The 228,166-nt window shown below is 43.4% G+C and overlaps 9 protein-coding genes, 1 long non-coding RNA gene and 1 other non-coding gene across 39 annotated transcripts in view; 4 read left to right on the plus strand and 7 right to left on the minus strand.

Annotated features, from left to right (window-relative positions):
• The first annotated feature begins 1,037 nt into the window (after window positions 1-1,037).
• On the plus strand, window positions 1,038-33,995 carry PHC3 (polyhomeotic homolog 3). 13 transcript variants are annotated; one of them, XR_014885422.1, is made up of 16 exons: window positions 1,038-1,156; window positions 4,350-4,497; window positions 5,273-5,431; window positions 6,845-6,922; window positions 8,443-8,601; window positions 9,802-9,900; window positions 10,474-10,714; window positions 12,042-12,919; window positions 13,356-13,506; window positions 13,762-14,015; window positions 14,781-14,937; window positions 18,860-18,974; window positions 20,245-20,395; window positions 20,487-20,718; window positions 23,931-25,235; window positions 33,848-33,995. XR_014885422.1 is itself a non-coding variant. In XM_085232651.1 (15 exons), exons 2-15 carry the CDS (start codon window positions 4,372-4,374, stop codon window positions 24,083-24,085), a joined length of 2,955 nt encoding a protein of 984 aa, XP_085088777.1. In that variant the 5' UTR covers window positions 1,038-1,156; window positions 4,350-4,371; the 3' UTR covers window positions 24,086-26,232. The 13 variants fall into 13 exon arrangements, 10 of the variants coding, with proteins under 10 accessions (XP_085088777.1, XP_085088779.1, XP_085088780.1 ...); XR_014885421.1 differs by lacking the exon at window positions 33,848-33,995 and adding an exon at window positions 30,063-31,975; XR_014885423.1 differs by lacking the exon at window positions 33,848-33,995 and adding an exon at window positions 20,879-20,983 and having other exon boundaries at window positions 23,931-24,062.
• GPR160 (G protein-coupled receptor 160) lies at window positions 31,868-35,306 on the minus strand. Its single transcript, XM_085232661.1, has 2 exons — window positions 35,223-35,306; window positions 31,868-34,027 (listed from the first exon to the last, which is right to left on the minus strand). Exon 2 carries the CDS (start codon window positions 33,971-33,973, stop codon window positions 32,954-32,956), a length of 1,020 nt encoding a protein of 339 aa, XP_085088787.1. The 5' UTR covers window positions 33,974-34,027; window positions 35,223-35,306; the 3' UTR covers window positions 31,868-32,953.
• A 5,691-nt stretch (window positions 35,307-40,997) lies between these two features.
• On the minus strand, window positions 40,998-56,673 carry SEC62 (SEC62 preprotein translocation factor). 2 transcript variants are annotated; one of them, XM_085232914.1, is made up of 8 exons: window positions 56,489-56,673; window positions 50,199-50,307; window positions 49,725-49,830; window positions 46,910-47,114; window positions 45,405-45,497; window positions 44,038-44,098; window positions 43,124-43,243; window positions 40,998-42,584 (listed from the first exon to the last, which is right to left on the minus strand). In XM_085232914.1, the coding sequence occupies exons 1-8, from the start codon at window positions 56,522-56,524 to the stop codon at window positions 42,118-42,120; spliced, it is 1,197 nt and encodes a 398-aa protein (XP_085089040.1). In that variant the 5' UTR covers window positions 56,525-56,673; the 3' UTR covers window positions 40,998-42,117. The 2 variants fall into 2 exon arrangements, with proteins under 2 accessions (XP_085089040.1, XP_085089041.1); XM_085232915.1 differs by lacking the exons at window positions 49,725-49,830; window positions 50,199-50,307; window positions 56,489-56,673 and adding an exon at window positions 47,208-47,574.
• Window positions 56,674-56,802: 129 nt separating this feature from the next.
• LRRC31 (leucine rich repeat containing 31) lies at window positions 56,803-94,392 on the plus strand. Of its 4 annotated transcripts, XM_085232901.1 has the most exons (13): window positions 56,803-57,052; window positions 57,589-57,935; window positions 75,843-75,896; window positions 83,042-83,382; window positions 84,422-84,679; window positions 85,882-86,031; window positions 86,396-86,563; window positions 87,963-88,130; window positions 88,810-88,977; window positions 89,736-89,903; window positions 90,926-91,093; window positions 92,311-92,478; window positions 93,545-94,392. In XM_085232901.1, the coding sequence occupies exons 4-13, from the start codon at window positions 83,370-83,372 to the stop codon at window positions 93,862-93,864; spliced, it is 1,749 nt and encodes a 582-aa protein (XP_085089027.1). In that variant the 5' UTR covers window positions 56,803-57,052; window positions 57,589-57,935; window positions 75,843-75,896; window positions 83,042-83,369; the 3' UTR covers window positions 93,865-94,392. The 4 variants fall into 4 exon arrangements, with proteins under 4 accessions (XP_085089027.1, XP_085089026.1, XP_085089029.1 ...); XM_085232900.1 differs by lacking the exon at window positions 83,042-83,382; XM_085232903.1 differs by lacking the exons at window positions 56,803-57,052; window positions 57,589-57,935 and adding an exon at window positions 78,928-79,058 and having other exon boundaries at window positions 75,866-75,896.
• Window positions 62,208-70,587, minus strand: SAMD7 (sterile alpha motif domain containing 7). The gene is made up of 8 exons (XM_085232917.1): window positions 70,421-70,587; window positions 69,643-69,769; window positions 69,365-69,501; window positions 68,869-68,947; window positions 66,485-67,164; window positions 65,485-65,606; window positions 64,966-65,076; window positions 62,208-64,296 (listed from the first exon to the last, which is right to left on the minus strand). Exons 1-8 carry the CDS (start codon window positions 70,521-70,523, stop codon window positions 64,024-64,026), a joined length of 1,632 nt encoding a protein of 543 aa, XP_085089043.1. The 5' UTR covers window positions 70,524-70,587; the 3' UTR covers window positions 62,208-64,023.
• LRRC34 (leucine rich repeat containing 34) lies at window positions 94,377-111,107 on the plus strand. 11 transcript variants are annotated; one of them, XM_085232906.1, is made up of 13 exons: window positions 94,377-94,524; window positions 100,064-100,193; window positions 102,967-103,089; window positions 103,913-104,037; window positions 104,244-104,308; window positions 104,913-104,945; window positions 105,037-105,120; window positions 105,925-106,053; window positions 107,493-107,588; window positions 109,057-109,211; window positions 109,300-109,455; window positions 110,460-110,586; window positions 110,701-111,107. In XM_085232906.1, exons 3-13 carry the CDS (start codon window positions 102,974-102,976, stop codon window positions 110,902-110,904), a joined length of 1,290 nt encoding a protein of 429 aa, XP_085089032.1. In that variant the 5' UTR covers window positions 94,377-94,524; window positions 100,064-100,193; window positions 102,967-102,973; the 3' UTR covers window positions 110,905-111,107. The 11 variants fall into 11 exon arrangements, with proteins under 11 accessions (XP_085089032.1, XP_085089031.1, XP_085089035.1 ...); XM_085232905.1 differs by having other exon boundaries at window positions 100,064-100,162; XM_085232909.1 differs by having other exon boundaries at window positions 100,064-100,162; window positions 103,916-104,037.
• Window positions 97,172-101,556, minus strand: LRRIQ4 (leucine rich repeats and IQ motif containing 4). The gene is made up of 5 exons (XM_085232916.1): window positions 100,382-101,556; window positions 99,319-99,492; window positions 98,854-98,992; window positions 98,050-98,315; window positions 97,172-97,318 (listed from the first exon to the last, which is right to left on the minus strand). Exons 1-5 carry the CDS (start codon window positions 101,486-101,488, stop codon window positions 97,172-97,174), a joined length of 1,833 nt encoding a protein of 610 aa, XP_085089042.1. The 5' UTR covers window positions 101,489-101,556.
• A 1,700-nt stretch (window positions 111,108-112,807) lies between the features above and the next one.
• Window positions 112,808-123,360, minus strand: MYNN (myoneurin). Of its 2 annotated transcripts, XM_085232898.1 has the most exons (8): window positions 123,215-123,359; window positions 122,590-122,883; window positions 120,521-121,323; window positions 118,882-119,041; window positions 117,751-117,929; window positions 117,384-117,467; window positions 116,871-116,957; window positions 112,808-116,694 (listed from the first exon to the last, which is right to left on the minus strand). In XM_085232898.1, the coding sequence occupies exons 2-8, from the start codon at window positions 122,853-122,855 to the stop codon at window positions 116,426-116,428; spliced, it is 1,848 nt and encodes a 615-aa protein (XP_085089024.1). In that variant the 5' UTR covers window positions 122,856-122,883; window positions 123,215-123,359; the 3' UTR covers window positions 112,808-116,425. The 2 variants fall into 2 exon arrangements, with proteins under 2 accessions (XP_085089024.1, XP_085089025.1); XM_085232899.1 differs by lacking the exon at window positions 116,871-116,957 and having other exon boundaries at window positions 123,215-123,360.
• A 269-nt stretch (window positions 123,361-123,629) lies between these two features.
• On the minus strand, window positions 123,630-123,702 carry TRNAV-AAC (transfer RNA valine (anticodon AAC)). Its single transcript has one exon. It is a non-coding gene; the product is annotated as a tRNA-Val (tRNA).
• A 20,912-nt stretch (window positions 123,703-144,614) lies between these two features.
• The window catches only part of MECOM (MDS1 and EVI1 complex locus), a 300,414-nt gene continuing 216,862 nt past the window's right edge, over window positions 144,615-228,166 (plus strand). The window contains exon 1 of the mRNA XM_085232895.1: window positions 144,615-144,837. Coding sequence (XP_085089021.1) covers window positions 144,801-144,837 — 37 coding nt within the window. The 5' untranslated portion in view covers window positions 144,615-144,800. The remainder of the gene's footprint in view (window positions 144,838-228,166) is intronic.
• LOC104912703 (uncharacterized) lies at window positions 209,789-223,581 on the minus strand. Of its 2 annotated transcripts, XR_014885461.1 has the most exons (4): window positions 223,134-223,581; window positions 214,894-214,955; window positions 212,967-213,122; window positions 209,789-212,848 (listed from the first exon to the last, which is right to left on the minus strand). It is a non-coding gene; the product is annotated as an uncharacterized LOC104912703 (long non-coding RNA). The 2 variants fall into 2 exon arrangements; XR_794824.4 differs by lacking the exon at window positions 214,894-214,955 and having other exon boundaries at window positions 223,134-223,570.

The following is a 228,166-nucleotide window of genomic DNA, read 5'->3' on the forward strand; positions in this document are numbered from 1 at the left end:
GGATCAAAGAGAGACCCTGGTTTTGTTTGTGTTCCCATTCACCACTATGGATCTGTTAAATTAAAAGCAGTCTGTCGGACCCTATAGGATGATCCAACAGCAATGCACCAGGTGTTAGAAACTATGATGATGACTCATAACTCCAACAGGGGAGATGTGCAAGACTGTTAAACATATTCTGAGTGTAGAGGAAAGGAGGATGGTCCTGTGGGCAGTGTCACTGCTTCACCAGTTCAAACTTGTCTGTAATTCTTTGGAAAGTATTTGCATTTATAAGATGCTTACTGAGATTCTTTTCTTTGTATAGTACTCATCTATCCCACTCAGCTGCTAGACACCTTTTTTTTTTATTCCCTCACATCCAATTATCCCATCTAAAGGTCTTGCTGAGCTGCTATTTGCTTCTTGTTCCTGCTGTAACCAACGTTTTAACAGTTTGACTTCCACATGCACAGCTATTGTTAGATATTGAGTGTCACAATCCAGCACTCCAGCACAATGCAGCAGATTTCATCCCTGCTCTCACAGCACTGAGCTTTTTTTCTGTACGATTGGAAACATAAGCAACTTTGAAAATACTGGTGTATGCGGAAACTCTGCATTCACGTTGTGAAACTCTAAAATACAGAATGCATTCCTTCATCACAGAAAAACGGTCCTGAATTTGCCAGGATGAGATTTATGTTAGCCTGGTACAGTACAGTGGATGTTTGTCCCCATGGAGGCCGGGCTTTGCTCACCCGTGCTGACAATACAGAGCAGCTGCTACCGCCTACAGATAGGAATTAATGACATAACTATCACTTATGGTCAGTTCAGAGAAAGAAGCTGCTTTCTCGATGGCAGGGAGACACTCAGAGCAGTGAAAAAGCACTGTGAGCAGACACCTTCCTCACCTTGATCACCCACCAGCTCTCTCAAAATAGCTCATCACCTTCAGCTTTCCTACCGCAGCTGAAGCTCGCTCCAGACCGCGCCGCTCAGCTCTCACCACTACGGCAGCTTCCCCGCCTCGGCACGGCGCGCTCTGACTGACGAGGCGACAAGATGGCGGCGGAGGCCATCACGTGCTCCGCGGCACCCAGCGCGCCTGCGCAGCCCCGCCCCCTGAGGGAGGCGAGAAGATGGCGGAAGCGGAGTGAGCGGCTCGTCCGAGGCGAGTGTGCCGGCGGGACGCGCGGAGGAGGGGGAGCGGCAGCGGCAGGCCCGGGCTGGGCTGCGGTGGGGCGGGACGCGTAGGCGGGGACCCGAGCCCTGACGGCTCTCGGCTGCGGGCAGGCCCGGGATGGGGGCCTCCCCCTGCCCCTCTCTCCGCCCGCCGCCGCGGGGCTGAGAGCGGAGCGGCGGGGCCGGGCTGCGGCGCGGCGGGGCGGTTGTGCCGGGTGAGGCCGAGGTGTGCGGGGCACCGTGCCCTCCCCGCGGGGCTGCTCCGGGGCTTCGTCAGTGCTCTGGGGCCGGGCCGGTGCTTCAGAGACACGCTGCCACGGGGAGCGTGGGCTGGGTGCCACGCAGCGAAAAATAAAAATCTGAATTTTCATTCCGTTGAATATAAAACTATCCCCTTGTAACTCCAAGGCTTGGCACTCCGATGTTTGGCCGAGGGTGCTTTGTGGTGTAGCTGGAGTGGGGAACAGAAAAGGTTGTATTCCAGTGTCTCTCAGGTTCAGGTAGAACTGCTCCTAGAGGTTGCGTTTATAGGGAATTGTCACTCTTCTTCTGTGTTCCGTGTGGGTGGGAGTTGTAGGGAGAGGCAATGAATGAAATGAGTAAATAGTTTAAATGTGAAAAAACTTACTGGTTTCCCCATAGTAACTGCAGAACGTCAACAATGTTGGCTTTTACTGTGTCGCTCACAGAAAGCTGAAGTTTCTCAGGTGGGAGCTGTGCCATATGCATGCACTGTGCTGGTGGCTTCACGGTGTGCAACAGCAGATGCTCTCTGACCTTTCTTTGGATATTTGGTCTTTAAGTCTCAGAACAGGGAGAGAACAAAAACTTCCACATATTTCCATTGTGTGTGGTATAACTTGAAGTTACGTGCTCTTTAATATGGTTATTATTTGAATAAATACTTATAAATGCAGTTTTCTGTTGTGCTCTGTATCTTGGACTTGCTTTTATATGCACAGTGATTGTTCAAAGCCAGAGTTGTGCTGAAGCTCAGCCCTCAGCGAGGACCTTTGAGGTACAGCCGCACATTGATAGTGTTATGAACAGTCCTGGCTCGTTTATCAGACTCTGTAAGCTGGGAGTTTTGCTTTTTTGGTGTTTTTGAGGAGTTAATGAACAATTTCAGAAGATTATATTTAATTGTATCTGAGAACTGGCTACGGTTACAAGTACAGCATTGTCTTGATGTACTTTTCAATGCTTGAAAGGTAGTCTGAGAATTTCATAATGGTTTTCATGCTTTCTGTTATAAAAGATCTGTCTGTTAAATTGTTAATGGATGCTGGGTTTTCTTACTTTAAAAAGTGTGTTTTGTCAATTTCCTTAAGCATCCGGCCTTTCACTTGTTGTGGGGAGAAGCTTTGAACGGTGTCAGCATTGAGGCAGCTGGTGTTGTTTCAGCCTACAGAGGGCAGGACGTTCCCATGGCAGGGCTGCCAGCTGCAGCTCGTTGTTTGCCGTGCTGAGGTGGGACCCGAGGGGTGGCAGTTGATGCCTGAGGAGGACTGCAGATGCACCTCGGTGCCAGGCCACACCACTGCATGTTTTAAAATAAGATGCTTTCAGGCAAAAGGTTACCAGCTAGTATGGGGTGAGCTTCTGATTCAGCTACTGCAGAGAGATATGTTGCTCATCTCAATAATAAGTTTTAAATGTGGCTAAGAGGTAAGGAAATTAAACATCCAATGTTGTTAGGCTAGTTTAAGCAGTTGCGTAACTGCTGAAACAAGCTAGACAAGTTATAGGTGTAAATATTTTGATGTGCCTTTAATGCCCTCTGGAGGAGACAGAATTTTTCAAGGCACTTTTCATTAGCATTGTGTGAAATTCATTTGAAGTAGTTTCAGAAGTGATGTTGTTCTTGTTACAATTGAAGCAGTTAATTTGTCTCTGCTAGCTTGTGCTCTCCTGCAGGTGGATAAGTGATATCTGAAATAACACAACAGGTCTGAATATTTTACAACGAAGCCATTCTTTTCTTCACTTCTAGTGGTAGGATCTGTGCTTTGAAAGCAAACTTCATTGCCACAAATCTTCGATGTCAAAAGATGGCAGATATCCATACAGTGATGGGCATGAGGTCTGTTGGGGACCATGCATCTATTGAAGTTTGGACATTTCGTGTAACTGGCAATATGTGCAGTGCAAGTCAGTATGGAGAACTTTTTGGGGAGGAAGATATTGTTTTATATGTTTTCTTAAGTGTCTGTAAGTCATATTTTTGGAGGGGCAACTCTGTGTTCTGCTTTCAGCAGTATGAGGTGGAACTCCCAAGTGTGCTCCTGGTAGATGAAGCACCCAGTGGGCCTTTCAGTAAGCACTTGGCAATGCTGCTTTTTTATTTCCTAGTGCATTGCAACTCTCTAAATGATTATTTATCTGAGCTCTTCTTTGTTGTGAAAAGGAAATATTTCTCCCCACCTGCTTCTTTTTAAGCATCCTTTAAAAAGCAATAAACTCTAAGCTATTTCCTGTTAACCGTAATACTGAAAGTGGAGAAAAAAAAGCTAAGGTAAACAACCCTCATACATTGAGATGTAAGATTCATTTTGGTTCTAATGAGAATATTTTTGGAGAGAGATTGTATTCTGCAACAGAAAGTAGTTGTGTTAGGTTAGGAAAAAGTTGTCAGAGATGCTTTTAGATAATTTTTTCTGTGACTATTGCTGTATTTGGGGAGGCATTGCTGTAGGAAATAAAAGCCTCTTTTCGGTAGTTTCATTCTATTTCCAAATAGAGAACGTCACCAGTGATTTTAGCTAAGGAATTGTCTTGCTAAATGCACACAACGGGCAGCCAGTGGCTTGTGCACTGTGCTCTGGGGAAGAAGGACATGGCAGTACACCTGTGCAGTGTGCTGGAAGTCCTGTGTGTATTCCTGAGTTGGTCTCCTATTGCTCCTTGTGATGCATCTTAGAAGTTCTTCACAGAATCATACAATGGCCTGGGTTGAAAGGGACCACAGTGATCATCTAGTTTCAGCCCCCCTGCTATGTGCAGGGTTGTCAGCCACTAGACCACATCTGTCTATAAATTCCATCAAGTAATAGCTGATGCTCTAAGCTCATCCATTTGCAAATTATCTGTTGTTCTTCCCCAACAAGGCTTAGATTTTTCTCTTTCAAAATCAGTATGTAGTGGCTTCTGTTTGTGAACTGCTTCCATTTCAATTCTGGCAGACTGGACGAACACTGCTCAGCTATGGAGAATGAGCCAAGCACAACATCATGTTCTGCATCCACAACCACCATTACTACCACCTCCACGTCTCGGACACAGCTTCCACAGATATCTGTCTACAGTGGCTCTGACAGGCATGCTGTCCAGGTACTGGGACACCAGATGTTGTTTCCTGTCCTATACAATGCTCTCAAAATTTTGCACAATACTTTACACAAAATCAGTGCACAAAATTAACTTTCCATTCTTAATTGCCATTTTCTTTCTCGGTGTCTGGCTTAATGTTTTCATGCTGTTTCATTACTGTTCACTAAATGACATCAGATCATTTAAGGATAGGACAGGGTACAGGCCTGCCTTCCAAATAATGAGAGAAAAATCTTATGTGAAAGTTTGGTTTTATCAGTATTCCATAAAGGTACCGATTATTAACATAAAATTTTACAAAGTAATTGTACAGTATAAAGGTTTTCACTTGTGTTAACTACAGGGATCCAGAGGTATCCTTGTGTGTGTAACTGCTTCTTGGATCCACCCCCATTTTATTGTTCTTTAATTAAGATCATCAGGAATTTTGTACAGCCTGTTCTGCTGGGTTTGATAATGAATCTCACAAACTATACTCATCTTCCAGAAGATGGAACATTGTGTAGGATGTGATCTGAGAGTGTAAGACATGTACAGTATCATTTGTGACACTACAACGATGGATTGCCCAGGCTTTTTGTAAACCTGGATGTATTTATAGTGACTGTGTTTGGTAACTTTGCTGAGAAAAGTGGTGATGGAGCAAATTCAGTATTGTCTAATTGATGTGGTGAGGCATTATTTGGCTTTATTTCCTCATCTAGGTGAACTTCAGCATCGTGTTAGCACAGTGTGTACTTTATAATTGTAATAATTACCTACTGATTCATCACAGGTTATTCAGCAGGCCTTGCATCGTCCTCCTAGCTCAGCTGCTCAGTACCTCCAGCAGATGTATGCAGCCCAGCAGCAGCATCTAATGCTGCAGACTGCTGCTTTGCAGCAGCAGCACTTAAGCAGTACCCAATTTCAGAGTCTGGCAACTGTACCACAGGTGAGAGTGAAGATTGCTGAAAAATAGTGGTTTACTACTTTCTGGAGTAGGACTGCAATTCTAGAGCATTGTCAAACATAATAACAGGTTAAGTGCCTGAGCTTTTAATGTCTCACAATAATTCAGTGTTATAGTTTAATGATTTTGTTCTTCTGGATTGTATCTTCCTCCAAACTATTTGGAGGATTTAGTCAGCCTTGTAGGTGCTCCAGTAGGCGTCCATTCCATGCTTTACTGCATACATTATAATGCATCATGTAAATCATCAAACAGGAAAAGATATGTATATTAAAAACAGACTGCTTCAGTCTTCATCCCATTATTTTTTTCTGAAAGTTAATGGGGAAAGCAGTGAATAGCCACGTGCTTTAGTAGAGTCAGATTCAAGTAGTGAACATCTGGTGTGTCTTGCCACACATCTGGCTGTGTTGTAAGTAAAGGCAAAATTCAATTTTAACTCCAAGAGTGGAAATATAGGTAGTAAATGACAGTGGTACATTGCATTTCTGAAGCAAAGCTTTTAATAGCCACAGAACATTGGATTAGACCTGTTCTGAAAACTCAAGCAGTGGAAGACTTCCTTTGACCTCAGCTGACCATGGACTGACAATACTGTCTTGCAGAGATAGGTGGCTGGTAATTATTTTGTATGAGGAAGCACTAATGCAGGTAAAAACTTCAGGGATACAGCTGTTCATTGTCAGAAGTAGGATGGACTCTTCTGTGTTCTTGGCTTCTACTTACGTACCTTTTCCAGTAGGTCAAGATAATATATTGATTTATTTTTGGGGGGTAGATTTATGCATATGCTGTTATGGAGATACAATGAAGAGATTTAGATTGGGGAAGGCTAAGAAGTCTATTAAAATATCTGTATCTAAATCATTGCTTCTGTATTCAACTGAAGGTCAGGAATAGTGTACTGCTATAGATACTTGTTGTGTGTCCATTAATTATAATTCTAGAAGATATGAGGATGTTCCTTGCAGCATTTATAAAACTTATTTTAATTTTAGAGGCTTCTAATCATAATAAAAACTACAACATGAGTTTTAATAACAACAGTTTTAATGATGTCGTATTGTAAGTTCTGAACACCGTAGGTGATGAGCTGATCTGTTAGCTCCATTGTTAGCAGTTTGATAAACTTTACCTCTGGTAGTTTTTGTTCAGGTTTTGATCTGTGAGAGTCTGTCTGAAAGCTGGAAGGAGTTCAAGGCATTTGACACCTTGCAGATACAAGCTCACAGTGTGGAGTTCACTTTGAAAATTAGTTCCTCTGAGCAATATTCCTGCTGCTAGCTCAGAGAAAGTTAATGGTAGAGAGGAATTTTTCTGACCGTTTATGCAATATTATGAACATCACTTAAACATTTTTTGATTTCAGTATTGACGCCTATTCTTGCTATCTAGGCAAGCCTGTCAGGTGGGAGGCAATGTACTTCCCCCACTGGGAGTGTCACTCAGCAGTCAAGCATGTCGCAGACCTCGGTACGTAATTGAACAAAGCCCTCCATCCATTCTCAACCCCTGTTGGTTATTCTGTAACTATTTGGCAGCACAGAAAATACTTCAGTATTTAAATTTGTGTGGTTAAACAGTACAACGGGATCACTAAATAGCAGAATGATGACTGCAGAAGATGTTGGCTGCACTTCCAGTGTCTGCCATTAAGCCCGATGTGAGCAGTTGTTGCTGGTTGGTGTTGGAGGCTTCCCTGGTCCCAGCCCACTCTTGGTGCCCCGAGGGGCAGCTGCGCACTCAGCGGGCACAAGTGATTCTTCAGACTGCTGCAGGAATCCCTCCCTGAGCTCTCATTTCTGGCTGGATTTTTTTCACATTAGTTTCTTTGGTCAGGGCACAGCTGTAGGTTGAAATCATAACTGTGTATACCAGTGATTACAGAGCACTGAATCTAACGAATCCAAGTCATTTCTCACTTATTTGTATGACACTGGTTAAAGTGTTTGTAGCTTTCATTCTTTTATTATCATTGTTTATCATGCATCTGTTATGCACTTTAACTTACTTTGTCCATATTCTAATCATGTGCTCAGATTTGTTGTTAGCAGCCCTGTGTTCAGTTCACGCTGCATTTCTTTAAATAACATCTTCAGATGTAATTTGCACAGTCTCCATGTGCAGTTTTACAACTGTCTTGAGTAGGACTTTGTTAGTCCTACAGACATCCTGCTTATTAATCATGCCCTCAAGCTGTTCATGGCTTCAGTGCATAGCTTCAGCGATGTAACTGTACGGCTTTTTTAAGCTCTCATAGCATTGCTTTGGCTTACAATTGTTAGAAGTAAAATTATTCATTCATTAAATTTGAGAGAAAGTTTTAAAAGATGTCTGATGTTAAGCTAACAGAATAATTGGGCTTGGATTTTCAAGGAAATCTTAAAATGATCTAAAAGAGCTGGGCACTTAACTCTGTTAGATGTGTTAGAAAAACAAACAAACCAGCTTTTGCTTGATGCCAAAAAGAAATTTTCAATGAGCTTTTAATATGAGATTATGAAGAGCTGTAGTTTCCAGTCATTTTTAAATGTGCATATGAGAAATCAGTCTGTGTTTGTCAGCACAAGTAGGCATCCTGGTCAAGTTTAATAACAAGCATCTCAGAAGCTGTCAGTCCACTCAGATAACACAAAATATTTAAATAATAAAATTCAAATGTTTTTCTTAAAAAAAAAAAAAAAAATGACAAGCTTATGCTGTGTGTTGTATGAATATGTATTTCTGTGAGGTGTATTTTTTCATTTTGTAACATCACCATTTATATTTATTAATGCTTGTTATCATATACTGCTAAATGTTCCTTTTAGTTTGAGAATGAAAATGTGCAGTCTTGCCAGAAACGTTTTTTTGATGTTTGGCTCAATATGTTCTTGGTATCTTTACAGTTCAGAGCTTTCAACTGACCCTGCTATTTTTGTCAAAGGCTTTCTGGCTTTAAATCCTAGGATGATTGAATTTCCATGACAGAAGCAATATTTTTGTTTCCTTAGATTAACCTCTCCACCTCTCCTACACCTGCACAGATAATAAGCCGTTCACAGACCTCCAACACCACCAGCAGCAGTATTACCCAGCAGACTATGTTGCTAGGGAGTACCTCTCCTACCCTGAGTGCAAGCCAGGCTCAGATGTATCTCCGAGCACAAATGGTAGGTTTTGGTTTCAGTCCTTAGGCTTGATGGATGGCTTGGGTTGTTTTTTCTCCCAAAACGATACTGTTTCTGTTCTTACTTTGTTTCTAGGAATTGCTTTGGTATTTTTCTTTAGTTTCAGGTAGCATTAAGAGTTTAGTTACTAATGTATGAATATCAAACTCTGGAACACTTCTGAAGTCAGAGAAACGAAAGGTTGCTATAACTTAGTTCTCCATTTGAAGTCTGCTCATGTGGCCTGGTCTTACTACGATTGTTAAATGGATCAAGCGTAGGAAAAGTAGCAACAGAACATGCCTCTTTTCTGCCTGTGTAAGAGGGACGTGCTGGAGTCCATCCGTTTTCAGGACAGGGCTTTTTCCAACACGCCGGTAACATCGAGAGTTTGTTTTCTTGCATTTCACTAAGATGCTCTCTAGAATTTGAGTTGAATGCATAGCTTTGATTCTCCTTAGATTCTTATGAAAATCATGAGATTCTTCTCATTTCCTATCAGTGTAGCATTTCTGTTTCTTAAAGGGCAACATCAGAAATCTGTGTAGTGATTCTATTTATTTTTTTATTGAATATTACCTGCAGGTAGTCTTGTACCAACTGATCCCTACCTGCGGTGTGTGAAATTTGATAGGAATTACCAAAGTTCTACACGAGGCCTTCCGAAGTCTTGTCTTTGTTATACTGTGGCTAAAGAAATCAATGACAATTAGTCATATTAATATACTGAAATCAGTAACTTGAGGTTGGTTGATTCTTGCAGTGTAACTTAACTAGCGTAGTTAAAGTTGATAACTCTGTTAAATCACATTTCGAGAGATTGAAAGATATTCAAAGTTTTCTTTTTTTAATATTGTAGGAATTGAGTGACTGTTGACTTTTTTTTTCCTTTTTTCACTCACTTGTAGAATTGGAAGGAAAGTCTTTTTTTAAAATTCTTATGTAAAAGCTGAAAACGTGAATTTATGTGATACTTTTCTGAATCTGTAGAACAAATATTTTACATTATTCATTTTAAGTTATATTTACTTAACATAGTGCAGTAAATAAGGTTCATCTAAAGGAAAAAAAGTAAGTAACTCTTAGAAGCTGTACATCGTGATGTGTAACAGATGTATTTCTCTTCAAAAGTACAGCACTGCTTTTCCTTAAGGTATCTTCGAAGTTTTATTCTGTTACCTGGTATTTTTTCTTGCTTAACAGCTAATTTTTACCCCTGCTACCACTGTGGCTGCTGTTCAGTCTGACATTCCTGTTGTCTCATCATCTTCCTCATCTTCCTGTCAGTCTGCAGCTGCTCAGGTGAGCTTGTGTAAATTTCTTAAGGGTGTGTCCAAACTGAGTGTGCCAAAACTGGGAAGTAAAGAAACTTTATGCTTAAGTTTTACTGAACTACAAAAATTAGTAATTATTCTGTTTCTGTACATTTACATTGTGTTCTCTATACTGTCACCGTGCATTCAGAGGTGTTTGCATTATATGTAAGATTGGGATTCTGGGTGTAAAATTTCAGCTCGAGGTAATAAGGATGAGAGATAATTATGATGAATAACTTCATGCTTTCAGCTAAACTAGTATTGTCATTTCACTACTCAAATTATACATGATCTGGAAAAACATATGGTACAGCACAGCTCCTTACAGAATGTTACTCACTGTCTCCTGCTGTGAAAAGCAAACACTTGTCCAATTTTTGTTTTCATTAAAGATCTTCTCTTCTTTCTTAGTAGTTTCTTTGAAATTTATTAGCAATGGATTTTGTTTAGAATCCTTTTGGAAACCCAAGTAAATTACACCAGTTTGAATGTTCTCTTGTTTGCTATTTAATCACAGATGTTTACCTGTGCTTGTCTCCATGATTTATTAATTTCTCAGGTTCAGAACTTGACGTTGCGCAGTCAGAAGTTGGGTGTATTGTCAAGTTCACAGAACGGTCCACCAAAAAGCAGCAGTCAAACTCAGTCGTTGTCTTTGTGTGCTAACAAACCTGTAACCAGCACCAAGGGCATCCAACCAGAATCCTCAGACAGCAGTAGAAAAGGTGATAGCCCAGCGCCGGAGTGTCGGAGTACACCAGTCACACGGACATCGAGCATACATCAGTTAATAGCACCAGGTAGGATGAGAACGAAGCTGTAGAACTGAAGTAGTTTGTATGTTATAGTTAGGTTGGAGTCTAATGCCTTCTGTATTTTAGTTTTTTGCAAAGAGATTTTAATGTTTAATACTAAATTGGCTTATTTGTGGGTATCTGACGTTTCATGGGACTTTGATATAGAGGAGTTACTGCAGTGTTCTGCAATCACAGTACAAGTGCAACACAGCAATTGCAATATACAGCTGAATCTCAGTACAAACATAGTTCTCGTTACTGGTCTCTGTGTATGCACACTTAAGATGAAGCAGTGAAAGCATATGTGGATTGTTTTCCCCAAAGTGCATTTTGTTGGTCATCTTTTGTGTCATCAGTGTTTTTATTTTGTTGTTGTTTTTAGATTTCAGATAATTTTAAAAATCCATAGGTAATAGTTCCCCAGAAACGTAATTATGCAATAAATTGAGAAAAGCATGCAGTTGGTCAGTTGTGCATTTGCAGTGCAGGCCATATGCTTGCTTTTTAGCATTCTTATTTTGAAAGAATAAGGGTTGCCTAGAGAATTGGTTTTATTTCTGGTGATTTAGCTTGTCGTAGCAGCAGCTTTTAGAGAAATAAGACATGTTCAGTTACTGAGCCCTAATACTTATAGAACTTGTTTCTGGATGGAATGAAATCCATTTGTAGTAGCAGAATAAATAATGAAAGACACAAATTATTTCTCAAATGGAAAAGGGAAAGTAAGAAGAGGCACGTGGAGAAAATGTGTGTGTCTGGATGCACTCAGGCACTTAGGAATTACTAGTGAGTCAGTGGTTCACTTAAATGTGATGTCATATCTCTGGAAGTTGCCCTGGTTTTAGACTTGGTTTCAGTTTGTGATTTCAAGTTCAGGGAAGTATTTTGGTTTTGACTGATGCTGAGCTCTCACCATTTTGTATAGAGTGCCTTAGTATCATTACCTAAAATTTAAGTTGGCAGTTATGAACAAATCCTTTTGATTGTATCTCTTCCATTTCAGTCTCTTCCAAAACAAAGGTTAAATCCATTTAAAATTGCATGAAATTCTTATGTAAAAGACTGGATCAGCAATAATCTTAGAACTAGCGCCAAAAAAGTATAGATACTTTATATGAAAGTATGTTGTATGTATACATATATATGTAAAAAATGTGGCTGTAATTGCTGCCAAATAAGATATCTCTAAACATGGATCCGAAGGTCTGAAAAAGTTGTGCTGGGCATGAAAGTTGAAAGTAAAAGCTTCCTTTCTTTCATTTTTTTAATAATGGTCTCTGCAGCCAAGGATGTGAATGCTAATTGTCACTTTTTTTTTTCCCCCTCACAGCTTCATATTCTCCATTACAACCCCATTCTCTAGTAAAACATCAGCAGATCCCACTTCACTCACCACCTTCCAAAATTTCCCATCATCAGCTGATACTGCAGCAGCAGCAGCAAGTCCAGCCGATCGCACTTCAGGCTCCTTCTGGCCAGGAGCCCCCTCCATCACAGCACTGTCTACCACTCCCAAACCATAGTCTTCCTCCAGCTCCTGTCAGTGTGCAGCCTCACTGCTCACCTATTCACATCCATCCTCCACCTCTAACACTATCTCCCACTCCATCCCAGTCAGCTCAGCAGTCAGTAGTGGTATCTCCTCCACCTTCTCACTCCCCTAGTCAGTCACCCACAATAATTATTCATCCTCAAGCACTTATCCAGTCACAGGCAAACTCCCTTGTGCCAGCAGCTCTTCAGGCAGAGCAGTCTGCCCCTCAGCAAACTACTACCAGTCCAGTGCGACCAGTTGCACAGCCACTTAATCTTCCGTCGCACCTCCCACTTCCACCTTCCCCTGCTGTACACATAGGATCAGTGGATCAGCCCAGCTTGGTTTCCCCAGGCCAGCAGATAGTGTCCTCCACACCGCACCAGCAGTATTCAGCCTTGCAGTCCACACCTATCCCTCTTGCAGCTCCTCCACAGCTGTCAACATCTTCAACCCAGATACAACAACTGCCGTTGCAATCTGTACAGTCTTTACAAGTGCAGCCTGAAATTCTATCTCAGGGCCAAGTTTTGGTTCAAAACACTTTGGTTTCTGAGGAAGAACTTCCTGCTGCAGAAGCTTTGGTCCAGCTGCCATTTCAAACTCTTCCACCACCACAGACTGTTGCAGTAAATCTTCAAGTTCAGCCATCAGTACCAATTGAAACTCCAGTGGTAAGTGCTCAGAAACCATCTTCTGTTTAATTATACTTCTGTGTAAGATGGAGAACAATTTGCAGGCTTACCATTAAATTACAAAGCTTGCATTTTGCAGAAATCTTTAAGTAGCTACAAGGGTGTGTGCAAATTAAAGTACAGGGAACTATAAATTTCTGCTGTTGGAAAAAGTCAAATTCTCTGATCTATTTGATAGGAGAACCTATGCCTCTCTTAAAATTCTGTTCTTTTTAACAAAATAATTTTTCTTTCCATTGTCATCATGATGCCCACAGAGTTTCTTGTCTCATAGGCAATTGAAAACTAGTATTTATTAAATGAGCATATTTTAATACTTCAACTAGTAATTAAAAAACAAAACAACTATTTTTATGACTCTAAGTATTAAGGTAGGCTGGAAATATCTCTAAAGCGATAGTTTGTTTGAATGTAGATTTACCAAGTGGAGAATGTATGTGAAGAAGAGATGCCTGAAGAGTCTGATTGTGTCAATATTGTTAGAACACCTACGCCACCGACCTTGTCTCCTCCAGCAGTAACCTTGGGGAATGGAGATGCACTTAATTCAGAAGAGCCTTTGTCGGGTGAGAACAAACGTAAAACTAAGGCAGCTGTTTTGCTTAGAACTTAAAGTAAAATGATGTGTTGATGAGAACAGTTTGGTTGTGGACTAGTCAATCAAGGAAAATCAGGTTTTGAGGGTAACTCTATAAACCTTAGAGATAAGACTGTGTTACAGGACTCTGGGTACTGGGCTGGGTGTGTTTGTATCTCTTTGTGTAATTCTGAGTGTATGCGTAGACCTAAGTCACAAAAATAGCACATACTTTGTTTTTCAGAGCACGCAGGACTACCTTCAGTGGCATCATCAGTCAGTGCCTCAGTAATTAAATCTCCATCTGATCCTTTGCATGCCTCTATCCCGCCACCACCTCTTCTGCTTCCAGCTGCAACAACGAGGAGTAGCAGCACGTCAATGCCCAATAGCATTCCTAGTCTAGAAAACAAACCTCCACAGGCTATTGTTAAACCACAGATCCTGACTCATGTTATTGAAGGCTTTGTGATTCAGGAGGGGTTGGAACCATTTCCTGTAAGTGTAAAAGTTGTTTTGAATTTTTTACTACTAATTCTTGAAATGAGCTATTTTTAAAGGTGGTTTTCTAGATGCTTAGGTCATTAAACTTTGAATATTTTTTCCAAATGTTGGCATGGACCTTTTTTCTGCTTGGTAGCTTGTTTCTTACAGCACTTCAGTTGACTTGTCTTACATATTTAATGAGAAATTGCGCTACTGTTTGGCTTGCTGGTATCACTGGATGGCAAGGTACTAAGTGAAACAAGCAGGCTATCCAGGGTGATTTTAGTCTAACATTTACAGTAACTTTGTATTATGCTTGTCTGTCTCCTACACACCTCAATTTAAGTGATAAATTAAACTTCTGAGATGATTCCTTGTATAAAGCACCCCTTTACCGAGCAGTAATGTCTGGTCAGAATTAGCGTTGAAAACTTTAAATCCCCTAATGGCCAATTTTAAAGCACTGAGCCTCCACTTTTAAAGGATATTATCTTCTGCCTCGTTAACAAATGTCATCTATCTTTTTTTTTCCTGTTCCTTCTTTTCTCTAGATTTAATATTTCTTCCTTTGTTGAATGTAATTGCAAACTCTGCAGGCGAGTCTTTGTATTTGTTTGAGAAAAGATGTGTAGAACTTTGATGCTTTGTATTGATGACTCGTTGATAAAAGAGTAGAAATGAAAGTGCTGATCTCAATTACAACTGCTAACTCACATATAGTATTTCCAGTTATTCATTCTTCAGTTAACCATTGTTGCTTTGCTTTTATTGCAATAGGTAAGTCGTTCATCTTTGCTGGTAGAACAGCCTGCAGAAAAAAGATTGCTAGTGGAGGGTCAAATCATGAGTGTTATGTGTGTTGAATCAGACTTGCAGAATACAAAACATGCAGACAACTCATCGGACACAGAGATAGAGGATATGATTGCAGAAGGTTTGTAGTTTTTGTTTAATATCCATTTTTTTCCTTAGGTCTGTATCTATTACAGAAACCCATCTTGTCTTTACATCTGGAATCTTCCTCTGATCTTTACACCATCTCTAACACAAACTGTTTAAAAATGTTTATAACTAGCTACACACAGCTAACAGCAGTTGCTGTGGATACACAGGAACATCAGGAAGCTGTGCCCTTGTCCTGCCTAGAATACAGTGGTCTCTAGCACACACAGCTCATGAGCTTGAAACACACAAGTTCCCCATGCAATATCGGAGGTGCTCATCATTGTGGATTTCTTTAGAACTCAGCAATTAAGTATTTTAAGTGTTATATCACTATTAGTGCTCAAGCCCAGGTGTAGGCAGCCTCATAAATGATAGTGAACAGAAATTAAAGCATGCAATGTCCCAGAAAAGCAAAGTTATTTTTTACTTCACTGTTTAAATTCTTCCAAAACTAGGAAGTCCAGAATTTTTCTGCAAGCTCTGTATCGTATCTTCCACATCTTGAGAGTTTGCACAGGGGCTGGTTTTGGTGACCTGCTAAAAATTTGTTGTAATTTATTAATACAGTTCTTAGTTTCATTGTCTTAAAATAGTTATTTTTCTTTTATATCAAAACCATAGTGAGCAGAGTAAGAAGGAACTGATCCTGAGCCTGCTACTCCTGCTGTCATGCGGAAAATGAGGCCACAGGTCTGCGTTGGAGCTGTGGCTGAAAAAGTCAGGGCTGTGTGCTGAGCAGTAGCAGGTGTTCCCATAGCTATGCTTCAGCTGCCACCCACAGCATGCATTATTCATTCTCACCTAATTAAAACAGTTTTTCTTATGGGAGCTTTAACGGTAGGCATACCAATGATGGTTTGTTAGGTACTGTGCTTCTTGCCTTGGTAAACGGTACTGAAGCACAGTGAAGAAATTGATTACATTTTTTTATGTCTCAGCAAACAAATCAGCTCAACACTCAGTCTTTCAGATTATTGGATTCTGGTAAATTATTTTCTAATGATTTATATCTACACTTTTCTGAGCAAGGATTGAAAACGAGTTAAAAACTCTGCTTTACAGTGGATTCTAAATCTGAGAGGAATATTTACTGATAGTGAAGTTAAATAAGCACTGTTGGACTCTTGAGGATGCTTTGTTTCACAGCTCTGGCAATGTGTGTTTCTGCTTGAAATGAAGAGTACTGTTTGGAGCACTGATTTTAATAAGAGCTGGTTTAGCTTGAAAGTTCATCACTGAAAAAAGGATGGGTTGCAGTCTTCCCATGCGTTCATATCTGTGCAAGAAGTAAGAAATAGTGGAGACAATGCCTGAAAAGAAATCATTAATTTCCTAGATTGTGTGATTGCATTTACTAGTGTAGTCTGCAGCCCTCAATATTTTGCAGTAGCAGCCTAATTTAGGTAAAGGATATTTGAAGTACTCTGCTCTGTAACTTTTGATTGTGTTGTAATTAAGATGTCTGCGTAGAAAAGTGAAGAAACAATTAATACAGTCTTCATTTCTTAATATAAAATGCTCAAAATTTGAGGCCCATACCTCATTTTTCATACAGGCATGGCAGGTGAAGTCTCAGAAAGTGAGCATCTGGCATACTAATAGTGCAAGGATGCAGTGTGACTAAATTTTTTCTAAACTTTTGTTTCATTTAATTCAAAATTTGTTATTTTTTCTCTGTACATGAATGGTGGCTTGGTCTCCTAACGGAGGCTTCCATTTAATTAGTTCTTTGGGAATCAAGTCCAGTGGTGTGAAAGGACACAAGAGGTTTGGGAAGGGTGGGGGAAGTCATCAGATAAATTGCATGACCTCATTTGACATTTTTGGTTGTGTTACAGTGCAGTGGATCTGTACTATTCTAAACAAAATGAGACTTGCCAATCTCTTAGCTCACGTAGCTTAGTAAATTCTATGTTGATTACTTGATTACTGTTAATTTTGCTTCATCCTATGTGGAGCAAGGGAAATTTTGGGTGTTCTTCTGTATCTTTTAGAATACTCATAGCTCTGTTGCAGTAGCTGCTGTGCCTTTAGTACAGTAGATATAAATTCAGTTTTGCTTTTAGTAGTTCTGAAGAACCTGTCAGGATTAATGCTGCTTTGTCTGTCAGATGCCAGACAGCTTGTGTGTTGTTTCATGGAATTATTCAAGCATTCATGTTTCTGTTTTCAGTTTTCATTCCTGGTAGTTGATGTTAGGTTTATGTACCCAATTTGCAGTTATTCATTAGATGAGTTAGGAGATACCCAGTATTGGGAGGTACCTACATTTGCAGAAGACAAGCAGAGGAGATTTTCTGATGCTAAACAAAGATTTAGATTGTGTGTACATGGTAGGTACTCCTACTAGAGAAAAGAAAAGGCTTTTAGCATCGGTTATTGCTTTAAACTGCTGTAGCCTTTTTCTTATGTAGTTTGTGGGGTTTTTTTGGAGAGAGCAATTAATTTGAAGGATAAATCTGCTTTTTAGTTAGCTTTGGCTGCAAACTTGGTCAGATTTGACATGTTCCCAATTTTAACTTGGGGCATGAGGTGGAGACTCGCAGTGTGATAACCCTCAGTCTGACACTGCTGGTGGAGTTTTTTTACTTCATTTATGCTTTTGAATCCTGGTACATCAGATATGTTATTCAAAGAATCATTTCAACCTTTTAAACTTCGTTGCATTCTAGTGCTTTTTGGTTTGTCACCCTGTCAGCTCACTAGTTAGCGAGCTACTGTTGCCACAGCAATGCTATAAATTCATAGTTAAAATCTTTTGTTTAAACCTTATGTGCATTTGCATTAGCTGACCCCAGTGCTGATCAATGAGTTTTGAACAAAAGATAGTTTGCATTTTTGCAACTAATTATGTAAAATTAAAAATAAAAATGTAGAAAATGCATAGCAAAAGGCAAACTATGTGAAATTGGTATAGGTAGATGAGAAATGGGGAAGAAATCTGTTTTGCTCACTGAATTTCTAAACAAATGTATTTTGTCCACGATTGCATCCATGTGGCACACCATTCCCTTACGTAGCTAAATGAAAATGTTACATTTTGTGCCAGTTTTGCTCCTAATTATGTATTTCATTGACTTATTGCGTAGGTACAAGTTTGTGGTACTTGATTTTTTTTTTCTCTTGCCAAAAATCAAATCGGTTTGCAGAGATGGTGGCATTCTTCTAAAGCATGTATCAGCTGTGCTCTGTCATTGGAGGAGGGTATAGGCATCCAGCATGTCAGTGCAAGGCAGCAGATGCCTCACTTCAGGGCTTTCCTAGGTCTCCTTTTACTAATGCTTCTCTCAGCAGTTTGAGTGCTTCCCAGAAAGCAGGAGAAGCATTTGCTCATCTCACCTGCATAATAAAAAAATACCCTGTCACAGCAGATCTTAAACTGATGTAGATGCTATAATCCTTTTCTTTCTTGTATGCACATTATCTTTGTAATGGATAAAACTGAATGCATTATTTGCTTTTGTAAGTGCTCCTTTTGGTTGTAGCTGTTGCTTATGCAAACAAAGTATTTACAGGTTTAATGCAGCGCTTCATTACAGGAGAGCTTGAATTTGGAGTGCGTGGTTCTCCTAACAAATGCTTTTAAAACAATTTGTAAGGGCTGTAATGTGTGGATTTTTTTAATTGATGGATGTGTCTGAGGGCATACTTGTTCATGGGTGGTTTGAAATTTAACAAACAGTGCTGACTAACTTCACTGAATAACTTAATCTGTGGTTCAATTTACTTGAGTTCTCTTTTGTGGAGAGTGAAATTCATGATTTTTGTAGTTTGGCATAATTTTCTGTTAATCAGAGTTCTTAATTATTAGATGTATTTTTAGACCTTCTGCATTTCTGCAGAAGAAAAGAAAAATTTGAACTCAATTTTGTCATTAAATCTGATCTCTTTCTGCATCAATCCTTCCTTAGAGGGCCTGGATGAAATTGAAAATGAACTCCTGAAGTGTGAATTTTGTGGAAAAATGGGATATCCTAACAAGTTTCTACGATCAAAACGATTCTGTTCTACATCCTGTGCTAAAAGGTATTCTATCTGTTATTTATTGTTATCTGATTAATGGAGTAGCACTCAAATAGTGTCTTAGGTAGAAAAATTAAGCAGCAGACTATGTGAGATACAAATGACCATGGTAGTGTATTTCAGGAAGATAAACTTACAGGTAAATTGTGAAGCTCTTTCAGAAGATGTAGTGAATGCAGATGGCCTTGTAGGAACGCTGATGGATATTTATGAAGGGTTGGTTAGGTTTGGGAACTTACCAGTGGTTTGTGGGCCACAAGTCACTGTATCTTTGTGATGTATTTTGCTGCTTGGCAATGTCAGAGACAGAACACTAGTTTGTGGGCTTTCTTATGGTTTTATGCAATGTGGGGGGAAAAACACTGAACTTCATGTGATAGAAATACATTTATCAATAATGTTCTTAAATGTTTTTAGTAACGATGTAAAATTCATTCTTTGTGTAAAGAAGAAAAGTAATAGTTATAAATGTAAATAATTCAATGTTTTCTAAAGCTTCTCCTTTCTTGAAAATGATGCTGCTTTCATGTCATTGGCAAAAGCAAATGAATGTTGGTTTCTCTTTCTCGTTGAGTTACTGTACTTTTTTATTGTGTAGATCAAGTGAAAACAAGTTATAATCAGGATCTGAATGTAAATCCTTCCATTGTTGTAGATGGAGAACTGGTATTTAATCCCAGACGTTTTAGAAATGGGGAATAGTTCTCTGAGGAATAGATTTAAGTTGCCTCTTAATTTTGTATTGATGTGCCTGGAAGCCACCTTTCTCTTATGTCAGCTGCTCTTTTCATATCCTCCCTCAGGCATTCCCATTTTAAGCAGTGGAACTGTGTATGTTTTCTTTGGTAGTTGTTGGGACTAGTATTGAAATTCTATTCAGGAGGGAGTGGGGCTTTTTTCCTCTGTCTTCATTTGACTGGCCGTCAGCTAGGTAGAGAAAATGAAAGCAAAAGATGTAATGTGGGGTTAAGCTCTCAGAGGATGTGTTAGAGAAGTAGAATTTGAGTATGTGATAAAATGCAAAACTGTTTTTATCACGGAATTTTTTTAGAACAGGAAGGATGGGTGTCTGCCGGGGGTGATATGGAAGCTATATGATCTTGTTTCAAGACAAGTGGTTAGAGCACATGGCCTTTTCTTACGTTTGTGACACCTGCTGTTGTCTAGAATTAGGCAGCATTTCTGTAGACAACGATGTCATTTTCTTGCTAAGTCGATTGAACTCAGTCCAAAAAACTATTAGTGCATTATTGAATATATCTTACTCCTTTAGGCACAGCCTTAGTTGCACTAAGAAATTTGGGCTGTTTGCATCAGACAAGACCAGTCGTTGGAATCGGAAGTCAGATAGCCAAAGTCTTGGGCGACGCGGGCGTCGACCGAGTGGCCCTGATGGGGCACCACGAGATCATTTTCTTAGACAGGTCTGTGGAATATTTGCTTAAAACTACGGCATTGTTTTGGGAATTGCAAATAAGATATAATAGTGTAGTGTATCTGTACTGTACTTTCCAGCTTCCAATTACCTATCCGTCTGCAGAGGAAGATATGGCTTCTCATGAAGATGCTGTTCCAACTGCGATGACCACCCGGCTGAGAAGACAGAGTGAGAGAGAGAGAGAACGTGAACTAAGGGAGCTAAGAATTAGGAAAATGCCAGACAGCATTAACTTGTTACCAGTGGTGCAGTCAGACCCTTCGGTATGGACTGTTGATGAAGTTTGGGCCTTTATACATTCTTTGCCTGGTATGTAATGTGCAGTTACTTGTTGCAGATTTTTAACAGTAAATCTCCTGGTTTTTAGCATCACTCTGAGGAGGAGGTGGCATGGTAACAGCACGAGTGTACTCGTTAGTTGGTGATAGAGACTGGAATGTGATTTGTTTCCTCTTGCTTGTTCCTTCAGCACAAATCCCGTGTTGATAGAACTAGTCCCACTTCTGCTGTTGCACCCCAGCTGATGGAGACAGACTAGAGGTGTTCTTCCCTTCAGTCTGGTTTCTCTCAAGAGGTCAGTAGAGAGATCAGACATGCTTCTTCCCCTTTATGTTTATTTCTTCACTTCCCTCCTTACTGCTTATTCAGAAGAAGCAAGAAGGAAGACCTGTGAAAAATTTGAAAGGCTTATCGTGATACAAATCACTACAAAGGAATAACCAGGTTTCTTCGATAAAGCTTAATTTTGTTTTGTTTTGCTGAAATGGAGAATCCCTATATAGGTTATATACTCTTATGATAAAAGACAAAAAAAGTAGTATCTGAGTCTCAGAAAAACATCTTGTTTCTCCTTATTTACACACGTCCTTAGCTCAGTATTCATGCTTGTCTTTTTATCATCTTCAGGTTATTTGGCATTTGTTTGTTTATCATTTCCTGATTATCATAAGCTTTGAAGTTTTACACCCCAGCCTTTCCCAGGAATGCCATTCCATCTGATCAGATATTGTAACCCTTCCAGAAGACAAGACAGGTCTCCATAATAACAGTCATCTGAGAATCTTTGTTGTTTACCCATATAACTCGCATGTCTAAACATTGAAACCTAGCTTAGACTTCTTCCTAATTTTCTACTATTTTCTGGAATGTTGAACCATTTTGCTGTGTATCCATTAGGCTAATAACCTGAAAGAAGTGTACCCTTATTTGCTGAAACACATGCATGTGTATGGCCAGCTAATTTTTTTTTAACATAGGTCACACAAAAAATTGAATTAGAGATGTTTTAAATCAACCTTTCTTCTGATGGTTTATAAATTATAGTTAAGGTATGTTATCTGCATCTGGGAACTTTTGTGATGTCTGAGAAACAAGTGAAGTTCCTTAGGTTTAAGGCAATGTATTTCTGTGTTTTACTGGTGTTACTGGAATATGATGACATTGCTGCTGTCTGTATTTTACTGGTTTTATACTATGGAAACTCCAGTTAACTCCAGAACCCCCTGATCCCAGGTTCTACAAAAGAATAAAGGATTGTTTGTGTCTTAAAAATGTAACACGTTATAAACACAATTCATTTGCAAGCATGAAAACAAAAATATTATCCTTAAAATGTGGTTTCTATTTTGAAACAATTACTTATAGAATGTTTTGTCAACTGCTGAATATTTTCTATTTGTTTTGCAAATGAGTTAATCATTGAATTTCAACACTTGATTTTTTTATGTACACAATGAAAAATTATTAGTTACTAATTTCTATCCACATTAAGACCAAGTTCCTCTTTAGAAAAAAAAAATTAAAATATTCACAGCCTGTCAGAATTTTTCTGTTGCATAGCTACATTTGTATTTTGGCACTTTGGAGTTTTATTCTGTCAGCTTCTCTATTTCAGAAATGTTAGGGACATCCATTTTAATTTCCTGCTTGTTTTCAGTCTGTAAGCTGAGTTCGAGCTGTAGCATCAAGTGTCCTCATCAGAATTCTGAATGCCTCTGGAGTCTTGGAAGAATGTAGATAGCAGGGCGGTTCTACTGTTACGTCCTCCCCGTGAAAGGGCCAGCAGCAGTCTAAGCCCCAGCAGAGCAGCTCCTTCCTTCTTTCTGTAGTTGCAAGGTTAATGTTCTCTTCCATGTCTCCCCTTTCTTAAGTAACTGCACAACTAATTGCAAAAACAGCCAGGTCTGATTGGAGGGGATACTGAAGTCCATTCAACTTCCATCTTTTGTTTTTCCAAAGTGACTTTGAGGAAAGGTTGTGGGTTTTTAAAGAAAAGCAAGTGCATAAAGCAAGTCCTGTTTAAAAAGAAAAACAAGGCCTCAAAAACGAATGTTCTGTCTTTTAGGACGATTTTTGTTTCTAAATATAAAAGCTTCTCTTGTAAGTGGTGTGCCCTGACAATCACCGTGCTCTAGTCTCATGTTAGACAAACCACAATACCTATCACAGGAAATACTTGGCCTACACAGGCTTTGTGAATTGTCAGCAAACCTTTATAATGTTTGCTCTTGTCTGGGGTGAAAAAGTTCTTCCAAAAAATGCTGAAGAAAAACCCCAAAAAACAACAAAGAAGAAAACCAAAATGCCTTTGTTGAGAAATAACTGAAAAAAGGAATGGAAAGTGGAGCCTAAACTAAAATCTATGAAAGGCTTGAGACGTGTGGAAGAACCATTGGACTGAGAAACATGAAGGTACTGAAACCAGGAAATGTGTGGCTGTGGCGAGTGAAGCTTCAAATAAAGAATGGATGATGAGTGCTCTTACTGACATTTAGATGTTTGCCTGTTTAACAGAGGTGCAGAAAAGGCAGCTCTTGAGCAACTTTTTGTTTCCATGGTGTTGTTCAATGGAAAGGAGCCTTCAGCTCATTTGAGCAGTCCAGTCCAGCTCCATTTATTGTGTTGTAGGCCTCAGTAGTCTGAGCCCAGGTTATTTTGTGTCCAGAAGGAGTTTACCATTTAAAGAAAAAATCCAACCAACTTAAAAGTTGTGCTTGATGACAAATGAACTATTGATAAATGTGCTAGTGAGATAGTTGTGCTAAAGCCTGCAAATCAAAACTGTTTGTTTATCTTAATGGAGTTAGCATCTTTTGGAAAATGTAGGTAAGTGAATTTTCTCTTTGAGATGTAGCTAACAGTAGAATAAGCACATCTTTTTATTGTTTGAACAAATCCATGTGAATGGTGGCTGTTTTTGTGATATCATCTGTTTCTTCTGATTGCAAGACCATGGGAACTGTTTTTCTTAATGAAATGAGAAAATTGTCTGTGCTAGGACTTGAACTTTCCAGTAAGTAATTCATAAGTAGTTATGGTGTAATTAGATACTGTAGTAAGTATGACTTTCGTATTATCTTAGAAGTTCTCGTTGTTATGGAACTCCTTCATATACTGTGGGTCCCACAAGGTAAAGAGGTAAGCTCTGGGAATTGTGTATCTGTAAAGCTCAAGTATGGACAGTCACCTTTGTCTAGGAATGCACATTTCTAACCCAGCAATTCTTTTTCTGTTCCCTTTAGGTTGTCAAGATATTGCGGATGAATTTAGAGCACAAGAGATTGATGGACAAGCTCTCCTCTTGTTGAAGGAGGATCACCTTATGAGTGCAATGAATATTAAGCTTGGACCTGCGTTAAAAATCTGTGCACGTATCAATTCATTGAAAGAATCGTAGGGGGTGAACGTGGAGGTTTAAGCAACAGTTACTCTGTGATTAAACCAGCAGTAATATGCCAGTGACTTCAGCATGGCATGAGTGTTACTGTGATGTTTTGTTGAACATCTGGGGTTTTCCCCCAACAGACTTGAGAGGGGGGGAAAAAAAAAAAAGAAAATATTCTGCTGATGATATCATGTAGTCCTTTGCAGGTTCCAGCAATTAATAAGTTCATGGTAAAGCCCAAATAATGCATTGAGTTAAATTGGGAGTTCATGGGAAAACATGAAGTGAAATATTCTGTTAATATTCTTTTAAATATTCCCCAGTATGTACTTGTAAGTTTAAGATCAACACCCCAGCACCCTCATAACCTAAACACCATTTACATTTTCTTGCTGTATGTCAATTACGACTTTTCCCACATACAGCAGTTTTTGGACTGAAATAACAGAAGAGTCCACAGACCCTGTGGAAGCACTAATAATGGTAAAATGCTATGCATTTAGTTGTGCTCTCTGAATTTCTTTTAGTCTTGGGCAAATTATTTGTATGGAGTAGGTTGGCAGCCTGTTTTCCTTGTATAGACTTACCTTCATCTCTGCCACTGTAGTATTTTCTTTGTTTGGGAATACTATAAGCCATGTAGGCTCTCATTAAAGTCCTAATTATCAGGCTACTGAAATGCAATGGCATTACACTCTTGCCAGAGCTAACTGAAGCACATATATTATTTTACTTCTTGTAAGCTGCTGTGCACTAAGAGGGCATTAAGATGTTAGGCTTCTAGTTCTGCATGCTGCTAGTTAAACTAGACCAGCAGTTCTCAAATGCAGATCCTGGTGTGAGAACACTCAGGTTCCCAGTGCCTAAGCATGAGTGGTTTAGTTAGTTCTGGCTGCAACTTATGCTGAGAGAAGTCTACCATAAAGACTGGAGGTAGAGAGAAGGGATGGCATAGCTCACAGCCTCTTTTTCCTGTTACCATTTCATCTTCTAACTTGTCTTTCCTTGTAGTGCATTCCCATTGCCTCACTGGAAGCTTCCAAGCACCTCTTTGTCCACTGACTAGTGTGAGCTGGGCTTGCAGTAGCCTGAGGAAGGAACATGATGAGGAACTCTGTGTAGGAGCAGCTGCCATGGCAGTGGAAGAAGCCTAGAGCTGTAGGTGAGCAGGAGGAATGTGCCCCTTCTAGGCAGCGCTGGGAGAAATCTCTAGGGCTCTGTTTGTGCTTCTGGCAGGAGACTTTTGCTTGAATGCTGCAGACCCAGGCAGTGGGATCAGTGTCTTTCTTCACTCTCTTGTGTTTTGTGTGGAACAAATGTTTCCCCACTTACTGACACCCTCAGAGATGGGCTCTGAGGCAGCAGCACCTTCTCAATCTTTGCTTCCCATTACCTGTGTAAAGAAGCTCTTAGAGAAACTTTGCACCTTGTGTTCCTTTCCTCTTGCAGCTCCACTCCCCTTATGTACAGGCCTAGCTCCCTAAGCTCTCCTAGAGGGAAGGAAGGGTGCGTGTGCTGATAGAGTTATTGTGTATATATTGGAATATGTGTATGTGTCTGCAAATTATGTATTTTATATTTTATGCAAATTGATGCATAATACATGAGTGTGTAGGGTCTGCCTAAATATTTCCCTAAATATTCCTGAAAAGAAAAATTGATCTAAAATTTGAGAACTGCTGACCTAGATCAAAAGGGGTGAATGCACTTACACTGGCTGAAAGGAAGGTTTGTGACAGTTAGACTAATATGTGTAGTATGGAACTGATGACCTTAAAGAGTCCATTAGGATTGCAGAAAAAGCTGTGCTTTGTTTTCCTTTAATCAGATATTTTTTCGTTCTTTTAAGAGACCTTCTCCTGTTATGTTTCAGAGATCAATGTTAGAATCGATTCTTTTCATTACAACCCCCTGAGCTTTCTGATAGTGGATGTTATTAATTTTTATCAACCACTGAAACTCCAAGTTAGGACAACCCATTGCTGTTACATGCTAATTTATGGTGAGAGCCGTAATCCAAATGGCACTAAAGGCTTTGGAGAATTAACTGATGTCTGGGTTTGTTTTGGAGGGAAGTTGCTAAGCACTTTCTAATTTGTCTGAGGTTTTTTTTCTGTCTTCAGTTACTGTTGTCAAATAAACTTAATTGTGAAGGTTCAGTGTTTGGCAGTGTTCCTTTGAAAGATTCTCAAATGATGGAGGCAGTAGGTTCTCATTTGTAGCATTTCTGTAAGATACGCCATGTAGCATATTTGTAACATAAGTTTGAAAGAATATGTTCTGTTTTAATGAGCTAATTGAAGACTGAAGATATCTTTAGATATTTATCTTTTGGCTTCTGTCTAAAAGTTTTATTATTTTTATATAAAAATGTCACTGGCTAACTTTTAACCTGTCTTCTGATTGTACTGTTATTTGGCAATGTAAAAAGTAGGTGTACTTGAGTGTGAACTGATAATAGCTAAAGGCATATTTAAAAATGTGGACTTATGTTGTGAGTCTTATTTAAACCTGCAGTTAATCAGTGTTATGTGCATGAGAATTCCACGATTGTTTTAATTTTTGTTTTATGAGGCAGCTTCCAGGAGAACTGCAGCTCGTGTTTGTGCACAACTCTTGCTAATCACTGACAGATGCCAGGAACCCATTGCAGACATGATGAATGCACGTCTGCTCTGGTTCTTCTGGTGCTCTACGTTCTCTGTGGTTTTGGGAGAGCCACAGATAATGAGTTATGCTTTAAGTATTCATGAATGCAGCTAAGGATGTGGGCCTTGTGCATATTGGAAGGTTTTTTGTTCAACTGTTTTCACATTACTTAGGACTTCAAATCAGATACAGCTGTAATAACCTACCCTGATAGAGCAGCACCCATATTAGAGTTTGCCAGTATTGCTGTGCCATTAAAGCCTGTTTTTAAAAAATCATGCCTGTACACAAAAATTTTCAAGTGCAACTAAAGTCTATTTCAGAAACTTTGGAATTTACTCAAAAGAACAATAAAATACTTGGAGTAATATTCCTCCAGAACAACTTTGCATACCAATTGCTTCTGTTTCTGTTCAGGTCAGAGATTTTCCCAGGCTTGTGATACCATTTTGCATAGCTTTCCCCACAAATTAAGTTCACCCCACTTTCAGAAGAGAAAGTCTTGCTGATTGTAACTGATTTAAGGTGCTCCCATCACACGGATGTGTATGCTATAAATCCTTTTCATTTGTTGTATTTCATGGGACTTTGTGTTCTGTGTTCAGATTGCTGCTGTGGGCTGTGTCTCACAGTAATCCCTGCTATATTTCAGTTCCTGTAGAAATGAATGCAGGTTGCTGTAGGATCTTAGCTTGAAATGGAGATGTGTTGGGTGGCTTTTTCCCTTTTTCTCCATCAGCTTCCATCCTACTTTACTTGGTAATTGAAAGTGCAGCAGTAGCTCAGGGCAGCTTTCTCAGAGCACTGAACTGAACCTGACTATCAAGATTTCTTCCAATAGAATTACAACAATTGCTTGTCTCGGATTCAAAATGTATTTTGTGCTTTAAAGAAATGCACCTGGATGGTTGGAATGGGTTTGCAGATTGCCCCGTGTCATCTGGCTCCTATCACTCAGCAGCCCTGCTTTGTCATAGGAACAAAGTGCTCCAGAGAGGAAGCTCAGCCACCTCCAGTGACTGAGTGCCCTGGGAGCTTAAGGCTGCTGCTTGTTCACATTGAGGCTTGCCAATGAACTGCCAATTTCTCCCAGCAAACGTGGCTCGTGCCTCACGTTTGGCATATTTGTAAGATTTTATCACCTTGCTTTTATGGAGAATTAAAAAAATCATCTTGTCAATTTAAACTCGGTTGGATTGGATCACAAGAATGAGAGCTTTTAAATAGTAAATCCATTATATTCATTAATCCTTGTCATTTTTTTTCAGAAAAGGTGGAAGGTAAAACCTTTGTTACATTTCAGTCAGTATGATCACTCAAGCTGATGTCCTGCAAGCATCCATTTCCTCATTTCTTCCCTGCAAATATAATTTTTTTTCTCTAATAACTTCTTGAATAAGCCACAATTCAGAATCCAGCCTTTTGGATAGCACAGGAGACCTTCATAACAGCAGATGTGGGGACGAAAGAAAAGAAATGTGAACAAATAAGTATTTGAGCAGATTTATAATAGCCTTGGATTGCTTCTTTATCTTGATCTTAGCTGTAAAGAAATGTTCAGGTGTTGCTTAACTGTAGTTTGAGCAGAAGTTTGTGTAGTATGGAGACCTTGTAGCATGCTGCTGCATGACATACTGTTCCACTTGCTGCCTGTTACAGATGACTGCTCTCATCACAATCTCAGTGCAGAAACAGCTCGATAACAGCGTAAGAGATTTCTTACACATTAACAACTGTATAGCTGTAGGCCATCAAAGAATGCAGTGACAGCTGAGCTGTGAGTCTGAGTTTTACAAATAAATAAGCATCCACATAATTTATAATACAAGTAGTTGTGCTGATTTGATTGAGGCTATTCATGTTAAAATCATGTATATAAAAGCTTGCAGGCTTATTTTTTCTTACCAGTATGGCAGAGAGAGTTAGCATACATTTAGATATAGAGTCATCTAACCAGATTTCTGGTTCTTGTCAGTTGTTCTAGGATGCAGATAATGACTCTGCAAAAGAATCCTTTTAGAATGCTTTTATTTTTTTCCCAAACTTAGTTTACTAGAGGTGGACAGAAGCAGTCACATTAATGTGTTCTGTTTTAAATACACTGCTTCTGTTAATGCTGGGTGGACCAGGGATGGACAGAGCTAAACATGGAGCTCTTTCATGTGCCATTTCTTCTCCATTCATAGATTTGTGAATGTGCTTCTTGCACTTTTGGGTCTCGGCTGTATTGGCTGGAGGATTTTGCGTCATGCTTGTCTCCTGGGTCTCGTGGTCAGCACTTCTGCATATATTGATGGCCCACCCTAAGCTGCTGTGTAGGTTTGTGTAACCTCTGTTACACCTTATGCACAGATACTTGTCCACTTGGAGGTTATATCTTTTGCTAACTGGTCTCTTACAGCTAAGGACAGAAAAAAAAATAAATTAAAGGTGTGAATATTGTTGTGGTAGGAGATATGTAGTAGGCTTACAGTGTGACTTTTGCAGCCACTGATCTAAGGCAAGGGTCTAGAAGGGTGCTCTCTGAGCTTTTTCCATCTAACTGTAATTTGAGCACAAATGTACATTTGTAGAGTGGTGATCACAAATACTGCTTTGAATGCAATATTTGAGTTGGACGTAATATTTAAGGGGTACTTTAGTTGTGTGTAAAAAGCACTTTTTACATAGGGTTGTTGAGAGGCTTGAAGTTGTTGCTTGTGGATTCTGAAGGAGAGTGTCCTTATGGTAATGGAACTGCACTAGAAGCACAAATACAAGTAATTTATGACACAGCTGTTCTGTGGGTGAGGCCCTGTCCGTGTGTGGGAGCACTTGTGCTCTCCTCCACTACCTGGTCAGTGTTTTAGCAGCTGGAATGTTAACATCCTCTGGTAGTTTGTGTTTTTTGGGTTTTTTTTGCAAAGTGTATGGTTGAAAAAAAAAAAAAACAACAGTGAAACATTCTGCAAAGCCAGCTTCCCTTTCAAGCATTCTCTGTGCTTTGTGGTCTTAGCAAACCAGTGCTGATCAGGAGAGACGTGTAAAGATCGTTTTATTGATAAGTGCCAAATAATTTCATTAAAAGATAGAACAGCTCACTAAAATCAACATTGATTTTTAAGGGGCTCTGGTATGAGGAAAGTACAGAAGTTTCTCACGAAGTGTTAATACTTTACCCACTGTTATCACTAATTTTATATAATCCTGTAAGAATCAAAGGAGAGTAAAATGTTTGTGTGGTATAAAGTCACTAGTTGCTGTCACGACACAGGTAGTAACGTATAGATTTTAGTGGTTGTCTATCATTCATATTATTTCAGGTCTTAGCACCTTCCTAACATAGCTTCTCCTCTTTCAGGCTTGCAGTGAAACTGTAATCCTGTTCTGCAGAGTAATGGTGTTTGGTTATATTGCTTGACTCAAGGTCCAGTGTTCAGACTTCCCAGAAGCACCAGATAAAAGGAAGTGCACCGAGAGTGGAAAAGAGGCTGTTAGGAGGATAATAGGATGAGATCACAACTGGATCAGGTATTTCCCTGCACAAAATGTCAAAGATAAAAATGGGCTTAAAATGAGATGCTATTCATCTGTTTTAAGTCAGTTACTTGTCAGTAGGCTTAGACACCACAGCTGGGCTCTGTGTAGACCCGTAGTGCTGCTGTTACTTATGTGGTAGCTATAAATGACAGCCTGCAGATTGATCCTCTTCGACTTTTTCTCTCAAAGAGTCTGGAAGAGAGTTCTATGGTAACTCATTTATGTAACATCAGTACATCAATAACTGATTTGCCTGCGTGTTGTGGTTTCCCTGTAAAAACACAGTCTTAAAAACTTTAAATGGCTTTAGAGGCAGTGCAGCAACTGAGGGAACTCTGCAGCATCAGAATAGATGAGAATGTGTAAACGTTAATTACAAGTTGAGAATCTGATAAATACGTCTGAACCTTACCCAGCTTCTTGCAATTCCAGTTCTGTCTGCATTAGTGAATCAGAAGGGTGAGACTAACCACACAAAAGGGATCTGAAATGTACGTTATTGAAATAAAACCAGATGAAGGCAAGATTAAGTGAATTTAAAATGAGATATTTTCCTTTGCTGGCTGAGTTGGTACAAATAAGTTACTTCAAGACCTTCTGAAATGCCTGGCGCATTGCTACATTTGGAACTAGGTTTTGTTGGTATTTTGTCAAGTCCCTCTCAGTGGGTGTCAGGTTAATGTAAAACCTGAAAGATCTCTTAAGACATACTTTATCCTAAAGCATGTCAAACTCTAGCTAGAAGTGACTGGGAACTGGGGGCAGGGAATGATTCCGTAAAGCTGTTTTATTTTACATGCTTCCCTACTTCTAAGGTGGAAATAGAATTTCCTCCAGATACATCATCCTGCATAAATGATGAAACACTTCATAATGCCAAACTCCTCAAACTTTGTTTGCTGCAAACATTGCTGCCTCTTATTACACTAGTTTTAAAACTTTAAAGGTTTTTATCCTTTACTGTTGTTTGTTTTTTTTTATGGCCTTTTTAATGGATTTTCCAGAAACCATTTTCTGCTGCTTTAAAAATGCTGTCCTTCTGGATACTGAAACCTCAAAGAAGCTGATCCCTAGTGAATGGTGCAAGAAGCACTGTGTGGGGTAAAGCAGTAAAATGAAAATTGGACTTTGATACATTGCAGAAATATAAGCTTTAATAGATGATATTTGATTGTGAATTCCTATCATGGAGTGATATACTAGAATATTGTTTTATAATAAATTCTAGCACATGTATTGCTGATGTATCACTAAATCCTGCAATTAAATCTTGTCTATAATTAATACGTAATAATGTAATTGGTAGCCCCAAAATTAAATTCTGCAGTTGAAGAGCACAGTGAACTATGTAAAAACAGATGATCTTCACCTTGTGAATCATTTTTTAAAGCACTTTCTTATTACCAATTAGCACGTGAATGAATTTTAGATTCTCCCATTTGTTATCACCAGTAGAAGTGAGATTTCTTTAATCTGTCTGTTAATGTTTAAACTGATTATACAAATGCTGAAACAAAGCACCTTATATTATGCTGCTTAAATTTGCTTGTAATTGCACCTTTGGTTATCTGCAGATTTTTCTTTAGTATTCTTGTGTGATACCATTGTTCCCTGTGAATCTGAGTGAATGATTAACCAACCTACAACATAATTTACTTATATAGTTTCTACTTCAATACAATATTGTACTGTGAGTTCAGTGCTTCAGAAATAAATACTACTTCCATTTGTCTGCTTGGGTTGTGGATCACTTATTTATCTATCCCCTGTAAATTTAAGAGCTTCCTGAAGCTGTATAAGAACTTGAAAACTAATGAAATAGTTTGGAAGTCTGAACAGGCTTTCCCTTACTGCAGTAGGCACACTTTAGCAAATTTAACTACTTTAATGTCAGTGTGATTTTGGCTCCAACGTAGATTCTATTCTAGTCCAACCCATCCTTTACCCTTTGGCATGTACTCACGTCACCTTCTAAGAGTAGATGCATCTGCTTAGCATAGGGGGTCTAGTCCAACTGCTCATATTAAACATGTTTGTATTTGTTTTGCATTAAAGCTCTTATTGCTGTGACTAATTAAATAGTTTTTAATGTGCATTTACATACCTTAGAGGAACAGTAACAAGGAAATAATGAAACACTGCCTTTCTCGTAGTTGTGACAGCATACATCTTGCAGTAGTTTCCATAAACAAAGTTTAAAGCTATACCTCCTACAGAAATAACTAAAACAACGTATTCCTCATTAACCATGCTAAAAAACTTAAACTAACAAAATGTTTAACAAGAAAATACACTTCAAAAAAACGACGACGAAAACCACAGCAGTTTGAACTTGACAGTAGGTCACCTGAATGTAACTGATAATAAAAAGCTTCAGCCTATTAAGGGCTGATGCATTTTATACTGTAAAACCTGAGATCATTCAATTTAAAACAATTGTAAAATTGTAGTAATAAACACCAGCTTTAACCAAGAACCTATTTTATGTAAATAGTGGTCTTCTCTTAAATACTCTGAAATGGAAATAAAGCCCAGTGTAGAAGTGTGCAGTGTCCCGCATTCTGGTGCACTATTCCTTACTGTACTCATGAATGTTGGATTTTCTCCCCGTGGATTGTAGATCTGGAGATGCTTCCTTGTATTATCTGTAAGGACGTGTCACAGAACATCAAAGTACACACAGCCATAGCAGTCCTTTCAGTCAGCATCTCGTTAACAGATTACAATTACTGTGCCTGGCTTTTCAGCTGTCTCTGTGTTTTCATTGTTAAATGGCATAAAGCAGAATTTCCAGCTGACAAATGGATCTGTAGACCACATCTCCTCTGTCAATTCCACATCGTGACATCGACACCAGTATGCTACTGCAATAAGAAAGCTGTTGATGAAGTACAGCCAAGGGACATTCATCTCCATGTAGGCTGGAATCCAAGCACCAAGAAACAAGATGATAAACTGGAGAAGAACAAAAGGTGCCCAAGTACCAAGAAAACAGATGAGGAGTCTGGTCAGAAGCTGCCGCTTGAAACAAGTGCTGTTGTTGTCGGACACATAGGAGAACATCAGGACGGGCTGGCTGGCAAAGGAGGCTACCCTCATGGACAGCAGCATGGTGATCATTTCCTTCCAGCAAACCACGAGGGCCATGCCTATGAGAACCAGCATGGCAACTGAGACCGAGTAGCTCTGCACGCTGATGTAGAGGGGACACTGATAAGGAGAGAAATGGTTCCGAATTTCTAGTTCTTCATAGATGGCAGGAACTTTCAGAATACAAAAAAAAACTGAGATCCATATAAAAACCACAACAAAAATGTAAAATAATCTTTGACCTCTTTGGGGGAACTGAGAGGTTTGGGTTATAGTCATGTAATAATCCAGACCTGCCACGAGATACACCGGGTAATGCAAAGTACCGTAAGTAAGAGAAATGATCTGAGTAAACAGGCAGATGTGGTACTTGGTAAATCTGACACCCCAGAGTGCAAAGTCCTCGAAGTAGAGGATGACAGCAATATTCAGCAACAGTATGAAATCAACAAGTGCCAGAGAGAGACAAAAATATCCCATAAAACTAACTTTCACTTTCTTGTGCTTAACTTGCAGCATGAAGAAATCCAGGCACACTTTTCCAAACATGACCAGAAGCAGCATGCAGCTGATCTCCAGCGGCTGGTTGAGCTGGGGCTGGTGGTACCGGCTAGAGCAATTCTCACAGAGTAGAGCAGCCATCCTCCAACGGTAAGCAGCAGCACAATAAGTATCACGGGGCACGGTGCTTCATATCTGGAAAGAAAAAAATGTTTGTAGACATTCATTTCTGGGGCAGCTCTTCCAGCGTGTTGTTCCGTATCGCAACTACTAAAGCTACACCTGAATTCTCCAGCTTCCTCAAATAAGGGTGAAAGCTTCAAATGATTAAATTGTCAAGAAGTGCCTAATATTCCTCAAATTATATTCTCTTGGGAGTTAAAGGATCAGTGTAAACTTATTTTTCTAGCTACTTTCCTAATGAAAGGTTTTGCAATGAGGTTGATGGTGTTTCTTCCCCATAGGAAGCATGACGGTCTTTCTGGATATTTCACAGCTCCTTCATAACCACACAGGATAGAAATTGTGCAACACGTGGGATGTGTTACATTGTGGTCCCCCGGTTTGTTACGCTCATAGAATCCACATGGAACTGAGACTGTGGGAATATCCCACAAGCAGAAAGGCAGCAAACCAACGCATCCTTATTTTGGTCGTTAAAATCTAACAACTGTGCCGATCCAATGTAAACAAGCTGTGACTTGGTTGGGGCTTTCTGTGCACCCCTGCAGCAGCGTGGTGCTAGAGCACTACACACCTCCCATTGCTGCTTTTCCCCTGCAAGTTGGCAGAAGTTTTCTTGTAACAGCGCTTTCCATTTGTAAATTCTCTATATGAATGCAAGGAGGCAGGGAAGGCAGGACAGTCACAAGCAGGACGGCAGCATATTAGCAAAAACTAGGCGTGCCGCCTTCTGTTTCTTCAGCAAAGAGAGGAGGGCGAGGCTGGTGTTTCTACAGCTCTTACAACCGCAGACGAAAGCAAAGCACTCTTTTCCCTTTTCGCTCTGCTGTTCTGCGGCTTTGCTTGTTTTCTCCTTTACCCCTTATCTGCAATAAGGCGCCCAAAACTTCTGCCTTCTCGCTTGGGTAAAAGTGATGGAAAGTGATGGATGTGCGTCCCCGCACAGCGATCACACGGCGCGGAGCGGCCCGAGAGCCGCCCGCCCTCCCGCATGGCAGACATCGGGCCCGGCGCTCAGCTGCTCGCAGCCGCCGCTCCGGTAACGCTCGTGTCCGTAACGCTCGTGTCCGTAACGCTCGTGTCCGTAACGCTCGTGTCCGTATCGCTCCCACCGGGCTCCCCGCTCCCGGAGCCTCCCGCCGGCGCGCCCCGGGCCAAGGAGGCGGCTGTGAGAGGCCGGCCCGCTCCCCGCCCTCAGAGAACCCACCTGCCGCGGCCGGCCCTCCGCGCTGCCTCTCGGCGGGGACTCCCGGCGCTCTCAGCCGGCGGCCGTGCCCGCCCCTTCGCTGACGCGTGTCGGGGTGCGGCCCCGCCGCCCGGCGGAGGAATCCCTGCCCGACCCCGTCTGCCCGCTGGGGATTCCCTCCCCGTAACCGCGCGGCACGCAGCGCACGGGAAGGGACGTTTCCCTGCAAGCCTTGTCTTAGCGAAAGGATTCTTTGCAAACGGTTCTCTTCGCTCTGCCCTCCCCTGAGGCTCTCAGCACTTAAGAAAAGTTTGGAAGCAGATTAGGAGAGGGTTTATTGTCTTCCTAAAGATAATGATGTACATAATACTGAAGGTAGAGCTTGAACCCTTCTAAATGGGTTGGCTTTTTAGCCTGGACATCCTGTAGCAATCTACTTAATAGAATTAAAAAAAAAAAAAAAAAACAAAAAAAAAAGCAATAACAGCTTTTCTCCTCTTCCAGATCAGCCTACTTTTGGTTTCCTTTAGTTGCTTTAATTCCCAACATCCAGCAGCAAACATAGGAGCAGAGCATGTCCTGCTGTGGCTGCGCTGTTCCCTCAGTTGCCCGATGCTGTGGCTTTCAGCTGTAACTCCGTGCTGCCTCTTCTTTTTTTTTTCTTCTTTTTTCTATGATGTGTATGGTAACTTGGAGACAAATCTGATGAGTGACATGACGTGGGGGCTGCGAGTTCATTGCTGCAGCTCCTGCCCCATGTGCAGGACGGCATCCAGAGCTTCAGCGCCGGGCTGGCTTGGGTCAGCGAGTGGGAGGTGGATAGGTGAGGCCTGAGGTGATCAGTGAGCGGCAGTGCTGCTGCCCAGCCGGCCTCAGTGAGGTGCTGGCAGGAGTCAGTGGCATCTGTTAGATGAGACCTGCAGAAATGTAGGCAGGACATGTGGTTTCTGGGATGTAGTCAGGCTTAGGAGAGCTAAATGTTTGGGAGCATTCTGGATGCGATGCTGTACCCAATTTAACTGACATCTTTTATAGGGTCAGAACATCAGGGTGGCTGTATTCTTAGTGTGTTTGGTGTCCATTGAGAGGGAAGCATTTTTAATTGCCTTTCTTGCAGACTAAATCAGTGCTGAATCTGTCTGAATGTTTGGCCTGTCTGTACAAAAGTACCACGTGGCTGGTGAGACCTGGTGAGACCTGTTCTCAGAGCAGTTTCCTCTCAGGTGCCCTGGAATTTTTTCTGCTGATAAAGATGTTAGCACAGTCCTGTGTGTCAGCTCAGTGCCCTGCAAGCTTTCTGAGCAGGCTCTGTGTGGCCCACAGGCTCACAGAGACCCTTTCGGTGTAGCTCTCTTTTGTTGGAGGGCGGCGTTGGCAGCCGCTTTTGCACGCCCTGTGCTTTGGGATAATCTTACTGCACCCAGCAACCCCAAGTTAATGTTAGAATTTTTCAAGCAGGCTGTAATGCAAGATGGATGCCATCAAGACCAAATGCATTGCTTTTGCATTGGCAGTTCCTGCTCATTTTGCACTCTCTATTGAATTAGGTCAGGTTCCTCTTCAGTGTCTGCTCAGTTTACAACTCTGCAGGAAAACTTGCAGGCACTTGACAAATGCTGTCCTCCTAAATAATGACTTGAGCCCATCCTGCTCGACTAAGACAGCTGCATTCACGTGTGCACAACTACAGAAAGGCTGAGAAATGAATGTGTGTTTGCAGCTGTGTGTGAAAACATTGAAGATCTCTTCTGGGAGGTGGGTGCTTGAAATGATATAGCTGACCTCTTGCAAAAGTTGCTTTGCAAAATCATGTTGGGATTCTGTGTCCCCTGTACTTAAAAGAAATTTTTCATAGATGTTTCTTCAGGTTCTGGTTCCTTCTGCTGTTTGGTTTCTGTTGTTAAACTTAACTGTGAGTGTAGGATTTTAGGAGAATGGGAAAGGAAACAAGGCAGAGCTTTAACTTTAAATCTAACTTGATCCATTTCTGAAAGAAACAGAGAGGAGAGAGACTGGATGCAGCCAGCACCCTTCTCAAGGAACAGTGTTGTGCTCTGCTCTCTACCTCCACCAGTGACAGAGCTCAGCACTTCAGCCCCATGGCTCACAAGTTTCTCCTTGCAGTGGAGTTTCTGCTGCATCTGTTTCATCCTCAGCACTGCCTGACTGAGGGCCAGGAGGTTCCCTTGACACAAAGGCAGCTGCAGATAACAAGCACAACTTCCTAACCCGTGTTCATCCCATCATGGTAATGATTCCTAGGTAGTCAGCCCCAAATCTTTTTCCCCAGTTCTTCCTATCTTGGCTTTGTTGTGCTTCAAAACCTGGTTGCCTTCTTACCCTTTATTCAGAAAGGCAGAGATGTACATCTCATCCTTGTGTATTTCAAGAAGTCATACATAGATATCTGGGATGCCTCAAGCCACGTGGGAACCGGGAGATCAAATGTATATTTATGCACTTTGTTGTCACGTGAGGGCAAAGGTATAGGCTGTGAACTCCTGGAAAAATTATGATGAGAAACTCCGAAGGTTTGGGTTCTGAGTCAATTTGGGGCTGAATGGACATAAGAGCCATGAGCAGAGCTAGCAGGAGACCAGCTGTGGGAGATGTGGAGATGGGTGCCCATCTGATAGAGCCTTTCCTGTATACTTCTCTGTTTCCTGGATTTGCCTTTATCTGGGTGTTACCTAGCAGAACAGGTTTAATGCCTTAATCATCAAATGATTTGTCAGCACAGGATTAGCAATTTGGGTTTTGCAATGACCTGATGAGCATGCAGTTGTGCACTTGCTGTCCCTGAAATATCACCTCTCAGAAGGACAGGAGGGTGTTTATGAAGATTTTAATAAAGGAGTTAACTAAGAAATGTGTGCTAAGGGACATCTTCTTTTTTAATGAAGAAAATACTTGACCAGTGTCTTGACCATTTACAAGATATTTCCGTGTACTCAAGAGCCTTTTAAAAGCACAATGTGGATTCCCTCTTTCTCATCTTAGGTTTTGCATCTCTGAAGAAGTAAGGAGACAGGTAAAGGTAACAAACTGCTTTGTTACTGAAGGTATAGAGATGAGAAGAAATATTCTTGCTTGATTTTTGAAGGCACGGAAGGTTCTTTCTGTTGTTGCTGTTATGTGCATGTTATTCCCATTCAGAAGACACTAGCATGTCAGAATAAGAGGCTCTGGCTGGTTGATGCCAGCCTTGATGTGTTTTTTGGAAGTAGTATTTCGATTTGTGTGATCGCAGCATGTTCTCACTGCAAAAGGCGTGATTTTCCCAGTGCTCATCATGGCACTGCAGTCTTTTCTGTACCTGTCTTTGTCATTAAGAGTATCTTAGAGTACTGGAAGAAAAACAGAAGTATAAGGCTCTGAAAATTACGTTACATGGCAGCAGTACTTCATAAAACCCAGTTCTTGTCTGGTTGGTCACTGGGACAAGCAGCTAAAAAGGGGAACCGAAATGGAGTGCACTTGCACACTTCATGGGGTCCTGGCTCCACAGTACTCCCTAGGGTCATAAGCTCAGGCTTTTCTGTGTTTGGTTCCTGTTTTGAGTGACGAGGATTAATGATGGATACCACCTGTACCGTGTCTTTCAATCTGTATCTGAAGCGTGATCAGTATCAACTGAATACTTTTATCTCGCTCTTCATTTGAATTTACACTGAAACTATTTGCATTGCACTATTGCTAACTCTAACTCATCTCCAAAGTCCTTTATCATAAAGCAGTTATTTTTCTTGCCTGGTCATTATTTTCACGTAAGAAATACGCATGGCAAAATGAATGCCCACTGTGTCAGCCCATGAGTAATGGACTCTTTGTGGACACAATCGGATCAGGAAATGTGCCTTTTGTTTTCCTGCACCTGTTGCTGTACTACAAATAAAATCATCCAATGTTTTATTAAATAAAACGAGAAGCCCTAATGAAATTGTACCAGCCATTACCAGGAAGTCTATTGAAAACATCCAGCAGCTGCTCAGCCTGAGTTTGTTTACACCGATAAGGCTGTTTTGTCCCATTCCTTATGTGTGAAGAAGCTACAGTGCAGTCCTAGCGTGCAGCAGAGCCTTGGATTGTGTCATAGCACTCTCTTCAAGTTCCTTTTAAAGTATTTGATCATAATCTGTGATGTGACGTATTTGTGGATCTATTGTGAAGAATTTAAACTCAAGTACATGAAAGCGAAGCACTACGGGCCTTCCAGAAGTTGAGCCAAAGCTGTGAGCTCCTTCAGCAGGGCTGGCCCAAAAGGCCACGTGCAGAGGTGTATTCCATGAAAGGGAGGATGTTGTGCAAATTAGGGTGGACCCAAAACCTGTATTTAACCCCAACTAACGGTGGTGCATAGCAGCATAGGGGGAATAGATCAGAACAGGGGAAATAAACAGCATACAGCCAGGTCCACCCAGTGATGGAAGAGCAGGTCTGTCCTCATGGTGACAGCTCCATGGAAGAGAGCAGTAGGTACTGATGCTTCTCTTTTCCACCATGGTCGTTTTTCCAGGTGGTACTTTTGTTTTAGTTGGTAAATTGCTTAGGTTGGTGGCTGCTGCACAGATAGTGACGCGGGGAGATCTTTGTCTCTAGGCACAGGTGGGTATCACTGACATGTCACACATCCACCTAACAGGTAGCACGTGGCAATATTACTAAATTAAGTTTTTATTATTTTGCCATTTCAACTTTCTTTTCTCCCCAAGTAAAAACAAGAATATTTTCACTTCTTTTATGAGAGAACAACTAACCACACATCCACTGTGTTAAGTTTCTCCAAGAAGTACCAATCAGCTGCCTGCTGCTAGACGTGCTGCCAGTATCACTGTTCTGCAGCATTCAGTGCATAGCAGTGCTCTCCAAAGCACTAAGTGCAAACACCTTCTGAAAGATACACATGCAGGAGATCAGCCAAACTCATTTCAGCTCCTGCTGGCAACAGCAGGAATCCAACAAAATGAACTGCAGGGATGTCTTCAGTAGAAAACAGACTTTATAATTCTGCTCTTGTATGGTAAAGAGTAAGTTAGCTAGCAGACTGCAGTAAGAGTTGCTCATAAGGTCAGATGTACTGAAAATCAGAGGCAGCCAGCTGAAGATTCTTGCACAGAAAGGGCTGCAGTTCTGTTCTCAGCTCTAGATGTAAGGATGCAAAATGCAAGCACAAAGAAAACTAGCACCTGCATGAGCAAAGCATAAAGAGCATCTTAAAATAGCTGCTGAAATGAGTGAAACGGCTGTTAGCTGAGACCTTTACCATCACACAACGTTAATCTCAGTAAGGTAATGAAGGCGCTGACAGGACTTCGTTAGTTATTTTAATTAGTTCTAACATACAAGTGTCCAGAAGTCAAACTATTTCTATAACGGGCCCTTTAATTTTTATGTTATATTCATTTAAGAAGTGGTCCAATTTATCTTATCTTATAGATCAAGTATCTCGATTTAAGGAACAAGTGACACCGTGTCCATGAGCTATCTATCTACCCGTTAAAATGCATTTGCACAAAAATAGGTATCTTCATTTAAAATGCTAATGCTGGAAGGAAGGGGAAGCAATTTAGGACTGAAAAGAAGTGCTGAGTTAGTAAAACTAAGATAAGGTTACCCTTATCTTCTGTGAGTTAGTTCAGGAAAGGAGGAAATCTACAGCTTCGGCGTAAGTGATCTAGAGGAATGATGCCAAGTTTTAACTTCTTAAATGTTTAGTTAACCAAAACATACAGCATATCCTCCAAATATCCAACAAATAAGGAATGCAGAAGAGAAACTGCACAAACTACTTCAAGATATTTATAAACAAGTTATTTATCGTCACTTCATATTAGCTTTGATTATCTATATTTCTGAACAAGCGAATACTCTCCCGTCTCTTCTGTTTAAAAAGTATTCCAGTTCCAGAAAATAGAAAGTTTTAACATTAAGGCATACATACAGCTATGTTGTTTGCTTTCATTTAATAAGGATCAATTTACTCATACTCAAATACATGGAATGTTGGCACAAAACTAAAGCTCTTGTGGAACAGCTACTGATCATACACAAATATTCTGTGAGGTCCTCTTGACTTGCATTTTCTCTGATAGACACACCACAAAATGGCTTTATTAATACAAACTGAATGCTGGATCAAATCTCTAAATAATAAGTAGCAGATAAAGTAAATGGTTTGCTTTATTTGTAAATTATGTACAGAATACATTTTTTTTAATTATGATGGAGCAGGAGAAAGAAAACAGCCATTACTTCCAAACCGTGCTGCTTCCTTCACCTGCTGGAGATGACATCTTTCTCTGAACCAGATGTACAAAAACAGTTTGGATTTCCTAAGTTGCTGGCACACAGTCTGGAGAAACAGAGAACACTGCAGCCAAATTCAGCACTACCAGCTTTTATATTTTCAGCAAAATACTTCTGCTAAAACTACTTTTCTTTATGGAAGTTTTCACAATCTTTGAAAAGGAAATCAAGAAACATATCAAGAAAGCTGTGGGCTAAGAAGGGCTTTATCTAACTAGCTATCAAATGAGTAGAACTAGGAATAATCTGAGATTTGGTCATTGAACTTTTACCTGTTTTACAAAAGGAAGTTTGAGAAGCAGAACTAATTGACCAGTTATGCAAGTACCAGAAAGCTGTGGTTTTCAGTGTTTGAGGACGATCTGGGCAATCTATTAATCAATAGAAAACTTGTCAGGTTGATAAAACTTCTGTAAATGTATATTAATGATTAACATAGTACCAAGTAATCAAGTTAATGGTTAAAAAATGAAGGAACTAGATATAAAACTGTTTGGTAACATGTATATTTCAGCAAACAAAGATGCTACTGTATGGTCTATGTTTTGGTGATCAGCCAACAAAGAAAATCCAACCATCTGCACATACTTAGTCCCACAGGCACAGCGAGTTATGACTTCTCGTGTGCAGGCCGACTTTCGGTGTCATCTTCCTCTTCCTCTTCACAATCTCCTTCATCTGTTTGCTGTTCAAGTTCCTCTTTTGTGATCATTTCAAAGTCGTTTCCATTTCCACTACTGTGCTGGGACCTGTCATCTTCACGCCTGTCACTGTCTGTGTCTGAATGCCGCTCTCCTCCTGAGCCTTCCGTTCCCGAGTTCCTCGTTGCTTCTGTTTTCCCTTCTTCTTCTTCCTTCTTCTCACTATCTGATTTCTCCTCACTGTCATATTTTTGCTGCTTTTTGGATTCTGATTTTTCCTCTTTCTTTAAGTCTGCTTTTGGTCCTTTGTATTCGTGTGTGTACAGGGGCCTGAAGGAGTCAATGAATCCCACATCTGCTGTAAGGTTTGGCAGGAACCAAAAGTGATGCCTTCCTCCGGTGATGAGCCAGATAATAAGGAAGAGGATGCAGCGAGCTGTATTAAAACAATTCGAAGATTTGTTATTGTAGCATTCAAAACATACAACGATGTCTGTGCAAGTCATGCTAACACCCACACAAAGCCACAGCAGCAACAAGCTTTGGGAAAAGTCTCTCACTTTTGTTACCAAGCCCTTCCCCCTGCCCTCAATAATCATGTATCAGCTATGATTTAGCTCTTAATGCTTTCAAACCCTGGTTATATCATTCCTACTCCAGAATCTGTTTTTATGCTCTGGCTTTGGTTTTGCATGGGCTTCTTGGTTTCTTTTTTTGTTTGGTTTTAAACTGAGGAAGTAAAATCTCTGCTATACAGGAAACACAAATAGGTGACACGAACTGGAGGTTTCTTTCCTTCTGTGGCACAACTCTGACACCCAGTGGCCACCTGGGAAATACAGACACAGAATCAGTCTAGTTGTTGCTATCAACAAATTAATCAGATGTAATGGAGAGATAAGCATGTGTTAATGCATGGTACGTTTCTGCTTCTTCTAGATTCCTACTGAGGAAATGAAGGCTACTGACACTTACCAACAGCAAGAAGGAGAATACTGGCTACAAAACAGCCTGCACCTACGCTGAGGTAATATACACCAACACGCATTTCTGCTGGCCAAAGTGGAAACAGAGTTGCAGCTATAACAGCAATCACTAAATAGAAAGATAAAAAGAAAAGTATGAGAAACATAATTAGTTCTTCCTGACACATATATGAAGGTTCCAGGCTTACCATTTATTCAAGGTACTGGCTTAGCAACATATGAGTTAGATAATACTGTTTTACGCCTTGACTGAAGCCTTTTCTAGTCCCACTGCTGCTTTCATTATGGGTAGGCAGACACCTAGGATAATACCACATGCAGCAAGTTCTTGATCACCAGAGAGAACACTTCTGAAAAGGCAAAGGGCAAAAAGGCGAGCAGGGAGCTGCCCGTAACCTGCCCAGCAGGAAGCAGGCAGTGAGCTGGGTGCAGTCCTCGGGCACCACCAACTGATCAGAGAGCTGAATGCAGCCCCAGGAGGTGACACTTCTGGTCCTCTGCTGTGAAAAGCTAACAGGTACAGGTCAGGGTGCTGGACTAGCAGCACCACCAGCTGTGACCTCACTAATGGCTTTAATAGATTCACATTTGTATATAATCCACAACAGTTGCCTATGGGGCGACTTACAGTTTAAAGTAACTGAAACGAACAGCTTGCAACCTTGTGCAAAATCAGACATTTTCTAATGCAAACTTCAGCTGTGTCATCTTCTGTATTTTTTACTTTATTTGCAACTGTCCTCCCTCCATCCCAAGATCAAATGTGACTGCTGTCAAATCATGCTAAAACAGAACAAAAGAAGTTTTGTCCAGGAAGAAGATAAATTTCTCCAAGGAGAGATGCTCCTGCTTGGTGACATGCCTGCATTTGTGGTGCGCTGGCTAATGTCTGCTCTTACTTACCAAGTACAAGTCCCATGGCAAACGTTTTAAAGTGAACAGGGTCATAGATCCACACATACACCTACAACAGAAATAATGTTTAACACTTGAAAAAAAAGCTCTCTGATACAGGATTTTTTTTTCCCCCCTCACTCAAATTCTTAGTGCCACCCTACTCTGCTTTGCACTGAACCAACTGCTCTTCAGTCAGAACCAAAGGAAGACAAGGGGTACTGTGCCATAAGAAGCTTTGCATTTGAATAGCATTTGAAACAGGTGTGTGTCAATGAGAAAGCTGCCAGAAGAGCCAGCCATGGGGCTGCATGCCTGCATGCCTATACTGATTGCCTCGGTATGTACTGATCACAATCTGAGCCTGAGGGCGGGAGCCAAAGTACTGTGCAGTGCAGTGGCTGGAAGGGAAGGGCTCCTGCTGGGAGGGAATGCATTTCTGGGCTGGTTAAGAAAAACGTGAGAAGTTTCAAAATGCAGCTGTTGAAGAATTACTTCATGAAATAAGTTATTAGCCAGGTTAATTTAAGGTGATGTGAACATTCCTACAGTAAAACTGACGAGGAAATGCAAGATTCAGAGTATTAATGAATCAAGGTGATTTTTCTTGTATTTTTGTTTGTTTTTCCAATTTGCATCAGTATTGCTCAGCATGAAGCACAGAAAGTTTTGTAAAAATAAAAACATTTCTCATCTGCCAAATAAAAAAATTAATTGCTTTGAAGAGCTTCCTTTAAGAGGAAAAAAAATAGAAAACCAACAACAACAAAAACAACCAAACAAGACAATGTATGGAACAAAGCATCAAGCTGAAGTGCTCAATTCAGCTCAAGTCCCATCTGCTGCCCTCAACTACATACATTTGTACCCTCTGCCACAGCATGCTCATCTGAATGTCTACAGCTGCAATACTCAATACCAAATGTTTGCATGAGGATTCTGGCTCCATCTGAACCAGCGTTGTTCAGCCTTAGGAAAGATGCTTCCTGGTAGTGTTTTCAATTAATTTTATTTTTATTCTTCAACTGAACTGTTTTCACAGTTACAATTCAAAGAAGCAGCCAAGAACCAGTAAGCAGGAGCCCTCAGAGGAGTTGATGCAAACTACCAAAGGTCACCTAAGAAAAGGCAGTAAGACTTTCAGAGTGATGTGACTAAAAGTATTTAATATTCTGTGTCACTTCACGGCCAAAAACATAAACCACTGGGAATTATGTTTTCTATTAGACATCTAATCTAAAATTTGATATTGCAAGATCAGCCATCACACTATTATTTCTTCCTTCAACAGGACAAGAGAGAGACTGTGGAATTCCAGTAAATTATCTGACAATAATACACTGACATTAAATTTAGGAAGTACCCATAAATCTTACCTCATTTCCATCCAAGAAAACTTGGTCTTCGTGTGGCTCAAGCTTAAATTTCCTCTTAGTTTCCTTTTTTTTTGGTGTGCCTGGGGTCTCATCCTGAGGACAGACACAAACTATACGTAAAAAGCACACACAGGGTCTTAACTTCTAGTATTTGAATATATTGAATCTGATAACTTTTCACAAATTTAAATACATATAAATATATATCAAATGTGATCTTAACTAAAGATGTTTTATTTCCTCCTGTTCTCCTGGGTAGCCAAAGATAAAGGAATACTGCAAGGACAGAGAAATTTTATTTTACATAGTATCTAAGGACAAGACTATAACCCCAGGATTGCATTGTGTGTTCAAATGCATATCAAAGCTCCACTGACATAAACAGTCTGTGTAGAGACCACCAACTCTCTTGCAATTATTTGGTAGCTTGGTGCCACATTTACCACATGGGCATCTTTCAGAATCAGTTTCTGCCATTTTATTCTCTGCCTTCCTCAGTTCCTTTCATGTCTTGTGCTTCTCTCTTCCCTACCTCCTGTCTCTTTTCTCTTTGCTAGAAATAAACTAATTTTTGCCCTCTAAGTTAGTATCCACTGGCTTACATCAGCTACTAAAATATCAGTTTGATAATTAATGATTAAAAATTAACATTTAATAATGTAATACTTCAGATAGCAGGGAACTGGAGGAGTTCATAACTTCCAGTATCAGCATTTTAAGGTATCTCATATCTTATACTGGCTTCTTTGTTTAGGCTGTCAGCAAGTTTGTTTTGTTTATAATTCCCTTATTGGCCATGTAACTTTCTTCTGAGATCCAGACCTTTGTGTAGGCAGACTACGCCTTTAATTGTGTACCATTACCTCACTTCAGACTGTTGGAGCTGGACTAACTTCTGAGGCTATCCTACCAACTCTTGCTGGATTCAACCACTGAACACATAACAAAACACACCCCTCTTCACCGAGTGTCAACTGTAAAGAAAGTAAAGGAGAGCTCTGTGAAGTCTAAGCACTGTGTAGATTACAAATGGATCTCCCTTACACCAACACGGCCCACTACTACAGAACTATTCACAAGCACCAAGTATCACATCCCAAACTTTCTCACCACCAAACATGGCAAAAATGCTCTTTTGTTTTATGTGTGCAGCTGCACTGCTTTGAGATGTTAGGTCACATACACACATGTCAATCTATGCTGCAGTACTCTTGCACAAAGCATCCGTGCCCACCGAAGCTGAACAGAAACAGTTTTTATTAACTCAGCCCAAGTTACAAGATGATGAGGTACACAGAGACACAAATGAAGTGTCTGCTTTGATCTGAATCAGAACTAGAACTCCAAATTGTAAAAAGATGTATTTTAAAGACTAAGACAAAGAAAAAAAAAAGCATCTCATACTTTGGAACAACCAACTGAATTTTTAAGCCCATGTAATCTTCACATCACTCACTGTATTCTCTGTTGACAGGTTTGTCTCTTTTCTCAAAGATCTCACTTACCTTCTTACACTCTTCTTTTTCACCATCCTTTTTCTTTTCTTTCTCCTTCTTAGTTTTTTCATCTTTGCTGCTTTCCTTCTTGCTTTTCTTCTCTTCTTCTTTCCCACTCTCAGCCTTTCCTTTTTCCTTTTCTTTCTTTGTATCCTTGTCAGGTTTCATTTTCATCACTTTTAACGCTCGATGAAAGAACTGTTTTTTCAGGAGTCTTAAAGTGAAAAAGGTTAAATGACATATTTAAGTGTGGCTGGAATAATCATGCTCACATGCAACCACGTTATTAGATACCAGTCTAGATTACCTATCAAAAATAATCTTGTAAAGCATAACTGAATGACAGCGATCACCATTGTGAACCACCACGTCTCATCTCTTGCTTGGCTCTGTTTTTCACCTGTTCAAAACTTAATAAAACCCATACTCTTCTGTGGCTGCATTTTGAACAGATATAAAAGAATACATGAGATGTAGGGGTGTAGGAAGGAGAAAGCCATCAGGCCAATTTAATTAGCTTTCCCATTAATCCAATGTTTATTTGCAAGTGCAGGTCAGTGTATTTCATTGCAAAAATAAGGAAGTGGACATACAGGTCTTGGTAAGAGATGCAGGTTGAATAAAAGTATCATTGGAACTGTGGCACCTGTGCAAGCATTCCAGTCATGTCAGCTACAGACATACCTTACAGCATGAACATACTCAGCTGGCTGGGCCAAAGGAGGTGGCACTTGGCAGTCTTGAAGTTGTCACCAACAAGAAATGTCCGCAAAAGGACCGTACCCAAATTCCATGCAGGAAGAGCAGAACACTGCTCTTCAGACTGAGGGCAAACAGTGACATACGAAATCCAAGGGCCAATTCACCTCAGAAAGCCTGGCCCTATACATCAGACTCATTTGGTTTGTACTTGGTTTCTTTCATCTCTTCTGCAGATCAAGTCTTTATGCTGGACTGCTTGTTAAATTAGGTAAACTGACTGCCCTGAGCAGTGGCAACTCCCCCAGCTTTATCATTCAGCATGATGCTGTGTGTATAGAACATCCCTTTGGCCAGTTTGGGTCAGCTGTGCTGGCTGTGTCACCTCCCAGCTCCTTGTGCACCCCCAGCTCCTCACTGGTAGGGCAGCATGAGGATCTGACAAGTCCTTGGTTCTGTGCAGCACTGCTCTGCAACAACTAAAACATCAGGGTGTTATCAGCATAATTCTCATCTTAAATCCAAAACACAGCACCATACCAGCTACTACAATCTCTATCCCAGACAAAACCAGGACACAGGTATATTTAAAAAGAAAAAAAAAAATCCAACAACAGAAAAAAGAAACCTTTCTTCAGACAACTGTTCATGTAGTTTCTAGCAGCAGGAAATCACTTTCTTGGGAGCAACTGTTTTCTTCACAGCTGTATGCTTAGGTTGGCTCAGGCACTGTGCAGCCCACAGGTATGGCCTTCAGGGCAGCTCTTTCACAACCTCTTGGCTCTCTTTAGATCTGCTGAATGCAGCATTATTGCTGTAGTTTGCCAATGCCAAATCCCTGCATGGGAAAACTTCCTGAACTAAGATCAATACGTTAAGTGCACTGGGAGACCTTATGCACTAGAGGAGTATAATGAATTCAGACAGTAAAGTGTTTTAAATATGGAACTATTCAGTGCAGTTGACACAGGATGAGGGAGCAGGATCTCATCCTTGTTTTCTGTTGGACAGGACAGGCAAAACAATTGCAATAGCTACACCAAGAGAGTTAAGGTACTTGCTTTTAATATGAATAAGTGCCTAAACAACCTTATCCTGGAGGAACTACAGGGCTAACATTCAAAACCCTGAGAGCAGTTTTGATGGCCAAAGGTGGTCTTATCATTATCAGTGATTTAGGAGTCTGCAAGAGAAAACGAGCTGCAGCCATGGTGCGGTGCCCAGCGGATCATCAGTGCACCAAGTGATCTTTTTGCACTGGTGGCAAAAAGCAGAGAGTCAAATTCATTTTACGCTTTTTCAAATTCATTCATTTGCACACTATGTAGGCATTCATTACACTGCTGGGCCTGAAGGACTTAGCCAACTCTGTCTCACCTGAGGCTTCAGAAATCAAAGAACAAATGTACAGGCACTTACCTCAGTCCAAAGATTCTTGAAAGGAAGACTTATTTTTCTGCTTGCATTAATATAATGTTGTATTTTACTACATTTTCTTGAAAAAGTAGCACAGGGATTAAAGTTCACTGAACCAGCTCTGCCTCAGCCCTAGAATTGAGGGCAGAATCTCACCTTGCTGAATGGCTATGTAAAAGAGGTCCCAAGAACAGTAAGTATTAGCCATAATCTTAATTTCTAAGCGGCTTTTGCAAAGCTCTTCAAGAGTAAGATGCAGCCCCAAAAAAGGGCAGAAGTCAGAATATGCTGCTCATCTAAACAAAGCATACTGAGTACTCTAAGCAATAGACATACCACATGAGAGGCATAACAAGAACCTCAAAGTTCTGCTTTTGCCATCGTGGCAGACAGAGGGAGGAGATGTGAGAATTCTGATCCTACCTACTTAAAATAACTTCACAATTTAGGAACTTGCTGCACCAAACAGCTTAATGAAAGCATGAGAGAGTTCTGGGAACAAAGATAATGAAACTAAGTTGTGTCTATTTCTCATCTTACACCCTCAAACGTAGTAATAAGAATACAATCTTTATTTTTACGTAGTAACACAAACGTCTTACGGTGTGTGAATTCCTTTCATCAAAGCAGCCTAAGCAAAAGTGGTTCTAAGTAACTTAGACATCTTGACAACTATACTCATTATTAAAATTGATGAATTAGGTCATACCTGTTGCAGTAATCAACTACAGACTCTCGAGTTGTAAATAAAGCTTCCTCTCCTTTTTTGGCCTTTGCCCACTTGGAATCCAGGAGGCAATCCACAGCTTTCGAGGCTAGAGGAAAAAGTGGAAAAAAATCCCCAAACATTAAACATCTGTGTTATCATCATCTACATTCCTTGAACCACACCACGCCAGTCAGTCTATCCCAGTGATGTTTGGTACCCTCTCCATTTTTAAGATAAACAAGTGGGTACTGTTCTGAAGTACTTGACAACTACCTGCTTCTAAACCAGGTAGTAAAGTTAATTGCGTTTATTTCAGATCTGATTAATTTTACAGCTATCGAATGTCTAGCTAAGTTTTCCATACTGTAAGACCAAGACTTACGAGATAAAGCACTAATAATGAAAACAAAATCCCTCCTCCCCAGTACAATGTTAGCAGAAGCAGTACCATTCTCTGGTTAAAAGTAACCCTACCAATAAAGTAATCCACTCGGTGGCCCATCATGTTGGTGGATTTTGTCGGGCAGTTGAACCGTAAGTATTTAGCAACAGCCTTCTCCTCTTTGAATGGCTCACCCACCTCCTGCAACAGTAAAGGTGCAAAATTAATACAGGTTTAAACATGCAGAAAACACTCATTTTGGGCTCAAAAATCAGAAATGGCAGCAGCTTCATTATCTTATGGCAATGATCCAGAGGTGATGACTATGAACTCATTTAGCAGCAGGAGAAAGGGCACATTACAGGAGGGACTGAGAGGCACGGACTGGGCACCTGGCAAATGGGAAGCTGCTTTCAAGGCTGGATGAAAACAGCGGTGAAACTGAGAGCAAAGGAAACCAACAGAGAGGAATTAGTATGTATGAAATGACAGCAATGCAGGCATATCGACAGAACACAGAGCAGCTCAATTTTCGTGTGAAGGAGGAGGGGAAACCATGTTGAAAAGAAGTAGAAACATTTCTGCAGAAGTTTTCAGTGCCACTGCATGACTACAGAATGACAAACTTCAGAGCAGCATCGAGGAGACTCTGTGAACCGAGGTGCTAGGAACAGCCCTATCCAGCATGGCTGGAAGCACATGGAACTTCCAAACATGCACTTTAAGAAAAAGAAGCCCTGTGAAATGGAAATGCAAAGTCAAGCAGATGCTACTACACCAAAATAAAAACTTCAGACAGTGAGAGCTGTTAATTTTCAACAGTTTGCACAGCTAACTTTCAAAGTCAACTGGTTAATTAATGACCCTCTCACAGAGATCCCTGCCTTTCCTATCTTTTTGCAAGGACATAGCACAGGTTTAACAGACCTCCAAACTACCAAAAGCACTCTGTGGTTTGTTACATCTGAGACTACTATTTCAAACTCAGAAAAAACAGTGTAAAACCCACCCAGGTGATCCTAACAGCCTCCATCCAGATGCACTTTGTCCTTTCTCTGTGATTTTACAAGTCTGTATGAAACACCAGACAGCCCATGGAAGATTTAGGTTGGATATTAGGAGGAAGTTTTTCACACAAAGGGTGGTGATGCACTGGAACAGGTTGCCCAAGGAGGTTGTGGATGCCCCATCCCTGGAGGCATTCAAGGTAAGGCTGGATGTGGCTCTGGGCAGCCCGGTCTGCTGGTTGGCGACCTGCACATAGCAGGGGGTTGGAACCAGATGATCACTGTGGTCCTTTTCAAGCCAGGCCATTCTGTGATCATCCACCACCTGGCAGTGCATATATGTACATAACTGAGGTACAGTGGTTTGATGTCTCTGTGTATGATACAGCTGTACCAGTCACTGTAACTCACCCATTACCTTACCAATTTTAGTCCTAGACCAGATCTGATTTAATAGCAACAAAATAAATTCCCGGACACTTAAAGAAAATGAATGAGTGTGTGCCATGCTTAGTGCCCAGAGCACTGCAAGGTGCCATGGATACTGAAGACTAAATGCAGCATCTGCATTTCAGAATAAAGCTTTTCTAATAGTTCCTACCAGCTCGTTACTCTTACAGCAACGATTCACAAGGCAAACGTTATTCTTCCTAGCTTGTAAAACAGCCAGAGAAGCTGAAGGCATTCACACCACTTAATTCCTCTGCTAACACTGCACTTTTTTTTCTTCTTCAAATATTTATGATTCTGCTCCGCCATGAGATGCACTGTGCAGGCAGCGAATGGCACCAGCAGTTTTTTATTGCTCCTTACTATCTTTTGCTTTGTCCTTTTCTGTGGGATAGTTCCACAATAATCCAAGCAAATCCACTCTCCTGTGAGAGATATTGCCCGAGCTGAACCAAGCTTGTTCTGAGAAAGCTTTCCCTGCAATCCCATCTCCACTTGTCACCTTAATTTCAGCCCTTTATTTGTATGGCTGTGGTTCCATTACAATATTATGGAGATGAAAGACAGCAAAGACGACTGCATTCCACCATAAAGAATTCAGCAGACACGCTGGAGATGTCAGTATCCCAAGCACATGTTTTGAGCAATGCACTTCAACTGAGTTTTACGTTCAAATGTGGCAGCAGCCAACCACCGCCAGGCTACCTAACCTTCCCATGCACTTAGAAAAGGATTATGTGGATTAAGCAGGGGGCAGTCTGAAATAAATTATAAAGCTTTAAAATAGATGAGATGGTCTTAAAAAGCGTATGAAAACTTTCTGGTATTTCAAGTTTGCTTTTATTGGAAAGACAGAAAGACTCAAGAAACATTTCAAGCAATGTATTTACAGAATGCTGTGAAAGGTCCTCTCAGTTAATATTCCACCATCATTTTCCAGTAAGTGAAAAATAGGACACTGCAATGTTTCCAAATACTTCAGCACGAGGTTTTATTTTAGACCCTTGCATCCAGTTTAATTTTATGCACTGAAAAATGCATGGGAAGTTGAGATCCCTGATAATTTACACATTCTGGAAGAATGCCATTAAAAATAAAACCAAAGCAATTTCTTATCTAGCCAGACAGAAGAATTTCAGCTACAGGAAGGCGGGAGGAGCAGTGCTCAGCCTGCCCACTTACTACTAACTGCACTGAAATATTGAGGCATTTCTAAGAGTAACCCTCAAGCATTCCTATCAAAACTGTGTCCTATCGGAATCCATAAAGCAGGTCGGAGATTTTCAAAGTGAATGGGAAGCACTAATCACATTCACTTTTTCCCATTATCTCCCAAATCAAAGCATACCACAGCGCCTTCTGAACAGCCTTCAATACACAGCTGTAGCTCCCAACTTAATTAAACCTCTAATTGGGACTGAAACAAAAGAGGCCTGTGTACACTAAAAATCAGAACATCTGAACTGAGCTATGAAAACCACTGTAGGCAAGAGCTTCTTTCTTCCTTTCATCTCTACCCGAGTATGACTTATTCAGGTTCTCCTGGCACCATTCAGTGAAGGCCAAAAGACACAACTGTGGTTTGAAATTTCACTCATTTTTTTCCTGCTCTGCATCACAGGCACAACCCAAGACCAGAGGATTTCTTTCCGCAATAGAAACAAGGTTTCTGGAAAACCAGAACAGAGTAAATGATGATCATCCCTAACAGGACAAGTTACTTCACGTGCAGACAAAAATTACAAGGATTTATGCTTTTTTCTTTTAAAGGGGATGTGAAAATTCTTTGATTTCGGAGAAACAAGTGTTTAATTACTTTCCCTTGCTCCTAAATCTGTGAACCTTGGTTTTCAGAACCTTGTTTTTCATGCAAGATTTCTGCAGTCTACATTCATTTGGTACACAGCCAGCACCACGTATGAAATGCACGCAGACTAGAAGGCATTGAGTCTTAACTCATCAGTAAGCGCTGAGATCCAAATCTGCACAGACATTTTCCAGACTTTTCTTAACACCTAACTTACACTGCAGTAGCTGCAGTGAATTCCCACTGGCTGGAATGCTTGGGTGAACTCCAGTAAGGAGCTATCACCATTTTAACCATCTTAGGAAAGCGAATCCAACCCTGAGGAGAAAAGGTCCCCCTGCATCACCCTCTGCAAGTAAGAAAGAGATCTGGGGGACGGCCATCAAACCAGGCACCTCTCGGAACAGATCACTTCTAACTCATGGATGGCAATGCCAGCACTTCCCCACTGCTCAGGGACAAGCTGTTCTGCTGGGCCGAGGACTCAGACGTCAGCATCTCAGAAGGTGCCGGGTGCATCAGACTCTTGGGACTCTACCAGAATTTATGATTAAAAAAAACAACGGGCCAGTTGCAATGCAATTTGTGTTACTGGACTGGTGCACTGTCACCTCAGAAGATCCCTTACATTTGTACACAAAACCTGAACCCGCAGGAAGCAGCAATGCAGCCGTTGCACACCTTCCTTCCTTCCAGCAGAGCCAAACCAGCAGGGCAGGGCTGTTCATCCTGATTTCTATCTGTCCATCAGCAGGAGAATCTCAAAGCATGAATCCAGACATCAATTTGCAGTTGGGACATTTGCCAAATCACGGCCTTAAGCACTGTTTCCTCTATTTATAAAAGCGGTATTTATACACATTAACATTTCTAGAGCAGAGGGCAGGGCATAAGATGCTACACAAGTGCTATTAATCGCAGCGCAAACACAGCCCCACACGGGCAGAATAAAACCATGCACAATGGAATCTGGCCAACGTAATTAAAACTTAATGCCTACTTAACAATCAAACTGCAAACCTGCCAAAGTGCCACAAGTTACCAACCTGCCAAAGAAACTGAGTAAAGACGCTGTGTTTAAGCGAGGACTGTGGGACTGACTGCTTTTCCCAGGAGATGAAATAGCTTTTATTGGGTTACTGGAGTAAAAGGCGTTCAAAGACACCCTGCTTCTTTCGAGGGGCATTTGTCTGAACACACTCACTTCTCCACCACCTGTCTGTGTTAATTGCAGATAAATTGCTGTCAGCAGTGACACTGGAAACTTTACCTGTAAGATGTCTTCATTCTGACTTCTGAAGTTAAGATCTCTGTGACTTCTGTAACGTTTACCTTGTTGCCACAGGGAGAGACTAAGCTATGCAATACAGATTAGGCAACGTATTTTGTTTTACAGAATGCATTTTCATAACAAATCCTTCCTGATACCACTTCCGATGGGAAACACATAAAGCAGGCTTGAAAGAATTCTGAACTATTTTACTGAGACTTTTCCACACCTCACTGACCTATCATCATCTCTATTGTGATGAAGGACATGAAGTTATTCAGAAGCCCATTTCTGGGCACACAGCAGTTGTAACTGAACTCTACACCATCAACCCTTCCCACAGCTATAAACATTGTTTTCTGTTAAAATCTCACTCTTTTCAGGGCATACAGCTCCACTTAATGACACTGGGGCACTCATAAGCCAGACCTGCATAGAGTACAGCAAGCAGTCTCATTAGTAGGGGGCACGGATCTCTCTAAGATAAGCACTCACTTCTCAAGCACTTGGGACACCTACAAACAAACGCCTCATTCTCCCTTTTGAAAGAAAAACCTCGCAGAGCTATCCTGAAACACGTTAATTACACAGGGACCGCGGCAAGAAAGCTTAAAAAGGTTAGAAAGAAAACTAAGCCAGAAAAATACATATTGCTTTATTCACTCTGCCCAATTAAGAACACCCTCTGGGCATTCAATGGCCTTCTTTGTTCATTGTTTGGCCTCCCCACTGTTGTTGACATACACTGGGAAACTACCAAGAAGCAACAGACATTTATTGTTATAATTATATCGCATCTTCAGGCCACAATCTAAAACCACGTTAACCTAGACACGGATGCAATTACTAACAAATCTATTGCTCACAGGCTGGGAGTAAGCTTGTGCTAAGCCCAGAGCCCGGGGTGTCACACGTGGCATTTGAGCACATTCGGCTAGTTTTGATGGATGCTGTGTGTGGTAACGGGGGTCTGCGACGGCTCTGAAATGATAGCTCCGATGCCTAACACCTGTGATAGGTAAGGTTCAACAAGATTACAAGATTCTGATTAATTACCCCCTGCTTTTCCCTCACAGAAATCTGAATTAAAGCGCAAAAAGGAAGCACTGCTGTAGTGCCACATCCGTGCATCCATGGGGAGAGGGAAGCAGACGGAAGGATGGGAGGAGAGGACAGGAGGAGAGCGCGGATGGCGGCGGGCACGGCGACGAGGTACGGAGTTTGTGTCTGCCGGGCGGCGCTACAATTGCTATCACAAACATTATCTCTGCTTACGGCACAGCAATAAACCCTGAACAAACACCGCCGAGTGTGGGGTTAACAACAGAGGGCACTGACGGTTGTTATAGGAACCGATGCCGTCGGCGCAGCAGCACCTGCACCGCACGCTTCAGGAGCGGCAGCTCCGTCCCGCCCTGCGGGGACGGCACCGCGGCGTCGCCTCCGCATCTTAACGCGGCCCGAGGCCGGCCAAGCCTCCCCTCAGCGCTCTGCAAAGAATAACTTTCCTTTCCCCGCCGCATCGTTTCCTTCGGGTCGGCGCCGATCCTGCTAACGGCCGCCCTGCTAACGGCCGCGCCGATCGCGGGGCCGCCCTCGTAACGCGCCCGGCTCCCGCGCGGCTCCAGCCGGCAGCGCCGAGCGGAACCGCCCGCGGGCACGGCCCGGCCGCGCAGCCCGAGCCGAGGCGGGGAGGCCGCGGGACGGGGGAAGCCCCGAGCCGGCCCGGCGGCACCCGGCGGCCCCGACGGGAGAAGGGAGCGACAGGCCGGTGTGGGGGGGGGGGGGGGACAAAGCGCCGGGAAGGAGGGAGGGGTGGGAGGGTGGATGGGGGGGAGGCTCGGCTACCTGGATCCGCTTCCTGTGCCGCCGCCGCTCCGCCATGTTGTCCCCGTCTGCTCCGCGGTGACGTGGGCCGGGCGGCGGCGGAGGCCTCGCGAGAGGCGGCGGGAGGAGGGGAGGCCGCGCCCCTCGGCACCGCGCGGCGGCGGGAGCGGGGCGGTGCGGTGCGGTGTGGGGGGCGGCGATGGCGCTGAGGGCGGTGACGGGGCTGCGCGCCGTGACGCGGCTCTCGCTGCACCTCCGTCGCCGCCCGTCCGTCGCCGCTGTGCATCCCTCCCCCGGGGCCGTTCCTTCGCACCGCGGAGCGACGTGCAGCCACGTGCCGCACCCGCCTCGTTGCCGCCCTTGGAGCTGCTTGGCACGGGGTGCGGTTCCGTGCACAAAGCGGCCCGTAGGAGAGAAAAAAGGCTTTGTATCGAGGCAGCCCCGCGTGCTTTCGTCGTGAGGTCACTGCAGTTAGTGAAGCGTGTGGCGATTTGTCCTGGCCCCGTGTTCCCGATCCGTGCCGTGGCACTTTGGGATGGAAAAGTACGGGCCTTGTAGTGGTGGAACCTCTGAGATGAAAACGAGGTAATTAAAAACCCGACATCGCTTCCAGAATTTGCCCTGAATCACCGTGCTGGTGCTGTTTTTGGTACTCCATCTCCCGAGCGCTTTCCCGGTGCTGTTGCTGGGCAGAACGGTTACACAAGTTACAAATTAAGCTGTCTGACTGCAGAGAGAACTATAAAAAGTACAGCTGGAGAGAGAAAATGACAAATACACAGAATTGAAGGCTTTTATGATGACAATAAAACAACCTCCTGTAACCTGTAGGCAGAATACATTTAGTCAAAGATACGTTTATAAAAGGCAATCATCTTAACAGCTGTTTGATGTGCTTTGCTTACAGTGATGCCCAAACATCTCAGGCTGAGGCTTACTTGCAGGGAGACTTCCAGCCATCCGTAGCTGGTGGCTCACTAACCATAACAGCCTGCCATTGGTGCTGAACCATGGCTTGGCAGCCAAAGCACACGAGTGATAGGACACCAGTACAGAAAGATGCCAGCTTCCAAAAAAGCACTTTGGGCTTCTGCTTAATCTTCATTTTATTTTCTTCACAGAGCTTTTCAGTCGTCTGAAGCTTGAGAAACAGTAACTTGCAGGAGCAGTTCTGAGCACAGTTGGGCATTGAGCTGCACGTTGGTGCGGCACAGTGAGCAAAGTGACCACCTCAAGCAGATCTTTGGAAAGCACCGAGAAGGGAGGGTGATACAGGCGATGTATCCTCCAGTGTGAGGCGCTGAGTGGAGCAGTCACTGTCATTTTGAACACAGAGCCTGTCAAGACTGAATCTTGTGTGGAACGAGCTCGTTTGTAGTCACAAGTACAGCCAGAGAACGAAGGAGAAGCAAGTGGCAAAGAGTCAAGAAAACCAGGCAATGGAAGGGAAGGTTCAGCTGCATTTAAGGTTAGTGTACCTGTTAACTGTGGGGCAGGCTGGAAAAGGAGCATTTCAGAACCATGCAAGATGTTCACAGTCTCTTAAGTGACAACTGCCATTTCTGTTGGAGTAGGGTTTCAGAATCATGACCACTTGAGTTGCTGTTGTGAAGGATATTGCATGCAAGTGGAGTGGTTTCCTTCTTCAACTGAAGCAAAACCCACAGCATTTCATTACCTTCTTTTCTCTCTTCTTTACTGTGTGATCTAATGTGGTAGTAGGGATGCAGGAAATGTTTGTAAAAAGAAAGAGAGAAAAAGGATATATTCACAAAACAAAAATGCATCATGAGCTATTAACTGTAAAAATCATCTCTAGCTGTCTGTGTAAGAGCCCTGGAGGCAAAAGGAGTTTTTGGGGTCTTTTTTTTTGTTCTTATATGCTGCTTTTGGTATCCTTTATTGGCTTCTTAGGCAGGACACTGAGTCAGGTGTGTTCTACTCTCTCTGGTGTATATTTTCTTATGCCCTTATATTCACTTGTTCTTGGCAGTTTATTGGCATGTGCACTATTGGTAGTCCCATTGTCTTGGACCAGTGTTGGTCATCCTGGATCTGTAAGATGATACAGCCTTGCCTCTATGACATAGTTAATATGCACCAGAAATGCAAATCTACATGTTGTCAACTGAATTACTGGCAAGCATGTCACAAATTGTCATTTGAGTCACACTGCCTTCTGCAATACAGAAATTGAGGTAACACAAAGTCTGACAAAATATCTGTTCTCCTGAACAAACCATTTGCTTTTATGAAGTTGGGCCCATTGTTAATCCTTCTGGCTTTGAGGGAAGAGACAGGAAAACACAAATCAGAGTTACTTCAGCTGTTATGTTGACAGACAGGAAGGCAGACAGGGGGAAGAGCAAGAGGAAGAAGGGGAGGAGCTTCTGTAGAGGGAGTCAAGAAAGATGCAGAAATTCCCTCACAGTATGTTTGGAGCCTTTTCGTAGACATCTGCATGTGATAACGTGCTGAAGGTCATTCTGGAGTGACCTCTTGTCTTATCCAGCCAGCTTCAGCGTTGGTTATGGATTCAAAATGTGAAGGATATGTGCCTTGTAATGTACAGCAACGCGTACTTCCAAGGCAGGTTTAGCTAGCATCCACCCACAAACACGAGCCATTACTCAGAGGCACAGAACAGTGTAGACGTATCCTGAGTCACCTCCATCACAGAAGCTTATAACTGTTGAGTTAGCCATTTAGCTTTTAATTTAGCAGAGCAACAAATATTCGTTAGAAATATCGTCAGAATTTTCTTTCACTAAGATTCTTCTTAAATACTTCCACTCTTGCCAGTTACTCTTCATTTTTGTATAACTCAGAATTATTTGACGCACATAGCTTACAGAAAAACATAGTTGAAGCAAACATGAATTTCCTCTTATTCTAGTCCTTATGTAATCAGTTTCATCAATTTCAAATGCCAGCTTATATACTTTTATCTCTGGCTGGTGAACCCTCTGAGGTCAGTTCTGCTGGAGAACCAGCTGAGGCTTTTGGGGAAAAAAAGACTTGCTTCTACATCTGTATTTTTTGGCAGTGGCAGAAGAGGAGGAGAAGAATGGTAATAGCAAAGGACATAGCATTAGGAAAAGCTAAATGTTATTTTATAAAACCACAAGTTTCCTATTATGACTACCAGTATTTGAGTTTAAAATCCTTGTTCTATAAAAATGTGATTCTGATGTTTACGTCTCTCAAATTAACAGACTCAGCCAGAAGCGGGTGGTTGCTTTGCAGGCTGTCTTTCAATAAGAGCCTGCTGGAAGCCCATGAATCACAGGCTGAGCAGCACTCATCTCTAGCAGAGCTGTTTTAACCCTGTAACTGAAGGTTAATCAGAAGATGAAACTCAGGTCGGCCTGATGCTTTCCTTTTTCCCGTTGGTTACGAGGGGTTCTTCTGTTTGCTGTTGTGGGTGGTTGGTTTTTATTTCAGTAGTTCATGTATGCAGACATCACATATGGGTTTTTAAATCTTGTATAAGAAAAACATCTATTCATGTCTTCATTGTGTTACAGGGAAAAAATATTGTTCTCTGTATAACATTGGGCTGCGGAGAACCTATGTATAGGTTCTTCTTTTGTATAATCTAGATAAGACTTTGTTCTCTTATCAGCAGTGAGATTGTTGGCTTAAGAACACCATGCAGAGAGTAGCAGAACTAATAGCTGCTTGGGTGAGTACAGGCTTAGGTAAACTTGGCAGTGGGACAAAGGAAAGGAATGCATAAAGGCCAAGTAACAAAGTAATCCTTGTGGCCTCAGATGAGAAAGGAGAGGTGAGTTTTTCCTTTGCCATAACAGATGTTTGTGTTATATTTAAATTACTGTAGCAATATGGCCATATATTACAACATGAAGGGCTTAGTCAAAACTGGGCATCACAGGAAGGAGAATTGTGGTGAACATCCAGCCTCACCGAGCTGTTATTTCCCTGTGAATAATGAACGGCTTAGATCAAAATATCAGGTCAGATAGGCTGATTCATAGAGAATTGTGCTTGTTCCTCAGACCAGAGGTTTTGGAAGGGGTTGAAGTGAGTACCTGCTTTGATGGAAGTTAGAGCTGATGCCATTTGCTATGGCAAACAGTACAGCAAATTTTAAAGCACGGAAGAAACTGATTCAGCAAAAAAAGTGCTGAGTTTTGTATATTGTATTAGGAGTAGAATGAATAGCTTACGTACAAAGGAGGCCTTAGGGAAGGTTATCACAACAGTTTTCTGTTGCAGCTGTGTGATCTGAAAGCTGCACAGGGCTTTGAATTTTATTCACACGGCCTGTAAAATGCACTGCATATCCATGGCAGTCCAAAGCCTTTCTTAGTTGGCTTGTGCATCTGGGTTGTGTTTAGAAAGCTCAATTATGTACTTTCCTGTTCCTCATGCAACAAAGGATGGCACTCTTAAAAGTAAAGATTTCTATCCACATATGTTCACATCTATCCACTTCAATTAGAAATTTATTTTCTGATTCAGCTTACTGCTACTGCCTAATGCACAATAGATGTTGAGTCCAAAAATTCTGTTGATGGCATGTGTATTATAAGGCATCATATGCTATTATAAGGCATCATATGCATTCCTCTGTGATTTAAATAGCATTGCAGAAAAAAACAAGTGCAGTGGTGGTGTAGTCACTAGAAAGTTACTGACTTCCACAGTTGTTCCAGCTCTGTTACATATTTGCAGTAGCTAACTGCGCCCTTTTGCAGCTGGAATAAGCATTAGAAGCCATAAAGCTCACATGGCTGCTGAGAATCAGCAAAGCCTTGAGTGTTTCCTTGTAAGCATAGTTCACAAAAACACATCAAAATTTGAAAGCAAGGCTGTGTGTACTGATTCTGTATCTTTAATGTTTTGATTTTTTTTTTTTTTTCATTCTTTCAGAAGTGTTTCTCAGAGGGGAAAGTTTAACTATTAGTAACATTACATTAGAAATAGAACAGATTGTGTCCATTTAGGTAAATCTATTTCCTTCCAGTTTCACTCTGCCGTTGAGTGCAGCCTGGGCCTTGCTGCACTGTGGCTGCTCTGACGTGTCCCCCGTTTGGATTTCTGGGAAGGAGAGCCCGGGATGTGCAAAGGATCCTATACTTGTTTAATTGCAGCACTGTCAGGCTTGTCATGCTTTGATCCAGCTTTCTCTGCTTTTCTAACTGTTCATGTCTGAGCCATTTACAAAAACAGCGCTCACATTCTTCAGAACCAGATTTCAGTCTTTCTTCCCTAGCACATAGGATTTCAACTCAAGCTCTTCTGCTGTTACTTCAGGAAAACAAGCCGTGTTTGCTCACGTCCCCGTTCTTGACACCCTTGGGGGCTGCCTCTGCCAAGTGCTCATAGCTGGGCAGCGACATCGTGTGGCCCCGTGGGCCCCCAGCTGGGATTGGTCCTGCAGCACCGAGGGCTTGAGAGGTAGGACACCATTTGAAAACCAACACGTGAATTGTGTTTAATTAGATAAGTGACATTGTTCGTGTGTTAGTCAGTTTTATAAGAGAGAAGAGTTAGAACTTGTTTCAGACACCCAACAGTATTGATGCTTCTGTGCTTTTTTTTTTTTTCCTTAACAACGTGTTGACTATATAAAAATATCTTCTAGTATTTTCATTTTCATTGATGGTTCACGAACAATCTGCTGCAGAAAGAGGAAAATCACAGGAGTTGAACCTACTGTGAAAGGAAACTTCTGGTGTCAGTAATCTGAGGCATTACATGTTAAAATACCACGTGAAAACATTACAGCCAGACTATGACTTCTTTACAGTGATAATTGTGCTTTATCCAGAATCTGCAAAAGTAAACATTTTTTTATTATCAAATTATTATAAAACTCTTCTTTCCACCTTACTAAATTTTAAAATCTTAGAAAAACAGAAAAAATATGGAAGAGAACAGATGTTAACACTGAAATTCACTGAGACAAAGCAAACAGCAAACTAATGGCCATTCCAAGATTACTTCCGCTGTTGTAGTTGTTTTTTAGACAGTCTTGGAATTATATCTAGGCTTTCCAGTTTCGGATTATAATTTTCTGTATATTATTAAGTATCCAGTAAACAGTACCTTGTATGACAGATGCTCATAGATGATGCAGAAGACATAAACCAGACTCTTATGGTAATGGAAAGACTCTCATTAATTTCACCAGATCACAGGCATAAGGGTCAGCACCTCATTTAGGAGATTGCCTTAGGGTATGTCTGCATCTTTGGAGTATTTTGTTCTATAGCAATTCACACTCTTCCTTTGGGCCTAACTGGAATTCATCAATGAAACCTGAAAACATAAACCCTACTTACAGTATCTGAAGATATGAGCACAGAGCCCAGCACTGCTGTAACTGGTGATGGTGGCAGAGTTTTCAGAGGAGAATCGTACTGAATTCTTAGAGCAAGACTTTGCTGTTTCAGGAGAGGAATGTGAGAGGTATCTGCCTCTCCTCTCAAGGCTGCCAAGTTCAGACAGCACAGTAAGAAGAACACTGTAAGTTACTCTTGCTAACTTCTCACCTCATCTCATCTACTGCACAAATGTTTGATTTACAGTATCAAAAATAATAAAATATTTTTTCTCAGGCTGAAGCAGAAAAACAGGTGCCCACAGTCTAAAATACAAGAACATTCCTCCTCAAGCATTTAAACACTCACCATCTACACAATAGTGCACCTCTTGGTTTTTAAGAGGTTTTCATGTGGCCTCTAAACTAAACTAAACTAAACAAAGGAGAGGAAATCTGAAGTGGCAACAAACAGCAGATCACCAATCGATCAGCACTCAGTTTACAAGACTTAGTTTTCTCAAAACTATTTGTGTGCCCTTCAGAGTCGAGTTTTCTTCAAAGAGGAAGGTGGAGGACAGTTCCAATACCTCAGTGAAAGAGCAGCCTGTGACAGAACCCCTAGTGTGGGAATGAAGATAATTCACACCGGGTTCATTATGGAATGCTGGGGATTTTTCTCTAGCTAAAAACTCCACTCTGTGGTTCATGTTTGCTGTGAGATACTTAACCATCAGTAGCAGGAGAGAGCAGAAAGCACATTTCATCTTATGAAGAATGCTGAGTATGCTGCTGAGGAAAGACTTCCATGGCTTGCCCAGGTGAGCAGAGGGGAAGGGTGCTTTGAGCTGCTGCCTCCAGGATGTGGCTGTCTCTGCAGCTGGTCTTCCCAGCAGTCTGCTTCTGCTTTGTTCTGAGCTCTGCTCACCTATGCAGTCACACAAAGCAGATTCAAACCCTGGTAATAAGCTTTAGCTTTTCCTGGTAGTTCCTCAGCAGCCTGCACAACTGTACGGAGTGTGCTCTGAGCCTCTGACAGATTTCAGCAGTGTTAATTGTGCTGATACCCTATTCAATGAATTGCACTTGAAAGTAATTGCACTAATATGTAGTCCTATGTTTTTAAGTGCTTTTCAGATACCACAATGCAGCTGATTTCATTCACTCCCAATCCCTTGCAGAGGTTTCAGGCTGCAGCTACCCTCTCAGACACCTGGTAACTGAAGGCTCCTGTATTATTAGAAACGTTTTATGTCTTGGGCCCAGCTCAACTCTTCTGAAAAGTGATCATCTGGAAGTCAGCCTGTGGTCCGTCTGCATCACATGGATGATCCCTGCTTTCTGAAACAATCTGTTCCACTGTTTTTGAAGTCTCCAGGCCCTGTGAGCAGGGGCTGTCCAATGCATCACCGCTGCTGTTGCAGCGAAGAGGAGAGGTGATGTCAGAGGGCTGCTCTGGGGGTTTGCCTGGAGCAGGAGGCAGGGGCACAGACAAGGGAAGGTTCATCATGTAGAACACATTGCCCAGACGTCGAGACACCTTGAAAGACAGAAACAAAATCTCAGTGGTTGTTTCATGAGGTGGTTTTGCTGTCATTAAATGTCAGGGTTGGCTGTTGTGTAGCAATGCCAGAGACGTGGCCAGGAAGCTGCCTAGTCCCCCACCGCCTCCAAGGATTAGCAGTGGTTAACAAAAGTAAACAAAATCCACGATGAAAGTAAGAGCAGAAAATTTCAAACATAGAGGGACAGCCTCTCTACAAATCATTTAAGATTCTATTCCCAGAAAGACTATAGAAACCTTTACTTGGTGGATTTTAAAGGTCAGATTGGAGCTAAAGCAAGTATGTATCAGAACGGTTCTTACCAGTGGGGAAGGACGAAGAGGAATACAAGGGGGTAAATCCATCAAATATCTTTGCATTACCAGCCTCAGCCCAGTCTCCAGCACTGCTGTGTACTGAATCTGCCCCGAGCATCTCTCAAACTGTCAGTCCTGACACCCCCACCTCCACTGTTCCCCTGCTGCTTCATGCAGAGACGCAAAAGCAAACCATGCTGGAGGAATTTCTTTTCCCCAGCTATTATGGCAATGAGCTTATGAACGAGAAACAAATGTGGTTTAGTTGGGAAAATGAGCAAATATCTTGATAGCTTCTGAGCCTTTCACATCTGCACGACTTGCTAGTTTTGGTACATTTGATATTACCTGAGAGCGGATTTTTAACGCTGGCCCAAGTTTTAATCCCATGGTATCTAGGAGATGTTCTTCTGTTAGCAGTGGGAGGGTTTCTCCATCGATAGCATGGTCTTTGAATATCTGATAGAAAGAAAATAACATCGAGGTGTGCTCAAACAGACTTCACCAGTTATTCTTTATGCTTAACCCTGAGCTGTAGACAACAAACAGAGGAAATAATTTCAGTGTTTTATCTTCACGTTTCTCTCGTAACTGCAGTGTGATTTCCTTTGTTCAGGTATATGGACATCTGCACATTTTCCTGTAGCTTATCTACTTGTTTTTAGCAAGTGGGGACTTAGTAATCTTTTGGTATTACTTGGTGTTGGTTTGGTGCATTTGTTGTTTTTTGTTGGTTGGTTGTTGTTTTGTAACATGGTGACAACTAGTAAACCTCTATATTTGTCGTATTTATTTGTCGATCTTAAATCCAGATGATCCTAAAGACCTTAAAATGTGACTGTGACCATTAGGTAAGTTTGTCATCACCTGGGCATAATCGGAGCAGCCTGGGAGGCTAATGATGAAGCTGTACACATCATCAACCGTCCACTTGCGGATGTCTTCAATGGTGGAAATGTCTTCTCCGTTCAGGATCAAGCCATGTGCTGCTTTAAGGAGGAAACACAGATGTTATTTTTGTAGAATTCTGCTGGCAAACCAATAGGAAAAGAATGTTGATGTAAGATTATGTACACTACATTAACAGCACGGTGTAGTCACTGATACAGTAATCCTTGACGCCAAAGTCACTTGATAGTTGTAACTGGTCTTGGAGGGTTTGCTTTTATTTGCTGTATGCACTGTACATACCAGTCACTAAATGTACAAAGCACACTGCAGCATTATGCAATGCTGTTGATTTGTTGTACTATACCACTGTTTTACCTTCATCCAGAGATTTTGTTTAAATTCCTGTTGCAGACAGGAACTGAATAGTTAACATGCATCGTTTGTTTTTTCAGTGAGATGGTATCTTTGGTAAATGATCCTGCACAAACACCCCAGCCTGTTCTCATGTCAGGTACTGGGATGTTTTGTGCCATTTGTACATTTAAAAGCCTCAAAGCTTTAGAAACTATGATTATTGTACAGTCCTTGTGACTGTGTCTTATGTAGACTTCCTATAGAAGGCAAGGTTTTCCTAAAGCAGTACAGCTTTAATGGGATTCCTCATCCCATCCAAGAGAACTCTGGGGAACCCTAAGGTGCTGCCAAACTTCACTGTGCCATTGCATTGCCCTGCAAAAAAGCCCTGAAACCTCCACTGTGCCAGCAAGCTGCAGGTCTGCAGATAGGGAAAGCCAGTCTTTACCATAGGTGACATGGATTTACCAAGTCTTTTTGCAGCGTGTGAGTTCTGTATCAAATTGCCATGACTGTTGTACCCAAATTTGCTTTAAAGGAGTGGAAGAAATAAGAGAGTAATTCAATAGAGATAATGACTATTGACATGCCATTTTAACTGTAATCTGGAGACCTGACAAACCTGGAGGTAGCAGCGGGTTGCTGGGAACTGGAAATCCATATGGTAGTGCTGAGAACGGGACGGCAGACGGGTACATGTACTTGTCATCAAAAGCAGCACAGGAGCTATTAGACTCCTTCTCACTTGTGTTGTTGCAGCTGTTGGGTTCAGCAGAAATTTCACGATTAGCACAGTTTTTTCTCAAGTCTTGCTCCAACTCTTTGCAGTTTTTGACAACTGCTGACGGCTCCACCTGATTTTTGCTTTGTTCGTGTTTGTTTGGCGTCTCCACCTCCGCCTCTTTCTTGTCTTCTTTCTCATCATCTACCGCCGTGGAAGCGAGGTCTGTACTTTTGTCTTCAGCTTGGCTCTTGGTGCCGTTGGCCCCGCAGTCTGCAGCTTTGTGGTTTGCAGCTCTCCTCCCCGGCCGGCGGCCCCTCTCCCTTTGCAGGGTGCTGACGGGGGGGTACGGGCTGGTGGCCATCAGCATGGTGTTACCGTGGATGTCGTCGAGGGTGGTACGATGAACATACAGGTCACTGGGAAGGTGTCCTTCGGGCAGCCTGTGCCTGCCACGGAAAGCGATGGGACTGGCCGGCATCCCGTGGTAAAGGAAAGGTGCTTCCAGGCTCAGCAGTCCTTTCCGATGAGCTTTCTCCATTTCTTTTTGCTGAAAAATGGCACTCATCTCCATCTCCATTCTAAGAGACACACAGAGCACAAGCAGTCAGGGCAGCTCGGTTCCTCAATCACCTCTTTTTTTCATGTCAGGTTAAAGCCAAGATATAGTTGAAGAGATTAAAAGAGTACTGCTTTTCATCCCTCTGCCCTGTATTGCTATTTGATGTCATAAATACTGCAGGTGGAATAGTGAGCTTGCCTATATTTAATATGTTGCCAAGTACATACAGTAAACTAAAAGGAAGATAAGATACACTTGTCATGTGATACCTCTGTATACTATTTCAGACAAGAAAAAGAGAAGTGTTATTTGTGTATTGGCAATCCAGGCATTATAACGGGGTTCCATTCTCTTCAGATTTGGAAGTGTCTCTGGGGTCACAAGGGCCAAAGGCTACAGAAAATAAATGATTAATATTTCCAATCAGGAAATTATACTGAAAACTGGAAAATGGCAGTGATATTGTAAATATTCCAGTGGAGTTGAGAGATGGGAGAAGTGAGCTCATCTAACAGCACAAAGCAGAGGGGCTGCAGCTGCCTTTCTTGCTTTGACAAATCTGCAGTGGAATGTCTATATTCTTATTTGAAAAAGGGTTTATGAAGTCAACAAAGCCCATAAAGGGAGCTAAGATAGCCTTCTAAACACTGCAATAGGAGTACCAGGACAGAGAGGCTGACTTCTGGGGGACTTCTCCTTAGGATTGTCAAGAAAACCTCTTGGACAGCAGGTGACTGTTGCATCACTCCTTAAAATCCACTTCTTTTTTCCCTCTGCCCTCTTTTCAGCTGTGCCACAGTCTGTATCCCCAACTTCCTGCTTTCATGTGTGACAGTGTTTTGCCTGTGCCCCATTTTCTTGTACATCTTGCCCAATTAGCATTACTCACATACTGCTCTTAGGTGGAGGTAAACAGCAGAGCGTGCATCTCACTTGTTTTTCTCCAGGGTTTATCGTGTGGCAGGAGCTATCTGAAACGCGGTGCCGATTCAAGTGCTGTGCTGTGGGGGTTTGGTAATCATTCTGGCTGACTGAAGAGCTCTAGACACAGCTGCCATAATTCTGAAATGTATGATCAGGATGTATCTCTTCTTTGACCTTAATCTTACTGTATGAGGGATGCTGCAATTGCTGGAGCCCAGCACGGCTCTGGCTGGGGCTGGAGTTGATGGAGATGGGGTGGCTGTAAGGGAGGGCATTTGGGATTACTTAACCAGCAGCTGATTGCACTGGTGCTATTCAAACAAGCCGGCTGTCTGTGGTAAGCTGCCAGTCAGATTGTTTGGCTGCAGCAGGAAGGCTGCCACCCACCCTTGGCAGGGCGGAGGTGCAGCTCAGTCATCTCTGCAGCCCAGCTGTGGAGGCTGAAGATATTGCATGTGATAGCACAGCTGTAAAGCATGAATTTGCTTTTGACTTTTTGTGACTTCGGGGTGTTTGGATCCAGAGTTCAGGGGCTGGGTCTGAAACCTGCAGTGTGTTTGTTTCTTTAAGCAGGCTGAGGATTGGTTTCTTTTCTTTGTATCGTTTTAAGGATAAAGGAGAACAGGGGCAAGCAGAAATTTCAATAGCTTCGAAGATAGGAGTGCCCTCTGATTTGCTGGGTGATGTGAAAAAGAATCTCCATCACCCCCAATAAACCCCAACAAAGCCTGCGAGTTCCTGACTTCCATCTGCTGCCCCAATCCCAGCTGCATCTCACAGCAAAGCTTACAGGCAATACCTGGCAATATTTTGCTTCTGGACCAGTTCCTGTCTTCTGGCCACAGCCTCCATGGATTCTGGTTGGAGAAAGCCATATCCTTAAAGGAAGAGGAAAAGAAGTCTTTAGTCTTTTTCCTCAAGCAAACACACAAACCCCAAAGCCACGCAGAAGCACTTTAGGAGCTTTTCAAGACTCAAACCGTGTGCTTTGCCAGGAAGTCAGAATGCCTTTGAGTTAAATTAAATAGTTTGTGTTCATTGTCTCTGTGGGAATATGTAGGAGAAGCATGAAGCCTGGCACCAGGTGAGTAGTTAGGTGCACCTGCCAATGTCTGTGTCATGGTTTTGTGGGGTGGGGAGGGCAGGGCAGGGGCCTACTGCCCCCTGTCATGGGTGTAAATTGATCTGGTTAACTCCGCGACATCTCTAAAGGAAAAGGACAGCAGGGCTGTGTTGTAGACACTACTGATCAAGCTTCAGAAAGCTCCTGGGTGCTGCAGGCAGTGCTTCGCTACCTGGGCCTGGGTAGATGCGGTTGGACAGCAGGCTGGGCATGCTGCTGTGCTGTGGGACTGTGGGCCCGAGGTGGGACGCGATGTGGATCTGTCTCGGGTCGGCTGTGGCCGTCATTTCAGTTGAAGGTAACAAATCTCTGAAAGACAAACGTGCATTCAGACACAGAAAGGGACGTTCTTCAGTTAATAATAACCTAAGATTTTTATGTGCTCGAGGACAGCACAGGACTGTTTGTTCTGTATCTGCAGGATTGCTATAGAGAAGTATTGCAGAATACCTGTCTACCAGCCGAGGCTCGAACTGGGAGGGGATTGCCTGCATTCTCTGCTGGGCTGTGCCCATCAGCTGAGGGTTCACTGCCATCAGCTGGTTCCTCATGAGCATCTCTTGTCGCTGCCGCAGTTCTGACACAAAGCACACACAGAAAGTGATTCTTTCCGTAGCAGAACTTTAGCAGAAAACTAGCTCTTGTATGAATTAGCAAATCGCACTTTTCTTAGCAACATCATCTAAGAAAAAGACAACTTCACTGCCACCTTAACCACTTTGTTAAAATAATGCAGTTTTATACAACCAGTCACAAAAATAAACAGAATGTGCACTGTTAAGTGTATAGAAGGACAACTTACAATGAGCAATAATTCACATATCACTATTAAACAGAGGAGGTTAGCCAGAAATGTTAAGTTCTCTGCTTGAGAGTTTCATTCTTAATACTATTTTCCTTTAAAGTAGTTGTATTAGCTGGGACCTGCCCAGTGGTGAGGCAGAAGCTCTGGAAAGAGCCTGCAGCTGTATGGCAGAGCCTCACAATGCCCAGGTAACACTTCTGTTGCTGAGTTCCTCTGTGGCCTTGACCCCTCTTGCAGCTGCTTAGCATTTCTTGATCAAATTCTGGATGCCAAGAATTTCCCATGTTAACTTTTAACTACCTTAATGGAGAAATATTTCTCCAGTTATTCCTAAGACAAACTTGAGATACCTTTTTAAAGGTGTCTCAGAGATTAGCAGTTCCATAAACAAACATGGAGTTAATTGGGTTTCTTCCTGCTTACCTCCTGCTGCCATGCCGCTTGCTAGACGATACAGGTGCTTTTCTTCCAGTGCTCCCTGTTCCCCCAGGATAGACATTTTTCTCATGTGATCTCGTGGAGTCATACTTCAAGGAGATGGCAGCAGCTTTTCCAAGGTAAAGAACTGGATTGACAGGTCCAAAGAAAGGAAGGAGACATTCAGTGATGTAAGGAATTGGCAGGTTATTCCAGTTATTGCTCAGATAAGCAGGTAGTCCTTCTGGCAGTCACAGCCATGCCCTTCAGTGCTTGGGGATTATTACTGGTTATCAGAAAGAAACTTTGAGTTTTCAGAACAGTGCAAATGTTTCTGTTGTTTATACTGAGTTGTTCAGTGTTCCTGGTCTTGCTGTGTGGGGCAAGTCAGGATGTTGTGAAGTATCAGCTGTTCAGAAGGATGTCTTGAGGCCAATGTCATTTCAGCCCCTGGTGTACCACAACAGCCTGAGAACTGTGACATGAGTTCATAGCCTGGAAGGCAGGTATTCCTGTTTTGAATGGGGAATCGTGATCGTACGGGGCCCTGTCTGCTAGGTGAAGGAGATGGAAAGAAGTGGCAGAAGTAAGCAGTTCCAAATCACAGCAGCCTCTTCAGACTGCCAAGTGATGTGAAAAAGGTAATAGAACATATGTGCTTTGTAGTGATGAAAATAGTGATTAAAAAAATCAGATTTATGGGTAGATGAAGTCAGATGAACAGTAGAAATCCAGACAGAAAACTGCACTACTAATGCATCGTTGAACAGCTGCACTTCATTGAGGTGGATTGCATCAGCATTTCTGAGTCTGCCCAAACAAGCAGGTGGCTAGATTACAAGTGATCCTGATAGCAAGGGAATGAGTAATCACAGAGCACCCTGCTCAGGATCTGGGGGCAATGATCTACACAGGATTATCAGTGTAAAACAGGGACTCTGTTAGCTACCACTGGTTTGTTTTATTTTTCCTCATATTTATGCTAAACTTTGCAGGCTGGAATGCATTTTCATTCTTATACTCTGTTGTGCCTGCTCTTGGTCTTACTGAGTCAATACCTGTGTTCCACACGATGAAATCCCACTGTGGGATCAGTTTCATTTTGGTGACCCCCACAAAGACAGCAGTGCTATAAAGATGAGCAGAAGGCTGTTCCAGCCACCACAGGCTTTACCTTTAAACCAGTGAGCATGCATGGCATGGTGAATATCCTTGGTGTCAGCCTTAAGGTGAGTTTTCTGAAGGGTAAGCACGTTAGTCATTTCAACCATACTGACTGTGAATCGAGGTTATACTTGCACCAAACCTGTTGAGTCCCCTTAGAATAAAGATGTTCCTTATGTTTTTAAATGTTTTAAGTGCTACGTTCTTGGAAGCAGATAACTGTATCCAAACCAAGAAGAACAGCACGATGCCCTTTGTTTATGACATAGCTATCTGAACATGTGCTGCTGGACGTGTTTCCATTTGATTTTTTTTTTTTTTTTTTTTTTAGGGTACTTTAAACTTAAAGCGGTTTAGGATGCTGGGTGCCTCATGAAGAGCATTTGAGCTGCCAAAGTGCTTCTGAGCTCCTAAAGCATTTTAAGGCTCAGTACTAAAGCGATTTAGTGCTGAACTAAACTTTACAACAGCTCAAAAAATAGGTGGCAACTGCAAAGATGGTATTTACCATACTGTATCAATCCATGAGTCACTGAGGTGGTTTCTGCTCACCCATGAGAGCTCTGTACTGAATGCTCAGGAAAACAAAGCAGTTATAAACTTCATCCTAATCCCTGTACAGCTGGCTGCAGGGCAGGAAGGTGCAAAGCAACCACTAAAGGTCTGAGTTGTTGTCCTGAAAGAAACAGGTTTGTATCTTACTGGTTTGTGAAATCAAGAAAAAAAAAGAAAGTCAGTGCTAGCACTAATAAGGTTTCACCTGCCAGATGATTGATAAGCTGTGCCACTTGTTCTATTTAGGAACTGCTGGCATGATTCAGTCCTCTGTTCTGTTAACGGCTGGGGACACACTTCGGTCTAGGGGAACTGTCCCAGTTTGGGGAAAAACATACAAGTTTTATCAGACGACCCTTACTAGGCCTTCCTGGAGCTTCTACATATTTGCTGCTGTAGTGAAAACCCCTTCTTTCTCCTCATAAAATCACACTTGTGACTAAAATTGTCTGGTGCAGCTTTGGAAGTGTGGAATTGCGGAAAAGCTGCTGGGAAAAGATCCATCTATTTTGATCCCAAACCGCAGCCTCCGTGTGGGATCAAATACAGCCCTCCTGTTTTGACATCTGTCAACAGCTCAGTGGTGGTAACTGGTGAGAAACCATTAGCATCAGTATCCTGGTGGTGTTTTCTGTACAGCCCATGCAGCTCCTCATACAAATATGGATTTTGTGTGGTATGCTGCCTGTTGACAATCTCTCTCATAGTCTCCTTTCAGAGCTGAAGTGGGACTACCTGGCACTTTTCTCAAAATCTTTCTTTTAAAAATTGAGGTTTTTCTTTCAAATGTTATAATTCCCACTAAAAGTGGGGCTCCATACGCAGCATATACAGCAGCATCCATGGTGCAGTTGATCCATACGTTTTGGTAGCTTGTTAGCCATTACTGATAATTATCTCATAGAGATACAGCCAGACTTTCAGGACAGCATCGCTTTCAGGCAGAGTTCATGACATCAGCAACTTATACTGAAAAAGCCTTGGAATAGTGTGACTCAAAAGTTCATCTGCATCTTCTCCCACTGAAGCAGTCACTTACTGCTTTCACTGACCCAGTGTTGGAGCCCTCATGTGCCAAAAGGAGGGTTTTCGCCTGAGTTGCTCCGTAAAGTCATTCTATCTTGTTTTGTTTTCTGTTGTGCCAGTCAGCCCTATGTAACTTCTCCTGGATTTCTTCTCAAATATATAAAAAAAACCTCTGGTATTTCTGGTAGAAGTCTTCAGATGCTGTTTCCACTGAAATGGTGCTGCTTTCCTAAGCTCGTGTCAGAACGTCCGTGTGATGCACATCTTACATAAATGACACACTTTGTATGTGTATGTTATCTGTATTAAATTACTTACCTCCCTGATTTTCCTGTTCAGGGCAGCACTGAGCTGATCAGGTAGGATACTTACCTAACTTAACATCCTCATGTTAAGACTCCTGTGTGACCTTGTGTCAAGAGGAGATGCTGAACTTTACTGGTTTATGTTATATTGTTTGGATTGATGCCTTTTTGAGTTACCTAGCTGGGGCTCTGATTGACAGGTCAAAATTTAATTGAGGCTCTTACTATTTTCATAGGGACTAGCATATTAGAAACCAACTTCAGCAAAACAAACAAACAAAAAAAGCTCTTTTTGGGAGAAGAGGGAACAAAAAGATCAGATGCAGGGAAAGTATGCTTCTGATACATATATAAGCTGGGATTTGAGAGTAGCTCAGAATCCTACAGCCAAATTCATATAAATTCATACACACCAGCTGTCTGGCGTTGCATTCATATATGGCTCTTCTCTGATCCTATTGCACAAATCCTGGCTGTACAGCACATTACAGGGATGAAGACAAGTTAATCTCTACCTTTAGAGTCTTACCCTTAGCAAACCCTTCTTGACAGCAGGCAGAACCACTCACCCAGTACTAATTCTGTCTCAGTTTATTAGACAAGACATGGCAAGACACGAACTTCATGAACCAGAAGTGTTTGGAAATCTCATTATTCTGTGTGCAGATTCAGAATGTCTGTAGCAGTTCTGTGTGTCTGTATCATAATAGCATCTTATGTCTAGTGTAGGTTTGTTGGAAGACTTATTTTTTAGTTAAATGCTTTAAGGTTTCATTAACTAATAGTGGTTTTATCTACATCAAACACACGTAATTAGTATTTTTAAGAACAATTTTTGGTGTACCTTTGCAATGAATGGATCTGCAAACTTTTTGGGAGAAGCTGAGTATTTCTTCAAATATTCAAGTAAATTTATGCCAGAGAAATCAGTTGAACATATAATATAAGCATGTATGCAAGCTTTTGGGTGAAATATATGAAGCAACTCATGCATAGTCTCATTTCTGTTCCCATTGAGTCCCTTCTTAAGAGAAAGCTGTCCTGATTGCTTGAGAAATCAGATTTGTTTAGAAAAAAAAACCAAACCAAACAATATTATTAATATTCTAATGTTATTAACTGTTGTATCAAGGGTTTTGTTCTTAAACTATGCTAGGAGTCCTAAAGTTAGAGACTAGTTGTTCAAGAAACCACGATCAGTAAAATAAATGACTTCTGAAAATGAAGAAGATGATGATACCAACATTATGTCCTCCAGGACCGTGAAATACGTCTTCTTAACTGGGCAAGGTGCTCCTGGAGAGGCTGTAGGGCTAAATTCTAATCCTGGGTACGTGGGCACAGACTGTCCAGAGACTGAGATTAGAGTGTAATCCTAAAACTGGATTGAGAACCATACATTCCTTAAAGAAGGGAAAATAACTATATTTATACCTGGTGTTATCTGGTGAGTTTACTTGCATGCCTTTACTGAAACAAAGGTGTGGGTGGCTCACCATTTTTGATCTAGCTAATAGTTAAGATTGCAGCAAGTCAGAGTTCTTTTAAACATGCTGCTTTGGGGTATGGATCAAGGCCTAGTATTGGTAAATTCAGTCCTTCAGGAGCGAAGTTTGGTTGGCACCTCATTCTGGGAGTGGGCTGAAGGTAGACCCGTTCCTTTCTGCTACCAGGGCAGCTATCAGCTTCGTGCTCTGATTGCACCCAAAAGTGGGGTTGTGTGGTGCTGAGCATCACAGAGGCACGACAGGAGCCCCCTGTGGGTGATGCAGGTGGGTGGTGGTGGGAAAAGAAGCCCTCCTCCCCTTTGGGGCAGCACTGGGGCTGTGTGGGTACGGGACAGGGAGCTCTGAGGTGGGGCTCTGGGGAGCTGGAAGCCAGGGCCACGTCCTGCAGCACAGCCCTACTGGAGTACATCTGTGGTTGTGGCAGCACCCAAAGGCTCCATCTGAGGTCACGCTGAGCAGAGGCTTTAACATTCGATCACTGTGTTTGTTAAAAATTGGAGCAAGAATGAGTGAAAGTAGTGGTTGTAGCGGCAAACGTGGGTATCGTGTGTGAAAGTGTGCAGTGTTGTTCACCTGCCCTTGTCTCCCAACCAGCTGTTCATGGGGGATGGTCTCTATTACATGGCTTACATACAAAGAGTTAAAAGCGTGATGCATTTTATTTTCCTTGTGGATTTATTTCATAATTAACAATGAAAATAGCTTCTCATCGAAACAGTATTGTCTTTGATTATTTTAGAAGATGAAAGATTGCAAAATGTGGTTGAGTGGGATCAGTAAAAAGGAAACCAGACTGTGTTGTTTGCTTCGTAATCGTTTGCTTTTAAAACATAAAGAAGGGATTTTTTTTCCATTTTTTTTTATTCCTAGGTATTGGAAATAAATGTCTTGGGATGGAGAACTCTCTGATGATCAGAGAGCAAGGTGAGTATTTTCAAATGAAATTAATTTTTAGTGGGATTTTTGTCTTGCTTTGAACTAAGCTGAAATAGTAGTACAAACAACAACATTGCCAGTGCTGAGAGAAACCAGGCCGTAAAAAAGTGAGTGAGTTTTAGGAGATTTATAAACAACTCTAATGTCCACTGGCTAAGAGTTTGACTCTCAGAAACGTGTGCTGAATCCTCTGTACCTTTTCTGTTTGGTTAGAATATGGTGTTGCACCAGTGTCCTTCAGACATCCCAACATCTCTGAATAAATGGAGGAAACTGTGTATTAGACCACTAAAGTAAAACAAGATGGTGCTTTTAAAATTAGTATTATTCATCTTTTCAGGCTAGTTTTCTTCATTACAAAATGAAGGATGGTAAACTGGTGTAAAAAATATTTGCAGATTACGCAAGTCAGATATAGGACACTAAAATCACATTTTCCACATTCATATGGAAAGTCATAAGCTTTAACATAAACTTATTCCCCTCACAAGAGCAGTCTGACATTGCAGAGCTGATCATGTAAACAAACTCAGAAGTCAGCACCTTCAACAGACAGAATGTGTTCAGTTCCACAGCTTGCAGGATCAGACCAAGGCAAAGTTACCTGAGCCAGGATTGTCCCTATTGCTCTTTTTCTATCACTGGAGCTTGGGAGAGATGGGAAATCCACATATTCTGTAACTGTGGAGCTTGAAATTTTAGCTGAAAGGCAATATAATAGTGCCCAAGCTTTCCTCAGCCTGCAGTTAATTCCACCCACACATTCTGATAAGAACAAGATACAAGGAACTCATATAATATGATGATGCTATTTTTACAAAATATATCACTCAAAACTCTTACCCCAGGTTTGCTATAATGGCTATGCATATGAGCAAAATTTAAATTAGGCAAATGTAATGTAGGTATATCAGACTAAACCAGCCACCTGCATCCGTGTGATTATAACATTGATTAATGCAAACTGCACACTGATTTAGGCAATTCACTACTCGAGGAAGTACCTGTGAAATTCTGACGTTTTTCAATTGCACTTTAAGAAGTATAGCACAAAAAATCAGCTGTACTGATTAACAGCCACTTAGCTTCTAAGAATATTTTAAGACAGTTAGAAACGACAGCAAAGCATTGGTTTGTGTACATCAGACAACTCAATTTATGTCCAGTTTTCTTAAAAACTACTGAGCATGCAATGAAAAGCCCTCCCAAAGTAAAAGCTTCCTTTTCTGAAATAGGTCTTGAAATGTTTCCAGAATTATCAAGTGTATGCTATAAGGCAAATACAATTTCCACCTGGATATGCACATGACAGATTGCTGAGAAATTGGAACGTAGTTCATCACAGACTTTACTTTTTCTGTATCACTCATGACTACTCCATACTTTGCTCCTTGCAGTGCAGTGCTGCACTTCAAGAAAACAGCCTGCTTCAATCTGTGCAGTTTCCCTCCTGAGATAAGCCTTTGCTACCAAAACATGAAAATCATACACTTCTTGGTATTGCTTAGCAAGATGTTGCATAGCTATTCGTATTACAAACTAGCGCTGTTTGTTTCTATTTCATGTATACTTACAGCTATTGTGAAGGCCTTAGTTTTGAGGAAAACGAAGTCACCATGAACGTCCAAAAGTTTGTGCCTTCACGATACGTCTTCCTTTCAAGCTGCCTCAGTAATGTGATTGGCAGCTTTTAAACCACATCAAGATTAACATGTCAAAAACTGCCTTAACTAACGCTGAGTTTACTTTAAATACAAATTGAATTTATCTTGATTAGCCCTCATCCCTGCTTCTAAGCCCTCCCCACTCTGACATCACAAGCCCTTCTCCAATACCATCCTCTAACCAGGCTGCAAAAACGTAATTACAAGAAGAGCAGCACGCTGATCTGATAAACCTATTTCACATTTAACCTGCTAAGCTGTTGTTAGCTTGTAAGATGCTTGTTGCATTCACTTAAAATCTTCCTGTTCCAGAAAGAAATACGCGAGAAGGTTAAGAAGTGCCTGGCTCTCTGCATTGTTGCCTGTTTGCACAGATTTCTAGGAACTGCATATTTCTGTCAGTTGGAGAGCAGTCAGCCCACAACTGTGTTATCCCAGAGCTGTGTATCCGCTTGGACTGGGGAAAACTAGAAGATGGAAATCCTGTTAAGCATATTGTGAGGCTAACAGAAGGATCAGATGGCTATACTGCTCAAGCCGGCAGTTTACTCTTTAATTCTCACCATCAGTGAGTTAACTCTCAGAACGAATGCCCAGTATATCACAAAGTTTAAAACGGCAGGGAGAGGTAAATTTTTTCCAGTATCTGTGTCAGCCCATGGGACGTCAGAGTTGATGTTTGTTTTCCCCTTGCTCGCCCTCCTGAAGTTCATCAGGTGCTCACTGCAACAACAACAAATGCCCCCAACAAATGTCCTTTCCCAGATACCATCACAGCATCTAATCCTGGAGAAATGTCTAACAAAAATTCCACCTGCAAGCTGACAAGGTACCTCAGTAGCATGCTAGCTACCGAGATGATTCTCAGCTTGTGTTCAATCCACTCAGTCTGTGACTGCCTACAGGAGCTTGTCACTCCAAATGTGATGAGCCAAAGCAGCCTTGAAGAAAGCTCCTCTGCTGGGATGTTTTGGGATTGTTTGAGTGAGGCTGAAGCAAATGCTTAGTAAGATATGGGGTTGCCACTAAGAGCAAAGTATTGCATCAGCAGACGTTCTTCATCAGATGTTTCAGCCTGTGTGTACCACATTTCAGGAAAACTGTGAAAAATTTAACACTAGGAGAAAGTACTTCCTGAGATAGAAACAAAACCAGCAGAATAATAGGTATACAGATATGTATTTGTTTCTGTTTTATCTAATGAGGGAAGATTGGAAAGGGAGAATGCTACTTCATGAGATTCCTGGCGTCCAGTCTTTGATTTCTGGCACAGAAGCAGGGTTGCTGCATGCTGTAGTGATGTGTGACAACCACAGTGCTTTGACAGTCTAATTGTTCTTGATGGGATTTCTCAGGTGTTGGGGATGTGTTTCTGAATCAGACATGTATCCATACGTATCTCAGCAGTCTTGTTTTTGCTGGTCATCTTCTCCAATGGGAAAAAGGGTGAAGCAGCAATGGAGAGTGAGAGAGAGGGACGCAGGAGGTGAGTGGACTACATCAACTTGTCCTAGACTGTGCTTTGTCAGTCAGCATCACTGTTAGCTCAGATGATTTAGCACAGTGTATTCCCATGTTATTCCCTTTGCACTGCAGAATCCAGAGGTGAGTGATTCAGTAGTTGAACAGCTCCCATGCAATATTTGGTGTTGGTCACCTGAGGTACATTAAGTATATGCTAATGTGAAAGATAGGGCTGGAGTTACACCTTCTGCTGTGCACTCTTGCCCAGATTTATTGCCAGTGTTATCTCTGTAGTCAACACAGCATCACTTTGTTGTAGAACATAAGGATTTGGAGGAGCACGACCAAAACCCAGCAGTGTGTATTCAGGTTCAGCCTCCGCAGAATGCAATGGGGTTTTCCTGAACTATCCAGACCCATTGTACCAGATGGTACCGTATGGAAGTAACACTGATCCTTTGACTCTGTTGATTTCTAATTAGGTTTCTAGTAATTAATATAGTTTGCAGGCCTTGCATGAACTCTGCAGATTACCCATTCATGTGAATGATTAACTGAAAGGGGATTAATCCTGGCATAAGTTCAACCAAAAATAATTTTCTAGCCCTGAAAATCTTCTCTGACAGGCTAGTAGATTTTAATAGGGAATGAGACGTTGATATTTGTGTAGTTCCATTTCACAAAGAGGAACTTGACAGAAGAGTGTTAAAAATACAAGCATGGTAGATATAAAGCATTTGGTCACCACTCTCAGATGCAGAGTTTGGATTTTGGGTGCTCCTATGTGGAGTCGAGTGTTGGACTTTGCGATCCTTGTGGGTCCCTTCTGGGATGTTCTGTGATTCCGTGGTAGCATAAAAGTACAAAGAAGTGTCACCCATGAAAAGTCTCACCAAGTTTAGGGAAATTGTTTTAAGGTTTCTCAGAGGAATATGCATTTCTGAACCCAAGGTTTTTGCTGGTTTAGCATGTTATCTGTGCCTTTTCAAACTTCTCCTGTGACCACTCTATGGTTGTACATAAATACCAAGAAGATCAGCTATAGTTTTCATAACACATTGAAATCTGTTTTAAACAGCTGCTGTGTGTCTGTTAGACTGTCAAACACTTATTTTATAGGAAATAATGTGGATTCTCAGGTCCTTTGGACCAAACTTAATCCTCAGGCATGCACACTGATCTCAGTGTGGGGAAGTCTGGAAGGTGTTTGGTCCAGGGAATTGTCAGTGCTGCACAGTGTTTCTGAGTCTATGAGCCTACAAGCAATGCCAATAAGCATTTTTCCATTCCCAGCAATTTCTTAGCCCGTGCAAATGCCTGCTGCACCTAGGCAGCCTGCAGCAGATTGAGCCAAGCAGGAGAGCACCATGAAAGCTACTGCAGGCAATGACATTCGTGCAGGAGGTGGGAATGGGAGCAGAGATGCATGCTAAGGAAAGGGGGAAAGAATAACATCGTGTTGACTCAGTCTCCTCATACAGAGAGGAGAATGCTGGCTGCACCTAGGGATGAGCGAAGCTGAGAAAGGGAACATGGGTAGAAGTAAACAAGGGCGTGCTACTGTGTGTTATAGAGCTCAGAATGTTGAACATCCTTAGCAGATAAATACCCTAAATCATTATATTCTGTATAAATATTGGGCCAGGGGCCTCTTTGATATAACTGCAATCATTGACTATAGCAAGTGCATCCAGGTGCTTGGGGTGCTAATTTTACTTAATGGATAATAAGGGCCGTCAAAAACAGAGTTGCTACTTTGCTTGGGTTTCATTGAAAGATGCACTCCTAAAAGGAGAGGAAATCCCCAAAATGATACTCAGTGATTAAGTACATAGAATATAGGATTTCAGCGTTTGCAAATCCTTTTTTTCAAATGAACTTGTGGCACTAATCCTCTAATGGCATTATTTCTTTGGAATATATGCCGGATTAAGGAGTCACAATGAGGCAAAGTACAAAAATCCACATTAATCTCTCACCAGTGGATGCTGTGTGGGATGCAACTTTAACTGTGTTTTTCCAGACCTGGTCTGTTCCTATCCTTGCCCCAGGTCTACACAGAGGGAGGAACAGATATAAACAAATGTGACACTGAGCGCTCAGCAGATGGTCACAAGCCATTTAACTAGATGGAAAGGCGTGGGCATTTATTATTTTTAAACTGCAGAAGCTAAGCCTGCCCTATGCTGTCTGTGGTGAACTGCAGGAAGTAGATGTACGGGTCTGTGGGGCAGGAGCAGGGCAATGTTCACCAGCGTGCAGGGAGAGAACAGCACTGCCCAGCCTACCAGCTAACGAGGGCCTGCCCACCATTCTGTATTGCACATGCAGGGCACAGCCTGGGCTACTGCAAAGTAACATCCACGCGTTCAGCCCTTGCTCTGGTCATCCTGCTTTGCTTTAGGATAACCTTGCTGTCCCCTCATCCTGCATAGCTTGCTTTCTAGGAAGAAGAAATTAGGTCGCTGTGAAAATACAATTCCCTTCTCACCGGATTACAGGGATGCTGTCATGGTGCCATGAAGTATTTTTACTCTCATTCAATGGCCTAAAGTGGTGATAGAATTTCTGAATGGTCAATGCATCACTTAATGCACTGATGTCAGAGCGCTGAAGCTAGCCAAGCCTAACCACTGTAATCAGTGCTTAACGTGCTTAAGGATTTCCCCAGTTCCAGGGATCAGGGATTATCAGATATTCCCGTTCCACCTTGCCATCGAAGCACGGTGGGCACAGAGCCCTGAGCCCAGCAGAGCCTGACCACACGTGCAAGATGTGAGTTGCCTTGTTGCTGTTTCATCCCTGGGCACTCTTGTTAAGCATGACATTGAAAGTGAATGAAAGCTGTTGAGTTCGATGAGTTCCTTACTGACAGGAGTGCTTTGGGTTCTCAGCTGTGTAACTGAGACACCCAGCTGGGGGTGTAGGGCTCACATAGGTGCCCTTTCCCTATGGATACAGAGCAAGGTGCTGATTTCAGAGATTGGGTCAGGACAGCCACCCCTGGGAGGAGGCATTACAACCAGCTTGGAGATCCCTGCAGTTTGGGAACAGTTATGTGCCCTTCATTCTTGCAGGTAAATGCTGCCCATGACAACGGGTTTTGTGCATTTTTTCCTCCTGCAAACATCTTTCTGTGTAGTATTTCTCATGGGTGGGAGGATTTCCCCGCTGTTCACTCGAAGTTTTCTTCTCCTAATCTTATCCTATTGGCTCCCAGCAGCGCACTGTGCCCCATTCAGGCCTGTCTTAATCATCTGTACGTTGACACACTGAGTCAGGGCTGTCCCCAGCTGGTGTCTGCTCTGCTTGCACAGCAGTCATTACTTTTATTGACCATCTTTATCGCTCCCCACCAAAAGCACTCCAGCTTGCATATGCCTGTAGTGTATACATAGCAGTGAGAGGTCCATGTATAAATGGTGTTGGAACAGATACAGGTGAAGGTGAGCAGGAAACGATGAAGAAAACTGATCTGGCACACAAGGGGGGACAAGAAGTGTTGGGTTGGTGTAGGCTATGGGGGTGACAGCATCACAGATATTGGCCAGGAGCATCAAAGCAAGAAAACGTAACTCTTGCTGTCATGGAAATCAGATTCACACACACACAAATATAGGGTAGCTTGGTTTATGCACCTGATGTGCTCTGTGATGTCATACTGTGCTATCATGCTGTTGCCTATAAGCAGACTGTGGTGGGTGGCACAGCAGGACCTCTCCTCTCCTGCATGCCGTGCCACGAAGTGCCCAGCAGTGAGCTGCCCCTCCGTGCTCCTTTCCATCACCAAACTGCGACGCCCACTGACACCTGCCTTTGCTCAGCCTCCACCAACACTCCTGACAAGTATGGACAAAAGGGGTGGGAAAACAAAGAGCTTTTCTTCAGGTGCTGCTGTAACCCGACCTGCGAGGTGACTCAGCTGGCAGCAGCTGTGCGGGACGTGGGGCGGTCAGGGTGCAGCTCTCAGCCTTCACTGCCACTTCCTCCTTTCTGCATTGCCAGGGAGCTCAGCTGCAGCGCCAGCAGAGAGCACCCAACTGGATCCTCAGCTCTCCCCCCTGAATAGCGAGGCTGGGGCAGCAGGCTGCTGTCAGGAGAAGTTTGGGGCAGCAGAGCAGCAGGAAGGACCCGCAGAGCTGTTGTGCAGAGCTGTTGTGCAGAGCTGTTGTGCAGAGCTGTCGCTGTCAGGCTGATGAAGACGGGAACACTCAAAAGAAAAGCACCTGGAATGTCCTGATAGGTAGAAGTGAAGTTTTGTTCACGTGCCATGGCTTATTTCTGCCAGCCCTGAAAGTGCTGTAAAAGGTGAAACAAACCCACAGGTGTACCGATGGAAAAGACAGGTATGGTTTTTTGTCTGTTTCAAATAATGCAGTTTTACAGCAAGAAAAGCAACCAGGGTAACTGGCATTGCTTTACAGCTCAGTAAATGTACACTCACGTCTATGGGCACTGCTTTGTACAATTTTTGTACTTTACACATGAGAAATATAGCTGCAACAGGCTAACAAGAGCAAGATTTAAAAGAATGCATCAGCTTTTTTCAGGTGCTCTGCCCTTGAACACTTATATCATAGCATATGCCTTCCAGCAGGAGAAAAAGCCTGCATATTGTTGATACTGGTGACATTGTGTGTAACAATTATTATTTATTTATTATTTATTATTATTATTTAATGTTATTAAAGTGATCAAGTTTGTGTGCTCTGCTGGGGACGCTGGGTTGTGCAAAGAGTTCTGTGAGCAGATCTCTGCTGGGGAATGGGGTCACAACAGCTTCGAAGTCAGCAAAGGATGATACAGCAAGTGTGGTATAAAGAAAGAAGGAAAGAATGTGTATGAATTGTTATAAAGCCAAACTTCAGTTTACCTATCAATTGGTGACTGAAACGGAGGTCATCATAGCGCTGAACTCTTCCAAACAAGCTGACTGGGATCCTTGTTTCTTTCCAGGGAGTCCTTGTACTCCCTGTTGTACACCTCACCTTCCTGACAGCCAGACTAGCCTTTGGCATGGGTCACTTTGGTGCCAAACTTACCTGACAGAGGACTCTTTAATTTGGCCATGGGGAATGCAGCATCTTCAGCCCTAGGGCTCCCAGTAGCCAGGTAGGGCAGCCTCAGGAGCAGTCTCTGTTAACAAAACAGCAGAAGGTGAATCTTGGAGCATGTCACAGTGGGACCAGTGAGTCTGCTGTGCGGATACTGAGCATTACCAGGTCCTTTCAAAGGAGGAGAGACTGGTTCACTAAACAGTGACACTGATATTAGCATGGGGAGAATGGTAGGAAATGGTGAGTGCGTCTGCTGTTATGAAAGAGGGTATGCAAGAGTGAATGTTGCTAAAGATAATTCCTTCTATGTCTGTTGATCTGCTGAAAGGAGACACACAGAGTTGCCAGAACAAGAATGAGGAAGACATCCCAAAGAGTTCCCCATTTGACTTTGTTATAAAACAGTTCCAAGGGAAGAAATCCTCTTCTGGAAAGAGAAAAGAGCAGCCTTCAGCCATCCAGAAGTTCTTCAGTGGCTTTGACTTTGGGAAATCAGAAGGCAAGGAAAGACAAGAAATTGAAGAAACAGAAATAAACAACTGTGGAGCTGATGATCAGAGTGAGAAGGAAAATCTCTCAGTAGAAGGTAATGCTGATACAATGAACAAATCCATGTAGATGCATTTTAATTTCATAGAGAACCATTTGCTTTTCTTGCTAGACAAAAAGTAGTATTTTACTGCCTACAATATATCCTTTAGCCAGAATTTGCTTCTGACTGAAACATTATTGAGGATGTACCCTCAAACATGATAGGTGCCGAGCAAGGAGTGGGGTCTGTGCTGCTGAGGAGGCATAAAGCTTTTGTGTGACCTGCCTCTTGATCTCCAGTGTGAGAGGTCAGTGCTGGAGGCAGCTTATTAGTTGCGGAGCTTATTTGGTTTCAAAGCCAAGCTTTGAGCAGTAGCTTGGCTTGTATTTAAGATTGGTCTCTGTCCACCCCGTTGCTAAAGCACTCTGAAGGCAGCCAGAGCAGATGTTTCCTACCCTTGACACCTGTGAGGGGGAGGGAAAGGGAATGGAAGTTCATTGTGAATGTTATTTTGTTCATACAAGAGCACTCTCTACACACCAGAGAAAATGAGGCTATTCTTACAAAGGTGTTGGAAGGTGAGGTTCATTCTCTGATCTAAGAGTTCTGGGAAAACAAATAGAGGACAGCTACTGTGAGTGGGATTACTGTTCTGTGTACCTTTTGGTGTTTTGTTTTTCTTTTCATTTATGGACATTAGATGGAACTACAGACCTATTAAAGGGTTTAGTGAATAATACAAATGAAACTTTCCTTGCTGTACAAACTGCATGGAGGAAGAAGGTAAGAAAAGCAGGAAGTGCATTGCACAGACAGTGTATGAAATGAACACAGGCTGTCATAAAGCAGGAGACAATCACCACACAATTGCAGGGCCACTCTGTTCTGACTGATCCAGTACAGGCTGTACTCCAGCCGTGTGGCACACGGGCACACAGAGGTAGGTAAATGACTGGTGTATCCAGAGAAGCTGCAGTCTGGAGTTTTGCAAGAATTTCACGTGCTTGAACGAGTAGTGCAAACATCCCGAGTCACTGGCGTAAGGCAGCATGGAGACGTGAAAAAAAGGTTCTTTTCTCACTGAGCATCAGGAGCTTTGTACTGATCTGACCTATCTTATCACTTAGGTTGTTGCTCCATGCTGATCAAAAGTAGAGGCTGGCTTACTGGCAGCTTTAGTTCATTTCCTAAAGTCTCCACCTGCCACTCTGGGTTGGTTGCAGAGGTAACCAGGGCTGTGTTTCTTTGTTACTCAGATGAATCTTCACAGCTGATTTCTGAAGCAGAGTCACCACCTGGTGAGCAGAGATTTAACCAGTTCATGCAGAAACTGGGAAAGAAACCCAACAGCAAGAACCTGGACCTCAATAATTGTGCATTAAGTGCAGCAGATGTAACAGAGCTGGGTAAATATGTATTTTATTCAGCTGGACACTTTGTGTATTTCTTTGATTCTGATTTGCCTATTCGATTGTTCACTCTTTTCCTTTCCCTTTCTTTTATCTCGGGCTTTATTTAAGATGTCCCTGAGGAACATTAATAAATAGATTGTATTAATTATGTAATACATAAAAATATTAAAACCATGCAAGATTGTGCAGCAGGAGAATACTTTCATTTTCAGGCTGCAGATAAGAAAGCTGAGATACAGATTGTCATGATTTTCTGATGTTTCAGAAAGCATATCTGTATTGAGATGTATGGACATCCAGGGTTTGCACATGATGTACAAACAATACTTTTTTTTTTTTTTCCTTTATTTTTCTTCAGCTTCTTTACTGCCATTTCTCCCAGAGCTGGAAGAGATCAGCCTGTCCTGGAATGGTTGTGTTGGAGGGACTTTGAAAACCCTCACTGCTCAGTTCCATCATGTGAAGCTGCTAAAAGTCCTTCGACTTAACAACTGCAGGCTGTCAGCTGAGGATGTCACCTCCTTGGGTACAGGCATTTATGTTTGCTTTCAGACAGCTTGGGTGTAATGTAATCCATCTTGTCCCTTCCTGCATCCTATCCCTGCTGCTTCCACACTGGGCAATGTGAAGTCCCACTGCAAAACACTGGGAAGAACTTGGGGTGATGAGTGACCTCGTACATTTGAATAGCTGTGTTGAGTTCATAGCTCAGGGCACAGAGCTTTTGTATTCAGAAGGCAACAGAATTCAGTCCCATTTGCAGAAGAATCTGTTTTCCATTTGGATTAGGATTTTTTTTGCCTCTGGGCCTGGAATTTACTGGTGGGGTTGGCCTGTGATATGTGTCTGAAAGAAGGGCAAACTCAACCAACTGTGTTGTTCTAGAAGGTCATTTTGCAAGTTCTAAAAAACTGGTTTGGGTTAAAAGCTTTCTTTTTCCCTATCATTCGAATCCTTTTTTTTTTCGTCAGGAAATGATCACACATAATACGTATGCTAATAGCTCAAAAGTAGGTGATGCTATCTGTTGGGAAAAAAACCATTTTTGTATTCTAAATCTTTTGTGAAGTATTAGTTAAGAAAACATAGAGACATGAAAAATTATTATTTAAATACAATTAACGGTTTCTGGGCTAATTATGAGACTTTGGATCAAATACTGTAAATTGCATTTGCATATTGGCTGATTAAATGATTTATTTGGAAATACACATCTGCCTCATCCCTCTGCAGAGGAATTTAGGAAGTTGGATTTTGCAGTGGGATATTAATGTTACAGAGCAGCACTAACACAGTTCAAATTGGCTGCTGTGTCAGGCCTGGAAAAGGCCAGTTTTTGACAATACAATAAAAATCAGTGCTGTCTGCCTTGAAGTCTTGGAAAGCTAGTTTGGTTCAAAATGATGCTTACCTTGATTCCTTATGAAGTGAGTTGAAAAATCCTGCTGGAAACAAACCCTTGAGAAATAGCTGTGAGAAGACTTCTTTCATCCCATCCCAGATGTCCTGTGGACACAGTATAGAAGACACTGGAAGTGTGCCAAGTAAAATAAGGCAGATCTATACAGGACAGTAAATTCAGGCTTGTCACTTGTATTGATTTCCCTGTAGACTAGACTTTCTGGGTCATGGCACAGGTCTGCAATGTTGGTCATGCAGTCTGATGAGTGTTTGGGAACCTGGATAAATACCAGGTCTGTGTGTATTGTGATGGTAACTTGTGTTCTGTTTTGCTCCTTGGACAAAGTGAGGATTTATACAACGTTGCTGCAGTAGAATGCCATAACCAATTTACCTATCAAATAACCCAAATTGCAGTTTGAGAATCAAGTGGGTAACTTTTCTCTTTTATGTATTCAGGGCTGTATTTTTGTTTTCCACTGAAATAGATATCTAGAATGAATCATCTTGGACTTCTGTTACAGGAGAGGCATTTGAAATTGTTCCTCAGCTTGAAGAACTGGATTTATCATGGAACAGTAATATAGGTGGCAAACTATCACTCCTGACAAAAAAACTTCGGAAGGGAAGCAAGATTAAACTTCTGAAAATTACAGATTGTAACCTGACAGCCAAAGATGGAGAATCCCTTGGTATGTGTATCCACATAGCTGGACTGAAAGACTGGCTTCACAGGGGTGTAACTCAGTTGAGTTAGATAATGGCTGTTTTGAGGTCGATCGTAGTTGAAAGCTATTAATTTCAGGCTTTGCATTATAGCAGTATTTACCACGCAGTAAAAGAAGGCCTGAGGGATAGGAATTTGAGTTGGCATCCAGTTGCCACCTCTCCCCTCTTTCTATCATATCTTAATCTTATATGGTCTTTTGATCTGATTGAGTTTTTTAAAAGATTTTCTCCCTCAAGAGAAGTGCCTGTGCTCTGTTCTGATCTTTACTGTGGGAGAAGGCTCCTATGCCACATACAGTCCTATATCTTCTCATTAGAAATTTTTCTTTCTCTTTGTATTCCTGCTTTTTATTCTCTATTCTCTGTATTCCTCTTTTTATTCTGTATTTTTCTTAGTGTCTTCTATTTTTTTTTTATTTTACAGATCTCTTTTTCTATATGGGTTTTGACTGATTTTCTTGATTTCTACCTAATCAATGTTTTGCTGTATTTTTGGTAGAATAGGAACCTGGAAAGCTTAAATCACACGTATAGGCAGATCCAGCCTGCCTTTTCCTGTTTGTCATAGTGCTGTTCTTTTCTAGGGCTCATCTGTATGTTCCAGCCAATTACCAATTCTAGTTTTCTTTTTTTTCTTGCCAGCTGAAATACTAAATGTGCTCCCAAACCTTGAAGTATTAGATCTCTCTATCAACAAACACATTGGCTGCAGCATGAAGGTCATTGCTCAGGATCTGAAAAATGTACCAGGCCTCAAGGAGCTGAACTTGCACATGTGTGGATTAAAGCAGGACAGCCTCCAGGGCTTAGGTTAGACTTTATACTCGGAAAGTCTTTCATTCTGCATAAACTGTACATCTGAAACCCATTTCAGAAAGGCAGTGTGGTAGACTTTTGCTGATGGTTTGTCAGTATTAATGGACGATGGTTATTTGCTGCTTGAGGATTGATAAAAGACTACAGAGACTTTCTGCAGGAATAGCATTTATCTTCCCTGAGTTCAAGCATGTGAAAGTCAGTGGGGAGAGTCACCTTCCACACCATTTATCTGAGACACATCTTAGGGTAGATTAATGGCTCTCTGGACATGCTTCCTCCCTCTGCAGACAGAACATAGACAAGGGCACAGACAGTCTAGCTAACTTCTGAAGACTTAATCCTGCTCTCAGAGGGGAATCCGAATCTGCCATTATCACTTAATGACTGCCCGGTGAAGCCATACGAAATGGGCTTATTATCTGTGTCTCTCCCTCCTGGAGGTCTTATCCTTAAGACAAAACAACTGGCACTAATTAGCACTTCCAGTAGTCTTTTCAGCAAAAAGCTGAGGATGAATGGATCTGGGGATGAATTAACCTCACCTTCACCTGCTCTTTTAGAGAAGAATGGAGTAGCATGGGTGGAGAAGCTTTGCAGTATTACTGCGTCTGCTGTGATTATATGCTGAAGCTTAGTCTAAAAGCTTTGCCTTCAATACTTTGTGCAGAATTTGACATTAAAGTAAATAAATATTGAAGCTGTGACCCTTGTAGTAGTCAGTGACCAGCCTGCTGTCGTTTCCTTTTCAGACACTGCTTTACAGCACCTTCCAGCACTAAGAAAATTAGACATATCGTGTAACAAAGAGATTGGTGGTGGCTTTAAAGACTCAACAGCTCATTTGGCCAGCTTGAAAAATCTCGAAGTCCTTGACCTCCGCCAGTGCTGTGTAACAGAAGAAGACATGAGCGTTTTGTGTAAGGACATCTTGAGAAAATGACTTAAGAATGCATGGTTTTGACTTCAAAGGCATAAGAGATTCTGTATAGCATAGTCTAGCAGATCTCGGTTCATTTTTTGTTAGGCAGCTCTGGAAAGGCAGCTCAGGGGATAGCTTTCTTGATCAATATGGAGTGTTGGTTTTTTTTTTCTATATCAAAAGAAGTCCCACAGTGGCTGATCCCATGTGGAACCAAGGGCTTCAAACTGCCATGATTCAGACCCATGTTGTGAATGTAGGAACCACCCCAAATCCTGTTGCTGAGGATCAGTAATTTGGGAAATGTCCAGAAGCAATCTCACTGCTGGTGCAAGGCTGCATGGATCCAAGGCTTTTATGTGCATGCTAATACAATTGCCTAAGATTACCTTAGAGAGCTCTGAAGTGGGGAATGATGTTGGTCTCTAACTCAAGTACTATTAGGAAGGAAAACACCTCTCCCATTCAATCAGTGGGACAGCTTATTTATTGTGTGCATTATCATAACTTTTTGATATTAGTTTTTACTTTTTAGAACAGCAAAAAATCACGATTCAAAATCTATATTGTCTAAATCTTATTTGCCATTGTGAAGAAGATGATTTGAAAAGCTGCTGATGAAGTACTGGGAATCATTATTATTAAAATCAATTGTTATTTTTAAAATTTCTTCTGCACGTACTAAAATCAATAGAGAACAATCACATTAATACAAAGTGGTTTAGTGAAGACTTTTAGAAGTAATCCTCCCTCTCGTTTAATATTAAATTCCCTACTTCACCTGGAAAATTTTGGCAGGAAACTGTGTCCTGACAACCTTCAACACAGTGTCTAATAATACCTAATTTCTTAAGCATTCCTACAGAAAATGACAAGCAAGAATTACTCAAAGTATGTTTGAGTACCAAAACTTGGCCTTGGCTTCTGGGTTGGTTTATAAAGAGAAGTGGTGATGGCAGCCAAATATACAACTACATTGGTTCTGTATCAGTGACTAATAAATACTTCATATCTTCAAAGCCCAGGTCATACCTTTACTCTCCAGTCTTCAAGAGCTGAATTTATCCTGGAATAAAAACATAGGAGTCTCATCTGATCCTCTTCTCGGCAGACTCAGATTTTTACCAAAGTTGAAATCTGTGGCCATCAGCAATTGTGGTTTAGGCATGGAGTCCTTTTCATCACTAGGTAGGAATGTTTTTTTTTAAAGTGTGTCTATTCTCAGAGTCTCCTGTGGGACCAAACACTTCATTCTCTGTTGGCTGAACTCCAAAAATAATGGTTACGTTATAGTGCAGGTCCTGAGTGGAAAAGTAATTGTCGCTTTCTCCTCTGGTTTTGGCTTATGATGAAACCAGTGTTTCATGGGACCTGGTTGCAAGGGAAGATCATTATATGTCTTCCTGTTTCACCTGACTGAATGAAGTGCTTTTAGTCCTTTATCTGTTAGTGAGCTTTCATGTACTTCTTAATATTGGAAGAGAAGGCAGCAGAACAAGATTCATATTATGCTGGAATTGCAGTTTTACTTTAAATCTGCATTTGCAGTTTATTAAGGTCAAGATTTAAGGTTTTTTTTGCTCACAGTACAGATAAAGTAGAAACTTTCTGACTTATGGTGAAGTGTGGGGCAATGGAGGAGCTGAGAAAATGACTGCAGTAGTGGAAAAGATACAGCACAGCCAATGAAGAAAAGTCCAATCTAACACAGGATATGTAAATGCAACCTCTTTTGCTTACTTACTGCAAATCTCAGTGGATCAGTGGCTGCACTGTTCCTTCGATAGGAGTTCCATATGGCACACAGAACCTAATACAGAGGGATCTGTTAGAATGCGTTGTGCATTTGCTGTATGTTTGATACCCTTTATTAGTGACACTGAAACCCTTAACTAAAACTTGACTGCCTTTAGCAGAAGCAGCATCAAGCTGAACTGATCTGAGGTCCATGCAGAAAAAGTACCATGTTTATATCATTCCAGTTATGGAAGAATGGCATCATGGAAATCAGGGTTGTCCAAAGATACACTGCATTTCACCTTGAATGGCGAATTCACTGCAAAGAATTTCTGGATTTAGTTGAATTAAAAATGTTTTTAAAATGTGCTGTTATATTAAATTGACTTCAGTGGAACGAGGTTAAGTCAATAATGCAAACAGAAAGGAAAGAAATCTCTTCTGACAGTCCTTGAAGAATCTGTAGACAGGCTCTTGTTACATTGCTTAATGAACGCAGGAGGGATTTATTTTTTTTGTCTGACTTTTATTAAGACAAAATAAGTCATTGTAAGCATAGATAGCAGCCTGTCAGGAGCCTATTGGCAGGTGACTTGCTGGTGAGGTGTCTGTTGAGGCCACGCTGTTTTCTCTTAGTAAGCAGAAGTTGCTGGTCTTAATCTTTTCAGCTGAGGCTGCCCTTCACCTTCCTGAACTGGAGATATTAGACCTTTCTTGGAATAAGTGCGTTGGTGGAAACCTAAAGCTGCTTTTGGGAGCACTAAAGCTTGCAACGGAGATTCAAGTGTTAAGACTGAGCAGCTGTAACTTGGTGGCTGAAGATTTGGCGCTTCTAAGTACGTATAACGTGGTATTTACAAGCAGACAAGGAGCCAGTGCACACAGACCACAATTCAGAAGGGACTTGTTCCATGTGCTGAGCACGTTTTTGGACAAATCAAATGAAAAGATGGAAAATACAGCACTGTTTTTCCCGGAAAGTATTTTCATTTTGCTGAAAGCTCTGTGTCCCAAACATGCACAGTGCAGAGACTGAAATGGATAAAAATGCAAAGAATCATCTTAGCAGTCTTATGTGGTAATACAAAAATGCAGCATATGGAAAAAATGTATGGTTCAACCCTGTTTCTTATATCAGATTTTTAAACCTGCCTCTGAGGAGTTCTGTTTTGCACAGTTACTCTTCTTGGTTCAGTGATTGACGAGAAATGTACATGCTGACAGCCAGTAAGGCAGGCACTACCAGCTCTCAGCCCATTAGGTATGTTTCTGGAGTCCAGCTGTGGTGGGAGAATTAAAATGGAAATATTTTAGCCCACTTCTCAGCAGATGCTAAACACGCTGGAAGATGGGAACCCAGTGAAGGAATAAATTTCAGACCTGTTTCGAAAACCTGTTTATTTTAAAGGCTTCCTTATGATTCTGTGGGCCTGACTCGTGGGTTCTGAGTGTCTGAGATTGGCAGTAGCTGTATGATTGCTATCAAGGCCCTGTAATCTGGAGGCTGGTGAGAAAAAGCCTGAATATTTTTGACTTTACAAACATCACCCTTGACAGGTGACTCTTTTGTTGAATATCCATTAAGGATCTCAGCTACCTGTAGGGTATATGAGGCCCATTACCCTCCCACAGTGAGAGGTGGCTGTTGTAATCATGCAAACTCACCGAGTTTTGCTGTTCTCCTAAATCTCCCAATAAAGCCTGCCTGTCTATTTTAATTGGCACCTGTTATATCCTCCAACTGACTTCAAGGTTTTCAGGTTGCCGTACAGTTTTATGTTTGAGTCCCGCTGTTTGACTGCTGAAAGACTCTAAATAACATGGTATTAAAATACTCATCTTTCTTACAAGCTTTTAAAGCAATTGCCAGGATGTACTGATTGTGTTTGTTGTTTCTTGCAGCATTACTGTCACACGATGGCCACCTAGCCAGGTTACAGAAGCTGGATTTGAGTTATAATAACACCATCTCTGATGAAGGGTGGATGGTTTTCTGTCAAGGCTTAACAGTATTCAAAGAACTCTCAGAGCTGGATGTCAGTCTTCGTCCATCATCCTGCCGTGCCTGTGGGACATGGTTCAGTGAGTTGTTAGCAGCACTGACAAAACTGCCTGCATTGGCAGAGCTGGGGATGCAAAGATGGGTCCTTTCAGAATCGCAGCGTAAACAGCTGGAAGGCTTTAATCAAGACAACAAAAGAAACATTCGTTTTGACTGTTGACGGAGGTTGGAGGTTTCTGGAAAGCCTTTCACAAGCAAGATATGAACTAAGTATTGCGTGTCTCTCACTTAGGAAACTGCACAGTTTCTAGTTATCTCTTCTCATGAGAGAACTTGAAATAGTTCAAAATTTATATAAAAACAGTTATTTAACTTCCTACACACATAGATTATTCCATTCGATAATGTATTCTTACAGATTCTCTAGGCCATGCTTACTCTGCTGTTATGACACTACTGAATATGCTTAAGCTTCCAGTTGTGAATACTGCAGTGACTGATACCAAAGGAGCAATGACAATTTCAGATGGACACATTGCAGGTTTGCCAATGCAAGGAAATTGAGTGGAGAGTGCACTAGTGCAGATGGATGGGCAGTGTAATTATGGCATCACACACATACAAGGAAGATGTTTCCAATGCAAAAATACCTGAAACCTCTATGTTTTAAAATTTTGTTCCCCCTTCCCCATACATTTTAATTTTTGTGAATGCATTAAAGCTACATAATTGTGAGATTTGGAAAGCATCCCAGCAATTCAGGATTGTATGTCAGTCCAGAAAGAAGAAAACAGCAAGAGTTGTTCTGCCTCTGCTATGGCTCTCAATGCCATCTGATAGCGTAGATGGATCCTGCATACAGAATCAGCATAAAATCAAGGTAAGAAAGTTTGGTTGATGTCTTTGCAAGCCTCAGACAAGGGAAATACTGCAGTAGGTTAGATCAGGAAAGTCCTGCTACCTTAGCAACAATCTGAAACTTTCTGCATTCAAGACTAATCCGTTAGCTTTTAAAACATTTTGTGGCATAAGATGTTCTTATTCTCATCCTAAATGTGGAGGAAATCTATCCAGGGAAACAAAAGCTATTATTAAAAGCCACAGGGCAGCTTCTAGCTAGGAGCAGACCACCCTGCTTTGCACTCAAAATGTTAGAAAATGTACCGACCTGGGTCATATAAGTGGCTCTTCTTTTTACATTTGATGATTTCTTATTTGGTGTTTTATTGGATTTGCTTGCACAGAACCATATTCTGGCATACTCATTTATGTCATGGAACATCTTAACCCACATGTGAGCTCAAAGACTGCACTGGGATTATTCATCCGTAAGGTATTTTAGGAAGTAAAGATATTAGATCTGCCCACTGAGTGAGGAGTCTTAGAGAAATCCTGAGGGATAAAGTACTGCTCAATTAGCCCTGAGTTTGTTCTACACACTGCAGCAATCTCCTGGATGTGAGGCACAAGAGAATCATCAGCTGGCACTTTCCTAGCTTGCCCACATCCGTTCAGCATGTTTTCCCATAGAGGTGCAGGACAATACTCAGCCTTCAGTCTGGGTGACACCTCTAACACCAGCTTCTGACTGGCTCTGAGTTTATTAGTAGCATCTAACCACGTTGTGCTGATGCCACTCCATTGTTTAATCCATGATTTCACGAGGGTCTCCCTGGACTTCCTGGCTTCACTTTCAGTTCCACCGAAAAGGGCACTTGGATCCCACAAGCTCTGAGGAAAGTGAGATCAACCAGAGTGTCGTGGTCAGAGGTAGCAGTGAATTGCTGCAAAGTGGGATTGGTTATTTTGTACAGATTTCCTCAGCCCCTGAAGGGGCAAAGAGCCCCTGTTTCATACAGAGCTAACAAAGGAGCCTTTCAAGCTGTTATTCAAGGCAGGAGAGTTATTTTAATGTGGAAACACTATCACCTCTGTTTCACAGCACCACACCAACCTTCTCTTTCAATCGCTTGTCTTAATGGGACTTTCCTTCTCAAATTTGCCTTTGCTCCATCTGGAGAAACGATCCTCTGTCTGTTCTGTGGGAATCTCTGTGAATCACTCCTCTCTCACTTGAACCTCTAATTCAGAGCGAGATGGACTTCGCTGTTAGTTTGATTATGATGTCTCTCTTGGGCTCCTCATTCTCGTTTCCAGGGCACAGTAAGGATGTACTGTTTGCAGTCTCTTCACTTGCTTTTTTACATTCCCTTCCCAGTCCTTTGCCCACTCATGAATCTGTCATGCCTGTTCTGCCACAAAAATATTTTACTAAATCATTTTGATTATCCCATTTGTCAGTCTTCTCAGAAGTGCCCCTTCCAACATTTTCCTCCTCAGTAGCCTCTGCTGTCAAAGCAGCACCAGTTTCCTAGTGAGATGGAAAACCAAAACTGAGCAGTGCCACCTTTCTGCACTTAATAGTCTCCAGTTCTCTCCTACCAAGAAGCTTATTAGTGAGATTTCTGTGACAACGGATTCAAGAGCCAAACAGAAGTAAGATCCGTGCCCAGGATGCAGATGTAGCTCAGAAGAACATGACCTGGAGGTGGAGCTCTTGGGAGAGCTGGATCTCAGTGAGCCTGCCTTCTCCTTCCTCGGGGTGCCACCAGCTTCTCGTTCTCTGGGGAGCTCAAGCATGGGCAGGGAGAGCAGGTCTGGAGTTCTGCCAGTTTAAGTAGAGAGACCTGCTCCCTCCCACTTGTGCGTTTTGACTCTGCACAGTGGCTTGTCCTAGTTTAGCTCTGTGCTTTAGGTGCACTGTGACAGTGTTCTTACATGGCAGGATCCAGAGCCATTGTCAAATGCTGCATTTTGCAAACTTGCAGTTTTCAAATAAACCTGTTGTGCACAGACATTTTACAGACTGTAACTCAGAGATGAGTTACAGCACTAAGGATTTGACAGCTTGCAGTCATTCAAAACTCTGTAACTGCAGATTGTCAGAACATTAGGGAGCATTTTTGCAGAAGATGGAGATACTTGGAGGTACTTTGAAACAGCTCTTTACACTCCTGTAAGGCAGAAGTGTTGTGCAGATCGTGGCAGGTGTGGGTATGGTTTGACTGCTGGGAATCCTCCTCCATGTTTCCAAACAAGGCATTGTTTGTTTATAAACATAAAAGACAGTAAATAAGTGCCAGTATGTATGAGGCTACAGGTATGGTTTATAGTCTAGATATGGACGAACCTCACCAACTGGAAAACAAATTTCTAAGGATTACGTGTAAAATACTTGGAATTCATAACAACAAACAGTTCATTGCGCCAGATTCCTGCTGATGAGATTAATTTCCAGTTAATGATTTGCCTCTGTGCTTCAAGATAACATCCATTCAGGATGAGAAATCCCAGACTGTTTCAGAATCTGCCTTATTCAGCTGGAGTAGCTGAAAGCACAGCAACAACCCTAAAAAAATCACCGGTTTTCATTAGAATATCCACTGATGTGAATGCTTTAATGCTGTTTGTTTTGTACTCACTTCTCTTGCAGCTGACAGGGTTCTGTTTGGCTTACTGCACAAGAATCACTTTTTGGCTTTTGCTTCTTTTCCAGGCTTTTGTTTTCCTTTCTCTTTTCCTTTCTTTTCCTTTTTTTTGTTTGTCATACTGTTAAATGCCAAGAAAGGTCTGATCCCCTTCTTTGTAATCAGCCCTTGCCAAATATTTCGGATCTGAGAGAGAACATAGTCTGGTTACCTTGAGGAAATGGATAAAAGCCAGGCACGTTATGGCCTCCAAAACAACTCTGAATTGGAGTACATTGTTTGCAGCTTGCCCACTTGCCACCTGATTTTTCTTTTATCGTGTGTTACTTTTTCAAGGGGAATTCCTTATCAGGGAGGAGACCAACGCTGTCATCCTCCACATCCTCTGAGGAGTGAATGGCAATGGCTTCACATTTTTAAATGCCACCATTAAGTTTGGAAGAGTAGTCTGGGAGAAACACATTAATTCATGAAGAAATAGCAGACACTACAGGAGAGGAAGATTTTTAGTTTCAGAAGAAACAAGGACTGTTTGCCTTTCCTTCCTTCTTGCCTCGTTTTTTTCTGAGCTAATTCACTTCATGTTCTGCTGGTGATGCAGACTGATCTTTTGGGAAAACAAAACAAAGCAACGACAGCAGAATCTCACAACAAAATATGTTTTGTTCAGTGTGTCTGCACGCTAGAACTTCATTTCTCTACAGTCAGAACACAGCAAGGTGCCAGTTAGATTCATCTTCAAGCAGTGCCCAGACGTAGAGGACCTACTTTGAATTTAGACACAGGGACTGTTCCCCTATCACTGGACAAAGCTGATGTGTTGCAGAGTGCCCTGTAGGCTGCTCTGAAGTATCTGATCACTAAAAGCACTGCTTTGTACGTACATACATACATCATGGTTGCTTTAAAACACCTACCTTTGAAGCCTTGGCTTTCTTATGTCTTTTTTGCCATAAGTACTGCAGGATAGCAGATGTCCCCTGACAGCACAGTTCAATGGGAGGATCTGTCATAGGGTTCCCATCCACAAGGATCACCTGCAGCTGCTTCAGGCTGTTCAAATCCTCAGGGAGGCTGGACAGCTGATTGTTCTGAAGGAGCAGTTGCTGCAAACCTGAGCACACAAAAGCAGACGGCTGCAATACGAAGGACAGGAATGATGCAAAGCATTCCTGCATTCTCCCTGTAGAACAACATTTGGAGGAGGCATAAACAATTCAGTCGGTGCTTATTAGGAGGTTGAGTACTAAACATCCCATCAAGGATGCTGTTTAAAATTCAAAGTGCCTCTCCCAAGTGTGGAGGGATGGGACTTGGTCTCTCCTAGCAAGGCACATCTTCGTTAGGTGAAGACTGGCAGTCTGGTGGCCAAATCTGCTGCATTGTGCATGACAGCACTGTTGAACTTGCCATACACAGAGATGTATTGGAGAACAGGGGAAGACAGAAAGACTGAGCTGGAGAACAGAAAGCATGTTCCTCATCACTGCCCACCAGGTCTTCTCCTGCCAGTGGTGTGCTAGGAGCTGAGCCCCAGGAATCAGGATCCCCAGTCCTCTGAGCTTGGGCACAGCATTTCCTTCACCCTCTCACCTCGTAACTTCTCTCCTATTTGTCCCTTAGTGATTGCTGGGCCAGCACCAAACAGTGTCCTGCCTTCTTTCTCTCCCTCCTTCCAGAAGAATTAGGTCCTTAGGGCTAACACAAAGATGATTTCTCACCTTGCATTTGGCCTAGAGACTCTGGGAGCTTCTTAAGGAGATTGTTGTGACAGTCAAGTATTCTCAAGTGGGTCAGTGAGCCAACAGCTGGAGGCAGGTACTCCAGACAATTATTCTCTATATGCAGTTCTTTCAGATTCTGGAAAATATGTGTGCATAATAACTTCTCATAATTAAAGGATTTTTCATTAGCTTGCTATATTATCATTGTATATCAGCAAAAATATCAGCAAATGGAGAAATTAGCTTTAAAAGCTGAGGCATCATTGGGATAACTGGCTGATAGAGAGAGACAACCTAAGTTTTAAACACTGACTATTGACGTTCTTCCTATTCTGATCGACCTGGCCTGATGCTGCACCAGGCCTAAAGACATAAGGAGAACCTTCAGTTCTGCATTTGGGAGCAGCTGAAGTGCCAAGCCACAGTAAACACTCACCCCCCACCCCCTTCTGTTGTCCCTACCTGCAGTTTGATGATATCTTCTGGCAGACTTGTCAGTTTAACTCCTTTATTTTGTCCCAGATATAATTTCTCTAATGACCCCACGAGAAAGATTTCCACTGGAAAGTTGTTGAATTGATTTTTGGATAGGCTGAGGCATTTTAAATTTGTCAGTTCTTGTATTTCTGCTGGTATCTGGACACAATCATTAAAGATACATTATGTCAATTAAACAGTAATCGTAGGAATTTGTCTTTAGGGAAAAATCTTTAGGAAAAGCTGTGGAGCTTCACTATTATTGATGGATGAACAGAGAATGTTCTACTCATTAATATAACATTATATCTCACAGTATGGTGGAAAGGTGGGGGAAAAAAATCGTATTGTTTCCTCTGCTGGAAAGATTTCTTATGTGGTTTATTCTTAGCAGAAATGTTTGTCTGCTTCCTCACTTCTGTTGTAAGCTCAGTGCAGGGGAGAGTCATTGAAATGAATCAAACCTGAAAGAGATTCTTCTGTGTGAATTACTACTTGGCTAAAGGGAACCTTCAAAAGGAAAATGGCACAAGTGAAAATATCCTGGGGGTGGGGGAGGGGAGTAGAGTTGCATTACTTAATAAGGGAGGTATATTCTCAGCCCTCAAATGAGTATGTCATACTTTAAAGTACTTAACTGTTCATTATCAAGTAATTAGCAGATATTAATGATTTTAAAGGCATTCACAATATGTCATCTATTTTAATGTTGCCCTCTGCTCTGTTTCAGTTTTTGATGCACTGGTTCTACAGAAATGCAGCTCTTATTTTCCAGCTTACACAGAAAGATGATGAAATAAAGCACCCAACTCTGACAGCAGTTCCTCCGGTCAGTATGATCTGTATGATTCAGCACAAAAGTAAGTGTCTCCATGCTCTTGCTTTTCCCTCTTTGTCTCAGCTGTCAGTGTCAATGTTACCCAGGCTCAGTGCATGCCAGAGGAGCATCTTCACACTTCAGTAGGAGAAGGCAGCTCTTGGTTGTAATGTAAGACTTTGCAAAAGGAAGGTCTCAGTGAAGTAAGAAGGAAAAGATAGGAACAAATACCTCCTGTATTTGATTGTCATCCAGGTTCAATATCTCCAGGTTTTTCATGGAGCATATTCCTTTAGGAATTTCATCAAAGCAATTTTCACTCAGATCGAGTACCCTGACACTGGTGAGGCTGGTGAAGGACATGTGTACTCTGTGCAGCCCGCTGTTCCTCAGATAAAGATGGGTAAGTGATGTCCAAGAGCCTGTCTGGGCTGGCAGCTCCTCCAGGCTGTTATCAGACAGGCCGAGTTCACTCTTTTCAGTGAGGCTGTTCAAAACTGGGGGAAGCTTGTGCAGGGGATTATGAGACAGATCCAGCACCGCCAGCTTCTGGCAGTGTTGCAGCGTAGGAGGAATGGAAGATAAGTTATTAAAAGCTAAAAATAGCTTAACTAAGTTCGTCAAAGAGCCTATCTCTTCTGGGATGTGACTGATCAGATTTTGTTCCAGATCTATTATTTCTAAACTAACATTTTTACAAAGCTCGATGGGAAATTTTTCAAACCTATTGTTTTTGAGGTAAATTTCCTTGAGTTTTTTCAGGTTCACTATTTCTTTTGGCAGACACTGTAGATTATTGTCAGAAAGCCCAAGAAGTTCAATGAGATGGAGGTATTTGCAGATCTGCACTGGGATTTCATGCAAGTTTATTTGATAGAGCCTGAGCTGGTGAAGGGACTGCAAGTTGCTGATTACCAGCAGAGAACTGTAAGAGAGGGGGTTGTTACTTAAATCTAAGCTCAGAATACTTTTCAACATTCCCAGCTCATCACATATGTCCCGTATGCGATTGTGATCCAAGTAGAGAACCTTCATGTTCTTCAGGAGTTTTATTTCTTTCGGGATGTTTACTATCAGGTTCTTCTCCATGTGCAGCTCTTCCAGATGCTCTAGACTGAAGACCTCAGGTGGGATGATTTGCAGATGCTTATTGGCTAAATCAATAAAAAAAATCCTATCTGTGGCATGCTTGGGAATCAGAGCTTCCTTCTCTGGTACTTCATTCACTGGTTGCTCTTGTGCAGTCATAACGTGATTATCCTCAAAGCCAATGGGGTCACCTTTAGGGTAATGAGTGTCCTCTGTACTGACCTCCATGCTCTGCTGAGACTCAGCCATCTGTAATTCTTATTTTTAAATTTCAGAAAAAAGAAAATAATAAATAAAAATCAACAGTGCTCAAACACTAAATAAACAGTGGAAGAAGTTAAGACTGAGGGATAGGTCCTACCTACTGTCAGTTGTACCCCTGCAAAAGCTGCTTACATTCCTTGACGTCAACATCTGCAATACATACAGTGTGACTGTGACTTTGAATCCAGAACCCCAAAATGCCAAATCAGAGGGTGGCTTTTGTGAAGTCAGTGGGGCTGGATAAAGCAACCTCCGTGGGTCTTCATTTACAAAGATTCTTAGGAAAGGGGTCTTCTATAACAGACTAGTTTCTTAGCCAGGGAGATAGCAGTGAACCTGATATTCAATAGCCCTTTAATTGCAGAATTTGGACTGTAAAAGAGTGAGAGATGAAAAGGCCTGGCTGACCTCTGCTGTCTCTGGGAATGAATGATGGTACTTTGGGCTGACAGTGAAGGGAGTGGGGGCTGTAGTCAGGAGGAAGCTGCCAACCCCTGGTACCTCAGGGGTGACCAGAATGAGGGGAAAGAATCAAAGGGCAGTGAGGTGTGGGGAGAGCCACGCTAAGCTTTGTGGTCTCATTTAAGCTTTGTATAGCAGCATTTCTTTTTTGTTATTTCAGCGGTGAGGAGTGAGCATCCTGTGGGGTGATGGGAGCGTGCGATCCCAGCTCAGCCTTGGGTCATGTGGGAGTTAGTGAGAGGAACTCAGTGGAAAGTGCACTTCTGAAGCACATAACCACGTAAACACACTGATTTGTGCCAAAGCTCCTCGGAGGGTGTGGACAGAGCACTCAGTAAACATTGCAAGGATAAGTGAGGCTGGTGTTAGCATGGAAGTGTAATGCCCTGCCCAGCACCAGGCCTCCCCTTCCGAGGTGGGCAGCAGAGTGGCTCCTGCTCCGTTGGGCACCCAGACCCTGCGTTGGAGATCAGCCCTGTGGTAATGGGCTCAGCTCACTGGTGTGGGTGTATGTGGGGAGGGTGTGGAGGAGTCGGCGTCTCTGGCGATCTCATGTTGGCTGGTAAGCTCAGACACAGCTGCCTCAGGCAGAGCAGGGCAGGAGGGCAGTTTGCTGGGGGTCTTGCACCACTCTTTGAGGCTGGGATTTGTCCCAAAGCTTCTTGTTTGGGCTTTCTCAAGTAGCTGCATCTACACAGAACCAACTTTCATCACAGACTGCAAGACACTGCCCTTTTTGACAAAAGGGAAAGAGACCTGTCTTTGTGAATATTACTTCTAAGTGTTCATATTCTCTGTGATGGCAGATCAGGTCCACGTTTTTTCCTTCTTTTATTTTTTCCATCTGTATGTCCGTAATTCAGTTATTCTGATAACTGCAATTCTTTTCATAGCAGGACCCATTTTTACTGTTGCACATCTCCTGGCACAACAGAACGTGGGTCCATGGAAACGTTGTTAGGCTGCCATGGCGATGCAGTGACTGTTTGCTTTGTTTTCAGGCACGTCATGTCTGTTCCTCCAGATCTTCATCAGCAGTATTTGCAGGCTTGCCAAAACCTGAGCCAACCTGAAAATCACTTTGTTGCTCGTGTGCTTCAAGAAGCTGATAAAAGTGATAACATGTAAGAAAATAACGATCAGCATGTTTCAGATACTTCTGAACTTAAACAAGATGGTAGGACAAGAAATGGAGCAATGGGAAAGTTTGTGCAGTTTCAGGCTTGAACACAAATTGCTCTTAACATTTACTGCAGAAGTTCTGGTTTGACTCATCCTGACATCATCTTGGCAAAAGTCTGTAACTGTATATCCCTCCTGGGCAGCTTTGCAAGCAATAAAATCAAAAAAGTGAAAAATGGGAAGAATGGTAACTTCACATCCCTTAGAGAAGCCAAACTCACTATTCAGTCATCCTAACTCCCTTCCTGATTTCCTGCTCCTGTTTAAAAAGGCTCAGCTGCATCCAGTTAGCTTCCAGCTGATAGTGCTTTCCTGAACTGTCTCTGAGTCCTGACAAGGTGCTGACCACAAAAATTGCTTCTCCTTTTGTGATTAGATAGATCTTTCTCTCAGGGATGCACCTGGGGTTGGAGTTAATTGTCTTTTGGAGAGAGAACACAGGAGAAGACAAGGTTGGGCAGTAGTTTGTGTTAGCTGTTCTGCCTTTGGGGCAGGATAGAACAGATAAAGGAAAGAAGGAACAGGTGAGGTTACCCCTGGGATAGTCTCCTCTATTTTCATCTGTGCTTCTCTTGTCCTGCTGCTTCCTGCTCTCTGTGCACCTGTGGTTGTGTAGCTGTGCAGTATCTTCAGAGTAACAAGATGGATAGTTAACCACGTGCAGGCACACCGGGGAGGGCGAACAGGAATGCGTCTCTTAACCTGAAGAAATAATTCTTTTTGCTAATATTTTTCTTCTTATGTGATTACACTTTTATGTTACAGCAGACAGACAAAAGGGATCACATTAAAAATAGCTGGAAATAATCGCTTGGTGCCTGTGCAGAGAGTTACAGATGAAGATGTTCAAGTTCTTGCCTCTGTCTTATGCAGTGCTGTATTTGTCACTGGTAAGTATCTTTACATATCTGATGTTAGTGCTTGTATTGTGCTGGTTTATCACTGGGCAGCAAACATCACACTCAAAAAAATAAAAGAAATATAAAAAAAAGCACAAGCAATCTTGATTTTGGTTTAGTTCATCTTTATTTCTTTTTGTTTTCAGGTAAGTTAATTGGAGGTATGCACCTCTTGCATTATTCTCAATCTTTTTCAGGTTTGGATCTGAGATATAATGATTTGACCGATGTTGGAGTAAGGCACGTGGCAACGTTCCTCCAGGTGCCAAAATGTTTGTATTTCAGAAATTTTTTTTTTTTTTGGCTATGGTAATATTTCTGTGGTGTATTTGAGATCAAGACTGCATTGGTTTGGCAGAATTCCATTAATTTGACTTTTGCATCCAAATCTCTCCTGTTAGGATCTCAGCTTATGGTCTCTGGGATGAATTTGAATTTCTGATAGTATAAAAGATTTGATTAGGATGTCTGAAGAAAGAGTGAGACAGTAAGCCGGGGGTTTTTAAGCTAACATTCAAATCAACAAAGGATGCAATGGTAGCGTGGATTGTGCCAGGGCCTTTGTTTTATGTATTTTTTCCTTTCTCAGCCTTTCTGTGAGTCTAAACTTAGGAACCTTTAATGCTGCCTTTTTACAGTTGTAAGCACTGGCACGCAGATCAAAAACAGTGACTTTAAATTCAGTGTCTGTGCATTCACAAAATGCCTGCAGGTCTATATCTGAGCTTCACCTGCGTTTGTTTGATCCCCTGGGCTCCCAGGTGGCTCTCACAGGGCTGTGAGGATTTACCCACTGTGTGTTTTTAGGAGATGTGTACATCTCATGTGATGTACTTCAGCATTCTTTAACTGCCTTTCCACATCAGGGGCTGCCTGTAATGTGGTGCACGACAGAGGTTGTAAGTACATGTATAGCATGTCTCCTTTTTGAAAAGTGCAGGGGTGCAATAGGAGGAATTCTCATTGCTTTTTGCTTTATTTCTTCTGAAGGAAAACTCGACTCTGCGATACCTTAACCTGATGTTTAATGATATTGGCACGAGTGGAGCAGAGCTGATAGCAAATGCTCTCCATGTGAGTATTAGTCTGGGAGATTTAGACAGTGGCATCTCGTTTGATATTTTCTGCTTCTGATGAGCAGCACGAGCTGTCCTGCCAACATAAAGCTGGCTGAAAGAGCCCTTGTCCTCAGCTCTTTGCTGTAACACAGCAACTGCTTGTTTTCCCAAGGCAGACTTCAGAAATCAGATTTCACACAAGAGAAAGTAGCCCTGTGCTGCCATTAGTACTTAATTATCAGGACTGTGTGATGATTTTCTGTGTGAAAGGTGTTGTTATGCTGTAGGATGTATAACATCATCAATGTTTTCCTTAGGTTATGAATTTTTAGAATTGCGTGTGAAATTTGCCTGTGCCTTAATGTCAACAAATGTCTCGATTCTAGATGCCTGAGACAGGTTTTCAAAGCTTTGCCTCACAGCAGCATGAAAATGTTTGTTGTTTTTAACATGGTTTCCCAAGGAAACGAGGCTAGCATGTAAGGTTTGTTTTGTCTATGAAGTGAGACTCACGTGGGCTCTTCCTTCCTTCTTCATGGTCTTTGAACTAATCTCCTAATCTCAACTAAATTTGAGAGGCCTGAAATGCTGAGACAGTATGATAGGATAGGACTGTGCATTGCCAGTTTATGCAGAAGTATCTGGTGGGTTATTTTCAGCTGCTTAGTGCTATCTCTTGAGCACAGTTCTTCTAGAGGGACCTTTTGTCTGTGTGACAATGAGCAGGATCCACAGGAAAAAGGCCAGTGATATTTTTATTAAGAGAACTGAAAGAAAATGATTTTAATTTTTTTTTTTTGTTTTTCTTAATTTTGTCCAGAGCAATGAAACTCTTCTGCATTTGAGAATGACTGGAAACAAAATAGGCAATAAGGGTGGAATGTACTTTGCTTCAATGCTACAAGTTAATTGCACCTTAGAGAAGTTAGATCTTGGAGATTGTGATATGGTGAGTAAACCAGTAGAATCATCAGCAGTGAAATAATTCTTTCAGGAGTATTACAAAGGTGCTGCAGTGCTTGATTATGAGAAAACATCATCTGGTGCCATTGATTTTGCATTTTATGATGACTGGAGGTAACACAATACATAATATTGCAGTGTGTGCTTGGAAAGGCATGTTGTATAAAACCCTGAGGTCATAACCAGTGATACATTGCAGCCACTGCCCCTGGGAATTCAGGTGCTTGGCTTTCATGTACTCCAGCATTGTTTCTTCTGTTCCCATTATTTATGTATCTATATATATACATATATATATTTTAAATAAATAAATATTTGTGTGTGTGCATGCAAATCCTGTCTGACTGATGCTGCAGAAAGGTAGTGTTCTCCTTCTAAAGTGCACAGTGCTATGAAACTGGAAAGTTATCCTCCTCGTAGTTCTGTTGCTTGTGTTGGAGCTCAGCTCGTTGATGCCATAGGTGTGGCAGTGCTGAGTTGAGCAGAAAAGCCCCTAGCTCGATTTTAGATAACTTGCTGCCTCCTGGAGTTGAGTGCTGGGACTCCCCTGAACTTCGAGGGGAAAGTGAAGAGAATAGAAACTGGCACAAGGAATAAGTTTGACTGTAACATAACAGTTGTGACTGTCACCTGGAGGCAGGGAGAGATTTGGGGGTCAGGTTAAAATGTTATTATATAATATTTGTTTTGTGGAATTACAGAACTTTCTCCCAAACTGGAAGGGGAAAATACCTTCCAGAAACTGGGGAGGATGTTATCGATACATAAACAGGGGAAGTGTTGCCTGACTAAAACTTATTTGAATGCTTCATCTGTGTATGATTGGTAGAGAGTTAACAGTTCTGTTTTAAAATGAGATGTCTTTGAATGTAGACAAGGCTAATCAGAAAAGAACATAAACATAAGTTAGTGAGCAAAATGAGGAAAAAGAAAAATCCCAAACTGGCCTGTATTCTAGACTGACAATTCTGTACCGTGTTAATTCACATGTAGTATGTGTTTGCCTAGTGGAGAAGTGTTAGCAAAGACTTTTACTGAAGATTGTAGGGAACACTTACAAGTTGATTTTTCTTCTTAGATCAGGAAGACCAACATAAGGATCAATGAAACAGACAAGTACCTCTTGGAGATCCATCGTACTTTCTTTTTATTTTCTGAGTTGCTGGATTTCCTAGCTGTTTATAGTTCTTAGTCTCATTTCACTGCTGTTCTACAAGAAATTTGCATTGGTGCCAGCAGGCACTTGCTGACTGCGCTTGTATTTCTCCAAGGTACAGGAGGCAGTAAGTAATACTATTTCCAACCAGAGCCTGCCTAGTGGTTTTGATCTTCTTACAATCCATTCTAAGAAGTCCTGGTAATGTGATAGCTTGACCTATTCACCGGACAGGTTTATCTGCAAGACTTGTCTGTTTTCCTTTGCAGGGTACACAGTGTCTAATAGCAATAGCATCAGTCCTGACTCAGAACAAAGCAGTCAGAGCAATAAACCTAAATCGTCCATTGCTGTACAGCCAAGAGGTAAGGTAATAGACTGCAGTGCCAGCTCAGGGAAAGAGAGGAGCACAGGCAAAGTCACTACTGATAAGTTTATGGACATCTGGGCTACTCTGGGTTATCTTGAAGTGATCATTGGTTGTGGGAATACTTTATTTTCTTTTTGGTTCCAAGTTTTATGCAGCCTCGGGCTGCCCTTGTTTAACTGGAGGGTTAATTTTGTTTTGTTTTTTTTTTCTTAGTATGTATGCATTTGTGAAGTAGTGGGCTAAGGGAGATGACTGGGTGTTACTGAACCAAATATTCATTTTGCTGCCAGCGCTTGGAGAGTTTTATGCATCATTCAGCAAAGTGAGGGACAAAAGCTGTTTAGCAGGAACTGAGGGAAGGACAAAAGACTGCTTTTTATCTGAGCAGAGCATGGGCGATTGCCAGAGGCTGCAGCCTAAAGAAAGGCATACTTAACAATATCCCTTATTCACTGTGCCATGGTTTTGTTTCACTATGAGGACTTGTAGCTTGAATTTAACAAGTGAATGAACCTCATCAATGTAAAACCTATGATGTGTTTTCTATCCAAAACAAAGACACAAGAACTTCCAAAACAATCGAGCACTGAAGAGGGATCAGTGAGGCAGTGTTTGCTGTAGGCAGCACCCTGGGACTGGCTATGTACATGCACAAGAGCTTCTGCCTGCAGGCATGCAGCTCCTGTGCCTCATTGCTCCTGCTGTTTCACCAGGGTCAGCAGTTTTCAGGTGCATGAGGTACATACTTTATTTTCCCAGTTGCAACAAATTGTCGTGAAGGCCAGTAGATCCTCCCATATCCCAGAGATGTTTTCAACGGTTCAAACAGCTGATAGCTTCCTCCGTACTGAGACAGGGGTCTGATCTACCTAACCACAGTTTTACAAGTCCATTTACATCATTGGTATTGAAAATAAGGGCCTAGGCTGTATGTGTGGGAGACTTTCTCTCTACCATTGTTGTCATTTGCTGAGGCCTGTGGCTTGTTCCCTTATTATTGACTCAAAGAACTCATTCAGTTATTTTTGTAATAAACAAAACCTCAAAGTAGATGTACAGTGTCTTACAGTGACAGGGCACATTTCTCTTCATAGCAATCACATCTCTTTTCATAATATGTGTCATGACAAAATACTTCTAATGTAGGTGAAAGCTGATCCAAACACAGTTTTGTTAAAGCAATGACTGGGAAGGAAATTTGGTTAGATAAGTCATTCAAGCATTGATGCTCCTGATATTTGCAGGGATGTACAGTATTGTAAATCTGCAAATACTTTTGTTATTTTTCACTTTTTTTTGGTTGTAATAATGAATCACTGCCTGGCTATTTTCAATACAAAGCTGTAACATACAAAATAGAACACCACTGACAACCAGGGTTAGCTTTGTACGTGTCTTTTACTGAAGCAAGACCATGTCTTATCCTAAAGTATAGTTTAATAAAAATGAGTGTTTACTTCTAGGAAGAGACCACAATCCACATGGCTTTGATGCTGAAAAATAATTCTTCTCTTGTGGAACTACATTTGTGCAAGCACGAAATTAAAAGCCTTGGAGTAGAGCGACTGTGTGAGGCATTGTATGAAAATTGCAGCCTGAGATACCTTGATCTTAGCTGGTAAGAGATGGTACAGGACCTAACCCTGACTGACATTAGATGCTCATTTTCTTAGTATCTCTTATAAATATATGCATATCTCTTTCAGTAATAAAATAACTCGTGAGGATGTGAAATTTTTGGGAGAACTGCTGAAGCAGAACCAAACTCTGGAAATCCTAGATCTTAATTCAAACCGAATAGAAGATGATGGAGCGATCTACTTGAGTGAAGCTTTGGCTTTGTACAACAGGACTCTTAAGGCGTTAGTATTTCAGTAACTTCCTCAGGGATTGCAGACAAAAACCACTCAGAAAATAAGAAACTCAGTGGCTGAACTGATGTGAAAATTGTGCTTTGACATTACCAGTCAAAACAGAGAACTCACAAAGTTCCAAACTTCTTGGTCAGCTGAGGAAAGAAAAAATGAATGACAGTATGGAATTCATTTGCCTAGCCATAGGTGTCTGCTTTCTTTTTTTTTTTTTTTAGAGGGGGGGAAGGGGGAGGTGAGGATGAAATTTGAATTGGTTCTGTAATGGTTCTAACCATCTTACCTGTGACTTACCTGTAAACAAATTAGGATCTGTAGATCTTCAGAATTTTAAGCCAAGCGGATTCCATAAAAGGCTAAGGCTCTATATTTGTTGATTCTGATCTTCTACACTTAAGAAAATCCTCTGTTTAAGTTAGCTTCCGGGTGAACCCAAAAGAGCTGTAACCTGTCCATCAGTGTGCATTCTGTAGCACGCATTAAGCCATGCGCCAGCAGGAGGCATAAAGCTGATCAAAGGTGTTACCTGAAGCCATGAGTTTTAAGTAGCAGACTGAGGAGGTGGTGGCTGCTAGCTGCCTTTGAAAGCCTTCCAGGCTAACCAATATAAAAATAACTGCCACACAATAAAGATCAAAGCTTAACCTGGCCGAGGGCCAAGGCCTGGGCTTCAGAGCAGACAGAAGATGAGATGTGGCCACCACACAGTAAGCCACTGACACCGAACAACTAAATGGGGAGCAGCCCAGCTGTGTGAGTCATGAAAGTGCCTTGAGGCACGGTACGATTCCAGACTCCAACCTGCCTGTAGCAACCTGAAAAATATTTTTAATAGGAATGGGCTTGATACAAATATCTTATTACGTTATGACAAATAGAAGATTTCATTATACATGTAGTTATATAAAGTATAACTGAGTAAAACCCTGAGTTTTAACTAAGATATGGGAATGCAGTGGCTTAGCATGCTTGCATGACTATTTTCTGTTTATTAGATTGTCAGTAGTGAGCAACAATATAAGTGGCAAAGGGCTGGCAGCTCTCTCACAAGCAATGAAAATAAATGTGGAACTCTCCTACATTTATATCTGGGGGAACAACTTTGATGAAGCTGCCTGTACGGTGAGTACTGGACCGAAATGACCAAGTGCTTGCCCGCTGTGTTTTACCTTCTAGACCCTTCCTTACAATCAAAGTGAAATATTGTATGTCAGATTCTTGTTTCGTTCATTTCAGGCATTTTCAGAATTAATTCAGGCTGGCCGCTTGAAACCGAATTGCACAGATGTGGAACCGTATGAAGTGGACGGGCACGTTCACCTTGCAGAGCTCTCCCATGGCCTTAAAAAGCATTACTACTGGACACCAAGTTATGGGCAGGTGAAGAACACTGCTGCTAATGCCAGTCTGGCAATTGCAGCTGTTTCAGAATATTTGTAAGGTAGGATCTTGGTGCGCTCACACGGAGGTTTATCTGTCTTCTAGTACAACAGATACCAAACACGCTGCTGGCTGTTTCTTCAGTCTTTACCCTAGGAGTCTAAAAATACTTTAAAATAGCATTAGAGATGAAATACCAAACCAATAACTGTAAACTTTGTTATTAAATTTTACCAATCTATTAAAAGGCTATCAATATGAAAGCATGTTTGTTTTGCTACAGTCATTACTATTGCACACGTGTGTCCTTTGCTGTGCCATGGTTAGGTAGAGTTCCCTGTTTGCCAGTTGATAGATGAATGCATTTAAGTGATGTGCTGAGATGAAAACAACTGTGACATGACACACTACAAGTGACACCAGGTGTTCTTAGCAGTAATGCAGAATATAGCAGTCACTGGCAAGAGCTGGTGTGAAGACTTTAAACATCAGCAGTGCATGGACTGAGCTACTAGCAGCTGCACTGCTCAGCTCTATTTAGGAGCCCTTCTCAGGTCAGCAGTTATCGAGGATGCAGGAAGTGCATCAGAGCAGCAGCAGAGCCCATGGATTGGGTTTTGTGACCATGGTGTCCTCTTCCCCTGGGCTGCTGCAGAGAAACAGCTGCTGCTGCCCTTCCTGCAGCCAGGTTTCCCCACAGCAATTACTGCTGTCTCTCTGTGGGCTGAAGTGCAGCTCGGCAGACCGTGTTGATTAAAACAAACAGAAAACTCAAACTTCCATCTAGGACTGCTGCTGAGCAGTAGATCTGCTTGAGAGCAAATCAGATATGTGGTGGAACAAGATTCCTGTTAGAGTTAAGAGTCTGAGTAAGTCCATTTGTCACTACTAGGCTCCATATGCCATTACTGAGGAAAAAGAAAGTATGCTTTTGTTAACAAAATATGAAGTATTTTTGGATAAACAAGTTCAATAAATTTAAGCAGTTAGCTTAAATGGAATGGAATCTACTTTTGAAAATGCTAGCATACTTTCTGAAGTGTTCTGAAGTGTTTTGAACAACAGGATGTTTGACTCACAGGAGCACTCTGCATTATTGACAAGAGCAGTAAAAATAGCTGGTGCTGCAGTTTGCTTTGTAAGAAAGGGCAGCAGCATCATTCTTACTGAATTCTGTATCAATGGATGCAAGCTAAAGTAACTAGTTATGCAAAAAAAAAAAAAAAAAAAGTATAGATTGAGAAGGCCTATGCCAGAAACACTTACTGCTTTCCTTGAAATTCTTAAAAGATGTATCCTTGTGTTCTTTTGAAGGAGAGAATTCACATAGCTAGGCATTCTTGCCATGCTATCTAGTAACTAAAAAAGCACAATCCTGTTCTGTAAATCATTTCTTCAGCTGCCAGAACTCAAAGCACCTTTCAGAAAGGCAGCGTTTAGACCCCAGTGTAAGGGGAAGGAAAATGACCGATCCAGCAGGCCAGTGGTACATTGCAGGTCCACGAAGCCCTGCTGAGTGCTCTGGCCATTATAACACCTTCTGTCAAGTTGAACTATTTAGTAAAAATAAGTTAGGTAAAATACAAATCTTGAATTCAATGACTATCATCTTTAGCAGAAACAGTGAACTTTCAAAGCAGTCTAAGTAAACAAAAAACCAAACCTCCAATCCTCAAACCTTACCAGCAGGAAAATAAAAGTACTAACATAAGAGTGTTTATATTAAACTGCATCTAGAAACAAAATGTTTAATTTGGGTTGAACAGATCCAAAATATCTTTGATCAGAAAAATCAAGTGTTTTTTACTGCCAAGGAAATGTAGTAATCCTTGTTGTATATTGTGTACTGCAACGTGCTGTGCAGAGGGCAACCTTTCTGACAGGGTGCTTTGGTGGTTATGTTAGACTGCTTCCCTCCTCCTTTTGTTGTTACCCCTTGCAGTTATAAACAGCAGACACGAGGTGAGGGAAAAATACAAAACAAGTTTATTAAAGTCTAACATAAAACACTTCAGGCTAAATATGTACAACTCCCTGCCCAGGAGATTATAAAATCGAGAGTTGAGCTATATACAAATAACAGAGGAAATACTGTACATACATGAAAGGTACTTCAAAAATAATTTAACCAAAAATCAGTCATTAATCTTAACTCTGCTGCAAGGCTTATGGATATCCTCTCCAAAATCACAGCCTGAAATCCTTGATGAGGGACTTGTCCAGATGTTTCAAGAAAACTTTCGTACTCCGTGCCCACAGCTAGGCACAAATGCAGGTAAGTGCCACACAAGGAGTTATTCTAACACAAGTATTTCAAACAGCCAATTCAGACATTTATAGTTGCAAATAATCTGTTCAGGTAGAACTGAAATACTACTGAAACAATGATGTTTCTGAGATAAATTAAGTCATTTTCTCTAAATTACCAATAATGGATTAAAATTCTCTTTCATTTTAAGTAGGTCTCAAGAATGAGAAGACTCCCTACCAAGAATTCCATGTTTCCCCCATTCATCTCTTAAAGATCTCTTAACCAATATTGTTATACACCAAGTACCTCCAAAATGAACTCTTTAAGCCTAAGAATTAATGTGCAGCTGATTTCCATGCATCTATTGGCACAAGGTACTGTACAGACCTGCTTCTTCAGGCCCTGTAGCACCCAGCCTGAACACTCCTACAAATTTAATATATATATCTCTTTCTCTATATATTTAAAATCTATATTCTATTAAATGAATACAGTTGATAGAGATCATACCTCAGCAGCTGAGATATCTTCACAAAAGATGAGGGTAAGAATCAGGGTTCTCAGATGAGGACTGAAGAGTGCAGTTCACTAAATTATTGCTCTAAGTCAAAATTACGAGCCTGTGTATTCTACTAAGAAAGGCTAAAAGTGTTGTTTTGTAAAAAATAATGATTATTTTCTTGTCTATAAAGAAAACTAAATGACTACGAAAGAAAGTGGTACTGTTATAAGTATCTAAACAAATCCCGTATAAATCTAAGTACTGTTTTAAAAAGTCTGAAAATCTAAGAATACAGCAATAAGCTATTATTTCAGAAATATAAAAACAGTCCAAACAAACATTGTTATGGAATGCATTTTCTAAGTAGGAATGTAGTTACTTCTTCCTAGAGCAAAATAGCTCGTCCTTTATTCTGAATTTTACATTAATCCTCAGATAACAATAGTGTATCATTAGTTTATCTTCCAGAGTTGGTTAGACATGAAATTTATCAATCATACAGTGTTGCACTTTGTCAATACTCATGGCTAAGTCTGTGTCTATCCCAAGACTCTTCCTCTATTTTCAGAAAGAGAAAGTAAAGAGGAATCTTAGAACAAGGTACAGTGTTCACTTTGTTAAATGAACCAGGATTCTGCTCTTTGTGGTTCTTGAATGCTAGTTAGCTACACGATCATTCAGCTCCTACATCAACAACAGAAACTTGGAAGAAAAAAAAAACAAACTATGGGAGAAGCAGTAGTAGGGAAATGCCAAACAAAATCTGAGAACTTCATCTGTTGCCCTGTGCCAGCCTCGTGAAGGGCATCAGCTGTACGTAAATGGTGCAGCATGGATAAGCAAAGAAATTAAATGTCAAGAAGTATGGCAGTAATTAGCAAACAAAGTGAAAAATGCCTTCATTCAACTGTTCCTGGGCCACTCCATGCTGTCAGTGGTAGATTTTATCATTAAATTGGCCATATATTATGACTTAAAATATGATCAAGAAGCGGAGTTCTAACCATGCCCCATACTAAGGTGATCAACACAAAGAAATGAAAGATCTGTTACTTCACAAGTACAAATGTGGAGAAAAAAAAAATCTATAGTCATGCTCTGGAGTCAAGGGACCCATTTGCAGCACATTTAAATGAAATCCTCCAAGAACTTCTTCACAAGGCTGTTTAATTAAGGTGCAGATTAATTTTTACTCCATGTCGAACACAGTTAAGAGGTATCTCCTATGCCCTTCTATTTATCAATGTCTGGACACAAGGCATCAGTGGGAATAAAATGCTAGCACCAAAGAAATAACCAACAAATGATATCTTTAAATGTACTGGTGGCACAGTCATAAGACTGCTTCCTTACTCTTTGATGATTACTCAGGTAATGCTTATATCACATTAATGGCACAAACTGGTAAAATGGAGCATAAAAAAAGGTACTCCTGCTCTTAACCAGTCTTTAATGATCCTACAGAGAGCCTAAAAATGTTTTATTAAAAAAATATAAACTGCTAATAGCAAAACATACCTTTGCAAGAGTCTTGCTAGATACCAATTACGTGCAGTTACTGTGGAAATGCAACACGAAAGGTAAATTAATACATAAATACTTCAGTTGAAACAAATCCCTGCCTGGGAGAACGTTAACCTGCCGAGGTGTTCTTCCTCACTGCCCCCTCACATAGCAGTCATTCAGGATTTTCGCAGTGAAGAGCAGCATTTGTTTCTTCTTTTGTACCTACTGACTAGCACCACAAGAAGCACAGAAATGATTATTATGAAGCTATGGTTCACACATCACAGTTCAGTCAATGCATCTTTTCACCTCATCTACAACACGCATGTTCTAGCTCTTCTGGTGAGCAAATGCTGCTGCTTGTGCCAAATTCAGGACATTTCAGACATGAAAAAAAAAATCTTGGACAAGTTACAACACTAGATTCACTTGAAAAACGAGTGACTTCTTGGAAAGAATACACAGTAGTATCTATGCCATTAGAACTCTCTGGGTTACCATGTTAAAAAAAACTCTCCTTTACTTGCCCCATCAGGGACATAAACACAAAGCTTTCTTTCCCTCTGGTCAGACTTCAGCTGAAGATGGACTGCTTCTCACCGACAGCAGTAATTCTTCGAGAGGATCTTGACTGAGCACTGGCCTACCTGCCATCACATACCATTACATGACCTCAGGATGCAGAAGTACAAGCTTTTTAGCACATTCAAATGATGACTTTCCCTTTAAAAACAAACAAACAAACAAAACTCTGAACTGCCACTTTTAAACTACCAAAAATGGCTTAAATTGTCCTCAATTCACAGAGGGACTGAGGCTGGAAGGAACCTCTGGAGGTCTGGTACAGTCTCCCTGCTCAAGCAGGGCCACCTAAAGCAGGTTGTCTAGGACCACATCCTAGCAGCTTTTGAAGGTCCCCAAGCAAAGGGACTCCAGCAACCTCTCCTGGCTACCTGCTCCAGTGCTCAGGTGATACTGTCACACACCAGATCGACAGGAACATAGCAGCAGATCTCCAAAATGCATTAGAGCATTTAACAGAGAATCCTTAAGGCGGGCATTGCTGGAAAGCATGTAACTCCTGGAAATAAGTGTTAACTGCAAACAGAAGGTTGATTGTACATTAGCACAATTCAACAATGACCAAAAAAAAAAAAAAAAAGACAGCATAGTACAATGGGAACACCTTACACCTGTTTTTATAGAGAGAGAAAAAAAACAACAACAAAAAAAAGTCAAGAAGTGACTGCTTGATTGATTACGTTCATCTTTACCAAAGGTATGCGAGTTCACTGCTGGATTACTTTGTTGGCTCTGCAGTGTCAGTATAATTGCTGCAAGAAAATGAACTGAGGTTCTGAATATCCAGTCACAGCAGATCTCAGTAATGTTTCTGATGATGGGGACTGACTGCCTGCCACAGGAAGCAGCATCTGATGGTCTTCAGTACCAATGGGAAGGGGAAGCGGTAAAGACATCTCAGAGGGTTTCACATCTACAGACTCTGATAAAGGACTCTTCTGACTCTGAAGGGATTCTTGATCATTGAAAGAATTATCAAGTGTATTGCAATCAGGGGGAGTTTCAGATCCTGGCAAAAAAAAAAACAAAACCCCAAACATTTATTTTCCCCAGCAGTTAGCATATGGAAAAACTTAGCAAATGATGCAGGAATTGTTACTAGCAACAGCTAAGGAAGACTTGTTTCCAGAGAACATGAGCAACTGCTATTAGAAATCTTGCCACAGACAGCAAAAAAGAACTTACCTGTGTGAACTTTTGTTTTGTGCTTCTTAAGGTTTTTTATATCTGTGTAAGAATTTCCACACAGTTCACAAATGAATGGTCTTTCACCTGAAAAAAGTGAGTTAGACAGAATAGTCTTAAAAATGAAAGAAGATGCAGTTGCTGATACAGGATAATGAATTTCTAAATTGTATTTTAAAAATGCATCACTATAACTGCAAGCTGTTTTGTCTGTGCCATTACTCAGAATAAGATTGTTTCCAGAACTGTAGATTAAAACAAAGAAAAAAGCCTCAGTGCTCGAGGTAAAGCCCTGATCATACATCAACACTTACGCTGTTACATGCAGTCACGTGTCTGAAATAGGCAATTAAAAAAGTCACAAACATTTTCTTTAAATTATTTTCATGCTGAACTACATACATTAAGAAACTACTGCTTTTAAGTGCAGCAGAATATGGTATATTTTATAGGCAAAAGGGAAGAAGTAGAGAATTATTTAGTGTGCAGGAAGCAGCCTGTCTGGAAACTGACCTGTATGGGACCGAAAATGTTTATTGAGTTCTCCAGAGGAAATAAAACTCTTTCCACAAATGCCACAGATATATGGCTTCTCTCCTAAAGTAAACACAAGGAGTTTGTTATTTGAACATATAAACCAGAATATACATTATAAAGAACAAATTAAAATGAAACAGATAATATCCAATGGGAGAAAGAGCTTCCTAAACCAGAGTCATAGAGAAAGAACATGACAAAAGAACTAGTTGAGAACCAGAGGTGACCCCCAGCTCCTCCCAGTGCAGATTTCCTGCTCATTACCTACTCCCAACCCCTCTGCAGCAGCCAGTCCTCTCCTGCCAGGCCTGGTTGGGTGTCTCCATGCAGGGTCTCCCCTTACCTGTGTGTTTTCGGGAATGGGTGATGAGAGAACTTGAGACAGCAAAGGCTTTTCCACAGGTGTCACACACGTAAGGCTTCTCCCCGGTGTGGCGACGCACGTGGTAGGTGAGCGTGCTGGCCTGAGCAAAGCGCTGACCGCAGCGATCGCACACGTAGGGCTTCTCACCACTGTGCTTCCTGGGAACAGACAGACATCAGCGCTCTGCTGGCAGAAGGGGAAGTCATGCTCACAGTTAAGTGATTTTCCTCGAGTTTCCTCGGCTTTCTCCAGAGCTCCTCACAGTGGTGTTCTGTGAACTAAAACACCTCATCAACTGGGAGCTGATTTTGAGTTTGCAGTTTCTCACTGAGGGAAATTCACTGTCTGTTGACTTTGGGAATGAGAGCATCAATGATTCCTGTGGCAGCTGAATCAAACTATGGGACCTGCCTGTGTAGGGCTCACCGTGAGAACTCAGCAAGTTTTACATTACAGCATACTTCATAGAATCACAGAATGGCCTGGGTTGAAAAGGAGCACAATGCTCATCCAGTTCCAACCCCCTGCTATGTGCAGGGTCACCAACCAGCAGACCAGGCTGCCCAGAGCCACATCCAGCCTTACCTTGAATGCCTCCAGGGATGGGGCATCCACAACCTCCTTGGGCAACCTGTTCCAGTGCATCACCACCCTCTGGGTGAAAAACTTCCTCCTAAAGACAGAACTTCCTCCTACTTAAAGACAGAATGATGACCTCCTAACAAGGGAACATAATTTGTACTCCTGCCAAAAATGCAAAAGTTCCATTCAGGCTGCAGTGAGCAGAGAGACCCACTTTGTACCACGTCCTATCAAGATCCTCTTTCCTCTACGAGTACTACAGACAATTAAAAACAAAACAGCCACCATTGCCATAAGGATACCAGTATGTGCACTGTAACGTTCATAAATTCATAAAATGTGTAAATCAATCCCCTAATGAGTGACCACACAGATGTACAATCTATTACACAGGATGAAGCAAGACCCAAGATAAAATGTGCAGAAACGACCAACTTATGTGAACACGTGACTCTTGCTAACACCAGTTAATCATTCTGTTTAAACAAATGTATGGATAAATACCTTCAGGATCTCACTTCTGCCTACCTGGCATGAATCTTCAGATTGCTTGAAGTTGCAAACTGCAGATTGCACACATCACATTTGTATGGTTTCTCTTCTCCGTGATGCATCCGACTGTGGAACACCAACTGGCACTTCTGAGCAAAGCCTTTGTCACACAGCTCACATTTGTATGGCTTCTCTCCTAGCAAAGAACAAAACCTTTGTACTGTCTCATTTACGTAAGAAAGCTTTCCAATCCTGACCAAAGCTCAAGTGTCTGTTCTAACATTTCTTACAAATAACATCTTGTAACATCCTGTAACCCGTCTGCTAAAGTGGGACGTGCCAGGAAAACAGCAGATAACACTATTTATGAACATACTAACATTTAAGAATAGGTAATAATTAATACCTCTATTGCTACATTTTCAGGCTTTTTTGCTGGTTGTATATTTATTCACTATTCTGAGTATTTGAGATGAACAACCACTAAATCATGTGCTTTTTCTTGCCTGTAAAACAGCAAGCAGTCTTCAGTGTTCTCAGAAATTCTTCAATGTTCTCTCTAGTGTTCACGAATGTCTCATTAGTGTTTGCTGTAGAATGCCATGTGCACTTTTTCAACTGTTTGGGATTTCTGAGTGATCAGTACAGTCTCATCAAATGGACTGTGTGACTCCACAGACTCAGACAACAGCATAAAAGAGGCTGTACTGCTATAGCAGTGCACAGTCGAACTAAGAACAATTTTTAAGCATATTGTTCATATAAAAACTTCAAAAAAAATCAAAGTTCTAGCATCTCACCTGCCATCTAGCAACCAGCTAGATCCCCTGCTTATAAATGCAAACATTCCAATAGCAGCATCTCAAAAGTAGAAAGAGCACCTAACATTCCTGCCAGAACACTGTCTTGGAATACTGCACCCAAACTTCATCTTGCATATCCATCTTTGGTTTGCCAATAGCTGGTGATATATGAAATTCCTCTCTCTTGATTACTGAATAAGCACAGTGTTCTTCTGCAGCTGTACCTCAACAACTCCTACTTCACCTCTTCTGCATCTTCACAGCTTGCTGGAAAGAGCTCCACTGCTGACCTCTCTCTGCTCACAGTTTTCCAAAAAAAAAAGCAGAAGTAAATAATTGTAATCTCTTTCACCGTTACCTCTGAGTTCTGAATGCCAGCTATAAAAGGCAGAAAACTATGCGAACCGTGTCCCTCTGCTGCTCACTGGGTTAAGTACAGCAGCAAAAGCAGAACAGCTCTGCTGGATAAGACTAAAGAACCAACCCAGTATTAAGTCTTCCTTCTCTAGGGAATAACTTAGAAAAAACAAGCAAGGTTCTTTTTCCACTTTTGTAATCAAATATATGTCAGAATATTAAAAAAAAAAAATAATTCAAAAATAGCAAGAGAAATTCTGGTATCCGGTACTGAGCTTTTCATGCTCTACAGGCAATAGTTTCTGGTGCTCAATTCCATTTAATCACTTTACAGAGCTAAGGGCAGCCAGCCCTTCTGCATCTTTCCAGGAATCAAGGTGCTCAGACTGAACTCTTTCAGATTCTCAGTGGGAACTATGATTTTGTACTGAAAAACCAAAACGCAAAGATCATGTTAGTGCTATATCCACATGCTGCTATTACAGAACTCCACGAAGACAAAGCCCACAGCTTACCTGTGTGAGTTCTTACATGTGTTTTCAGCTGATTGCACTGGGTGAACGCTTTCCCACAAAGCTGGCACACATAAGGTTTCACTCCTTTGTGTATCCTCATGTGGCGACGGAGGCTACTGGCTTCTGAGAAGACTTTTCCACACGTGTTGCACACCGGTTTTGCTTTGGAGTACTTCTGGTCAAGCTCTTCTCCTGAACTTTCCAGCTGGTAAGCGTTCTTTTCGCTGGCTATGTTAGACATGCAGTGCTCCTTCAGTGCACAGCTTTGCTGAGGCTTTCCCTGTTTTTGTTTTGCTGCAATAGTCTGAACTAAAATATCCTGTGCTGCCAACGTTTCATTTTCCACCACGGCTGCCAACTGCAGTTCAGAGCTATCGCTGCCCTGGGCAGCCTGCTCTGTTATCTGTGCTGCCAGCTTATTTGCATCCAAAAACATTTCAATGGATGTGTTCTCAGTCACATCATTCTGGTATTGTATTGATTTATTCTGTACGCTTTTTGGGGAGCTGAAATTCTTTTTTCGCTTTTTGGTTTGAGCAGATTTCTTCTCTAAAGCCGATTTCTTTGCTTGAGGTTGAACCAACTCTGCAGGAGGAATATCTGCCTTCTCCCGATCATTGTAATCTCGCAGGGTCAGGAGGCAGGCCTGCTGGTTCATTTCAATGTTTCCAGTGATGCTGGATGTCTCTGTAGAAGAGGGATTAGCAATAAATGCAAAGTCTTCCATCTTTATTTTGCATTTGGTGACCACTTCTTCTACTTTGAGATAGTCGGCAGCCTGGTGAATTTCCTTAACATTCCAGCTGCAAGAAAACCAGACTTTGGTGACGATATTCTGGACAAAGCAAAAAACTCCTTCTGTACCAATTCTGTTAAATGCAAACAGCAGAGCTAAGAAAAGCTTTGCTGCTAGACAAAATAATACAGCTGGCTTAGCATCTTGCATTATACTAGCACTGAGCTCTAAGTGAATCCTCACTCCTTTCCTGAGTGAAAACTCATGTACTCATCACAACAGAACTGCAGAAGCTGTGGTGGCCGCCTGAGGGTCACAATACAGAATGATGGGGACACACTGTCAGACCTTGCTGTCATCGTTAATCAAATAGTTCTCCTGGGTGAGAACAGAGCTTTCACATCCCACTTCCTCCACAGACCTCAACTACTCAGAATGAATCCAGAAACTCTCCTGCTGTGGTCCCACCAAGAATGCTGCAAGAACTCCTGCTTGTTCATAATTTGCAAACCACAAATTGCCAACCTGAAGATGTAGCTGCGTACATTGCTCTGCTACTGTTAATACCTGCAGCTAATCTTAAAGAAAAGCAAACAAACACCCTGCATCTGTGCACTTAGCTATCGAATTGGAGTTTTCAGGTATCAATAACAACAAAGATTTATTACAGTGCTCTTAGAACCAGGTGTTGCAAAAGGAGTTACACTTCTGGGCTACACACTTGGAAGCGGTCACACTTGAGAGATACTTTCTTTCCTTTCCTGAGAGAGCAGCATGCTACAAGGAATCCTCATTGCACACAAAGTAACACAGCATGCACAAAATCAGCCAAGGGAAAAAGCTTTTCCTGCACCTGACTGCTTTGCCAAAAGGAATTTTGGTTTGGAACAACAGACCTTGTAAACTCTACCAAATAAAAACTCCACCAAACACCTCTTTAATCAGTGCCGACACTCATCTGCTCCTCAGGCTTCACTCTCTACCACATGTAAGTTTCTGTGCACTCACTGCAAAAGTGGGCTCCTATAACCCAATGTCAGAAGGAACACAGCCGTCCCTCTGTCCTGCAGTACCCACGTGAGGCGTTTCATCCTTCCTGAGCCGGACAGAAAGACTCAAATAGACTGAAACTATCAGCAAAATATCAGAGAACGTTTCTGTTGTGGCACTCACGTTCTGTTGTAAAGCATGCAAACAGCCCACCTCCAATTGTCAGTTTGCACCTCGTCCGCTCTTATTTGTTCCTCCTGAACGCGTAACAAGAGCACGAAGCCCAGCACTGCCCCAACAGTGCACTTCCCGATCGCCTTCCCCCTTTGGCAGCACGCATTACCTGTCAAGGTTTAAGTTTCCCGTGTAAATGAATTCCAGGAGCTTTTGGAATCCATCAGCCTTCACTTGAGTCTGATCCAGAAGGACGGTGCTGTCGGTCGCGTCCCTGTAGAAGGCGCCGAAGAACTCGCTGAAGGAGGCGAGCACATTGCGGTGCGCCTTGAACTGGCACTCTCCGATGACCACGGTGCAGTCGCAGAGGAAGCCGGCCTCGCGCTGCTTGTTCAGCCGCTCCAGGAGGTGCTCGCAGTGGTGGGAGTACTGCATGGCGAGAGCGAGCCGCGGCCTGCGCGTCCTGCGAGAGGAAAGCGACGGGTTTACCGGCGGGATTCCGCTTCCACCCGGGCGAGTTAACGACTGCAAAGGGCTCGGCGCTCCCGCGGGACAGCGCTGATGCGGCGCCTCCGACGCGCGGCACGGCCCCGCACCCGCGGCAGCGCTGACCGCGGGGTCGATCCGCCGCCAGAGCCCGGGAGACGCGGCGGCGGAGCCGTGCGAGCCCCCCACGCCCAGCCCCGCGGCGGGCCTCCCGCCCGCGGCGCCGTCCCGGCCCCAGCCGTCCGAGCGCCGTCCGCCTGCCCCGCTCCCGCGGTGCCGCTGCGGGCGCGGAGCGACGTCCCACGCACCTGCGGAGAAGCGGCGGAGCGACGCCCCCGCCTCAGGCCGCCATGTTGCGGTGACGCCGCGCGCGCCGCTTCCGCCCAGGGACTTCCGGTGCGCCGCTCCGCCGGGATAACGCCGAGCGGGGGCGGCGGGGCCGCTGTGCCCGGCGGGACGGGGCAGCGAGCGAACGCTGCGGGAGGTCGGGGAGGCGCGGAATGCGGCTTCTGCTGTGCCGAAGGGCATGCCGGGACGTGCAGTCCCCGCAGTGCCTCGCCGTCGTGGCGGGCGCGCGGCTGTCGGTGCGGTGACGCTAAGAATCCGTAGCGCTCTCGTGTCGCCTCTTGTAGTAAAAACAGTGTCGTTAGGGGAGCAGCGGCTGCGGCCCGCAACGGCAGCACGCAATCACTTTGCAGGAGCAAAATTGCAGCTGACTGCCCGTGTTTCCGCCCGGTTTCGAACCGGGGACCTTTCGCGTGTTAGGCGAACGTGATAACCACTACACTACGGAAACGCCGCTTGTACGAGTCGATCCCAGCTGCTCCCCTGAATGTTCTGCGGCGCCGCCCAAAATCGCCAGCACTGCCGGACGGAGTGCCGCAGCTCCGGGTCCGCGCACGGCAGCGGTGCCACAGGTGTGTATTTGAATGGGCTGAAGAGCTCTGCCGTTCCTTCTGTTTGATACACAAAGTGCGCGGATCGTCACATCCTGGGAGCGGTGGGGGCTGTATGGATGACGTCCCGTCGGCACGAGGAGTTACGTCTGCTCCAGCATAATCCTTTCTGGAGGGCCCCGCTCCTCGCCAGGCTGACGCCGGGAGGTGGCCTTACGTCCTAGGTGAGCTCGGTGCTGCCCCGAGGCGAAGGTCTCAAGTTTGGCTCCGGAGCGCCTCACATCCCCGAGTCGTGGTAGCAGAGGATGGGGACTGGGCCGCACGTGGTGCACAGAACTCATTTCTGTACTAAACGCGCTTTAGAATGTATTTAACTTTACGCTTCATGGAGAAGAAGCTGAGATTACAGCTACCTGGATGATGGCGTCCGGGGCAAATCCGCAGCTCAAATCATAACTTTTGGCAAGGTTATTTCCTCCTTACCCCAAGCATACATCTCTTTGAGCAGGCAGATACGAGACGTGTTTTAACGACGTTCTTCGCGAAACCCGGGGCCGAAAAGCTCAGCGCGCAACCGGCAGCCCCGGATCGGAGCCCGCAGCCCCCGGCCCACAGGAAGGGGCGGAGCGCGTGCGGGGGCGCGTGCGGAGGGCGCGGCCAGGCCCGGCCCGGTGGCACGCGGTGCGGCGGGAGGCGAATGAGCGCGGAGTTCCAAACTCCCGCCGCCGTCCCCTCTCCGCCCGCTCCGCTCCTCGCGGCCAATAGCGGGGCGGCAGCGTGGAGCCCAGCCAATGGGCGCCCGGTGGGCGTAGGCGGAGGAGAATACAAGAGCCCCACGCGGGGTTCCCCCGGCACGCGTGGCGGGTGGAAGGCTCCGCTGTGCCTAACCCTAATCGGGGGAATTGATGGTGGCTGTCGCCGCGCTCCCTCCGCCCGCCCGCTGTTTTACTCGCTGACTTTCAGCGGGCGAGGGGAGCCGCCCCAGGGGGAGGCGGGCGGCGGGAGGGGGCCGGGGCGCCGCGGCGGTGGGGGTGAAGGGGGGAAGGGAAGAGAAAGGGCCGAAAGAGGCTCCGCACCAAAAAAAAAAAACGTCAGCGAGGGGTCCGCTCGCCCCGATCCGCCCTGGGGTCCCCGCTCGCGTGGCCGCGGTCGGCCGGCACCCGCCATTGCCGCCGCGAAGAGTTCGCCTCTGTCAGCCTCGGCGGCGCGCGGGAGGTGCGGCGCGCGGCCCCGCGCCCCCAGCAGAGCAAACGGGAGCGGCGCCCCCGGGGAAACCCCCGCGCTCCCCCGCGCCGTGGGGCGCGCGGACGGCGTCGCTCCGACACGCGCGGCCCCGCGCGAGCGGCCGTTGGAGCCGTTGGGCGCCGCGAGGAGACCCGCGGGGCCGCCCCGCGCCGAGGTGGGCGGGAGGTCGGGCCGGGTCCGCGCGCAGGTGCGGCCCGCCGGGCTTCAAGCGCGCGGCTGCGGGCCGGGGCCGCTCTTTCGTCCCCTCGGGAGGCGGGCGGCCCCGCGTCGTCCCGCGGAGACGGGCGGTGTCGCGCCTCGGGGCGAGAAGCGCAGAGGTGAACACGAGGGAACGCACGAGGGAGCACGCGGGCGCCCGAAGGGGAAAATTCGGTGAAGGCGTGGAACGGGCGGACCGTGAGGGAGCCGCTCGGGGGGCCGACCCGCTCCGTGCGCTGAGCCGTGCCCGGCCGCCTGAGGACGGAGCGGCGCAAAAGGCGGCCCAAACAAAAGGCGGCCCTGCGGATGGCGCTGGGAGCGGCGCGATGCCTCCGCCCGCCACGTGCGTGCGGCCGCTGCCATCTGCTGGGCTCGGCTTAACTTTTATCCCGTTTCGCACGAAGGATCGGTGAACTTGGGTGCTTAATTACGTTTTAATTGGGCGGCGGAAAGCCACGGCCAGAACACGCGGATATGAAGAAGTCCGATATGCTCGGAGATGTGCCGGTCCGGCGGGTCGAGTCGCTTAAATCCACAGAGTAGCAGCAGCTCGGCGATGTCGGGCTGCGCTCCTTCTGTTTGCACAGTAACGGCAGCAGAAACGTTGTTCCCGAGCAGCTCTCAGCACCGGATACTTTGATTGAGGTTGCGATCTGGCAGCACGAGGCCGAGTGCCGGCCGCCATTTTCCGAACGTTGCTCCTCGGATCGGCCCATGAAAGAGCTTCGCCAGAACGGATCTCCTGCAGCGTTTCCAACGCTTTGTCCCCGTTGCTTCTGAAAGAGGTGATGAGCTTCCATTACCACCCTATGCGTGAAAAAGTGAAGGTGTGTTCCGCGTATTTGTGTACCGCAGAATAAATGTTCAGAAACTCAGAACTTGGTTTACTTTATTACTGGTTGTCTCCAGTAACGAGGAAAACTTCATGCAACAAACAGTGTTGCTGTGAAGGCCACCACAGATGTAACTGAATCTGCCCCCTGCTGCTTCTGAGCCAGGAACTGAGCCTGGATTTGAACCCCATGATCCTTATGGGTCCCTTCAACTCAAGGCAGTCTACGGCTCTATGAAAGGAAACGCATCTGGTGGCTCTCCTATGAGCAGAACTCATCCAACAGCAAAAGCAACTCCTGGAGGTTCAGAGCCATGCCAGTGCTTGGACCACGTGGCATTCAGCAGATGTTCTTCCCTGCAGAACGTGAGTGATCCTATTAATATATTCCTATTAATGTATATAGACTTATGTCTGTTTGTTTTGTTTTTAAACCTAATTGTTTGCTTGAAGCTTGTGTGTGTTGAGTTTACCAGTGCTCGCTGAGAGACAAAGCAACGTGGAAAGGTGATGATGTCCAGGAGGAGTGCTTGTGCTCACTGTGAGCGTGCCTTATTGCAGCTCAGGCTCTGTGCTGCCGTTTGATGACCTGGGCACTGGGGTTGTCCTGGCTTACCTGCTGTTGGGTGTCACTGTCTGGAACTTAGCACAGAGAAGTCAGGTTGTTCTCTAAGGAAGGCACAGATGGGGAACTTTGAAAGGTGTCTTACTCACATCTACTTAAGGCATTCAGATGACTTTTGTGTTATCAGGTTGGTTATGTGCTAAATGCTTTGACCAAAGCTGACAAAGTAATTTCTGTCATGCTAGTGTTAAGAAATGGTATCACCATACTGAAATGTGCATAGAGCTGCATGCCTGCTGCGTGGCTGTGTCTGCTACATGTGCTTTTTCAAAATGCCCAAGAGGGCTTTTGTTCTTTGTGGCTTTGGGAAATTGCTCCCTTTCTGTCCAGAACCTAAAAGCAGTAGCTTGGTGTGGGTTAAATCCCTGAGGGAGGGATGAGGTGCCACAGTACAATAGTACAGATTATGATGACAGTGTGTGCAGAGCTGTTAAGAAGAGTAAAGTGGAGTTAACACTGAGCTGCAGCACTGAGGCTAACACAACAGTTCAAGCTGACCTTGCTTAAGAGACAACAAAAACTGTCTTAAAGAGAAAGAACAATTATCAAAGAGTAAAGAATGGTTTAATTCAAAGGCTGTTTAACTTCTGACAAGTCTGGCAAACATTAATAGAACCTCCCCTAATTCTGTTTGTAGCTTGCCTCAACAAGGAGCACCGTCAGCACGTGGTTGGATGCTGCCTTAGGTGTGCTTATCAATGGCAGGAGCACAGGTCTGCCATCTTAAAGAAACACAGTGGCACCATGAAGTAATGCCATCTAATCTTTTATGTGCTGAGAACCTGGACCAAAGAAGGGTTAAGCATAGAATCAATTTCATAGCATTTTCAGCACAAGATGCCTGAACTGGGAAGTTGGCTTTTCAAAAAGAAGCTTCCTAGAAGTGCTGTGATGTGGGTTTGGTGTGTGCTGGGTGGCACTGACCGCCTGATGGCTGCAGCTGGGCTGTCTGCCTGCAGCAGCTCTGCAGTGTGTGGCTCTTGCACAGAAAGGTGTAATTCTCAGTTCTCACAGGTGTGATAATAACTTGGCTCTAGCGGGATCTTAAGCTTTTCTTTACATGATTTCCAGCCAGAGTGACTGGGGAAGCTGTACAGAGTCAGACTTGTGAGGAACACAGAGTAAAACTGGGATGTGTTTATCACTCCCAATATATCAGACCTAAAATGAGAATGGCCTAGGAGTCTCTATTTAACTTTTTCTGTTTCTGCTTGATTGAATACTGTGTTTGGAAGGTTTCAGCAGAGAAAGCTGCTATCCTATGGTTTGATGAAGATCATCTTGCTTTTTGTCGATGCTGCGAAGGTCTGCTAGGTATGCTCTTGCTGCTGATAATATCTTTTCCCAACAGTAGATGGCAATAGCCGTTCATTTGTGAAACAGGAGCTGAGCAGGGCACTGTGGAATTTAACGTGTAAGTCTTGGATCACTCCTGGTTAGGGATCCTAAGCAGAACTATACAGAAAAACTTTATTGTTTTCAAGTACAGGTGAACTACTATTAAGTAGCAACCCTTGCAATTTAATTAGCTTAATGCTAATGAAAATGTTATAAAATCCACTTCAAAGTAAAACATGTGAAAGACACACACAGCAAGGTTCCGCTAGGAGCTGTCATCCCTCCATGAGAAGGTATTACGAATGCGTTTTTATGTACATTCTAGCAAAGCTCAAGTGAGTGAAGAATGTGACTTAAACAGTTTTCATTCCTTCACAAGCTTCCTCAGAACAACCACGTCGTGTTTGGCTTAGAAGGTAATTAGAGATTGTCTTGTTGGCTTAAAGAACTTCAGTTCCTCTTCATAAATGTTAGGGTTGAATGTGAAATCCTTATACCTGCCCCCTTCTCCCCCAAAAAAACCCACCAAGAATATATATATTTAAGAGATCAGCATTTGCAGTTCTTACATTTTTGCTTCTAGAAAAGCACTGTATAATTTGAAACTAGAAGTGCAAATACTGGCCTTGTCAATGTACAGCAGTGTGTTGCAAGGCAAACTGCCCTTCTCGTTTACTTACTTATTTGCTGCTTGCTTTTGTGGAATGTATATTTTGTTTCCCAAAGGTGAACGTGGGAGGTACGTGCTTGAGGAAGTTGGGCACCTTTAACCATGTTACAACCAAGTCACAGGGCTTTGGGGATTGCACAGCTGCAAACCAAAGTTTTCTGCTTTATCACAGCTTTCTGGTTTGCAATGATAACGAGTTTAAAGGCTGGTTTTTCTCTGGTTCTGCTGAGAAGATTATCAGACTTCTGTACAGTAATGATGGAATATTGGCATCTGTGAGAATTCGGTAGGAAACATTTCAGTGCAGCAATTAGCATCTGAGTGAAGTAGTTAATTTCCAGCTCTGGGTATCCAAACCCTACAGTTGGGTGCCTCTCTGTGCACTATGGGGGACAAAACACATCAGGAAGGATGGAAGCTGGCAGAAATGACAGAAGGGTTTGTCCCAAGGCTGCGGCTGGCTGCAGGTGTGCAGTGCTGGCTACATTCCCTGCACAGGTACCCACCCATGGAACGGAGAGCAGAGGCACTGGTGAGGAGGCTGCAGTGCTGCCATCCCTCTGGCTGCAGCCCCCAGCTCCATGGCTGGCTGCATGGCAAGCTGCTCGTGCATAATGCAGTCCTCTGCAGTGTAAAGCCAGGAAAGTGCAGCCCTGCACACTTAGACCTTCTCTTCTGCTTCAGCCTCTGAGCCTCCTAAGGAGCAGAATTCCATCGCTTCTTTCATCACTCTAATATTCCCTTAAACAACTGTATCATGGGATCTATTGTACTTAGCTACGCCGTGTCTACCGTGCAGTCTGTGTTTTTCATCACAGGAAGCAGCTTGAACTGCTCATAACGCATGGAGTATACATTTGTCGTCTTTTAGAGCAGCTTTATATCATTCAGCTGGCTTTATGGCTTCTTCTGAGCCCGGAGATAAGTGTGTTTAGGTATAATCCTGAAGTTTTTATCTTCTGCATCATCGGCCTGCACTTTAGTTACCACCTCATGTTATGCTTCTCCAAGCAGCTTAGAGCAGGCTTAGCTTGACAATTAGGGGAGTGAACTGGCAAAACTCTGCTCACTTCTCTCCCTTTCCTTTCACTCTTATCTCCTTCTCTAAGGTACATATTTTTATCTATGCACTTCCAAGAAGGTGTTCAATTAATAACTGAGACGAGTCAGAGCCGATAGGATCTTTTCATGTATTAATTTAACTCTTCCTTTTAAGGGGAATGCCAAAAAATTACTGTTTTCATGTTTTCTCTGTTTATTTTGGCTGGGTTTCTCAGGCTGTTCAGGTTGCATTCTGTAGCCCTTTGATTTGGCTCCCAAGAAATTTTTGGGGATTACAGGAGTGGGCTTTCAGGTGGCTGCTCATTGCCGTATGGAATAGCAGCTTTATTCTGTATTAATGTTGCTTCTTTTACAGTGGTAAATTTTTCTTCTAATTTATTTACAGAAAAAATAAAAGGAAAAAGGAGGTTAACTTGCAGACCTGGCTATTTAGGATCTAGAAATGCAATGAGCTTTGTTACTCAGTTTCTTGTGTTTGTGTTTTTCTGGTGACAAGAGTGATGCAATGGAGCTGACAACAAAGAGGTTCAGCAGAGCTAAGCACGAGGCTTTGTGCAGGGACAGTTTTTTGTCTGAACAGGGCAGTCTCACTTAGCAGTTGTGCATATTGGTGCTTAAAAGCTCCTTCCTCTTTTATTAGACATGAATGAGAATGTTTAATTTCCATCTCTGCTGGTCTTGCAGCAGGTTTGAACTTGCAATAGATGTTCAGAGGGATTGATACTATAATAAATGCTGCCAACTCTTCCCTGCAATTGAAATGCATCTGGTCCCCAGAAGTACCTCCAGCATTGTCAGTGTGAGCTGTGAGGTGCAGGAGAACCACAGGCACCCCTGGGCAGGGCTGGAAGTGGGGACAGCCATCTCCATAGAGGAGTGCATCGTTCAATACATGAAATGAGTGAAATCACTGAGAAAACGAGTGAACAGCAAGGTAAGACATGAAGTTCTACACACACACACACACACACACACACACACACACACACACACACACACACAAAAGGCCAAAAAGAGAAAAAAACCCACGCTTGATAAAAACCCATCTTAGAGTGCCTCTTGTTTGTCCTATTAGAGGTGAAAGAAATTCTTTGTTGGTGCTTTTAATACCGAGATATTTCTGTTCCTTTGAGCACAATCAGTGCTCTGACTGCTTGTGGAGGGAGCAGAACCCACGGAGTGGGATCCAGCACAGTGAATGGCAAACAGCAGTGCGTGGCAGGGGAAGCCTTGCTCCTGGTTTTCCTGGTGAAAGCATGCGGACCTTTCAGTCATCAGCTTTCCTGAAAAACATAGAAATCTAATCGAATGTAAAACTGATGTTATCCAGTACAGAAATTGCAATGAAATACAGAAAAAATCTACCAATTAACCAGCCTTTCAAAATTATCTCTTCTATCAAGTTGGCTTTTATTCACCCAGCAGAGTACTTTCCATACTGATTTTTTTCCCATGGGAATGCCTTATTGAATATAGCAAAGTTGTATCACCAGGGCAAAATGTTGGTTTACATCCAGTGAGGATCACAAACAGATGTGGACTAATAGCTAAACTACCAATTCTGTGATTAATATTGACCACCGTTTTAATTGCCAATCTATTTTGTGGCAATCTTCTGACTGCAAAGTCCAGGTTTAATGACCTTTGGGATATACTGCAGTGCTGGAAGATTTCCAGTGCTTTGCTGCTATTTTCAAGTTCATCTCTGTGCTGTCGCTGGAGCAGATGACATGTGAAGCTGCAGGTGACTTGCTGGCTTGCAAGCCTGCTTTGTTGTAGGACTTGGCTACAGTGCAGTAATGCTAAACTTCTTTATGATACAGTTTAGTCTTGTAATATAAGGCAGTTCAGGCAGTGTTTTAAGTGCCCCTCAATGCTGAGTTCTGGCCAAGTGCTCCAGACTGTTCAGAAATGCAGTTTAAAGAGAAGTTGCTGCAAAAGGGAACAATCCATAAAAAGGTGAAATCCTGCCTTCTCCAAACCAAGTTCTATAACTTTTATTTTTTAATTTTATTAAGTGCAGCAATGTCTTCTGGTGTTATCCTTCTTAATAAGCGTGTGATGTAAAACGTCAGTGATTAAGTACAAGTGCCTTAGCAGTTATTCTCCTCATGGTCTTTCTATGCATCTATTCAGTTTGACTGGATTTTTGGCTGATTGCTGTAGCAAATAGCATCAAAACAGAGGTAAGACACTGGCCGTGGCTTAGGCACTGAGTAACTGTGAGCAACTTACCCGATTGAAAAGGTTGCACACAACCTCTTGGAATCTGATGTTTGGATCTGTGATTTAGCAGCTCTTGCTGCTTTTTCATGGCAATTTCCATGTCATAAGTGTGCCTTCAAGCTAGTAAATAAGAGAGAGGTATGTAAGTTCATTGGCTGGAGACTTGGGAACCAAATTTGAAACCCAAAGGAGATGTAACTGAATGGACATTGGTGGAAAGACAGAGGTGTGGGGCTGTGAGCAGATCCCTCAGTACCACGTGCTGCTTCCCAAGGAAGAACACGGACTGACAGCACTCCCTGTGGCATGCTTCAAGGACAGACTGAAATGCTCCTGTAGGGCATGGCCATCAATCTGCAGAGGGATGTTCTTGTACACCAAGCACAACACAGTGCAGCTTTCCAGAGACCTTAGTGCTCCAGCCAGCATAGGAGCTGGCCGTAGTAATTACAGATTACATTAAGTATCAAGTAAAAGCCAACAGCCAACTCCTGGGCGAGCCTTTTATGCATTATTAAAATCATTTCCTTCCCAGAAAGTTCAAGCTAATAAAATTGAATTTGATAATTCAATCAGTAAAAAGTAAGTCTAAAAAAAATTTGTCTTTGCTGATAATGTCCCAAGAAATCCTGTGTTTTATACAATGCTTAATGTACCCAAGTGTTGAAATAATGCCTCCGCTGTACGTTGACAGTTTCCGTTGCACGTTCTCTGAGATTGCCTTGAATTTTTTTTACGACTATTTTTTATTAATAGCTGCTATATGCAAGATGTGCACTGCAGTGAAATCAGCAATCAAAGCCCGTGGCCAGCTGATATTTCAGCAATTAGAATATAGAACAAGTTTGGAAGTATGAAACCAAAAGGATTGCTCCTAAGTACCAAGAAATGAGTTCTCTTTTCTGAGCAACTGGGTCAGTTTGTTAGGGGCCCTGCAAAACAAAGCCAGCTAGAGATTGGGTGTAAGGAGGGAGGAGGGAACGAGCACTTTGTTTGTAAGGAGACTCTTTGCTTCTAACGTTGCCTTGACTTGTGATATTTGGTTGCCTCAGTGGAGCCCTGGCTGGCCTGACTTTCAGGCCAGATGTTTCTGAAAACTTGACGGTTTGAGGAAGCCTCAGGGTGATCAGTTTTCTTCCATCTTGGTCAAAATAGTTTATTCTGTTATAGAACAGAACCAGAGTTACTGGCGTTCGAGAGCTGATGCTGTGCAGCAGTCGCTTCTAGGAGGTCACTGGTCAGCATTTGATTTCATATGACTCCTAACATTTTAAAATAAGGTACATGCTATTCCCATATATCATGTACAAAATTTACAGAAAGGCTAATAGTGAACAATATCATACATCTGGGTTAGTATTCTTCTCTCAGCCTAAATGGTCCAAGAGCAGGCTGCAAAGCTGAGCCTGCACCAAGCATCCAGAACGTGGTGCAGAGCAGGATGGCACGCAGATCTGAGTGGGTGGTAAAACCATTAAAAATAAATATGGCTGGGATGGATTGGTTCCATGACAAAGTATTTTACACACAGAACACCATAGCTGCAAAAATCTCCCTTTAATTGCTAGCTGGAACAGTGATGTAGGAGCCCTCCCTGGCCATGCATGGAGTTGGATGTGCGTGCTTGCTTGTTCTTCATTTGCCCAAACTGGTAAGGGATGGTGCAGTGCTGTGCACTGCATCCCAGCTGCTAACAGGAATTGCTGTCTGGTCAGGTTCTGTTGGAGCACATGGAGATGCTGCCTCCACTAGGAGTCAGCCGAGTTGTCATTCTTGTTTCAGGCACTTTGTCTGATATTCCAGACCTGGATACAGTCTGAATTGGGGGTTTGAATCCAAGTTGCCCTAAATACCGTTCATACTATTTAAATTTTGTATGTTTAAAAATCAAAGTGTAGGTTCCTGTTTTTTTATAAACAAAACAAAACCTCTTGGGATGAAGGACTCAGCCTGAGTCTGTACTGTTTGCTGTCCCAGAAAGCTTGCCTGGAGCAGCAGTGGCACAGCAGGCCAGTCCTTGTGCCAGCACAGAGCCTGCTCCTCTGTTCTCACTGTGTGGGTAGATGTCCTGCTCCAGTGCTTTAGAGGCAGAAACTTTGTAATTGATGTTTTCCACTCATTTTCTTTCTCTGTTGGTTCTGTATGTTGGTTGAGTTGCATTTCCCCAGCATTCAGACGAATGCACGAATGCTGGAAAGACTCACTCTCATGCATAATGAAAGAGGAAAAGTTTCAGGGGAGGAATTTATTGGCTACGGTCTCCATTCCTGCTCTATATCTTGCTCTACAAGCTCCCACAGCAAGTGAGTGGTAGAGCCAAGAATAGAACAGCACTTCTCCGACACCCAGTGCTGTGCCTTAACCCCTGCCTCCCGTGAGAAACTGTGCTCTGCTGTGCTGTGCAGCGCGAAGATAAGATCATACTTTATTTTGGTGCACAAATTGATCTCTAGGGTGAGTGAATAAAGTTGGGAAAAAGCCAGAGAACAACACGGTGCAAACAGCGGAACATAAGGAGGATATATGTATATAATGCTGCAGCTTCTCAGACTGCTGTCTGAGGTATTATTTCGAATTAATTCTATCTTAATTCTTGAAGTGCTTGAGTTTTTTTTGTTCTGAGCACACCGACTCCTCTTCAGTGAGAAAGCAGGACTTCTTTTCTCGGCTGGAATGTCTTCAGGAGCAGCCGAGGGAGGAGTTCTGCCCGTGTGCAGGGGTCGTCCCCTTCCTGGAGGAACTGCTTTGATGGGATCGTGGCAGGTGCTGTGCTGTGTCTGGGGAGAGAAAAAAGCATTTGGAAAAAGCTGGAGATGGCACGGGTTGGTTCCTGCATTCTGGCTGCAAAGCACTGCTAGTTCTGTGGATCGACTCTACTGAGGAGCAGTGTGTGTCAGCATGGGGATGTCAGTGTGAAATCCCCCACTGCAGCCAGCACCCCCATGGAGAGAAGGCAGTGGTGGTCCTGAGCAGTGCTGGCTCAGCACCTCGACTGCTCAAATGGCCACCCCTCTAAATTTGATCAAGAAAAGAATACCCTTCCCCAAAATACCTACTTGCTCTGGTTCGAAACAAGCTCAGCTGATCTGAGGGCTCACGTTACCTTTTGCTTTCATATCCACCAAATCTTTCATCAGATCCATGGCTGCAGTTGTGCTAAATTAACCAGCTCCTTTTCAGGATTCCTCCTCCAGAAAGACCTCGAGTTGCAACATACTGGGGAGTTACTATGAAATGAATTAAACAGACGTCGTTTTTAGTTTTTTATTTTTAAACCAACGAAATAAAGCACAATTAAGGGCAGTTGCCTGATTAATTTTAATCTTTCACCCCTTGCTTCTGTAAGGAAAGTATTTGCTATTAAAGGTAGAAGCACACGTACGTTTGTATAAACTGTTTTTGGAGGAGGATATCAAGGATCTTTATGCCCTCCCCTGGATCCCACCTCTCTTTTAAAAAGCATATAGGCTTCAAGTGTAAATATTTCTGAGAGATTTAGTTCCAAAATCTCTTCACACATCATAAATGAGTGCATATTCATACATATATGTGCGTGTGTGTATATATAGGTACGAAAGAAGAAAGGTAGGAATTGCTGTAACAGGGCACTTGGGATGTCACAGTAGTTTTCTGTGCCCTGTAACCAGACTCATTGCTTTTATGTGAGCACATACAATGTGAAATGCACAAATACGTTTGAAGATGAGCACTGGTTATTTAAGCACCCAGGTGGGTGGGTGCACAAGCAAGTTGCTGGGGGTGATTTGGGCAGGAGCTTATGGCACCATGGGACAGAGAAACCCTTCTGTGCTGATGGTAAAATAATGCATTTGTTCACTCACTCGCTAGAAATGATTGAGAATTTTTTGGCAGTGCTTTTCACTCGGGAACTCTTTTATTTCTCACCACTGAAACATTTGGTGGGAACGTGCCAGTTTCAGTGAAACTTCTGTAATAAAAAGATTGTTTTCAGGCTAGAATCGAGAGGGAGTGTGCTGTGACTGCGTGTGTCTGAGAACGGGACGTAACCCCAAAGTCTTCACGCATCCAGAGAGCTCTAACTCTGCTCACAGTGTCCTGTCCTTTTGGAGAGACAAAACAAGCAAACAAAAAGAGCCAACAAACAGAGCCTACATCTGAGTCCACCTTCAAGCAGTCAGAAAAACTTCTGACATGTTGAAATGATTTCTGGGATGGGAAAAATTATTTTTCTTCTTTGTACCTCAGCACTCTGTCATGAGCTTCGCGTTTGAGATTTGGCTCTTGATGAATGAGCTCTCATCCTTAAAGGCTGCTGTGGAAGAGACTTAAGGACTTCCCTGAAACGTGGAAACCAAAAGGTTTGACCGCAGGCACTGTAGGGAACGTGAGGAAGGAGAAAAGAAGAGATCTTTGCTCTCTTGCCTCTTCTTTTGGGTTTTATCACTCATTCCTCAGCCAGATGCTGCAGGCTGCCTGCTCTTTCTCAAGCAGAAAATACAAACAGAGCACACCTGCCCAAGGAAGCCGCAGGCTGACTTGCTCTTCAGCTCCATGGGCTTCTTGGTTGCTGTAGGAAAAGCTGAAGGCTGAAATCAGGAGCACACATCAAAGAGGTGTGAGATGCGCCCTGCCTGCATCTGCTGGATGGAATCCTGCAGATCTCTGTGCAGGTGAAGCTTCTCCTGCTGGGAAGGTGCTGGGGAAGAAACGGCTGAACAGAGCGTGCCCATGTTACGGTGAGGAGTGCAAATGGAAGAAACTACGTAGAGCAGCAAATGGGAATATTTCAGAAAATTTCCTACAGCGTTTTGAAAAAGGCTAGTTGGCAGTGAAGTGCTACAGGAGAATGGAACTTGAAAATGTGTTGGGTTTAACTGTGTCTGAAGCGTTGATACCCAGTCTTTTGGGATTCCTCAGTAGCAGGTCCTGTACTTACCTGCTACATTGGTGCTGCGGGCTGTGAGGTGGGAGTGATTCCTACTGGGGGTGGAGAGAGTGGAACCCACTGCAGGTGCAGGCTGTATGTGCCCTGTATTGCTGTCATTTATTGCCCAGTGTGCCTCCTGATGCAAACCTCAACAACCTGAAGAAACTGCTCTAACCTTGTCTTCCTCCTTAACACCACTTAGAACTAGCTATTAAATCAAGTTTGGATGTAGTCTCACCACATTTTTCAATGCATTTATGCTCATGTAGTAATGAATGCTATGAAAAAAAAAGAAGGATTAAAAAACATTTTTCAAAGAGAACAAAGAAAGAATGTGGTTTATGTCAGCCTTAAACTCAGAGTGAAGGGCTGCAACAGCAGAATGTTTGCTGCGTGCTGGAGAGCAATGCAAGCCAAGAAATGCGAATTATTTGTGAATCTCAAATTTGCCTCTGACAGAAATCTTAATTTCATATTTAATTTTAATAGATTGACAGTTTTATTTGTTTATTTATTTCTTCTGAACAATTTTTCCTCAGATTTCGATAGTCTTTATTCAGCAGGGACTGGAGGATTGGATGCTGTGTTCTACTGCAATAAGCATGCTACATCTAAGCATCATTTCTTAACTTTTGTTCTGTTGTGATGTTATTTGCAAGTAAGCTACAGCAGGCATCAAATGAAAAGTTCAATTAAAAAATGTTACTGGAGGTCCAATTTAGGATCAAAGATGACATCCATCAGAGATTCAGTGCCTCGATACAGCAGCTCTGGGTGCCTCAGCAATAGGCAGATGGGTTAGATTAGATACTCATTCATTTTAACCTGTTTACTTTTTCTTAGCACTCATTTCAGATATCGTAACCTGTGAGAAGTTTTCAGAAGAAATAACGATTTTTAAAGTGAAAATAAAAGGCTTCTGGTTTAAACAAACCTGGTAAAGAATTTGGAGGTAGGAAAATGAGACCTTTAGAATAAATCTGACCAAAAGCATAATAAACACTGACTGCTCACATAAATCCGTTTGTTGTAGCAAACATTTAGTCTGATTTAATCTTTGAATGTATTACTGCCAGAAAGAAAAGACTTCACAGGCTTTAATGCTTTAGTTACTCACAAAATTCAACTTCAGCTATTGCTGCTGGTAGTATTTCCCACTGAAAAGCCCAATTTAATTATCTTTGTCATCCATCTCAGTGAAGTCTACACATGTGTATTATTTACAGATCATTCTTCAAACGATGTTACCATCGGGGCACAGCAGCAGGGGGAATTGGAGCTCTGGGAGCCTCTGGTGCTGTACCCAGGGCTTGGAGGGCGGTGTGAGCTCCCGAATGTGCTTTTACCACCTGTTCACCTTTGTTTTACTTCTGATTCACTTGAATTTTAAATTACTCAATCTAAACGTCTGCTAGAGAACAGGTTTTGTTTTGTTTTGTTTTGTTTTGTTTTTGTTTTTTTTTTAATTCTTCAATGCCACGCTTAGAAATTATTCCTACAGTTCTTCCGGCTGATAAATAAGTAAGTTTCTTTCTAATGCATTTTAACTCTCAGCCAGTATGTGCAGAATGTTATCACTTTTAATACTTTGCAAATAGGGAAGGTGGAAATGTGGTTTTAGAGCTGCTTTGAGCTGCTGCTAATTTCCAGTAGTGTCCCAGGCATTGCCTTCTGCCAGCTGCACTGCCAGGAGGAGCACTGCAAAGCTTCCCTCCATCCCTGGGGGTCCAAACAAGCTGTTAATGGGATGAAGCACTGTGCAGGACTGAGCAGACCTATGGCTTGTTGTTACTGATCTCTGACATCTTTCCCCCCAGTTTTTTTTAAGGACTTTCCATTTTTCTTCCTTACCCAAAAGTGGTTTTAGAAACATAGGAGCAATGCAAATAAACACGTGCAAGTCAGTCTGATCAGGAGTGCTGCTGTCAGAACTTCATTATTCTTTGTTATCCAAAAAACTGCAAGTCCAGCTGTAAATGACAGCAGCCCAGAGGTGCATTGTCACTTCCTGCCTTTCATATTAAAAGAAATGTTTGGAAATGCCAACAGAAAGCATAGGTTCCAAAATTTGGCACTTGGTACTTGCATTCAGTCTTGGGAGAGAACGTGGCTTTCAGAAACAAACTCGTTTTAAACATCCTTATTTTCAATGGAAACAGGCATCTTGTTTAAATTCAGAGGCAAAAATCCTGGGGTTAAGTGCAAGCCCCACAATTCAATTTGCATGTTGAGTAATCCAGACTGTAATAGCAGCTTTGTCATGTTAAGGTTAGGTCTTTCCTGTGGCTGTTCAAGTGGGCTCTGAAGACTTTTTAACATGTTGCAGGATATTGAGGGGGGGAAAGCCTGACCTCCATCCATTTGTTCAGCCTCACTTCTGCAGGTTTCATCACACTGCCTGTGTCTCGCACGTGGGACCTTGCTGAGGGCAGGATAGGTGCCCAATTGCCTACATACAATTTCATCAGGAAAGGTGTATGATTTATTGCCCTGTAAAGGGTTTTGACACGAAGCCTGTGAAAAGAACTATATAAATGCCAATACGATGTAGAACGTCACACAAATACTTTACTCATTAATTCCGACCCCGTGCTTTTGTGCTGGAAAGAAATGGGAGTGAAATACGAACGTTTATGCTTTAAAGGGAAAAATGGGCTTGTGGACATTATAAAGGCTGATACGTTCACCTGTCTTTGCAGTTCCTTTAAAGAAAAGCAGAAGGAAGCCCTCTTTGCTGGCACTGCTGCTCCGAATGAAAGCAGATAAAGGACCAACAAAGAGAAGTCCCACATTCTTGCTGATAATCCTTGGTCAGATCCTGCTCTCACTGATACAAAGAGCTGATTTTTATTTCTGACTTCTGAAATTTCATTTCTTTCACCATTACCAGCCGGAGGCTTTTCTGCTGTCATTCCATTCCAGTTGTGCCCTTATATTTAGTCACATTATCTCACTCAAACAGTGTGATAACCAAAAGCTTCCCCAGCCTCCCTGGCACTGAGCAGCCTGCTCCCAGTGCTGTTCCAGCAGAAGGAGCCCTCCCAGCAGAGCAGTGCTGCCCTGTTGCAGCAACTTGGTGCTCGTTACACCGTTTCCTTGTGGGCACCGCCTGGGGGGGCTCCACTTCCAGCTCCCAGCCCCCCCAGCTCCTTCCTTCTGCAGAGTCCTGGGAGGCTGCTGGTTTGGGGGATCCAGAGAGCCCCCCTCCTTCTGCAGGGTTTTTCTCACCTTGCCCAGGCATTTTGCATAGCGGGAGCCAGCCTGGCCCTCTTGGTATCAATCACAGCTGTGGCATCAAACCTTCTCCCAGCACAGTGAGGCTTCTTTTCTTTTAACCTGTATGCATCGGCTTTAACCACCGCCCAGTGTTGGGGTCGTTTATTTCATCCGTTCATTTTTATTTCAGATTGCTTTTTGAATTCCTTTCTGTGTTGCTCTGCAATTTTGATTAGTTCTATTTCTGCTTTTAATAGGATGTTCACTTTCGGCTGATCTTGGCTGGCATTTTTCCCTTTTGATTTGTCATGCTATTAATTCCCCACTGTTCAGTGTTTTGTCTACATTCAGAACATGTTTGTTTTTCTCTAGTGGCCTGTAATTATTTTCCCCTCCTCCTCTTTAGTTTTTCCTCCTACATCTCCACTGCCGCTACTTAAAGAGCGGGACAGACTAAGGATAATCCCTTGAGGATGTGAATATAGGACTTTTTTGACCTAAAAAAAAAAAAGAGCTTTAAGTCTTTGATAGGAGCTTGGCTTGAGGGCACTGGCTGTGCCTGTAGTAAACTGAGAAATAAACGTTAAGGCTGTGATGCGGGAGCCCTGCTGCACGTTTGGGGCTGGCCTTGCCCTGCCGCCGCCTTCTTGTAGACATTGCTGAGCCAGTTCCCCAGAGAGGGGCTGGCTGTGCCTCTCTGGAGCATCTTGTAGGGCTTTGGGATTTAAACCTCCCTGCGTGTTCCCCAGAGACAGAGTCCTCGGTTTGATCAAGCTTGCTCTGCTTTAGATGAAGCCGCTTCCAGTGTCACTTTCGGCAGGGCAGGATAACTCCAGCTCTGCTGAAAATTCAGCGCAAGCCCCAGAGCTGCGTTCACACGCACGGCGCTGGGCTCCGGCCCCCCCCGCCCCACCGGCTCCGGCCCCCGCGTCCTGCAGTTCCGCGGCACGGCCGCAAGGGGGCGCCGCAGACCGCGGGGTGCCGCGCAGCGCGGAGGCGGGCGGGAGGCCTCGCGCAACGGGCAGCGCAGCGCCGGCCGCCGCTTTGCCCAGCGCTCCCGCAGACGGCGCGGGGCTCCGCGCAACGCCGCCGTTCGGTGCGGTGAGCGCGGAGAGAGGCTTTTGTGTGCGCGGCGAGGGGTTGGGGGGAGGAAAGCGGTCGTAAGTAGGTTTGTTAAGGAATCCGGTAAGTTATAGGAAGCAAAATTAAACGTCTGGTGCTTACACGACAGCGTATTTTACAAGGGAGAAGGAAACTGCGCAGAAAATGCATGTGCTTTTATTGTTGGTTTTCATTGCCTGTACTGCGGTGGATGCTTTATGCTATGGAGAGCGAGTTTAATTGAACCAGATCGCTGATTTCATATAACAGAGGGCATGGGGTTCTGTTTGGTTTTGTTTGCTTTTCGGAGTTAACCGTTTCGGGGACGAGAGGCGGCCAGGACCGCGCTCTGCAGCCGCCGAGTTCGGAGCCAGCAAATAAAAACACATTACATGAAAACAAACACCGAGCGCTGCTATCAAAGCCTCCATCTCTGCCTATTATTTTCCCTTGTATTTGGACCTTTTTTTTTTTTTTTTTTTTTTTTTTTTTTCAATCGCATCTGTCGCTCCCAGCCGTTCCCAGGACCGCAGAGCAGAGCGGACAGCTTCCATGTGACCACCTCAGGACGGGAGGCATTTTCCACTGGGAAACTTCAGAGCGGTTTTCTCCCTTCCTTTCCATTCTGAAAAGAAAGCGTGCAGTCTTCCCAGCGATTAAAGCCGCCGTGTTTGTCTTCAGACTTCTCGGGTTTATCCAAACTTTTGTGTGTGTGTGTGCGTGCCCCCCCCCCGCGCAGTTGTAAAGTAGCCCCATCTAGCAATGATAAATATCCCTGTTGATCACTTGATTGATTACCTCTCGGAAAGGTCACGCGGGCTTGCAGTAATTTCCTTTTGCCTAAGGCTCCCTTTTCACTTTTACTCCCGCACGACAGCTCCAAGTATACAGGATCTTTATTTTTGATTTTAACCCCTCAAGAGCTCCCCGAAAACAATGCTGCGGAGGGGAGCGGCGCTGGGAGCCCCCGGCTCTCCCGGGGCTGAGGATTCGGATTTAAACAACCAGACAAGCTATTAATTTACCCATGCTACCCAGGGTCCTGAACCCAATTAATTTCTAATAATTACAGCCCAAGGGGGATGGAGAGATCCCTCTGCCTCTTTCTAGCCGTGCCACTTCACGGCACTGAGGTCAGCGTATAATAATAAAGTGTATATTTTGAAAGTGATCAGCAGAACAGTGAGTTATTGCAATGAATGAAAATTGTTTCCATTTTGGCTAATTGAGCCCACGGCTGAAAGCCGGAGTTCTGAGACTAAATAAAGGGGACTGTTTCATTTCAACGTGGGCTGGAAATCCCTGCGTAGCTTTTCGGTCACCCAGCAAGAAGCTTAATTTCTTAACAGCGAACCTGAAATCAAGCGTTGGGTAAACAGTATTAATAATTGCATTACAATGATTAAATTAATCTTACTGGTAGCTAGGAGAATATAGATTGAGATTGAATAACGCGACGTAAAGTTCACTGCACAAAGACAATGGCACAACAAATACCTCGATGAAGAATTCCAACTTTTCTCCAGGCGGGCTGCGAGGCTCGTTCAATTAGAATGTAAGGAAGAGAAAATTTCCTGTTACGGGGAACGCGCCGAACCCCGTGTGCCAGTGGGCGCTATGGGTGTCCCGGCGTTTATTAGAAATCATTTTATCCCTCCCTCCAAAAGCAAAGATTTCTGTTTGCCGGGGGCAGACGAGCGCTGCTCGCATCCCCGCACGGGAGGCAGCCGAGGGAACGAAACGGATTTCCCGGGGGGTTCTCCGGGACCTTCGGGGAAGGGTGCCGAGCGCGGCGAGCCTGAGGCGGGCGGCACCGAGAGCGGCCGGGGAGGGGCGGGGGGCGGCCGGGGTCGGCGAGGCACCTGCCGGGCTCCCGGGGCCGCTGGGACGGCGGGCAGGTGGCGGTGACGGGCGGCGGGGTCAGGGCTGCGCGGCCCGGGAAAGCCGCAGCTGGGAGCCCACGAGCGTCCGCCGTGCCCGGGGAAGCCGCCCGCGGGGCCGGAGGGGCGGCTTCGGAGGGACCCCCCTGCGAGTGGGAAAGGGAAGGAGGAATTGTCCAAAATCGCCGAGGGTTTTCGCGTCTCCCGGAGGCGCGGGTCGGGCCGGGGGATGTTTTAGGGTCACGCTCGGGCGGCCCCGCTCGGAGGAGCGCTGCTCGCGGGCAGGGTTTAGGGTCGGAAAACACCCCGTCCGGAGCGCAGCCCCGCAGCCCGACCCGAGCTCACCCCGGAGCGCGACGGCGGCTCCCGGCCGGCACCCCGCGGGGAGAGGGGCACGGGCTGCACCCAGCTCGGCGGCACCTCCCTACAAGAACGATAGCGATAATCATCATAGCAAACCCAAATCGCCAATTAAAAACAACGACGGCATCGAGCGCGGCTCCCCGGGGAGCGCTGAGGTCCCTGAGCCGCTTTGGGGGAGCGGCGCGGAGCAGCGCGGCCCTGAAACCACGCGTGGGGGGATCGCGGGTGGGGGGCGGGGGGCTGCGGGCGGTGGGGGAAGGGGCGATGGTGAGGATTTTGTTAAAACAAAAAGTTGAGTGGCGTGTATGTACTGGCGCAGCACCGAGTCTGAAAGATTGTAATTTTCTTTTATGGTGTCTGGCAGGATTTGCAACAGATATTAATGGGAACATAAATAGCGCATGGAAGGTATTGAACAAAACTGTTTAATGCAAGGAGGTTGTACCGGAGGAAAATCTATACGTAGTTTGGATTGATTCATACCTCGGACATCGCTATCCCCTAAAGGAGTTCCCAATTTCAGAGCGCTCCCTCTTTGATTGGCAAAGTCTGTAATTAAAGACATGAGAGCGGTCGGCGTTTTGCTGTTCTAAAATCGCTTTTTCTGACCGACTGAGTGGAGTTCGAGGTGGGGAACGTGTGTGCGCCGGGCAAGTGTACGATGTGATGAGATGCATACATAATTAAACATAATCCAATATCTCTCTGCCTACGTATACCCAGAGACCCACGATAAATTGCGGCCGGATGAGAACAAACTATTGAAATGTTGCAAAATCGCCAGAGCGGGGTGAATATGTCATAAAGTTTAAAAAGAAAAGAAAAAAAAGAAAAAGAAAAAAAAAAAAAAAAAAACAGAGCAAAAGAAAGAAAGGGGAATAAAAAGCCAGAAAGAAAGTGTCATTCCTTCCACTCCGGCCCTGCCCGGCCGAGCGCGGATCTCCCGCTCCGTCCCTGCGTGGGCACACAGCGGCAGCCCCACGGCCTCCGTCCCGCACCCGGCGGCGGCTGCACGCGTCGTCCCGGCCCGGTCCGGCCCCGGTGCCGGCTGTCAGGGTCCCCTCCGGCGGTGATGGATCGCTGCAAACTTTTTTTTGGCGGCGCTGAAATGTAGAAGAGCGGGGGGGAGCCGCCCGTGCGCATGTGCGAAGGTGTCCAAACTGACAATGCTGGAGAGATAGCGAGCCGGGATTGAGAGAAAGGGAGAGTGTGTGTGCGGGAGAGGGAGAGGAGAGAGGGAGAGGGGGAGCGAAAAAGGAGGAAAAGCTCCGGGAGGAAAAAAAAAAAAGCCCCCCCCGCCCCCCACGCCGGCATCGGCCGCGGGACTGGCAGCATGCGATCCAAAGGCAGGGCGAGGAAGCTGGCCGCAAGTAGGTGCAATCCCCCTTTCTCTTGGCTTTTCCCCCTCGCTCTCTGCCATGTTGCATAGACGTGTCTGGTGCGGCGCGGAGCTCCCCGCAACCTGCAGCATCCCGGCCCGGCCCGGGGGAGGCGGCGGGGGCCGGGGGGCTGCGGCGGTCGGAGCCGGGGCCGGGACCGGAGCCGGCGTGGGGGCTGCGGGAGCCCGCGGGAGGTGGGGAAGGAGTTGAGGAAAAGTTCAGTGGCGAGCGCTGGAAGTTGCTGCCGCTGCCGGGGGCTGGAGGGGGGGGATCCGAGAGAGAGGGGGGTGCGAGGGGATCCGAGCCCTATAGTGGGCGCTGTCGGCCGTCCGTAGGGCCGGGGGCCGCGGGGGGGTGGGTCGGGGGGGTGGGGAGGTGTGTGCGTGCGTGTGAGTTTGTGTGCGTGTTTGTATTTGCGTGTGCGCGCACCGAGGGGCGGCCGTAGCTCGGCGAGCCCCGGGCACAGGTAGCGGGCGCGACCCCCGCTTGCGTCCCCCTCTAGAAAGCAATATTCACCCGCGCGATATCCGCGCGGCGCGGGACAAAGCAAAGCGAGCGGAGCGTGGGGGCGCCGCACGCGTGGGGCTGCGCGGGTTTTGCGCGGCGCGCAGCGGGCGGCTGCAGCCTGCGCGGGTCAGCGCGGAGAGCGGAGCGGAACGGCGGGGCTCTGCGTCGGCCCGGCGCTTCTCTGCTTCGGCCGCTCCCGAGGACCCGGCCGTCCACGCGCGAATGCCGAGCGGTTCTATGAGTCGCCGTATCGCCCCGTCCGTTTCTCCTTTCTGATAGGGATCTTTCTTTAAATACAACCTTTTCTTTTGAAAGAGGGACTCGACAAAAAAACTTCACCACCTTTCGCGTCCTATTTTAAAAACAGCTGATGTCTTTATTTCCTCTGACACATCTGGGCTAGTTGCAATTGATAGCCATGGCGATGGCAAAACAACAGGCAGGAGAAAAGACAAAAAAAAAAAAAAAAAAGGTCAGATGAAATGTTGCATAAGTTGTGTGATGCAAAAAACAGCTGTTTATTTACTCTTTATTTGTGAAGAAAAAAAAAAAAAAAAAGGACAAGCGTGGAAGCGAAAGATCTCCCCGGATCCTCCTCGGCTTCCCCGCGAACCGTAACAATAACAGCAGCGACCCGCGTTCGATGTGGCGATTTTCAAGCGTGCGGCGCAGCTCACTCGATTAGGAAACAAACACGCGTCGAAGCCCCGCTGTCCGTCCCGCTCGGCTCCGGCGGCCCCGCGCCCCTCCCGCCCCCCCGCCCGCCGCCCCCCGGCCGCAGCGCTGCCCGCCCGCACAGCTGCAACTCCGCACTGCGCCTCGGCTCCCGCTGCCCCAGCAGCGCTTTCCACCAAACCGCATGCGTTGCGTTAATAAGCGTTTGCTCGCAGCTCGCTCCGAAAGGGAACCGTGGCTAAAAAGCTGAGATTATATATATATATAGATTTTATTTTGCGTTCCGAAAAACTCTGTTTTCTGCCGAATTGCGGCTCGGTTTCACGGCGAGCTGGGCTGGCGGCGACCCCTGGGCTTCAGCTGGGGAAGTTTTCAGCTTCTCGCTTCGTTCTTTCGGGACCGGGAAGAGAAAAGTTTCTGCAGCCCGAACCCTCTTCGGTGGCAAATCGCAGAGATCGGGGGGGAGAGCGCTCCTCGTCATTTCACTTCTGGTTTTTTCTGCGCGTGAAATAAAACCGGCCCAGGCGCCGTGCCCGCCGCTGCTGCTCATCAAAGCGTTTCCCTCGCAATTCAAGGTGCGCATTTTCTCGCCCTCAGTGTAAAATGACTAAAAACCCCCATTTTTGAGCTCCCTCCGCCCCGAAAACAATACTAAAAAAAACAATCAGAAAAACCAAAACCGGAAAGAAGGAATGAGAAGTGAATATTTCCAAACTCCAGCTTTAAAAATAAGGGGAAAGATGAGCTCTTGCGGAGGGCGGGCGGCCGGGAGCGGTGCGTGGGGCTGCGGGGCTGCGGGGCTGCGGGGCACTGAACGCGGCTCCGGCCGAGCTCTGCACCTGCCCGTGTCGGTGCGGGGCCGCCGCGCAGCCCCCGAGCCGCTGCTTTTCCCCTGCGCAGACTTTCCGTATCCCCGAATAACCCCCGCAGCCGCAGCCCCGCAGCCGGCCCGGCTCGGCCCCGCCACCCAGTAGCCTCGTAAAGAGACAGAAGGTGATCAGATTAGGGGAACACACGGCGAGAGGGAGGCACTTGTTACTTTTACACTTTATCACCGCTTTTTTACAGGCAATTTAGTGCAGCCAAGGTAGATCCAGATCCCTCTAACCATCTGAGATAGTAAAATAACACTTTCCTAAGTTTCAGCAGGTTTTCCTGCGCCTGTAATTTGCTTCAGTCCAGTACTTAAAAGCCTTGATTGAAAAACAGAGCCGGCGACTTTATTTGCCTGTTTAAGACTCGGTCCGGGAATTTGTTTTCGAGCAGGGAGACTTTTGCCACGTCCAGGCTCCCGGCCCTCGTAGCGAGGCCGTTTATTTGCCATTACTTCGCCATCACCCACCCCTACCCGCGCCTGCACTGCGGCCGCCGCCCCGCGTCAGCGCTGGAGCAGCCGGGCCCCGCACCGCTCCGCACCGCCCCGGGAGCCGGCGCTGTCCCCGGATGGCTTCTGAGCGGCGGGCTGCAGGACGGGAGGTGCGGGGCCGGCCGAGACAATCCCATTACATGCCGGGCACATTTTCACGAGGCGCTGCATTAACCCTTTTCAGGATGCAGAGCGTGCGTCTGGCTTTCACTCTTTCTTACTTTCTCTCGCCCCCCCCCCCCCGCTTTTCTTTCATTCTCCCAATCCTCTCCTCCTTTTATTTCCCTCCTTTCCCCCCTCTTTTCTTTCTTTCTTCTTTCTTTTCTTTCTTTCTTTCTTTCTTCTTTCTTTCTTTCTTTCTTTCTTTCTTTCTTTCTTTCTTTCTTTCTTCTTTCTTTCTTTCTTTTTCTTTCTTTCTTTCTTTTTCTTTCTTTTCTTTCTTTCTTTCTTTCTTTTCTTTCTTTCTTTCTTTCTTTCTTTCTTTCTTTCTTTTCCTTCTTTCTTTTCCCCTCTTCTTCTATTCTCCCATTCTCCCTCCCTTTTTTTTTCTTTTCTTTTCCTTCATTTCTTTCTTTCTTTCTTTCTTTCTTTCTTTCTTTCTTTCTTTCTTTCTTTCTTTCTTTCTTCTCTTTCTTTCTTTCTTCCTTCCTTCCTTCCTTCCTTCCTTCCTTCCTTCCTTCCTTCCTTCCTTCCTTCCTTCCTTCCTTCCTTCCTTCCTTTTCTTCCTTTCCTTCTTTCCTTCTTCTCTCTCTTTCTCTCTTTCCCTCTTTCCTTCTTTCCTTCCTTCTTTCTTTCCTTCTTTCTTTCCCTCTCTTTCACTCTTCCTCTCCCTCTTTCTTTCCCTCTTTCCTCCTTCCTTTTTTTTTGTCTCCTTCCTTCCTTCCTTCCTTCCTTCCTTCCTTCCTTCCTTCCTTCCTTCCTTCCTTCCTTCCTTCCTTCCTTCCTTCCTTCCTTCCTTCCTTCCTTCCTTCCTTCCTTCCTTCCTTCCTTCCCATTTCTCTCTCTCTTTCCCTCCTTTTTTTCTTTCCCTCTTTTTCTTTCTTTCCCTTTCTCCTTCCTTCCTCCTTTTTCCTTCTTTTTCTTTTCTTTTCTTTTCTTTTCTTTTCTTTTCTTTTCTTTTCTTTTCTTTCTTTCTTTTCTCTTCTCTTCTCTTCTCTTCTCTTCTCTTCTCTTCTCTTCTCTTCTCTTCTCTTCTCTTCTCTTCTCTTCTCTCTTCTCTTCTCTTCTCTTCTCTTCTCTTCTCTTCTCTTCTCTTCTCCTTCCTCCTCTCTTTCTCAGTTTCTCACTACTTTCCTACTTCCCCTCACTCTCCCTCACTCTCTCCCTGGCCTCCCCTCCATTTCTCCCTCCTTTCTCCACCCCCAGCCCTCCAGCCCCACACGGCGCTCCGGCCGCTGCCTCCCGTCCCTCCCGCCGCCCCCAGCAGCCGCCCCGGCCGCGCTGCGGACACGAGGAGGGCGCGGAGGGACGGCCGGCCCGGCAACGGCACGGCCCCGCTGGAAATGAAAAACGCAAGCCGTGTTAATTAACGCTGTTTACATGGGGTACAAGAAACTTAAGAAATGTTTCTACAAAGGGGAAGGAACTGTTTACAAAACTCTTTCAAAAGTGTGACATATTGCTGCAGTTCCAGCACTAAAAAGCCAAACACACTTACACGCCTTTGAAGTCGGCTGGCTGAGGCAACATTATTTGACTCGGCTTCAGCTCTTGCTTGTGGCTATAACTAATGGCTTTTACCTATTTAGCGGCGGGGAGGGGCGAGGGCCGGGCGCCGCGGCCATTGGGTCTCTCGGAGCGGGGCTTGGCTCCCCGCCAGCCCTGTACAATGTCAACATTGAATATTTGAATTCCCAGACTCTATTTAACAACTTTCTAAATAAATAAACTCATTGTGTGTCTGTGTTTAAAATTATTTCACCTCTTTCATAAAAGCTACAGCATCTTATTACACCGGCCTCTTAGGCTGCTTTTCCCCCTTTTCTCTCCAAACAAACACAACCAGAGCTGAACGTGGCTTTTTTTTTTTTTTTTTTTTTTTTTTACTACCTTCTCCCTGCTCCTTTCCTCTCATCCCCACGGCTGGGAGCTGCTCGGACCCCTCCTGGCTGTTTGACTGCTGCCAAAGCCGTGTCCCTGCTCGGTTCAATATCCATCATCCCTGCCAGGGACCCATGTGAGTGCCACTGCTGTGCTGTGCCCTGGCCGTGCTCCATCATTCTGGCTGCCGGGCCACAGGCAGGCTCCAGGGACAGCTTTCGTTGTTGTTGCCATAAATGGCTGTTAGTGTTTGTATTCACCTATTCACCCAGTTACTGACGTGCATGTGTGTGGATGTGTCTGTGCCCACTGTGTATGTATGCAGTTGTAACACACCTTTCTGTTACTGCCAGCTACACACACATATATGGAATACTTATATATGTTTGTGTGCATACAGGTAAAGAAAACAACTAAATCCATGTGCTCTCTGCAATTGCACTTACATATGTTCTGGCAGCCATGGCTCCTGTGGGTTCCTGCAGCCCATGCACATCGTGCTGCCTCTGAACTGCTGTGGGTTTACATGGGGAATGCAGGCGTGGAGCTGACATACACGAGCCTATATGTTGTTCCCTGGCACGTTTCCCAAACACATTAATTGTGCACTTCCGTGGTGGAAGTATTCTTTGAAAATATTTATTGACTTCACATATACGTAAGGCTGTTTGGCCAGAGGAGACATTTCTGGCTGTCTTGAGGAGCACAGTCCTCTGGTAAAGCTGCTGGAGAGGAACGTGGAGGAACTTGAAAGGTCCCTTCCAACTCAAACAATTCTGTGATTCTGTGACTCTAACTCAGTTAGGACAGGAACGGGGTGGAGGGGAGCACCAGCACCTCCTGAAGCTTGGGTGAGGGCTGGGCAGCAGGGAGCAGTGGGTTCCGTACATCTCAGCTAATGAAGCCATGTCTGCAGCACTTACCCTGCTTTGCTGCAAACCGGTTTCCAAACAGATGTACTGAAAGTTTGGAAGGGCCCGTTCAGACGCTCAGGTTTCCAACTAAGAATTCATGATATTTGTTTATTTAAAATTTAACAAGGTTTGCTGTCATTTTTGGAGCAGCTCAGTGCTCTTTTGCCATGATTTAATGCAGTCGGTTTTACATCATTGTAGTTTAGTTAGGCAAGGCTGGGAGCTCCGACATGAAAAGCAGAAGGAGGTTTAATCACACATGGCTTTTCCAATGAGCAGATACAGTGTAATATTACCCAGTAGACAGAGCTAGAGCTGTGTGAATGCAGATTAGAAATACAGTTTATATTTAAGTAGTGAAGGTATTTAACCATTAAAACAATTTACAAAGAGCTGGGTGGATTTCAACATCACTGGAATTCCTTTGTCTTAATTAAGGTTGGCTGTTTTTCTAAAAAGATACAGGCTAATCCAAACAGGAATTAATTTAGGGAATTCCTGTAGCTGTTATACAGGGGGGCAGAGCAGACCATTCTTCCTGGCTTTCTGCTTGGTGCAACTAGTTAGAGCAGCACTCATATGGAGATGTAGGCTCAAGGCTGGGATCACAGGAACACGCTTAAAAAAACTGAATGGGCACTGAAAAAAAATAGCAGTTCAGCACAGGAGCACAGTCTGGCTCAGAGGGAGCTGCTCTTTTCCAGCACTGCTGCTTCATGGTTGCATTGCAGACGCATCCCTGCAGTGCAAAGCGAAGGTGCCAGCTGGGCTGTACAAGGATGGGAAGGAGAAGGGTGTGCACGATGGGGTTAGTGCATGGAGAAGGGACCTGGCCCTGGGGCTGCAGCTCCTGGGTACCCTGCAATGCTGAGAGTGGCTGTGAGCTGGGGAGCAAACCAGGACTTCGACTCTTTGCAATGCGACTTTAAATACTGGAATTAAAATGCACGGAATATAAAGAAGTGCTGCCCAGTTGTTGGCTGGTTTTCTGCTCCCCCCCTTTTTCTGCACTCCTGGGCAGAGCTTCTCCGTGGCTCCGGGAAGAACAGAGCTGGTGGGGAGGAGGGAAGCCATCTGCAATGAATTTTATGAATTTTCTATTTGGTGCTAAATGTGTAACAAAGAGAGAGAAATGTGAGCTAATCCAGCTATAGGAGCTGGGAAGTGAAATGCAATTCAGTTTATTTCAGGCTTTCACAATGTGGTCTGTTTCAGTGAAGCATTATCTTTTAAACCGGGATATATGCAGCAACATAAAACCCCACTACCTTAAGGGAATGTCAAAGTTTGATCTACAAAATAAAGGAAATTCAAAGTTAAGGCTGAAATGTACCACATGGCCTCTGCATCCCAGAAACACTAGGAGGTGAGGTAGTAGCTGCAGGTAGGGGCTGCACCCAGCCAGGATTCATGGCATGAGCCGGGATCTGTGCTGAGCAAAAGGTCTGTGATGGTCCTGAGGCCTTCTGCACATCTGGGCCGATCTGATGTGAGCCTTGTGGTGGGAGGATTACAGCACGGAGCTCAATTTATACACTAGGAGCACTCTTTCCCCTTCGGCACCAACTTTTTTTGTTTAGAAAAACCTTATACTGGGGTGAAATTTTTGCACAGAAAAGAGATGCACACGAGTTCCAGCTTTATTATTTACATTTCTGTATCTTTTATCAGAAATTCCTCTGGTATGTCTGAACGTGCACACTGTGTTTTAGCCCTGTTCATACTCTAAATGTAAATTGCTGTAAAATAATACACAGCGTAGAAACTGCTGCACAACTGGTGCCCTCACCTCCTGACCCCGGCCATATTCCGTTGCAGAGCAGCACTGCTCTCTTTTTGATTACAGTAAGTTATAAACCAGAAGAGCAAAGCTTCCACGAATGGGTTATTTTTGGCAATCGGATCACCGATTATGTATAACATTTCAAAAAATGTGAGTTCTGCCAGTTTGATCTCTGAGAGGGCTACAGAAAAGGGAAGCTTTCAGACTGCTGTAACATCATACTGTTTTGTCTGGTAGATATCATTAGATTAGCAGAATCCTGAGAACTTCGTATCGACCAATCTAACAAAATTTCCCAGGTGGCTTAAATTAAAAAATTAGCACTAAATATATTTTGTGTAATGCAATTTATTACGGCTGTTTATTGTGTGCAGAGGGAGAATGTTTGGCTTCAGATCTTCCTGCACAACACGTGCCCTCCTGCAGCTGGCGGGCTGTGCAGCCCATTGTGGTGCCAGCCCTGCACAGAGCCTGGCTGTGCTCCCTGCTCTGAGAGCTGCAGGAGGGCAGAGCCTCACCCTGCACAGCCACCAGCCTGCTGCACAGCAGCTGGGGCAGGAGAGCTCAGTGCCAGGGTATGGGGTGTTTCGGGGCAGTGATGCTTGCTAGAAGGGGGGTGTGACTTGGTAGCAGCACTCAGAAGGTTTTGTGGTAGTGGGACAGGGGGGCTGGGCTCTGCCCTAAGGATGCTTCTCCTAGACAAAAGACAAAGGGGGACAGGGCTCACTGGGATGGACATGTCCATGTCCACCTTCTGCTGGGATGCTCTGAATGTGAGCTTTTCAGTTCTCAGCTGGCTCCAGAAAAAAATCCTGCCCTCTCTACTGCTTTTTTTGTGTGTGTGTGTGTGTGAGGATGATACACAGCAAGAGTGAAATCATAGCTCAACGAAAATAACCTCCATCCCCTGCCTCCAAGCTTCTTCACACATGTAGTAACACCAAACTGGCACAGACAATGGAAAAAGGCTTTGTGTTTTGGAAGCCGAGCTGGCTTAGTGATAGCTACAGGCTTGGCCCCAAAGCCACCGATGGAGCAGGGTCTGGCCCTAAATCCAGCAATGCAGGGTCTGGCTGGGGCTGCTCTGCCTACTGTTCCTGTAGGGAGCTCAGCAGCAGCTTCCCTGCCCAGGGTGTGCCGACATGCTGGGTAGCTGCCACGCTGAGGGCTTGCTGGGTACCTGCTGCAGCATCAGTGCACAAGGTCATCCCCAAGATCTGGCCTCATTCAGGAGTCGTTCCAGCCATCTGGATGAAATATGAGCATTGCTGATGCTGCCATGGTGAGCTTACTCCATTTGTTCGGCCATCCAGTGGAGTGGGGACAGACATGGGATGTGGTGCAGACTGGGGTGGGGACCTACCAGCCTAATGCTGCATCTTCTGAACAAGTATTTGTTCTGCTTGAAGTGCCCAGTACCTCCAGCAAGTGCTGCTGTGTGTGCCCCATTACCACTTCCTGCTTCATCCCCAACACATGTATGAAGGATGAGCAAGACCACAGAGAAAAGCCACCCCAAACATATCTAAAATGTGGTTTGAGTGCCCATTGGTGCCTGTAGGTTTGATTTAAAAACCATTTAACATTTTGAGCACTTGACAGAAATGATTAACTTCTCCCTCTTGAAACCACTTTGCCATTTGAAGTTGATGTGGCCATTTTTTCCCCAGCAGATTCTATTTACTTGCACCTTGCTGAGGAATTAAGCAATGCTTTCTGTGAGTTTTAATCTTTCCATTCTCTTTGTGGCTCCCATATAAAGGGAGAAAAGGAAACATGTTGTCTGGAAGTATTTTCAAGTGATGTTTCTATTTTACTCTTTTTAGGCTCTTGATGTATTTTTGGCTGGGGGGACTGGCATGAGGACTGGGCTAAGAATACACACCACAGAGAAGCAAAATTGTATTGGCTCTAACTGCCTTATCAACACTGCGTTATACTTTTATTGTCTTATTTTTGTTGTTCTATCACGATAACAGTAATTTATAGCAATAATTAAGAAATGTTAACTTTAAAAAGAAAAAAGGAAAAGCTGATTCTTTCATGTCTTATAGTGGGCATATCTAGTAGTCATTGACTGCCTGCCTAGGTGCTATGGGCACATGCTCTGCCTGCACAAACTGCTGTTTGAGGTGCGTGGTGCTGTGGGAAACAGGAAGGCACCAGAAGCAGCCAAAGTAAATGAGACATGGTGAAATGATGTGCTTGGCCATGAACGATGGATATTGGAGATGTCTGAGGGAATAATACCGTTTGGTGTCTTTAATGTCAGCAAGCAGCCTCAGAATGAGAGGAAGGGTGAAATTCCATGTGCTGGACCAGTGCCCCAAGAGAAAACCCAGCTGAGTCTGAGCAAAAAAGAGTGGCATAGAGTTGTACCCAGAATGGGATGGAGAGAACTTCTCATCCATGGAGGAAGGCTGGGAGATTCCTTTCCAACCTGACATTATTATTTATAATTTAACTTGAGTCAAAGCATTGACAGCAGAACCCAGCCAGGCCTGTGTGCCCCTGTTGCTGGGCTCAGAGCAAACGTGGGCAGTTCATGCAGAGCTTGGTATCTCAGAAATTAAGTTCAACTTAATTTTCAGGCTTAGTGCTCTATATATGCAATTACAGTGTTGCTGGAGGCAGTAATACAATCCTGGGCAGTAGTAGTGGTTGCTTTGAAGAAGAGCCACCAAGTCGAGGCTGCATACTGCCAGGCTTCCCACTTGCATGTTGGTGGACATGCTTCAGCGTTAATCCCATTAGACCTCTCCATTTGCCATAAAATCCCCACTTTTTCTATTTCAGAGTGCCCTATTATTTTTGGCAGTGGCCTTCACCTTGTGTGACCAACCTGCTTTAAGCTCCAAGAATCCCGGCAGCATCACCCACCTCTCTCAAAGCACGGAGCCCTGAGGTTGGTGGGGAGGAGGAGGGCAGCCTTGCAGGTAATCCAGCCCAATAAACCCCAGGACTGCGGTTCCTGTGTGCCTCCCACCCCGTGCTGCCAGGAGAAGCAGGCGATGCAGCCAGCAGTGCCAGCAACCAGAACGTCCCCCAAGCCAGCAAGGCTTATTATGCTTCTTTTTAAACCACTGCCAAGAAAAAGGGTCCATGCAACCTCCGAGTGAGGCTTCGTAAGCTCAGTTTTATGTTTGGCTAATTTGGAGCCAAACCATGAATTTTGCATAGAGAAATACCCCATGGAGCATCAGACTGGGAAAAAAATATATTAAGGAAAGGGAGGACTGATAATTTTATGGCTTCCTTGAAGTTAGGCAGTAAAATGGGCTTCATTTAGCAATTTCCTTACTTCTGATTGCAATTTTGTTACCAGCGTAATGGTTTTAGATATAATTTTCTGTGAATATGGAGAAACTTTAGACACCCAGGCTTTGTGCGCCGTGCTGAGTGGTGCCACACTCCAGGTTCCACGAGCTGCCCGCAGTGTGAAACGTTTGGTTTTGGAGCAGGATGCCAGGCAGGACGTGTTGGTGGCACTTGGATTTGCTCTTAAAAGTGTGTTGAGCACGCATGTCCGGACTGCCCTAGAAAGGACTGGTAGGAATAGACCCTGGAAAGCCAATTGTGTGGCATATTTTTTCAAGGATGAAGTATTTCTAATTTGAAATCCACTTAAGAGCCAGATTTTTACAGGTAAAGTGATTACTGTGACCTCAAAGCTCATCTTCCAAACCAGAAGCTATTACCATCCCATGTCCCTTAGCCTTCTGGCCAAAGTGTGTGTGCAAATTCCATCCAGAATTTCTTTGATGGGATTAAGAGAAACCTCTGCTATGTTTGCTCCTCACACGAGTAGTTATTTTTCACTTAACATGGTTCAACTTTAAAAAAATGTATTTTACAATGCAATAATTCTCACTCATTTTTCGTTGGGGAGTCATTTAGAGAAGGAAAACTAACCATGGGCAGACGTTAGCAGGAGCACTGCTGATACCTGCAACACGTCCAGCTGTTGAGGGAAGTGACTGTGGGTGAAGGAGATGCCATCATGACTTTGGCAGTTTGTTTATTAGACATTAAATGGTGGACATTTCTCCTTCCAGCTCTTACTGGTCTGAGGACTCAGATGTAACCTTGAAAGACCTTTTTGGGGTTTTGAACAGAATTTAAATCCCATCAGTGCTCAATACTATTTGTGTGAAGGAGAAAAGAGAAGGCATCATGGGACAGGAAAAAGAAGGTGCAGAAACTTGAGAAAAAAAAGGGATTTTACATTTTAATGGCTTCAAAGGGTTCCTTCTTGGTGTCACAGCACGTATGGAGCAAAGAAGGAGCATTTGATGTCTTTTTGCTCCCTTTGTTTATGCACGTTGTGCACGGCCAGCCAGTAACCATCAGACCCAACCTGACAGCCTGCTGGGTTACACTGAAAGGAAGGGGATCTCCTGGGCCAGCAGCAGACACAGGGCTGGAAATAGAGCAGGGCTCAGCAAATGGGGTGAAGGTGCTCTCATGCACCCCTGTGCGCTCTCTCCCTTGTGCATGCATGAAGGTGCAGGTCTGCTCTTCAGATCCCTGTCTCCCCTCCCTGCTCCTGATCAGCAAAATGGCCTGGAGATAGATCCAGCCCAGGCTGCAAGCTGGAGGGAGTGGTGTTGCTTTAGGCTCCCTGCCTGTTGGGTGACATATCAGGAGAAATAAGGCTGAGCCTGAAACGGTGCCGAACAGCATTGGAGAGGGCTGGGAGGCTGAGCTACAAAAATGAAAGCAAGGAATTTAACAGCAGTAAAAGAGAGGTTAAGGAGAGAAAGAAAAGGAGAGGAAATAAAAGTGATACGAAGGGTTAGAAAAACAGCTATGTCCAAATATTAACCTCTGCTGCTGCATTTGGACCCTATACTGTGTTAATAGCAGTATGTGGTGAATATGTGTTGGGATGGAAGACTATATTTAATTTCAGAAATTATCTGTATCATCTCAATACTGAAAACATTCAAGAAAAAGTTCTTCCCTGTGTGTGCAGCCCCCCCTTGGAGTGGCTTCTTCCCCTCAGCATGCTAAATCAGAAGGAGCTGCCCCAAAGCACAGTGACATGAAGGCAGTGGGAGGGCAGAGCATGCTGTGGGGCTCATTTGGCAGCTGGCCCTGGGCCCTGGCCAGCAGATATGGGGCAACCTTCCCTCTGTCTGGGACTGCTCTCATCTCTGACACTCAGAAGCATAAAATCTTTACAGCTCTTTAAAATAAGGAGTTCTTGTCTCCCTGTTGGATGTCTGGATGCTCCTGGGATTGCATTCTTCCATAAGTATCATTTGTTTCAGAGCACAGGTCACAATGAGACAGCCCAGATCTTGATTTCTGGGAACATCTTTATAGGCTTGTTTTCACAGCCATATAATGACGTTATTTTATCTGTCCATCTCTGATACTGCTTCCTGATATTCAGAATTATCAGCATTACCCATCAGTCACTCCAGTGTTTTCCAGCCTTCAGTACCATCATCATCAGTTTTTAAGACATTTTTTAACATTATAGCTATACTGATCACTGTGGCTTTTTAATTTTTACTTCCTGAAATTAATTGAAGTCTTCAAAAAATTCTGTTGAGGTGTGCAGGGCCAGCTGAGGAGGAGCAGAAGGTTAATCTAGCGTTATATTTTTATTAACTTCCTGAGTGTCCAAGTAAGGAAAGGCTGTTTGTTCTTTTTTACTTTTTTTTTTTTTTTTAAGTGATGTGGAAGAGTAACACATCTGTTTTCTTAATTGTCCACCGTCCACTTAATTGAGCTGTGCATCTCCTTTCAGGCACCCAGGCTGCCCAGCTGCTCTCTCCCTGGGCTTGCACCAGGGTTTCTCCTGTTTCTGAACTCACTCATGTGCTTGCACACCTTACTTGCTGGCTGGTCCAGGGTACAATGGGATTTAGGTGGGAGATGGTAGAGAGAGGATTACTTAGTGCAAAAATAAAGAAATGGGAGGGTGCATCCTGCTTCCCCTCCCCAGCTTCCTTTGCTCAGAAAGCCCTGCTCAGCTGGGTTCAATCAGGGGGAAGCTGCTCAGCTTGATTAGGAAGGGCCACTGATGCCTCTCACCTGCTAGCTGGGCTGGGTTGGGTTGGGTTTGGTGATGTTGGGCAGGAGATGCTTGGTGTTAGAGCTGCTAGCCTTGGTATCTCAGTAAGTGCTTTGCCTTTGGGCTTTAGCACAGTGTGAAGCTGCCTCAGTTTCTCCTGTGCTCAGGGGTTTCTCCTCACGTGGTGTGGCAATCCTGATATGCTTGGTGATGTGGCCTGAGCTGTAACAGTGTTCTCATGGTGTCATTGAAGCACTGGCATCTACAACACGCTCTTCTCCCTGGAGTTCAATTAAAGCCTAAAAAAAAAAAAAAGCAGATGTGCTCTTGATAAATATCTAGATATGCTTTTCTGCAATCTTCTCTTATTTAGCATTGTGTTCACTGCTGATGGGTTTTCAGCATTGGTTACAACGTGCAGAAGCACCAGGTGGACTTTTTCCCCTGTGTGCATTTCAGATGGTGCTGGAGACAAGCTTGGGTTCAGGATGGCTGCTCTGTTCCCAGCGTGGTCTCCTCATTCAGAACTAAACACTGTTGGAATAGATGTTAGATATCACATCTTGTTCTACTTTCTACCACGGTCCTGAGTGCCAGCGCCTCTATTCGTTCTTCTTTCAGTGCTATGGTTCTGCCATGTTACATGTGATCCTCTCAATGCATGTAAATGTTAAAACAAGGGGAAAAAAAAAAAAGGCTTGCTTTTGGCTGCAGGTTCAGATCAACCATAGTTAGCAGCAGAAGCCAGAGCTTCTTTAGTTTTGTGGTCAGCAGTGTCTGGGAAGGCTTTGTGGGTGTTCTGAGCACAGGCACCTCATGTTTTGCTAGGCACTGGGAAAGCTGTACCTCTTGTATTGTCAGCAGGACAGTGGTAGAGCAGCTCCATCCCGTTTGTGTTTGGTTAATAACCAAGAAAAGGTGCACAAGTGCTATAGGAAGCTCTCACAAAGCCAGACTGCATCTGAGGCTGGAGCTGTGCTGATAGAGTTGGAGGTTTTGGAAGAGCATCCTTTGCAGAGCAGCAATCACCAAATAACATCTCCAGATCCTTGTATTGACTGTGCCTGAACCAAAACCCAGTGCTTTTTGTGTTTTGGGAACCACAGAGCCTACCAGGAGTAGGAACTGCACATGGTGTCCATTTGCTGGGCTGATGGAAAACATGGGAACTCCCTTCTGGCCAAGCTGAGCATCTCTGTGAACTAAAATTGTGGATCTGTTTGTCTAATGTTAACAGATGTAACATAAATGAGTTCCTATGCACTTTGCTGGTTCACTAATGGCACTTGTTTATAAGTGCTTTATGTTAACAGCTATTTGATGGTGCCCATTAGTATTTCCTAGGGTAATGTTTTATAATAAAGCGAATGCTAGCCAAAAGCAATAGTAATACGATAAACAAAAAATCCAAATGCTGGGTGAGAAATGTAATGGAGCCAGGGCTGAATTCAGGTGGGAGTTTGGTTTAATCTAAAGGTTAAAAAATGTTATAATTTGGGTTTAAGTAAATTGGCTCTCTAGTCCCAGAGGTCTCGCTCTTGTAATTCTCGTGCCTCCAAAGCTCCCACTAATGCCGATGGGAGCCTTGGGCGCACAAGAAATGCGGGTTCAGGTACTAAAGTTACAGATTGGCTTGGACCAAAACCCCTAATCCAAATACCTCCAGCTTTTGAAAGCATTTGCCAATTGGATTTGAATCTGGACACAAACATTGTGGCTTGAGCTCATCTGAGCTCACTTACATCTGTGTAAATCTGTAGTATGGCCCCGATCCAGCAAAGCACGTAAATATGTGCTTAATTTGACTTCAAGGGGGCTATTGTGCGCTTAAAGCTAAGCATGTGTTTAAGTGCTTTGCTGGACTCAAGTCCAAATACATTGGAGTCAATGAAATGACACCGAATAGTGCGGTGTAAGTGAGATATGAAATGAACCAAAATGTTTGCGTTTCTACCTGGAAATGAACACGCTGTTCATATCCTACATATCCTGCATGCACTTTGTGTTTTCATCTCTCAGCACATAACGTATTCTTTACGGTAACCTGTCCCTTCAATACAGTAAAGAAGAAATATACTTTGAATTTTCCTCCTCTATTACTCATATTTCATGAAGTGTGTTCTTATGCCAAGTGTCTGTTTATATATATTTACACATGTTGTTTTTTTATTGGTATTGGCAAAATACAAGAAGAAAAAATATTATACAGTTAAAAACTTGTAAACAGTTTTATCCCTCATTTAAAACATTTTTAAAGAGTTTACCTGCTATGGTTAGGTTACTTCAACTTATTTTCAGTTTGTTAGTCTGACCAACTTAAAAAATAACTGCATTGCTTTGTTTTTAGCTGCAAATACACACGTCACCCTTGTTTACAGTGTGACACGTGAATGTCCCTTTATACTTAATAATTAAATGCTACTTTTGTACTTTAAATCCCCCATTTGGCGAGCTACATAAAGCTGCCAATGAATACTTTCATGTGACGAAGTTAATATTGGTGAAAAGATTATGTATCGCTTTTTTGACTGCTGCAGCTTGCTGCAAAGAGAACACAAAAGAGTTAATTGAGTCCAGCTCTGCAAGGGTGGCAGAGGCATGGGCTGGAATGGTGAATTAAGAAAAAGAAAACAAAACACAACAAGAAATAGCACTTGTGTCTGTGTGATGACCACAATGCAGACAGACAAAGACAAACTGCACGTTGCAAATGTCTGTAGCTTATTAATGAGGTAATAGAAGCAAAATTAGGTATCAGCAGGGTTTGGCTCTGAATGAAACAGAGATCTTTTATCTCGGAGTGCTCTGTGGAAGACTCACAGGCTGTGATGTACTGGTCAAGGCTGTGCCACTCTTGGCTATAGGAGTGACTGGTGCCATTGGAATTCACCAGCGTTTCCCACTTGAGGCACACAGATGTGAGTCTGCTGGCTGGCTGGAGAATGAGGAAATGTTTGCGTGGGAATCGATGAAGAAAGATGCTTTTGTTTATTTCTTCTGAACGTATAGAATATTTTGCAATTAGGTTCTGTCTGGAGGGTGGTCACTGGTTTTTCTCCCAGCCAGCACTGGGGGAGCTTGTAGAGGATGATGGCTGCAGAGAGCAATCTGCCTGCCAGGCCCATCCACAGCCCCTCTGCCTCTGTGAGGTGTCAGAGCTTCTATTAACATTAGATGTGGATTCAACCCTGGATAGGTAAGGTTTCCCTTTAAGAAAAATCGCTGTGGCCTTCAGCTGCACCATAAATGCGTTCAGTGGTTGTGAAGAGATTCTGGTGCACGTACAGCCAAACCCTGAATTCCTCCTCAAGTGAGAGTCGGAGCGAGGATTGATTTCAGCCCCTGCTCTAGGCTGTGCCTGAGTAACTCAGCTGGTGGTGACGGCGGTGCTCCCAATTCCCTTTGCATGGCAGCGTGTGCTCACTGCTGCTTGCCTGGTTGGGGTGACAGAGCCATCCTGCTGCCCCTGTATCTCACCCCTTTGGCTCCGTCCCGTTGAGAGAGGTGGTGCCATGGTGCTGTCCCACCTGCGGGCTCTGTTGCAGGACCCTCGGCTCAGGAAATGCCCTATAAATCTCAGTGCCTTTTGTTACCTGCTGTGGTACGTGACTGATGGCTTAAGGTAAAGAATGGGTATTTGAGGAGAGGGTGATTAACAAAAACATCCTTCTGTGCTTTCTGCTCAGTTGCCGTGACCAGTGCTCTCAGAAGGCAGGCTGATGTGATTTGCAGCCCCTTAGTCACGAAAATGAGGACAGGTCTGCTTTGCAGCCTGGCACTCCCTTACTTCCCCATTCCCTCCATGTCTGGTCTTGCAGGCCACTTTGCTGTGATGTTTTTGGGCTGTGGTTAATTTTCTGGAGCATGAGTGTGGCCTGGTGTGAGTGCATTAGCAAAGTGAGCCTGCGATAAAATGTCTCTGCATCCTGCTGCCCCTTCTGTAGGTCAGGCTATTTGTCCCACCCAGACGGGGTGTCTGGCAGCTCTGGCGGTGTCCCTCGTTTTGGCATGGGAAAACTTGTTTTGTTTAGCACCGGGGAAACAATATGCATAAATAGTAATGCTTGAACCTAAACACTCCTGTTGTCTCTATGCAATTATTTTATGACAGGTATTTCTTTTTCCCTGAAGGACTTGAGTCCCAGCCTGCAGAATAGCTGCTGTCGAGTGGAAGCATTCCTGCTATTTTCCCTCAATTCAGAGGAAGCAATGCACTTGTTGTGTTACCTTGGTGAATCCAAAGTGGTTTTCACTTCCCTTAATTAAGCCTCCTTTGGCGACGGCCCCTCCAAGGTGGAGAGTGGAGCGTGCTCAGGAGCACTGCCGCTGATTTGAATTCCTAAATTCCTCTCCTTGCAAACTTCAAAGGCGAGTATATTGCTCTAAGAGGCACCAATTATGTAAACCTTGGGCTATTCAGAGTGTTCCATAATTATTTATTTTCAACGACAGAGGTTTTAACCCAAACTAGACAGAACACTGGCATTTCTCCAGTTATTAGATTCTATTGAAAATGGTATTAAACAATGGGCAGGGTAACAGGGTAGATTAGTGTTCCTTCATCTTCCTGACCTGGCCATGTGTCAGAGCTGACCAAAATTACTTTGATTTGATGGCCATTAAAGGTCATGAGCAGAATGGGATCAGATGTCTCGGCTGAGGCTGAAGTGCACAACATTATATATTGATAGTAATTAAGTTGTTTCATTTAATAAGCACCATCAGATTTAAAGGTATTGTTACAGTATTGAGGTGGGGAGGAGGAAGGAGGCGGCCTGGATGGAGGCTGAGGGAGAGAGAAAGGCTCTGGAATGAGTGAAATATGTCCCCAGAGTAATTTTTTATTTTATAAACTGAATGCAAACCTGATGGAGAACTATGGAAATGAGCAGTTGTGCTGGATACATACACACACACTCTCAATATTCCTATACTGTGGGTAATGAAAAGTGCCTTCAGGGATAGGGTGGCCTTACCATTCATCAGTGCCATAGCCTTAAGTGGGTAATAACTAAGAGCTCCCATATCTAGTGTGTGTATAAATTCTAGCTCCTCAGTATATTTGCTGCAGACGGTATTTAATTTATACAATTCTTTAGCTTTAAAGCTGTCAATTGATAACATTCAATCTGTGAGCCTGACTGATAAAAGGGAAAGGGAAGAAGTATTCTCTGGTGGTTTCAGTAACAGAAGTAGTGAGGCCGGAGATCCCTTGGGGAGCAGCATTCCTCTGGGTGAAGTCATCCCCTTTGCTTTCTTCTTAGCCCCTTGAAGAAGCAGGCTGGTCCCTCTGCTGGGCAGATGTATGTGGATATAGTCAGCAGGCAGCACAGGCATGTCCTTTCTGCTTCCAGTGGAGGTGGGAATGGCATTGTCTAGCCCCTCTAACCCTTGTGAGTTTGGGAGATGCAGAGTGCTTCAGGTGGTTCCCCATATCCATGTAAAGATGATCACTGGGTTTGGGAGGGCCAGCGATGGAGCTGTCTGGTTTTTGGAAGGAGCAAGATAGGAAGGAAGCCTCCAGCACTGTGAGATAAAGGGAGGCTGGTAAATGAGGGCTCTGCGGAAATCAGCTGTCCCATGGATGTTGAACTTGGCCAGCACCTGCAAAGGGAAGAGCTGACCCAGCCCTCCAGCGCAGCAGCCCTGGGGACACAAATCTCCATGAACAAATGACTGGTGGCAGCTGAAGCTTTTGCCCAAGGCACTGAGTGCAGAGTTGGATGGGACATGTTGCAGAAGTGCAGGATGTGGTGGGGCAGCTGCTGGCCAAGGCAGTGCTTCTGGAGAGCTGTGCTCAGACTGCCCCGGTGTATGGATGTATGTCTTGCTGGTAGAGAGCCCTGGAAGTTGACCTGGCTTTCAGGGTAATTTCTTCCTCTATTTGGCAGTCTTAGAAGAGTAATATCTTGCTTGTAGAAGCTTTTTTAAAAGTAATTTAATTTATTGATTGGAAGGGAACAATAATAAGAATGGACCAGCTGCAGGGCTTTCTGATCTTGTGAGAGCCCTGCAGCGGGATGTTGCAGGGGAATCCCACCCACCTTAAGTCAGAGACAGCCAATTTGTGGCATGTCCTGTGAAGATCAGCTCTGACACCTGGCTTCCAGGATCCCCAGGGAGCTCCTCAGAGTGCCGTGAAATGCAGGTGGATGAAGTTCTCTTTATTTCTGAGCTGTGTTAAAAGCTCCCCAGTACTGAGGTGGCAATGCCATTGTTAGGTCAAAAGGAACAGGACAAGGGTTATTAGCATTGCTAGAATAACTGGGCAGGACACATGGAGATGCATTTTGCAGAGCAGTCATGCTGGTCTTGGGTTTGCTGTGGGCTCTGGTTCAGGAATACAAAGTTTTTTTGGCTTAGCAGTGCCCCGGTGGTCCTCCTTGCTGGGGGCACTATTCTGGGGAGAAGTTGTCTCCTCTGTGCACTCCTTCAAACTTCTACTGCTCCCTGTGTCTGTGATCCAACCATTTCGAGATGTTCACTTTTCAATCACCACTGAGCACCTTATTTGAGCAAAATAACTCCATTGGAAAAGGGTCTCGGCTCAATCAATAAGCAAACACTGAGCAGATATAAATACACTTGGTGCAGACATCATAGTAAACCTACTGGTGTGTTCTGGGGAGAGCAAAATGATTTAGTGACTATAGAACATTTGGCAAAGAAATCTTCAGCTGGCTTCTGCTTTGCCCAAACTCAGTGGGAGAAGGATCTGCTGCAAACAGTTCAAAATGGCCTAAAGAGCATGAAAGAGCTTGTGAGCATCCAGGATGGGAAACGGAAAAAGGGAACATTTGCCAAATAATGCTTGCAACAGGTCTTGGATGCTGGAGGGCTGCAATGGAAATAAACCTGTCGAAAGCTAAACAAAATGCATAGCACCCCAGCACAAAAGAAGGAAGGAAGGTGATTACCATGAAGGGCTCCTGTACCCTTCTAAGAATAAGTCTTCCAATATATAGGTCAGGAAGCAGCGTGGCTTCAGCTTGGATTCCTGGGGAAAAACAAAGTGATTGTTGGGTGGTATGTTAATACAGCAGGTGCAGTTTTATTTAAACAAGAGGTAGCTATTGTTTTGTGGAAGTGTGGTGATTTACAGGCTCATAGTTTATCCTGGAGGATCAGGGTGTTAAGTCCTGTGCGCGTATGTGTGCTTTACCCAGGGTGAGCTGGGAGGAGCTTAAAGGAAAGGGCCATGTCTGCAAGCACAGAGAACTCAAAGTGCTGGGCTGTAATAGTCAGTTAACACGAGGATCTGGATTTGGGGCGAAATGGAGTTGTGGTCTCCAGCCCGTGTTTTGTTCTGGGTGGATTCACCTAGCCTCAGAGGGATTTGTGTAAGGGGAGCTGGGATAAAACTCGGCCTTAAAGCATTGCCTGCCTAGCAACTCATGGCAAAGAGTAAGAACTAGCAGATAACTTAATTTCTGACAGCTATTTCAGCCCCACCTCCAGTGCTGAGTGCAGAAGGAAGGCTGCTGGGAGCCCATCTTGCCCCGCTCAGCTTTGCTTTCGTCTTGGTTCTACCTGAAATCTCCCTGCCCATGTGCAGGTGTGGGCCCAGCCAAGCCCTTCTGCTGCTGCCGGTTATTTATATCTGTTTATTTTCACTTTGCAACCCGGAGAGCATCTTTCCAGAACGGTCAGGTTGTTCTTAGCTGTGCTCAGTCAAAAAAAAAAAAAACAACAAATGGTAGGAACTCAGTAAAATAGTGTATTCCAACCCTGAAAAGCATGCTGCATTACTCTGAGCAGAGAGGGTGGAAGAAGGGGAAAAAGTGTCTGTGCTGGATTCTTCTATTTTACTTTGCAGAATGAGGTGTCTTCACTGGGATATGTGCATTTCCACCAAAGTGAAAGTAATATAAAGAAACACATAAAAGAAGCCCAAAATGGTGGTTAATCACCTTCCAGCCCTGCACACTGCTGCAGATTCCCCCATTGGAGCACAAGTCACCTTCGCCATGGGGTCCCAGCCCTGGACGGCTGTGCAGTGCCCCACAGCCGTTCCTCCCTGCCTGGTTCCACTCTGGGCTCAGGGACGAAATGGCTGCTGAGTGCAAAGCGCTGCGCTGCACCACGGCGATGGGTGTCTCTGATGTGAGTCTGTGGGAACTCCCAGCTGCGGGCCGGGCAGCGCCCTGTTGTGCTGCTCATTGTCCAGCGCAGTGTAAATGACTGTCCCTTCCTCCGTGAGCTCACGGGCTAAAATTAATAACAAGATTGAAATGAAGGGTGCTTTATGAGTTAGGGCTGTTGTTATTATATGTTACTTTTTTCCATAGAAATAGAACATTTTATTACTTTCACTGGAGAAATCCACGTTATCGGTTTCCTTTCGTGCAACAAAACACCGTTTCATTCTTCTTTAACAAACATTAATCGCGCAAAGCTCGCTGTGTGCTTTGCATGTTGAAAACCCTACAGCACTGCCAAGTGTCCTTCTGCTTTTTTCCTCCCGGAGCTTCCAATTCACAGAGCCCACCAAGCCAAGACAGCACCATCTCTGCAGGGCAGCAGTGCGACGCATTCGCAGCCCTAGAGCTTCTCTGTGTGCAGGCAATGGTCGGCAGGCAGACAGTGCATTTCTGTGTGTCAGAGGCACAGGGCTGGAGCTCCTTCTGAGAAATGGATGAGTGTGCCATCGCCGAACCCCTGAGTGACAGCTTGTGCTTTTCAGCCTCTGTTGTGATTTTTTGAATTCTTTTTTCTTTTTTCTCTCTTAAAAAAAATTTTTTTTTTGAAGGGTTGGCAGTCTGAGCTATTCTCAAGGATTTGGAAAAGAGCCACAAACAGGAATTATTGAACAATTGCTCTGTGAAACTTAAGATAACAGTTTGTTCCACCACAGTGGAATTGCTTTGTGGGAGAAGGAAATTATCTTTTTAGCTCTTGATTAACATTATGTGAGAAAAATAAAATTGAAGGTTGATGGTATCTCTCATGGAAGGGAATGTATGCTCGTGTGAGGGCGAGGGGGCACAGATGTTGAGGGTGCCAGAAGAGATGAATGCACTTCGGATTTTAGGTTATTTGCAAGCTAAAGGTATTTTAATGTTTGGAAAATTCTTCTGCTGCTTTATTATGGTGTTGTTAATGTTTACTGTATGCTCAGTGTGACTCTAAACAGTGGATCATCAATGAGAACTGGTACATGCTGTTGTCTTTTCAGTGGTAAGCTTGCAAGTGAGGAAGGATTTTTTGTGCAAATCAATCTTTTAAAATCCAATCCTGAGTTTTGCTGTTGCTGGTTTAGCCACAAAAACCTCCAGTTACTCTGTACAACAGCACACCTACCTACGTTTTATCACTAATGCTTATTGAAAGTAAACACTATGACTGAGAGCACAAGGACATTTTTAACATACCAGCCTGGTGCAGCTGACTTTGGAGAGAATGGGAGGCCCTTCCTGCAGCCAGAGCACCCTGAGTTGGTCTGCGGGCCGGCAGCATCAGGTGCAGGGCTGACGTTGAGGGCTGCACCTGCAGAGCAGACATGTTGTGTGACTGTGGGAGTGTGGTGTGGCGAGCTCTGCATCACATGCACAGCAGTTCAGCCTTCTTCTATAGGAAAGTGCCTTTGGTTGCTCTGGAAGGGCTGTGCTCCCTGGTTTTGTTCTTCACTTTAAAACGAAAGTCCCAGTGGTGCTGGTAGGAGTGCACTTTCACGCTGAGGGCGTGCTCCATGTGAAATGGATGGCTCTGGGTGGAGGCCGGGCCCTGCTTCAGCCCCATGGCCTGTCTGTAGCAGCCTGGGGGCTTCCAAGAAGCCAAGGACAGCCTGATGCCTTGGCCTGGGCTCTGTGTAGCTCTGGCCTCTTCCTGCCCCCCAAGCCCGGCTGCTGTGACACTCCACGACTCGGGGGAAGCCTGGGGGATGCTGACATCCAAACATGAACTTTGTGGGCAGGCCACGCTGCTGCTGTGATCTCCGAGCTCACAGCCTGCTCTTATCTGTGCTCGCAACGCGCCCTGGGAGATCAAAATGTGCCCCCTCTGAGGCAATAGGAAAGGGACAAGATGCTTCTTTAATCAAGTCTGATAAATTCTCACTTGTAATGAGAGCCTTAATTAAGGGAAATTACCTATTGGAAAAGAGTTAAAAGGGGCCCCCATACTCCTTCCAGCAAACTTAAAGACAAAAGGAAGTTTCCAACAATGGGTCACTGGAGATGCATTTCCGCTGGGGTTTAAAAAACAAGGTACTGTCTAGCTGATGAGCGGCGAAGGCGAGCAATGCCGCTTTGATGAGCCTTCTCCTGCTTCCTGATATTGTGACCCTCTTAACAAACACTGCAGACTAAAATCAGCATGCCTGCGGTATGCTGTAAGAGCAGGCAGGCTATCTGAAGAGATGCCTCACTTGCAGGATATGGTTTAAATCCTGTTTTGAATAAGGTTTACATCCTTGTCACTGAAATAATATTTTTGTACCGTAAAAATCAATGCGAAGAGACAAGCAGACAGGTCCCCCAATACGTAAACAACCTATCTTTGATGTCCCATTTTGCCAACATTTTTGTCCCATGGGATGCTCTAGAGTTTGGCTGTTTAATTTTACTTTTACACATCTCTTTTTGATGCCAATAGGTGTGCACTGTTCTTGATGTTGAAGTGCTGGGCTGAAAACCTTAAGATCTGGGCCTTGTTTTGTCCTCACTGCTCTGAAATCAGCTCTTTTGCCCACTTGAATGGCTTGGAAAGTTCTAGTTTCCTGGTCAGCTCTGCAGCTAGAACAACAACAGGAGGGATGTTCTCTGGGTGTGGGGGGAAAGAAGAAAGAGGCTGCAGGCTCCAAAAATTCGATCATTGCACTACTTTGGAATGAGCTTTGCATGTGCCATTAGCGTGGAGTGGCTACGCGTGGTGCTCTAGGCATAGCTCACATTCTGATCTCCCCTAAACCAGCTTGGCTCTGGGATCTCAGCATGCCCTGCCTGCAGCAGTGAACGCTGGTGAGAAGCAGTCTGTTTTCTTCCTCATACACAGAAGCAGAAGAGAGTCTGGGTGTGCACTAAAAATACTGAGGTTTGCTTGCTGACAGTGAGGTGCAGTTTTAATGTCCAATACCAGCATCAGAACCAGCTGATTAACGGTGCCTGTTTGCCACCCTCCATCGAGCTCACCTCATACGAAGCTCCAAATTGCATCTCCGAGCCCCAGAGAGGTTCCAATCAGCATCCAAGTTGTTGGAGCTGCTCTTTTGCCAATAAAAAGAGCGTCCCCAATTGAAGCATAACTTCTCTTCATGTTACATTGTACTCGATTTGCTTTGCAAAAAAGGGAAAACTGTTGATAATTTTTTTTTCCTGTGAGTAAAATATTTTGTTTTGCAAAACCACAGGCAGCAGCGGCTTGAACAGTGTTGTTCCTTCATGCTTAGGTGTTTGTAATGTTTTTATTGGTCATGATGTGAATGGGGTTCAAGTATGTTGAGGCACTGCGACCAGCTCTCCAGCACCTCTCAGTTACTGTTATCTAGAGAAAGAGGAATGTGAGGCACACAGAAGTGAAACCACTTTCCTAGAGGTCCCGCAGGAAAGCGGGGGCTGAAGCAGGAATGGGGTGTGGGATGGGCCAGTCCCCATCCTGCAAGAGGTTGGGGTTAGAGAGCTGGACAGGGCACTGGCATCTCTCCAGGGATGAGCTGAGGTGGCTCACTCACGCCAGGCCACCCCAGGCAGATTGTCCAGGACCTCATCCAGATGTGTTCTGAAGATCTCTAGGGTGGAAGACTCCACAGTCTAGTTTTGGTAAAATCCCCTTAAATACACTACTGAGTAAATTCCCCTGCATTTTTAGCTATTGGTGGCATGAGCATTTATGCAGTTTCCCAGCTTCCTATTAAAAAAAAAATACACCCAGGCATTCACCTTCCCAGATCTGCTGGCCACGCAGAGAGCAGCCTGGTGCATGTAGGATGCGGATGTGTGCGTGAGCAATGTGCATGTAGATGGACTTCTGGTGTAATTTGAAAATTGGTTTGTTTTATACCAGCTTCAGTTGCAAACAGGAATGATTAAGCAAAACAGGAGCGCACGCGTTACTCACCTTTAATTATGTTTGCAATACATCATGGTGATACGGGGGAGCAGAAAGCCGTGCTGTTTTCCAGCACGTTTGCCTCATAGCATATGGTCATAGGGAAGTAGTTTTGATGCTGAGCCCCCAGCAACATATGGCCACAAAACCACCCTGAAGGCAAACTGTGGGCAGCAGCCGGCCCTGGGCCCCTAAGGAGCCCATGTCCCTGCCAGGCAGTGGCAGTGGGGCTGCGCATGTCACCGTCACACTCATCACTGTGATTTTATATTTGGTCTGGGACGCTGGCGTGTGAGGTTCTGGATGTAAAAGTCAGAAGAGATATGGTTCCTGTAATGTCTGCAGAGATCCTTGTGTCGATAAGGTCAGCAGCAAGTTAATAGATTTTTATCTTCTCATCACACAAACTTAATATAGTGCAACTGTTGGAGGGGAGGGGAGAGCCCTCCTTGCTGCTATTTTCTGATGTGTTTCGAGGGGGTTTAAAAGACAGGGTGTGCCTGAAAAGATCCTTTTTGCTCAAAGTGAAAATCAATAGTTCAAAAATATAACAAAATACTTGAGTGCAAACCGAAGGCTGAATATTGTGCAGTCACCACATTTAAAAGTAATTACAGTGGGGGAAGAAGAATGCATTTCTCTGTGGAGGTGACGAAGTGGCTGAAAAGGGGGAACAGCGATTTCCCACCTGTGCTCCCTGCAGCACCAATGCATGCCACAAACAACCACATGGTGCGAGGAGCAGGACGGCAGGTTTATGCTACAAAAATAATTATAAGGGATGCTCAGCACTGTTCCTAAATCAAAATGTGTAGGGAGTGGAGGCCCTGACAGCCTACTCACAAAAACCCCGATCGAGGGGGTGAGAGCCTTGCTGAATGTATGGGCTGCTGCTAAGCTGGGGATGAGAAGGGGGACAAGGAGATGAGGGCAGAAAGATGCTCTGGCTCTGTATTTTGCCATGAAAACCTGGTGTCGCTCGTGTTGCAGCCACCGTCCAAGTGGACGGATGGAGGAGAGGGGCTGCTCCTGGGGCTGAAATACGGCATCGCTGTCAGGGGCGAAATCCATGGAGGGACACCGGCGGGTCACGCTGACTAGTAGGGCTCAGCGATCAAACGTGTCACACCTGTCTTGGCCACGGGTGCAGGTGTTCTAGGTCAGCTCTCGCTGTGGTTATCAATCGCTGACAGTTGACAGTTTAATTTTACACCACAAGTACCTCATTACTTGTGTAGGCACTTGAAGAACATGTGGGCACTGGGTTGGATCAGTGATCAATGACAAAGGTTGCGCAGGGTGCAAGTGGTAGCAGTAAAAGTGAAGGTCTCCATGCATGAGTTGGCAGTGGTGGGGATACATGACAAGGGGAGTTTAGCTGACAAACAGTCTGTCAGGGCTGGAAGAATGGAGGCTCGCTGGAGAGCTGGCGCTCCATTATAAAATACTGCTCACCATTTAGAAAAAAAAAAATAAGAGGGGGGGTACTGGCTTTGAAAAATGTTTAAACAAATTTAATGCATGTGGGGGGCTGTAAATTTTTATTCTACAAGCATTTATTCCATGACACGGAAGCATCCAGGTGTTCAGGAATTTTGTGTGCAGACAAAGCGGAGATGCTGCTTTGTAGGGATTTGCGCGAGCGCTGCTGTGGGGCTGGTGGGTCAGTGGGTGTGGGCAAGGGGTGCTCAGTGCACACCCGCATCCTTCCACATGGAACCCTCCTCCCCACGTATCGATGGGATGACTCGCTGTGAGAAACGCTGTGACAGATTTCTTGTGCTGCAGTAGGGAGAATATGTTGTTTCAACACACTTTGAAGTGGGGCTTTAATCAATACCATCCAACTTTCTGTTGTGTTGCATGTTTTCCTCTGAGGAGTTTCTGACATTCTTTTGCACGTCAAATCCAGCAGGCAGATTATGTCACTGGGGCGATGGCTGAGGAAAGAGACATATGGCATTGGTTTGGTACAGCCGTGTATCTTGCGTTAGGATGTAAATCTTGTTTGCTTGAGAAACCGCCTTGAAAGATACTTTGCTCGAGGTATAACATAGCCACGTTATTGAGTGCACCTTATAATAATTGATATGGTGGGAATGATATTAATGAAAATAATGTGAATTTCACCCAAACTGCAGTAAATAAGGAAAAGACTAATAGTCTTTGCCCTCTGCTGAATTGAACACATCTTAAAAAAAAGGCTCCTTGATTATTTCTCGCATGCTGATTAGGTGTAGGCTAACTTTGATCACATCACCTACGGTTCCCACTGAAGAGACACGTGCGGTGCAAGTCATGTTCTTTTGGAATTGTTAAAATGATTGAACAAGCGACTCAGAAATCACATGGCTTGAAAAAATGAGATGCACACTCTCTGTTGGTGCTCTGCATAGATTTAATAGCGATTGGAAAGCTCTCAGGTGTCAGATATGCAGCAGAGACACCCTGCTCCCGCCGCCCGCTTTGTGATGCCAGCAGCTCTGGGTTTTGTCCTGAGGAATAGTCAGTCCTTAGCAAATGCCAGTGGTAACAAATGGAAAAAACTTTCCTATGAATGGCAACGAGGGACCCGAGTTAACTTGATGGGTGCGGGTACCCTTGGACTGTTCAGTAATTTCTGAAGAAAATGCACGCTTCTGTAGAGTTTGGGGTTATTGTGGGTGTGGATGTGTTGAGCTGTTGAAGTGTGGTGGCACTGCAGACCAGGGATGGGAAGGAAACGTGGGCAACAAGGAGGGAACAGAGGAAATGGGAGGAGAAAGGAGGGAACAAAATTTTCTCTCCTTGGTTAAAGAGCAATATTGCAAGGATCCAACGTGCTACAAAGGTCTGGGAGGGCTATGATGAGGGAGTAAAAAAATAACACTTTGAGGAGAGATGGGAGCAAGTTTGGGGCTGTAAGAAGATGTAAATTGGAGCTTGTTGTTATTATGTTCAGTGAGTGAAAATGGTCTGGAGAGGTAGTACAGAGAAGCAGACCCTCCACAGGGAGGTGTAGTGAAGGAAGAGGCAGGGCAAGAAAAAGTACCTCAATGTAATTAACGATAATACAGATTATTCTTACAGAACTTTTAAAAAGCCAGGGTTTTCTAAATGGCTGAGGGTCCAAATGTGCAGAGAGAATATGGAGGATCATCCAGTGCAGTTGCTGTAGTATAAATGAAGAGCACTTTTTGCTAGAAATGCATGATACCAGAAAATATCTTGCATAAATTGCCAAGTGCTGCAGTGAGCTGCAGCCTTGCAACACCACTGACTTCCCTGAGGTTTTGCGGTCAGCGGGGGGCAGGGAAAGTTTGTGTATTTAAGGAATTATTGGGCCAAAAGTTTCCCTTAGTGACACTGGTGCAAATCCAGGGCAATCCCACCAAAGCTGGAGGTCGCTCTGCCTTTCCGCTGGGTGCAGTGACTTGGGTCTGGCCCATGGGGGGTGCTTACAAAAGCGTGACCTCGCTATGGTTGGCCTTGCTGGGGGGAATTGAGAGAAATTGGCTGAGCTACTGCTGGGGTGGCAGTGGTCATTTTTCCAAGTGTTGCTTTAAATACAGGGGATTTTCTTTTAATGTTTGTAATTCAGAGCTGAGAAGTGACTAGTCTTTTCTAACTGTGTCAAGGTCCTGCTATTTAGCTTGTTTTTTGTCCCTTCTCCTTTCTCTCCTCCCTTTCCAAGCTGGCATCCAAGGATAATGGATCCAAGGGTGGCATTTACACAAAATGCCACCAAATTGATTAAAAAGAGGAAACGATAGTGTTCCATGTTCATTCTCCCAACCAGTGTGCTTAACCTGAGCCCCACATGACTTCAGTGCACCCAAGCCCCCGAAGACCATGGTTTCCATAAGCGATGCTGTAAGAGCCTTGCATACGTGGGCTGCTCTATGGCACGTCCAGCCCTTCACAAGGAGAGGATGTGATTGGTGTGTTGGCTGTTAAGGAGCAACACCAGTTTATACCATTTGAAAAACTAGTCTGGTGCTTCAAATCCATTTAATACATGGCGGTGATAGGTTGTGTACATGGCCCCATGGAGCTGCCCCTGGAAAGCTGTGTTGGGTGCTGCTTGGGTTATTTAAAAAGCAGGTTTTTCCAACGTTGTTAGGAGGAAAATAACCAATCTCTGCAGAGGACTATCTGACTGCTTCACATGTTCACATGCCCGTGCCTTTAGAGATTTTTATTGTGCTTACGCAACTGTGAAATGCGTATCTGTAGTAACTGGCAATACAGGATAAAACCATCATGAGGAGAATTTCAGGCCTGATGTGCAAACTAAGTGCAGCTTTTATTTTTCTGATTTGCATAAATGTCGGGTTGTGCTCACTGTGATGTTACAAGGCACCATGTGGTCAGGCACACCTTTATGTACCACCGCTTCCAGCGGGGCCATGGATACCTCACAGCTCCTTTCTGCTGGGGGGGTGGGTGGCAATTTGAGGATATGTAGTAGGAGTGGGATATTTTTCTGGTGAGTGGAGAGCCCAAAGTGTGCTGTGGTGGCAAGGTCTGAGGCCAGCTCTATTTGAGAGCCCTGTCTGATTTGAAGGATGGAGATGAGGTGATGGGATCAATGGGAAAGTGATAGCAGGCAGGGGGCTGATGGCAAGCACCTTGAATAGAAGCACGGCGATGGATTTCCTCTAAAGGAGAGAAGTATACCAATCTATCACCAGAAACAAAGAGGTGATAGTGCTGGAGGGCTGGAGACAGGTGAAGAGTTGACACCTCAGTCCCACACCTTGAGCACGCAATGTGAGTGTGTTAACATTGCTAGCATTTGAACAAATAGCAGAAAAAGCATTTTAAAGGTGTATTCCATTGTCCTCAATGTGTGAAGGAGGCAAAGTCCCCACAGGGCGCTCGGTGGGATCAGGGTGTGGGATTGGGGTGTGCTGTATGAGTACATCTGCCCCAGTGTGCGTCACCGCTGCCCATATTAGGTGGTCTTTAATTTGGCATTACATACTCGGTGCTTGTCTGCAGCTCATATGATTCAAAGTTCTCCATGGGGTCTAATGTACAAGGCTTGCCCTGTTTTCATTAGGTTTCCCGAGCTCTCCTCTGCTCTCCCCAGTGTCGCAGCACAAAGACACTTTTGTCAGCCGATGTTGGACTCTCCTCAAAATCCAAGCACTTTCAGGAAAGGACTTGGAAGTCTATCTTCTCAGTTTCCATATCCCTTTGCCCTCTGCTCTGGCATTTGGTTTGATTGGTTGTAGTCCCCTTTTTTTTCCTGCTGCTTTTTGCTAAGTTGATCTGCCTGCTCCGGTCTATCTTGGAAAAAAAATGTCTACTGAAAGTCATGCAACATATATCTCTAAATTATTGCACGTTTTAAAGCATTAACTCCTTCAGTTCTCAGCTGGTTTAAGTATTAGGACCGAAATCATGATAGGAATGTTAAAGGATTGTTATTATATTTTATGTTCACTGCCACAAGTTTAGTAAGAAATTTAATCCCCCTCTCCTGCACTCCCACTCTCTGCCTCTCGAGAGAAAGAAAGAAAGAAAGGAAAAAAAAAAAAAGAAAACTGGCACCAAACTTCCATTTGACTTGGCAACTTTTTCACTAATGTGATTTGATATGCTTTACTAGAAAGGGTAACGTGCTAATGTTTCAGAAGAGGCCGATTTGCTATTAGTGAAAGTAAGGTATAGAAAACATCAAGCTTTGCTATTAAACTCTTCAGTCAACAGATTTATAGCCTATTCTAAGTGGTAATGATATAATGGAATGCAATCATTTAATATTGGAAAATATGTTTGGTCTGACGTTTCAGGGATTCCAGGAAACACAGTTATTTATGTAGCTACATCTCTGCAAAAATTAAAAACAGGAAAAAAAAAAAAAGCCATTACCAACCCCTCAGACAGAGAGAGTCGGAAATCAAGCTATCCAAGATGCTTCCATAATGTATTACATAAAATCACATGTTTGATATTTCCCTTTATCTGATTCTCCAGAACACATGTCATGATTTATGGACCCCCTCCCAGCACTGACACACAAACAGGGTGGCTGTGTGCTGATTGGTTTCATGCGTTTTTAAGCTGGTTTGTAGGTTTTTCGGGCAGAGGTGAGAATAGTATTTCTGCTTATGGGATATAATTATATTACTTTTACTACAGAGGAGGACATAGTTCAGTGCAATGTTTCAATTAATAATGTACTGTCAGCTCTGAGGGATGATAGGAAACTGTATTGGCTTGGAATTATCGGCATCAGTTGGGGCAGCCTCTCTTTTTCTTCCTTTTTTTATGTGCCGGATCGACAACGCAGTTTTGGAAAATAATATTTTGCTTAAAAGTAAAATGTGACATTCTTGCAAGGCTGGTTGGGTTACTTTGAAGGGAAAAGGTTGGTTCCCTGCCTTAAATGAGCAGATGTTAAGCTCCTTCCATTATATTTTAACATCTTGTACACACCTTTTAATTGTTAATGTGGTTGGGCAATAAAGTCAGTGTCTTAGGGGAACTAAGAATAATTTTCCAAATTTCATTTCTCTAACCAGTTGCTAGGAAATGAAGTGCTTTGGTTAATAATGTATTTAAGATATTTGCAGTGTCGTGATTCAATATTTGTTTTGTATTTACATGAAATTCTCATCAAAAGGGAAGGCATAATTAAAATACATGTAGTTTTTGGTTGCATTTAGCACCGGCTTGAAGCACACCACTAAAAATCATAAAATCATTTTGCAGACAAATAGGAAAATATTATTTGAAATCTGACAAGGTTTATTTGAAATAATGCTTACTTTCAAAAATAACTCCTTTTAGATCTCACAGTTCTACACTTCTTTCTGAAAAATGGTTTCCCAGTAGCATACATATCCTATATCAATGTAACTACATTTATATTGTTATAAATTTTTGAGGTTGGATTCTTGAGTTTTGAAATTAAATAACTACAGTTAACTGTATTAAGTGTAGACTTGAATTTGATCAAAAATAAGAAAAGCACTTATGACAACCTCTGTAAATGCTTAAATACTTTAGTTGTGTTTGTGAGCATTAAATTGTATTATAAGGAGCCAACAGTGAGTATATACACTCCTGTGGGACGGCTTTGACTTTTGGGAGATTAAAAAATCGCGTGTTAATGAAATTCTGCAAGTTTTTTATTTAATAGATAGTGCTTTTCAGGGTATGCAAAATAATGAGGAGCGGAACGTTACATGCATCTTTACACTCACGCCGCATAATGTATATAATTACTTGGAGAAAATGCTTAACTTTAATGGGGCGTTTCTTGATCATATAATAGGAAAACTAACAGCTTTAATTAAGATTTATGAAGCAGAGAGGTAATATATTCTGCTAAATTAGGTAACTATTGGTGGGCAGTGTGTTTTTAAGCAATTAAGGGCCCAATCCTGCAGCTCAGGGGCTGTGTGAGGAGCTGCCAACCACTGCCAGCAGTCGCTTTGCCACATGCACAAGGACTGCAGAGCACGGTCCTGCCTCTGCACTGCTTTCTGATCCCTAAAGCACAGCAGAAAACTGCTGCATACCTACCAGGCTCACTGCAGGTTGTAGGCACCACACTGGGGTGCTTTTTCCCCATTCCTAATACTTGGTAAGTGATAACCACCATCCAGATGAAGGCAGCATTCCACCTGGCAAGAGATGGATGTCTCTCTCTCTCTGGAGCATCTCCAGGCAGCCCTCATCACTGCAGTGGTACTCCAAGACTGTTTGGGATGTCCTGGGGCTGCAAAGCAAACAGTGTGGTGTTTTCCTCTGAGAACTCAACTGACCACCCAAAGAGAATCATACTATCATAGAGAGGGACGGGGTGCCCCGGGGAAGCTGTGTTGTATGGCTGGGTGGGCAGCATGCTTGCAGGTTCATCACGTCTTCGTGGAGCTGGAAGAACAGAATTGGCAGAATTCAGTGATTATTCACTGTACAGGTAGTATTTCTAGTGCTGGCTGGGACAGATAATGCCGCTGGGCTTTGGGAAAATTGATTTTGCAAAATGAGGAAACTGAAACAAAGAGCGTCGACTAAGCCTGTGGGTTGGTCACTCTTACTTCTGAATTGTGAAACAGCTTTTAGTTTTTACTTCTCTAAGTGCCCTCTGAGCCCACGTAAGCCAAGGTCATGTATAGGAATGACTTGGTTTACAACAAAACAGGTTTGTCTCCTGGTGTTCTTGTGTGTGCTCATACAAGGTTTGTGTTTAATACAGTGTGAAAGCAGTTCTTGAAAACGGCCTGGAGCACAAAGCTCAGTATCTTTTAAAATATGAAACATCTCATGATTTTTAGGTCCTTGCTCTCATAATTCAAGATATTGGGATCCTGTATGTTGGCAAGGGTGCTCCCAAGGGATTCAGCCGTACCAGCCCCAGTTTCACCCTGCTCTTTCTCCATGTTTTTGTAAAAGCACGCCATGCCTGAGAGCTCACATATCATCAAGACAATATTTCTAATGAGTTTGGCTTGGGAAACATGTAAGTGCTGTACAGGAGAGGAGGACCGTGGGAAGTACATTTTAAAAAATACATCCTACCAGATAAATAGGCTTTTAAAACAGAAAATAAACAGATAGCAAAAATTCACTTAGGCAAAGCATCCATAAATTATCTTTACTCTGAGGATGCAGTAAGTTATTCGTCCTTTACGTTCAAAACTCTATATTTTGAAAGTCCGTATTTCATGTCCGATCACAAGAATGCCCTCTTTGACTTCCCCGTGCCTGCAGTCGTGCCCTTTCCTGAGAAGGGTCCATTTGTCATGTGGGGAAAGAGGGTTTAATTAACTAGGGAAAATGTACCCTAGGTGGAAACTGTGAGCTCTGGCAAGGTTTCCATAGAAAATGCCTGAAAAACATGTATAGATGTTACTAAACTGTTTTTTTTTTAATTTGTTTTTTTCATAAAAAGACTTTGATTTTTTTTTTTGGTTCCCCACTTTGCCCTTCAAAACCCAAAGAGAGGCTTTTATATTTGATTCCCATCTGTCTTACCCAGAACAAGTGTGGAATGGTGGAATGTGCATGTATCCCACACAAAAAATACATTTTTCAAATTCACTTTTTCCCCTGTTTCCTCTTTCCCTCTGGGAACACAGCAAATGTCTCTGTTGTGCACTCCAAAAGGAGTCAAGGTTTTTAACAGGGAGGAGTCGAGAAAAAAGGCGGCTGGCAGATCCTGTGCTAAAATTCCAAGTATTTCTTTAAAACAAACAAAATTGAAACAAACAAAAGGGCAACTATCAAAGGAAAGTGTTTAAGTTACTGGAACGCTAAGGGAAGCCTTAATTTTCATGCCAGCAAAACAGTTGCGTGAGTTTTATAAGAGCTTTGTTTACTGTTGTACTCAACAACACAATTGCTCCCTATAGAAAACGCAGCAATCTGCAGCATATAGAAGTTGTCTGTGGGAATGCGATGTACACACGAATGCATAATGGATCTGACTGCAGCTTTCACTGCGTTTTCAGAGCAACAAAAAACCCACAAAGGTTTCTTGTCAGCAAACCCACAGCTGAGATTTGCAGAGGTGCCCATCGGTGTCTTTGGGTCACGAGCTGCTCTATATGGGCTGCTGGTTCATGCACAGGTATTTGTTGTCAGTGTGAGACTTTGCAGCCTTAGTTCTCTAATTTGTAACTATTTGTTTAATTTCTCTAAGCTCTCAGTTGCTATTTAGTTAATGTTTGCCAGGCCATCACCTTGCTCCCTCTGACAAAATGCGACCAAAGCTGCCCAGCGACTTTGCTGATGCCACTGTGCTGAGAGAGATGCTGCTTTGAGAGAGACATCTGACAAAAGGATGATTTTGCTGCTGTTAAAGTTGGTAGCAAATCTCTCACAAATGGGTGAAAGAAGGGCTGGACTCGCCCTGCCTGTGCATGGCCATAGTCCTCACTTTTCTTCCAGAGGCATTTCCTAGGAAATCTGCTCTTATCTTCTGAAGCTGTGAATTATTCTTCTCTGGGCTGAAATAAGATGCTGTGAGGACAAAGGGACAAGGAGTAGCGGAGTGACAGAAATGGCAGGTCCTCTCACGGGGCTATGGAAATGTCGACACTTTTGCAGAAGGGATGAGAGAAGCCTTCTTTTTCTTTACATGAAAAGCATGGGGAGGAAAGGGAAAGGGCTGCTGCATTTCTATCATCTATAATCCTCCACTTAACCTATGAATTAGCCCTTGTGTGAGCAGAAAGGAAAGTTGGTGGCTAAAACATAAACCGCCCCCCGATGTGGGTACAAGTCTTCCTTTTCCCGTCCTGAACACTGCATAACGGGCCCCTTGAATTACGGAGATACATTAAAAAGGAATCTTGTCTGGCTTGCACCATTTTCTTCTTGGCTGTATATATATTTGTGTAGAACTCAATACTCTATATCCAACTTTTTCAGAGCTGGTTTTGGGGTGTAAGGTACAATTTTATAATTAATTCTGTGCCCACTTGAAACTGCTGGCAAAAATGTTGGAAGGAGTGGATTTCTAATTGCCCAGTTTGGGTACCCAAACTGCAAATTAGATCTAGTGACAATGAACACTGTACTTCTCAGGGAGTGCAAAAGTGTGTGCACGGTTACCTATAAGCAAGCCTGAGCCAGCAAAAACAGAGATGGAGTTTATACAGTAGAAAATCCCCAAGAGAGCTGGATAATTTGGCCAAGGACACTCTCTCTGCTGAAGCTGATACCATATATTTTAAAGGAAATATGAGAGGCTTTGAAATAGGCACGTATGAGATAAATTCTCTGTAGGCTGCCTCACAGGATGAGATTCAACTTGGCTGGCTCGAGCTGTTGGTATGCCAGGCACCCAGCTGGATGTGGCAGCCCCAGCCCTTTGAGCGGGTGACGGAAGACCACAATGAGCTTATAGGTTTGGGTTGGGACATCAGACATGTCTTCTTCCACTGACTGCAGAAGGAGGCTGGGCACTACCCTGGGAGGTGTGTGCCCCCTAAAACTGGCTGACATGCTCTCTGACCAAAGAGGTCAGCAGCTGAAGAGATGGAAGTTCTCTGGAATTTGTGGTTGTTGTTCATTTGGAGAGATGCTGACACCTGAAGGAGCAGTGCTACCTCACGAATTCACCTTCCTGCTTGGAGGTGGTCTGGGAGCAGCTCATTTGGGCACCGGATCAGTTTTATGAGTCCTCTTCTTCCAGGGCTTGGCTGAATCCAGAAGGGCAGGAACAAAGATCCTTACTCTGGGTAATGTGTATTTATTAGCGAATCCTTGAATGAAGACAGCAAAAGGTGGACTCTGTGTCTTCTGCTCTCTTGCTGTTGCTGCTGGGTTGCATGTAGGAGGATTTCTTGTGTGCTCTTGGATGGCAGCTGCTTGGTGCTGGTAGCAAGGAAGTGGTGGTGGTGGTAGATTTGTTTGTTTGTGCAATAAAAAGAAGATGAAAGTGTATAGGAGTCTCTTACAAAAGTAGCCGTGAGTCCACTTAAGTGAGTTGGCTTTTGTTGTGAGCAAACTTTACACAAAGAGACTGTCCTATCTCTGGGCAACACCGCCAACACCACATTGTGCCGTCCTCGCTGAGATGCGGCTTAGAAGAATATCACCTTTATCTGAGTCCAGGAAAGCCTTTGTACTGAAGGAGCAACATGTGTTTAACAGATAATAGCTCTGTGTTTGAATAGTGCCAGCCCACAATACTGCTGGCTGTGCTCACTGACGTGCCATTTTTTATTATGTAGAGGGAAATTTTGCAAATATGCCCAAGGGTGAGGCAACATCAATAAGCAGTGAATGAGTGCTCCATTACACTCATTTCATTTCGTAACTTCTGTTGGGTCACAGGGGAGCTGCTAAACAAAACAAAACCACATCTCTTGAATACTGTCTATATTTAGTCCTACCGGGCTTTACGTTTGTCCTAGGGATGAAGAACAGCATGTCCAAACCTGGAGACTGTGGCCGAGTGTGTGCTTGGGCCCTGCTTCCACTAAGGTTTGTGCGTGTTCCTAACTTTGTTCATTTTCAACGCAAAGGAGCTTTGGAATAATGAGACTACTCATGGGTTGTAATGGGAAATGTCTGTAACCTGTGCAGATATTTCTTCCACGCACTCATAACCCTCCCGCACGTACATGTGCGCTCACAAGCACAATGTGTGTTTGTACTTGTGTGGTATATATATCCCTGAACTGAAGGAAAAATGTTGACCTTTGCCTTTCAATTGCCTATCCAAATGTGGCTAAAATAGTATCTTATATAAAATAACTTGATTGTGTGTTTCAACATCAAACGAAACTACCGGTGGTGGCTGGCAGTCCCCGTGACTGTGGCCCCTTCCCTTCCACGTGGGCTCTCACACCAGACCCCGTGAATGCTTTTCCACCAGCACTCTAAAGCTTATGACTGCACAACTGTCATGTATTTATTTTCCCTATGTTGTATCCAGCAATTTTTCTTTTTTTTTTTGGGTGGGGGGTGAAAGGAGGAGTTAAAAATAATTTATGTGGGAATATACATAGATATTAAGGAAAGTTAGAAGCTGTATGGCCTGTTGTCGTCAACCAGTGGTCAGGCTAGATTAAAAGCAGTCAGAATAGTTTATGACAGAGGCTTTCATAGCCACTATAACAGGTTTTCCAGGTTTTGGCGATCAAAAATCATGAATCAGGTGCCTCATAAGTATGAAAGTTGAAGCACATGGGTTTCTTTTTGGTTTTCTTCAAGTCTTTGAGTTCCAAAGGTACCTTGGGTGAGAATTTCAGGTGTTCTCTCTTGAGCTTGTTCTCACAATGAGTTAAAATTACTTAAAACTCTCATATATTCACATGACTCCAAGAGCTGAGGCTTTAAAATACCAAAATGCTTATTATTAGTACAGATGCTAAATCAGAAGTGTTGGTGGCACTTCCGTTTGTGTTGCAGATATGGCACAATTCATGAATTTCTAGTTCCTGCTCTACTTGTGACTTTTTATCAACACCAACCTGACAATACGGGTGGTTGAATTCATGGTGTGCTGAATCACAGAATAGGTTGAATAGAATTTAACCTCCTGATGGCAGAGGATGAGCAACTGAGATGTCCCTCCCAAATGGCCTCCATTAATTTCACAAGTCTCACAGTGCAAAAGGCATCCCCAGCCCTCACAGCAGATTAAAGGAAACTGGAGAAAAAAATACATAAAGTTTTTTTGATTATTTAGAACTTGTAGCAGAAATGTGCTCCTGCCTGCCTTCCCTTTACATAAAATTGTTATGCATTCTAAGTAGTAGCAACCTGGGCCTCTTGACCTCACAAGAAGAGCTGTTACTATACATTTAACAAAAACAAGGTATTATGTATTAGCCTACACATTTTGCAATAGCTCCAGCAATTTAGTAACTACAGTCCAATTTAAACTGTGCCTGGAGGCAACAAAAATTGCACAAAATGGCAGCTAATTTATAGAAGGGAGAGAGGAAATATTTGGGGGTCTATTCCTTCAAGCCATCTGATTCATATTATTGACTCATTTAGAAAACAGAAAGTGAGCAGAGACAAGTTTTTAAGGAGTTTGGTTTCACACAAATGACTCACAATTGCAGCCCATTATTTTTATACCAAGACTTCATTAGTCATATCCCCGTCAAACCTGCGAGCAGTGTCAAATGTTTGCAGAAAGCACACCAGGACAGGTATGGAACTCATCAGCCCATGGCAAAGGTCGCTCTCATTAAGGAGTCAAAATGAAAACTTTCAGTGTCTCCAACACATTGCCCAGACGTTCCTGCCCCCACTTCTGAAAGGCAGGGCCAAGCAAGCACCTCCTGCTCCCCAGACATTCAAATAAGATCAAGATGACAGGGCAAGAAAATGAATAGGATTCTTAACTGGCTGTACTTTATAATATGGTACTGATTGGAAACAACCAGAAAGTTGTTTGCCATGTCTATAGTACCGTTTCCTGAGGTTAAACATAACATCTGAAATGAAGCAATTAAGTCCTCTTGAAACAAAAAAGAAAAAAGAAAGAAAGAAAAAAAAAAAAGGATGCTGACTCTGCACTCCAAACATGGATTGTGGTGACTGAACCCGACATTTGTGTGCGCCTCTTCCCACCTGGAGGCTGGCCTGGGACAGTGTAGCTGTACCACTGTGCTGGCTGGGGCTGGCTTTCCAGCTGTGCCATGACAGATGTGTTTTGTGGAATTTCGAGGAATGGAGATAAGAATAACAAAAATCCATTCACCAGTGCATGTTACACAGGCTTAGCACAAAGAGGTGAAGGGAAAATGTGTCAATATGCTCCCTGTTTGTGGAAGGTTTGCACTATGGCTTGTTTTCATCTGTGGGCTGTCATCAACCTGAATGAAGGATGCTGTGTTGGGCCTTAAAAGCTATTCAGAGCATCTTGGCAATGAAAAGGGATTCCCTTGTGCTGCTTTGCACTGGGACAGAGCATGCAGAAAATGTTTATGTTACAGAAGATTTGCTTATTTAAAAATATTGTCCATAGGGTATTACATAAAATAGCAGAAATGCTTTTAGGAAGTTTTTATTTTTTAACTACTCAGCCTTTGCAGACAGAGATTCGCAGGCTGGGCTGTGCCCGAGGCCACCTGGGTTGGTCTGTGTTGTCCCTGTGTGCCCTGGCTGCTGGGTCTGATGTCTGTGGGGGAGCTGTGATGTCCCTGGTTATGGGCTCAGCTGCTACTGGTGTCCAGACTGAGCTTCCCTGTAAAACTGTTCAGAAGAGTGTGGGGGAGATGCAGCTAAATCACAACATTGCAAGATGAAAATGTGAGGAAAATAAATACATTTCTAAAGAAATATATATAATGAACCCTATTGCTATGCACAAGCTTAGCTGTAGTGGGGACAGTGCAGATCTCTATTAGGGCCAGAGGGATATTGGTGCTATCATCATTCCCTAAATAAAGCTGTTGATGCTGTTGATATGTTGCATGTAGGAAGATGTGTGTATGCCACTGTTTGCTCTTGTGTATCAGCATGAATATCCGTGTGTTTGTCCCATTGCCATGTCTGTTCATGCCTATGCACGTGTACATGGAAAGTGGAAGTGCTTGAAAACCTTTCTGACAATTGGAGGCATATTTTTGGGGAAAAAAAAAGAAACAAACCAAACCAAAACACAAGAACCAACCAAACAAAACAATCCAACCCATTTGTTTGAGTGAGTGTGACCATATGGCTCCCAGTAGCCAACTTTGCCCATGGCTGAAGCTCCCGGGAGATGGAGAAGGAAGGTTGTAGGAGATACAGAAAGCATACGGGAAGGAAATACAGCACCACTGGTGCTGAGTTTGGCTCCCACCCTTCTTCTGGGACCCCTCATTGCAATGGGATCAGCGTGGCCCTCCTATGGGCACTTGGGATGCCCGAGCCCTCACCTGCCGGCCCGCGGCCTGTGCGCTCAAGCAGTACATCCTGACGGCCGGCCGTGATTGATGCCCTTGGCCGAGAACTTCCCTCCTGCCCGTGCAGGAAACAGGAGGGCCGGGGAGATAGTGCTCGCCTTTCTTTCTCAGTCTCTGCTTCCTAACTCTAATCACCTTCTGCTGTGGGAAAGAGATGAGATGCGGCCTAAAAAACAGATCATTGTCCGCCTCCTAGATTAATGCAGAGAAAGCAGTATTGTCTGCTGAATGGATAAACCTTCCTCCCGTCACTCAAAACCTAAATTCAACGCTACTTCATTTCTAAGAGGCTTATCTTCCTTGAATAGACCCTTGCAGCTCAAGTAAGAGGCGATGTAATGAAGCGTGTTTTTTTCTTAAGTGAGAAACCTGCTGCAAAGAAGGGGTGAAGCCTGTGCAGCTGTTCTAAAGGGCCTTTGCAGGCTCTCGAAATACTTGTCATTTATCTGGTCTTGCATGACAGCAAATGAGAGAAGATCAAGTTCAAAATCTGCCAGTGCGGCTCTCAGAGCTTCTTCATCTGTTAATTAAATAATGGTTGTTAGTGCACAATGCCCTGCAGCAAGGGTGGGTACGGTGTGGGGATGGAAAAGGGGATCTAGGGGCTGGGGATAAGCAGATGGTCCCCAGGAATGTCTGTGGTTGCTCCCCAGGGATGCCTCGGTATGTGGCTGGGGGAACTGGTGGCATGAGGCAGATAAATAAATGCAGAGAAGCGTGCTGAAATCATGGTAGAATATATCCTTTTTATGCAGTGGAGCAATTAATTCAGTGATTTCCTACAAAATAGCTTTTTTTTTTTTTTTTTTTTTTTAAATCACACATGCTACCATTATCACAAATAATGACCTATTTGCTCTGCTTTCCTGGAGCTTGCTGAAGTAGAGAGTAACTTTCGCTTTTAGGGCATTTTGGTGAATGTGGGCTGTAAATTAAGATTGGTGGCTAAACATCAGAGGGCCAAATCCAGGGGTGTTCAACTCCTGCTAGGTGAAAACTCATGCTGGTGTCAAAAAGAAGCTCTGAGGGGTGAGACACAAGATTGGGATCTGCATTCTTGTGGGCAATACAGGAATTTTTCCTGTTGTGGATGCAGTGTTTGTTTTCCATTTAATAGCTAACATATTTTTAGTTATTAGTTATTTAGTTATTAGTATTTTTAGCATTGATCTTATGGCTGCCTTGTTCTCTCATCACCAACACGGTGACCTTTTTGGTCTCACAGTCACCACAGGGACTGTGCCATCCAGTCTGTGCCTCTGTGGCTATGGGACAGGTCCCTGAAAGCCCTTCCTTGGCTCTTTCAGATACTCTGAGGTGCGCATCTATTTAGCTCATGTGTGACCATGTAGGAATGATGTGATGTTGAGCCACCCAGGAACATCTCTGAGTTTTCCCTTGAGTTTTCTTCCTGGCTTTGCAATGGTGGGACAAGGGAAGAGACTCAGCAAAGTGCAAGCAGGGGAAATGCTGGTTCTGCTCGAGTCAGAGCTAAGTGTGACCAGAGACATCTACAGTTCAACCAGAACAGGAAAAGGCAAAACTTAGGAAAATACCTGGGGAGGCTGTCAACCTGTCAACCTGGGAAGATCTGACAAATCTGTGTGCAGGGGAGGAGAGTATGGGAAGAAAAATCAGGTACTTGCTGGATGATGGTTTAAAGGAGGAAAATAGAAAGCCGAGAGTGCAGATCTCCATCAAAAGATGCAGAATTCTTAATGCTGAAATGGGTGCCCGGGGAAGTTGGTGTCCCTAAGGTGGGTCCCAACAGGGCATGGCCAGAACTGGTGGAAGGAAAGCTAAGGTGGAGAGAAAAGTGGCTGGAAAAATAGGAAACACAACAAAAGTGTTCATGCAACAGGTCCACATTAAAGAAAACATTATGCTTGTGAGAGAAAACAATAAAAGTAAGGAAATTTGCAGTTGTTGCTAAAACATACCATATGTTCATGAATGCCTAAGAACACCAGGGCATCACTGTAACTGGTTTCTTGGTCTAGCTGGTGAAGAACAGATATCATATTCATCCCCTAAGTTTGGGCTGCCTCTATGTAATTTTGTCCTTTGTTGTGGCTGTCAACATGGCTGTGAATCCACACTAACCTATCCCCACTATGTGTTGTGTATAATGTTTCGGAGATGCAGATGACCTGCAGTTCTGGTTGGCAAAGGTGGCTTTTCAGGCATCTGGAAAAAAATAAATGCTCACTGCTGTGCAGTGGTGCTCTGAGCAAGTCAATCAGTGCTATTGCTGAAGGCACCAGAACCCTAAAATATGGCACCTGGGCCGGTGTGGAAAATGTCAGCGTAACTTGTAGGTAAGTCCTTCAGCCATGCATCTCAAGAAGCTCTTGACAAATATAATGCTGTATTTCTTGGATTAATAAGCATCCGTAGCCAAATTCCCTCGACTGCAGAAAATTAACACATGCTTTCATCTTTGCTTTCATTTCTTGGTTACTTAGAGAGATGTTTTGGTATTGGTGCTGTTTCAGTTAACTGTTTAGGAACCCGCTGGAGGCTCAGGGTCTGCAGATAGTGACCTTTTGCAGATTTTTTTTCCCCTTAGCTGATGTCTTCGTCAGTAAGGAGACACCTGCATCCGTGCAGTTCCGCAGAGCAGAGCCACGCAGCACTTCAGTATTTCCCCTTCTTCACCAGCTGGATAGGACCCCTGATACGAAACCTAAGGAATGTGCCAAAAGCCTTCAAAGTTCAGGCCAGAGGTGTTTGTGCCAGATAAAAATGGGACAATATGGGATCCCCGCACAACTCATCCGTTTGCACATGACACTCAGTTTGCTGTCTCTGATTAGCTTGTTAGTGAGGAGGCAGGAAGAAGTGCAATCAGGTTTTTATGATTCATCATTTCTGTTCCCTGTTTGGGAGACAATGTCAGTGCTCTTTGCCAATCGTAGAAGAGGACTCTTGAGTGCCTTAGGGATATGCTTTTTTTAAAGATGCTCTCTGTGTTTCTGAAAGCTGAGCCACATTTCTAAATAACAGGGAAGTCCTGGAGTTTGTTTTTTTTTCCTTTTTTTTCTTCCTAATTGTATCTGCTAACAATGCTTTTATGTTTGCTGCACGTATGCTAAAAGAAAACACGTTTCCATTTTGTCTGTAATCCTGTTTTCCCTAGAAGTGTTTGTGCAGAAATAAATTAGAGATGGTACCTGGAATATATTTCACAACACAATAGGCAAATGTAAGTTTTATTAAGTTGAAAAGGATACATTCTCTTCTCCTGACCTTGATTTTTTAGCTATATTCTCTATACCCCTGCTTTAGAAGTATTATTCTTCATCCCATCCAATTACCATTTCTATCAGCTCTTCTGAAAGATTATGCTTTTTGGGTGTTCTTCTGTAGATGTCTTTCCAGTGGCTTCACTTGATGAATGTGACAAGTTTTGTGTTTTCTCCCTCCCCTCATTGAATTGAAAAGTTTTTTGATAAATACAGGCCAATAAGTGCCCAAAGGCAGTGTTTCAATGGCTGCTAAATCTTTCAAGGTTAGGACTTAACCTCCGTTCTCCCTAATTCAACTGCAACCTTCAGTCTGGAGCCAATCAAGAATATCAGATGATACTTAAACAATGAAGGATTTCTGATATTCAGGTACAGCCTCTGTTCAATAGGATTGCAAATTCTTTGTGTGAAGAAAGTCGGTTTTGCTCTAAAGTACTGTCACAAAAAGTGAAATTACCATTTGCTTGGAATGATGCCATTCATCATTGTCAGAATTCTAAGCATTGTAAGTAGCTAGGCCTCTCCAAATTAATGCCTTGTTTTGCATCGGCTAAATTTCCCAAATCCTCGAGGATGGGTCATACAAAACTCATCTCACCGTTTTAATTTATCAATCCAATATGAGTGCAGTGAAAGGGAGCTTCATTCAGTCTTTGCTTTTTTATTTACAGTCTAATTCTAAAAGAAAAGGAAATAAGATATGAAAATAAGTTGGAAAATAAGATAAATCTCTCAGTGAAATCACAAGATCTACTCAGTCCTGTAGCAAACCCTCTATAATTCATTTGTAGGTCAGCTCAAGGGATTAGCCATGACGTATTTGGAAATTCATTTATTTTTATTTTATTTTGCTGTTTCTTATGCATAAGGGTAATGCTGTCCCCAAGGCTTTTCAGGTAGCCCTCAAATCTTGACAACATTTGCTGTCTCTGAGGCCTGGGCCAAAATTAATTTTCAAATAAACAGCATAAAAATGTATGGAGTTGTATAAATTTGAATACAAAATGCATTTGTTTTGCTTGCTCCCATCCATACATACATACTGTTGGCTCAGCCAAAAATCATAATATGACATTGAAATTAACGGCCATATGTACATCATGAAAGTCAAAAAAGTTTCTTAGCTTATTAGAAACACAATATTGTTCCTCTCCCCTCCCACCCCCCCAACTTTACACTCTAGCAGAATGGGGAAGAAATGCACATTAATTGTGCTTCCCTCCAAGTGCCTCCCAAGCCAGCAGCTGTGCTCTGGGAGCCGAAAAGGCACCACTTGTGTCACGCTCGAGATGCTCAAAGGTGTGCCATCCTCGGAAGCATTGAGGTGTCTGCAGTGAAAATGAAATCAGAAGTAACTTTATATTGCTTGCAATTTCTTCTGTCAGGTGCAAGTGGGAAATATGGAAAGAGAAAACTGTGTGGGAAGCCCCTCTGGTGCCTTAGCATCCTGAATGGACCAGAGGGCTGGAAATAACCCTGCCAAGCTCAGTTCTGAGCTCTAGTCTAAGCCAAAACAAAAGAAAACCAAACTGGAAGCCTATGACGGGAGATTACTGAGGAGTGAGGCAAACATATTGCTGTTATTTGAATGTGATACTGAGTGGGCTCTTCCGTGTGTGGTCAGTGTCTCTGGAGCATCCCAAGGGATGCTGACAGTCCAGGGACCCTGTGGAACCTGGGGGATCAGCCCCCTGGCAGCCAAAAATAACCCCTCCGTGCTCCTAAATTAAAACAATGCTGCTTTTTGGCACAGTTTTTGAAACCTCATTCCACCAGGGGGCTGCAGGCACGCTGGATTTTTGCAGGCTGGGGAGTGCCCAGCCAGAAACTGCGGCCACCCACATCCCGTGTCCCACAGCTCCCTCCTACTTCAGATATATTGGTAGGTTTTGGGTTGTTTTTTTTTTCTTTTTTTTTTCCCCTCACTTGTGTGTGCAAAGCATAAGATGGGTTGGGGTGTTTTGGGCTGTCGCCGTGCTTGTGTGTGCCAGTCCGGATGAATGGAGCAGTGGTGCTAGCGAGGAAGATTCCTGATCCCAGGTGGAGGTGCCCAACAGTGACCAAGTCAGGAGGGAAACAGCCCCCGGGCTCAGGGCAGTGCTTGTGGACGTTCTATTTGTGCAGATGTGACAATGTCTTTGGCAGGACTAGCTATGGAGGGCAGGGAGGAGCAGGAGAGGTCTGTAGGGATCAGCCCAGATGCACAGCAGCATTGCTTTCGTGCTGCTCCCACCCAAAATGTCCTCTAGATTGATAGGGTTAGCGGAAATATCCTTTCACCTGTGCTTAATTAGGTAAAGCACGGACGTGGGAGATCTCCTTGCTGGTGCATTGCCTGGAACTTTGTATCTTGAGCAGTATCAGATGACCAATAAATCGTTGGTTAATTATTAATTAGTTAAGATTATGTTTGGAAGGACAGATCACCTTGAAATGCTGCTTTCTCTTACCCTTTCCCATCCAGCCAACGAAAGATTTGAATTTAATGTGATATGGCACACCACTAACAAGTGGCTTTGGGAGGGCTGGCAGGTGAGGGAGCCAGGGGTCTCCAAGGAGCTGCTCGTCTCCATGCTGTGCTGGGACACTGGAAGGAAGAACAGAAGAATAAATTCATTTTTACTTAAAAGTAAAGGGTGTGTGATAAAGTCCACTTTAAAAAGTGTAGCAATTGGCATGAATGCTGCTGAATAGAACGTTTTAGAGCTGGAGAAGTGATTTTAGAAAACAATTCCCTCTAATATCAAAGATAAAAATAAATCTATTTTGTGTGTTTCTACAAGTGGAAAATGAAGGCAGGCTCATTGAATTGTGTGATATTACTCATCATCCTCCTTGTTTAGCACATCCTTTGAGATTCAACAAATATGAATAGAAGCATTTTATCTGTATGTTTGCAAACTGCACAAGTCAAAATCCTGGAGAAATGCAATGCCTTATTCAGAACGCACATTTTACATAAATTACTTTTTAACACTTCCTAATTCCTATTTCGGGCAGCACCTGCAGAACAGCAGAGCTCAGTGCTGCATGTGCACATCGTAATCACGGAGCACATGCTGCTGACATGCGAGCTACTCGTCTTGCTGTACAGAAACTCTGCCAAACCAGGCACATCGATAATGCTTAGCCCTGTAAATGTCTTTCTATTGTGCTTATCACCCTATTATGGCAATTGCTTCTTAGGTGACTTTCATTTCTTGCCAAAGCGTAAAACACCCCGTGATGCATGAAATGTGGGATTTGCATACCCATTTTAAGCATCAAACTCAGAAGTGAACTGGTGATGTGGCTTTAGTGAGGGATGCAACACTCCCTCCTTTCCTCCAGCCTTGCTAAAACCCTTTTGCTCTCTGATGTTTGTCCTTTGTACTGAGGAAGGAAAAGAGGCTTGCAGCCAGGTACGACTGCTTTAGATAATCACACACATTTTGCGACTTCCAGCCATTTTGGGTGAGTGAGAATGGTTTCAGTGCTCGGGTTGAATCCCTCTTTTATGCACAAAATTTTCAGGAAACTCTTCCTGTTTACACCAGAGGATCCCCTTCCCTGGAAGGGAATTGTTGTCAGCGCTGGCTCTGGGCTGCCGCAAGATTCTGGCTGCTTCTGCTGGGAGAGGCAGAAGGATGAGTGTAATTTTGATTAAACCCTCCAACTTTTACATTTATGAGATTGATTTTTATAACTTTGAGTCACTTGCACAAACCCTCTTCCAGGAAGCTGCGCTGAGAAGGGACCCAGCCTCCTTTCCTTTCATTCACTGCTAAAACACCTGCATCTCTGGGCAGAGTAATCTATGAATCACTGTGTCTGCCGTCCACTCATTGTCTTGTCTAGTGCACTCCACGGTGGAACTAATCACCAGCCCTGAATGAAGCCCTGCTCCTCAGCTGAATTCCTTAAAGCTCCTGAAGTATTCAGCCAGGAGGAGAAATCTTTTAGTTTGATTTGCTTCACATTCCAAATTCATTTATAGAAAGAGAATAGATGATTAACAACGGGTCGAGAGACACAGATTTAGCACTGCTTTGCCCTGACCTGGCCCAAGTTCCTCCTTCCACTTCCCAGGCTGCTCTAATAAGATGAGTTCAAGGAGTGGGATGGCAAAAGCTGCTCGAATCCCCTGCGTCCAGCCGTCTTAATTTGGTTTATTGATCTTAATGAACAAATCGAGTTCTTTAATCACAGGTGAACGGAAAAGGTCACTTGCCACTCTGACAAATGGGTTTACCCTGAGCTGTTTGTGTTGGGCTCTCAGATAGTGCCTTCACCCCTGCTTCTCCTCTGCCACGAAAAGCCAGCGTCTCCACGGCACCTCCTGTTGTGGCCATTACCTGCGGTGCCTGGGCTGCCCGCCAGCCAGCACCCTCAGTAGCAACAAAGGCATAATCGTTTCCACTTGGAAAAGGCTGAGTTGCTGTAATTTTCCCCTTCTAAAGCCATAGCAGTGGGGCTCAGGTTAAGTCATTTGTTTTGTCCCTGGATGTGGAGCATCCGGGGCATGAAACTTTGTCACCCGTTTTGGATGAGATCTGGGGGTACTGCAACATCCCCCAAAGAAGTTCTGTATCCCCTCTGAGCTGTGTCTGGCTGGCAGAAGTGTATTTACGCTTTGCAAATGTCTCTCTTTTGGCTGCTAAACTCTAACAAAATGAGGGTATGTAGTAGGATTACTGGATAAATGGTTCACAAGAGTGAGGGATGTGCAAAGTGCTGCGAGCTCTTGCCCAAGCAGACAGGGTGGTGGCATGGGTCGGCTGTAGCCATACAAATAAGTCTTCTATCAAATGTACCTACAGAGAAAAGAGGTTTAATTGACATGAGTGGTGCTGCGCCAGCCCTGCTCACTGCCTGACTATAGGAAATACTTTCACAGGTGGCACAGAATGGAAATCAGACCAGAAGGCAGCTACAGAGCCACGTGGGGAGTTGCAGCAAAATCACATTCTTATTAAGGAGGGCTGAAAACCTCCCAGTGTGCACAGCAGACAGTATTTTAAGAGGGGTGTTTGTGGTGATGCCTACTTGTCCCCACACTTGAGCTTTTTTGGACATACAGAAAACCAAACCTTTGAACAATTTAAGGAGTGATAATGTCAGCTGAAGACGAAGCTCCTTGCCCAGCCCCGTGCAGCCTCCTGGCTGCCTTCTTGGGTCACATAAAAAATGAATTGGGTCAAACCCCAGCTGTGCTAACTGGGTGTTGAGATGCACTCATTTTCACTTTCCTGGAAAAAATGATGTCTCTTTTACTTTACATTTCTGTGCTAAAACAAAAAACAAAAAAAAAAAAAAAAAAAGAAAAGAGGGAGCTGAGAGTTTGTCCAAAACAGAACTTTCCAGTTTTATCTGGCTCCTGAATTCTGTTACATTTGTGTAATGGTCAAAAAGATAAAGGTGTGCCTTGCGGGAACGCACTGGATGTGGAAAAGCAGTGGACAGGTGACTGGCAGGAAGCGAAGCGGCTGCTCCCGCACAGATGCAGGCAGCCAAACAGGTTTTGAGATCATCGTTCCGTTCAGGTCTTTTCCTTTTATTCTTCAGATTATTTTTAAGTTGGCGATGAATAAGAAACAAAGAAAAATCTGCAAAATGACGAATCAGAGTTTATTGGAGCAGGAAAATAAGCCATTCATGCCACTTCCCGGTGTGCTGTGAGGGGCAAAATCATTCACAATGGTGAATCATGGCAGCAGAGCTGTCTGAAATTACTGCTTTCTGAAATGAAATTGCTGCTAGCGTGCCTGGAACAAGCACAGCTATTAGTTCAGTTACTTTAAAAGTACAAGTTTTCTCTAGCTGTGATTTCCCATGTGCTTTTGTTGGGCCAAGAGATGATCTTATTTTCTAACAGAGGATATTTAAGAGTATCTCTGTGTTTTCTTTGACTAATCACACTGTCTTCAAGAGAAAATCATGTCAGGGAAGATGAAGAAATGCACTCCTTCCCAACTCCAACAGCCAAAATGGCAAAATCAAGCCTGAGCCCCATCTCTTTGATAGCTTGAATAGTTGCTGGTGGAAATGCCTGATTCTTACCCCTGCTGTGAGCATGGATTTTGAAATGAAATGTCCTGGGTGAAGCCTTTTTTTGGGGGCTTCATCCAAGAACATTTTAAGGACATTTTAAGGATGTCCTTAGCATGAGCTTCCAGAATCAGGTATCTGTGACTTTTTAAGGCACTAGGGGTGCTTTACAGGAGCTGAGCATTGTGTCTCCATAAAGTATTTTCTTTTGGCAGATCTTCTTTCTTCCCACGTGTTGATGGCAGGAGATAGGAGGCGTGTTATGTCAAAATATAGCTTGGGAAATTTAGCAACTTGGACTGACACGGGATCGAGTTAAGCGAGACTAATGCTTCCAGAGCCCAAATTTAAAAGCAAAAGCTGCTTCTCCAGATAATTCCTTGGAGTTTCTCCCTTTCTCTGACTGCGAAGGAGAAAAACCTGTACCAAAACAAAGTTTCCTGCTTTGCTGCACCAAATTTAGAACGTCTGATGAAATCGTATGCTGTAATGCCTTCTGTTAGTAATGGGCCAAAGTTTTCCATCCCTTCTAAGTCTCCCAGATGGCCCAGGTGAGATGGATCTGATGAACTATAGTTGCTATAAGTTTAGATTTCCTCTGTACCCTCCAGACAGCTTGTAGGATGTCATCTCACCTGAAACTGGACATCTACAATAAGTGCTTGGAGTAAGCTCCATCTCTATTACCTCCAGCCTGTGCGATGGTGCCCTGTGCGCTGTATGCAGCCCAAGTTATCAGTGGTGGATCCCCGCGTAGGTTGTGTACAGACAGCAGAGGGTGCTGGAGTTTTTTTTCTTTCAACCCACCTCCAAGGTTGCAGGATCGTTATAACCTCGGCTCACTTGGCTTTTATTCTGATTGCTGACAACGCCGAAGCCAGGCAGGTACAGGGAGAGGAGGTGCTGAGATGGAGCTAAATGGGCACTGTCACCTTCAAAAGTCACCGGTCTGCCAAAAAACTCCGTATCTACCAAATCATCAACTGTGATTGCCATAGGACAGATCAGCAAATTTTGTTTTTCTAGTGATCCTTTTACAAGGATTTTCCCTCTGTTAAACATTTTCAGAAACATTTCTTAGGAAATAGAAAGAAAAAAGCTTTACATCTCTTTAATTCAGAGAAGTAAGGGTTTGGAAATTTGAATTACACGTGCTACCAACCTCCAGTAAGTTGGATTTCTTCAGATCAGAGCAGCTGCGTTGTCAGTTGGCATCTCCCTTCCTGACAGCAGCATCCAGCCCCATACAACCAAGGAGCTTCACCCAGGATAGCTCATTTTGTGGAGGGAGGGCTGCAAGTGAATGTTGGGAGTGAGACTTAGAAGAGAAGGAGTTAACAGAAATAAAGGTAGCAAGTCACCCATTCAGGCTATAGGGCTGGAATAACACCTTTAAACTCGAAAGAGCTTGATTGAACTAAACTTGCCGATGTTGAACTTTCCCATTTGGGACACTGACCTGCTGGTTATAGAATAAATCTGAAATTCAGACTTTGCTCCTCATGTCATGCCTAGGTATGCTGCAGATGAAGTTGTGTTTTGGGCAGCATGAATTGTATCCATGTGTGCTGACAGATCCTGCCTCTGGAGATGCTAGTGACAAGGAACAGGAGCAAGCAGGGGAAGAGCTGCTTTGCTCCCAGTGACTACAATCCATGTGTGTCCAAAAGCAAGGATTGTCAATGTACCAGGTACAAGTCCAGCTGAGGTCAGAGCCAGGATGAAAGCTCAAGAGCTTCTAGCCTGCTTCTTAATCTACTAAATCACCCTGTCTCTCTCCTGCTAACTCTCACTCGTTGCTCAAATTGCTTGGCAGCAGCAAGCCCAAGCTGATGTCTGATGCTGGCTCAGTTACCAAGTCAGCCTGGTTGCCAGCTCAAGGGCATCCAGTCAGCAAACGTCTTATTTTTGGATTCTCCCATTCTCCTGAGATCTTTGCTATGAAGAATGACCTCCCTTACCTCATTCACCTTGTTTGTTGTTCCTGACCCAGATAGTGCCATGGCTATTGCATGAGGCAATCGCTCCACGGAGTAGTGGTCTCGCTGAGATGTTTTCCTTAGCATTTGAACCAGAGCAGTGGCTGGCATCTGTAGGACATTTCAGATGAACATATGAAAGTCTATATTTTAGTCATGTTAAAACTATGACCGTGCTAACAAATGTCAGGAAATTCAAACTGCAGATGGATAGGTTGTCCTTGGACTGCCCTGCCATGTCTAAGTACTGCATGGCGATGTCCCAGCACCAAGCACTGCAATGAGCAGGGAGATGCCTCCAGCACCTGGGCATGGTGCCATGTTAGGGTGGAAGAGCGGCCACAGATATACTCGGGTCTTGTATGGATTCATGTCTCCTTTCAAACTCAGCCCATTCTGCGCTGGCTGTTAATTTGTTATTTGCAAAATGTAGATTTGCCAAAGATGTGTGGCTTCCTTGCCTTAAAGTAGAGTTGTTCTTTTTGAAAGTCAGGGTGTCTTTTCCACCTTCAGAAGAGGAGGCAAATTTCCACAGCATCACACAGAACTTTACTTCCTAAATGGGAATGTAATGTTTACCAGTTCTTTTTCTGAGCCAGAATCACTTGTCTGTTTTGATCTTTTTTTTCTTTATGTTTTTGTAAGTGAGAACCTTCCTTCTTTAGCAAATACGATGTGGGACTCTGAAGTCTTTCAGCTTGCCTGCAATACAAAGCTTATGCAGGGCAATCAAGAGTTGCAGATTCCTATGCTAAACTATTTTTTCTGGTTACTCAGAAAACTTTGTCTATATTTTTATTTGAACTGATAAAATCATTCAGATCAAGTTAATTTTCATAATTTTCAAATTTCTGGTTCTGTTCCAAAATGCAATTCTTTAAAATTTTCTTGCTTCTTCTATTACCAATCTAAATTGGTAATTTTCGTTTTCTTTCCTTTTGGCAGCATGTGCACATGCCACAGGCAGTGTTTATAGCTTTTGCTGCCCAGGCTGAGCCAGTCTTGTTGCTTGAGAATCTGATGCAAAAGAAATGATGTTTAAATCTAAACTCAGACCTTGCATCCCTACACATGGCCATCCCAAAAGGAGCAGCCCATGGGTCTCTCGTGTCCAGGGTGGGTGCTCTGAAGCCATTGACTCGGTGCTATCTCTGGGGGCAGCTTGGAGCTGCAATTGCCCTGCGACTTCCTCCTCTCTCTTCACAAGGAGAGGATGGGAATTTGCTGAAGTCCTTTATCAGCAATCTGCATCTGCCCCCATTCTAGCTCAGCAGCTCTCGCCAATGAGTGGGAAAAGTCGGGCCAAGGCGTAATCTGCTCCCAGCTTGCTTCCTGCTGCTGTGCCCCAGGGATGGAGGAAGCAGACAAGTGGCCCTGCGTGTTCATGCTTGGCCAGACCAAAAAGTTCAAGAGGCTCAGCAGTCTGGGGAGAGATTCCTGCTCCCTTTTGTGAGGACGTAGGCAATATTGCATATCGGACTTTGGCATGCACTAAAAGTTCGTAAAAATGAATTATGCAGAACAAAATTCAGACAAACCTTAGAACTTCATGCTCTTCAGACACCTGCTGAGGTCCTTTGGGTCTGAACAGAACCGTCTGCACCGTTATGATCTGACGTGATATTAACGTACCACGCGAAGGGGTTTCTAATTAAATAAAGCATCATCTGAAGGTTTCATTTTGCACTTTCACTCAGTATGCAGAGTGCCAGGGACCACCACTTGATTTATTTTTTTGTCGTTTCAAAGAAGTTCTCCATTCAGAGTTTCTCTCATAACTAAGAAAGTTATTTCTGAGAAAATGTGGGTTGGAAAGGAATCTCTGCCCTGATGCTTGTAATTTAAATGGGTTCAGGGCAGGCTCCTGGGTGTGGAAGATCCCTACACGAGGATGGGGAGCACGCTGGGGCTGATCAATCTCCTCCAGCATTCAACAAAACCCCAGGACAGCACAGGGCAGAAGCCGTTCCACAGCATTTCTGTGTTTTTAGCACCTGAGTGTTGGTGCCTTTCAAGAGAATTCAGTTGGCGCAGCCTTCCCGTGCTGCGCTGAGGTTTGGAGTGAGCCAGGGCAGTTGCAAAGCATGGCACGTAATGCATTTGTGCATTAAATCCACCCACATTATCTTACATCCCAAGCAGCCCAGATTGTCAGTAGACAATTATGGGTTTTGCCGGGTTTATTTTGATTGGCCTGCTCTCAGTTTTCCGTAGTGGTACTCTATTTGTAAAAACAGATCATTAATGATAACAACAGATGACATGTGTCTGAAATATGGGGTGGAAGAGGGAGTTAGTTTTTTTCCTTCTTTTTCCTGAGTGTCTGCACTTTGACAGCGCGTTTGCCAGGCTGTCACTTGGTTGAGAGATCCACAAGATTAGGACCTCATTGTGTGAATGTTTTCACAGCACTTGTTGCTATAAGGAATCTTCACACTTTGGTGGATGAAATCTGGACTCCTAGACCCAAACTGTTAAGAAGCAATCATAACAATTAGCTAATGTGTCAACAATTAGCACTTTCCATCAACTGGCATTGAGTGGAACCTTCTTCTTATCCACATGCAGACAAAAATGCAGTGATGTAGTAAAGAAAAGCACAGAAGTTGGCTGCGCTCGTCCCTTGCTGTAGCCAGCAAACTCCCATGGGTATTGTTTACAATGATTATTCTTCCATTATGATGTTATTGCATAGGTCAGGGGTGGTAGCTAGACTGAAAATAAGCTTTTTTTTGTCTTCTTTTTTTTTTTTTTTAAACTCTTGGCTGCTTTTACAAAAGTACAACAGAAACAACTGCTGTGAAAAGGTCAGCCAGTAACAGTACTTCAGTGTTTAACTGGTAAATATTTCAAAATAGTATTTCTAATATTTTACCATTTGGAATTTTTTCAATGCATCTCCAGTCCAGTCCGACTCCATCAATGTAAGATTTCCACAGCCTCTGCTGGGAATTCTTTACAATGGGAGTATTATAGTCTGCTGCTGTACCTACCACCAGCTGGTCAAAATTTAATATCTTTTTATATGGCATATTACTGGCAGTAATATAAAAATCACTGTTTTCACAAGTATTTTACATATCTCCACGTGTGAACGCTGAGGAGAGCTGAAGATAGGTCTTTTTCCATAACGTTGCAGCCATTCTTAGCAGTACGGTGTCTTCTTAGCAGGCAGCACATTTAACTGGAAAGAAGATCAGATTCTTCTCCACAGAAATGTCTTGAAATATTTCCTACAATGCCTGGAGTTCAAAACAGGCTACCAAGAGATAAACATGCAGTACTCCAGCATCAGTAAGGATTTCTCTGCTTAATTGTGTAGCTGGAGCCAAAGTGAAACCATCTCAGAAACATGCAGCACAGCTTCTAAAAGTAACACACTGCTTGACTGCAAGCCAAAGCAATTGATTTAAAACAGGGCACAGTGCTTCAGCACAACCTAATCTGGTGCAGCACCCCAGTAGCCGTGGTTTGGACCATGTGTGTGTGTTTAGGAATTGTTTGACAGCCCAATAAACAAGGCATTGCAGAAACCCCAATAACAAGGTGGACGTAAAGATGCATGTAGAAACAACAACATATGTGACTTGACTTTAGGGAAGGGAAGGGATGTTATTGGGGTTTGGAGGCAGATGCACCGTCCTCCAGCTCCTCCAAAATTTCCCTATGGCTCTGTGCAGAACTCAGGCCCCAAAGCACCTCAGTCACCTCCTCTGAGTCCCAGTCCTTCCTTGTCTGCTCCTCTCACTCTGAGACATGGTGATACTAAACAAATGTTTGAGATTTTTGGAACAGTGAAGGAGGTGAGGGGAGTATACTTACACCAGGGATTATTAATATGGGAAATATGGTTAGTAACTGTGAGAAGGATTGGGTAACGTTGGAACATTCTTTACAAATTCTTTAGTACAGGAACAGGCAGAATGCCCCAGACAAAGAAAATTCTCTGAAGTGCAAGTGTGTTCTGCTGGCTTTTGCCAAGCCTGTGACAAAACCAGTCCTTTCTTTTTGCATTAGGACTCCTATTCAATGACACACTTAAGCATGTTCTTAAATTCCGTTGACATTTGAAAGCACTGTTGACTTTAATAGGACTTAAGCACCTGTTCATGGTTAATTGTGTGCTTTCAGGACATTTCTTACAGGGGAAAAAAGAAGGGTAGTCTTAGGCATGTGCTTAAAGTTAAGCAGGTGCTTAAATGCTTTTGCAGAGCTGAGGCCTTAAGGCTGGATCTGATCCTCTCTGAAGGTAGTGGATAGATGGGTTTTCCCCATGCATGGAGTGGAGGAGCTGTGGGTTTTAGTGACAAAATGAAGTCTTGAGAAACATCCAAAGGAAATTTTTGAGCAGCACCCAATCATGAGTGCCAACTGCTGACAACCGAACTGTAGAATTATTTTACAACCAAACTAAATGGACAACTCAAAGCATCAGACAGTAGCAGTAGGGGCCCAGATAATATCACAGGATAATGTTGCCATTTGAAATCAAATCTGAGGATCAGAATTTTGCTTTAAAGAAATAGTAGCTTGGTTTCTTCACTGAGCCATCGATGGAGCAATGTTGATGCTTTGCTATGGTCAGCATTTGGATGGAAGGACACCACTGTCCTCCTAGAGAAACTAGGTGGGAACACGTGCCTGAAGGAGCCCCATCTAGACCATGAGCAGCAGAGAAAAACACGAAGTTTTGTTATAAAAGGGCCATGGCTGCACAGAGCTCAGGTCTGGGTACCACTCCATTGTGGGCCTGGTGGTGAGAGGTGCTGCAGATGAGATGCTGGTGCCTACACAGGGCATGCCCTGGGCACTGGGCATGGGAAGGGCCAGTTAGTGGGTCCTTCACCAGTGCTGTGCCATATTTGGTGGTTTTCTCAAAGCCCCATTTCCTTCAGTATTGTGATTAAGTGACAATGTCGTCTCTTATTTGAGAAAAAAAAAGAAAGTTTCCAGCCTTTGTGGTAACAGAGATAAGCTGGAAAATGTGAGCTTAACACATTCCCAAAGAAGAAGGCCAGTATTTGAATTCAGAAAGCATTTTCAAAAACAAAAACTCCAAAATAATAAAAAACTGAAGCTATTTTCCTTGCTGAGTGAATTTGCATGGTGCCCTGCCTTGGTTTGGGAAGTGAAGGATGGGTATAGGTGCCCTGCCCAGGACTTTTCTCTGCTTAATGTTTTTGCCAGATAGACGTGAGAAGGCTACATGCAGCTGAAGTGCTTCAGCTGGGCGAAGGGTTATGGCTGGAGGGTGCTCCTCTCCTGCAAGAGTGAGCTAGACAGTAGTTTTATCCTCTCTCTGAATCTAGTATCTATGATGAAGTGCTTCACAGGAGAGTTGTCAATTCCTGGTGGGCGTAGGAGCTGAAATCTGTATTAACGTGAACTGTAGGAAAAGAGACAATGCAAAAATTCCTGAGTATTCTTGCTAAGCTTATTTATAAAATGAAATGTGTTCTTATTAGAGAATGGCAAGCGATGCTCCCCACTGCAGATAGGAGAGCAAAACTGAGGAGAGGTGGGTGCTCACAGCAAGGCAACACCAGGGATGCTTCTGGCTCTGCCGACCATTCTGCACCATAAATCTTGGCAACGCCACCGCTGTGACCCGGAGCCTGGGGGAAGAGAGTCGTATGAAAGTGATAAATCACAGCCAGCGTTCCAGATCTTAATCAGGCAAAGAAAGCTGACTCCATTAACAGACAGATTTATAAAATCCCGCAACAATGCTGCTCTACCTTTGGTTTCTCTCTGGTAAGACCCCAGGTTGCAGTCCTGAGATCACATCTGTCCTGGTGTCAGCAGGGATCAGGGCTCTCCTTGCCCAACCCTCTGTGTAGCACAGGCAGTATTGTCCTCACATTAACACCTGCTTGATCTAGAGGTCTCTCAACAGAAGCAGCGAATCCTGAGGGAGCACAGCATCCAGGAAAGCTTCCTACCAATTATTTTTGGTCATACACCCCATCGCAGCATGCCCAGCTTCCAGCTGCTGCTCTCAGCCCACATCTATTTTCTTCAGCTCAGGAGGTTTCTGTGATCAGAGTGCTGCTGTCTCTTTGCCCACACCACATACACTAAAGAAGCTGTTCCCCATGTTTTTGCTACCAGGCACCATTCCTCCATCTTCATTTTTATTGTTCTTCTTTTCAATCTTCTGTACTGTTTCAAACTCTTTCTTAACCCAAGCATGCCATGGTGGTTTTCCAGGGCAGTTTCCATTGGTGTCACATCTGCGTTGCTGGAGGATATCTGTCTGCCCACTTCTGTCTTTTAGGGAAGCCCAATTCCTCTGCTGCCCTGTGCTATTCCTTACAAGCAGCTTCTCAGTTTTCATGCCTACTGCACACTATGAATAACAGTCATATGTTTTTCCTTTGTCATCAGTAAAATCTCTAATCAAGGTAATTCCAGAAAGCCATCCTTGTAAAATCTAGGGAATCTTGGGAAAATCTAGTTTCTTGATGCTGATTTCCTATTTGCAATTGCATTTAAATTTGTCTCTTAGCCATGTGTAGTTTGTATTATTCTAATTGATTCCATTATCAGATAAAACAAAACCACTAAGAAATAATCACTTACTGATAAAGTCTTCTCCCTCTTTCAATCTCTGAAGTACTGGCTGAGGGCTTATATTTTCATGGAAATCTTTCGTGTAGCAATTAGCATTACCTATATGACTTTGATTCCTACGGAAGCACGTTATTGATTAAGGAAATGGCTGTTAGGATAATTTCCCTGTCCTGATGGCACTTTGATGTGTCCATACCTGGCTCCTCTCCCTGGCACATTTCAGCTATCAGGAGGCAGGTCTCTGAAACTTGCATTTCCTGTTTGAAATCCACATTCCTGATTCAGATGCCGTAACACTCTTGCATGGCAGCTATTTATAATAAAAGTTCCAGCTTTCATAGCTGCAATTTAATGCCCTTCTGGGTTATTTTTAGGTGTTTCTTAGGTAGCTGTGTGTATGTGTGATAGTACATTTACCTCCTGAATTTTCACAGAAGTATGTCTGAGCACTTCTTGCCTTTGTACTTTGTTTTTGACAATTAGCTACTGCCATGATTCAGTTCACTTTTGCTCCTATTGAACTTGTGTTTTTCTTGTGTCGTTATTTTCCTCTGGCAATTTGGGTAATTTATAGCTTCAAATTAACATTTATGACTGTTAGCTTCCCTCTTTTCTATTATATTTATATCAGCTCCCACTTCCCCTCTTAGTGACACTGTTTTATAGGTTTTCTGTTTTTTTTTTCTTTCTTTTTTTTTTTTTTGGTGGTGACTTACTTACTTGCTCAGCTAAAGAATAAAACCTTTAGAAAATATTGCAAAATGTTAACAGAGCTTATCTATTTTAGCACACTTTTATTTAATTTCTCCATTTCATTCAGAAATGGAAATTCCATTCAGAAATGACTTGGGAAGAGGATTTGCCTTTGTAATATCATCCCTATAAGTAACAATTGTGTTCATGTCTGATGTTACTTTTGTTCTTCTTACTCATAATGAATGTATTTAATATGATTTAATGCAGTAGAAAGCTTGGTGTCATCAGCACAGTGCTGTAGTCCAGGTCTCTTCGCTTACCATCCCAGTGCATGAATTTCAGTTGCAAATATACTTTTTCAAACCCTCATGTTGTTTTCTATAGAAACTGGGGATTCTCTGAGCACATATTACTTGACTGCTGTTAGCCAAGGTGGGATCATGTACTTCTATCAGCTCTGTATTGGGTTACACATAGGGGTTATTTAGGAAAATATCTTCTGTACAAATCTTGTCTCATCTATATTCTTAGGCACTATGGCCACAACTCCCTCCCCACCTACTACTGCTTCATCTGTGTGCATCTGCTTTGCAGTGCTCTCTATGACCAAACCAACACACTGACACTGTCCGTATCTTTGCTGCTTTGAGGCTGCTGCAGCTGAACTCACTGTCCAAGGTGAGCACACTGATTCTCCTCTCACTAGCACAAGCCAGGAGTGATTTGGACTGATAAAAACAACACTGCAGAAACATCACTGTGCTGGGAGAAGCATCTGCAACGTATTTTTTTCCCTTGGGTGTAAGAAAGCTGTTGGGGAAATGTGTGTCCCTGCGCTGTGAAGCATGCGTTCCAGGCACCTGTACATAACACGAAGTTAAATAGAGGAAATAATTGGGAAACCAGTTCTGTTGTCACTTCCATTCCAATCATCCTCGTCATCACGTTTCAGGATGACACGTACAGGAGTGCTGTGTGAAAGTCTCTTCATGTAGTGCATTTTGAAAGCCTGCAGCTGTGCTCAAGTAGGCAGTCAGAATCAGGCTAACATGAGGATCTGAGCTATTTATCAGTGAGCCTGTGTGTGTGTGTCTGCGAGCACAAGCACAAGTCTCTATCTATAGAAAGTTATATTATGCTGCGGTGCCAAATGCATTCAAGTGGACTGGGAAAGACCCTTGTGAAGATGCTGGGTTTTTCTGCTATGATATTTTCTGGTAATTAAACAGTTCTCTATTTTATAATAGTTAATGAAAATGAGAGTGGTTGGAAAGGTTATTTCTGTCTGTTGTTATTAGATCCTCCAGATTTGCTGACCCTGAATAATTAAATGTTTTTGATCACTCCGTTTATATTGCCTAGAACTGAAGTAACTCTGATCCTTCAGCAAACTGGAAGCACAGCATGGTACGTACTGAAAGGCGCCAAAAGATGAAACATTTCAGTTTTGCGGTTCACATCTGTCTGTCCTGAGACCAGAAGACCATTATAATGCACTTAGAGCATTTAAAACCTCCTCAAGGTTGAAAGCCCCGATTAAGGCAGTATCTGCTCACATGTGTCCTGCCAGAGTGCACCAGCCTGAGAGCCAGGAGCCCCTTGGTTCCCTCTGCAATGGGAAAAGAGGTTTAATAACGTGGCTTAGTGGGGGAAAAACAAGGGGAAAATGTAGTCCAGGATACCCCGACACTAAAGTGAAAATAGCAGTGTACACATCCATCAGCTTGTAGTGTTTTTGCAGAGAGTATAAAATATTTAAACTGAAGTCATTAATCATCCTGCTCCTCCGTTCTAATCCATGGGAACCACAGGAGGTCACCAAATATGCATTTAATATAAAAGAATGAAACATCTTGGAGGGAAAAGTAGTACAGTGGAAGAGCTGAAACGCCAAGAGCAGAAAAATTTCAAGCAGAAATTCTGCTAAAAGTGAAAAACTGATTTCAGTGTTCTGTTGGAAAATCATCAGTTTTGGGACAGGAATTAAAAATATGTTTAGAATTAGTACAAAAAGAAAAGAAAAGAAGAGAAAAGAAAAGAAAAGAAAAGAAAAGAAAAGAAAAGAAAAGAAAAGAAAAGAAAAGAGAAAAAAGAAAAGAAAAGAAAAAAAGAAAAGAAGAGAAAAGAAAAGAAAGGAAAGAAAAAGAAAAAGAAAGAAAAGAAAAGAAAGAAAAGAAAAGAAAAGAAAAGAAAAAAAAGAAAGGAAAAGAAAAGAAAAGATTAAATTGGAAGGTTGTTTTTTTTCCTGGATTTTTTTTTTTTTTTGATAAGATATTATTGGATAGGAGCATTTTCAATGTTGTTTGTTTTGACACAATCCCAGCATGGCTCATGGAAAGCAGACGCTTCTTGCAGCAGCCGTTGCCAGGTTCACGTTCCAGGTTTCCATCAGGTACTTTTGATGGATGTTTCAAACCTCCCCGGTGCTGAGCTTTCCACACCACTTTGATATCGCCCATAACTGCAGTACCTACAGGGAACCAAGGATTGTTTCCTTTCACTGAAGAAGGTGCCTACCCTCAGCAAGAGCCTCGGGGGATTGGTGCAGAGAGAAAAGCCAAAGACCGCGGCTGGCTTAAATTGGTGCGATATACCCAATCATTTTGGGGTTTCTTGGAGGTAGCAGGCTGTCATTTATTTGCCCATTTATTTATTTGCTGCAGCCAGGGCTGGTTGTGCAGGGAGGAGAGCCCTCGGTGCAGGGAGGCAGAAGCAGAGCGTTGAAGGAACAAACATTTCCATTACCCGGCGGCGGTAATCTATGGCTGCTCCAAGTGCTAACGGAAGCCCCTCCGCTGCCTGGGAACATGGGGAGAGACAGCAACACGCTGCCTAACGATGGCTTTCCAAAACTTGCCTTCGGCTTTGGCACAATACAGCCACTGTAGAAGAAGACATTAAGAACAAAAAACAGAGCTTGAAGCTTCAAGAGCGGGCTGCCAGAATTATTAAGAAAAACATCAAAATGATGCCATTAAAAACAGATGGGGATTCTATAAAGTATTGAAAAGAAAATGTTTAATTATGAGCCTTATGCAAAACCCATCAAAGTTGGATTAATATTATAGTGCTGTTGCTGTAGAGGGTTTAAGTAGTCCGTGGTGGAACATTAATCTTTCACTCCTTTAAAAATAATGTTTTCCTTTTGTTGATGACAAATTCCATCTCTTCACTGTTGAAATCATATATCCAGATTAATAGCATCTAACATAATGAAATCAAAAGGCACAGGTAATATGGATTAGTTTAGAAAACAACAACGAGGCGAAAAAAAAGACCCCAGGGGAACAAAACTTCACTGGATGAGTGCTTTTGTCAGCATCGCTGTATTTTTTCCTGTTGGTAAATGATGAGGGAGCAGTCTGTACTCACAGGTATTCTTGTCTGTCTGGGATGTAGAGCTGGGGCTGAACACCCAGAGCTCTGCAGAAAGAGAAACAAACAGAAGGTGCTTCTAATTTTGGGAAGGAGTTTTTGTCTATTGTAGATTTCTGTAAGATTACCCATTTCTGCACAGTCGGAACGTGTCTGGCAGTGAGTACAGCCCCAAATCTGTCCCTTCCAGCTCAGCTGCCTGGAACAGCTAAGAAGTGTTCCTGGGATTTGATTTTACAGAAGTACCAGGAGTATGAAGATAGTGGTGCATGAGTTGCTTTGAGAAGGTTGTTATGATCTCTGCTTTGGGGGAGAGAGAGCATTCCAAATAAACCTTTCCCCTCCAGCCTCCAAGGGCTTCTGGGCTTGGACTTGTTGTGTGAGCAAGGCAAAGAGACGTTGTCCCCGTGTATTTCTTGTCACCTGTTTTCTCTCCAGAGCCAGGACCAGTCCTTATCTGGGTCAGGTGTTCCCTGCCCCTCCAGCACTCCTCTTTGCAGTGCTGATAGCTCTGTGCACAGAGCTCTACCTGCACTGCAGCCTCTCAGCTGCTTTCCTCCATCAGACACGAGGACAAAACCTGTGTGCTGCTCCGCTTCATACAATAGGAAAAATTTCCCTTCTTCCTTTCCTCCCTTCCCTTTAAAAAAATATATGCTTTATTGAATCATCAGGTACACCAAAAGCAGGCTCTTATTTTAGCAAAGATATCAACACTGACTGCCAAGGTAGATTTAGGGTATTCATTACGAAATATTTTGTCCTGGGCTTTAAGAATAATGCACTTTCAGTACAAAGCAATGGTTATTCTGAACATTGGACATTTTTTTAGTTATTTACAATAGGTTTCAAGATTTGGAATTACCATGAAAGATTTACTTATACTGCAGTTCATGTAAAATTTAAAATCAATAAAGTAAATAAATTTAGCTTGTCTGCCCAAATCGATTTCCTACTACTCTAAAGCAGCCTGGTAATACTGTACTTTCTTATCTCCAATCTCATCCTCCAGTGATAGTTTCGGGGTTGCAATTGTGCTATGTTATCATGTTCTTTGCAGCACAGCGTGCTCCTGAGTCACCCTCACCTTCCATATTTCAACCCCAGTGTTTGAACACTGCTTCCCTCAAACGGGAGCTTTGGGGCTCCCTCCCATGCAGAGGAGGCAGATGGAGAAGGGAACCATCACTGCCGACAAAAGGCTCCAACAGGAGCAGTGCAGTGCTCTGCAGGGTGTCCTCAGCAGAGAGGGAGGAGGAATTGCCCCTTTTTTCCCCACTTTTTACAAAGGTACCTTCCATCAGTTGTGCGTAAAGAGAGTCTCTTTTTAATTTTATTTTAATTTGTAGGATTATTGGTGATCAAAACCAAACGAGAAGCCCTCATCCAGCTGTTGCCTTGCTGCGTTCCTCAGCATGAGGGCAATTCAACGTGTTCCCTAAAAGAGGAGACACCCCCTGGGATGTTTTGTCATTCATTTTGCCCTCTGCCACAGCTCTTTTGGGGCAGCTCTTGTCCCCCACCTTGCGGTGGGGCAGTGGGAGCAGACTAGAACTGTGAAGAGGTGGCACCAACCTGCCTGCCCTTCATGTGTGCAGGATGTGGGAAGTGTGGATGAGTGCAAGGAAAGCTTTGAGAAGAGGTGTTTACTCTGTTTAATCTGTATGTTTGGACCTAAATGAAAAGGTCAACCAAAAATATAATTGCGTGCTTTCAGTATCCAACTGTGAAAAAACAAATCCTTTGGCTGACTCCATCCTTCATGGTTTTTGGACCTATGGCGTGACTGGTAAAGGCTATGGCATCGACATGTTTAGCTCTCTGATTAAAAAAGGGTTATCTGTTGTCAGATGGAGGATGGTGGTTTTATTTTTAAAGAAACTCAGCGATTTAAATTTTGGTCTGTTCTGCATTGGAACAGCACAAAACTTTGCAAAGTTTTGCAAAACAGACTTGTGTGGCGATGACAGTGTCTGTGCTATGTCTGTGTGATTTTCTGTTCCAGCTTTGATTGGAAAGAACTGAGGGTCAAGGATTTTGGAGGCTCTCAGCTAAAAAACGTTGTCCAAGCTGATACACCTTCAGGAGATGGGGTAGTATTAAGGAAATAGCATGATGGAGGAAGGCAGCTTGTCTGAGATGTCGCAGCCAATCCCAGGTTTAACACCTTGCAGCCTCATTAGCCTCATTAGGAAGCACAGATAATGATGTAACTGTTAGAGTACCTTGGCAAGCTGCTGAGAAGTGTGTCTAGCAGACTAGATACAGCTGTACAATTCAAGGACGTAGAGAACAATAATACTTACAACAACAGTAATTTAAAACGGATGAAATTTTAAAATATTGGATTTATTTATTAAAAGAGGAAACACATTAATACAAATGCTTTGATTCTGGGCCTGGCAGAACAGTAACTATTTTTATAGCCAAGCAAACACTGTTGTTTCGAGGCAGTGCTCTGGTTTCATGTGAAGTGTAATGTTCCTTTTTTATTACTTGCAAAAGAAAAAAACTATCAAGCCCATCTGTCAGCCTTGCTGTTGAGTTTAAGATGGAGCACCCTTCTGGAAGCTGCAAGGAAGATGTCCATAAAATGTAAGGCAGAGTTTAAAGGACAAAAAAATATAAAAAGGGAGAACAGAATGCAGGAAAATAGAGGGTATGATGATGTAATAAAAATAATAAAGAAAGAAGGTAGAGTTCTTTCTGGTTTAAGTTAGGGTAAACTCAAACGAAACCTGTAATGTTGTGTTGCACAACCAGTGCAACAGCAGAAGGTTTGCATGCATGAAAAGCCTGTGAATTTGAGCAAATAAATACAACGTATGTGATCGGTTTTATTTGTGTTCTGATTCATGTCTGGTGCATGCAGGTGATGAGCCTTGGGTTCGAGGACAAGCTCTGTCCTCATGCCACCAGTGGGCACAGAGCTGAGCAGTGCACAGGCCCTCCAGCTCTGCACCCAGCGTGCTGCAGCTGGCTCCTGGGCAGGATGGTACTCCAGCACAAATACAATCGAGCCTGCTGGGGAGAAAATAGGATGTGCTGAACTGGGTTTGTGTGTTAAGGATCAGATTTTCCCAGATACGGGGCTTCACAGCTCCCAAGGCTGTTCCTCAGTAGAAAACTGGGCCAAGCCATAGGGAATTGGGCTAATTAAGAAGCATTCAGCACAGCTTTGCAGTAACAGCAGCTGACTGGCACGTTGTCTGGAACAAGAGGCATATCGAGGCCGACAAGTCACGAAACTGAGCAAGGAAGAGCCTGCTTTATGAACTGCAGAGCTGCATCTGATTGCCTTGGCGAGGCTCTCCTGCAGCAGCACAGCCCAGTTTTCTGGGGAAGGCAAAGCCACTGCCTGGAGAGGAATGCCATTCTCCAAAAATCAACCTTCATTCTTTTATTCCCCCTTATTTTTCTGACAAAAAACAACATGTTTTTGAAAAAAAAAAAACCCCTAATCCAGTGCCCACTTCATTCTGTTACTGACTGATTTGTTACTGGGGGCTTGAGCTGCACCCGCTCTGACGGGGTGGCTGAGGTTTCCTTCTGCACCCAAGGGTCACCATGCTCCACCTCTTTGTAAGAATAGCTCAGCGCAGGCACAGCAGAAATACTCAGGACCAGCCAGGAATATTTTTCAGTGTATGTAATCAGCAATGAGCTTGCAGACTTTATTTAAACCTTCAACTTTTCTACACTTTGGGTTGTCAAATATTTTAAACCTTTCCAGCAAGTCATCCTTTCCACTCCTTTTCTTGATAGAATGTAATTTTGAATTTCCTTTCACTGAGTGTAATTGTTTGGATTAGCTAAGTGTAATTGTACTGAGTGTGGATTTGCTTTTCTATAGCATTCAGACCCTGGCTGTAAACTCTTTCAGGTGGGATATCAATTTTTTACTGGATTGCTAGCAATTGATACATAAATAAGAGATATCCTCTTGTCCTTAGCTTTGCCATTTATTTATGAAAGTAAAGGCTTAAATTTAAGTAGAAAACTAAGTATAGGTGACAATATTCAAAATTGCAAGATCATCCCTGGGAAGCCCTGGTCGTGGTCAGTGTTACTCTGTTACTTTGTTTGGTATTTACATTTCTCATCAAAAACAATCAAAATCTGACCCTAAAATTTTTTTGTTTTTTTTGTTTCAAGTAATGAAACGTGTAAGTCCCTTTCCTTTGTGGGCAGGCAGGTGCAGTCTCATCCACCACCAGAAATATTTGCTAGTTCATCCTGAAGATCCTAGATGGGTGCTGATGCCCAGCACTCTGCTATTAGCTCAGAACCACTGACACAGCCTCTGCTACCCATTGCACAGCTCTGCAGGAGCACGATGCTGTGCCAGTCCCCTTTTACTGACTGTGACCATGTAATTATTACAGTATTTCCTCAGAGAGCGGTGATATGACAACAAACTGGGTTTTCAATTTCATTGGCTACTGCTGTGTGGTCCTGTGCAGTTGGGGTTCGTGAATCATGATGTGCGAATAACTGACTAGATACAAAGAGATGGGTCTGGTGACAAGCCCCTAAGTTAATGGCTTTGATATATCAAGTGTTTAGATTGATCCAGCTGCTCTACTCCTGTAAGTACTGCTATACATTGAGTTTTGGATGAGATTCAGTTCATGTCAGTGCTCATCTATCTTAAGATGGGGAAAGATGATACTGGAGCCTTGGCTTACAGAGGTGCCTGGTTTCCTTGTTCCCATGCAAGGACACCCAGCTGTAAATTTCAAATGCTTCTTTTTTTTTTTTTTTTTTTTTTCCTTTTTGGGTTTTTGTTCACACTGAACATCAACAGGTTGCAGTGAACATTATTTTCCCCTATCTCTAGAAGAAAAAGAAAAGTAGGAAAGTAACTTATGAAATGTTCTTAGCTGGTTGGTTAAAGAATAACAAAATAAGGCAGATATGCACAAGAATGGTTCAAGCCAGCCTGGTGCCAGGACCTCAACACCTCCAACCCCAACACCTCCAACCCCAACACCTCCGACCCCAACACCTCCGACATTCTCATGGCCCCGGCGCATTCCCTGTGCTATCTCCGAAATCAGCCCCCTAGTTTATCTGCCCGAGCACACAGACAGATAACATCCCGTGACGTGGCCCTGACCTTTGTCAACCTTTGTTAAGGCTCCATCTGAAGTCCGGCCGAGTGTTTGTAAACAGGATGTAATTAAGGCTGGGAACTGACAGCGCCTGACGGGAGGACAATGCGGAGCTGGCAGGACCCGGGCTGTCAGATGTTCGCCTGCATTGTGCTGCCGGTGCCTTCGCGGTAATTGGTGTCCCCTGGCCGAAGGAAGTGCACTCAACTCGGATTAATCGGCCGCGGTGCGGAGGCCATCTCTGCGAGCGCGAGTGTTTCCTCCGATAAACCGCCGGCCCTCGGGAGAGAACCGCGAGAGTCAGGGCTGCGGTGACAGGTGCTGACCGAAAATGGGAGCAGGAAAAGGGGGGAAGGAAAAACAAACAACACAAAAATAAGATGTATTCGCAACTTACCTTATCGGCCAGACGAACGCGAGAGGCCAAGGGTTTATCGCTCGGCAAGGCCGGAGCGGGTTGGCGTGGCCGGAGCAGGAAGATGAGTGGGCAGGAGGTGCAGATAGCCCCGGTGTGCTGAGGGATGGGAGAGCTGCAGCTCAGCCCAGCGTGTGCCTGGATGGAGTTTGGAAAGCTTATTTATGCATATATACACACATATACACAAAGAAGTGCGTATGTAACTGTATCTCCATGTGCATTAGATCAAGTGTGTGCGTATACAGATACATGTGTACGCACACAAAAGAGCTGTAACTCATTGCACGTGTAACTCAGTGCACAACTAACTGAGAGCAGAGCTGGCTAAAAGCAAGGCTGAAGCCAGGTATTCTCTTTCATTTTTACATTGCCTCTCCAACAATTAGGAAAAAGTTGACTTTAAAATTGTTATATATATTTCATTATCTAAATCAAGCAAGTATGCTTCGAAGTATATATTTTATTTCTCATCCTTATGAACTGACAGCAATCTGTCCCATTAACCTCATGGTTAGGTAACTATTCATGGGTCTACATTGGTTTAAGACAAAGGTCTGCGTGCTCACTTATTTAAAGGCAGTTTTGAGCATAGGATGTGTTCCTAAAAATGGTATGATATGTTTTTCTTGCATGTTTTAAATTAAATCAGCAGGATTGTACTGATCACACTAATAGGTTTATTCACATAGAGTTTCATGTAACGTGCTAGATTCCTCATTCACTGGTAATTCCAAAACTGCTGTTTTTATATGAAGAATAAACAGGTGCACATGAATGTACATCAGTGAATATACGAAAAGTCATATGGCAAATTCTGTCTTTATAGAGTAGATGCTTTGGAAATTCAAATATATCATGGCAGCTTACGAAGGTAGCATCTTTCACAGCATCCAAGCCCAGATCAGCCATGGAGCATTTCAAACTCTGCAATTTAAGACTGAAGAAGGTGGATCTCACTGCTAGTGAAGTCTTTTTTTCTCTGCTTCAAGAAACAGTGAGCAATGGGGGCTGGTTCCTGACACCCCCAGCCCAGAGCCTCCTTGCGTTGGTTGGGAGATGAGAAGGCAGCCATCTGTGGAGAGTGGCTGTACATCCAAATGATGGTGACTTCTTATGGAATGAGGAGAAAATAGGGCTCCAGCAATTGGTTACCACACTTCTGTGTCTCCACAAGAAGTAAGCTTTGAAACTAAAGAAAACTCTAGCCAAAAAATCCACCTGTTCCCAGGTGAGAGGGAATGCACCTTTTGTTTTCTCCTGCTTTGATTTCTGGCAGCCTACAAAGAGGCCGTATATATACAGAGAGATAGATAATTATATATACATATATACATATTTATATGTGTTTATGCATAAGGAGAAAAATGAATGAATATATTTTTCCTCAGTATGTGAAGGAAAATAGAAGAATATTCTTTGGCAGCAGTGAAAGTTGTAGCTTATGCAGCAAAGAAATATGTCTCAAAGTTCAAACCAAAGCTGACTGATACTCCAAACCTGCTTACAGCTGGAGATAGCAGCATCTGTTTCCAGATGTTAATGGGAATAAGGTAGATGAGAATAAAGAGCCTGGAACCTGTTCAATAGAAACAACTTTTTCCTATGCTAGAGGTATGTAGACATCCCTATCTCAGTGCAAGCAAGACGGGTTGTGTAGCAGTGTGAGGTTGGCTGGGGTCAGTTTTATGTACACGTGCAACTTGTCTGCGTGGTGCTCAATGGGAAGCAGAGCCTTCACTCGGAAGAAGTAAATAAATACAAGAAAGCAAAGGTCTGAGTATCTGAGTACAGTGCCTTTGGGAGCTGGAGAGGCCAAAAGAGGAAAGTGAGCCACTAGCAGATGTGAGCTCTTTGTGGCTGGAGGGAGATGGGACAAACCAGGGCAAAATGGTCCCACTTAGCTTACCTAACCTGCTTCTCTAAAGAACTGATTTCCGCGGCACATAGTGGGACATTCCTTAAAGACACCTGTCAGTAGATGAAAGAGTTAAAGACAGAAACCTTTGAAAGAATTAACTTTGATGTTTGAATACATTTTTGGCGTGTAAATACAGTTGCTGAAGGAACAGGAACAAAATACCCAAAGCAATGGATATAAGGGTTTTTTTTTTTTCTTTAGGTAGGTAAATCATTTTCTTTTTAAATGAAATTCTGTTTGACTGCATGAAATATGAACAGTAATTAAATGCACAGTCTGTGGGCCTTCCATACTTTAAAGCTCTTTCTTAAAAAAAAAAGTGCTCACCTCAGACAGGCCAATTACCCAAGAATGATGGAGTCAAGAGGAAAGTAGCTAAATTTCTTTACTTGAATGATCACAACCACAAGCCAGTGATTAGTCCCTGCAGCACCAGCGGGGATGTGGTGGGGACACTCACATTGGAAGACTTCAAATAGTCATTTCCTTGGTTAAAATAAAATCTGACTGCACTAAATAGACAGTTTTTAATCTCAATTGGACATCTGAAGATTTCTCAAGCTGTTGTTGGCTGCGGCAGAAACAAATTTTTCTGCTTTGTTGATTAAACCAGTGGTCTCCACCATTGCTTATCGGCCTGCGACGAGCTGTTCTTTTTAATTAAAAGTGAGCCACCACGAGAGAGCAATTAACAGCTAGTAATTACTGTGCTCTTCAGAACTGCAACATTTTGCCTTTCATTCCAATTATATAATGGACAAGTGGCTTTTTGATCTTCAAATTAGTGAGCTCTTGTACTATTTGTTTTGAGGCAGATTTGGAAGGTTAATGATGGCCTGTGGTGGCACTCTTTCCACTGACTGATGTAAGACAAGAAAAAAAGGGGAAGGAAACAGGAATAGTCTATCAAGAAATGCAAATGCTGCCTTCATGATAATGAACAGGAGACGCACAAGCAACTTAATATGCAGGTTATTTAATATGAATCAAATAAGCACTTGTTTTGGTTGGAACTCATGCTATGGAATTCTTTTTTCTTTTTTTTTTTTCTTAAAAAAAGTTTAATTAAGCATTTCAATATAGATTCTTTAGAGAGTGACACATAGCATTTAACCGTTTGATACTTAATTGTGTTTGCCTTTGATTGTGGCACCTATAGTTAAATGCTGTACAACATACAGAGGCATTGAACTGTCCCTCAGGACACACAATGCATTGACTTTGTCTAAAATCTTTTAAGTAATAAGTCTTAATATATTTAATGGCCACTATGCCCTTTGAGTACAAGGGCCCCTTACATCACAAACAGTTGTCTAATTTTAATTAATATTGATTTGCATCTCTTAAATAGAAACTGTAATTGTTGCAGTTGCTTATGGCTCTGTGATAATCCTGGAGGATATAGTGTTGAATATGTTTTGTATAGACGAATATGTGTTCTAAAGAAAAGATCAATAACACTGCTATTGGGGTGGATCTCTGCTCTGCTGTTTGGAGTAGCTGCAGCTGGCTAAGAGGTGCTGTTCTGATTTACACCAATTGTGGGCTTTGCATTTGACTTTTAAACTGTTTCCCTGGTATTCTTTTTGATATATGAGTTGCAGATGAAGTTTTGTCTCAGCTGCTCTGATTTTTTGGAAGAAGTCGGCAGCTGTAGTACTCTGATATCTCAAGAGCAGATTAAGGATTTGGCTCCGTGTTTTGCTGTGCATGTCTGGATTGTGCATATCTGCATAGCTGAACAAAGCCACGGGCCGCAAGTAACAGACAAATTGCAGATGTTCTGAGAAGTAGGTGTCTTCAGTGTGATGAATAATGCAGAAAAATAACTGCACTTAGCTGAAGCAAAAATATCTGTACTTAAACTTCTTTGCATTATTGATTTAGGTACTTCTTCATTATACACAGGTCTTAATTACCCAGATGACTGTAGGCACGCTAGGATGGAGGCAGACCTCTTCCTTTGGGCTGCTAAAGCTTTGCTCACTCAGTCATTGCCATAGGAGAGAAACGTAGGGCTGATTTCAGGGGAGGCAGAGTCAAATTTGTATTGCTCAGAAGACAAATAAAACAAAAACAAAAACAAGATAAAAACCGGGTTTCTAAAATTTGGGGGTAAAATTTTCAAGCGCCCTCTTAAATCCTGAGTTATTATTTTCCAAAAAGACTCTGTAACCAGGGAATGAGGCCCTTCACAGACAATGGCTTCTGCCCGAGCACTGCGAACTGAGCACTTGGATATCTGCACCAAGAGTCTCTTCACGTGCTGTGACCTGGGCAGAAGCTGCACTGAAAAAACTTTGGTCTGTGGAGTTCAAGACTGAAGTCATATGCAGGAGTTGGGAGGGAGGGCGATGGAGAGTAGGAAAATATAGAGGCTGAATAAGGATATGTTGAGCAGGAATTTGGACTATATGCATACACAGTATTTGAGAGAAAATACTTAAGATGCTTGAAAGCATAAGTCTCTTTTTAGGAAACTATTCTGCTGTATGGGGCAAATTCTGACAGGTTTGTTAAGGATCATGGACTGTTTTGGTTCACTGTCCAGCATATTCCTCCCCAGAGGTTCCAAATTTGAAGATAAATATGTGCTCTTTGTTCTGAGCAGTATGCAACCCATTACAGTAATACTTTCCACTGGCTGAACGTCACCAATGCAGTATTCGTCTGCATTGAAGGAATGTGGAGAAAGTTGCATTTCCCGTTCTCTCTCCCTCAGATAATCAGTTGAAGTGATTTGTTGTAGCTCTCTTTTGCTTTCTTAAGGCACAACATGCTGGGGTTTCTTCTGGAAACAGGTGGGGAGTGCTCAGATGAAGACGATATCTCTGAGATGCTGAAACGAACTGAAATCATGCTGGGGAGAATGGATAGATGGGAGTGAAGGCTCAAATCCTTAAAATTTATGAAGGCTGTGTGGGTAACAGGATACAGAACACAACACCCTTAGAGGTGGAATTACTGGAAATACGCACCAAAATCCCATCACTTGTAAATTTTCCTTTGATTTGAGCAAGTCAGCACTTAGTTCACTGCTTTTCCTGTGATTCCATCATGCCTGGAATGAGAGGAAGCATCCCCAAACCAGCACCTGCTCCCACCCAGAGTGTTACTTCTATTACCTCCTAATCCGAAGTAGCGGTTACTTTCTGTGTGCATACACAATTGTAAGCAGTAATTTTCCATGAGTAGTTGCTGCACCAGTTGCTGGTGGTTTTTTCTGCACCAGAAGATGCCCATATCCGTGCTATAACACTGCCTGTTACCTGACTTGTCAGCTGCAACGTGCTGCTGATCAGATGTAGTCATCCATCTAATAACTTCACAACAGGATTCCCAAAAATGTAGGTTGAAAGGGATTGGCAAAAACGTTAAGATCATTACTGTGGCTTGATCTTGGAAATCTCTAACATCCAATTCAACATACGGATGAACTTGCAGAGCTGGGCAGTGCCCATTTTGCCTCTCTTGCACTCACGTACCAATGGATCCTCAGCCTGACTTCAGAGTGCATCCTGACCCGTACCATTGGGAAGGGAGGACCTGGACCTGTACTCCAAGCAGCCCCCCTTGCTGCAAACCCTTGGTGTCTATCGATGTGCTGGAAGCTGAAAGCAAGCCGAGGCAGCCATTCTTCTCAGACAATCTGCTCTGTGCTTGATCTGCACACATGTGGTGACTCCTGTTAATGGGAGTTACACATGCTCGGTAAGAGGAGACTAAAGCTTTCCTATGGTTTTACTAGCAAAATACTGGAAATGGGATGACTGCAGCCAACAAGATTGTGAGAGCTCTTGTCAGAAATATGATTAGGAATTTGTTTCCATGTAGCTCATGCAGCAACAGACGTGAGCCTTGAGCCAGAGACAAATAGTAGTTAATATATAGAGAAGGCAAAGTGTTCTCTGAGAGGCTGGAATGAGAATTCCAGAGCAAGATGAAAATTGGCCTCCGAGGGAATAACATTTTCTTTCTCTTCATAACTGCGGATAAAAATTCCAAATAGATCATCAGTATGTATATTAAGGGGGGGATCACATTCCTGTGATATTGTTGGAAAATTCAGTAGCGATGTGCTTTTCATTTTTTTATTTTTTTCCTCGCAGCAATTTTTTTCTTGGATTTTTGCCAAATGGTGCAATAAAAAGCACCCATGAGATACAGGAAATTTAAGGTCTGTTGGTGTTCATTACATTACATGGAGTCATACAGAATTTAAGGTCCTATACATTAGTCTGCTTCTGAATCAACAGAGGCAAGCACATCCAAGGCAGAAGAAGCAAAACCTTGGATGCCTCTCTTGTAGCTGGAAATATGAGAATAAGTCATCTGAATGTGTGTTTATTTTGGAGTCTGAGAACAAACCAATAGTAGCACTGCTGCTTTATGTGAGGCCTGGAGCGAAAGAAAATATATATATTCACCCGAAAAAAAACAGAGAAGTGTGATCAAGTTAACTTTCATCTTCCCTGCCTTGTCCCATGTTGGTGTCACATCTCGTACTATGAGCACAGCAAGGCTCCACAAGGGGCTGAAAGGGAACTGAGGCAAAAATTACTGTAATGATAAAGAAGAAAATGTCCTTAAGAAAAGCTCTAATATCCTCCATATGCCCCGATGCACCTCGATTTTTCAATGATACATAAAAAGTTGACAAAAATCTTCCAAAGTGTTTTGCCGTCCTATTTTCTGATTAGTTTTTCTTTTGTATCCTTTCTTCACAAACCTGTTGCATATTACCAAATCACTTTCTGAATGAGTGTTGCTTTAATATGCTTCAGGTTGTGGGCATTCTCCCCACAATCACGTTTCTCCATTCTTCTGTCCACTATGGTCGATGTACCAAAGGGTCTGAGAGCATCCTGGGCCATCCCAGGAAGCTGGGATGTAACTCCAGATGGAATCTTTTTTTGGCTGCAACTAATAGTTACTAAATCCCTGCTTAATACTTCTGCTTTGTGGGTATCTTTCCTCCAGTGAGCACCTTGTGCTAATCTCTCGTTCTTCCAGTTATGCATCCATACATAATTTAGGGAAACAGGCTTAAAGCTGTTAAACTCATGTTAAATGTGCAGAGTTGGCTTTTATAGACGCTTGTGTCCCAGAGCCAGAGCACGTTCTGAAGCCTTCCCAGTGCTGGTGGGAAGTGGTGATTACTTGTTTTGGGAGTTTATTGAGATCCTGGCTGCCCTTCCCTCCCCACCTTCCTGCAGAATGTAAATCTTCACTAGATGTAAATCCAAATTCTCTTGGATTCCAAGGAAATTTCTTGATTTACACCAGGAATGTGGTTGTCTCCAAATTATCTATCTGGTATAGGCGGAACAATATTAGAACTTCCATGCTTAGTGGTCTCATCCTTGTTTGTCTCAAGGGAGGCTGGAGCTGAGTCCAGCCCCTGCTCCCTGTCTCATCCCCAGGGCATATTCTGAGTGGTTATGCCACAAACCCCAGCCAGGAAAAAATGTATTCTCCGTTCAATTGTAGGAGAAAAAAAAAAAAAAAAAGCAGAAAAATTGAAGAGATCTAGAATTGTATTCTCACTTTTGATTCTTCCTATGGGATTTAAAACCTTGACAGCTCTTTCTGGCTTGTTTCATGTATTACATGGAAATGATGTCAGATGAAGGATGTGTTTGTGCCATGCTGTTGCAGCCTTGTTTTCTGTTGGGGTAGCAGAAGGCTCAGGGAGTAGATCTGTTTAGAAAACTGTGTGTTTGGTAGCTGTGGGAGCTACCTATGTTCGTGGCTATGGAGCTACTGTGTGTGTGCCATGCCAACGTGCAGCTGGAGGATAATGGGGGTCGTGCATTGAGCAGTAAAGGAGTTGGATTTTTGTGTAATGAACCCTGTTTGTTAAAAGTCAACATTTTAAACTAAAATGGTGGCATTTTAAGCAGTTTATTTTTGCAGTGAAGTACTTTTTCTTGTTCTCTGCAAAGTGGGAAAGAATGCCCCAGCTGCCCAGCCACTTTTCCAGTAAATTAGTAAATTCCCACTGTTGGAGAGCTAATCACTTTATTTTGCATTGTTTTAAGGAACACACTGCACATTCCTAGGAAGATACTCTTTTTCCAATAGAGGGAGTATTAGTGCCAGGCAATGCCCTTCTTTCTCACTCTCTTTGCATCGTAATCCTACTTCTTAGCAAATAAAATGCACACTAGTGGCTTGGTGCTATTTGTACTGAGTTTGCTGCCCACTGTGCCCTAACAGACATCTGTGAGAGCCAAGAGGAAACAAATAATCAATTTGTTTGTGACAGCAGAGCAAGGTGCAAGTTGGCCCCCTCAGCCTACCTGATAGCAAGGCTGGCTCCTCCTTTCTGGCTCACCTCACATTCTCTTGACTAATCTCTTGCATACAAAAGTCGCATTAGCATCCAGAAGTTTCTAAATGCAGAAGGTGCCAGGGGTGTGAGGATGCATGCATCACGTTCATACAACTTTGGGGAGACTTCTTCCTCCCGAGGGTACAGCTTTGCTCTCCCTTCTGTGGGCTGGCAGCTCAGGGTTCTTGTTTGAGTCAACGAGGCCAAATTCTGCTCCCAACTCAAATGATTCCCAAAATGGTGCTCAGTGCAAATGAAATCAGTGACCCAGTACAAACTTACTGAATCTCTAGCAGCTGCCTTGGCTGCGAGCTTACCTTGGGAGCTGCTGAACAACACCCAAGCTGGGGGAACAGCAACCCCTGATTTACTACCTGGAAGGGTTTGGCAGAAAAATTTGCAACCTCTGCAAAGGCTGAGGGGATGGGGAAGATCCTGGAGAAGCCCCTTAGAAGCTGTGGTACTGGGCAGCATGGGCTGTGCCTCAGCCAAAGCCGGGCTCAACAACAGCTGTAAATCCAGCACGAACCACGGAAGAGGAATTAACTTAAAATGATACTTTGAAGGTGAAATATTAGTAGTCGTAACAGTTTGTTTTTGTCAAATGGTCACGAGCTGCTGTGATTTTTAGAAAACTTTTCCTGGTAATTTAATTTCTGGGTATATTGTGTATACTGCAATATCTTTAATGGGGAGATGTAATAGTGTGTGCTGTGAGGATGTGGGTTCTCAACACTGAAGAACACATTAGGCATATAAAATGCAAAGGGGAGATTTATATCATTTCTGGTGACACAGAATGATAAAATCCCATAAGCAAAAATATGAAAAATTAATTTAGATAGAAAAGATGCATCCCTTTGTGCATGTCGTGCCTGCTGTTGTGAGATTTCTGCATGAATCAATATATTTTGGCTGTATTTAGTGCTGTAGGTACTTTGATTAATTTAGCTACATGTTACTGTCATGTTGGGCACATTCATCTTCTGTCTTGAAGCATGTACTCCTCAGCCTCTCTATCATTCCACCCCTTCAGGCCTTATTTTCATCACGTTTAAGGGAACTCTCCCCTGCCTGTCTTTATCTTGTTAGGCTTTCAGCAGCTTAAGTTGAATCTTCATTCTTTCACTCTTGCTGTCAAAGCTCCTTTACCAAGTTATCTTATTTTCCTATTCATAACATCTAACCCATTATATTTAATACTCAAGCACAATTGCATCTGAGCATTATGTAGGACTTGCCAGCACAAACACTTGTAAATGAAATCAGACCACCCCTGAAAGAAATGGTGGTGGCTTTGCATTGCCAGTGTATTTTAAATTGAAAAATGCCCAGGACTAAATCCAGTCCTGGAGTAAGTGGCTGCAGCTTAAGTGAAGTCAGCAGAGCTTCATCTGCTGGACTGAGATGGATCTGACCCTTCAGTACTGAAAGCTGGAAGGTTAATAACGATCACATAATCTGATATGAAACAGAAATTAATGTCAGGAATGTCCCAGTGGGTGTGTACAGTGCAGACGACAGAGCCCTTTACAAAGAGGAGTAAACAGTAATATTCATACTCCTCAGACTGGAAAACCGAGGCAGGGAGTATGGGGGACTTGCCAGACTTCAATGAGTGATCAGTGCTGAAGCCCAGCTTTCTGCAAGGCCCATCCTGTCCTCCTCTCATGGAAGCAGTGTGACCCCAGCCCGGCAGCGGGACGTTGGTCCCACCGAGCAGGGGCTTGGTTTGCCTCCAGGTCTTACCCCTGCTCCTTGAGCTACTGAGGTGTTGTTGGAGAGAAGCCTCTTCAGGAGTGAAAGAAAAAGAAATAATTTTTAAAAAGAAATGGAAAAAAAAAAATAGAGGAAAAAAAAAGAAAAAACAGAATCTGATGTTGAGGTTACTCACATTTCAGCGATGCTGCATTGAGTGTTGCACCTTTGCAGAGGGGGACGTGGTGTTGAGGTGATCCTCATGCTTCTGACTGCTGCAAGAGCGTGGTTGCTTGGTGAATGGTGATGTGGGAATTAGTTCCTTTAGGTAGCTCCGGATAAAACTCAGTGACCCAGGAAATGTTTTCCTCCATTCTGTTCATACAACTGCCTCTTTTTTTTTTCATCTGGCAAGCTGACCCTTTTATAACTACTTCATCCTTTCCCTCCCAAATGTGGAATTTCCTCCCAAAAAATCATTCTGGCTCAAGACCCAAGACTGGTCAGACTCGGCAGAAGCTAGAATTGGGTTTTGATACAGGACAGCATCTCATTTTTGGCAGAGTACTCTGGTCCTGGTGAACACCGTGCTGCTGGGGCTAGGGCTGCTCCCCCAGGCACTATCCTCACTGTCCCAGTTGCCTCCAAAGGAATAGAAGTATTTTCTCTGTGTGTTGTTCTATTTTTAGGGAGAGGGAAAGCTATTTTAGGCCACTCTAACATGTTTTTATGGCTCTTTCTAAGCCCTCTGTAGCTAGTTGGTCTCATGGTAATTAAGGCATTTGGCCTTACAAGTGGAAGGATTATGAAAACAGCTCTAGTGATTTCTAAAAGTGCTCCAAGGTATTCCCAATATAGGTTTTTTTTTTGGTATGTGTCTCTGCCTTCTGACTTCCCTTTTTACAAATGAATGATACTATGTGAAAATGTGTAACCCGCCACTTTTGCTGGGGTGCTGTGACCCCACTCCCGAGGGTGAAAGACACAATAGCGTGTTTCCTGATCATTAATATGCACAACTCACTCTGCAGTGTATTATTTTCAATAACCGGAGCAATCTAAATATCTTTTTTTAGTTTTTACTTATCCCTAATGAGACAAAAGTCAGTGGAAGATTTGCATGCAAATCTTTCTTGGACAGAGGTAACAAAAGAGCTTGGGTTTGGGGCTCAGGGACAGTGTGCTGCCTGTGGGGTCATGGCATTGAATTCTAGCTATCATCTCCAAATTTTTCAAAGTGATGACTGATATTTCAGCGCTGCCCTTCCCACTGAAACCAGACCAGCAAAACCAAACACTTTCCCTTCAAAATGGATGTTTTCTGTAGCACGTAGGTGAGGTAGAAATGTTATACACCCTCTGGGCTTGGGATGGTGACAACCACAGTGTTACGAAATACTTTGCATTTAAAAAAATGTGTAAAGTTGATGGGATGAGGCAGTGAGAAGTGAAAAGTAACCCTTCCAGGGCTGGGAAAACAAATGCCTTCATGTGGTCCAACAGATGCTTGGGGCCCGTTGGCTAGAGGAGCCCCAGGCTGAACACTCTGTGTTAGTTTTAAGACAAAACTGGATGGTACAGCCAACAATACACCCTCTGGAGCTTGTTTCTGAATTCTCTGTGATAGAAACAAATAGAGATTTAATAATGTCAGATGAACGTGTAAATGGAACACGTCTCTTAAATCATCTCATTACAACTCCTACTGCAGTGAATGTAATCAGCCTAAAATCTGGCAGGTATGAAGAAAAAATACTCTTCTACAAAAATTACATTTATTCATATATTTCTACAACTATTTATATCATTGACTTGAGGCACAAATACAGGTTAGTGCCTTTGGGCCTGGGTGCCTGAAACATTAAAATTTATTATTATTATTTATTTTTATTAGCTTCATGTGGCAGAAGATTTATAATATTCTAGTTTTATTAAGTACTTGTGGTTTTTAAAACTGATCGTAATTGTTGCTGGGCAAATCTCATAAGGGGAGGAGGATTGGTTGGTTTAGTTTTGATTAAACTCTCAGAAGTTTGGGCATTTGTCCAAGCTATCTCAACCTTTTGCATTTCTAATATAGGTCTGCCAATCTTATGAAGATAGACTTTCCTTTTTCTCATTATCTTTTATTTTCTTCTTCACTTTCTTTTTTTTTTGGAAGATTGCTGTCCTCATGGGTGCATCAAATACAAGGCACAGTATTCTGGTATATGTTTTGCTTCTGAGTACAACCTGGAAAAGGCAAAGTACAGAAAGTTTGCAACAAGTAATTAAAGAGAAACCATCTGTTTCTCTCGACTGTTAATATATAAAAGCCTGGTTCAAATTGTGGTTTATGATGAAGTTGCTAATAACTTTCTGTCGTAGCTATCGCTAAATCGTAATTGTGCGAACCCAATCCTGTGACAGCCTTGGCCATGGAATGGTAGGATTCTGATGCAGAAAAAATCAAGTACTGTATTTTTTTCTTTGATAAGATATACCAGAAGTTGGAACTAAGAACTTGAGGGTGGACAAAAGCACCTTATCTTATGGTGTTGCCAATGCTCCTGATTTTATTACAAATGTCACCTCATTTCAGCCTAGCAGGATTTGAGCATCTGTTGAATCAAGTATTGGCATGTACCTTTTGGCATCATCAGATCCTACGTGAGGACATACGTATGCAAACAGGGCTGGAGTACACTCTCCTGAGCTCAATGTTGCTCAGAACCCATGGCTGAGACCATTTTTTGGTAGATGGAAGGGATCCCAGAGTCTACTGGGATTGCCCTTACTTCTGTTGGTGCAAACAGGCTGAGTTCTTGGGAGGGAAACTGCCAAAGGAATGAGATTTTCTTACAAGGGATAAATGGGTACTCAGTACCTGGGTACTCACTACCAAGCACAAAATAGCTTTTGGTATTCAGTTTGGGAGCTGTGCTTGGCCTGGAGGTTTTGTGCAAGATTTCTGTGAGCACTGAGCAGGCCTTTATTCCTTTCTTCAGTGAGAACAACTTTCTCCATTTCCTGTCAAGCACAGGCTGTTGCTGTTATAATTGTGCAATTCCACCTGGGTTAAAAATGAAAAGTGTTTCTAATTGGATCCAGGCTAATATCAGTCCAGCACAGTGGTTTTCCAGCGTGACCATGATATTCCACCCTCTGCCAAGCAAAAAAAGCATGCTTTTTGCCTTAAAGCCCCTATGATTTTCACTTGGAAAAAAAATGCCTTTTTTTCCTTAAGAAAACCAGAATGATATATGTAATAAAAATATTTTTTAGAGGGCTGTAGTTTGATAGTTTGTGAATGGTGCTATTTGCTGGACCAGTTTCTGGTCACCGGTGTGTTTTGTCGGCACCAGCAGCTCTGTGCAGGCATGGGTGAATCCAGCAGTGTGCTGGAGCCCAGTGCTGGGTCTCAGGTCACGAGAGCTCTTGATGCCATGACTGGTGCCTCACTGATACTCCAAAGTGGGTAAGATATGTTCTGACAGCTCATGAAACCAGTGCTGCTAGGTGGCAAGTATCTCCTGGACAGGGCTTGTGGTGCTCAGTACTGATGAAGGTGATGGTGTTAAATGCCCCCTTGGGGCACCCTGCTGCAGGAAACATCACAGAACATATTTGTGCTGCAGAAAAGTCCATCCCTGTGGAAATCTAGATGATGATGGTGTTGAGTGACCCCACCGCAGCAAGCCATACCTAGCATTTAGCATGGTGAAGAGCTGCTTGGTACTCCTGAACCCAGCATGGAAAAGCTGTGTGCAGTAGTGAGGGCGTTCAGTTGGGATTTGAGCTAAACCAGCTCCATGGCAGTGCTGGTGGTCGTGTTGTCCTGCAGCTTCCAGCAGCTGGAGCACCAGTGTATGGGACGCGACCACCAGTGTTTGCATTCGGTCACCTTCTTCACGTGCTGTGCTTTAAGTGCTGCAGCATTATGTGGTTTTATTATTTTAATAGATGAGAGAGGCCTGTGATCAATAGCAGGGATGCTTTTATCTTAATCATCCATCCCTCATTCATAAATATGGAGATTTTCAGCCTCCTGTAATACTGCTTATGATTTTCTGTGGTATGGTAAAATGGACTGAAGTAATCTCACCAGCCCAAAAATGTCATAAAAGTAGTGGTTGGGCTACATTAATTTTGCCAACCTTATCATTTCACCTGCTAGGAGGTGTTGGGACTGCTGTACTGGGAGCACATGTAACACAAGGTCCTTTTTCCTCTGACGGTATTTTGCTCCCAACCTTTCTATACCTGTTCAGGATTACAGTGAAAAGTATTATGGGCACAGAATTGAGCCAATACATATCCAACCTCTAAAATACACGTGTGGATATTTCCTTGGCTAAACTTGAATCAGGGACCATAGGAGACCCTAATTTCTCTGAAGTGAAGGCCTCAGATCTAATACGTCTGGTTTTCAGGGCCAAAATTAATGTAGGTTTTTAAATGGCCAACATAGATATGTATGTAAGTAGTATGTCAGGGTTGGAAGTGTGGTAAAAACAGCTGGTGACCTTTGTTAACCTCTGGCTGAATGGCAAAGGTAACATTTGGGATTTTTTTGCTCTACTGATTGTTCTCTAGTGAAACGTGTGTAAAATATTTGGAGAGAATTGCTTAGTAAGAACAAGAAATTGGATTGCATCAGTCTGCCACCTCTTATAAGCATTTATATTACAGCACTAATGACCAACAACATAAGCAAATGCATCTTAGCTTGCATATTACTGGAAATCCTTTTCAGTCAGGATAAAGCAGAAAAAAATACTGTTGTTGGTAGGCAGGAAAGGCTCGTGGCTCTGTTGTGGTTTTCCAGGTGAAAGAATAGGTGTCAACTTTTACTTTTGTATAGACAAAGGATAGTAAAGAAAGAGGAGGTGAAATGGATGGGAGAAAGACTTTGGGGGCTGCGTCCCCGTGGCAGGAGCGCAAGGCACGGGTGAGGAGTGATGCTGAACGTGGCTGGGAGCAGAGGGGCAGGCAGAGCACTGCCTGAGCTGGGGAGCAGAGGGATATGGGGCAGTGCACAGAGAGGGGCCTTTTCTGATGGGGAATGTGGCATTTGCTACATGCCTTTTTCTCACCCGTTATTGCATTCTTCCCATGTCTTGGGGAACGCTTGTAAATGCTGTGGGCTTCTTTATGGAAAAGCTGGAATGAGACAGCACGGAGTGCAGCGCAGGCAGAAGTTTCAGACTCGCTGGATGTCTCTTTCTGTCAGATGCCACAGTGTCAGGC

This window comes from Meleagris gallopavo, chromosome 11 (assembly GCF_905368555.1).
Source record: "Meleagris gallopavo chromosome 11, MGAL_WU_HG_1.1, whole genome shotgun sequence".
Taxonomy (NCBI): Eukaryota; Metazoa; Chordata; class Aves; order Galliformes; family Phasianidae; genus Meleagris; species Meleagris gallopavo.

What these genes read in the sequence shown, in the direction of transcription:
- PHC3 (XM_085232651.1), top strand. Translation starts at nt 4,372, where the DNA reads ATGGAGAATGAGCCAAGCACAACATCATGTTCTGCATCCACAACCACC. An exon ending in CAAGCATGTCGCAGACCTCG is followed by an intron (nt 6,923 to 8,442) that starts GTACGTAATTGA and finishes TTGTTTCCTTAG; the next exon opens with ATTAACCTCTCCACCTCTCC. An exon ending in AGGGGTTGGAACCATTTCCT is followed by an intron (nt 14,016 to 14,780) that starts GTAAGTGTAAAA and finishes TTATTGCAATAG; the next exon opens with GTAAGTCGTTCATCTTTGCT.
- GPR160 (XM_085232661.1), bottom strand. Translation starts at nt 33,973, where the DNA reads ATGGCTGCTCTACTCTGTGAGAATTGCTCTAGCCGGTACCACCAGCCC.
- SEC62 (XM_085232914.1), bottom strand. Translation starts at nt 56,524, where the DNA reads ATGGCGGAGCGGCGGCGGCACAGGAAGCGGATCCAG. An exon ending in GTAGTTGATTACTGCAACAG is followed by an intron (nt 47,115 to 49,724) that starts GTATGACCTAAT and finishes TTTCACTTTAAG; the next exon opens with ACTCCTGAAAAAACAGTTCT. An exon ending in TATTCTCCTTCTTGCTGTTG is followed by an intron (nt 42,585 to 43,123) that starts GTAAGTGTCAGT and finishes GTTTTAATACAG; the next exon opens with CTCGCTGCATCCTCTTCCTT.
- SAMD7 (XM_085232917.1), bottom strand. Translation starts at nt 70,523, where the DNA reads ATGACTCCACGAGATCACATGAGAAAAATGTCTATCCTGGGGGAACAG. An exon ending in CCGCATCTACCCAGGCCCAG is followed by an intron (nt 68,948 to 69,364) that starts GTAGCGAAGCAC and finishes TCTTCCTTTAAG; the next exon opens with GATATGGCTTTCTCCAACCA. An exon ending in CAACCCGCTGCTACCTCCAG is followed by an intron (nt 65,607 to 66,484) that starts GTTTGTCAGGTC and finishes TCCTCCTTAAAG; the next exon opens with CAGCACATGGCTTGATCCTG.
- LRRC31 (XM_085232900.1), top strand. Translation starts at nt 75,866, where the DNA reads ATGGAGAACTCTCTGATGATCAGAGAGCAAG. An exon ending in GGAGTCCTTTTCATCACTAG is followed by an intron (nt 91,094 to 92,310) that starts GTAGGAATGTTT and finishes TAATCTTTTCAG; the next exon opens with CTGAGGCTGCCCTTCACCTT. An exon ending in TGAAGATTTGGCGCTTCTAA is followed by an intron (nt 92,479 to 93,544) that starts GTACGTATAACG and finishes TGTTTCTTGCAG; the next exon opens with CATTACTGTCACACGATGGC.
- LRRIQ4 (XM_085232916.1), bottom strand. Translation starts at nt 101,488, where the DNA reads ATGGCTGAGTCTCAGCAGAGCATGGAGGTCAGTACAGAGGACACTCAT. An exon ending in ATGACAATCAAATACAGGAG is followed by an intron (nt 99,493 to 100,381) that starts GTATTTGTTCCT and finishes GATTGTGTCCAG; the next exon opens with ATACCAGCAGAAATACAAGA. An exon ending in AAGATATCATCAAACTGCAG is followed by an intron (nt 98,993 to 99,318) that starts GTAGGGACAACA and finishes CATATTTTCCAG; the next exon opens with AATCTGAAAGAACTGCATAT.
- LRRC34 (XM_085232906.1), top strand. Translation starts at nt 102,974, where the DNA reads ATGTCTGTTCCTCCAGATCTTCATCAGCAGTATTTGCAGGCTTGCCAA. An exon ending in ACGTGGCAACGTTCCTCCAG is followed by an intron (nt 104,309 to 104,912) that starts GTGCCAAAATGT and finishes TTTCCACATCAG; the next exon opens with GGGCTGCCTGTAATGTGGTG. An exon ending in TTGATGAAGCTGCCTGTACG is followed by an intron (nt 110,587 to 110,700) that starts GTGAGTACTGGA and finishes CGTTCATTTCAG; the next exon opens with GCATTTTCAGAATTAATTCA.
- MYNN (XM_085232898.1), bottom strand. Translation starts at nt 122,855, where the DNA reads ATGCAGTACTCCCACCACTGCGAGCACCTCCTGGAGCGGCTGAACAAG. An exon ending in GGAAACTTAAACCTTGACAG is followed by an intron (nt 121,324 to 122,589) that starts GTAATGCGTGCT and finishes GTTTTCTTGCAG; the next exon opens with CTGGAATGTTAAGGAAATTC. An exon ending in CAAAACAAAAGTTCACACAG is followed by an intron (nt 116,695 to 116,870) that starts GTAAGTTCTTTT and finishes TTTTTTTGCCAG; the next exon opens with GATCTGAAACTCCCCCTGAT.